We start from the raw sequence: 288,358 nt of genomic DNA on the forward strand, positions 1-288,358 counted from the left end.
TTCCCAATTACTTGCTCCTGTCAGATGGTTCCTCTGACCAGAAATGTAGAGTTAATTTTGACAGCACATTTTAATTCAGTTTTAGTCAAAGCCTTATGACTTAAATGTAATTTAGTTTTAACTGCAATGCAGTTATCTGTAGTCGCTTTGATTTTTGAGTCCAGGAAACTGGATTTGAGTCCAGTCTGGTATCACTTTGACCATACAAAGGGGATTTTTTAGAAGTATTTTTTTAAGCATCTATTCTAAAAGCTCTGTTCAAGGTTTCACCATCAGGACAACAACCGCTGCTCTGCTGCTCTCACTGCCCTCCTCTGGCTGTCCTCAGAAAGCCATAATGAATAGAAACAAGATGAGACTGGTTGGAGAGGCTGATAACATGGGCAGATGTCCAGGAGGTTAGACTCTCAGCCAGCCAGCCAGCAGTGGTGGTAAGCTGCGGTCAGTTGTGAATATTTACACTGTGGACGGTTGACCTGTGGTCTCCCACAAGGGTCACTCTGTTGATTTACTGATCCTTCTCAAACGGCTGGATGAAAAGGAATGCAAACTGACAATTCTCATGGAAACACGTTTACTTCTGACATCTGCAATTGCTGCGAATTGTCCAATTTTTTTTCTTTTTTTTTGTCACACTTAAATATTTCATATCATCAAATATATTTTAACAAATGTTAAAAATAGCGCTAGAAAACACAAAACGTAGTTTGAACTTTATGATTTCATTTGTGAAGGGTTATAATTAAACTAGTCTTATGTGAAAAAGTATCACATAAGACTAGTTGTATCACTTTTGATAGCAACAACTTCCATCTAGCTTTGATAATTAGCAATCGGTCTGTCACATCACTGTCAAGTTTTGTTCCCTGTTCTCTCCAGCTGTGCTTCAATTCAGTCACGTTTTGGACATAAATGGCCTGTTTAAGGTCATTTTAACAGAAATGCAGTTGGATTTAAGTCCAGACTTAGGCCAGGTCACTCCAACATTTTCAGACAGAGAGCAAGAAAGCACAACTCATGGTTCCATCACTTATGATAAGTTCTTCTGGTCCTGAAGCAGCAAACCAGCTGAGACCATCACACTACAACCGCCACGTTTGACAATCCATATCTTCTTTTTCCGACATGGTTTGTTAGATGAAACAGAACTCATAACTTCCAAAAGTTCCTCTTTTGTATCATCAGTCCATGAAATTGTATCATCAGTCCATGAGAGCTGTGGGTATTATCAAAATGCTTTTCTGAAACACTTGTGCTCTTATTGTTCAGCACTGCTTTATGCCTTGAGGATCTCACATAAATTATTTTTGCCCTGTCTCTTTCTTATGTGAATCATAAACATCAACGTTAGCAGAAGTTGTGCCTCAAATATTGGTCTGGGTTCAACTCATATATGGAGTGGCTGATGCACTCCTGCCACTCCTGAGAAGGTGTGCCACTAGTCCATGTTTCCTCCATTTGTGGGTAATTGCGCTCACTGTGGTTTGCCGGAGTGCCAATGCCTAAGAAATAGCATTGTGACCATATGTGGACTGATAGACGTTAATGCTCTTGTTTCCCATCTGTTCATGGATTTCAGTGTTGCATTAAGAAATCCTGTAGCCTACTTCATGTTGTGAGACAGGTTCTCTTGAAGCTATTTGGTGAGTTTAAAGATCTATTTTCCACACATTCATAGACATTGAGCACATCTTGCTGATTAAAATAATAATTTCAGAACTACCTTTTTTCAGAACGCTTTTTATAACTTGAAATGTCTAACTGATATTATGGCAAAACAAAGTTAAAATAGTATCTAAGGGGTAGATACTTTTTTCTTTTTTTTTCTTTTTTTTCACTATATAAATCACCCCGTGTTCCTGAACTGATGTCGCCCACAAGTACAAACACTGAGGACTCTTTGGCTTTCTGTTGGCTGGAGGAAAGAGTCAGGCTGTTACATCCAGAATTGGTGATATATTAGAATGACAGACGGTAATGAACTAAGACAAGATAAGGCATGGCGCCATTCATGCCTAACTGACACGGAATCCCACACTAACATGTGTACAAGGGGGGTACCTTAATGAATCAGGGAATAATGATCAATAAACTATTATCACTGATTAACACGTCAAACCCAGCCACGCTGGTCGCGAGCTCTCTTCTCTTACCTTCCAGCCAGCCGAGCTGTTGCTGTCGCCCTTATCCTTGAAATAGGGCACATAACGGACCATCCAGTCGTAGATCTGTGACAGCGTGAGCCTCTTCTCCGGGGTGCTCTCAATGGCGCGGGTAATGAGATCCGCGTAGGACTGGTTTCCCCACGCGTTCCGACGTGAGGACTTGGCTTTGCGCAAGGACCCGGTCACGTCGAGCGCTGCGCCGGCCAGGCACGGGTGCGTCGCGACCGTGGGTGCCGGGGCCCCGGTCGGGTGCTTTAGCTCTGCCGGATTGCCGCCCGCGAGCCCGGCTCTGCACGCCGGCACGTCTTCCGGCTCCACTTTGATGCTGGCCAGCGGGAGACCCCCGCTCACCTCTTGTCCGCCGGGGAAGTCCTCCGGGCATGGCAGTGGCCAGGTGCAAGAGCGAGGCCGGCTCTGCGGCTCGAAGTCCGGATCAACCTGATGAGCGTCCAGTTCGTCGTCCTCCATCATCAACATTTATCCCTTTAGAGAAAAATATATTAAAATAAAAAATAAAAATAAAAAACGAAATGAAGGGACGAAACTGTCTTTAGCAGCACTTCACGTTGGAATCTGCTTTGTAATATGCCTATTAAGCTCAGTCAGAATCAATCAGAGCCAATTCACTGGAGTAGGACAATCATCATGAATAAAAAAAAAATAAAATCACAACCTTGTGTGTAGAGATAAGAGTAGTAATAAAAATAATAGCAATTTCTTGTCCATTTTAACTAGAGTGCTATGTTATTGGAAAAAAATATGTCTTATTCAATCCGTCTCATCCTATTACACTAAGTCTTCAGCGTTCCTCAGCCAGTCACGGGGGCTTTTCATTCCAGTTGCAGCAACAGATGATATTTCAGATAAGGAAGCAAAAGCAGCCGTCGATAAATCCCGTAGAAGACAACGTGAAGAATCAGGAAAGAATAAGATGAGGAGGGGTTTTTAAAAAAATCACCAGGGCTGTGCAGAGAGCATCCACTGAGGCGATAATGCGTGATTACCGTGAATTATTAAATCTTCCAGTCTGCACGGATTACGCTGGCAGCGACATATTCAAGTCCATTCAGCCTGAACAGCACCCCAACTGTCTGCAATTATAATGAAGAGGCGTGCGCATGTGACGAATCGATCATTTCCTTGGGTGGGAGAAGAAAAAAATATACAGATATATAAAAAGAAGAGAAAAAATAGCCCGGCAATCAAATCTCGCATCCAGTTGTCAGGGACGAGAAAATTGGCTTTTCTCACACCTCCTTCTTACTCCTTTCTCTCCCTCTCTCTTTCTCAGATGCCACACATGTTCTCATTTGCTTACAACTCGCTCCCGTCGATGTGAGCCGAGGATGACGCGCCGGCGCTGTACTATATAGTAGAGATGCTGCCAATTGGAGTGCGCTCCCGGAATCAATACTCTTCGAACATGATTACAGCGAAATCCCCGACTCTCTCTCTCTTTCTTTCTTTCTCTCTCTCTAACGCTCTTTCTTTCTGTGTCTGTCTCATATCCACCATTACTATTGCGAAATCCTTAAGAACAACTCAACATGTTTCTTAGTGCGCCAATCTATCTTCAACGCGAAAAAAAAGAAAAAGGAATGTGCCAGAATAAGAGATCCTTCCACAAATCTTTATGTTTGTTATGTGAAATAATAAAACCACGACCCGTGCGTGTGACGGATTGTCCAGTGCGCGCGGCGCGCTGCGTCCAAATGCCCTCCAGGGAGAACTTGGCGGTTTCACCTCCGCTGATTATTCGCGAGCAGTACCTCAGTGAGTGTAATTTTCTCTGCCGATTAGACAGATTTAGTTCAGATTAACGGAGATTAGGTAACCCTAGATTCTTAATCCCGAGAGGAGTGGGCTGAAGTGGGGCTTTTCAGAGGTCATCATGAAAAGGGGAGAGAGGGAAAAAAATCTAAATCACACCAAGTGAGACATAAAATTGTAAAGACTATCACATAGGTTTCAAAGACCATGTGCCAGAGTCAATAGGTCGGACATGGTGCGCAATTCTGTGACTGTCCTGACAGAGACACTGAGGGGAAGATGTGTGTGGGGATGAGCACGGGAGGGGAACGTGTGTTTTGGTGCATGTGTGTGTGTGTGTGTGTGTGCGTGTGTGTGTGTGTGTGTGTGTGTGTGCGTGTTGAGATGTGTGTGGGGATGAGCACGGGAGGGGAACGTGTGTTTGGGTGCATGTGTGTGTGTGTGTGTTAAGGAGGGGTAAGGGAGGGTCGGTGTCACCACACTCTTCTCACTACCCTACTGGATGGGCGCTCAGCAGGTGCTCTTATCGGATTGGCTGCTAATTTCATTATTGCGCTTAAGAGAAATCTGGGTGGATACAACTCCAACAACCTCTCTCTTTTAGTCACTGAAATAAATAATAATGCACTTTCAGATTTCCTAGGTGAAGAAAGTTGCCTTTAAACTTAAATACATAACTGTACTCATATGCAGGTGTGGACACCTGCATCTTGTATATAATAAAATAAAATAAAAAATAAACTTAGAATATAAAGAAGCTTCTTATACAGGTCTCACATGAAATATCTCAGAAAAATACAAGCGCCAGAGTTAAGAAATAACAGTTTTTAACAAATTCAAATCAGAAGACTGAGATGGGCACAGAAGATTGATTTTGTCTCAGGTGAACAATTTCTGAGCTGGTATACAATGCAGCACTAACGAAGTTCCCAGGATCTATGGATAAGAAATAGTTGCACAGGATCACAGATCCTCCGCTGTATTTAACAGTGGGCATGAGATGTTTTCCTTTTTCCACATTGTTGCGCTACTTTGCACAATGTTCTCCTGAACTGAGTTTGGCAAAACTTTTAATCTCATTATAAATTTACCAACAGACAGTTCTTGTTACAGTCCAAGAAGATTCGACATGCTTGCTTCTGATGACAGATAATGTCTTTTCCCAGTATCACTCCCGAACAACTGTTTTGTATATAGAATCTAATGGTTATTATGGAAACTTGATGACACCAAGATAACACCATTTGTTGCAGTCGTCAAAAAATTAGTTTTGGAGATTTTTATTTTCTTTACCTCACTCTTGTGTGAAGCTGATGGGTCCTCAGTGATTCCTGTTTTTCATCCTAAATTGTTTTAAACTTTGGAAATAAGGTTCAAAGTACAGCTGTGGGTAAGATTAGGCTAGACATATTTTTCTTGTAGCCTTTTCCTGAGATATAAAGATTAACACATGAGCCTTACTTGAATGACATGTTTTCTTGAGTAGAGTAGGAAGAGAAAAAAGACACTTCTAAGAAACAGAAAGTCAAGGACTTCTGATTACATGTTCCAAAAGAATATCTATTTAAAACACAGACAATGGTGGTAAAAACAGTGATTCTGTCAGAAACAATAATTTCTAAACACAGGTCTTTCTTCCCTCTTAATAGAAATACTTGAATTTAATGTCCCGTGAACATTTCTGTGTGAAATTATAAATTTATTTTCATGCTTTTTAAACATCTTTGCAAAGACTATCCTCAAAATTCACCATGTCTATAGGCACAATACAGTTCCGATTAAATAATAAAACAACAGTTGGTTCACACCCATGGATTCAACAACATGATTAAAAATACAATTTCCTTTCCCAAAGAAAAATCAGAAGACAAAAAGAACTCCTGTGCATCAAGGTAGCTTGCATGAACACCTCCCCCTTTGGTGCCTTCGAGTGTGTATGAAAGAAAGCTGTAATTAAAGTTGCATAACAAGGCCACACTATGCACTCAGACATGACTGATGTTGAGAAATTTGTCAGAAATAGTAGGCCTTTAATATGCAGGAGGATGTGTCATGTGATGTCTCATGGTATGACTTATTGTTGAGCACCAGTGGGATCACATGATTAAAATGCCATCTTGCTAATAGTTTATTATTTTTAAAATGTGGGGAAAATTGCTCATTAAAGACTTGATTGCTTTGAAATAATTTATTATATTTCCATTCCTACGTGCCAAGAATAACAAGGACACCAACGGTGAACACAGACAAGGCTTTTTCCCCCAGCTTCTACACTTTAACACAAGGTTTTGCTTGAGATGCTTCTCAAGTAGCACTTATGAAAGCCATAATTTTGGTGACACTTGAGATTACACAATGTGCCTTGATTACACAGGAAGTGAAAGAAAACCAAATGACTATCAAGAAGGCAAACAACCATATTCAGAGGCTCACAGCAGGACTGAATCTCCAGAGAGAGAGAGAGACAAAGCTCTTAGGAAGCAGAGGTGTCGCCGACAGAAAAAGGAGGTGGAGCTTTAGTGCCGTACAGAAGTGTGCATACTTGTGAACTTTTTTATATTTTGTCACATTAAAACCACAAAATTCACTATATTTGCTGAGATTTTACGTGCTGTATCAACCTAAGCCAGCATAACTGAAATAAGAGGGGAAAAGGAGACATTTTGAAAATTTCATAAAATAAAAATTGTATGCGTGGAGCTCATTTCCTCTGATATCCCGGCATAAAATCCAGTGCGACCAATTGCTTTCCCAAGTCACCAAACTTATTCAATCTCAGTGTAAGTTTGGTCCTATACTGAATCCTGTACAGAACAAAGGATTTAGTGAGCATTATGAATACCAAGGAAGATCTAGTAATTCGAAAGTGTATGATACCAACAGGAGAAGTATTAATTATTCATTCCACAAATCTGGCCTTTGTGGGAGGAGGAAAGTCACTGTTGAACAAAAGCTATACGAACGTGAAAGAAGACACGCTGATCAGATGAGACCAAAACTGAACTCTTGGAGCTGCATTCAAAGAACTGTGTGAGGAGAAACCAACACTGCACTTTGTGGTTAACACTCTGAAACATGGTGTTGGCAGAATCATGCTGTGGGAGTGGAGCAAAACACAGGATAATCCTGAAAGAAAGCCTTGTTGGACATGAGAGTGTGGTGAACAGTCCTAGACCTAAATCAAATAGAGACTCTATGACACACTAAAAGCATTTTTCACAGACACCAACTCTTTTCATAATTTTATTTGTACAAAGATATGGAAACCATTGTATCATTTCCTATCACTTTATAATTATGTATAACTTTGTATTGTTCAATCATAAAATCCAAATAAAATCCTGGCCAATTTGTGGTAGAACCAGAGCAAGCTTTGGAAAAATTAAAGGGTATAAATAATTTTGAAAATCTCTGGAGATAGCCAGCAGTTTCTTTTGCAATCTACCAGTGCTTTGTCCCCTCTGGGTCTTTCTTCATACCAGACATTCCAGAGGTAGCAAGACTGCCCTAAAGATCTGAGTGGCTGACCCTGGAACAGCATGTTCTGCATGGCAGTAATAACCTCTGAAAGCCCCCAGAGAGGCAGAGCATCACATGAACAACATGTCAGAGCTTTATACATGTCAATCCCTGCACCCCATTTTACCTAGCGGGGTTTGGACAAGATATATGCAGCATCCAGCAGACCCCCCTTGGGAGATGGATGTCTGTCCTGAAAAGCTCCTCATCCTGTCTCCACTCCTCTCAGCAAGTAACTCACATTCCTCACTAACAAGCCTACAGGTTCTCCTTGTATAAAAAAAAATAAATAAAAAAAAATAAAAATGGGGTGGTTCGATTTAGTGCTAGGAACATTGGAGACAGTCTCACCCCCTTTGTGGCATTGACCCAAGGTAGGCTGTCTTAAAGACTTCCCGCTAGGAGAAATTGTCAGCTTTATGCAACATTCTGGCATTTGCATCTCTGTGCTGAAATTTTTGTTTTGTGGGGACTATTGGTGCCAAACAGCTTAAAAAGGGTCATGTTGTAGACTGGAAAGCATAGCATGACCTCCATCCCCAATCAGAGGTCTAATGCAATATGATTAACACAACCCAACTTAGCCACTTAATTATAAATATGGGAAAAACAAATAAAACCGATTGGAAAATCGGTTTGCTCTGTGCCCATACTCAAGGCTGTAAGTGACTAAGTTGTGTAGCAAAAAGTAACAAAGCTAAAGATGTTTCAAGGCAGTGTTTTAGAGCTGAAATGATTTAATCCCAAGTCAAAGTGGTAAAATGTGAAAATCCCTGTTCATGGACACTCACCATCCAATCTGACTCAGTTTACGCTAATTCACAAATAAATATTGGCAAAAATACGCCTTTTACTGCCTACTTGCAGCAGAAGGAGGTTCAAAGGATGGACTCAGGGGCTGAATGCAAACAGGTGCTCTGTTAGTCAGCGCTTTTTTGTAAAAAACAAAACAAAACAAAAACAAAACAAAAAAAAAAACAAGCAAAAAAACAACACATAAAACTTAAATGTGAAAAAGATACATACGTTCGCAAAGCATTATGTGTATTTCTGAGAGAAGCTTGCTTTTTTCTATTTGTCTTCAGCAAAGTCAGACTTCTCACTTTTGGAAGTCAGTGCTTGGTAACATTCACAATAGCCAAGTAGGCCAGATGCCAAAACACTGATTAGCCCAGCTATGCTAGAGATCTCTAGTGGAGGTGCAGTGGGAGACCAGCTCATCACCAAAGAGCACTGCACTAAACGCAACTTTAAGTGGAAAAAAGCCAGAAGACTGTAGTGTATCCTTGCTGGACACATAAAGCCTTAGGCAAGGAGGCATCTGTCTCTTTAATACATAATTCACTTGGAGCTGAAGCACCATACTTTAGTCCGTAGGGCCAGCCCTCTGCTTGGTGTTGTTGGAACATAAAATTGTCTCCATCATAAAGTTCAGTCTTACCAAGACAAAACTTAAGCCTTAATCAATAGATGAATGCAAAATTAGATCCAACTAAACAGACCAATCATTAAAAAGTGATTAAAACATTATTACTTTTGTGTGTGTGTGTGTGTGTGTTTAGACAAGTGGCTTTCAAAGTGCACTAAATGCATGTGGAAGCACAGTCACCTCACCTTTCCACCTCAGTGAGAGAGCTTGTCCTCATCAGCCTTGACATGCAGGTAGGTCAACGTGCACAGACAGCCATCAGGCCCTGGAGCTCTCCTCTCAGACATGCACGCGGTCACTTTGCATCTGAACTCCAGCAAATGCATCTTCCTGCAAGCGTATTATTAGAAGCACTCACGTCTTTTTGCCAACATCATTATCATAACCGACAGGATGTACATTAGTTACTTCCGTCTTCTGCTGGCAATTGGCCCCTAATGTTGACGCACCAGTGCAGAAAAGTCCTTTCTTTGATTTCAACATGGACACGGAAGAACCTGTGGCAGCTCCAGGGTTTACATGTGTGACACTTCCAGCTCAAGTTCATGGAATAAAAGGAGCACTAATGGGTTAACAGTAGAAATGAGAGGGGAAGAGAATGGAAATCAATGCTTTTGTTGAAGGGAAGAAAGAAAGGCTTTCACAGGTCTATGTATCATTAAGCAATTGGGAAAGCTAATTAGAGTAGGGTAAAAGATGTGGGCTCTCGCAGCTAATTATTTCCATGGCAACCAGAGCTCCTGTAGATGAGGAGAGGCGGCATTCAGTGTGGCCAATCAAGGCTGGAAAAAAGAAAAAGAGCGACCCCTAGTGGCTTTGACAGGCATATTCATTTTAAAAACGAGTTTGACTTGAAAGGGTTTTGCATCTTTATAGTGGAAAGATTTTGTTCAACTGTTTGGAAGATGAAAAGGAACAAAGCACCACTACCTGGCAACAGATACCACCTCTTTAAACAGTTTGTCTTTCTCGTAGTTTGCTGTAATCACAAGTGTATACTTTATGTGTATCTGCTTTAAAAAAAGTGATATGATTACTAAAATAAGATAAAAAAATATTGTAAAAATTAAAGCACTGATATTTGAGAAAAAGCCACACTGTTTTACAGCAAAGTGTAGAAACAAAGCAAATATTATCCAATTGCTTTTAACTACAAAAAAAAGCTACATATATTCCCAGTGTTTGTGCAACAAGTTTTTTAGTTTTCCAAATTTGCTGTCAAAAGAGAAGGTCCCTAATGAGACTCGCGGGTGGCACTACTCTAACTTCAACACCACAACTGTAAATATGTTTTCTACTAGACTTATTTCCGACACGCTAACTTTGCCTTCTAACTAAAGGGAAAAGTTTATTGGCCTTTTGTCAAGCAGCTGATCAGCAGTGGGAAGACAAGGGAGGCTTAGTTCTGAGTAACTGAGCAACACACAGCAGGAGAAAACTACTAATACCACTCTACCACTTTCTCTCCCATCTGATTAAAAGGAATTTAAACTATAGGAACAAAAAATGTTTGTGTCTTTGAAACCGTACATTTTTAAATGTCTTCCCTTAACATGGGAAGACATCCAATGCCAATAAAAGATTTTTTTTTTTCCAACTTGCAGAACAAATCAACCAGAAATATAGCTGCATTGTCAAAAATGTACTGTATTTTATTAACTGTAGAAAAAATATTTTAACTACAAAATTAACAAGACATTTTGCATTCAGAACAGACTAGAGCAACATAACTAATACTTCAAAGTCTTTAAAGTGAGGTTCTGTTAAAAGCTTAGCAGCAGTTATCTTACAAACAGCAGCTAGCTCTCTTGGTGTCTCCATTTTATTATAAATTCAGATTAGTCCAGAAGACTGATGTTAATGCCTAGTCAGATGATTCCAACCACCTTAAAACTATTCTAATCTAAAAATGGTCATAATCAATTGTGCAAACACTATTTTATGACAATTATTTTCAAAAATTATAATTTTAGGAAGATAGATGTTCTTACTAAATACCATTTTAAAACAAACCTGTTAGATAGTAATCGCCTTTGATTGTGGCCTCTCTGACCTAAATAAAGACACCACTGAAGGTATTAACTGAAAGCAAAGACAGAAGCTGCTTCTTAGCGTTTACCAGAACTCCATTTTGAAACCTTCTTAATGTCTCTGCTTGCTCGGGTCGATCTTCTCCAAATGAATCAGAGGTCTCAGCTGCTCAGCAAAGCTCCGCATGTCCTCCGATACGGTGTCCTGGCCGGCTGGCGCCAAAACACTCAGTTCAACCAAATGTGAAAGCGACATTCGCTCTGTGTTCTCAGTGTTCCCCGGCACCAACACACGGGAAACGTTGCACACCACAACCTTCATAGCTCCCTTTCGGAATATGTGTCCGCTGGTCACAAACTCGTGGTCCATGCGAAAGCCCATCTCATTGAGGAAATCCGGAAGGCTGTGAGAGGCGGCCACGTCAACGCAGTTACGCACCAGAGCGTGGCGGCTCTTGTCTCCTACTTCAGGTTGGCCCAGATAGCGGAGGTGCCACGGAGCGGTGGGGTGGGAGAGAGAGCGGCGAGCGCGGAGAATGAAAGGGTTTCCTTGCTGGCCTTTCAAAAGGTACACCAGTTCGTGGTCTGTAAACGTCTCCGGCTCCATGTTGTCACACAAACCACGCAGACGATGCAACAGGCTTTCCAGAGCCGTGTCTAACACGCTGCCTGAAATTAAAAGTGAAAAATAAGATTAAAACACGGATAACATATTTTCATGCAAAAACAGACACTGGAATGTGCTAAAAATCAATCAATAGCTTGATAGCTACAAGATCTTAAAATGGCACAACTTCTAATATCTTAGCACTTCCTTTTAAAAACACACAGACATATACACACACACACATTAAAATATTGTTTGATACATATTGTACACCTGACCTCTTCAGACTAAAATCTTTACAGTTTTTCTGCTGTTGCAGTTGCAAATCGGGACATTTGAGTCGAAAATATTAAGACTCAACTGTAAAAGAGTTCATTAATTCAAATCATCAAATCATGAAACATTATAGTGTTGACTCTGAAACTGGTACAATGCCATTTCACAACTTTTTTGGAAATAATTCAAATTCTTAACAATTTTACATTAAGAACTTTTTACCTGCATTTAGTTTGTAAAATTTTTCATCCTAACAGCTGCAGAACCATAAGTCCAGCTTCAAACCATGAGTCAAGAAAGTGAAGAGACTAAAACCGAATGGAAATACACCTTTTTTTTCATTTCTGTATTCAAAACAATCAATACGTCCAAGTTGCATGACAAATGAATTTAATCTGAATTTTTGAAAGCGGGCTGTTGATTCAAGATTATTTCTTCATATATAAAGTAATACAAGCGGATTCATTGAGAACACTTGCATATAAATGTTTGTTCCTGTTCGTGGCTGTATCAAACACATCCTACCTTGTAGCAGATACTCCATCATGTTGATTGTGCCACTGGTGATGGGCATAACAGTTACAGGAGGAGCCTCCATCTCGTCACAGGATTCTAGGAGCTTTAAGGAGAAAAACGTAGTCAATACATTAAATAGTATTAAAGTAACACCGATGACACTGACTTATTTTTTCAGTGCAAAATATAATCTTTTTGTAACATGTATTTCTTAATTGCCAGAGCGCTACCAATCTATTAACTTTCATTTTAACTAGCAGCTATAGCTAGCTATTATGTACATCGCTTATTAACAGCGTGTTCTGTAAAAATTTACCTGAAAAATACAATAAAGACGATATGTCTCCCCGCCGAATGAAGACAACCGGAGAATTGTTCGTATATTTTATATCTCCTTGCCTAACCTCACAGTGTTAACCCATTCAACACTAGGCTAGTAGCTTCCCAGTTAGCTCAGAGCTACTTCACTAATCGCGATTGAAGCGCAACGCAGTAAGGCCAATAATCGTCTGAATATTTCACAAGATTGTAAAAAAAAATTTTTTTAAAGTTTGCAATCAAAATAAAACTATGCGCTACAATTTAACTGAAACTGTCGCCGCATCTGTACCTACTGCCTGAAAAAAAACACAACAGTTTTCCTTCTTCTTCTCAGTAAAGACAAAGTATGAGTACTTCACCCAGTTTACTACTGCCCCCTAGAGCTTAGAGTGGGTGTAAAATCAAAATCAGACTCGGTTATTGGTTTTCCAAGCAAATATTTATTCCAATCTCTTTTTTTCTTTCCTTTAGATTTCTTTTGCAGTGACATAAATTCATTGTTGCAATTTTGTCATGTAAGTGTAGCAAAAATGTTAATAATTTAAATTATACTTATTTTACAACAACAACAACAATAATAATAATAATAATAATAATAATAATAATAATAATAATAATAAAAGGTAGCACAAATGGATTATATAAAACTATAAAAACCTTGAGGATTGATATCTATGTGAGTTATAAAGGGATACCTTTTATTGTAAATAAGATCAAGATAATTCTAGAAAATTGTTCAACCACTCATCTATAGGATGATATTAAAACACAATTCAAATTTAGACTTCTATATTAACTGACACATGACTTTTGGTTGGAAAATGGTTCAGAATGTATTTATGACTAACATAAGCCAAACAGAGCAGCTTATGTTTCCTTGATTCGAGATAATTGTAAAATTATAAATAGATTACATCATCTTTCTTCAGTAGTTCAAAAACTGGATGACAAACTTCCTGTGGATGTTTTCAACGCGTCATGAAACACAAGTCACTGCTATGGAATGTATTACAAAATCTATTGACAGTGTGGAAATTATGATCACCAAAAGTTCCATCCATCCATCCATCCATCCATCCATCCATCCATTTTCTATACACCCTTCTTCCCTAATGGGGTCGGGAGGGTTGCTGGTGCCTATCTCCAGCTGCGTCCCGGGCGAGAGGCGGGGTACACCCTGGACAGGTCCCAAAAGTTCCATTTAGTGTTAATTTCTATCGACACTAAATGGTATTTCCTCTAATCTGTAATTCACTGTAAATACAGCTTTCAGGAACTGTGTGATGACTTCTTGTTTTTGCTGGTGTCTTGATGATAACAGATGAATAAATTACTGTGGGCTCCTCTTCCACCTGCATGAAATAGCAAGTTTCATAATGTGGTCAAGACAACACAGATGGCATGTCAGTGCCATGCCTTTTAAAGCTTGTACAAAGTTCAATGGAAACCAATATCTATTTGCATTTGTTCTCACCTCATGAGTGAAGTCACAACATGAAAGACGAAAAGGAAATGCTGAGAGCAGAAACACAAAGAGATTTGGAGGGCACATAAATTTTGAGACTGCAAACCGCCGGCTGTGCAAAAAACACAGGAAGTTTTAAAAACAAAAGTAAATAGTTGCAGCCTTACCAGCCTGTACTCTTGATTTCAAACAGAAAGTTAATATTGCAAGTAAAGTAAAAAATGTAAAGGCAGCTAATACTCCATAAATAATTGGCATCAAAGATTCAGTCTTCTCAAAAACACCTGCAAAACAATATAAACAACATTTTAAAAATCCTCAGTATGAAGTCATTTTCACATATTTTTTTAAGAACAGAGACATACAGACATGATCATGTTTGCTAACGCTGCTGTATAAATGCACAGAAAATCTCTAATCAAATTAATCTGTTATTGCAGCAGAATTATCTCACACTGAAACCTTTTGAAAAGTTTAACATTTGAGTTTAGTGTTTTGACAATTTAATCCATGTTAAGAAAAATATTTGTTTTTAACAAGATCTCCAGCAAGAAAATTAATGAGACCATTACTGTTCTTACTTCTAAACCATAACTCCGTGTAGGACAATGCTAAGTCTTGTCCTATAATGTTTCACAATCTGTACAGGTTGTTAATGCACAGATTGTGCCACATGTTTTCAATAAGTATTCTGCTAAAAAGAACAAATAATAATCAATTTTCCATTAAGTTGTGGATTACACAAGATTTTTAGTTAAAATGTTGCAGCAATTTTAAAAGTTAATTATGCACAAGAAACTGACCCAAAGCATCACAAATCTTCAGTCTGACTAAAAAGTGGACGGAAAGGGTTTTCCCCAAATATTTATTCATTGTTTTACCCCAGGCCTACATTAAAGCGACCGTTTCAGAAAAGCTAGATGTCATTTCATCAAATCACACTTTCTTTGGAAGAGCAAACACATGGTATTATAAGATAAAGAAAAATATGTTTACACCCATAAAACACCTGCTTGGTTTCAGATGCAACCAGTATGTGATGGTTATTATGAAGAGTTTGTGACCAAAGATACCATATCTCCAGTACTCTAAAATTTTGGGGATATTTTTCACCTTCCTTTTAGTCTTGCTCATCATACATGGAGGCAAAATAAAGATGAGTCCTTGTTCAGTTATGTACCAATAGCAAAAAGAAACGTACGCCGTATGAGGTAAAGGACCCAACCCAGTCATGGGATAGGCAATAAACACTGGAAGTAATTTAAGGACAAAGAAAAACTTACAAATACGTTCAGTGGGAGGAGACATATGCCATAACCAGGGAGTATAATACCAAAGAAAATGCAGAAAGAAGGAGAATCCAACAATGAATGACTGAACAAAGGAGAATAAATATAGAACAGAGGGATTACTAACAGAACAACCATGTGAGTAGCAGGGAAAATACTGATAGAAATAGACAAAGGAAAATACAGGGACAAAAGTATTATATAACATGAGAAGATTCCATAACAATCAGGAAGGAACACTGTAGTATAAGATACTAATTGTGAGCAACGAAAATCAAATTTCAATAAGTTCTTAACAGCAGATTGTTTACTGGAAAATTACACTTTAAAAAGTAAAGTAAAAACTTCACAAATTAGTTATTTTAATAAGACTTTTAGGATTGTTGACAGGTTATTTTGTTTCAAACAATTATTTCTTAACATCGTTTTTTTTTCTAGTTAAGTACATCTATTCAAATTAAAAATAGTATTTTCTAAGCATTTTACTTGGACTATGTAGTACTTTTACAATAAGAGAAGAATTTATTTAAAGTTTTTTTTAAGTTTGGTACAACGGTACCAACAAACATATTTGAATCTGTAGAACAAAAATACCCACCCATTGTCGTGTTTAAAGCAGCTGACACTGTGTAGCTGTTTGTAGTTGTTATAGGCTGCCCATCCAAGATCTCAGTTGAATTACAGATTAAGGACCCGGATGGATCTATATCCACTGATATTGTTTGATTGCTCATCAGAAGACTTGAAATATTTTTTAGATCATTTAAGCCCACATCGCATGTCACAGCACAAGAGAAAATAGAATGCCCTTTGCGGGAAACTGTCAGAAAGCAAACAAATAGTGTTAGACAAACATTTTTAATCTAATAAATCTAAAAGAAATGAGAAAGTTTAGAACAAAACTTTGGAGAAATATCAAATGCTCACCTGTGACAACGCATAAGTTGATTGTGAGCTGTTTCTGATTCGGACCACCACATCTATTCACCCAGCAGGTGTACTTCCCAGCATTAGTTTTTTTGACAGATCCAATATATAAGGTCTTGTTGGTAGTAACAGTAACCATTTCTGATCTTTGTTTTAATTCCCTTTGGGTTGCATTACTGGCTTCAAATGTCCATTTTAAGTTAGAAAATTCACCTGGGCATGAGTGAGTGAAACTGCTGCCGGAAAGGATGTAAAATGTCTTTTGCATTTCATCCATAATTTCTAAAATCAAAACAAACACAAACATAGACTCACAATGAAATTGTACTTTAAGATATAGAACTTTAGAACTGAATGAATGATCCACATTAATACTGTTTTATTAATGACAGCAGCTCAAACCTTTCTGCACAGTGATGAAGCTGGATGGTTCCCTGCTGCAGGTTTCTTGAGAGCAGTTTTCACACCAGTAGTCGCCCTGATCTTTGTCAGTAAAACTATTTATAACCAGAGATCGATTTGCCATAACATCTACTTTTGGACGACTGGCATCGTAGTGTTTTACTCCATTCTTATTCTGAAAGACTAGCTGGATTTCCTTACTGTGGTTGTCCTCCTTGTAAAACCATTTGAAAGAGTCTGAGTCAGCACTGTGACCCTGACAATGTATCAGAACTCGACATCCCAGCCAGGATCGACGCTGATGTGCTGCAGCTAAAGTATCAGTTTTCAGTTCGGCATAAAGGCAAGAGACAGGTTCAAAATGTTGCTTTTCAAATACACTGAGATGACAATGATTTTATCAGCTACTTACCATTTCCTGGGAAAATGCTTGCGTTCCAGTAAGTCAGAAAAAATACACAAATTAACGTGTTTCGAGGTGATGAAGTCATGTCTTTGCATAAACGAAGGCAGAATCAAGCAAATCAAACACTCCTTCTCCAGTCAAACCATCATCACAGCTCATCAAAACATAGTTCAGGGACTCTGTGTAGCACCACAAGGTTTTAGTTTGAGTATCATAATTAAGCTGAGGCTGACACATAGGAAGTGGTCCAACAGCCAGTGCATAGGAAATTTAACAAAGCTCTCGCCCACACGTTTTTGTCTATCGCTGCGCCTTATGTATTTCGCTTTCTGCATGTGCATCACAAACAAGTTTGATTTCTCATACAAAGGTGTCAGGTCTCTATAATCCTGTGCATATGTTACTGGAATTTTTTTATTTTTTAGAAAAATACTGATTGACCTTGTGAAAGCCAGCTTTAATTTAAATTGAAGCTTAAACATCTAAAGTTGTTATACTTTGATTTTCAGAAATGTTTTTCAGGTTAATTCGCAAACTCTCATTTTTTGAGGTATTTTCTGACAATGAACCAACAGTGTTTCACAGCTTAGCATGAGCACTATGAAATAGACGTGAGTCACACAAGCTGAGTACTTCCAGAAGTGTGTTAAAGCATTTCTCATCTGTCTTTTGAAATTTTCCCCAAAGAGAAATAGAAATTTTTCAAGCAGAAAATTCAATTGTGTGTCTGCAGCACAAGGTAAACATTACAAAGATTATTTACATAATTTAAAAAAATGAAATAAAAGCAAATTAAATAAATTAAGACAAGCCTATATACGTCCACCAGGCTCGTTTGGTGGGGTAACATTAAAGGATTTTCTGATTAAATGAAAATTGAATTTATTAAATTGTACTAAAGAAATAAAACCTGAAAGGATCATCTGAAATGAGAAACCAAAATAGATTAATGCAAAACCCATAACCAACCAGAAATAAGCAAATTCAAAGCAAACCTAACAAAACCCAACCATATATTGAAGCTAAACCAAATGGGGTTCTGAAGGGGGAGAGGGAAAAAGCCTTGTCTGCTGCAGCATAGCAGCTTTTAAAGCAACAGAGCACCAATCAGGGAAAAACATAACACCTGCAGAAGGCCTGTCTCCATAACCCTACAAGGAAAAAGGGCAGAGACCCACTGTAGCCGTAACAGTCTCTGTCTCCAAACTTCGTACCCTAAGTAGATTTAGATTTAAAATTATTTTTCATTCAACCAAGAAATAAGTTTCAGATAGAAAATATACAGGAATTTGAAGAGAAAATTATTTTAAGGGAATGTTTATTTGTTTATTTACATATTATTAATAATGGCACCTAGAAACTTTTTTTATTCCCTTATTTAGTAATTGATGCAAAAGTCTTTATTGGCATTACAGCAAGTTTTCATTTCCATGTTATAATGATCTAATTATTCCTCATGCAACAGACAAAGATTTGTTCTTTGCTGTAAAGCAAAATGTGAGAAAGACCAGGAGGTAAGAAGACTGTTGCAAGGCACTGTGTAGATTATCTCGAAAGTTAGCTTGCTGACTTTCCAGCAAGATTTCAATCATGTACTGAATGAAATCTGTCAGAGACATTATAAATATCAAAACATCCTTCATATTTGGCATGGTAGATGTACATTTAATTCTTTCAGGTAGAACAGTACTTGACATGTTCCCTTCCACTAAACTTTCCACTCCTGTGCAGCATTCTGTGAACAGACAGCTTTTTTAATAGTGAGAATTTGTTGTCTGCTTGTTGTCTGCTGAACAAATGTCAAGTCGTGTTACTAGCAAGCCATAAAACATTTCTTTATTAAACATAACATTTTTGTCAGCAGTACCGAATTGTTTGAGAAAATTAATTGTGGGTTTTTATTAGCCTGAAGCCAATTTCATCGGTATTACCAGTAATAAACAGGTTAACTGTAATCATTACAAATTCATAGATTTTTTTTCATGTTTTATTTATAAAAATATAATAAATTTTACTGAGTTGTACCGGTTTGTTACCTAGGAAGTAAAAATAATGTTTTTAGATGTAGGACGCGCCAAAAACATTTTTATTTCGCATTAAAGTCATTTCAACATTTCCACATTTAAACATTTTGTTGACCAAAATTAAATCAAAAAAGGGACTAGCTTTCAACCAAATTACATGATGATATAAAATCTGCTGCTTAATTGAACACTTGAAATAATCAGAAACATTTTAAGTGTTTATGGCCCAAATCCCTTTAAATATTCGTCAGCAAGTGCAAGCGCGGGTGCACATGTATAATCTCCGCCTTCTTCAGTCAACCACACAAACGCAAAGCCCAGCTTCCTGTTGCTGCACACACAGAGGGACCGTCATTTCTCCTCTTGCACAACACGGACTTCGTCGGGATGGAGTTGACAGAAGCTCTCTTCAAATACCAGCTGGCCTGGCCTCATATGCACTACTTTTTGGCTGCGCTGTGCCTCCTTGCCGTCGTGTGCAAATTAACCTTCATCCTCCTCAAACGGAAGGCTCTTCTGAAGAACTTTGACGACTTTCCAGGACCCCCGGCACACGTTTTGTTTGGAAATGTTCTGGAGGTAACGAGTTTTAATGGCATCCAGCAATGCAGCAGCTGCAGCCTTAAGGAAGCTATAATACAGGCTTTTATTGTGTGTAATCAAGTTTAAAATTCTTAATTGAAGTGTTGTTTAAAGTTTTATACAATCTTTGAAGTTTATTCTAATTTCTATATAAACCACCACTAATAATAATAATAATCAGAATCATATTGGTGAGAGAAAGAGAGGCATATAGTTTATATTAAGCATTCAACCTTTTGTTAAATAACCGGAATTAATACAAGTATAATACAAATATCAGTATACCACTCCTAATACTGCTACTACTAGTAGTTATAGTAAAAATAATAATACAACGAAGAAAGAAAAAAGATATTAATGTTTAATTTACTAAATTAATGTAACAAAAATAATGGATATAGCAATAAAATATTCAACGTAGAATATATATTTGTGTTATATAAATAAAATAAAAAATGGGTAAAATCAAGTGGGGAATAAAAACAGCTGAGAATAACTTTCTTCCATTGTTGTGCCCCCTTATACCTAATGAAAAATTATCCAAAAACTTGTGAAAACCTTAAGAGGATGAATTTCTAAAAATTTAAGATGAATGTGAATGCAATTATAATTTGCAATCGACTAGGTTTTATAATGGCCTATATTGGAAACAAACAAATATCTGTAATGCATTAATATCACAAATTGTTATAATCTGGAGAATTTGGAACATGAAGTAATATAAAGCTTTTTAATTATATGTTCAGTTATTTGGACATATATTTGTTAATTGATGCAAATTAGAACCTGTGTGTGTAAATATCTCTATTTGTGCAGTGTATGGATGTATGCATGTGTGTGTATTTTCATATGTCTTGTACTGTTATTGCTTCTTTAGTTTAAACAAGATGGGACCGACTTGTTCAAGTTGTTAAAGTGGGCGGAGAGCTATCCCTATGCTTTCCCTGTGTGGTTTGGCCCATCTATTTGTATTCTCAACATTCACCACCCAGACTATGTCAAAACTTTATTAGCATCAACAGGTGGGAACATATTTTTCTTTCACTTTAACTCTTTGTTACAATATCATAACCATGATGTAAGCATCAATTTCACTTGGCTTTCATTTATTTTATTTTTTATAATAGAGCCAAAGGATAATTTTGCATATAAATTCATTGAATCTTGGATTGGTAAGACTACTTTGCTTTCTCCTACTTGCTTGTTTTGTCTTAATGCAGGATTAACTTTTAACATTTTGCTGACTCACTCTCATTGTGCCTCTTTTACTCTAGGAAATGGTTTGTTGGTGTCAAAAGGCCAGAAGTGGTTTCGCCACCGGAGGCTCCTGACTCCAGGTTTCCATTATGATGTTTTAAAACCATACGTGAAACTGATGTCAGACTCTGCCAAAATAATGCTGGTATGTAATTTATTGATTAATAATAATTGAACATGTTGCTAACTAGCCAATGCATTGTCCTAATCCTATCCCATTTCAAGAGTGAAATAATTGTGAAACAACTCTTTCCTGAAGTCATTCTGATTCCTAATGTGGTCAGCTTGCAAGTTTTGCTTTTTAAGCATAGGCTTATTTCTTAGTCAGCACACTCTCTGGCTGTGGTTATGTTAAATTCGCTTTCAAAAAAATCAAATCAAATCAAACTTTATTTGTATAGCACATTTCAGCAGCAAGGCATTTCAAAGTGCTTTACATCAAATCAAATGTCAAATGTCAATTTAATGTGAACAATTTGTTCCAGCATCTTTCACATTATGACAGGTCTACAATATGGTGGTTCTCAATATTGTTCAACCACTCCTTCAACTGGGAGATAGTTTGGATCAGATGGTTAAAATTTGGACACCTTGTGTGCTGTAATGACTCAAATATTGTAAATACATATCAACACTGGTTTTGAATAAGAATAAGGATAGGACAGACTTCTAGTCAACCTGACCCCTGTTGAAAACATAAGATCTACGCCTAAATCCAGTTCAGTGCAAGCCCCCCCCCCCCCTCAAAAAAAAAAATATAAATCAGAACTAGGTTAGCAACACATGTTGAGAGAATTTTGCCAGAATCTTTGTTAAGGCTACAAAAATTGTTGTTTCTCTGCAACTTGCGTAGAACAAATTATCTAAATATCAGTGTGGGTGTATTTTTGAGTGTCTATGTGGGTTAGGGGAAGTCCCTAATAGTTTAAAACCAATCAAACTTTACTGCTTTAAAAGTCTTGAAGTTGCGTGGTGTCCTTTTTCCAACTCTTGAAAAAGAAACAATAAATAAATCAATTAAAGCTTCAGATTAATATGCAGTTTATGCTGCTGATGAGTATAACCTTTGACTGAACCTAAATAATAATGCTTGAATCCCATTTTTTCCTGCTTACATGTTACATTTGTTTCCTTGTATTTTTAAGGACAAATGGGAACGCTATGCCAACTCTAAAGAGACCTTTGAATTGTTTGAGCATGTCAGCCTGATGACACTGGATAGCATTTTGAAGTGTGCCTTTAGCTGCAACAGCAACTGTCAGACAGAGGGGTGAGTAACCTTAACAGAAATCATCATTTCAGCTTCTGCGTCCATCCAAGACAAGTTCAGATGCTTTATTAACAAGCAGAAGGAAGATATCACCTTTCATGTTTCCCTGCTTTTTTTCTGTCAGGGGAACAAATGCCTACATCAAAGCTGTGTATGAACTCTCCAATCTTATTAACTTCCGGGTGAGGACGTTTCCATACCACAGCGACCTCATTTTCCACCTCAGCCCACATGGTTTCAGATACAGGAAAGCATTAAAGGTGGCTCACAGTCATACAGGTAAGCCCTGAGCTCAGTGACATCTTTGTTTAATATAATCTGTCCATTTAAAGAGTAAACGTTTGTTTTCTTTTCAAGATGAGGTCATCAAAAGGAGGAAAGAAGCACTAGAGTCAGAGACGGAACTGGGCCGCATACAGGCCAAAAGATACTTGGATTTTCTGGACATTCTTCTCTTTGCACGAGTATGTGACATCAATTCAAACCTACTGATTTAAAAGCAAAAATGTGGCATTTGGTTATTTGTTCAGTAAGAGCTGACTAAAAGTACTGCAAGAAGTTTAGCTAAAATGATATTTAAAAAAAGATTAAAGCAAAAACACTATCAAACATAATTGCAAATATTTGTAAAGCAAGTACATCATGCATCAATGTAGGACATATTTTAGGGAAAACTGGTGAAGATGCATAAATAACTCAAAACAAATTCATCTTTTGGTATTAGATTAGAAAAAGTCAGTGGAAAGCACAACATTTATTCATGGGAGAAAAATGCAACATATTCAGAAAAATGTTTTTATCAAAATCATCAGTGGCACAATTATTGGTACCCAAAATGAACCAGTTTTAAGTAAACGTATCATGCATTTTTTGTTTTCACTTTTTAAAACCTAAATACATTGTGATAAGACTTTTACTAATACAACAATGTTAATGTTTAAAGGACTCATAATAAAAGTGAAGAGCAAAATGGCATTTAGAGTTTTATAGAGAACCCTGCCCAACATGTCTGTTGGGAAAAGATGTGTAATACTATTAAAAGAATGAAGACTTTTTTCATACTTATGAAATCTGACACTTAAAAACGCAACAACAAAAATCAAATGAACTAATTTACAAAACAGCCTACAATTGATTGGTGAAGGATCTGTGATGCTTCACCACAGATCCTTTGGAACTTTGGACTTTGGACTCTTCCAAAGTCCTGTTAGAGTGCATAAAATCAAATAATCTTTGAATATGTCTACCAAATCTAAATACCACAGAAAACCTGCTGGGTGAACTTAAGAGAAGAAAAATAAGCGAGGACAGGACGATCAAAAGAGATGTTGTAAATAAAAATAGCTTAACATTTGTTTGGTTTTTTTAAGTAGAATTTATGCCAGTGCAGTAAAAAGATGAATTTACTTTAAAGCTTTTTAAATTGCATTACCAGCCTGTCAATCAATGTGGCCAGCACCGAAAAATAAAATTTTAATTGAAAAAGGAATAACATAAACCTGATAACAGATTAGAGATGAGGCAACACAAGGTCATAGCATTAATGCAGCCAGAAGTGACTCAGCAAGTAAACATGCTCTGCATACTAATGTTCTCTATTAAGGCAGTTTTTCACCATTTTGTGTCTCTATGCTAAAAAGCTGAGGGGAAAAACTAGATAGAGCGAAGAATATTTCTTTGTGCAACATTTATAGTCTCTTTTAACAACTCTGAGCAGCTGATAAGGATTTCTTTAAGAACAACAAGGTTGCCGTCCTCTATCTGAAGCTCAGTGGTAGAACGGAGATACGAGGGCAATGACAGATTAAAGAACATTTACTACAGAATCGTAAAATAAAACAAATAGCAACAGTGTGGTTAACCTACAGATGTGAACGTCACTATTTTAAAAGCTGCTTTGAGTCACAGCTATCGGAGATAATTGAGACTTCTAAGTGTTTAATGCTTGCCAATGTATTTTGAATGTCTTATTGTTGTTTGTTTTCTCAGATGCATTTTTGCTGCTGGTTGAAACATTACATGCAGAAAAATTTTAAATGTGTGGTGCATCCAAACAATCTACACATCCCTGTAGAAATGCTTGGGCTAATGACCTGCGACGTAGCCTTTATGGTCTGCAATTATTTTTATTTTTAATTTCTTCTTCAGGACGAAAACCAGCAGGGCCTGTCAGATGAAGACCTGCAAGCAGAAGTGGACACTTTTATGTTCGAAGGGCACGACACCACAGCCAGTGGCATCTCGTTCATCCTCTACTGCTTGGCCTGCCACCCAGAGCACCAGAAGCTCTGCAGGGATGAAATTTGTGAAGCTTTACAAGGCAAAGACACCATGGAGTGGTGGGCAAACTTTGAGACAATAATGCTTGCATAAGAAAGTTGACCCTCAGCTGTGCTAGATTAATAGTTAAATCTAATCTATGCACACCTTTACCCCCTCTCTGTGAATAACATTAAGTCTCTTGTCCCATATTAAGGGAGGATCTTAATAAAATTCCATACACCACAATGTGCATCAAAGAAAGCCTTCGTCTTCATCCTCCTGTGCCAGGAATATCCAGGCAGATCACTAAACCTATCACCTTCTTTGATGGAAGAACATTGCCAGCAGGTCAGTGACATTAGTGTGTATACTCCCTGTTACTGTGTTACTTAGTCACATAAAAACTTCGTTATAAACATTATTTTATGAAGAGTGCTATAAAGCACTTTCTATACAAAACCGAGTTTATCCCTACAGCATGTTCAGAAAGGTATTGACACAAGCAGTTTTACAGCGATGACCCAATGTTAACTTCAAGGCAGGTTTGAAGAAGAGGTGTATACATATTTCAATTTTGCATTTTGTTTACTGTCCTAACTAAAATACAGCTTTATTTTTTAAAGGCTCTCACGTTGGAGTAAGTGTGTTTGGAACTCACAGAAACGCAACAGTCTGGGAAAACCCTCATGTAAGTCATGCAAAGTTTATTATAACCATAACGGCATTGGAAAATGTAATTTTTAAATAATTCCAAACTATGGAAACAGCATTAATACAGGACAGATTGGGCAGTCCAGAAGTTATTATTTTGATCTTTTTTTTTCTCCTGAGGAGTGTACAAAAGAATTGTATGGAGGTTCTGCAACTCTGAGTTTTTAATCCACCAGACAAATAAGAAATTATTATATGATCCACATTTATGCATCATATCATAAATTCCCAACCTACATTTTCATCTTGGTTGATGTATTTATTGACCAAAACTGGTAGAAGTTACTAATTTGATGGATTAAATGAATAGAGAAAAAAGGGGATTTATCAGTATTTGATCAACAATTCAGTGTGTGCACATTTCAGCAAATTCAGCCATAGATAAGAAAGATAAATACATGGCAGGGTAGATGATTTTATTTGTCCTTGTTTTCTTGCCCCAGAACAGAATCCTTCATACAACATTATTTTATAGAGACGTATGAAGTAATTCAGCTGAAGTGAGGACAAAATTCCCCCACTTCAGTGAGAAAAACTAACAAAGCCATAATAAATATCCAATTACTAACACTTTTGTTTTTTTTCTTTATGTAATGAACAATGTTTGAATTTGTTGTGTGTTTTATTCACCTAGGATTTGATTTAAATAAACTTGGATCAGATTCGTGTTTTTTTTTCTACATGCATTTTCTTTGATATGCCTGTAAGAAAACTTGATGTTTTCTCTCCTCCTGTGGTTTTTCATAGGTTTTTGACCCGCTGCGTTTCCTCCCAGAAAATGTCTCTAAGAGGTCACCTCATGCATTTGTGCCTTTCTCAGCTGGACCAAGGTTTGGAAAAACTCGACACTATGACTGTTTGACTTATCTCCGTTTATAGCCACTTCGTCTTTAACCTTATAACAGTCTGCAGCTTGTGAATGTGTAACATAGCACCCACACCTAGTTTTACATGCATAATAAAGATGCTGTTGTTTGAGGCTAGGGTAAAGCAGAGGAAAGGTAAAGTGAGTACATTGCTGTTTTGCTACAACTTGTTTTTGATCGTTTATCTTCTGCTTAACCCTTTAATGTCCTTCTTAATGTTGTCTTCCCCTAGAAACTGCATCGGCCAGACTTTTGCAATGAATGAGTTGAAGGTGGTGACGGCCTTGACACTAAAGCGGTACAAGCTGATAGAGGATCCCAACATTAAGCCCAAGATGATTCCCAGACTGGTTCTCCGCTCACTTAATGGAATCCACATCAAGATCAAACCAGTGGAACCAGAAATGTGATGGAGAAAAAGAATCTGTTGGATTCAATCAAAGAGAAGCAAATTGCTTAGAAAGTGAATTAGATAAAAAAAAAAAAAAACATAAAGTGGAATTTGAGTAAATTTTTTACACTAATGTCTCATGATGAGGAAACCGTTTTGTCTAGGAATATTTGCACTGTTTATCTTAAAATGCGTTTGTTTTATATTTTGAGATAAGCTTATCTTGAAGCAAAACTATAAGCATTGCATTGCACATTGTTGTAATACTGAAGAATGTGACTAAAATAGTGAGATTGAATGTTTTTTTACATTAATTAACAGTTCGTTTCCGCAGCTAGGAATATGTTATATTTTTGTTGTTGGGGCAAATCAAAACAAAAAAGAAAATAAGTACACACATTTATTTGTAATGGAAACTTCATGAGTTAAGACTGATGATTAAAATACTAAACATTTAAGGAAAGAAAAGGGTGTGATGTTTTAAAACTATAAGCACTAAGTGTTTTTCCTAAATAAGGTCCAGTATAATAATACCTAGTTTAGTGGAGACATCAAACCAGAAAGCTTTTTTTCACAGGAAGTGCTTCAGAAAGGTATTTAAGCACCTATAACCTCACATTTTGACACTTTACAACTACAAACCTATTTGTATTTTAGTAGGTGTTTAGATCCCAAACCAACACCAGTTTCAGATAGCGGCACTTCCGGTGTGACCTGCCAGTGGATCTGCCACTTTAACTGACACGGCCACAATTTGAGCCAGCTGTCACTCATCAACACTGAGTAGGTGGTAATTGTGCAGTAATACTAGAGGGGTGCATGGCCTTCAAAATGGTTTAAAAGCAAAAACTTAAAAGAATGGCACACATTTCAATAAATCTTTACTGAGTCTACAGCATAAATGTTTCAATTTTATTATTAATCTTATACATTCTCTGTCGGTTTTGCACATAGAATGATGTTTTTGGCCTCTCTTTAAATGCTCAGTCTGTTAGATTGAATGGAGAGCATCTGTGACAATCAAATTTCAAGGGTGCTCATAGATTCTCAACTGGACTTTGATTGGACCATCAAACACAAGACTCTTTATTTCTTAACCTTTCCATTGTAGCTCTTGCTATGTATTTGTTCTGTTAGAAATTAAACCTCTGCACCAATCCAATGTCCTTGGCTGTCTTTAACAAGTTTCTTTTTTTCAGGATTACCCTGCATTTATCGCTGTCCTTCTTTCCAACAAATCTGATCATCTTCCAGTCTCTCCACAGCATTATACATCCACCACCACTTTAGGGATGGATTATACTGGATGATCTGCAGTGACTTTTTAGCCAAGGATAATGACGGATCTCCATAATTTGCTGGTTTCCATTTCATTCAACAGTTACAAAACTATTCACATTTATCATTCCTTTTTATGTTTTATAAAATCCTTAAAAGAAAACATTTGTGGTAATGTGAGGAAATTATCAGTTAAAGATTTTAATACTTTTGCAAGGGACTGTATAAATGGAACACATCGCAAGTTGTCAATACACAAACTGTTTACAGAAGAAACAGACAAGCTAATGTGTCAAAAAAGTATTTTTTGTTTTTATTTACATATTACAAAATCCACATAACCAATCAAGTGTAGAGTCACTGGTGTAGTTTTTTTAATAAAACAACTTATTTTTCTTTTGCACCGGAAAATCCACAAAATAAGTCAGTATTTTTTAAATTTAGAGGGAATCTCCAACTTGACCAGATGATATGAAATTCAACAATTATAAATCAACCAGATGTCAAAGCTGCTAGACTTTATTTAAAAAAATAAAAAATACTGGTAAGCATAACTACAGTGTTTCTGATGCAAGTTTTGTCTGAGGCATTTGTATGCGAATCATTTTATTACATAGATTCGTACATTTCTTCAAATTTGAACACTCAATAAGTAAGAAAAGGCTAAGCCTAATGTTTAGTTTTCTAATCTGCAGACATATCTCGAGCTGGTTAAGGCAGCATTTTACAGATAATAATGCTAAGTATGCATTACAACAGTCTGAATAATATTTTAGTAGCCTTTTATGTTGTAGTAAATTGTTATTGTGCTTTTCTCCAATCTGCTATGCTTGTACACTTTAAATAGCAATCCAAAAAAGCGTAAAAACTATTTTTTACAGTATGGTTGTTCTGAGAATATGAGAAAGTACTTCACACTTATTGTAGCAGAAAAAAACTGGATGTTAGTGTAACAGAGCACTGCTTTAAGATGCAAATGAAAACTGAAGTTTTCAGCCTCTAACAGAAACCAGTCTTGTTTGCTTAAGTCACCACCAAGTGGAGTAAAGGCGGAAATACAACACAGCACAACTGACAGCTAACTACCGGTAAAACATTTTTTCATAAAAATCAACTTGCTTTAAAAATAAAATACAGCTGTGTTTGGAAAAAAGTTTGCTTACATTTGAAGTCTTGGGGCTATCTTGACTTCTCACAGTAAGATACGAATAAAACCACTTTTTTTGCAACTCTTTTAATAGTTTTATCAATATTCTGAAAGAGTGAAAAAATTTTGGAACATATATAAAATACAAGTTTACATCAACTCAAAGTCATTCAGCACACAACTCCATCATTATATCCATATAGTCTATCACTCTGTAGTTCATTTAACTGCCAGGTATTTTGTTGTAAAAAAACTAAATACTTTTGATGTCAATGTAGTTTGTGGAGGATGTTGTGTATTTTGCACTTGTATAATATAACAAATAAAAACAGAGGCGAAGAGTTCCACCCCTGACAGGTCACAGTCCCTGATGGTCCTGCTGGGAACCTGAGAGTCAGCAGTGTTATAAAACTGGTTAGATGAGAAGTGAAGGGGTGGGTTTCTTCCCCGGCCAAGCTTCTTTGGCATACTTCTTTTTTCGTGGCTCGTTGACGGTCTCTGGTAGGTAAGGGGCTGTCACTGGTGTGGGGTTGAGTGTGATCGGGGGCTGAGGAGCCTCTGGGGCCAGATCTACCTCAGGCGCTGGGTTGGGGAAGGGCAGAGGAAGCCCACCCTGCATAGCAGCACCTCCTGGAGCTCCTGTTGGCTTGTTCTCGTGGCTGGTTGGAGGCAAGTCCCCGTACAGACCTCCACCCAAGCTGTAGCCGTGAATGCGCTTGGAAGCCAAGTCATCCAGACCCAGAGTATTTTGGCTGTCAGATCTCCGCTTCTGCAAGAGGAATGAAAAAACAAAAGCTTCACAAGCCATAGAGAAGACTAGCAGTGTATTAGCCAAACTAAGTTGCTTTGTAGCAAATTTTCTTTAGCTGAGAGAATCATTTTAAATGCAGTCAAGAATTACCTTCATGGGGATGACAGCTGTCTGCACCATATTTCTAAAGCGCCCGACTGAGGGGTCTATATCTTCTGTAAGAATGAAAAAAAAAAAAAAAAAAAAAAATTGTTACACTTCAGTGCACAGACAAAAAGACTTATTTGGGTATTTAATGATCAGGCTGTCAGTGATTAAATAGTAATGTAACAAAAAGTTGAGTTTGCTATATTGATTCAAAATCCAGCTCTCTGATGGGGAGTCTGCTAAAATAAATAATAAATATTTTATTCTCCAAGTTTAGGGGACAAAGATTCTTTAAATAAAGTTTTTACTCTTGCACTTTGTTGATTTTCAGTCTCATGTGATCACTCTCTGACAGACTACACAGAACCCAGAGAAATTTTGATTAAAGTATCTTTAACAAAGTAGTTCAATTAATTATTTTCACGCTGAGTCAAGAAAAACTAAAAAGCTTAACTATTCCCACAAACATCAGTCTCCAAACATTAAATTTACCTGGATTAATAATGGAGTCTTCTTCACTGAAAGTAACTCTGGAGTTCTTGCGTTTCCTCTTTGGCCTCTGGATTTCCAGGTTGCCTTCCTCGATTGTCAGGATGGAGATGCGTTTGTTGTGAGCCGTGTTAAACTCTGTCAGGTTCTAGAAATTACAAGAAAAAAATTAAGTGATTACTAGGTCAAGAACAGTATTTTTAAATTACACTCCTCTGGACTGGATATTACCACCAAACATGAATAACCTCAAAGTGAAATACTTAGTAAATGGAAACATTTACAAAAAAAATTATCATAACTAAAACCTACAATAATAATAATGTTTAATAATACAGTAATAACATACCTCCAGCTCTGTCTCTTCTTCTGGAAGTCCAAGCAGTCCTTTGAGCTCCTCTTCATCCCCCAACTTGCTGTCTCCTGTGCCAGCAGTGCCTTGGGTTTGGGGTTTCTCTCTAATGGTGTAAGTCCGTGTCGACGCCCCAAAAGATATGGTAGAGTCTATGGGAACCTGCTGAGGCTTGTGGGGTTCAAGGCGAATGTGGCCAAGAAAAGTACCGTGTGCTGGAATAAAAATGTCTAATGTTAGGAAACCTTGAAAGCTGATGAAAGATATTTTAATGACATTATATTACACAGAAACATATCAAGTTTATATTGATGTTTTCTAACATCAAGTTAGAAAGTTAGTTTTCTAACTTCAGGCCATTTACAAGTCTAAATCGATGTTAACCAAGAGATGCACTGATGCACTAGCTGCAAAAAGCTAAAATAGCCAGATCTTTTTCTGATCAGTGAATGCACCATGCTGGCATAATGGCCCTTTTCTATTACAAAATTGGTTCCTAAACTTTGCAGCTTCTGACCCACTAAATAAATATGTAAGACCCAAATTCTTGGATGCATCAACTACTGGGCAAAGGCTGTTAATCCTTTTGTTCATGTAATATCTCACTTTTTTTGTTTTACATTTTTACTAATATCTCAAAGCTTTGTATCACAATGTTGTTTTTGAGAATTGTGTGGATAGATTAGAGGAAAAATTTTGTATCCATATTCAGTGATTAATGTGGATGAAGTGAAACATGGTGAAAACTCTTCAAATACACTATACACACACTTATCTTACAAAAGAAAATCACACTAATCACTGATATAGCAAAGAAAACATGACAAGTATATAATAATTTTTCCTGTATGTATGTATGTATGTATGTATAAATACTTGTAAAATCCAGTTTAAATGCTGAGTTACATAAGACACTCAGATATTTCCTGCACACAATGTTTGACTCCTGTGTGTTTGGTTCTGATAAATAATTAATGATCCTTCACAACAGAGAGGCTACAGTTACAATGAACGCATGAATGATTTAATGATCCAATATACGACTCTAAATCAGAGGGGTTTCTTTGTTTCAAATGTAAGATGGACACAACTATTATACATTTTGAATGAGTATTTCAAAATCTTATAATATGGTGCATGTTGCATTTGTCTATAATATCTAAACATGTAAAAGAAGTATGCTATAATTCTTTTTAATTGGATTGTATTTGTCCAAATTACTGGGTTGTCTTTAGAAAATCAGTTTCTTTTGTTTTTCTTTTTTTATGTATTAATTTTTATTTCAGGTTAAGGAAGGTTACATTTTGAATTCACCCAGACATTAGACATAGTTATTTCTAAGTTCTTGAGAAATTTGAGTCCATTAAAATGAGCATCAGCAAATAGGCGCATTTCTAAGAAAACTATGAAGATTATAAAAGGCACAATGTCTAGGCTACAAAATGTTATTATTTTAAAACATAGGGAACCACCAAAATATAATAAAAATGCAAGATTGCCAAAACAGTTCCATTAATATACCATATTTCTTGCCCACATTGACTTTGGGGCAATTGTGGTCTTTCTACACAATTAATACCCAAATAATATGATTGTAAAAGATCTCTTACTGCTGTTTAGGTCTATGAGAAAGACCCTTTTTAAGTGTTTGTGGTAGATTAACGCCGCATGAACCCGAGAGCAGGACTGATGGTCGATGGTGAAGTCGCACCAGTCGGGATTCCTTCCAAACAGGTAAAACTTCTTTTCATCTATGATCAGTTTCTATAAAGAGAAAAAGTCTTTGTGAATAACACACTGAAAGCATGTCTCATCCTGATGTATCTGTGCCTCTGAGTTATAACTCTTCAGTGTTGCTTCCACTGAAGGGCTTAAATCTCATGGCTGATGTTGCTCTCGCACCGTTTGAAGCCGAGCAGCCACAGAGGAACCCCCATCTGGGACACAACAGACTGTCAGACTCGTATCTGGTGCACATTTCTAACATTAAAACGACCACTGCATTGTTAACCTACATCTGTAGAGCTTCACTTACCTCTATCAATTTGTCCCCCTTCATCACGTCCAGATGAAGCCCTGTGGGTGGTTTGCCTGCCCTGCAAGCAAAAGGTTAGAAACCCCAGTGATGATTTACTTTGTCTGAACACTGCAGAAATTATATTTACCAAATCAAAGACAAAATTAATCAAGAAAAATAATAAAATTTTAACTACAATATGTTTAATTTGGTAAACAGGATTCAGCAAATGAAAGACACGATGCATTGATCTTTCTGGCTAATTCATTGCCAACACTTACGGGTTAGCCTGCTAGCTTTATTTAATGCTAATGTTAGCAAAATATGTGATTTCATCTCTAATAAAAGTCTCACACACACTTTAAAGTTCGTTGTTTTGTTGGTTTGCAACTAGTAATGATCTAAAAACATCGTGCTGCTACTTTGGCGTGTGCATTTGGCTCACCATGATGGACAATCAAAAGGAGGAGGACCGTCTTTGCTTGTTTTACTCGCCATCTTGCTTCAGCGCATTAAAGCCGAGGTGCATCTTGGGAGAACCGTGGTCTATGTTTCTGGGAGTTGTAGTTTTATAATTACATCCGAAACCGACGCTTCTAAGCTACAACTTTTGATTCGAATAAAATATAGTAGACTATATTAATACTTTATTATACACAGCGAGAAAATGCAGGTGTTACAACGGAAATTTAGCATAAATATTCGCACAATACAAAAAATATAAAAATAATAAGAGACTGTAAAGGCAGAATACATTTGAAAAATAATACAATGTAGTTATTAAAAATAGATTACTTTAATAACTATTAACATACTCCGAAATGTGCAGCTTAGTACCTTAATTGCCACTTTATGCTTTATCCAAGTGTAGCAAAGTCATATCATGTCAAGTTTATAAACTAAAGCACATTTCAGCAATGATGCACTTCAAAGTGCTTTACATGACAAAAACATCGTAATGCAGATTAGTGCAGCATAACTAAACTAAGTAATTTCAAGGTTAGAACATATCAAAGAACGTAATTAAAGATTATTGTATGCATGCAATCTGTGTATATTTGTATTCTTTAAGAAAAAAGTAAAACATCTAAAAATGTGAAAAACAGCAGAAGGAGGGCAATTGAGGATTTTAATTTAATTGTTATTTCACATTATACTTCACAGACTTTAAATGTGTTTTTTTTCCTTGGAAATGAACATACTTATAAAAGTATAATTGATAAGGCAAGGCAAGGCAACTTTATTTATATAGCACCTTTCAGCCAAAGACAATTCAAATTGCTTGTTCAAAAAAGTTAAAAACAACATAAACAAGAAGGAAGAGGAAAATGAAAGTTCTGCATCTCTGGTTCCATGCTTTGTAGAACTACCTTTTATTGCAATTACAGGTGCATGTCTTCTGCAATAACTCTCTTAAAAGTTTACACATCTGGAGATAGATACATTTTCTGTTCTTCGCCACTTAAGAGTGTCCAGATTGCATGAGGAGCATCTGCAAAATTGGTTTTCAGGTCTCCTCCAACATTTTGAATCTTTGGGCTGAAATTTGAGTGTGCAGTATGCTTTGATCTAAATACAACAAAATAGAAATATGCTAAATTGTTTCTCAGTGGGCAAACACAGGTGTTAGGAGATTCACATATCCTATATTTTACTGATGATCTGAGTCATGCCCCACTCCCCAATCCTGTATTTTAAAAATCTGATCTTCTTATTTTGTTGCTGGAAACACTTTTCACATCAGACAAAATTAAAACAGAAATAATTTCCCACTAAACAAATAAAGAAAAGGGAATAAGTGTCACAGAAAATCAGAGCACTAGACACCTCTTTTCTTGATTGAACTCAGTACTAGATCACAACTGACCTGAACTACAATCAAAGTTCAGATTGTAGTTCTGAACTTTGATTGTAGTTCTAATTTTTTTTCTCATTTTATTTATCAATGAGAAAAAAAAAAAGTTTATATTCTAAAAAGAAGCACTAGAGGTCTCCAACTCCTCATTCCAAACTGCTCAGCATGAAAGTGGCACTGCAAAAAAAGATTTTGTAACATTGGTTTGAAAACCTGAGCACCACAAATTTCTCAGAGTATTATATTTGCTGCAAGGACGTAGCACCTTTTGTTTGATGGGGTAGGGGGAGGGGGATCAAACCAACAGATCAGGCTGTTGTTTGAGGTTTTTTCTGCCTCATTTCAAAACTGTGGGCTTACCCTCTAGGTCTTTCAGAGAGACAGGAGAATGCTTTCTGTGTCGTAGTGTCTCATTGCAGCGTAGGGAAGCGAGGCTGCTTACTTTTCCTTGCATGTGTCAGTCTGCCTTAAATTTCCCAGCATAAGAATGTGTCATATGGCTATATTATTTTTGGAAAATGCTGATGCTTGATTAATTTAAATTGATTATTAGTTTTTCTCTGCCTCGTGTTTTAAGTTACAACCTCTGTTTTTAACATTTTCTTTTCAGTACTGTCCATCAGTCTAAGCAAGATTTAATGTTTTGGCTTATGGGTAGTTACTCAAGCAGACATAATATAATGTAAAAGCCTTGTGTTTTGACAAAATAAATTCATCTACTGTATATTTTGTCAGGCACAGAAATAGATTTTATTCTTTCAATTTAAGCATATTTTCTTTAAATATGTTCCTCTTTTTCTCGTTTCAGTATGTTAATACTTAAAGTAATGGAGCCCTACAAGTGAAATGAATGAATGAGTGAATTATGAATTAAAAGCGAAATGTTAAAAGCCAGTTTTTCCACATCTTTACAATAAAACAGTGCCCAAGTAATAACACATAGTCTCCTTGAGTAAATGAAAAAAAAAAACCTTGTGCAAAAGCTCAGCTCCTGTAACTTCCTCATTCACTTTTGTGGTTTTGAGCTGTGAGTGCAGCTCCTCTTTTTGCTGCACTCGTCATTTGCTGCCTGCCTTCATTTCTTATTTGCAGCTCAGTGAGCAGCAATGGCAGGCAACCTTGCTTTGCCGCTTCAAGAATTCATCGCCTCACTGGAAAACACCTGTTTGCCAAAAATTTTGCAAGTCTGTTCTGGAGTGTATTTCCAAGGTAAGCAATTCCATTTTTTTTTTGTTATTGGTGGGAAATTCAAGTCTGACATTGAGTACAAGGATTAAACAATCATAAATTATCACATGAGATTAGATTGGATTCGATTGTGTCTGGTTGTGTAAATAAGTGTAAATCTTTTGTAAACCTTTATGTGAGTATGTTTTCCTCAGTTACTTCTAGATCATTGGTTACTGTTGCCAAATACGACAGTCAAGAATTTGTTGCGGTTTTAAATTCATGTCCACGAGTTTCAAGGGGAAAAAAATGAGTCAAAAACAATTCTAAAATACAGAATCTTTCCTGACTAAACCTATCTTTTGTCCTTTTCTTGTCTTATTTTTTTGTCGTCAGGTTCAATATATGAAATTTCTGGAAGTGAAGTGTGCTTTTCTACTGGGGATCTCATAAAGGTCATTGGTATTGAACTGCAATCTGTTTCCTGTGAAGATGTCACTAACAACGAGAAATTTGAGTTGCCTATCACTCACACAGGTTGGCTGGAAATACATAATTTGAATAAAATCTATACTTATTAAAATCTATTTCCTGTTCATTAACATACGCCGTGTCTTATTTTTCTAGGATTGTTCAAAGTGGTCCCTGAGCAGATGCCGTACACATCAGTCGAGGAGATGTTGAGTATGAGGCCTGTGTGCCTGGATGATTCCCTTCCTTTTACCTTCACCAGCCACTCCAAGATGACCTTCGGCAGTCTGAAGCTGGGGGCCGGCAAAGCCCTGACCGTGCTTTCTGTCGAGAAGCGTGAAGGTGAAGAGGATATGGTGCGTTGCCATATAAAAGGCCAAACGGAGACCTCAGCCGAGGTGTGCATTCCTCTGTCTTCTCGAGGAGAATTTTCTGAATGCGAGAGTGAGGAATGCTACACCCTGAAGGAGATCATGGCTTCGCCTTACCTACGCAGTCGAAGATTTCGCTTTGTTAAGACCACCAAGTGTGAGAGGATCCTTGTCCTGAGTCCAGTCTATCAGATCCAGGCCATCATGAACTGTAAGTATAACCTTCTCTGTACTGAATATTTGCTTTAAAATGACATACATTTCAGTGTTTTGTCAATAATTAATACGTTTTCAGTTATTTTCACTGTTGTTTTACGTAGTTAAACATGAAGAAAAAAGGTTGCTTCAAAATCAACACAATTTGCCCTATTATAAAATTGTACATTTTTGTACTGGAGAATAGAAACTAAAATTTGATTTAAATGGATTTACTTTTTACATATTTATGATGAGATTCGTCTGGAGAGAAAAGGAAAGAGAAAAATAACTGCAGCACTGCAGAGCTTTGAATACAATCAAGTGTGGAAAGGCACTTGTCTCCATTACATAGATAAAAATGTATTGATATGTTCAGAAGAGAATGCAGGGGAGTTTTTGACCAGCTTGTTTATCAGAATCCTGAAGAGTGAGAAGATGCTAGATGATAGGAGGAGGAGTGTGTTGATAGAGATGTTCAGGAAAAAGGGGGATGGTTTCATGCACAGAAAATACCCCACAGGTACAGTTTTGGCTCTTTGTCTTTGTGAACCTATAGAGAAAGCATGATATGGTACCCAGAGGGGGACTGTGATATGGTATGAAGACGCCAGGGTGGCAGAAAAATGTGTAGGATAATACAGGACATGTGTGAAGAGAGTGAGACAGTGGTGAGGCGTGCGTTGGAGTCACTGATGGGTTCAAGGTAGGTGTGGGGTTGCATTAGCTCTCCTCTTGTTTGCAGTGGTGATGAATAAGTTGATAGATGAGGTCAGACAGGAAGCTCTGTGGACCAAGATGGTTGCAGGTGACATCATGATTCAGGTAAAAGTAGAGAGGAAATGAAGAAGAACAAGAGAAATGCAGGTGTGCTAAGAGAGAAGAGGAAGAAGAGTCAAGAAGTTATCAAGGCAGAAGAATATTTGTGTGTGAATAAGGGCCTGGAAGTTGAAGCTGGAAGGAGCAGAAGTAGTGAAAGTGGATGAGTTCACGTAGCTGGGGTCTATCATCAAAAACAGCTGACCGTTCAAAACAGTGGTGAAGAAGAGATTGCCGACAGGGTGGATTGGGTGGAGGCAAGTGTCAGGACAGGAGTAACATACATGACAATGGGATAGCCTGAAGGTGGAAAAGGAAATACTACAACATAGGAGTGTAACCTGCTCTAATATGTGGTTTGTAGACAGAAGCACTGTTTAAATTTCAGGATGCTGAGCTGGAGGTGACAGAGTTCTCACTGCAACTCTCCATTGCAATCATTCTACAATTTTCTACCCTCCTAGGTACAGCTGAAACCAGCTGAAATAATTATATCTAACATTATTCTGACATTCAGCAAATAGAAATAATTCTGGTCATCCTAATTGACAAAAAACATGAAAGGTTTAGTCTGATTCAATGAAAAATAATAAGGAAAATAGAATATACTTATATATTTTATATACATTTAGTTGCAATTGTTTATTTTGCTTATAATATTTCATTCCTTAAAATGTTAAGGGCAGTAAATGGAAATATTTATACAAAAATGTTCAGTTCTAATACTGAAAAAGAAAAGAGGTGTTTTCTGATTCACTTCATGAATTGTCTGCCTCTTCTTTGTATTTTCTCTCATTTGCACAGTGAGGAAGAATGTACTAAGGTTTCCATCTAGCCTGGAGGTGGATGTGGTCGATGTCACTGATGTGTGTAAAGACGCAAACTTTGTGACGCCTCTAAACCTGACAGAGGTCCTGTCTCAGCCAGACGAATCATTTCCTGTGGTGGCAGAGATATTAGAGGAACCAGAGAGCCGCTCTTTTTTCAAGTGCGCATGGCTGCCAGGGCTGGTCAAGAGCACCAACCTGATTTTGCACAAGAAAGGAACTACGCCCATGGTCCTGATGTCCAACTTGAAGGGCCGGAAGACTCAGCAGTACTTTCTTGTGTCCTTGCAGTACGGTGGACGGTTTCGGAGGAGGCCAAGAGAGTTCAACTCAGTGTACGAGGTGTATGTTGCTTCAACACAGACACACAGCCTCACGGTGAGCGTGACAAGAAACTGTGAGGAAGTCGAAGAGGAGGGTCTGCCAGGCCTCAGCATTGGGGAGAGGCTACAGATTGTGGACTGTACTAGAATGGAGTTGCCTTGTGAAAACAATAAAGGGGAGAAGCAGTCTGTCGAGGCTCTTTTGTGCCATCGTCTCCAAGAACCAGATGATGAGGAGGAAGATGACGAGGATGAGGAAGAAGAGAAGGATAAACAGAAAGAGGCAAAAGAGGAGGTCTTACTGCCTCTCTACATGCAGGGTCACTTTGTAGAGGTTCTTGGTGGAAACAAAAAGTATAAACTCTGTGATTTGGGTAAGGAGTTTAGTTTGCCACTGGATGTCAAAGTGGTGAGTCGAGATACTGAACTAGAGACTGATCCATTAGTTGCGTTTCCTTGTCTGAGGATAGAGGGAGCAATGCTGGAGCCAAGCATTCAGGCAAGCTTTCCAGACAGACCTGACCACTGTTTCCATCTCCTCCCCCAGTGGCTCTCTTTGTCCGTCTCTTTCACCGAGGATGCTCTTCCTTGGCCTCGGGACCAATTCCCCAAGTGTTTCACAGAAAAGGTTAGTGAGATGACAGACACCTTCTTTTATGAATTTCGCAAAAAGGGTAACTCAGATGAGGCTCCTCCACCTCGACCGCCAAAACGAGATATGTCATCATCAAACTTAGTCAAAAAAAAATCTAAATCCTCAAAGAAATCCTCCAAGCCAAAGAAAAACAAAGACAAAAGCGTAGTGACTGAGAAGCTCAACGACTTGACGTTGAATAACAAAAAACGGCCCCCGGCTCCACTGCCTCCAGTGAGTACACCTTATTTTTCATATTTGTCTTTAAAGCTCAGTGTAATGTTTGTCTTTATAAGCTTCAACTTTGTTTTTCTTCTTTTTTTTTGTTGCAGTCACAGTCATTTTCTGTAATAACCAAAAGATTTCTGACTTCCTCTTCTAATGCAGGATGGCGTAAATAATGAACCTCCTCCGCTTGTACCGCGAAAGTTCTCAGCTGCAGATATCACAAGCAAGGCCAAGCCAAACACTTACGTTAAGATAAACCAACCATTAAAAAGGGGTAAGAATTTTTTTCTTATATTTGAGATATTTTCAAGTTAAAATTTAAACATATTTGCTCTAAATTTAATTGTGAAGTCATAAAGAATTTAAAATTTCTGGTTTCATAACAAATCATGGCAATGAAAGAGTGCAAACCACATATCTACATATTTCTCAGACTGTGAGAAAAACTGTTGTCTAAAGCTCTCTTCAGGAGACCTGTGGAACTTTTTGACAAATCTTGGCCATCTGCAAATATTTTATTTTCAAGCAGTTATCTGGTCAAAGTTGTATACTTGAATGTTTTTGAATCAAATCTGAATTTTAAAACATCAATCATCATGTCAAAACTATCAGTTCCATCTGAAAAAGTAAACTTTTCCACATAAAAACCAGAAAATACTAAATTTTGTTTTGTTTTGCTTTGGGGGTTTCTTCTTTTTGCTTGTTTCAGTCCAGTTTGGACTCTTCACACCAAATCACACACACTCTAGCAAGGCTATGGGAAATTTTAACTGTTCTTTCAACCAGTACCTGCCAGAAGATGCTGCAGCTTATTCTGTGTTGCTCTCATTTACTTGACCAGTTTCAGTCTCTTCTTTTCCTCAGTTTTGGAGAGATGTACAGTTTTTGTAACAGTGACTGCCTTCTCTTTGAATATATAATGTAGTGAAACCGACAGGAAATTAACTTAAAATGTTAGCAGATGTAAACTCAAGAAGACTGAATGCTAACTGTGCAACTGGGTTACTGTAGTGTTTTATTTTTTATTCTTTTTATACTTCAATATATACATTAAAGATGCGAATAATTTTGTAATGATTAATCAATATCTAATGTCTTGATTTCACAAAAAATGGAACATTTGAACAGGGTCATGGACAGCCTCTACCATCTTGTCAGAAGTACAGAAAAACTTTCGGCTTGATTATTCAAAGCTCTTCAGATAAATAGAATGCATTTAGTTTTCTTTGAGCACATGTAGAAAGAGCAATAACATTTTACAATAAGATGGATGGAGATGAAAAGGTATTTAGTGAATTATTCTCTTTGATTAAAATATCCATTTTGTTTTCTTTTCCAGACCATGTGTGTGATGTGGCTGCAGACGTGGAAAGTGACCATGACTATGAAACCGTGGATGAGACTTTGGTGGCTGTAGTTAAGACAGCTCAAGAAAACGTGATGTTCTATTAAAAAGAAAGTCCTATTTTGCAAACATTACTCTGAGCTAGATCTGAGGTAGGGAGGGAGTGCTGAGTTTAAGTGACTAAATTAGAAGAGTGGAGGCCTCTGCATTGTTCATGACCTTTCAAATGATGCGATCTTAGCCTTCAGCCTTTTATTACTAGTACATAGTAAAAATTTATTATTACAGTGATGACCACTGTTGAGAAAGTACTTGTGTTAAAATTGCTTTTCTCATATGGTCAGCAAGACTGCTCCCTGAATTACCTCTTTATTACACCAATGAAAAACTTTATACCAGTACGATCCTATTTCACAGCAGACTCATTTGGAGTGAGGCTAGAGTTTTTTTCCTCTAACCACCAATAGCTGAATATCTCTTCATCATTTGCACTTGATATATATTAGGTAGCAAGGTAAATTTTGAATGTCACATTGATGTGCTATCAGCCGTGGTGAGTGTAAGAATCCAAGAAAGTCTAAGAGTGCTACGTTTTGGCCGCATCTGAGTAACTCCACAAATGCAGCTTTTATTAGTTATCCTCAGTCTTTGGTGGTAATTATTTATCAAATGTGGGTCAGTGAGGAACAGACACCACATTTCACTGCTTCATGGGGAAGATAAGGCACAGACCAGTGGTTTGAGTCAACAAACAAGCTACTATAATTTAAACTGCTGCAGACATCACCGCTGGTTCTGACAGCATACATGCCACCCACAAGGAAGCTATTATGAGACCAACAGTAGCACTTACCAAGCATTGTTACAAATAATATTCTCCTGATTGCTTTGTTGTCTTTAAGCGGATAGTACACCCATTCATATAGAGAGAAATGATCTTCAAACCATGTGGGGAGCACAGCAAGTTTTAGAAAATGTGGGATTTGTGAGGAAATCAAATGTAGTTAATGGGTACCTTCAGAAGTCCACGGGTATCTGGTATATTAGGAAAGTGTCAAAGCAAAGCAAATTTCCCTCGCTGTTTTTGATGGGGCAATAGTGAAGGATGGGCAATTTTCTCTGAGTTCTTTATTTCTGCAAAATCTTGTAGGGTTCTGGGGTGTCGTGCCAAATTTATGTGGTTGTTCTTTGAACGTATTGGCCATTTCTGCTTTGTTGTATCCTCCTGTCAAAAATGATTTGCTTCATCATTGTTATAGGGAACAAGGTTGTTGCTTTGAAACACTTTTATATTCTCTTATTAGTTGCCAGTCACTGCACTTACATCCTAAGTAGTTCTTAATGATCTTGTGTATATTTGCATTGCAGCAGTTATTAGTTAACATTATTCAGAGACACTGTGTCTGAATAGTGTTCAGACACGGAGTCTTGAGGCAACCCAAACGTACTCTGTGATATTAAGGTCTGCAGCTGCAAAAACCTACAGCTGTGTATGGTGGTTACCTACAGTTCTCAAACTGATGTACAGATACCAGTGGTATCTGCAGACATTTACTTTCAGACATTTCAGGGCTACTTAAGACATATAGGTATTGAATATTTATTGTTTTGAAAAACTAATGGTGTCATAGTTTTGTTACACTTTGCAACCCCAAAGCATGTGACTTTCCAATCAAAAGAGTAACTGTCGAGAGTTTGAGAAAAAAGAAACAGTTGGTTTCTTTTGCAAATAATAATCTGAAAAGTGTGGCATGCGTTTGTATTTAGTCACAGAATTAATATTTAAAAGATTCACGTTCCCCTACATTTACAGCTGCAAATCTTTTGCAGTATTCTCTACCAGCTTGGCATATCTAGAGACTGACATTTATGCCTATTCCTCTCAGTCAGATTGGACGGGACTGTTTTTGAGTTTTGCAACAGATCCTCAAATGGATCTTCTGTAGGTCTCAATCAGGATTTAGTTTGGGTCTTTAAAGGGAGCAAAATGCAGGACAAAGATTTCACACTTCTGCCAGGCCTGGAAATAAATATGAACAGAATTAGCCATTGTTAGCTGAACTGTGGTGAAAATATAACAGACACAAGCAGCAAAAAAGTGAACCACTTAAGTATGTCATTCTTTGCTTCAGTCAAAACTACTTAGAAAGCAGTCATTGTGCAAGACATTTTAAGAAACTCCATAAGAAGCTGAAGTGAATGAAGAAGTAAGTTCTGGTGTTCATGCGGTCTTCACTGACCAGGCCAACTGCTATGAAAAATACAAGGCAATAAAAATTGTTCTTTGAATATTTTGAATTAAATTGTAACTAGATATTCTCTAATAAAAGTTGCAGTGTTGGAAGAAAGTAAATTGTTTAGATGAAAACAGCCAGAAGCGCAGATATCATGTAGGTTCTAAGCACATAGCAGCCATATTGGACTTTGAAGCCTAGGTTGTTGTGAAATCTCCAACTGTACAAACCGTGATTCAGACTTCAGAAGACAATTTACTTTTACAACCTTGAACTTGGAAATACTGGCTTTTCAGTAAATAGAAAATTCACAGTTAGACCACATCCTGCAAACATGCAGCCTCCGAGTAATGTTTCATGGAACAGACGACGTCTAAGCAAAGTGACATTGTGTTTGAAAAGTTGCTTCAGACGTTTTTGATGTCAAAACGTCAATAAGAAGAAGCTGACCAAGACTGAGCTTCAATGTCTTTGTTTTGGCTGTATTTGGATATGAAGCATATTTCAACATTATTTTCAACATTGTTTTCTGCACTAAAGAGGCATAGACATTTTCATAGAATTCATACTAAAATTATAATTACTTTCCTAGAATAGTTTTAAGATGTTTCACAGGTTAGTGGTACTTGGAATACTCAGTTTTTATTAGTTTTTCCCACAAGAAAAAAATAAGAAGAGCAAAACTTCCTCTATTTGGGTGTGGTGCTTACTTAAAAGAAACAAAAAACTTGTAGCTTTCCTTTTTGTATGAGTCCAAGAGTCTCCTGCGAAATACATAATAGTAGTAATAATAATAGTAGCAGTCATGATTACTACACTCACAAACTAATATTATCCATGTGTTTCAAAAAACTTTTAGGGGATTTTTTTCCTCTGTGTTTATGTCGGGATGACTTTTGTATTTACATGTACAGATCCTGTATTTATAGTGCAATACTAAGCAATTATCTATTGTATATAGGGCATTTTTTGCATAGCACCTCCAAAACGTAAAAAACAATTATATATTGAAGGCAATAGCTTCCTCTTTTAAAATGCAAACTGCTATGACTCATTGAGGTAGGTAAGGGTTGTACGTGCCAGAAAAGGCATTTTTTGTGTATGTATGTCATTGTGCTACTGTGGCTATGCAAACTACACAGAAAGTAGTCGATGGGAGCCAAACTAAACCACTTCAGAAAGTTCCAACTCTTCCCCCAACCACAAGCATCTATAAAGACATTTTAAAACTCTGCATTTGGTTTTGATTAAATATTATTAAGCTGCAAAGAAAAATGTCAGTGAGTGCACTGGGGTCCAGATGGCTTTTGGAAACTGTTAAAATGTGCTTCACTACAACTTCTGTGATCCTGAGATACAAATTCATGTTGCGGTTCAGGCTGAAGTAGAGAATCTACTTTAAAGCTACCATTTAAAATGTAATGCATTTGCACAAAACAAAAATTGTCATGAAATGCATAAAGTAGAACAATCAATGCAATAAAATGGTGAAAAGTATATTTGTGTCTTCTCTTTCACTTTTAAAATGTCAAGAAAAAGTAATAAAAATAATCAAGAAAGCAAAGTCTTTTGGTAGAATCTTTAATTTTATCAAACATGAATTTTAGATGTTAAAGTACATACGTTTCAAATTATTTAAAGTAAAAATTGTTTTACAGGGGGATGAGGGTCAGTACTTCAGAACATATAAAAAAAGAAACATATATGGTCTCTTTTTATGACTTGCACAGAAGCAGAAGTGAGCCCCGTGGAAAACAGGATGTGAAACCAAACGTTTCCTCAAACCCCATTTTCTTCAAACATTGGCCAGAGTACCTCAAAATAAATGACGACAAGGTTTCACTTACTTATTCATTGCTAAAGGCGTCAGGCACTTGCAGTTTTTAACTCTTTACTAATCAAGCCAACAGCTTAAATTCAGATATTTAACTCCTTAAGTGCTGCCCAAGTGGGTTAGTCGTCGTTGTCTGTTGATTTGTAGTGATCCTCGTCTATAGTTGAAAAGATGTGGCCTTCATTACTCAGGAATTCCACTGCTTGTCTGTTAGATCAAAGAGACATTTGAAGTCATCACCAACAAAAAAAAAGAAAAAATAATTTTGGATAGTAATTTTTAATCTAATTCAAAAGGAAGGAGGATGTAAGAAGTTAACCGTTTAAAATACAAAAATATCACTGAAATCAAATCACTGAAGTTTTAACTGAACATATTTTATAAGAAGCTTATTTAGTAGAAAAAAAAACTTTTCAGATTATGAACCTAAATATTTAAGAAACAGTAACTTTTCATAAAACCACTTTAAGTGCTTCTTTCAAATAAGTTGACCGTAGGTCAACTTAAGATCCTCAACTCATTTATTTAAAATTACATTTTGAAAAAAATCAACATAAAAGTTGGTTTACTTTGCTAGGAAGTACCAAGAAAGCTAGATATTTCCTCAAGAGGTGTTTTTTTCTACTATTGCAGTTCTGTGATATTGAAAAAAAAAAAAAAAAAAAAGACAAGTCTGTCTAGTGATGACTAAAATTAAATATTTAAGTTATCTAGCTTGGTTATTCTCAACAGAAAATCACAATGCTACATTTATGTTCGATTACATTTTTACAGAAACTATAAGCAAAATGTATCTTACTTGATCACTGCAAGACTGATGCCGCTGAGCCTTTGCTTCAGATCCTGAATGCTAATACCTTGAGGGTCTGGACAGCCTTTTATCAAACTCAGCACCTTGTGAGAGGGGGGAAAAAAGAACATTTATGTATTAACCAAGCTTAAAAAATGTAGCTGGAACAAAAGAAATAAAAGATGAAAGAAATATGAAAGTTTATTAGGTTGAAATGATTGCAAACACTTTGTTCCTTATTTAGACCAACCTGGTTCTGATTCCCACTTAACCCATTAATGACCATTAATGGGTTCTCATTGGTGCCTGTGTAGCTCCCTGCGGTCATCCCCGGGCCTTGTTGGAGCATTGGCATGCTGTTTACAGCCATTCCTCCACCAATACCTGGCTGTTGGAGATAAAACAGAAGTGGTACTGATGGGTTTTTTTCCTTAATCTGCAGCAAGTCCTAAAATGCAATTATCAATTGATACAAGAGAGACTTGAGGGCAATTGAATTCCTTAATGATGTGTTTATTACTAAAAACCTGTGGAACAAATTCTACAAAGTGTTCTACTACGTATGAAAAATATAACTTCCATGTTTTGATTTTAGAACAAGGCCAAATTTGCACAAAAAAAAAACCATGGAAGTAACCAACCAAATCTGTTCATGTCTTGAAGTCAACAAATACTTTTGCATATGTTGTAAAACTACAACCCAGTTAATTTATTAATTTATTTTTTGCAACAGACCAGCAAACATGAACCAGTGCATATTTGTGAACAGGAAGGAAAAAGATAAAAGGTTTTAAAGGTTGTCACATTAAACCTTTTGCAACCGATTATGATCAGATATCACCTGATTAATAAATAAGTCCATATAGGTTGTGTGTATATAATCACAACACACAGCTAGAGAGCATCAGTGTGTCTTGTCAAGATTCTCAAATGTTTTAGCTCTGGACTTTGGCTAGGTCATTCCAACACACTGTATGAATACAGTTTGATCTTATCTGTTCCATTTTAACTCTGTCTACTTGGGGTTGTTTTTCTGCAGGAATCTTTGCTTCTGGTTTTAGCTTTATGGTAGCTGAGGATCCTTGGACCCCCTCCACAGTTACCACCACTATGTTGAAGGCTTCTCTGAATCATGCTAAATTAACCATTCAATTCTGGTGGAAAAATGGCTAAAAACATCAGTGGAATATCTATATTTATACAGAGATTAAAATGGTTGCACTTAATTTGATTTAGGGGTATCAGAGTAAATAGGACTGAATAATAATGCATGCTATACCACAAGAAAAAAAAATGTGAAGAGTGCATCTTTTTTTTCCACTCCACAATTATTTGCTACCTTTAGTTGGTCTACCACATTGCTCTAATTAAATTTATGCACAGTAGTTAAAACATCAGAACCCATGAAGTTTGAGAGATCTGAAAACTTTTGCAAGTCAATGCTATACCCATGTTGAAGATGATAGTCATATGTACTTAGAAACTCAAACACCACATATCTCAGTTCTTGTGTTAAAATTCAGGTCGTTTTTCTCTGAATTGCGACCAAGGCAGAAGCTAAACCACAGTCACTCGGCTTTTAATAAACATCTTCAGTTTCTAAAAGTAGAGATTCCACTTGAGTGCACTTCATAAAACAACAAACTGATCTCACAGGGTTTCTGAGTATTTACTTAAATGAGGAAATCAAACAAAGCTGCAACACATATAAACTGAACCGTATTTCCTTATTCTCAATTTTTAGTAAAAGATAAGTCAGTTGGGATAAGCAGGCAGTTTCTCACCATGGTTTGAGGTTTGCTGAGCGCCATGTGTGCATGGACAACCTCCAGAATGTGCGACGTAATTTCATTCATGTCCTCCAGGGGCCTGACGCTAAATGCCACAACAGATCTGTGGTTCTTGAGGAAGAATAAAAAAAACAACAACCTTTAGTTTGGATGAATTCACATCGTTATAAAACAGCAGCAGCAGCTTCCTCATATAAAATAGACATGACAAAGACTTCTTCTATATTTAAATAAACTTCTGAAACCTCTTACCTGGCCATACAAGGTTACATTTTTAAGGTCAAACTTGTTTACCTGAAAGGAGCGCAGATTTCCTGACACTTTCACATAGGTTCCTGGGGGCAACACTGTGCTGTCCACACTCGGGTCCTAGATATATATATATATATAATGAAAAAAAGGTTAAATAGAACTGAAGAAAACAAGATTTTTTGCAGGAAAAAATAATCTATTTAAATAGATTATTTAACAATATAAATATTCAAAGATACTCATTTGACCAAATTGCTGCACTTCTTTCTGCTGCAGAAGATCAATAACAGAGACACTAAGGCCCTCCCCTCCCTGTAGCTACCCATCTGATCAAACCAATAAGTTGCTGCTGGACGTTTTAACTTCTGCCAACATGAGTTATTCGGAAAAACAAACAATAAAACATATGCAACCTTCTTAGTGGACAAGACTAACAAAAGAGTTGTGTACAAAACACTAGTTTTAAGTATCTTCCCTATGAGGCAAGAAGACAGACAGATGCTAGCTGTGCTAACGCTAAACTCTGATGTTTGAGAGCAATTTATAAAGTTCAGTAAAGCTCCTCTATCTGCAACAGTGATGCACGAACCTTCTTGATGACAAGTTAATGGTATTTGGTTAAATATTAGCTTTACTGACAGAAAACTCAAAGGTAGAGATTCATTGGTGGCCGGTTATGGTGAAACCATAGCCGGCCTGTCTGTATGGCTTACGCAGTACAGACAAATGCCTGTACTGCTTAAGGTGCCAGCAGTTCCGGGGCGCAATAAAAATGGCCAAGAAAAAAAAAGTATGTTTGCCTATTCTTTTTAAAACATATGGGTAGAATTATTATTTCCTAATATTAAAGGTTTACAGTGGTTAGTTTGTTTGGTTGCTTAATTCTTTGTTGTTGTTGTTACGACTACATTTTTTTCTAAATTTTTAATTGGTCAGTTAATTTCTGCCCAGACAATTTGATGTTGTTAGCCAAGTTTCTTGTCACGACATACAACTGTGTGTACATATACCTGTGTGTGTGTGTGTGTACATAGTGCTAAATGTAAAATCCCTGACAGTTTTTCTTTCTTGTTTCTATATAGCTGCAAACTCACACTCCACATTTTCAAAAGTTAACACTCAAACAAAAACAGCGACACTTATGGCCAAAGTAACACATTTTGTTTGAAAAAGGAAGAAACTGTACCCAATATTTAAAATATGAAACAAAAATCAAGCAACACAACTAGCAACCAAGTGTATGAACTCTTCCAAGCAATCATTACCTAATGGACAAAATAGAGAACTCATTGCAGCAATGGTTGACATTGTAGCCCGATGCATTGCTTTCATGCCAGTGCTATTTATTTTTCTACATATTGTTTTTGTTGCCTAAATGTACATGGACCCATTAGCTTCACAATAGGAAAAGCAGCTGATAACAAGCTCACAAATTAGCCCAAACCTCACATTTTGATTGGTGGTGATGAGGCTATGAAAGCTTGAATGAACAAAACTTTGAGTCCAACAGAAAGAAGTTAGAAGGCTACTTCTGACTTCAGCATCTCTACTGAGTAAAGCTTTATAACTTTCAACATTTTCAACTGTACTATAATGCAAAATATTGATCATAAGTCATATAAGGACACAAGTGTATCTTTTTTGTATTTATGAAAGATAAATACAATAGCTACAACATTCAAAACACAATACAAACTATGCAAATGTGAATAAATACATACAAATCTGCTCCAGGGTTGTACATTGTCTCTATTATTTTCACCAACACTGAATGGTCATGCTGATGATGAGCAAATATAAACTTCTCAACAAACATCAACCGCATACCTCTGTGTCTACCCACTGCTTCACGTCCATAGGAGCGCCAGTCATGTCGTCCACCTTGTACTGGATATTGGTCATAGATTTGTCTGTACTTCTAATGATGCCCACAATGGTGACCTAGAACAAACATACAAAAAACAATCATTAAAACGCACAAAAAAATAAAGATATAGACTCATATTTATGCGTTTGTGTGTTATGTACTGTTGACTAAAGCACAGAAATAAAAATATTTGTTTCAAAAATATTACAATTTCTTGTTCTTCAGAAGACCAAGTGGATGTCTGAGACCAAAGTTTTTTTATAATGATCACTGATCAACACTGATAATACAGAAGTTTATGCTATTAGGCAGCCATCACCCGTGCTGCCTAATAGCTATTTTGGCAAAGAAAATAGCTGATTTTGGTTGCTAAAGAAGCTGACATTTTCTAGAGTTTTCAGGTTCTTTACATTATCAATAAAAATTAACTGATCAAATGTTTGATGGACAATTATGATATCCTTTTTGTTTGTTTGTTTTTTAGGTCTGACCTGCTAATTCCAATCTTGAATGGCAAGGACCAAACCATGAAAATGACAAACAATAAAATAAACAACCGCTAACAGTGGTATTAGTTTTCAAGGAATTACACCTTTAAGGACCAAAATTTATCCAAATAATGTTGATTTGATTTTGAATAAATTCAAAACAATGCATTGGTTTTGATGCATTTAATAAGATTAAAGATTAATAAAAAATTTTAAAAATAATATCCAATCAGTGCCAACAAAGAAAATAAATAGCTTGGACTAAACTGGTTGATTGATAGATGCAATAGAAAATGTGGATGGATTTTATGTTACAGTACCAATTACATATTAAAATCTAGATTTTTCAAGGAAAACCTGGTCATTCAAACAATAGCAGCCTCTTTTGTCGGGAACATTAATCTGCGACATGTAGATTCACACCCTGTTTTTCCTCAGCGTACCTGTGTCACTTCCACATCTCCCACTCTGAAAACCTCATCAACCTGCGAGGCGGACATCAGCTGGGACACTGTGCAGGGGATTATTTGTGTGGCCCGGGTCCTCTAATTTGATGATAAATTAAAAAATAGAAATGTATTTAAGGTCCTGTAATTCAGTTTTCAGTCTATTAACATCTATATTCTTCAACATAGTGTGCTGAAAAGACATCAATAGGAAGAAAAGACAAGCACAAAAGGGAACAGGAGCAGGTTAGGTTAGGTAGCAGTAACAAATTACAAAACACTAACTCAATTTTTTATAGTAATAGATTTCATAACCACTACATTTTACACTCTAACATTATCATCACATAATCACTCACCCCTTTCTTCTCTCCTCCCTGGGATAGGGAAGGGGATGCAAAGCCTCCAGGGGACTGAGTGTAGCCCCCCACCATCCCAGACTCGCTGTATCCTCCTGGAAGTACAAAAGAGTGGGCGCTTATTTCATATCCACCTTAATTCCAAGAAAACCGGATTCAACTTTCACCAATAATCGCTTCATTAACAACAAAACAACACGGTTGTTGAGCTAACGTTAGCCTAGGGAGAAAGCACCAAGAAAATAATGTCCGCTTTAAAATACACAGAATAGCGTGGAAAGTGAACTCACCCTGATTCCACATACTGGCACTACGGATATAACGTATTAAAAACTAATGTGAACGTTGTAAACTTTGCTAAACAAGGTAGTCAGCGGGGATTAGCAGCTGTTATCCTTCTTGTGTGTACCCGCGCTAAACTTTAGGCAAGACGCATGCGCACACCCTAAAATCCCGCGAAACTGGAGTGAATGTGGGTATATTATCGCCCCGATATTTGCTTGCTAGGCAAACTTTATATCATATATTTTCATATTGTCTCGTTAAGAAGGTAACCACTGACGTTATTATATACATAAGGCTTGTTGGGTATTTTTACTTAGTGGTTTTGTAGGAAGAAGGACTTATCATTTGGTATTGAAACCTCGCAGACAAACATCAGGGAAAATTATACCACAAGGCAGCGTTCACTGCTGTAAATATTGGGTATGCTCTGCACATCTTGTAGGTTATGATTTCCGCCAATGAATATTTAGTTGGAAATATTTAAATTCCCAACTAAATAAGACAAAATAAAATAGTGTTACAAAATTCAGAATCCTAGAATTTAAAAATGAGTTTTAGCAAATTCTCATCCTACTAAATGCGGGATGGACTATCAAAAAAATAAAAATAAAAAAAAATTGCCGCTGACATTGTTACAATAACGATCTTTGTACTTGATCTCACTTCAGTTCTAATCATCTCACTGTCCATAGTTTTGCTCTGGAATAAGCGATATTAAAAAGGACTGTACTATGAACGCGACACAGGAGCCACTATTTGGAATAATCCCATTTATGCCATCTAGTTATGTGCTTCTCAGTAATTAGAATGTCATTGAAAAATGTAACTTATTTTGGTAGTTGAAGTCATAAAATATGTAATCTAGTTTCACAATCAGAAACATTTGTCACGTGTTTCTGTTTATTTTGGTGATAGCTTGCTGACAATAAAAATCCCAAATTACTGAGAATTTTCATTCTCAGTTCATAACCACATACATTATCAACAAACAATTGACCATATCTCTCTTTGTTCAGTAAGCATATGTTTGGTATGGACATAGTTTAAATGAATTTGTGAATCAAAATTATTTTTCATATTTTCTCATAATTCAAAGAAAAAAAATAAACCTAAAGCCTCATGTAATACACAGATGATATACAACTTGTACTCTGGATACTTCTTTTTTGTAGACTGAAGCATGATCTTATTTAACTGGCAGTATCTGGATATGTTTAGCCCACATAAAAATAGTTTTTGTATGAATGCCTTTCCTGGCAGTTCCTTCTCCCATTCGTTCCATATACTGTTTAGTGTTTGGATTACTTTAATAATTACTTCTGAACTGGCATACGAGAAGTGATCAGTGTTTATGCTCGTGTTTATTTTTCATCTGCAGGAATTTTATGAGATATTTGGCGATAAACGTCAAGGTGACGACGTGTTTAGCTCCAGATATCTTATCGTCCTTTGCCCTTTAAACACTTGCCTTTTAATCCTCTCCTTTGCTTTTGACGAACGTTTCCCGTTGTCAAGGTGTCCAACATGTCTCTTGTAAGGTTGCTTTTATCTTGTCTATTCTTTGGAGAGGTTCTTGCACTGTCAGGTATAGTAAAGTTATTTCTTAAATCTCTCCGGTATCAGATTACCTTTGAAGAGGTGACTTACTGTGCGTAATTACGCGCTGGTTTTATCCAGGGAGGTTTTGGCATATCACGGATTTGCACTGGGACCCGACGTACAAACTAACGGATAACCCGGAGCTAGTGTGCGCATCCAGCGGTAAACGTCCAGCTCTCAGTGCTGGTAAATTTGGAGCCTATGCCTGTGACGCGCCATGGCACCTGATCAACTCCTCGGTCTACGCCATGAAGAGGATTCTGCCAGACCCAGACTTCATTGTGTGGACAGGGTAGGCCATGTATCGGTCTGCTGTGATGAAAAACTGGATTCATCTTTCTGGTTAAATCTGATTAACCCGAAGGACTATAAAAGGAAACACGACTTAAGTTTCCCTTTTTACAAAACAGTAAAGGAAAATATGTAACTTATGATTCATCATTGCCCTGCAACTAAATGAAAACCATATGCCATCATTTTGCTTTTCCAAATATATTGGCAGTGGCTGTTTTTGCATGAACTTTGTCCAGGGCTAACATGTCCTCCTGCAGCCCCCCTTCCACCTCAACACCTATTTTGGTTCTCATTGTTTCTCATTATAAGAGCCAATGAGAACCAAAATAGCAAATAGGTAATAGAAAGACAGACAGATAGAAATCTCAAAAGTAGTCTAGACAAATGATTCTGGAGCCAATTTTAGCCTCAGTGCCGTTAAAAACCAAGTTTAGAGCCACATGCTTCAAGACCTTTTGAAAAAAAAAAAAAAAAAACTTCTTATTTTTGATAAATACCTACTGTAGGAGATTTGATGTCAATTTTTGAAGAGTAAAGTTTTTTTTCTTCTTTGGTATTAAAATAAAATTAAAACCAATATTGACCAAAGAAGATTGAGACATTGTCTTCTTGATCTTTGTTGAAAATTGTGGGGGAAAATATAAAACCACATTTCCAAACTAATGCCAAGAAAAAGACTGACATTGCTTAGCAAATGCAAAACCTGCATTTTGTTGTTATTGCATCTGTATTTATAAATATTAGTTGTTCTTCATCTTCTTAGCCAGAGTTATAAAGAGCCACTTGTGGCTCCAGAGCTGCAGGTTCCGCTTCTCTGGTCTAGATTTTAAAAATAAACTGCAAAAACGAAAATAATCTGTGAATCACGACATTGAATACCAAACTTAATGCAGTTGTGTTTGTTTTACTTTTCTTTTTTTTAAGATTGCCTACGACGTGTATAACACAGTTGGGCTACCAATCCCGCCCTTAGCAGACATACCAGAAAGCAATAATGAACTAATTTATCTATCTAACATCACCTGACCGATTCCAGAAACCATCACTGTATTTTTTAATTGAAACAACCAGTTCCCTCTTTTTGAGTCTTTAATCCCTAAAGTGGCTATTTTAAAACATTACAGAGATGACACACCACATGTCCCAAATGAGGATCTAGGAGAAGAGAAGGTGATAAACATCATTGGCAATCTCACTCAGATCATAACTGAGGTGTTTCCATGTAAGACATCATTAGAAAACAATTTAACACCAATATCTACACGTTTAATCTAATAAATGAAATGTTTTGATCATGTGCATTTTACAGATACAAAAGTGTACTCTGCACTGGGGAACCATGACTACCACCCCAAGAGTCAACTTCCTCCAGGCCCAAACTCCATCTATGACAAAATAGCAGAAATGTGGTGTGGTTGGCTGGAGGCAGACTCCAAAGAAACATTTAGAAATGGTGACTCTTGCATATTTGTTCTCCAAAGATCAGTTTGTAATGTTAACAACTGTTCGGCTCATAGCAAAACTAGGCAATGAAATATACTGTACATATTTTTCCATTAGGTGGATATTACACAGAAAAACTCCTGAACCGAGCAGGTTACAGAGTGTTGGTCCTCAACACCAACCTCTACTACTATCAGAACAAGGAGACCATGAATGATGAAGATCCAGCAGGTCAGTTTAGCTGGTTGGATCAGACTCTTACAGCAGCCAGCAACAACAAAGAGAAGGTATAAAGTGTGACATTGTACATGCAAGCAAGGAAATCTTTATAAACAGTCGTGAAAAAACAGAACCTGCTAAAATTTAATACCCACACTAAAAATGTGGATGCATGGAGTAGCACTAGTTATTAGTGGGCAGGATGGACATTTCTGTTGATATATTTTCTTTAAAGAATGACATTTGAGGGATTTACCTGTAAGTTAATCACTTTCTCTTCCAGAGATAAAAATTACATGAACATTTCTTAATAATTTTTTCACATGACTAAGCAATGTGTAAAAATGGCCACGTTTGAAATATTAAACCTCTTTTGTTGTTTTAATTTTAACATGAATAAAGAAAACTAAACAGATTATTTGAGCTGACTTTATTTGGTTTACTTTCTCAGGTCTACATCATTGGTCATGTTCCTCCAGGTTTCTTTGAGAAGAAAAGAAGTATATCATGGTTCACACAAAAGTTTAACACAAGATATTTGGAATTGATTCAGAAGCATCATTCGGTAATAATCGGGCAGTTCTTTGGCCACCATCATACTGACAGCTTTCGCATGTTCTACACCACAGAAGGTACATCAAAGTGTTTCACAACTGCGGTTGAAATTGTATTTCTTTGCAACTGTTAGACTTGAATTCTGTTTCCACAGGCTTGCCCATAAATGCAATGTTTCTGAGCCCAGGCATCACACCGTGGGAAACAACACTTCCTGGTGTCAAGGACGGAGCGAACAACCCCGGGATTCGTGTTTTTGAATATGACACTGAAACATTGCTAGTGGAAGTAAGTAATGCTCTCTCATAAAATCTTTTCAATGGGAGCCATAGCTTGCAGGTGACACTGTTTTTATGTTAGGAGTTTATAAACGCTCCAGAAAAATAATACTTCTCACTCTTAATGTTCTGTTTCGTGTTGTCTTTCAACCCCATTGTGTGAACAGGATGTGGTGACATATTATCTGAACCTCACACATGCCAATGCAGACACAGAACGCTGGGAGAAAGAGTACCGCCTGACAGAGAGCTTCAGAGTACCCGATGCTTCTCCAGGCTCCATGCACCAAGTTCTGGAACGCATAGCGGCTGATCGCTGCTACCTGCAGAAGTACTACGAGTTCAACTCTGTCAGCTATGACCTGACAGAGTGTGACGGCGACTGCCGTGTTGACCATGTATGTGCAGCAAGAGAAGTAGACTTTGAGAAGTATGAGCAATGCCTGTTGAAGGAAGGAGCCGTTTCTATTTATGGAGGGCTGCTGCTGGTTGTTTCTATGACAGCAACTGTGTTGATCGCTTTGTGGTAGAGATGATCAGCATCACAGTTTGTTTCTAAGACATTTAGAGGTGAATTTAAATTAATTTGAATATTATCAAAAAGTTTATTTATTTCAGGCCTTCAATCCAAAAATGCATACACTGATTTATCACAATTGATGTTTCAGATGTTTATTTTTGTAAATTTTTTATGATTATGGCTAATCAGTTTCTCTAAAAGTAATAACTATACATAACATAAAAAATATTTACATATATAAAAATATGCTGTCTCTATATCATGGCCTACACAATGAAGAAAACTGCAGAAGCTCGGTCACCCTCAGTAACGAGGGTAATACACATAAGTTAGTTGCTAACGAAACTGGCTTTTCACAGAGAGTTGTGTCCATCAATATTATTGGCGAATTAAGTGTTCATTTATTTTAATGCATATTTAAGTTGATGAGCTGAATTTAATGTGGCACACTTTACTGGAAGATAGTTTGTGCTGCAAAGTTGTTCAAGAGGCAAAGAACATCAAACTGTATGTTACACACCTTAAATAAAAGCTGAGAAAACACCTTAGTACATAGAGCAACGGAGACTCCAGAATAACAGCACCCACATATAACAGTGACAGGTTTCTGTTGACATTTCTTGTAAACGTCTAATGTAGAAGTGGTTTCAGATTTTCACCTACATATTAAAAAAATTCTGTAATTGACATTCAGCTTAAATTAGACTGTGCATAACAATTGTATTCTCATAACTCAAAACTTTGAAGGAAGTTATGGTAAATGTTTTCTAATGGGAAAAAAAACTCACTGCATTGTTATTTCTGCTGCAATAAATACACTTCCTGATAACAGTGTCGCTCCTCTTCATATGTCATTTTTTTAGAAGTGCAGTGATTTGTTGTTGAGCAAGATAAATAGCTGTTATCTGAGTATATTTATAGCTTTTGTTATCTCCTATGTTCAAATAAAGGTTTGATATGATTTTTGTTACTGCTTGTAAACTGAACACTGAGAAGCATTACTATGAGGTGAAAAGACAGACGGTGAACTTTGAGGCTGTTGAGAAAGCATGTTTATTGAGCACTGTGACTGGTTTACTGGTAACTGGACCTTACCCTAACCCTAATGATAATGTGACATGGTCCTGAGGCAACACTTTGGTTCACTCACTTCTGTGAAAGCAGAACTCTCACATAATTAAGATCTGTTTATGGGAAGAAAAAGGTTGCATGGCTGCATCCAGCGCCTTTTTATAGTCTTGTATGCGCACCTCTGTGCAGGCAGGAGCTGTTAGCTTCCCCTGCTGGATGAGAGAGCACAGTTCATCCAGCATGGCTCTGAATGCCTTCCCATCTAGGGAAAAAAATGATAACAGCAAATCTATTTTAAAAGTTCTTTTTGATACTCTCACTCTCATTTCACACAGCAGGTAATATGCTTGCTTACCGTGAAAGTGATCTTTCTTCCACTGTGTTACCCAAAACCCCCGAACTTTTACATTCTTGAAAATGAGAGCACTCTAGAGACACCATATTGAATTAGTGTACAATAGGAAAACATTTCAGCAACAGCTAATCTAATTTTCAGTGACTTGCAAAAGTATTCATGTTCCTAAACCTTTTTCACATTTCTGATTTTATCTGAATGTTTGAAAAGGATAGTCATATTTTTTTTATTTATTTTCTAAAAGGGTGACATACATCCACATTCAAGCCCTTTAACTTTGATACTCCAAAATAAAACCCAATGCAACAACTTTATTAATTTTATTAAGAAAGTCCACCTGTGTAGATTACCCTGTTACTCAAGGCCAAAGAACACAGGAGACCTATCACCGACTTGTGGATAAGTTAAAGGCAGGATTAGGCTTTAAAACAATATCCCTAGCTGTAAACATCTCAAATAGGTCTAGTCAAACTACAAACCACTCAAGCCATTACCATCCACCTATAAACTAACACCATATCAGTGGAGAGCCTTTCTAATTAGATATGCAGCCAAGAGTCTTCTGGTAACTCTGGAGGAGATGTAAAGATTTACATCACACAGCCACATCTGTAGAGGAATGTTTTAGATTGAAGCTTGATTATGTTTTAAAGTTGCCCGGCCAATGTCCAGACCTACTTCAAATTGAGAATTTATGGCTAAGAATTAAAACAAGGGACCCCTTTCATTTGCTGATCATTTTTGTTTCAATGGAGAACTGGTAGTAATTTTAGTTTCAGGATAACTAAATGCGAGTAGAGACAAGCGCCAAAATACTTGCTGCCAAAACTGCAACAAAATGTCGTTCAGAAATTATTGGATAGAAATTCATGTCATACATTTAAGATTTTTATCTTACTTTTACACTTCATAATTATGACAGCAAAATACATGGTAGTGATGTGACAAAATGTGAAAATGTTCAAGACATATCAATAATTTTGTAAGTCACTGTATCTATCTTTTTCTGTTGTTATTGTCTAATGTGATGCCTTACCACAGGAACAGTCACCGGCTGCTTAGACATTCCTCCGTATGTCACCATAGACCCTCCAACTCTAGAAACAGAATCAAATGAATGAAAAAGAAAAATAACAGCCCATTTGTTAAGACTAAAAAAGTGATAGATGAATAAAGACTATCTAAAATGCTGACTGTAGATGACGAAGCAGTTCTGTTGCACTCTTTCCTCCGACACCATTTAAAGCCAGTTTTGGCTTTGAATATGTCTGTGAAAAAAAATGTGTCATACATTGAACAACAGGCCAAAACCACATCACATCTCTGTTTTTATCAGTGAGCTTATCTTCAAAGCAACAGACCTGGAACAGTTCCTTCATCTCAGGTCGCCTCAGGCTCTCTTCTTTGATTACATGACTGGCACCTATAGCCTTTAGCCTGTCACTGAGTTGTGTGAAATCGGGCCTTTGGAGAGTATGAAACAAACAAGACCCTCAGCATGGTTTAAAAGAAGAAAAAAATATTTAAAAGGTTAATAAAAATGTTGTTAAATTTGGGTGCTTAAATGGCATTTTACCTGTCTCGAATAACATTTATGGTGTTTATTCCTCTTGCAGCAGCAATTTGTATGACAGCCTGACCTACTCCACTATTGGCTGCATTCTGGATCACAGAGTCTCCTATTAGGGCAGAAAATTTAGGAAAATGATATTGTCAAGACACCTCCACAATAACATTTTATTTATCATAGAAAATTTGCAATGAATGTAGTGAAAAATGTCTTCACTCAGAATTATTACAGAGGTGCTTTGATGAAACCAGAAACCCCAATGATTTAAAGTGTGGTGAAATAAGAACATATGGATTACGTGTGTAAAAGCTTACCTGGCTTCAAATCTTCAAAGTCAGAGAGCATCCTGATGGCGGTGCAGGGATTGACTCCCAGTGTGGCGGCAGAGAGCAGAGGAATGTCGTTTGGCACTGAGATAACGTCATCTTCAGCTAACACTGCCTCTGTCCTCCATGTTCCTGCTCGCACAAATCAAACAAAACCAGATCAAAAAGATAACAGAAAATATTACTTTCTTAAACGAAGAAATCGTTTTAATTTACCAAGCCCTGCGTCTCTGGGGATTACCCAGTCTCCTGCTTTAAGAGACTTCACCTGACTGCCCACTTCTATGACCTGAGCCACTCCCTCATTGCCACCAATGGCAGGAAGGTCTGGCAGGATAGAATAGGTACCTAAAACCACAAAAAAACTGTTACAATGACAATAGTATTTTCATAATAACATAATTTTTTTTTTGTTGTTGTTGCATTATGTGGAATGAAACCAACCAATACCTTGAATAATGTTTATGTCAGATGGATTTATCGGAGATGCCAGCAGTTTAACCAGGACTTCCTTTGCACCTGTTTGATGCACTGGTGCATCTTCCAACCTGGAATGGACAAAAAAAATACAATACACATTCAGTTAAAAAACGCAGACCATGATATCTGTAGACTTATTATGCTGTTTTACAGTCAGAATAACATGAATATCGGGAAAAAGTGAAAAAAAAAAAACTGTGCCATATGTACTCTTTATGAAAAAAAAGAAAAGCAGAGTTCATAGCTCAATCAATCCTTCCATTTAGGTTTGCTACACAAAAACATCTGTACCCAAGGGTACCTTCAATGGAATTTAAAACAAAAAAGCACAGTAACACATGAGGTTAATTGCAATGACTACTTTGTGAAAGGCTTCACTACACAAAAAAGACACAATTAAGCACAAAACCACTGAGCCAGGGGTAATTTCTATGGGAAATGAAAGGGAACAGATACAGTAAGTTGCAGCAATCCAGGTCAAAAAACACCTCATAAATCAGGCATATTGATTTAGTGGAATCTATGGGAAAGAACAATTATAGAGGTAACAAACTTAAGAATGCCATCAGGAAATATACACAGCTACACACATAAGTAGTCAGAACTACTTTCTCTCAAAGAGCAAAACAAAGATTACAGAAAGTTAGTAAGAAAACTGCTAAAAATGGAACTAAGTGCTCCCTTTGGTGAATAAATGCAATGTGCCCATCAGTTCCTTGCAAGGTGAGATTGTGATCCAGGGGAAAAACATTCACCACAACCCTGGTGCTACTCGGGGATTTCCCATACAAGAACCTCGGTGGACACTTATGAGCAAAAAGCAAGAAAGACAACAACCACAGAGCACAAAGCAAGAAAGACAACAACCACAGAGAGGTGAGATTTCGTTTGAGGAGACATACATGGATGCATCCATTTTCTTAAACCCTTGTCCCTAGTGGGGTCGGGAGGTGCTGGTGCCTATCTCCAGCTAACGTTTCGGGCCAGAGGCAGGGTACACACAGGACAAACAACCATGCACACACTCACACCTAGGGAGAATTTAGAAAGACCAATTAACCTGGCAGTCATGTTTTTGGACTGGATTACCCGGAGAGAACCCACGCATGCACAGGGAGAACATGTAAACTCCGTGCGGAAAGATCCCGGGCTGAGAATCGAACCCAGGACCTTCTTGCTGCAAGAAGCATTGCTACCAACTGCTCCACAGCCCCAACAAGGATCCAAAGGGGGGTAAATCTTCTTTGCAAAATAAATGAAAAGTTAATCTTTAATGGAATTTTTTTTTCCAGACGCATATTCTTACTCAACAACTCCAGAGGGTTCTCCGTGTTTTCTGTAGACCAGAGCTTGACAAGTCTGTGAGCAGCGTCCAGCTGAACGGCTGAAGAGGGAAACGCTAGCTTTCATGTGCTTCGGACAATTTAAAAGAGCCACAAAGCTTCTTTGACAAACTACCCGGCTTCTGAAAATAGCCGAGAGAACCGGAAGCCCCATTTTAACCCAGAATACAACTTCACAGCTAGTAGCAATAAATATATTTTTACTAATAGCTGTAATTTAAGGCAGCATTAGACTGCGAGGCTAGTGTAGTGGCGGCAGCCATGTTTGTTTTGCACGAGGTTGTCATTGAAAATATAAACAGAGATCAGCGCCCCGAGTGGATAAACGCGGTACTACACGACTCTGTCTCAAAGTCGAGAGGAATTAATTTCTTGTTTTTTCACTTCATGAAACGTGAACCTATAAGAGAGACCGAACAACTAACCTTAATTACTCACTTTGTTAGTCACACCAAAAATATTGAGATGATGTTCATGTTTACTTCATATTTGCATTTATAAGACGAGTAAATCCTAATTCATAGGTAAGATGCTTACCAGTAAATCAGATAATCATAGAAAAGTTTAATTACTAAGGTATTTCAATTCAGAAAAGAAACGCATTGATTCTGTAACAAACAGTGACTTCTTTATGAATTAATTTTGATTGTTTAAATCTAGCAAAACTTCAATGTACAGTTCTCTGTTTGGAACATACAGAGAGTCAGATTTCTGATGTTTGATGGAGCTTGGTTATTGACTGGTTCATGTGTGTGATGAGAAAGAGAATCTTACATTATAACATACAGAGTCAGATTTCTGATGTTTGATGGAGCTTGGTTATTGACTGGTTCATGTGTGTGATGAGAAAGAGAATCTTACATTATATTTGGGATTTAACATGGAACCAATGGAGGGAAGCTAAAATATTATCTCTTTTTTTAATCAGAACTGTTGCTGTAGCATTTTAACTGCATTTTGTTGGGTTCCTGATAGTAAAGAATTGCAGTAGTCCAGCCTTGAACTAAAAATGCATGGATTATTTTTTCCTGGATAAGATATGTTTGATTCTGGCAATATTCCGGAGATGGAATAAGAAAATCCTAAAAACTAGCTTATAATTTAAGTGACAAATCCTTGTCAAAAATAACATTCTTCACTTTATTATTGGAGGGCAATTTAATGTTCATCCTCATCAAGTGATTGTCTAAGCAATGTCTTTATCAGAGGTTTGGTCCAAAAACAATAACTCCTTTATAGGTAAAAGAAGAAAATTTTGGGTCATCAAGATTTTAAAGCATTTCCTTAAAAATGGCTGTGATCTACCAAATGGATTGGATTCATCAAGATTTATTGATGGATATAGCTAAGGTAGCTAATAGATATATCATAAATAAATAAATACATTTCTCTGTTTGTAATCAATGGGGGTATTAGCATCCCCTGCTTGTTACTGAGAAGGGGGAATATTTTATGTTCTTTGTGGTTTTCTTCATTTTGATTATTTGGAGGGCAACAGAAGGAAGGACTCACTCAGCACCAATTATGAAAGAACTGCCAAAGTTTGCGATTGTATTTACTAAACACGACTTATTCCTTTTATTCAAATTCTTGTGCAATCTCAGTTTTAAGGGCAAGAGAGTCACACCCCTTTGCATTTTTCCTACAGCAGATAAACAATTGAAGCTTCCCACCCATAAATGTAAGCTGAAGAGCCACAATTTAGGGGCAAGGAGTCTTTTTACTTGGGAATATCGAGGATTTGTTGCAGATTTATTTTAAGTCTATTAATCTATTGTTTTTGTATTTTAGGGCTGTTGAATAAAAATTTTGTTATAGTATTATTTCTAAACGTAGTAAAGGAATGTGCAATACTTGGGCAAAGTCCCACAAACAGCCCTGACATGAGTCAATTCACTGCCACAAGACCTTGTAAGGACATTTTTTAAAAAAAAGACATTGCAATAAATACATGAGTCATTTTACTAAAGAATTCAGAAGTGAAAGGGCAGATTAGTTGGCCCTGTGGGCTGTGCTGCATCAGAAAGAAAGAGAAGCAATTTGAATGTACAATGGGAGGGTTTTTTTCCTTCATACTAAAAATCATATTTCCTCAAAAGTGCAGTAGTTTCAAGTTTATGTATATTGCTTATTCCTATTAAAGCGCAAAGAAGCTTGTAGCTTCAGATATTATACTTTATAGAGTCAGCTCCATAATGTATTAAATTTATACCATAATCTTTCAACATTGTAAAACCTTTTTATATGAATTGATAAGTTTGCAAATGAAAACCTTTTTATATTCTTTACTGTGTCAACTCTGAGTGTTATACTTCAGCTGCAATGTGAGCTTCTATTATATTGTCAGCACTCTTGTAAAAATTTAAATCTCTGGATCTTTCCTGGACAAAAATAAATAAGAAATACTTAAGAAAATAAAATTAAATAACAATTAGTATCTCCTCTAATTACCTTTTTTTCCCCAAGTCCTTCTCTTGACAGCAAGTTATTGTTATTGTTTTAAATTTTGGAAATGCATAAATTACATTAAAATCTGGCTGCACAGTGGCGCAGTTGGTAGAGCTGTTGGCTTGCATCAAGAAGGTCCTGGGTTTGATTCCCGGCCTGGGGTCTTTCTGCATGGAGTTTGCATGTTCTCCCTGTGCATGCGTGGGTTCTCTCCGGGTTCTCCGGCTTCCTCCCACAGTCCAAAAACATGACCGTCAGGTTAATTGGTCTCTCTAAATTCTCCCTAGGTGTGAGTGTGTGTGAGTGGTTGTTTGTCCTGTATGTCTCTGTGTTGCCCTGCGACAGACTGGCGACCTGTCCAGAATGAACCCCGCCTTTCGCCCGGAAAGTAGCTGGAGATAGGCACCAGCAACCCTCCCGACCCCATTAGGGACAAGGGTGAACAGAAATGGATGGATGGATGGACATTAAAATCTGTATGTATTTTCTATGTATTAAAGTTCATGTGATGTGTACAAGAGGTGGGCAGGATATGTAACAGCATAATAAATACATTGCTTTTGATTGTAGTCACCCAGTTGACTTCAGAAGTAACAAAACAGGACTCTTGATGACATAGATTTTAAAATAAAAAGCTGGAAGAAAATAATATTGACAAGTTTATTATGAAATGAAGCAACATTTTACATATAGAAACTACTTTGAAAATCTCACATGCTGCTCATCACTGACAGACTATAATCATTAAATTTCCTGAGTTAAAGATAATTGTGAGTTTTATGACAGTAAATACTAATACATTCATTAATAGTAAATGCGCATTTTTCTGATGTAGCTCTGTAGAAATATGTCTTATAAAATACAATAACACCACAAATGAACTGACTGATGGTCAAAAACAGCATGAGTACAAAATGAAAAACTATTAAAACGCCTTGGTGTGCATCAAATGTTACCCTGGGCTAGTCATACAAGCTGATGCACATTCTGAGTTTCAATGTTATAATTTGAGATAGCAAAGTACAACTAATTAATCCCTAACCTATTATAGCAGTTTAACTTACTCCAAATTTGAGAATTACATGTAAACATGTTTAACAAATGAAGTTCAGTGCTCAGGTAAGTGACAAATAAGGAAAAAAGAGTAAATTGTTCAAATTAATGTATATACTGGCACTGTAAATGAAAGATATTCACTTAATGTAAAGTCTTGTATTCCAATAATTCTTGAGTGAAATGATTCAACAACTAAATCAAACTTTTAAATGATTTAACGTCACACATTTTGAATTTGTGGAAAATCCACTTGGAATAAAAGAAGTAATTTGTGTGTTAAGTCATTTGTGGCACATTCTTTTTGTCATAAGCATTGATAGTCTGAAACACCAATTATCAACGTGTTGAGATGAGACAACGATTATATACTACTAGCCCCAGTCCCTTTAAAATATCCTACTTTTATCCCAATCTACAACGATTACAGAGGAAAGAATACAACAATAGTGGAACACTTTCTTCATATTAGGCAAAGGAGATGTAAAAAACACCATTACTCTGTGTTAATGTACAATGTTAGGACAAGATTGCTTTCCTGACCAAAAGTTTAACAAATTTGCCAATAAATTTTCACCATGTTTAAAAAAACAAAATAAGCATCAAGACACTCACAAAGCCATTTTTAGTAGTTTGGCTTCTTTGTTACATTTTTCACATTTTGTTAAATGAGCATTTAATCCTAGCTTGTTCTGGAGTGAACACTGACTCCTCAAATTCAATCTAAATCCTTCCCTGAGTTTTCAGATTAGCAATTCCTGAGGTGAGTTTAAGAGGAGGTATTTTTTTATAGCATGTAAAAACATTAACATCTTATATAAAAACATTAAACATATTCAGGCATAACAAAAATGAAATATAGAAAACATACTAATGCATCTTACACATGATTACAGCAGAATGGCATTGCATTGGGTTTGGCATAGATATGAATAACAATGAGCTTTTCTCCTAAAAGGCTCATTGCGCATAAAAAATAATACACTAAAGAAAAAAAGAAAAAAAAATCAAGGATAAACAAGGGAAAGAAAATCCTCACAGTTTAGATCAGTCTTCATTATTCTATGTACCTGCACAGTATGTATTGCATATTCATATTCTTATGTCGCAATATAGTACTGTTACCTTGCATTCAGGCCAAATTAAATTAAGGGAATGATCTTTCAAGCACATATGTACACAGCAGCAAGAGTACCATGATGTTAAGATTGTAAACCAGATCTTCTTCAAGCTTTCACCGACCCATTTGTGTTTTATATGATGACCTCTACTCAAACATTCATTGCTGGCAGGCTTCAAAAGGAGCACAGGGTGAAAATGCGCTGCTTTCGGATGAAAATAAATAAGTAGTATGCATTTCTTAAAAAGGCTTTAGAATAATTTTACATATATATTAATTGGGTGTTAAAGTATCAGTCAGCATCTCCTGTAAAACGGGAGTAATATGCTGTTTGACTAGCTAGGTCTACATGCTTCTCCTTGCAGGCTGGGTGCTCCTGAGTCAAAAGCCTACACAGTGTCTTAAATATCTACCTAGAAATAGATCAAACTGAACATAAAAAATAACAGCAGCAGCTAGCTCACAAGAAACATCATGTCAGATTTTTGCCTCGTTTCTGTTTTTAATTTTAAGCATCCAGAGTAAAGCTGGAGCCCTCAGTAACTCAGTAGAAGCTCAAATATTGATGCTATGTACGTATAATTCAACCCTGAGAAAATTCAGTCAAATCCAACTTAAAATAGTCATAAAGCAACAGACTTTTACAGATCAGCCAGCAAAGATAGAATACTGTTCAAAGAGAGATGAAAGTGTGTAAGAAAACCCAGAAATGAAGAATAACTGAATTCAAGCCAAACAGCAGAATTGTGCTGCCCTCTGTAGGCCAGGCATTAGCCTATTATTGATTGATTTGCAAGAATGTACAGGTGCATCTCAAATGTGAAAACAACCGAAAAAGTATATCAATAATTTAAAAAGAGAAAATTATTTAGCTTCATTACATACAGAGGTATGTATTATTGTTCAATTTAATGATACAGAATCAATAAATGCCCCAAACCCATCACCTTGAAGAAAATACTATATTACATAATGCCAGTTAAGTATTTTTGATATAGAAATGTTATGGCTTACACAATCATGGGAAAGACGGCCGACTTGCCAGATCTCTAGAAGACGATCACTGGTGTCCTCAACAAAGTCAGTGTGCTACTTTGTTCAATATACTTGTCTGACCTAAACCTGGTCAAAACGTTAGTGGTTGTTGCTAATGGGAAAATGATTCTCCAGACCCACCAATGCAGATGAGCTGAAAGTTGCTTCTAAACTAAGCTAGACATCCTGAACATTTCTGCAGCACTACTGTTTAATCACCTCCATGCCACGCTGCATTTATACAGTAATTTATCCAAAAAGGAGCCCAGAACCGATAAAAGCATGCATGTGGTGAGCAGTTGAGCAGGCGTTTCTCTACTTAATATTGTTTTTGAATAATTATCATTTGTAATATTCTAATTTTGTCAAAAATGGAATTGTTTTCAAAATTAAAAGAAATAAAGCACTTGACATTATTAAAACTCTGTGCATAATGAATATTTAACGAGTTTCAAATTCTGAATTAAATAATTGAACTTAAGACCTTTCTGTGACATTTGTGTTTCATCCATAAGAGATGATGGTGTTTGCATAAATAAAAGTGAGAAATGATACATCACAGAACCAAACTGCGTGTTCTTAACTTTACCCTGGAGCTTTAAACTCAGTATACTCATAATTTTAAACATTGTCGGGACACCAGGGACTTTTCTGCAAGCTTCTGATGTTTGGACATTGTGACAGGAAACAAAGTAACAGACTGGGACTGATGAGGTGAGAATCTTGGTTTTGTGCTGTCAAGATTTGGCTGAAATGAAAAGAGTGCTTCAGAAGTCAATTGACCTCATGATTTTACCCAATAACCACAAGGTGGTTTTAATTTCTCAGGTCTTAAAGTACATGCGTACAGTGCAGCAGAGTGTGAAACTGAATCGCTGCAGGTCAGGTTGACTCTTTAAGGTGGTATATGATGGATAGTTTTCATTCTGTATACATTCTGTAGTGCAAAAAGGATTTGATTTAATCCCAACTAAAATCAGATATCTATAAATATCAGACCTAACATGCACTAGTGAGGCAGACCAGAACAGCCAGCAAAATGCTGAGGACTAAAAAGATAAAAATCAAATTATAAAACAAAATAATTGACCAAAACCCAGAAAACACTTTTTGGTCTGACATTCATTTGGCCCCAGAAATCTGGATGGTCAACAGCAATATTGGCAAATCTCACAACAGTGCATTGCCTATACCTATACCCTTAAACCCGTTTTGTGTTTTTTCTTTCTTTCCAAATCAACACCCCGTTCCTCCCTCCCCACACAACCCATTAGCTAACATTCATCACAGAGACACTGTCCGGTACATCTGTGCTTTGTCGACAGAAAGGTGTAACAGTCAGGAAGGATACTGAATAGTAAGGCAGCAAAAGTTTAGGTCTATTCTCAACACATTGAGTATAATGCAAACAAAATTGATTAATAAAGCTCACAAGGAAAGTGCAGTTACATAAAAGAAATCTGCAAATGCCTGTGAACACCATTCAGTATTATCTCTACGTATTCCAATGTTTTTGGAATACCTTTCCTGGTAGCAAGAATTTATACATTTAAACTTCCTGAGTGCAACAATGAAGCATTATTCCTGAGTGTTACACCAAATAAAAAATAATAAAGAAAACATTCTTCATGAGTGTTTTTAACCTGAGGGAATTCCAAAAGCAGCTTCAACAGCTAGGGAGGAGAATTATGTCCCCTCTCTCAACCGTCGAAGCAATTTGATTGGCTTCTGTGCTTCGGCGAGGCTCGATCTCCCATTTAATCAGATGTTTCAGGAGGTGGCGCCGGCTGGCTGTGTTCCCCCTCGTCTCCTTTCAAGGGGGACGGTTTTCCCTGAGAAACCGGTGAGGACTGTTGTGCTTTTACTGGACAGCTGGCAACCATGTGGTCGATGCTCTGGCAGAAGTGGCACCTCTTGGGCTGGGGTGGTAACTTGCACTCTTTGGCGTGATGATCCAGGCCTCCGCAGTTATAACATCTACAAGAGAAAGCACAAAGCTTACCTTTGACATAAACCTGAGAAAGAACAGATTGTGAGCATCCAATGGAATGAAATATCTGTTTTGAGAAAGTATGGATACTATGAGGAGTGGTACATATCATAATTTTTTGTTGGATTTACAGCATCATGACATAACCCAACATGGTTTGGCATGTTGGGTTAGCTGTGGATCTCTGCAACAGCACATTCACAGCTTCTCAAACTAATGTTCTCCCCCTTAGCTCCATCTGTTTGGTTGGACGGCCATGTCTCGGTAGCTATGCAGGTGTAGGATTCTCTTTCTGTTTTTGGATAATGGGTTGGGCAGTGAACACTGAGATGCCCCAAGCTTGGGATATTGTTTTTATAACTCCCTACGGTGTGTTTTAAGTCTCGACATTATCTCTGACCTTCATCATGCCATTTATATCTTTGCAGAACAGCTGCAATTAAACTTACAAGAAATTACACAGAAATTACTTACAAGGTAAGTAACTTCTGAAGGCACTCAATTTCATTTAAGCATATCAGAGTAAAACTAGATCAACAGCAGTGCACTTTGCTCTTTTCAGATTTTTATGTTAAAGAAAAAATATGTATCTTGCTCCTTCTGCTGTTACTATTACAACAAATCCAAGTCCATACAATTTTGTGGTTAAATTTTGTGGTTGTAAATGGAAAAAATGCAAAAAATCTGCAGGGGCATGTATGTTTGAGCCTTTTTCTTTGTAAGAGCAGATTTTTGCCAAGCTGACCACAAAATTACAATAATATTTCAGTAATGCAAAACAGTGCCATAAGCTAATTTCACCTGTATCAGGGACGAGTTAACATATCTTGAAGTTGCTATTAATATAATATTTTAATACAGTAAATTATGGAATATTAATCACAGTTGCCTCAAAGAGACATTTTACTTTTCCATTTGTTTGGAATGATAGACTAGTAGTCTATCATATTTCCTTTAAAATCTCCCCAAAATGTTCTACTTTACTAAAAATATGTAAATCTTCCTGGAGAAACATTTTAATAAAGTAACTTGGGACCATTTATGATTCAAGGATTCTAAATTATACATTTCCGCCTCTAGATGGCAATATTCCACCTCCTAAGCCCTAGCTTGAATTTTTACATAACTCACCAATTCAAAGGGCATTTGAGGGGATGGTGCAGAACTTCATGAGGAGAACAAGATTTAAGAACATTTCAAAACTGTTTGTCACTGAAATAATCCTAGGTTAGGAAACACAACTGCAATTAAAGGCAATATTTTAGCAAGCAGTTTGGCAAAGTTACTGAAGGCTTTTCTTTAGAGTTGTACAGTTTGTGCTATTTGTCAGCTTGTCACTGAGAGAAGCTTCCAGTTGGGGCCAGTTGAAAAGTGTGGCACAAATGTCATTACCATTGAACTTTAGTTAGACTCTATGCATAGAGGTCAGCTGAAGGCATCAGGCTGCCATCGGCCACCGCTGTTTGGACATCATTTATAGAATGGCCACGCGTACAGGGGTGGAAGACAGATGGGTGGTGGGCGTGGGGCAGTTACTCGGTGCCTCCCTGGACTCCCTCGGCCACCTTTGTGGCAGCAGATGAGGTTTGGACGGTGCGGCTGCCGAAGGGTCAGGTTGGCTTTGTGGCCCTCCCTGTTTGAGTGGTGTCAAGGTCTATACCGTCACCATCACAGAGGCTCCTCACATCAGCATCCATCAGGAGGAAAGTGGAAGTGGTCCCTTTGTCTAAAAAAGCTGCAGTAATGACCTCTGAACCCTGACCTCCAACCTCCCTCCAATCCCATCCAAGCCCCCAGCCCTCTTCCTTTTATTCATACACGGTTGCTATGACAACTATGACCCTTAACGCCCCTTGCCTGGGCTCCTGCATCTGTTATCAATTAAATGAACAGGAACTTTTCCCCTTTGCAAAGTGATAGATACGCGAGTTTATCAGTGATCTGAACCAAGCTAGAACAGCGACTCTCTGTAAATAAGATACAAAGTCAGTACTGCTCCACAGATACTTCACAGTGCTTCTAATTTATAGACAAACACAAACAATTTTTTAATAAAAGTTCATCAGTTAATCACATCTCAATCCATGGAGTACAATCTAGTGTTGCATAACACAAAGTGACGAGGAGAAAACGCACCTTACCCATGAATCAGAGAGGTCTGTGGAGAAGTATTGAACCACGACGGCCTCCCAGGACTATTTGAGCCCATAATGATCTCTGTTCTCACACTCACTTCGCTCTGGTTGTAATCACAACTGACATGTGGTGAAGTTGATACACCTCTAACCTTGCATTATGCTGACGCTCGGAGTGATCCACAAACACTGATCTCTTTAACTCCTTTAGTTTCTCCTGATAAGAGCCACATAGTTACCTTGTAGTCCATCTTTGGATCTTAAGATAAAGCTACATTTTAATTCCGGCTTTGTGAATGAATCCCTTTATGTTATTTCTGCCTTTGCACCAATTAGATTAAATCTTTCCTTTTACTCTCAAAACATGGATTTGGATAAAGTTATGATGTGTGAATTGTTTGCTGTATTATTGGATACCTCCATGTCTGCATCAAGCTATATTCAAACAAAATCACCTATAGTAATCAACAAATTTGCATCTTATCTTGAGAAAAGTAAAAGGGAAATCTAAAGTCTGCATGATTAATTTTGGATAAAGAGGAAAACTTCTGTCCATTGAGGAGGGCTGGTAGGAAGAGGGAGAAAGTGGGCAGATCTGAATTCACCAGGGACGAGCAGATTTAAACAGTTATTGATCCAGGTCACACGTCAGGCCCTGCTGATGTGACCCTCAGCAGAGCTCAAAGCGGGGGGTTGGGATCCAGGGAAAGGCACAAAAGTGAAGAGGAACTACAACACCATTGTATATCAGATCCAAGCAGAACACATAAAAATATCACAAACACTTTACAACAACACAATTCTATGTGAATCTTAGTTCAAAAGACTATTTTGTCCCTGACTGAGGTCTTAGTATCACATTATGCCTTTGCCAGTTATTGTCTTTAGTGAAATTCTTCCAAGATTAGGACACATGATGTAATTATTAACTGCAAAAAGACTAAATGTTTCACAGAAAATCTGAAGTGAAATTGTGAGTCTCATTATTTAACTTAACAGGCATTAAAGAAAAAAAATGTTTTGCCCAAAGTATTGAATGTAAAACCCAATTTATAAAATGTAGATAAATTTTGGTTTCTGTTCCTTCAGGTAATAAAGGGTTAAAACTAGGAAACCACAATAAAAGGATGTGCAATCATTTTTGCCTTATTGTGTGAAATATTGCAGTTTTAATGGATTGCTTGGACATTGTATTATATTTTGAGAGCAACAGATTCAGGCTCTGCCAATTGATAATATATCTGATCAGCAGGATATTAGTCAATAATGTCAACACTCAATGTCTACTTTTTATGGCTAAGGTGCTAAAGCTTATGGAGAGTGGTCAGCACACAGAAATGGTCAAGGAAGATGAGTCTGAAAAATGTGTGTTGTGATTGATATTGTCACTGAAATTTTCAGGCATAGTATTTAGGAATATTTCTTTTCCTGTGCAGCATCTTTAAAACCCTCCCTTTTGGGTAATTTTCTCTATTTCTGTGGTTTGATGTAGTCCTTTTATTTATTTTTTTCAAATTACCCTCACACTCTTTTATTCAAAATCTTGAAATAGTTAAAACCTCTGTTGTGTTAAAACCTCCCAGTTTGCCAGTAGGTACCTGTCTCCCTTTGAGCGGCGCTTTTGGACCTTTTTGCCTTTGGGTCTCCGCTCGCTGCCCACACAGTGGATGCCGCCCGGTCCAGTAACCCGCTGCGACTCGAGGCCCTTCGATGACTTCTTGAAGGTAAACTCGACCGCTTCGCCTTCCTTCAGGCTGCGGAAACCTTCCATGTGCAGCTTGCTCTGAAAGGCAACAAAGCAGGAGCTCATTCAACTTTAACCTCTTGTGGTTTGGGAAACCAAATCATTTATCTCACAGTAAATCTGATAGAAGGGGTGCTTGATTTCTCTTCAACTCGTTTATGTGGGAAAAACTGAAGATGATTTTGCCCCTGTTGACTAGATCACGGCTACCATAGGCTTGTAGAAACTCTGACCACCAAACATTTATTCCAGTTTAAAATCAGAACCCAACTGCTCTTATCAAGTATTTTGTTGTTTTATGCCTATAACCAGATAAGGAAGCCATACAAAGCTCATCATTCATTCTCCACAGCTAGTTTTCACATCACCATGCACTGCAAAAGTGATGGTGAGTCAATGGTGAATTTTCGTATTACTTTTCTGCATTTAGGAGAAAAAACTGACGAGGATAATCTTCAACCCCCCCTCCCCACTCTTCCTCATCCCCCATCCTCACTGGAGGAGCAGCATTCCACACTGCTGCCCCCACCCCCACCTTTTTTTCCCACCCACATCACAAAGCTCCACTAACACACTGACCACCACCACTAACCCTAAACTACAGGATGCAGGGGTTGGTGCTCACGTTGGGGGTGGGGTGACACGGCAAGTAAGGCATCTCTCTGTGAAAGCTGGGGGTCAGGGTGACATTCCTCGGATAGTTGTTTGGCAGAAAGATTTGAAAAAATATAAACTGACAAGGAGCACAAATGACTAATATCTCACCTTGATAGCATCGTTTTCACTCAAGATTTTTGTGGAAAGGGGCTGATAACTTCACTTTGTTACAGGTTTGATGACATTAGGTGGATCTGCTTACTTAATAAACAATGGGCCTGCAGGCTTGAATGTTTAACTGCCTTTTTATTGATGCCACAGTCACCTGAAGAGAAAAGAGCTCTCTACTTAACATGTGCAAAGAGCATTTCCACCTCCAAAACAAATGCAGGAAAGATAAAACAGAAAAAAAGGTGTGGCACAGGTTTGTGGATAAATACCTCAGACTGGTTAAAGCATCATGGGAAGCCCCTCAAAAAACAAATCCCTAGGTGGGATTGTAAGATTATATTGTCACGCAGACTGCAAACTGTTGACATAAGAACAGCCAGCTGTAATTTAGCAAATCTGCTTTGATAAAACGGTAATCCTGTCTCTTTGATTTTATTTTGGAGCAAAGCTTCATCCTTTTGTGTCTTATAACTAAACGTCTGGATTCTTTGTAGGTCAAAACTCTTTGGAACCCAACAAAACACTCAATTCATTGTAATGGGAGTCATCTTGGAAACGGGCTTCTGAAAAACAAGGATTAAATCTTTAAACGCTGCTCTTGAAAAAGACAATCAGAGGTTTTGGTGAACTACAAATCTCCCACCCAGCCCCATTTGAAAAACAAGCATGGTCTGTATAATATTTTACATTTTGAACACCATTTGTGAGAAATGACATCTGATTGGCAACATGGACGTCCCAGTACCACTCGTCACCCGGTGACCGTTAATCCACTTCCTCTCTCAAACGTGTGAACATCCCCACCCCCATAACTCACCCTCAACCTACCACATGGCCACTCTCACACAGGTAAAGCATCAGGATGGGGGGTTTCTTTTCTTCTTTTTATCCTTCAAGGACCTGATGTGGAGAGGCTATTTGTGGGGTCTAGAGTAAACTACATTAGAATATGTCTGGAAGCGAAGCAAGGCAAAGAAAGACATCAGAGTGGAGAGGGACAATAGAAAGACTTCTGCTGGGACAAAGAGGGACTCGGGGCACGGCTGAGGGGTGCTTGATTCGGATGCATGGCTCTATTGTCCACCAGCACAAAGGCCAGCGAACCGTGGGACTTAATTTTTCCTCGACGCGTGGCCACTAATTTTAGGATGCATGGCTTTACTTTTTGTCAGATTCTCTGCATCAATTTTCTCTAATGAAAAAAGTCGACATTATTACTTTTTTGATCAATGCAACTCACAAACCTATGTTTAACTCAGCAGGTTATTTTTATTTATGGCTTATTAACCTTATAAACACCATAATTTTTGTATGCTCATTACTGAGGCTTCTGCCTCTTTGAAATGCTTTTACTTTGCCTTTCCTGCTGTATCACATACTATTTTCATCTTCTAGTCTCTTATTGAGGACCAAAGTCCAAGATGACTTAACTGAAACAACAGTAGATATTTTAAAGAAAACTGTGATGAAAGTCTGTGTATTACTTGTGATACCTTAGGTATTCAGGTGTATCTTAAAGGTCAGTGTAGTGAATCAGGTGCTTGTAGCTACATTTGATTAGGGAAAATAGATAAATACATAATGAGAAAAGATTAATGTATCAATCATGACACATTGAAATCAATTATTGCAAAAGCGGTTTTGTTAGAGGATTTCAATAATCTGTTCGAAATTTTAAGACGGCATTTTCTTATTTTTCACATCCTGCTTTTAACAAGCTATGGTAAATAGAAATACATGGTGACCATTCTAAAAGCCAATAAGCTGAAGCTGATGTGAGATGTGGTAACATTTAAAAAAAAAAAAACCTGAGTAAAGTTTGCAGAAAAATACTTTCATTCCACCTTAAATATCTAATTTCTTTTAATCTTGCCATTCAATGTGATACTTTACTCCATAAGACCAAATGCATGAATTTTGATACACACATTTCTGCAAACTCTGCCTCTTGAAGAAAGTTGCTACTGCTTTCAAAAAAATTGCTTTGTTACATCCTGCATTTGTCTTCTACCCTCAGGTAGAAGATTTAAATCAATAATGGACACGAACATCTTTTAAGAAGAAGTTTTTGTGGAGTTAAAGGCCCTTTCAAATGCTTCCAAGGAAATAAAATATTTAAAAAATGGCTTATCAGTAAAAATAATCTTTCATAATGTGGCATAATAAAAATGATAGGTTCTTTAGAAGGGAGTAGGGTCCAGTGCATCAATTGTTTTTGTATTAGGTTTATGCTATTAAAACCTGCAACCCATGTATTTTTGGTTGAAGAGGTCACAATACATGATAACAAAATGCTGAATGTATCAATTGTGATACAATAAAAAAATCCAGGTATTGTTTCATTTAAAACAATCCAATATAAAATGTTTGGTTTTCAAAAGGTTGAATGTTTGTGCTATTAATTCTTTTAGCAGTCTCTGAAGGGTTAGTAGATTAAATTAGTAATACCAAAGCTTATAAATGGAAACTGATAAAGGATTGGATGCTGACAAATGGGAACTTTGCAGAATAATATATTAATACCACTTCAAATGACTTTAACTCTCTAACTAGTGGAGATCTAAACAGCAGGTTTCTATCATCTGTTGTTTAAGAGTATGAGTAATGAAATACCCAGCTTCCTGTAGGTTTCAATTAAAACTCACAAGTATAATTCTGTAAGCATCATCACGGTCAGATGGTAGTAAGACTGAAACAGGGCTGCATGTGAAATCATGCAAACTTCATGCAAGTGGCTGTTTTCACAACCCAAGATAGATTGTTGGTGCATAAACAAGAAAAGGCACCTAAAAATAGTCCTTTTCAAAGAAGGGTTTAGCAATAAATTGTAGTGTACCTCTATACTGCCAGCACACACACAGGCACAGGGAGGAGGGTGGAAGGGTTGACCAGACAGCAGAGACCCTTTAATCATTTTATGACAGGAACTCTGAGGTGAATGAGCAGCTTGTAGGGATTCCTCTCATTCACATGCTAAACGTTGTCTTATCAGACAGAAGATGAAGGTGCTCTCTCACAGATGAGACCAAGGCAGAAACTTGCTGCTGACAAAGTTTAAAGTAGTTGTCTTAACTTTTATACTCAAGTCAGAGAGAAAAGAGTATAAGCAAGAAAAGCAGTGATGTTTAACAGTTTATTTAAGGTGTTTCATGGATCACAAATCTAATCGGTAAACCGTTATTCAATTCAGAAGAAAGCCACTGTCTTAAATGATATTAAAATAAAGATAATTTAGTTTTCATTGCCATTAATATGTGCACACATTTCTGGGAGGATGATAAAAGATTTTTATTTGTTCTCCATTTTTGTGCAGCTTAGTAGCCTTGTTGTAAGCCTGGTAGGTGTGTAAGCCAGGCCAGACTTCAGCACGGAGTTACTGGGAAAGTACTTGAAGTTTTGAGAACCTCAAAAAATATCATTTTAAATAATTTTCTAACGGCAGAAAAATCAGTTGTTAGATTTTCTGCCAACAGTTAATTAGCAACAATTTTAAAACAAGTATCTCATAAAGTAAAACTTTTGACCTCAGACACATTTTCATAATGGACATTTCACCCGTTTGGTTGTTTGGTACCTGACATTTTGGGGTACAAATTGGAGCCACAGGAGTTTGTTGTTTTCCTTTTTTTTTCCCGGTCAACCATGTACTTTACAACCAATGATTTAATTTATTTTTAGATTTTACTCGTAATCTACTAAAGGGAAACTACATCTAGCAGCAGGACAGATAGGCCATAATTTATCATATTTTTGCAACCAGCTAACCCGAACAGCTATCAGGAAATTGAAATGGGAGTTTCAGATTATGCAATTAAATTATATGTAGTATTTTAGCCTTTGTATGATCTTTTATCTTTGTAAAATAACCTCTGATTAGCTATGCTTAAACTACATACATACGCAATTGTAGTATTGGACAAACATAAGAAAATCTGGATGTGGAAAGTGAAATTCACCTGAAGCTGCTTTAAGCAAAAGCTCCATGTGTCTTCCTTTGTTTTTAGTGTATTTTAGTGAATTCATCACATTGCCACAAATAGGCCTGACATAGCCAGTTGCACATTTTTGGATGATATTTCCTGACTTTTCTGGAAATAATGCCATACTTGTAGTGAACTATTTAAAAACAAGACATACAATAACTAAAAATCACTTGTGGACAAGGCCAAAAAACCTTGAAGCTGATGTGCACCTAACGATCAACCTTCTGTACTTTGCATGAGTAAAAGACAACTAAAGAAAAAGATAAAAGGTAACTTTCAACCAGTGTCTCTGCCTAATGTGTGTTGGATTGTCATAATAATGTGCTAGAGGGTTTCCTCTGTTTAATACCATTAATTTCCACTCTTGCTCTGTGTCTGTAAAGTCTCAATGCAATCGACCCAGCTTACTTAGCCTAACATTATATGATTAACTGACTTTGACTGTGCTGTATTATAATTAAGATCAAATAGGAATTTGATCAAACCATTCTAACACACACACTTTGATGTAAACCATTCTATTACAGCTTTATTTGTGTGTAGGGTTGTTGTCCTGCCCTAATATTTTGAAGCTTCTACAAGGTTTTCTTCCAAGATTTTCCAGCTTTTCTCTAAAACTATCTTCTTATCAATTCAAACCAACTTCCCTGTCCACTCTGATTAAAAGCATCTCCACAGCATAATGCTGCTACCATCCTGTTTCTCGTTGGGAATGATGTGTTCAGTGCTGTGCACAATTTTACTTCTCCACCAAACTGGTTTTGCTGCTAAGCTGATTGATTCTTGCTTGGCATCAGTCCCTGCTGCTCCTGATAAACTAACACAAATAAATCATCTTTTACAGTACCAAGTCTGAGTTGGGACAGAAGAACCTCTTTCATCAGAAGCTAGATCAAGACTCATGGAGACCAGCAGCCAATCAAAAGGTACCATTTTTAAAACTCCAGGGCTTTGTTTTTGCATTGATCCAATTAAAAATAATACTAAGCAACATTATTCAGAAAAAAATGTTAGATTAATATTGGAGAAACACAAGCAATTTCAGTTCAGTTTATTAAGATAGAACCACGTCACAACACATCATCTCAAGACAATCAATCTTACCACTGTTTGTTTTTATATCGCTCATCACAGAGCTAAAGTAGATTTCTGACCTGCATTCACGCTGATGTTTTCCACTGATTTGATAAATGTCATTACCAACTAGTTTCTTTAAAACTGTGTTATGTAAAGCATGCTGTAAATATTGCTCTTATCCCATTTTTTATGCTGCTGGTACTAGCGATCCATGGATTGTGTTCACAAGCAACCCTCTTTTATTTAAAAAAAGAAGCAGTGTAAATAAATTATAGCAGCAATAAGGAGTCAACAATTTACAGGAATTAATCATCTGTTTTGTGTAGTCAATTTTTCTGCCCTACCATCCTCCAATGACATTGAAATAAAATATAAAATAGAGGGAGGTGAGATGAGGCTCTGACTCAGATAATGGGTTGTAGATAAAAAGCAAACCGTGTTTTTAAAAGAATCACTCTAGCACCAGCATTGGGACCAATTCAGTGAACAAGTTCAAAGAGTTTTGCACATACATCAATTCCCATCTATTAGCCTGACACCTGGACTAATCTCCAAATATATTCATAGACATAAAGTGGATCTTTTAGAAAAAGTGGATATCTTGTAAATTGCTTAGAGATTACATTGGTCGTTATTAGGATCCGTACAAATCACCTGAACTGAAACCTGCAGGCACCAAAACTGCAGCCCAGAAACCCACATCCTGTTAAATCCGCCCCTGTGCCTCTTGTGATTCCATCGGGGTTTTTTTTCTTCCTGCTTCAAAAATTTAACTAAAAATGCCAAGAGATGTCCTAATATTACAAAACAATTCTTTTTCAAAAGAAAACTCCTTACAACAAACATCCATCTAAGTCAAGTAAAATAGTCTTTTCGTTCTACCTTTGATCAACTGCATGTTAGACTGCAAAGCTGAGTCGATTTTACAATCTATGCATCTAAACTTGTCTCTTTTCAAAACTCTACAATCAATTGCCGCAAGAACTAAAAGAACAAAAATTAAGACACTTAAACTTATTGTGTTAAATTAGAAACGAGTAACGACTGAGAAATAACGAATGATCAATGGGCTAAAAGTGTTCAGAGGAAAAGAAAAGAGGAGTCTGAAACTTCTTCGTTGGGATTGTGCAGGAAGTGCGGCCAGACTTACCTGATGGACAAACACATCAACTGGTTCGTCCAGCGGCACTCCCTCTCTGTTGGTCATGGACAGGAACCCGAAGCCCATGCGGACGTTGAACCACTTGCATACCCCGACCCCGTGGAAGGACTGCGTGTCTTCCTCTGTGCTCGGTCCCTCATCTCCCTCCGTCTTGCACACTCCTGCAAATTCAACATTTGTTCACTCTTAAGATCCAAATATAAAAATTACAAAACAAACAAACAAAAAAAACTTGCCCGGCTTTAACCAACTAAAAGGAAATTGGTACATTTAAGAATGCTAATTTCTGCGGATCAGTAATCGATATGAATCAATGACTGAGCACGCCATGCTGAGGATTCAGTATATATTTTCGATTTAAAAACCAGCAGTTGCACAATATTGTTCAAGAAACACGCGCAAAACTTTTTTGAAAAAATAAGCGTAAACCTTGCACTCAAATGTACGCAAAACTTTCAGAAAATGAAACTATTTAAAGGGTCAAATTTGAGTGCAAGGCTCGTCACGTGTGTGAACAATGCCTTTAAACGCTCCTTTACAATCAGTGACACAGTCGATCGGAAAACAGCTTAATTAACTCGGAACATTAACGTGCTGCTCATGAAGTTTACTCCACCTGGGAACTCCTGGTTAGAAACGGAACCCATGTCTTCTGCCTCAGCCTTGAGTCAAAAATTAGCACCCAAGATACAATATTTTCTTTCTTTTTTTTTTTATTTGCAGCCCTCAAACTGGGTAATCCGCACAGATTGCCACTTTCATGCAAAATGCTGCGAAAAGCAGAAACTGCGCAGCGAGAGGGAAAGCGGGAGAGGGGAGGTAAACAAAAGGGGGCTGGCAACCTATCCCCCCTCCTCTGCTCAACAATGAGAAGTGGGGAGGGGGAGAATTTTTGCTGAAGAATCTCCACCACCACCACCACTTCCACTACCTCACACCCCAATAACATTCCAAACAATGCAACCAAACCCTGCCCCTCCATAAGGCACTCCGAGCACGATTTAAAGATAAAACTCTGCAAAAAGCGTCCCGACGTTCAGGTTTACCTTCTGCCATGCCTGTGGGCCAGTTCGGTCCCAGTCACCACTGCTGTTCTCTCCCGGATCGCTGCTTTTAGCTCCCCTGCAGTGGTCAGCACTGTTGGTCAATACAAATGACAATTTCTTATCCAACAAACCCCCCACGCACTCTCTCGGTCATGTCCACGTGATTCACGATTACAGTCCCCAAGGATGCATATGCATTGTGTGATGGAAGGACCAATCAACACAAAATGAATAAATTGATGTTCCATTCAGAGCTAGACTTCTGCAGTGAGCAGTGAGGTGGCTGTGGCAAACTGCAGCATCAGTTGATCCACACATGCAGAATCTGCTTTATTTTGTTCTTAAAGTGTCCTTATGTGCAAAAAGGTCTGAAATTTAACATTCAGTTTAGTTAAAAATACTTTCTCAGTATTTGTATTGTTTTATTTTATCCTTAATGTTTGCAAGAAAAAATGCAATCTGGTAAAATGACTATGGATCATGAGCTGAGATTCTCGAAAATATCTTGTATTATTCTTAATAATAATAATAATAATAATAATAATAATAATAATAATAATAATAATAATAATAATAATAATAATAATAATAATAATAGTTTTATTCGATTTGTCTGAAACTAAAAATCGAACATTGTTTATTAATGTTAGTAGTATTATTATTGCACTCATATCTAATTTATAGTCCAAAAGCCAAACATTTAGGTAAAATTCCTGATTTTACCTAACATGGTTGACATTTTATTTAAAAATATTAATGTTTATACTGTTTTAAATTATTATTATTATTATTATTATTATTATTATTATTATTATTATTATTATTATTATTATTATTATTATTATTATTATTATTGAATTTAGTGTCATTACTTACATTTCATTTGACTGCTTTGAATTTAAAAGTCATATATTTGTGTGCTGATTTTAAAAAAGTGCCCAACGATGGTATTTATAAGGTAAACTCTTGTTTCTTTCCAGATGAAAGAGAAAAAGAAAACGTTTTATAAAATCATCACGGTGCTGATTAAAACAAGCAAACGAATTCATGGATCAATAGTGATTGATCACATCAGCTTGAAACGTTGAATCGCGTCTTTTGTGGAGCTATGGACGCGCTAAAGAACCAGGATGTCAAAAAAAGAACTTCAAAATAAAATAGTACAAATCATCAAACGGAATTCGTTCTAATTGCATAAATAATTTACACACAGAAATGGAAAAGAGGGCAAAAATAGTTCTCTAGTATAGCTTTCATTTTTCTTTTTCTTATTTAATCTTGTTCGTAAGGGGATATTTTGCAACAAAAGTTAAAAAGGAAAAGTAAATCCCTCCCTGCAGCTGGGATTTCTTTGAATTACTAGACTGTTGTCAGGATACGAATAGAAATGTCAAATGCGTTGAATACATCTAAAAATGTCAAGTTGTTGTCACAAAAAGACTGAACAAAATGTGTGAAGTTTATCAATGCGACCACAACGACCCCTTGTGGACCCGAAAAACCCTTAAGTGTTACATAATTGGCTTACACGGAAAATGAGAATAACACTAAAGAGATGTCAGAACAACAGAAAGTCAGTTGGAATATACACTACTTGTTTTCACATTGAGCGGTGAAAAAAAGACACATGGAGAAAATCTGATCGGAAATCTTATTTAAATCAAATTCAGTGAGGAAAAAAACCCATGCTTATTACACAGAAAGCATTCATTTCACTTTGAATGAAGATGGCTTACAGCTGATGAAAACCCAAAGTTCTGTTTACCAGATAATTGAACTTTTACTCAAGATTGAATAAAAGAGGACATATGTCATTTAAATTGTCACAACAATGTGGAAGATTGCTGGCTTGGCAGTTATCCAGCAGATGTCCTATATAAGGAGTTATTAAATTCAGAGAGCTGCATCCAAACACCTAGTATTATTTAAAAGTTAAGTGGAAGGAAAAAGTGTGGCAAAATTTGGCATTAAGCAATGGATCCATCCTGAACATAGCAAAATATTTCATATAATCTCTCACTATTATCATACTATTAAAGCTCTTGCTTCATTGCAATGTAGCATTTGGAGCTGAATAATCACACAGATTTGTCATTCAAATTGACATATTTCTTCTTCTGCTTGAAAGCTGGCTGTCCCAATTTGTAAAATCTAATTTGGTTATTTGGGACGACAAAAATATTTTTATGACACACTTTTAAAGTCTTTCCCAAACCTGGTCTTCAAGGCGGACCGTCCTGTATGTTTTAGTTGCTTCCCTGCTTTAAAACACCTGATTCAGATGTTTGCTGTTCAATAAAGGCATATTTATCAGCGGTCAGTAATAATGAGGTGTGCTGGAAGCATAAGTGTCCAGCTCCTGCCAGATTTAGATGAATCTCCTCCAACAAAGCTAGTCCAACTACTTCCTCGGTATTTTAAGATTCTGCAAATTTTTTTTTTTTTTTTCATAAATTATGCTACTCAAAACAACGTCAAATAACTTTTCATAACTCTAGTAATATTGCAGTTCATAAATTAAATGTATTTCCAGTCTTTGCTTCATTTGAACTGATTACTAATTACTTTTGACATTATAAGATATGAATCTGCTTTGATCTAATCCAATCCGTGCAGATCTGTATGATCATGGTTTTCCTCTGGCAATTCTTGCTTGAATGAAATCACTATTCTACTACCAAGAATTTGACAAAAAAATTTAATTATTTAAATTTGTTTTTGAGATGGTTAAGCATCTTTATAGGGTTGAAGATAAGTGAGGAATACATCAAACCAGGTTTGAGTGGTCTAAATAATGCAACATTTGTGTTTGTCTCAATGATAAAATTGAGAATATTTTTGTCTGTGTTTTCACAAGAATACTAAAAGAATTCCTGCACCCTGAACCATGTTTTAGATTTTGACTGAGTAATCACATTCAATCCTGAATTATAAAAAAAAAAAAACAAAAAAAAAACTGTGATAAACCCCTTTAATTCTGTATAATTCAGATACCAACTTCATCATCTTTAGCTTACAGTGTTTAGAATGTATAAAATACGTCCTCTTTGAATGACAGGATCTGTCAGTGAGTATATTAAAACTTGTACAGTATTACCTTTTTCTTTTTTGACTGTTTGTTCTGCCCCTAATGCAGCTGTGCTCTGGGTGAAGAACCATATTGCATTTATAAGAAACTTCTGCTGGCTGTCCCACTGGAAGGTGAACCTCCTCCTCCTGAGATTCAAGTCAACATCTAACAGGTTTTCTTGCAGTATTTGCCTGTTATTGACCTTTATCCGGGGATGGTGTGTTTAGTGTGCTGTCAAGTGTTAATTTTTGCTCACACAGGCCAGAAAGTTAATTTTTAGAATGATCTCTCCAAAGCCATGTTTCGTATGATTACCAAGTCCTCTAAGTCGATTCTAGCAGATTTTAATCAAACTTTTAATTGCTTTCTTTCAACCACTTTCTTCTAGGCACCTTATATTAGTAACCCAAAAACTCACACGTCCTGTTTGTTTCCTAGCAATTTTTGTTTCAACAACATGAGCAATAATTATACACAACTATACAATGGAAGTGACTTTATATGTCCATGTGCTGTCATTTCTAACTATAACATTTTTATTTTGTTTAAGCTTATTGTCTGAGAAGCCAGTGAAATGAGATGATGGATTCAGTGACAAATTAAAGCCTCCAGTGATTTTATTTATTCTAAAGCACTTATTGGATAAGAAAAAATGATTTAATAGCAAATCAGCACGTCAGCCCTTTCACACTATGGGGGTCAGTTTCTCTAAAATGCTGTCTAATGTCTCGGCCACGATCCAGGGCTTTCTGGACCACACAGCTAAAACTGAGCCAGCAGACAGAAAGGAACCACTTTGTTACATCACTTTATACACTCTTAGGCCTATGCAATACCTCTCCGGGAACATTTTCATTTGAATTAAAAGTCTGTCGTCTGAACTGGAAAAAAACTGCTTTTAAACAAAACAAACTCACACACACACACACACACACACCCACACACACACACAAGATAGATCCAGTCCATTACTGAATGCGCCCTAAATGACATTCATTTTGGGGTCCTTCCAACTACTTTCAATTACTAAAATATCCCAGCAGAATACAAAAACAAATATCCTCTTTACATTCTCCATTCTCCATCATACATCCACCATAATTATGATGACAATATAGTGATATATTGTCATCATAATTATCATCAATTTAGGTGATTATCCCATGAAAAGATGAGTAAAAAGGCTTCTTTTACAATGTTACCGAGCTGCTAGTTTGCATATAACTTGAGTAGATTCTACTCACAGGACAGCATATTCCATCTCTGATTATTATTACTATTTTTTTTATAACAACTAATAGCTACATTTAAATACATTAGGGTGCCCCCAGTACACTAAAATGGTACATGTGGTACCCTAGTAAGGTACTGGGGCGCCTGTTCCATGAAATGACCACTAGATGACAGTAAGAGGAAATACCTAAAGTTTTAACACTGTAAAACTTATTTAATTTTACAAAAAAAGTGTGAGACACACACACACACACACACACAGGCATACACATACAAAACTCTTTTGACAACAACTGCATATACTTTTCAACCTTTCTGCTCTGCTGTTTAGTTTATTTCTCGTCTTTAAATGCTGATGCGATGTCCTGGGTGTGCAGCAAAGGAGGCTGAGGCTAAAGTGTGACGAGCCAGGCCCCGCCCCTTTGGCGTCCAAAATAGAAACTGTAAACAAAAAGCAGCCAACCACAGAGGCTTTCAAACGCCGACACTGTGGAACATCACCGTTACTTTGGGACACCGGTCATGTGTTGGATGTTAACCGTTGCTGTTGGAGCTCAGAGCAAGAGGAAACATGAGCGCTGTCTGTTTCTGAAGGGTAATTTTTTCTTCTTATTATTTTTGACGTTTCTGATCCAGATTAGCAAAATGAGAGAGAAGGGGAGCAAAAGAATGTTAAATATCTCCCAAACAAATGCGCCAAATGCTGCGATCGAACTGCAGCCATGCATAGTTCAGCTGAATTTCTATCGGGACACTTACAGAGAGTTGCTTGCAGATTCTTAATTGTGCTTCATCCGAATATTGGTTTATTTGCGCCGTTTTCATCCCATGCAACCCTTACGAACCATGGCAAGGCTGCGGAGGAAGGCTTGCGTTGCCCTGTTTCTTTTCACCCTCTTCATTTTCGGGTCTCTGATGGGACTGAGGACCCTGAAGCCTACTGACGGATTCTCGGATCTGGCTCCTGGCTTGGAGCTCTTGCCGATCTTAGGAGGGAGGATGTCCCGGGAAGCCACCGCGTCCCCAGTCCAAGCCCGCCCGCAAGGGGGAAACACAAAAGCAGTTTTGTCCAACTCTGGTCCAGAGGGAACAATATTCTACGATGTTCACATCTTTTACTACACTTGGTACGGCAGCCCTCATATGGACGGGAAATACATCCACTGGGACCACATCCTGGTCCCACACTGGGACCCCAAGGTCGCATCCAGCTACCCGAGAGGAAAACACATGCCGCCCGAGGACATCGCCTCCAGTTTCTATCCGGAGCTGAATTCGTACAGCTCCCGGGATCCGGACGTGTTGGAGTCCCACATGGAGCAGATTGGAGCCTCCGCGGCAGGTATGCAGCTCCGTGGTGCTCCCTGATTTAGTTTGGAGTTTCGCTTTACAAATCTGATAGAACGCTGAACAGTTTCAGCACCACAAATAGACTGGACAGCTCCGTGAACTCTCAGTCGATCTATTCCTGCGCTTATTGCTCTCAAGGATTTACAATGAAGTGCAAAAGTGTTCATATTTCTTTACTGCTTCACTATTTTTGCCATGTTACATTCCGAAACATCAATGTATTTTATTGGGATTTTATTTTTTAGACATATACAACTCTTCTATAAAGACGTCAGAGGTTTGGTAGGGAACATTGACGAGTAAACATCATTACAAGGAGCATAAAGGGAAGGTCAGATATAAAAGATGGTTTGGTTAGAAAATTAATGGTCAAACTTTAAAAATCTCAAATTGCTCACAGCTGGACTCGGTTTTGACCAAGTCTCATCCTCCACTGGCTTTTGAAATCTCATTACAGTTTGACTCCAGAAAGGTTGTAGGAGGCTTTTCTTTAGCAGAGCAAAGCAGGTCAGAGTTGATGAGAAGATAAACCAAAAACCAGGAATGTTCTGAAGACAACCTATTAAAGACTTCAAAAAAGATAAAGCAGAAATTTATCTTCAAACAGGGGAACAATTTTAAACTAACAACCAGAGAAACAGTGAGATGGTTTAGATGGAAGCATAGTTATGTGTTAGATGAGGACTAAGTTAAGACAGAAATGAACCTGAGGCAGAACTTCAGTCAAACCCTATAAGATATAAAGCTCTAATCACAAAGGTGAGTCTACAAAGTATTGACCTCAGGGGCTAAATACAAGTCCATGCCAAACCTAAAATTTCTATTAGTGAAAAACAAATGGATAATTTTTTTCAACATCACAACATTGTGTATTTTTGTCTGTCACAATAAGTCCCAATAAAATGTCTTGAAGTTTGTGGTTGCACAGTGACAAAATGTGAAGTCCAGTGCCTGCATGTTTTTACAAGGCACTGTAAATAGCCTTGCTTTAAAAAGTAAAATAAAAAGAATCTATCAGCAGTAAAATGATACAAAGTATGAAATTATCAGCAGGATCCAGTGTCTCCAGTTTTGTGAACTTCAAGTACTTCTTGAAATGTGTCATAAATTATAAATGCGTACATGCTGTTGCCTTTCCAAAAGCTTCTCTGACTCTAAAAGACATCTGAGGTCTGCTGCAGGGTGTCAAGTAACAGACTCGTGTGTTAGACTACACGTGACAGGCCCTGATGTTTCTGTCCCGCGGCTCACTGGGTTATTGTACACCATCCGGACTGATGAGCCCGCCATACAATCCTCTGAAAGCTCATCACTTTAACAGATGGACCAGGGCTGGCTGCTAATGCTTAGTTAAAACAGCCCAATTAATTAGAAACATAACAAGTCAAACTATTAACACTTCTGCTTGAGCTGATAAATGATATTCTGCCGCATCAATTTCGACAGTGAAAACTAATAGGAATAGCCACATTGTTTATACACATACATATGAGAGAGTGTTGTATTGTAATAACTTTAATGGATTTTTATTTGCATATCTTATGTGCCAGTTCCTGTCTGATGCCAGTGACCAATGTAGTAGCTATGAGCTACTTTTCATTTTTCATATTAGAACTTCAATTTGTATTGTATTGGGGCATTTATAGGCCATAGTGACACCAAACTTTTCTTTTCTTGCCATCTTTTTTTTGCACACCAATGTGTATTGTTGTTTTTTTCTATAATGATTAAGAATACTTTCTCTTTTGACTATGGTTTTCTTCCATATATATATATTTTTCATGATTAATAGTTTGTTTTTTTTCAAGGTGCATTTGGTAGAGCTGTTGCCTTGCAGCAAGAAGGTCATGGGTTCGATTCCCGGCCTGGGGTCTTTCTGCATAGAGTTTGCATGTTCTCCCTGTGCATGCGTAGGTTCTCTCCGGGTTCTCTGGCTTCCCACTGTCCAAAAATATGACTGTCAGGTTAATTGGTCTCTCTAAATTCTCCCTAGGTGTGTGTGTGTGTGTGCGTGGTTGTTTGTCCTGTATGTCTCTGTATTGCCCTGCAACAGACTGGTGACCTGTCCAGGGTGAACCACGCCTCTCAACTGGAACGTAGCTGGAGAGGCAGCAGCACCTCCCAACCCCATTAGGGAGAAGGGTGACCAGAAAATGGATGGATGGATTGATAGTTTTTCAGCAAGATTCTCCAACCTGAGCTGAGGTTCCCCTTACAAAAAAATCCCATGAAAATCACATGTGATCACATGAAAATCACATGTGATCACATGTGGAAATGTGTGATTCACATGTGAATCACATGTGATTTTACCACAAAACGTTCCAAAATCACACGTATTCATGTGCTTTCACATGTGATTCACATCATTCACATGTAAAATTTGTGTGAACCACATGTGATCATATGTGAAAGTCACGTGATTTTCATGGGATTTTTTTGTAAGGGTCTCTGCAGCTCCTGCAGAGTTACCATTTAGCGTCTTACCTGCTTCTCTGATTTCTATCATTCTTGATCTGATCTATTTAATTTGTTTCACTGAGCAAATGGAACAGGAAGAGGAACATAAAGAAAAGGAACATAAAAGGTCTTTTCAATAATATTTTAAGTCATCAAGTGTGATATGGTTGTATATGGAAAATAAAAATCAGAAAAATTTGAAGAGGTATGAATACTTTTGTAAGGCTCTGCTTAGTCCTTTTTCTGCCAGCATCAATGTAGGATTCTGCATTATGCTTTTGAGTGCATGAGCTGTCAAAGCACCTAAGTGTACTAAGAGATTTCCTCCTAAATGCGACATGACAGGCTTAGATGAGAAATGCTGATGAGTAAATATAAATACCATGACTACTAGATCAGCAGGATGAAAACTTGAAGACGGAAGTGCATACAGATTTCCAGCTTGAATCATTTTTGTGTTTCCAGGGGTTCTAGTGCTGTCTTGGTATCCTCCCGGCCTCGCTGACGACAACGGGGAACCCGCTGAGGATTTGGTGCCAGCTGTACTGGATGCTGCATACAGACACAGCCTGAAGGTAAAATGCATCAGCACGTTTTGTGAGAGCCGAAAAAGTGCTGATAACTGGTGGAAGAGAAGCTCTGAGAGGAGCAATGTGCTGTAAAACATGGCATTCTTCTATATTTTTCACTGTTTATACCATATTTGTTATTGTAAGAGTGAAGGTTTAATTTCTTTATTGATTGTGCTATTTAAAGTCGACACCTGCTGGCGGACAAGGTCATATTTCATCATTAATGCAGCTAAAGGTTCTCCATCATGCTTACCCTTTAGCCACGCAGGTCCCTACTGAACAGAGCAAAAATAAGCCTATTTTCGCTTCTGTTCACGTTTTAATTTCTCTTTACCTCTGACACAAGAAAGATGAACCCCAAATCTGTTAAAAATATGGTAACACTCATACAAAATGTCAAAAAAAAATGTCAAAATAAAACTTTTTAGTTTCTAGTAAAACTACACTGGTAGTAAGAACAATGAGGCACTGGTTTAGATAATATATAAATTATAATATAAAGTTATAATGCTGGACTTGATCAAATATTAAAATGGTTGTCATATAATTGCATTATAATCTTCCTTCTCCTCCACTCAATCAGCTTGTTAGCAGAAGAACAGGTTCTGCTTATTCTTGAGCAGAAAAAAATTTAAATAAACAAATTGCCCTTTGCAGTTTTAATTTAAAAATTATAATTAAAGCTGTGTCCCCCTGAATACATTCAACTTGACACTATTTAAATTATTTATTTCTAACATTCTTTAGCATGTAACATTGTATTAAAAAATGATAACGATGGACCAACCTAAAAGTACCATAAAACATGTCCATGGTTCTCAGAGTTTGCAGGAGACGCTCTGGCCTGGCCTTCTCCTACTGAGTAACAGAATTGGACACTTACAGTTTATTTGCATTGATTTGCAGAAGTGGACAAACCCCAACAGACTTTAGAAACACTAAGGTCACATTTGGAATCATAGAAACTCCTTTTTGTCTTAATTCATATTTGGCCTTTAAAAAACCAACATAACTTGTAAATTATGGTTCTAATTATTTCACTTTATTTTTATATTAGTAATTGATATGAACATAAATGAAAGCATGTCACTCCTACCTTCCTATCATTTTAAAATACTGTACTCGTTAATAATTTGCACTGTCTCTGACTAATAAACTAATATATTTGTGCCCACACGCAGTACGCCAAATGTGAAGACTCATAATTGGGAACCAGGTTTATGAAGCGTTAGCAACCTGTGAACAGCTGCAAACTGTATCTGAGTGGAGCTGTAGGTGATAAACTCCAGTTGGTAGAGCTGTGAAAATGAGGGTGGGAGTTTGTAATCGCACAGAAATTCTTACATAAGATTGGAAATGCCATATTCAAATTGATGCAGGAAAGAGTTTCTCATAGTTCAAAGGGACTCTAAGAACATCATTAGACGTCAACGATTCCTGAAAGGCTCGAGCTGTTTTACTCTGATGTTCACCCTCCTGAACTTACACATAAAGTTGTTGTTTTTATGTCATCCAGCTATTTGGCTTATGTAGACCAGAAAAATAAAGTTGAAACAAGACATTTACATGGACTAAATAGAGAGACACATAGGCACAATCAAACATCACGGCCTTTATTTTCAGATGTCAGAAAAAATTTAATAGTCCGGCCCTGATTTAGCTGCCTGCTTTCAGCTAGAGTATTGAATATTCACAGGCAAACATTGACTTGTAAGGGTATAAAGTTCATGTGAGGAAATTGTTGAGAACAGATTCATGGAGGGAAAACAGGGACTGTGCTGTTGTAACATAAAAGATATGACAAAGCCTATTGTTTAGACATTACAGAATGTAATGTAAAAAGGTGCAGACACTTTGTAAGGAAGTGTGGAGAGTTCCTTAATATGATGATCTTTGATTGAAAATGTATCCCTTTTAGACCACTGTCATGAAGAAAATCTATACTACTTGAATATCAAAGAACTAATTGTTTTTACAATTTGGTGATGTAATTATGAAGATGAATGATGGTGATGCAATCCAGGAAAATGACAGCTCATATCCTCACATGAACATCCTGATAGTTCATTTTCCAGCACAGATAAGAGTCCTCTCTATAAAGAGCTCTAGGGAGAAACAATGGGCTCAGGCCAGACTGTCAGATTTTATATCACATTTATGTCTTCAGTTATCTGGCTGGAGGCAAATAAATAAAGTATCTCCGGAGAGACAAGACAAGAACTACCAGAATAGACATGCAACAGTGGGATTGTGAGGGTTTCACACATAATGCTGTCAGGAACAAAGCTAACAGATAGGGTTTATCACCACGGTTTGCTGTCAGCGCTGCTCTGGTCAGTGTGGCATTTTCATCCAATGCAAGTGGAAAATATTAAGTGACATGCTTCAAAGGATTTTCATTCCGCAACATGCCAGCATCTTATTGAATTGGGAGATTTCTTCTTATAAGCTTATGAATAAAAAAAACAAAAAAACTTAGTGCAGTTTTTCTAAGCATCCTCCTACCAAGCTTCTTTCACTCTTTCTGCAGAAAGCAACATTTATTTATTTTTGTGTAGTCTTAGAATTTCAGAGTGCAAAGTGCAGAATGTTGGACTGAACCTTTTTTCCTGGGCTCAAAGAAAATAAAAAAAAAGACAAGTGAGGAGGACCAATGCAACACTTTGGTGTGGGTTAGGCTACTAACCCACACCAAAGACATAAGTTTCAGCATGAATGTTTTGATTTATAGAGTAGAGAAAATCCAAAGATAAATTAACATTATTATATGCACCTAATACTTAAAAGAAAATCACATACTGTATATTCATTCCACATTCCAGAAGAACATCTAAATTAAATCTTAGGATAGGATATTAATGCAGATAATAAATAGATGTAAACTTCTTTCAGAAAAAAGTATGTTTTTCAAACTAAATATTGACATAAATGTCCGGGCACTGACTATTTGAAGGGACAACTTTGCATTGTTCTCTGGCTAGTAATAAAATTTTGCTGGAAAAAAGAAAAAGAAAAACTTCTGTACATCCGACATCAATCATTCCAGCAACCCACACTACACACCTAAAAAAAACTTTCACCTATCTTTGGGTAACGTTACAAAAGAAACCAATGGAGTTTTCATTATATAAGGTGAAAGGTATTTTCAGCAGCTCCCACACACAGCTTGAGTGTTGTGCACAGTAGAGTTGGAAAGCTCTAAAGCACAACCGCTGCTGCTGCTGATTTTTGACCTCAGCTCAAACCAGCGCCGAAATAGTCTCTCTCCCCAAGGGAGTGCATGGGGGTGGATTGGTGGGGACAGGGTTTGTGGTGGTGGGATGATGGGGTGTCCTGGGAGCTGGGTGCTGGGAGAAAATGAGCGGAGGGGAAGTGAGCATCAAAGGTCCCATGAGTCAGTTTGTGCCTCTGAACAATCTGCACCCTGAGGGGCTGTAAAAGTTTTGTCTCGTAAGTAGGCCATGTCAAGTGCACAGGGGAATACGGCCCATGGGGGCCCTGTGATCAGACAGACTGCTTTATTTTTGTCTCTGGATGGCAACATTTTTTCTTTTGTGACCCTTTGTTCTTGTGTCTGTCCACAGGGTGTGACCACAAAAGAAAGTGGCACTCTCAATTACAGAAATGTCCTAAGCTTAGTTGAAATTTATCTAATTATTGCAAAGATCTGGAGCTTTGTGTTTGTATTTGCCCTAATCCCTCCGTTTGTGCTTTCTGCATGAGATGGCATTAAATTCCTCCATCTCAGCATAAATCATGCTGCAGTTGTTCGAGGGTCATGCGGTCAGTGTTTATGAAGTATAAATAATGCTTGAATTCATTTACTTAAAATTTACAGGAGATTTATTGGGCAGTATTTGGGGAAATTAGTACTGTAGCGGGTCTACTCCGAGCTGCAAAGAAACAGATTTGTGTCTCCCCTTTGGGTGATAATTATGTGGCTTTATATCCTCAGCTTCTCAGAAGAGGTTCACACCAAAGGCTCACAAAGTCCAGAAAGTTACGGCTTCAGAAACGTAGATTCAAAGCTATGATTTATACTTTCTAAGGTCTGTAGTTACAGAGAAATCAAAGCAACAGTTTTGTCACCCATAAAGCCTTCCACAGAATTCTGACAGATCATTCATAGGGTCTACAAAAGTACTTACACACCATTTTTGTAACAATACAACAGCAAATTTCATATTATTTCTATGTTTCATATCTTATATGGTATTCCAACACAAAGTGTAAATGTCTGAAAACTCAGTGAATGGTTATGTACATTTTCCTCCATAAGTCAATATTTTGAAGAACAATATTTTCAGTTCAGTGCAGTTCCTCCAGCTTTACTCCAGTGCTCCTGGTTGCTTCTCTAATTAATGCTGGCTGAACGCTCTATATAAGTTAACATTTCTGTGGAAGCAAATATCCTGCTCCTTGCAGATTTCTCTTCTTGTGTCAAACGAACATGAGTCAGGTCAACAAATAAATATTAATAGTTAAGCATGGACAATAATGCCAAATTTAAATGATGACATTTTTATCAAGAGGGAAAAGGCTACCAAAACAAAGCTGGCCTAGTTTGAAAAAGTAATTTACCCCTGAAAGCAACAAACTGCTATCAAGCATGCAGGATAACTGGCAATGAGTCTTCTACATCACCATGGGGTATTCATCCATCCTATCCAGACTTCTACAAGGCAACCTTTGGTTTGTTCTCTTTAGATTCACTCAGATGGGACTTGCTGGTATGCTCTGGATCATTGCTTTGCTACATGACCTAAATACACTTGAGATTAAGGTCACAAACTAATGGCTGAACATTGTCCTTCAGGATTAACAGAATTTATGCTTCCAATTGTAAGGATTTGGGTTTTCTCTCTGTTGATTTGAGTTTTTCTGTGTGTTTATTTTAAGTTTCTGTGTTTTCTGAGCCTCATATTGTCCCTGCTCCCCCTTGGTTGTTCCCAGGTGTGTCTCGTTCCCTGATTGCCTCCTGTGTATTTAATGTTACCTGTGTTTCTGTGTCTTTGTCAGGTCCTTGTCTCATTTGGTTGTTTGTCTATCTGTCGCGCTATTTAGTTTGTCGTCTTGTCCATTCTTTAACCAGTTGCTACCAGTGTCGAGCCCTAATCCCTCAGCTCAGCCTGGTTTGTGGACTTTGGATTTGAGTTTTCATCATTAAATTTATCATTTTCCTCACACCAGCCTGGGTCCTCGGTGTCTGCCTCACCACTTCACACCACAAATCATGACACCAATAATGACCACATAGATCAGGTTCAAAAGAAGCAATGAGGACTTGAACCATCATGCTATGTTTAACTGTCTGTATTATTATTATTATTTATTTTTACTGGAAAGTGTTAGTTTTGTGTCAGATTTAAAAGTTTTGCTTTTTTTTTTCACAATACAGCCATGTCTTGACAGGTTGGCAGTTGGCCCAAATGATATCCATTTTTAGATGGGATGCTTTGGTTTGTTTTAAAACGAACCATGCTTTACATTTCACAGATGGATCTATACTGGGACTAAACTGAATACAGGTGAACTCTACAAATTAAGTGACTGGGTTTTCTTTAGGGGCATCAGAGTAAATAAACTAAATGTAAATATGCATCACACCTTTCATATCTTTTTTATAAAGCAGCTTCAAAACTGGATATCATTTTGTGTGAAAGGTACTTTTGTAAGACACTGTGCAAACATCTGCTTAGTTTCTTAGTAGACTTATGATGAATGTCATGTTGGCAGTGGTTTTCACAAGTACTCCATATCTGTAATACAGACTCCCACTGTGCCAAACAGTGATGTGCTTCAAAATCTAGCAAAGATTACATCTGATATAACACCAATGATGTACTACACACTCCACTGTACTTCCTCACCTCAGTGAGGAAGCTGGGCTTGAAGCTGGAATAAATGAATGTCACCTCAGGACATCCATTTATTCACTGCTGTCATTTTAAAAGGCAATTTTTCTCCTCACATTGTTCTCTGTGGATTTTCACTGCTTTTAAAGTGGTGTTTCAATCTGAATTATGCATCATCAAACTCACTGAATTTTCACTCCTCCTTTTAAAATATTCAGCTTTAGCACCTTTTGTGTACACACCACTTCAGTTCTTTTGTAATATTGCAGCTTTTTACTTTGGGAGCGTGTCCTGGGTCTTCCCTGGGAGGAGGCCCCGGGGAAGACCCAGGACACGCTGGAGGGACTGTCTCTCGGCTGGCCTGGGAACGCCTTGGGATTCCTCCGGAGGAGCTAGAAGAAGTGGCTGGGGAGAGGGAAGTCTGGGCCTCCTTTCTGAAGCTGCTACCCCCGCGACCCGACCCCGGATAAGCGGAAGAAGATAGATGGATGGATGGATGGATGGCATTAACTGAAAATTGATGTGTCTCTTAAAACATGGAAGTGTCTCAGAGGCCTCCCCAGGGGGTTCTGCACAGGATTTTAAAAAAAAATTATACATTGTTGGGGAATTTGACATGAAAGCGCAAGAGTTCAGTTAGTAGTTATTTCCTTTTTGGAATTACTGTCACAAAAATGCTATAATATGCTACAAGGCAACATGAAGCGAATGTTCTTTATGCTTTTTTTTACTTGGGGGGGGGGGGGGGGGGATTGGAACTTTGTTTTGAAGAAAAAACAGTGGCAAAAGGATTTCTAAGTCTGATTACATAAAATAAAATGTGACTTTAAAAGCCTTGTACTGAGTTATTTCTGCTTAACCACAGTAATGCATTACTTTTAGCCCTATGCTCAAAAAGGTTAGCTATTAGCTCAGGGAGGATCACTTAGATATTGGCAAAAGTTTGGACTTTTGCCAATATCAAGAGAACACACAGTATGTATTCTGTTGTGTGTTTTTTTCAGGTTGCATTTCAGATCCAACCCTACAGAGGAAGAAATGACCAGACTTTGCATGAAAACATCAAGTACATCATTGACAGGTAGGTGCCTGTCTGGCTGCTCTTCATCACTGATGCAGCTCAAACAGAAATCCATTAGATTTGCATGCATGGCTGAGGGAACAAGGGTCAAAACATAGAAAGACTTTTAGGTTGCTTTTCTAAATTATATAAGGCCAGGTTCATGACTTATAAATGGGTTCTTGATATGAAAGCTGTTTTCTTTTAAATGTTTTGAAAGAGGGCATAAAGAAAAGTGTGCATAAAGTACACTCTTAATTTAAAGCCTCCAATTTAAACCAAACTCTTAAAGTTGTGCTGAAAATTGACATATTTTACCACAATTAGTGAGGATGTGTCCGGTAAAAAATTTACACCTTTCATTTGCTGGTAAATATACTGTAAAGTAGTCTTTACTAATCTGTCACTGATGGTGAATATTAATGTTTCAAATAACAGCAGACATTTCTATCATCTGACAATATAACTCTTTGCATTAAAACACTTACAATCACTAAAAGCAATCCAAAGATTCATCACACTTCATCAGCACAGGGAACTGATGTAAAAGTTGTTCAGCAGATATTTAGTGACACCTTTTAGAAAGAGTTCAAGCCTCAAAAGATAATTGCTGAAGAAGTTAGCAATTCACAGAATTCTGTATTTAGGCAAACTACAGGAAAGTTACCGTATGTGGAAACAGAAGGTGTGGTATAGAAAAAATGGTGAAGTGCACATGCAAGAGGGATAATCAAATTCTTTTGAGGAGGATGAAGGAAAACCCTTTCAAAAATTGTGGAGAATCACAAAGCGTGTTCCACATGCTTCAAGAAGCACCTCAAACTGATAAAATCAATACATGGGCAAAGGTATCTGGCACCTTTCTACAATGCCATATGTGCCATTATCTGACCATAGGGCTTTTATTCCCTGTAAACTGCAACAGAAATGCTTGAAATGTATCACTCTGTGCGTAATGCTTGACTTTTTGTATTAAATTACTAAAATAAATTGCCATACTGATTTTTTTTTTTTTCTTTCACATTCTCGTCTCTGAAGGTACGGTGATCATGGAGCCTTCTACAAGTTCACTTCCAGCACAGGGAAAAGTCTTCCTCTCTTCTACATCTATGACTCCTATCTGACTCCACCAGAGTCCTGGTCTGATTTTCTGACTCCCACCGGCTCCCATAGTGTGCGCGGCTCCCCATACGACTCCATGTTCATCGCTCTGATTGTTGAGGAGCGTCACAAGCATGACATCCTGGCAGGTGGCTTCGACGGAATGTACACTTATTTCGCCTCCAACGGCTTCTCCTTCGGCTCCTCCCACCAGAACTGGAAGGCCATTAAGGCCTTCTGTGACGGGAACAACCTCCTCTTCATCCCCAGCGTTGGACCCGGTTACATCGACACCAGCATTCGACCGTGGAACAACCACAACACTCGCAACAGGGTGAACGGTCGCTACTACGAGACGGTTCTGCAGGCGGCACTCAACGTGAGGCCGGAGATCGTCACCATCACGTCTTTTAACGAATGGCATGAAGGGACGCAGATAGAGAGGGCCATGCCTAAGAAAACCATGACCCGTGTGTACTTGGACTATCAGCCACACGGACCTGAACACTATCTGGAACTGACCCGCCGTTGGGCCGAGCAGTTTAATAAAGAGAAGCAGCAGTGGCTGATGTGAGCTTTAGACAGGATTATGCTCCACAGTATCAAAGTGATCACAGTGGCAGCAAATGCTCATTTTTGTGACTAAAACACAGTGTTCCGGGTCTTTTGGGAAAACGCTGAGAAATTTTGCTGAATACTTAATATTCCAGGACTCTGAAATGGGCATGTCTTATTTGTTCTTGAGCCTCTTAATCAAAAACAAAATGTGAAGTCTATCTCCACATTATACAGTTTTTCTCTTCATCACTAAAGGATTTTAAATGACTTGACTGAGATTATTTTTTGTTTGTGCATGACTTGATTTGTATCACTTCTCTTAGTCTAAGGTGTGGAGTTGAGCATTTACTTGAAAATAATCCAGAAAAAAAAATCACATTTATATATTAAACTGAATTAAATTAAGAACATTCTTAGCCTTTATGTGGAATAACCATCCAACATAACATTTCTATAAATTTAAAAGTTTTAGGAGGAGATTTTTGCAGATAATTAATAAGAAATCTTCTTTAATTGGAGAATATTGAGTACAATACAAATTATTCATATTTTATCAAAAACAAGATTAGTATTTCTCATTAGAAATATATCATTTCTGGGTCATGAGTCAGTATGAGGCTGGCCAACATTTGAACAATGTACTAAGTGCTGAGAGGTGATATCATGTTGTGGGTTTTACTTCAAGAGACGCATAGAAAAATGAAAGAGAAGTACGGTACTTCTTTCAAATTCTTGAATTTCACCTCAGCTTAACAGATAGAAGATTGAAACTTGGACATAATGGGGTATCCATACCAGCAGGGTAAATGATCCTGAATACACATAAAAACCTGTATTGAAAGGCATAAAGCAGGCTGACATTAAGATCATTTCCTTGTTGAAATGTTCTAAAGCCATTTCAACAAGGACCTCAGTGTTGTTATAAAAAAATGTGCTGACTTTGTGCCAGGAAACCAATCACATTAAATTAACTCTAATTCTGCCAAGAAAAGTTGTGAAACCTGCCACCACAGTTATGCCAAGAGAATGTTGATGACTACTAAGACTGTAAGATGGGGGGACAATATTAGTGTGCATGTCTGAAGGGGATGTTTTTATTTGAGTGAGTCAGGTCATTGGAGACCATCTCTGCCAAAACAGCAAAAGAAATACAGTGCACCAGTAGCAAGTCAATAACAGGCCCAACACACAAATCTATTCACCACTCATGTACGACAACTTAGAGGTAATTCACATCACTTCTGTTTTTTCTTCATCTGTTAGAGGAACCTGCTGCCCTGCATTTACCTGATGTTTCTTTTCCACCAAAACAGTTAAATTGGGGAATTCATCAACATTGTCTGCTGAATGCAGAGTGACACTAATCAACCTGGATGAGAGGTGGCATAACACAGAAATATTGTCATCAGTTCAATTTAAATTTAAATTCAAAAACACTTCATTCATCACAAAGGGCAATTTAATTATTCGTCAGGTAAGTACGGTAAAGCTCAGTTAAGTGTGATTTCACCAAAACATCTATAAATATTTTTATCTTCTATTCATTTTTTGTATAAGAAAAATATGCACAAGACTAAGTATATTTCACTTAGCAAAAGGAAATTTAGTAGCTTATCAGTGCTATAGTTTGTCTTTTTATTTTTACAATTGAAAAAAATTGCCGAAGGACTTTGTTATCTGTTAAAGCAAACCTTTCTGAATCAGCTGTTTGGGCTGAACGTTAGTTTGGCTCTTTTGTGTATTGTTGACTGATTTTCCACAATATCAGCATCAACAACTTATGTTGTTTGTAACACCTTCTTGTGAACTTTTAAAGTAATTATGAGTTTTTAATACACAGTTAAAAGATAAATAAAGTTTTTATTATGGTAATATATTAAACAGATGATGAAATTAAGATACAAAAAACCCCAGGTCCAATTTAGGATGAAAGTAGACAAATGAAACAACAAATGGTACAAAAAAGAGAAACTGGAACAGCATCTAGTAGATGATTTGAATTAATAACCATAGAGCAAATTTGAAACTGTCAAGTATAAAATATCTGTGGCTGAGTTACAATAAAACACAATTTATTGAAGTCTAATCCTTTCACTGTGCTACAAGGGATAATTTAGGCACACAGTAAAAACTTTCACAACATAAAGAAACTTAAAGAGAAAAATATTACAGAAGATTCAGCTTACTTCATTTATTGAATTCCTGAATATACTAAACCGAGACATGTTGAACCTCTACACCACATCATGATCAGTGGTTAAGCAAAAAAAAAAAAAAAATTGCAAAAAAGAAAAAGCAACTCCCAGTTTTAGAAGAAAGCAACCAACTTAGGTTTTCCCAACATTTTTTTGTTTTCCATGGGAATGTCCAGCTCTTATGTTCTTACTTTCCTGAGTATCTTTGGGTCAAAACCGGTTGTGCGTCTTCGCGTGCATTTGGAGTGCGTAGGGTTTAAAGGTCATTCCTCCTTTGAGTTCTCTGACAGTCCGTATTTGTGCTCCAACACGTCAAGCGTGGCAGAAAGGGCACTGAAAACAGAATTAGGGTCATTTGCTGTTTAACACACCAAGTCCACTTCAGAGGGAGCGCGGGAGGTTTTAGGAGAGGGGGACAGCGATGGAGCTCAGAGTCAGAGAGGCAAAAATAAACACAATGTGACGAGCTGACTCTGTGGTATTTAATCCAAGCTGGCAGGCATTTGTGGGGAGCCTGTAGGAAGCTGAGGTTGTGTTTTATAAGAATAATTAATGTCAAACAGCTGATTAAAGTATGTCCTTAACTTTAATTGAAATTCATATTCAGAGCAGGATTTTTACTGAGTACATTGTAACAATGTTGTAGGGAATTTTTAGGAGAAAATGATATGAGATCTTCTGTAAAATCCCCACATCTGAAGCCAGTTTGCTTAGTTTAAAACTTTAAACACGTTTCAGAGCATTAGACCATACTCTATTAATCTGAATTAACCTGCATAAATAAGAAAGGATGATGTGTTTGGAAATTCAGAAATTATTACTGCTGTTATTACCTAAAATAATACAGCAAAATTTCTACTAATTTTAGTGCTACTAATCATTGTTTGGGACATTTATTGGTAACCCCAGTAAAAATACATAGAAAGCCTTAAATTCAAATATAGCATTTTCTCATACTGGGAAAAAAAAAAGAATATTTGAGTATATTCATTCACAGAAAAAAATAAAAATAAATAAATTGTCATCAACAATTATGATCATCCCTGTTGTCAATATTGTACTTTCAACATTAAAGTTGACCATTTCGCTTCATTCAATTTCTGCAGATCATCGCTTCTGCTTCCCAGACTTCTGACTGTATATGTATTACATCTGTGATTAGCTAAATGTTAGCAGAGTGGGGAGCACTTGGTAAAAGGAAGCAAATATTAAGGGTGCTAATAAATTGACAACCCTATCCCTCTACAGAAAAATCTAAACTTTGAGTAGAGAATGTGGTAGTAGTGAAGACAACTTCAAACAGCAATACCTGATCCAAAAAAACAAAAAACAACTTACCAGCCTGGTCTGATGACTCTGTATTTACCAAGTATCGACAGATCAATCACAGTTGACCCCTGCCGGGTCTGGTCTCCTATTGGTCCTCCATCCACCACCACAGCTAGTTTTGACCAGAGCTCCTGAAACTCCTTTAACAGGAAAACAGCCATATTCAGCTTACCAAATGCTGCGCATGCTTAAAAAAAAAAAAAAAAAAAAGTTTGAGACTTACATGCACTTCCACTGTGCTGGTATTTGAGCTGATGTTGGCACTCGTCAGTGCCAATGGTTCCCCACACATCTGGCAGAGGCGCCTCATAAAGGCATGATCAGGAATACGAACGCCTACAAGCTAAGGGACAAAACAATAACAGCTGACAGCCTACAAACACACATCACTTGGGATTTTTGTTTAAATGCTTGTCCAACTAAAGAAGAAGACTTACTGAAGTAAAAGGATTGAGATTTGTATTCAGCTTTTCAGATCTTTCAAACACAAGAGTGACGGGACCAGGCAGTAAATCACGTAGAAGATCCTCTTTCACCTTCACCTTACAGTACCTACACAGGAAACAAGAGGTTAGTGGCTCCCTACTTCATTAATAACTAAACAGAACATGCAGTAATTTTATGAGTCCAAAAGAGAGAATTAAAGGACTCTCCTAAGTCAGAGTCAAATCAGAACTGAGATCAGCACACTCACTTATAGATATCCAAAATTTCTCCAACACAGATCGCCAGCGGCTTCTGTCCGTTTCGTTCTTTCACTTCGTAGATTTTTTTGACAGCCTCAGAGTTTTGGGCCAAACATGCCAGACCGTAGATAGTGTCTGTCGGCACTGCAACAATGTGACCGTCTTTCAGAGCCTTCACTGTGCAGCTCAGGATTTCAGAGTCACCTGAGGGGAAACAAAACCGTAAGCAGATATAATCAATAGAATGATCTATAGCTCTGATTGAAAGTTTACTTTTGCTTGTCACTGGCATTAATAAATACATTTTTGGGCCTTTATGGGTGGATTGATCCATCTCTTAATCTTTTCTTCAGTAAAAGATGGATCAATATATTAACTTTCATTGAAAAATATTTACATAACCACCCCTTCAGTAAACTGAAAGGGCCTTCACTGTGGGATATCTATCCTATAGCAAGTTGCACCTACACTTTTTATAGCCATTCCCCTGCTACATCCAGTTTGGTCTGAATGGGAATCAGAACCAGTTCAATGGCCAAGACAGTGTGCACAAACAGAGAATTTGACTTTCGTTTCACACACTCACAGCATACTGACATTAAAGATAAATAAATAAACCTAAGAAGAAATAACATTAAGATGAAAACAAACAATTACATACACATATGGGTATGTACACTGCAAAACTGCTGGAGCCATTAGTTTCTTCAAATAAGACTGGAAAATCACTTGCTCAGAGTTGCCTTTTATTGTAGATTAATTGTAGTTTTCTTTACAATATTCTATGATGATTTTTATGTCAATATTTAAGAAAATATAAAGTTTCTTGTTTTATGCTTTCATCACGTAAAACATCTTGAATTGCAACCCACATTTGGAGGCCTTGAGTCCTCGACGCGGCCGTCGCGGGTTCAACTCCTGGACCCAGCGACATTTGCTGCATGTCTTCCCCCCTCTCACTCCCCCTTTCCTGTTAGCCTACTGTCATATAAGGGACATTAGAGCCCACAAAAGACCCCCTGGTGGGAAAAAAAAACCCATCTTGAATTGTCTGTTACTGAAATGTAATTAAAGCAGATGGGTGACAGCAGCCGATCACATTGTGTAAAATTCACACAGACTCAACAAAATTAGAAAACAGCTGATTGGAAAAACATAGACTCCTCTGATGATCAAAAGATAGTCACAGGTTGCCGTAAAAACAACCTTTTAGGGTTAGGGTTAGGCAGATCCAGCCTGCCTTGTGTCCATGGTTCATTTTTTATTTTTTTTTTTGGTGTGCGGGAAGTTTTTCTTGGAACAATTTGAAACCCAAAGTTTAAAGGACATTAGTATCCTTTAAGCTACATTATGTATTCTATTTGAGCATTTCTGCTTACCATCTCATCCCTATATAAGTCACAAAGCTCAAATCATAGCAAACTGGTTTCTTGAACGTGACAGTGGGTTCAGTTCAGTGTTCTGTAGTAGCTGTGCTGCCCATATATGCACAACCGCAACAGAGTGATATCATACCAACATGTAACTAACAGAGTGACCATTGTGAATACTCTGATGCCCTAAAACCTTAGCAATATGGTCACCGTGAGAATGGCATATCATTCAAACTAAACTAAACAAGTAAACAAAAGATTGCACGTAATAAAGAGGACAAAGTTATTGCTTAAAAATTATTTCCATTTTCCTGTATTATGGTAAGACAGAGACTACATTTCATCTTTGATTAACTTTGCTTTCGCAATGCTTGACTGAAAAGGGGCCTTTAGATAAAAAAAGAAAATACAAATCAATGTTAGCAACACTTTCAGAAAGCTAACGTGTTTTTTAGTCAAAAGTATGTGTGTTAGTTAAACTCTTCCCCATTCAGCTACATCTACAACTATCTGTTTTTATAAACTGACTGGGATACTCTTTTATTCTGAGTGACACGCTGTCACAGGTACCTGTTTGTGTCTCTTGAGGAACCGTCGGCCCGTCGGAGGTTGGCGGGTACAAGCGGAGCAGTTTAGTCTTCGGTTCTTTACACATTTCGGTTCCGAGTCGACCAGCGACCGCTGAACAATGAGATCCTCTATATTTGATTAATCCAGCAGCGACAAATCCAAACGAACGCATAAAATCAAGCTAAACAGAAACACAAGCGTGATATTCCACTAACCAGGAGCATGTTGATGCCTGATGCAATGACAGAGATTTTCCGGGTTACTCCTCTAAATTATGACGTAACTTTTTTAAAGGCACAACTGCCTATTTGACTATAAAGAAACATGATAAGTCATACAAGTTCTTTTATTACACTATTTTGATCATATTTTTTTAACAACACAAAAAGAGCTAAATTAAAAAGAACATAGAAGTATTTTTCAAAGTCAGAAAACTATTTAATTATTTTTTACCCTAAAATTCACTTATTAAATCCGAGCCAAGATAACTGCAGAACTGGAGAAACAAAATTTGGGAAGATTAAATAATTTATATCAAGGCCCAACACTACAGAGCCCGCTTTTTTCTCCTCCATGACCCCTTACGGGCTCTGAACAACAGAGCTATAACCCACAAAATAAATAATTCCCAAAAAATATTTTTCATATACGATTATTTAATGTTGGAAATAAAATTTAAAAAAATAATAAATTATATAATGAATGTGTCAGTAAGTTACTAAAACAATTAACTGAATGCGGAAACCTTACATAAAAAACCCCCCCAAACATTTTATATATCTGTAAAAATGTACTAGTATTTCTTTTAATACATATTCCTCCGTTTATCTTTCTTAAAAAGACCCTAACATTAACCTAGTAGATTGACCTATCATGTACTAGTACTAGCTTCACCCACTGACCGACCCACTATATGCAGTTCAGTAATTTATGAAATGTAATTACACAAATGTATTATTAAGCAATATTACTAGAAAACAAATACTTATATCATCTATATATTTTGCATTTATTGGATTGTTGCACGTTTAAACATTACGTCATCACGTAATCACCAATTAGGAAAACGCAAAGCACCTGTAGCTGCTTTAATAAATACCGACGGACTAGGCCAGTGAGTTATATGTACGGCCATGGCTTCGGACACAGGTAAAATCAGTTTTCTTCTACAACCAAAATTAAAAACAGTAAGTAGTTTGTCATTGTAGTTATGTTTACTTTAGAAGGTGTCTTAGAGGATGCTGCTGATATCCTGGACTTGTTGCACCAGGTCAGTTCCAACATTAAGAGATGTCTGTCCAAACTGTTTCAGCTGTACAGGTGAAGGTAAATAAATGGCTGTAACTTTAAAACAACCGTATTGGAGTCCAATGTTTTAGTTATGATTATAGCTTGCAGGTGCTTTAAAACCCAAAAATAATGTTTTCATGCACACAAACTCTTATCTCAATGCTGCAGGAAGTCGGTGAAATTTCTACCAGGATGGTTGCCCTGACAGACAGAATAAATATCTGTAATGCTGTCTTGGATGACTTGAAAGCACTGAAGGTCTTAGTGGTGAGTATTTTATTTTCTTGCCCCCAATTCCTTTCTTGCATAATGTCTACTAATGCTGCTTTTTCTGCAGGACAAATCTCTACCAGATGTATACTTAAAGTCACAGCCAGAACCCGGAGAGCCACTCCCCAAAATGTCCCCATGAATTGTAACTGAATAAAAGCTGTCAATCATGTTAGGTGGCAAGCAACAGTCAAAGCACACAGAATACTTCATGTGACATGAATAAGGTTTTATTAGTACTATATTGCTCTCAAGTCATAGGTATTTATCACTTTGTACGAAACAAGCAAAAGCAAACATTTTCACATTATACATTCTTTAAAAAATACATATCCGTAAGTTCTCTCTTTGGGTGTATGACATTCCTTTGGAAGCATATGGTTTTCTATGTTAAACTAGTCATTTGTGGGGGAACAAAATGAAAAAATTTACAACAAGCATTCTGCTTCCAAGTGTTGACATCTAAACTACTTTCTCATGTAGATGTTAAACAAACCTGGGCTGTGAAACTATCGCTAATGTAAATATTGGCAGAAGTAAGCTTTAGTTTTTAGGATAAAAGCTGACAAAATGTAGTAAAAAGGATAGTTGACAAAATTTAAACATAGGACAAAAGAAGAGAAAGCTGTATGTTTGACTAATTCTTAAAACAGAATACATCTCTAAAGACCTCTTAAAATAAATCAATTTATTTAATAAATGAAAGACAACTGCAAAATATATTGGCACTGTACCTGATGTACACTCTAAAGTCCATATTCACACTCTTCATTTCAGTATGCACAAGTCTGCATAAAACTCACTTTTTGCCAAAGAACTGTATATGCAAGTCAGATAGAAGGCAAAAAGAAGTCTTGAGTCAGTATTTAAATTCCAAATGCCACCTTAAATTGCATAGTTTTGTACTGTAAATTGACAGTACATGTAAAAATAAAAGTAATGGTGCTTGGCTTTCTTGCAGTAGTTTTTAGTGTCAGATTTTTTCCAGACATTTTCAAATGGAGGGAGTGATTTCAAGCACTATGTGAGTGGGATTCTGAACACTGCAGTACAATATAAAAATATTGTAAGCCACACATTATTTGTATATTGCTTTAAAAGAGTTGACTTCTGTTCAGGCTTTAAAGAACTGTTTAACATGCTGGGGAAAAATGTTGCTTTGGGTTTGAGCCAACTACACTTATGCTTAAGGTAGGATAAAAGTTGCAGATTCTTATTTAGTACTTGACTAAGGTATAGTTTGTGAAAGTAGGCACCTTTTAATGAACTGATACTAGGGGACAAAGTTGTTTGAAATCCAAAACATTTTAATTTTTGAAAGTTACTTCCAAAGAGCTTTGAGCCAATACATCTTTACACACCAGTTATAATTTAAAGTTTTTGACAACTATGTTGGATCTGTCATTTAATTTTCAAGCAGCACTGATTACCAAAACGATTAGGCATTAGCACCAGCTTGAAAACAATAAAAAGGCAACTTTTGAAAAACCTTTGCTTGAGTCCTTAAGCATGGTTACAAGAATGTGTTCTGCTTTTATCAAAATACAAAAAAGGGGTGGCTTAACTTCAGTACTACATTTAAATTTTAAATGAGTCCAGCATTGAGTTTACTCAGTCAAGACAACATATCCTGATTATTCTGCCTCTCAAAGATGCTCTTAATTGATATGAAATGGCCAAAAACTGCCAGATATTCAAATTTGAAATATGACCATGAATTAAAAGTCGGCTTTCTGTTCCATCATATAGCAATTCATTACATTCTTCCAAACATCCGTTCTAGAAAACAAAAACTAGATGTTGTGAAGAAATGTTTACCGTTTTGGCAAAAGTGATCTATGTAAGAGATGAAAATCAATATTTTGACATGTGAAGGAGATGATCAAGGCAAAAAGGCTTGTATAACGGTTTGTTAGGCCAAGGAGCTTCCATATCAAAACCTGCTGAAAATAATGCCTTGGTTCTGTCATCATTGCATTGTGTCCCATGTGAAACAATACTTATTAAATTATATTCTTACCAAAAGGCTATAAGTTAAATTTTTTTGATACAAATGGTGACTGTACAGAAGCCCAGTTGGTTATAGAACAATTCAACTAAACACAGCAAAAACTCAAAACTGCTTATTACATAACTAAATAAATGTGATTGGGGTAAAGGGTGGGGAATGTAAAGATGCAGGATAGATTAGGTTCAAACTCTGAGCTCAAAATTCTATACAAAAATACAAATCCTGTAATCTACAAGGTTCTCAAAGATGCTTACACTAAAATGTAGTCTATCTACAGTCTCCAGACACCAGCTTTTAAATGCTACTTTACAGCAGTTGTATACAAAAAAGTCTGTAGTGGTGTCGCCTCTCAGCTAGCAAGCTGTGAAATTATTCTTTTTACAAGAAAGTGTGCAAAAAACAGGGAAGAGTGCAGCAAAACATAGGGCTACTGCAAGAGTGAGTCTTCTGAGAAAAACAAACGCATCTAACAAACTCAGGGAACAGGGATCAGTAATGATTTGATGCATCCCTGAGAGGGTCACAGCCCTTAAAAAATGGGATGGTGACAGTATTTGCAAACTAAGTGTGGTCATATCTTGCAGATCCTTGACAACAGTTTGCTTTACTGTGCATTAAACTAGAGGTTAATCTTTTCACAAACTTGCTTTCAGCAAAATTCGTTAAGCATGTCAGTAACCAAATAAGGAAAACATAAAATAAAATTCAACTTAAAAGCACACCTGATTGAAATAAATTAGATTAATTTTCTACTCTAATAAAGTAGAATTTCACCTGTATAATAAAAGAATCAAGCATTTAAATAAATTAACATACAAAAAGTTAAGTTAGTTTAAGTTAGAGGCAACTTACCGATTGAATTAATGTCGTTTAAAAGACAGGCAGAACTAATCATAGGTTCTTCTCAATTAGTAATCACATTTTTCTGATTACATAAATTTTCCAATATGAATACTAAAGAAATCACTTCATATGAGCTAAATGATGCTTTAAATCAAACATGATTAAAGTAAGAGCAAATTCCTCCAATATACAGTGCATTCTGGCCAGCTGCATACCAGTTTGAAGCGTTTGATGGGGCTTGCAGTACAGTACGAAGATATAGAAATATTTTTTTGTCTTTCTGCTCAGTTACACAACCTTTTTATATTATCAGTGCTTTGACAACATTTCATCAGTTCATGAGTAGATATCAATAGGATTAATATATACAGGCAATGTTTTCCACAATGGATCAACTGCTTCTTGTCAGAATTGATTTGCCCAAAGGCTACTAAATCTCTTTGAGCAAACTAACTGCAACTACTGCAGAAATCGAAAACATACTCCTAGTTTGTACAGGTTTGTATATATGCCACACAGTGCCATACAGAACAGAATGCACTGCACAGACAGAGGGTTGTACATGCACAAACTATACAGGGTGAAGGAGGAGGCATCTGTTTGAAGAATTATTGGAGCTGTGGATGGAAAAGTAAAACACGGTGGAAATTCTCTTAAGGACCGCTGTCAGTGGTCATGGTGAAGTCATCCGCAACCAGCAGCAGAGCTTCGATGTTGGCGGCTGTCTCGGGACTCTGCATGGACAGGAAGTCTGAGACGTCCATATTGGCTAGCCCGTCTGATGTGGGTGGGTGGGTGGCAGTGTTGCTCACTATCGGGGAGAAACTCTGAGCTGCAGTAGAGGAGGAGGAAGAGGAGGGGGCTTCTGGTCTTGGCTCACCCACCTTGGAGGAAGACTTGGGGAGGCAACAAGACGAAGATGAAGTGGTTGTGTGTGGTGGAGGCTCAGATGACAGCTGGGGAGTGGGCTCTACAGTTTGCTGCTGTGAAGGGGCTGAAATAATGGAGGAGGTACTCTTTGCGGTCTTGTCTTTCACAGAGTCCCTGCAGGCACACTGGCACTGGCAGGACTCCTCCTGTTTGATGATGATGACAGGCAGGCTGAGGCCAATCTGCTGGACAGAGTTACCTGAAAAAGAAACGGCTCCAACTCAGGTTGCTATTATAAACAAATAATTTACAAGCGCAGTATCTTAGAGTATCATGGAAAAATTCATTTTTGTAACTCTAAAGTAGCCTTTTCAATTTGCTGTCTTATTGTCACCAATTTATAGAACTCAAAGCAAAACTACATAAAATGGGTCCAGATAAACCACATTTCTTTTATTCAAAACTATCGTGACATCTTCTTGGTGGCCCACAGAATCAGTACGTTGACTGACTATTTAATTGATCCAGCAAAAAAGATAGAGGTGGGCAGATTAATGCAAAATATTGATACCCTGTTGGTATGAGTATTGATTCAATCCTAACTTGATAAGATTGATGCACAAATTTCAGATTCCCTCTTGAAATATTTTTAGATTTGAATTGTAGTTTCTTAACTTGATCATAAAAAAGATTTTGGTTAAAATTTTGTCACTTTATTTAGAAAACAATGCTTACAAATGTGTTTCATTTTTATATCTGTCATATACATATGTTATTAAAGTATTTTGTGGACACTTGAAAACTTCATATAAATTCAGTTCTAGGTTTTAACAAAATAATCCAAAGGAAAAAACAGAAAATGCCTGAAGGTCAGAAGTTTGATATGTAAATAGTAAGTATCAATATTTGGATCAATAACAGCAATACTGACCCTGTTTTTACTTAGTATCAGATTGATACATTCGCTGCTGGATCACAAAACGCCTTCTTGATTTAATATTATTTTTAGCAGATGCCCAAAAATATACAGAACACATAAAAAGACTTACCAGCATTTCCTCCGACTGGTATGGCTGTAGTAAAGAAGACCTTTTCCACTTTTGGAGCTCCTGGGAGAGACTGTAAAACATCAAAACAGGGATTGGCTCCTTTGATTTAGACAACAATTTTTATGCTGATCTAAAGAACTGTAGGAAGTATGGCTGATGAATAAATTTATTTTAAAGCTAAATAATTTTTTTTTTTTTCCAAGATTTAAGTTTTGGAAAATTCCGATTTTTTTTTCCATCATGAACTATTTGTGTTTCTATCTTCAGAGTGATGTCAGCACACCCAGGGCTCCAATCTTGTTTAAAAAGCTTCTATTTATTTATTTTCAGGTCAACTTTACGAGATATTATTATAAAATATTATTTACGAGAAAATATTTTCTGTCATTTATAATTTCTCTATAAACATAAGAAAGTGATTAAAAAAAACAGTTAAAATCAAAAATCTGGTCTGGTATAAAAAGAAAAAACAGATTTTATTTTTAGCCCATATCACCCAGCCCTAGTCCAAGGTAAATGAGTGTCATAATAAAAATCCCCAAAGACTTAGACATGCTGAGCAGGCAATGTCTCTGTGGAAGCTAATCCTCAATGACTTCTATATTACTCTCAGAAAAGAGTTAGCAAAAAAAGTAACATTTGTTATGGTATCCCTGGGTGTATGCAGTACTCACTGCTTGCTCAGGGTTCTGCTGGCTGTTGGCAGCGCTGCTCAGGATCCACTGGAGGTTCTGGTCTGACATGACGAGGCTGGGCTGGAGCACATTTGGGGTCGACGCTATGGTGATGGTGGCAGGAGTCGTAGCCTGGCCGGGGCCAGTGTTGGTGACAGCGCTGTTGGCCAAAGGCACAGGTTGAGGTGCAGCTGAAAGCCCATCAGCTGTAGCGGCTGCAGAAACTGGAGCTTCGGAAGTCAGAGCTGGAGCAGAGATGGGCTGCGGTAGAGGAGAAGTCTGAGTAGCACTTTCCGACTGGAGGAATGTAGGTGGCAGTGCCACATAGTGTTGAGAGGGGACATGGTTTGGTGCTTGGACAGGAGCTGGAGGCACATTTGAAATCTGTTGAGACCCACTTAGCTGCATGAAAGGGGGATTCTGTGTGGAACTGACACTAGCAGTCACAGGAACAGGAGTGTGTGCCTGAGGGGAGGAGTTCTGAATATGTTGGGAAGAGGCCTCCAGGACAGCAGCGTTGCTGGAGGAGGATGATGAGGAGGTAGGATTGACAGAGAACGAGATTACAGATGAAACATCAGTCACGCCTGGTTGGATAGAGGTCTCTATGCAGAAGGTTTCACCTAAATTCTCTAAGGAAGAAAAAAAAAAAAAAAAAACTCAGCCATGACATCTATGTTTGTTACACTTTAAACACACATTTTTGATTCTGAGATCTTACTGGTGGGATGTGGGTCATCTTGGCTGATGCTATTTTCAGGACTCTGGAACATGAGTTCAAAGATTTTTATAGGAGTCACATTGTTGAGGTCCAAGTTTTGAGCCTGCAAAACAGATCCAGAAGCATCTCAACAAATTAGAAGGTCATTCAAAAGTGTTTTTTCTCCTAGTAATCAAATAAAAAATAAAAAAAATCAAACTCTTACAGTTATCACAAGTCTTCATTCTTGCTCATTGTAATATTTATCATTTACAGCTAATGAAAACCCAATATTTGGTTTCTCAGAAAATTTGAAAATTTTAAGACCAATAAACTCCATTGAAATAAAAATTTAATTTTCATCAAAGGAATGTCTATGTTCTGTACAGTGTATGATTTAAGTATTCAACATCAGACTTTGATATCTAAATTAAACTAAATTTACTTTCATCTGAACAGATGGACCACTCGGCATCAATAATTTGTCATCATCAGATGCTGATGTTGTCTGTGGTTCAAGAGCAAACAAACGTAGCTCTGTGAAGAGCCAGCTTCTGTAGCAATTTTCTTTTTATTGAATTGAATATTATAAGCAATATTCAAGCTATTTAAACTGAATTTTTTTATTTATTTACCTGTAAGCTAAATATATCTAATAAAAACTATAAAGATTTAGAATTCAAATACTGAAATAAAACAATTCTAGTTTGAGATGTGCTTGCATGTACATATAATATCAATCAATAAATAACTCAGTAATTAATAGGAGAAAATCTAAGGTATCCGATTACCTGGCTCTGTAACACAGCCACTAATATGTGATTATCTTGACGGATCCTCCACATTAATCCAAGCTCCATTCAACAAAGAAGAGACAACAGTTCCACTTACATTATTGATGTTCTCTCGTAGCTCTGAGTCAGTAGAGATGAGACTCAAGTCACTGAGGCACAGTGAGTGATTTGCATCCTGTAATTAAGGAATAATGGGTTAATGAAAAAACAAAATCTGTTTTAAACCACATACTCTATTTCATGATAATGCCAAAATTTACATTTTACATTAGAAAACGTTTTTGAGAGACAAAAACTCAATTAGAATGGTGTTGCAATAACAGTGGGACTTTACAATCCATTATTCATAAATCTGGGTCTTCTTGTTCACTTCTTTTCTTTTTTCAAAATCAGCCACCGCCTCAACAAGATTATTTTCCCCTTGCTATCAGTCATATGAACAAACATTTCTTTCCCCTTTCTGGAACCAGCAGAAGGGCTTACAGTTTCTAATTCTTTTTTAGTGACCATGACAAAATACTGTCTAAGTGAGAAATGTTAAGATAAAAATATGAATCTGAATTAGCGCTGGGTGACTGAGGACTTTGAGGGGACTGCATTGTGTAAGTAACTTTATTATAAGTGTGGTACACCAGCTGGAAATAATAAATCAAATTAAAAGTGATATAATGAAAAAATTAATGCTTCAGTTTTATTTAGCCCCTAAAATACATCCCATTAAGTAATAAAGCTTCGCTTGTGAAATTCTTTATATGTGGAAAAAAAAATTAACACTGCAAACAAGTGTTTCATATTCCAAGGTGTTGCTGTGGAATGACTCACTTCAGAGTGTGGGTGTGTGAGGGTGACAGTGAACGGCTGTCCTTTGCCGTGGCCCCGGATGTGACTCTTCAGACTGTACTGAGTGCTAAACGTCTTTTCACAGCCGTCACTGGGACAGTTGAAAGGCTTCTCGCCTAAGAAGAAAAACATTTGAACAAGATAAAGGGTCTAAATATGTGCTCAGGAGGTTGTAAAGAACACACAGTGCCTTCCAAAAATAATCCCTATGCTTTAAACATTTTTTAATTTATTCCATTGCAGATTTGACTGACTTTTTAAGGTTTTAGGTGAAACTTCTAACAGTTTCCTTTCCAGGATTGTCCTTTATTTAGTTCCAGTCATCTTCCTGTTATCTTGAACAACTTCGCTGTCTCTACTATTTAAAACAATTTCCAAAATATAATGTTGGTACCACCATGTTTCATTGTGGGGATGATGTGTTCAGGTTTATATATTCCACCACTGGACTGCCCTGTCTTGTTACATTTACAATCATAGTTTACTCTTTCAGTTTCCACTTGATGGAGTAACTGGAGCTTCCTGAGACGTCCAGGATTTTGAAAAAATACGTACCTGTGTGTGTTCGTACATGTGTTTTGAGATGATGACTTGCAGCAAAGGCTTTCCCACATCCATCATGATCACACCTGTAAGGAATAACAGAAAATTACTCAGCACCTTAAAATAAACTATTGATTATTCATACAGAATAGACCTAAGCCCATGTTGCCCATGTGTAAACATCAAAAACCTTCATTAAAAACAGCTTGTGAACACCAACGAACAGTGATGCATCCTATCTGGACTGCCTGTGGGTGTCTATTAAAGCTTCAGTTCCCAAAGTTGTAGACAGAAAAGAAATAAAACTGTGGTTTTAATGGAAATTCTCACCGAAATGGCTTCTCCCCAGTGTGAGTGCGAATGTGCTTCCTCAGGTCACTGAGTGTGGTAAAGTACTTTGTGCATCCCTCCGATTCGCAGTTGAATGTCTTGCCTGTGTGAAGTCTCTGGTGAGCTTTTAGCCTGCGAAAACAATCAAGTTTGACTTATTACCTCTTTAATGGCAAACCTAGAAAAAATAAACGAGGCAAAATCATCCAGTATTTGTTTTTTACCCAAAAACTGTTATTTTCACATATTTAAAAAATGTTACAATAGTTCAAATTTGACAAACAAGAAAAGCAATAGAGCAAAGCCCAGACCCGCTGACTGCAGTGATACAGCATCTGGGTGGCAATAGGAGAAGACAGAGGAAATGAATGTTGTTAAGGAGAGAATCCATCCGAGTGTTGCATGCAATGGGTCCCTGGGGTAACAGCCTCTGACACATAAGAGATCCTGATGTCACATTGCCATCAAAACAAGGCATTTATGCTAGAGCAACTGGAGATGCCAGGTGGCTGTGATGTGGGCTGAGATGGACACCTCCAACTATTGGAATACTGTGAAAAATAGGTCTTTATTTTTTTCCCCAATCATTTCAGAAACTCACATCTTATATAGTCATTACATATAGTGAAATACTTCAAGCCTATTTTTCCAATAACTTTGGTGGTTATGGCTTACAAATTTATTTAATTAATTTGTAATGAATTAAGACACACTGGTGGACTGTTTATTAAATAGACAACTTCTGAAGGCAGTAAGTAAGGCTGCATATCAGAGTAAGGGGGAGGGTATAAATATGTTCTTTTCAGATTTTTACTTGCAAAAAAAAAAAATAAACAAGTATAATGTTCCACTTCACAATTATCAGCCACTTTGTGCATTTATTCAAGAAAAGTTATTAAAGTTTCTTATTGTTACATAAGTAAAATGTGGTAAAGTTCAAGGGTTGTGACTATTTTTCCAAGACACTGCAAATACATTTAACCTATGATACATATATTAAATGTTGGATATCATATCATATTTCTCAAACCTTTATATTTATTCAAAAGGAAATAAAAATTTTATGCAACTCCCAATTAGGGATATACCGGTATACAAAAACATAGTGCAGTTATTATTGCACCATAATTGGTTTGGCCTTTAATGTAATGAGTTGCAAACAAAAAAGCCCTGAACAAACAGCAGCAGGAAGAAGAACTAAACTTGGCACCATAAAGAAGGGTGGAAGCTCACCTGTACAAGGTGTTGAAGGCCTTTTCACAGCCCTGCACATCACACTCGAAAGGTTTCTCTTTCGTGTGAACTCTGACGTGGATTTTGAGACTGTAAGACGTGAGAAAGGCCTTTCCGCAGCCCTGCTGATTGCACACAAACGTGTACTCGCCCCGGTGTGTTTTCTGGTGTGTCCGCAGGTTTCCTGCTGTGCTGTAGGTCCGAGTGCACCCTTCAAATGTGCACTGATAGCGTTTTACCTGAAGCAAAAAAAGGGAAAAAAAGGGCACAATATTCAAGTCTACTGAAATAATTACCCAAGAAAGAGTCTGTAACTCATTTTTAAACTTCGATGAACAAAAGAAAGAAGGAAAGAGAAAAATAAAAACTGTTTGTTGACTCAGCTCAAAAATACCAGACCATTATACAGGAAGTGACAATCTGTGACAGTGCGACCTTTCGGAGGGGACTTGAGCTGAATGATTCAGCCACATGTCAGTGTTCAAAGTGGTTGAGCGGAAAGGACAGCAAAGATGACTAACCTCCTATGCCACGCATCCATTCAGTATTGTTTCAGCACCAATGTCCAGTGCAGCGCGGCAGTCACATACAACTACCCCAGGGCCGCGTGAATAATAGCACTCCATTCACCGTTCAGAAAAACAAAACTACCGTGTTGTGAACACAAAGCCAGGAGAAGAGCATTTCATTACAGATGGCCTCCCTGACAGAAAACTGACATCATCTCGTTTCATTTTTGTTCCAAATCTTATTTAAAGAAATAAAATGCAACTACAGAACAATTACCACAAAAGCAGGACAAGAGAGGTTACTAAATGTGTAATGTGTCAAATGAGAAACTCAAGGCAAGTTGTCTAGTTATAGTGAAAAGAAAGTACACCCTTTGTTAGTTCTGAGGTTATAAAGTTAAATAATCGGGCAGACAAACAGATTTATAATATTGTTTCAATCAACCCTAAGGTGCACAAAACCACACAACACAGACTCCACTATATTAAGGCTTCAACTAAAGATTATTTTACTAATTGATTATTCTGTTTATTATTCAGATGATTACTTAGAAAAACAACAAAAAAAGAAAAACTGGCATATTGCCCAGATTTTTCATGGAAACGTTTAAGCCTTTTTATACAATATTAGAAGTACATTAAAAATACAAAAACAATTTGTTTTTTAAATAAGAAAATAAACATTTTGTTGCCTAAATGCAATAACAGCATTTTTTGGTCATTGTAGCAAAAGATCTGCATCTGCAGCTAAAAAAATATATATACATGTAGCATCAACATGTGATAAGCTCTGCGTTTCTGGTCAACTTAATCAACACAGATTATTTATTAAGCAATTAATAAATGGACAGCAATAAAGGTGATTTCTATTTAAGAGAATCTGAAGTGGCTTAGTTAAAACTAAGCCTGCTGATGGCTTTCTGGTTCTTTTACTCTGTAAATCTGGGTATGGGTAAATCTGTAAATATTGGTAAAACATATTTACAAAGTTTTTTTTATTTTACCTCAAATGTAGTTTTTTTTCTACAGTTTGGCTCTCTGAGCTACACTCTTTATCTTCACATGATTCACTGAAAAGGTTTCTGAGTACCGGTAGTCCAAAACTCAGGACATCATCTTATAATCTAACCTTACTTCAAACTCCCCGATCTGTCTGTTGTGTTCCTTGGTTTTCCCCACGCTGTTTGTTCACAAATATTCTCTAACAAGCTTCTTAACTTAACAGTACATAAAATATAGGTGCAATAATTACTAATTTAAGCGATGGCTGAAAAAAATTGGTCACAATAAGACTGCAAATAACTGAGATTTCATATTCTAATTGCTTGGATGATTAAAAGGTGAGACTACAAGTAAGATCTCCTTAATTCTGTTTTCAACCAAATCCAGACCTAAAATGTTGTATCTGGATTTAATAAATACCTGAGAGGATGAGGACAGTGCACCTGCTTAAGCTATTGTTAGAGTATTCCCACTACAAGTATTGCAGCTTGTAGTTTGTTAATTAGGCTTATATAACATTTTTATGTCTCTGAGTCATTTCTTTTGAGATGCGTGCCAAAACCATGGGGAAATTTACAGAGTAATTGAGCAACTAGGTTAGTTTTTGTCTTCCTATTTGCTTCAAACCCTTCTTCAAGAAATTGCATTACAAACTCCAGGTAAACAAAAACAGCCTCGTATGTACTCATCCCATCTGCTATGTCATACGTATAATAAAATTAAGTGGGAAACACTCCCAGTTCACAACATGCTTTTTTTTTGTTTGGAATTGAATTAAACCTGTCAGAAAAATCTTTAAGGCTTTCTAGTTGACCAATTAGCCGCAAGTGCTGGCAGATCTCATACATACAAAGAAAAAAACAATACTTCAGCAAAAAACAACTAAAGCCATGTCCTACTTTAACAATAATTGATGAGAGGCCCTACCCTAGCAAACATTTCACACACAGGTTTGTCTGGAAACAACAGCGATACGTCTTTTACATTATACAACATACATGTGTATCATCTTACCTCTCTCTGCTTGGTCTCTGGGCACTCAGAGTGCAAGGTGAGTGTAGCGCCCTCTATGTTGCGAGGCATCGGCGTGGACCCTGGGTTTATGGTGAATTGGATCTGATCAGGAGAAATTGTGTGGTGCACATAACCCTGAGACATCCCGTCGGGGTCGGCCATGAAGGTCAGAGATCCTTCCTCCTCATCCGCATCGCCCTCCCCTTCAGTTAAAAAGGTGACTCCATCTTCATCGCCTCCACAATGGCCCTCCTCTTCGCCTTCCTCGTCGAGGCGGATGGGGTCTCGCTCGATGAGCACCGTGGTGCGGTCATAGACGCGGCCAGACGAGGACGACGGCTCAGCGATCAGGTCGTCGTCTTTGTCATAGTGGATCTTGTCGTCCTCTTCTTCGTCTTCCCGCTCCAGCTGGTCCACCTCCACCTCGAAGTACATTGGCGCCTCTGTTCGAGGGCCATTCTCACTCATGGTCCCTGTCGCCTTGCCTTCCTTTGCAAGAAGGACCGTACACTAGTTGAATGTGTTACCTGAAAAATGAGAGATAATTACATTTGGCCTTGGTCTTGATTGGATGATAAGTTACTTTAAGGAAAGGCGAGAACTTAACATAATTTTAAAAAACTATTGGATTTAATCAGAGTGACATTTCATTAAATAAAACCAAGTGTGTAACTATTATCAAGTCTGCAATTGGCATTGACAGAGTATGTTACTTGTGTGCCAATATCTAGAAAATGCTCTATCTGTGGTATTTTAGAAATTTTCAATGAAAATGTAATACCAAGAACACATATGACAACATAGTCAGACTGTTCATGTTTGATAACAGTGTTTGATTTGCATGAAGATGAGTACAACTATTTAAAATCAGCCAAATAATCTGTTGATTGATGATGTCACCTGTAGAGCATACATCAAGAAAGTTGATACATAAACATATGCTTAGTTAGTTCACAAATGATTTGGTTTCTTTTAAAAATTGCCTGTGTACAAACCCATTCCATTTTAAAGAACCTTTTAAAAAAAATTACAAATATAATGTTTATTGTGTCCAGGAATATTGTTTAATCATTTATTTAATGCTGCCAACCATTTCATGGCAATATATTTAAAAAATTATTAGAGATTTAAATGTTTTTATGATTTTGCAGCCCAACAATTGATAGGTCTCAAGTTAAATTGAGGAGCAGAAATTACACAATATTTTTGGCTTTTGATTAAGTTTTGTATTTTTTTACCCATCTTAACCTCAACCATTTTTAAGATGTTCAGCATTTTTAAGATGTTCTTTAAAAGTTCTTTCAGATGGAATCTTTTTTTAAAACATACAATATCTGAAACATGTCTAATAAAATGTAGTTCATCTCATTAAAAGAAAATAATAATTACAGTGGTCCTCATGTTTCAGGAAGACAATTCTGGTAGTGAGAACATCCTTTGATACAAAATCTGTTCATCACATTCAGATTTGCAGATAAAATTCTTGCCAAGTCAACCTGGCAAGGTAAAGTCTCAACCTGAACAGATGAAGCATTTTTCACATCCAAGTTCACAGAAAGCACTGTTGTCATCTTACTGAATGGTCACAATATGTGTCCTAAGAAAGAGAATGCACTAAGGCAACTTTAAGGATGCTGTGTCCTACCTGTAGTCCTGTTCTGAAATATTGTTAAAATATTTTGCACCATTTGTACAAAATACAATTAAATCATATTGAAGGAGGAATTTGATCAAAAACTAGCAAAAAAAATGAAGAAAAAAAGAAAGAAAATCAACATACCGTATTCAAAATTGATATGAAAAAATTTTGTTTTATCAAAAAAAAAAAAAAAAAATCCAAATGAGCATTAAAAGAACTTGAAATGACACTGGAATCATTAAAACCCAGCCAAAACACATAGCACTTGTAATAGCCCTTCTAAATGGGCAAAATATCACATTTGTTACAGCTAAATATGACATTTTCACTACTAAAAACAGTGACAGAGAACATTTGGCCTTGAAACAAAAATACCTTTTCATCTTTACCATTGGAAATACTTGCAACCTGAAACAATAAACATAAAAGTTGTTTTGGAGGAGACAGAGGAGCCGATAAAATTCAAGCAATTCAAGCAAGAGGCAGAAACTCGCTGGTGGAAACACTGGGGTGTGAAAAGTTTGTGTCCTTTTATTTTTCTGCTTTAGTTTTTAGTCGCACTCAAATGTTTTGGATCATATAGCAAATGTCAAAATCAGACAAAGATAATAATAATAATAATAATTTAAAAAAAACAGACTCCAAATGATGATAATTTATTATGGGCAAAAATGCTATCCAAATCAAATGATGTAGAAAGGAAAATTATAAATTCCCCCATATCTGTTATTAAGTGTTTGCAATAACTGGCAATAGATTAGAAATAGTATTAGAAATAGTAAATTTTGGCACACTCTTCCCTACCGAAGTGCTTAAGTAGGCCACATCAGACAATTTTTAAAACATGTTTAGTCGGAATAATATCAAGCCACAGCAGCTTAGATCAATTTCATCAAGATTCTTGCCAGGCTTCTCCAAAATATTATTTTTACTATCATTATTATTTATATTTATTATTTTTTGAGCATCCAGAAGTTAACTTACTGCTGTGCCTCAGATTGTTGTTAGACAGCATCACAAAAAAAATAAATAAAATAAAATAAAATAGAGATTTTCTATCTAGAATTCTGCTGAAAAGTAAAATTCATTATTTCATGAAATGTTGCAGCCCAACCTGTTAGCCGCAGATTATAATAAATGACACTTCAGTTAGTAGTATAAACTAAGCAGCCAAATGCAACTCTAAGCAACTGAATTTTTAGCCTTGATTAAAGGAACTCAGAGTTCTGACATTTTTTTTTTATGCAGATTTCTGGAAGTTTGTTCCAAATTAGTGGAGCATAAAAACTGAATGCTGCTTTTCCGTGTTTGGTTCTGTTTCATTCAGTGTAATAACTTTAAAACTTCTTGATGTTCTCCATTTTCCTAGTTTTAGTGAGAGTGTGAGCAGTTCTGTGGATCAGCTGCAGCTTGTCTGATTTTTGATGTGTGAAGACACTGTAGCTGTAAGCAATTTATTAAAGACAAACATACATAAATTTCTCAAGATCTTATTGAGACATTATTCTTTTAATCCTAGAAGTTTTCTCCAGCTGAGGTTGACTTTGTATATGGGTCAATGAAAGTTCAGGACTGAGTCCATCACAACATCTAAATTTGGAGCTGATTTGTAGTTTCTAGCTGTAATACCCGAAGATCTGTGCACTCTCTTGATATTGTTGTGTAATAATACAATTTCTTTTAAGAAATTAAACGTTGGACAAACAGGGGAAATCTGTAAGGAGGTAAATGCATTTTTCCCCACACCATCTAAAGAGTGAGTGTAGTTGATTTTACAGAAACGTAGACAGTCAAATCAAAGTCTAGAACTTTCTAGAGCCAGTTGGGGTAACAATTCAAACAAGGTCTGGACACAACTAAAAATGATTAACAGTGTAGTAAACCTTTACAATTACAATCCCCAAAATGCGATTACTTTGAACCTTCGTGTCGATGTCTATTTCTCATGACAAGCAGAATCAACTATTTTCGCAAGCAAACGACTAAAATGTTAGCTAAACATAAACATTTGGAAATCTCATCAGCAGCCACAACTGTTCAGAAGTTTGACAATGCAATTTCCTTAATTTCTCCAAATGTCAGAACTAAGGTTATTAGCCAAACACCGTTAGTTAGCAAACTCAATAAGTAGCTGAGACAAACCTGATATCTCAATTTATTTACAACGTTTCTCTGTTTTATCACCCAATTTAGCGCATTTGTGCGTTTTCCACGTTTAATTACTCCATTATAAACAAACAAGATTCTAATTTTCTCGATAACTCGGGAGTTAAAATTCAATTAATAGATGCTAGTATGTTAGCATTACGCAAGCTGTGTCAACTACATATTTCACATCAGACATAGATGTGCTAGGCAGCAACTCTTTAGCTCACGGCTAAGCTAAAGTATTAGCTAGCATCGCTAATGTCGACAGTTGACATCTCGTACCGACCGTGCTGTGCAGATAAATGGTCAAATGATGTTAAAACGACAAGACGACATACCAATGGCAAAGTTTAGCTGGTACAAGGAAATGACAACAACATACATATTTACCTTTCAAAACGTGAGCCCTGTCCCCAAGCTCAGATGGCAAGCACTTTCTTCCTATCTCCTCCCAACACGGGGATGCCAAACAACGTCACAGATCATAGCCATTTGTGATGAATTATGGGAAACTACATATATAACTCGATCCTAAAATAATTTTCAAAGAGCAAAATAAAAAGTTATATCCTTCCCACACAGTATATGCCACAGAAATTAACTTTCACTATTAATTTGGCAAAATATAAAATGTTATTTTATGTACCTGCAACAAAACCCTGCATATTCAGTGTAGATTTTATTGAATCAAATCATTTTTACATATCAAAGACAAAAATACTTTATTAATCGTAGGACATGAAATGTAACTTAATGTTCTCCAGTGAGATGTAGATGCTGATGGCTGTGGACAGTGGGCATCTCCTGTAGCAGTCCGTATTACAGCAGCTCCAGTGAAGACTGAAGAGAGTTTCTGGGTTTTTTCATTACATTTTTTTGACCTATAAATTATACTATGTCTATAACTCTGTAATTTATGCATATTCCCATTTATTAACTTAAATTTTTACAAAAGTGCATTCATTTTTACTATTTATCTACAACATAATCACCGTTTTTCCTTGCATGCCAAATGCTTATAGCCCCACTGTGTTGTCAGCTAAGTACCCAGTTATTGGGTAGTTTGTGGTATTTAAAATTCTTTTCATTGGATGTGAAATTATGTTGCTATGTTGTTAAAAATGAGGGGCTAGTTTGTTAACAGTAATGTAAAGCTGAAAATGAATATTTCTGGGGGGGTTTAAGTTGAGTATAATGTACTTATTTTCTAAAAGGATAAATAAAATGCAGTGTAAAGAAAAAAGTAAAAGCAGACCATACATTTTTAAACCGTTTTATATACAAAGACATTAAAATACAAGCTTTTCTTTAAATAAAATAAACATTTAAAACTTTTAGGCTTCTACAGATCTACAATAATCAGTGATAATTGGATCACAAAACATACTGGAATTACAATCATAATTTCTTTAATGTAAATACACTACATTGCTGTACATAAATGTGGTAAAATAAATTTCTACAGTTAGTTTCAAATACTGTACTTCTTTTAGTGTTCCACTTCAGCAAAATAGACATTTTGTGTCCAAGAGGAATGTTAGGTTAGGAAATGCTGAAAGAACTCTTGTGTTTTCCTTTTTTCTGCAAAATCCTGCTTCTTAGGTGACCTCAGGAGCAAGGAGGCAAAAATAGAGGCTGTGAACAAAGAGAATTCATTATTTATCGCACACAGAAGAATGATTCCTGTTAAACATAAAAAGAACAAAAATAATTGTATTTATTTTCTTACCCAAAATGGCAACTTCTAATCGATTGTTTGCAGAATTCTTTAAGAGCTCACGGAGAAAGGCTGCTAAATAGTTGAACACATTTTTATGGAACTGAGGTAGCATGGAAATAACCTGAACAACAAGGAAAAGGAAGTTAGTGTCAACAAAACATTTAGGTTTTTATCAGAAACATAAGAAAAAAAAAGATTGCTGTGATGTTTTTCCTTACTTTCTCACACTGGCCTGCACTGGAGCTGCATTCAAGGCACTGCTGGTAAAAAGAAAAGGGAATCACAGGCTCTGGGAGGGCATCTAAGAAGAGAAGAAGGGCTTCTGCCACTGAATGGTTACTACCCGCTGCAGGTTGACAATGTCAAGGAAAAATATTTTGTGTGAAATATATCAAAGGCTAACTAATTTTGTATCACAGCAACAACTCTGTGGTGTAGGGTAACTGTAATTTAAAAAAAACTAAGGAAATGTGATGAAAGAGAGCTTCATGCACTCTCAGTTGTTTCAAAGAGGTTTTTTTCACACTGAAATAAATGTAATTTAAATTCAACACTGATATGAAGTATTTACATTTGTAAATCTTTAGGAACAGTAACAAAAATATCCAAAGACCATAACAAAGCTTTTAAAAAATAATTCAGTGTTTCACATCTTTTTTAACTCATCAATCTTTTTTGAAAGGATACGAAGAGAATCCGGCATCCCTGAATCAAGACAATCTCTTATTTCAGCAAATTCAGTCCGAAGTCCAGGTTGCTGAAATAAGTCTTCCTGTAAATGGAAAGACTACATTTGGTTTCCCTTAGGACCACATACATAAATGATTTATTGTGTCTGACCTAAGCAAAAAAAGGTTTTAAATGAAGGCTTAAAAATGAAATATAGATGCAACTCCTTACTTAAATCTACTCCGACTTCCTACAAGCTGCAGGGCATAATTACTTAATCATATTAGCCTCTATGTAGCCTCAGGAGAAATCTAAAACATAAACCTTTATTTTAATTTAAATTAAGGAAGGCCATCTAATTTTACAATTACATAGTTTAAGATATACACTGTTATCTAATGAAATAATTTCAAACTAAACCCAATAATAAGCAAGAATAATAAAACCAAAAACAAGTAAAATCCACTCCAATATGGGTCAATGGGAAATCATCTCTATACAAGCGATTTATTTTTTACCCAATGAATAGATGTTTTACAACTTTAATAGAAAAAACAAAGATTATTTTTTATTTTTATGTAAGGAAATTTTAAATGTGCAAAAACCTTCTATATTATGCAACTCAGGAGCAATGGGGAAAGCATGAACTTTATTCCCTGAATCCTAACCTTTGCAGATTTCTGCAGCTTGGATACACAGATGGCAAATCTAACAGCAAACTTTATAAATCCAAATCTTTTCTCACCTGATTGACAGCATTGCGAAATAAGTGATCCACCATCATCCAGAGTTCTTTAGGAATGTCAAGAGGCTTTTCATCTGTTGCTGTATCATCGCTTGAAGACTTTTCCGCCTGATGTTCAGAAGAAAAAGACACGTTTGTTCAAAACTTTAAAAAAGAGAAGGCAAGAAATTAAAGAAGATACTTCAAAAGTTGCTGACCAGCTCAAGAAGGGTCTCTTTCGGCATGTCTTGGATGGGTTCTTTCATGTGACACAGTGAATAGATCGAAGTACCGTAGCAGCTTGGCAAATAGTTCCCTGTTACGGAGATGAAGTAGTCCTTGCCTCGCTCCAAATGAAGTACCAGAATATCTTCAATCTCCTGCTTGCCGCAGTTTAGATCTGGCGCAGTTGAGCGGTTTACAAAGACCTCCAGGTCAATGTCCATAGAAGCACCTAGAAAATAAGAGATGTACATACAACATTTGGAGATTTCTGGCAGCAGCCATGATAAAACATTTAAGGCTCCAAGTAAAGTTTCAATGTTCAGGATTCTCACCTTGTGCAATGAAGCCTTTGGATGGGTTGGCAGTGAGCCAGGGCTTGGAGTACGTGGATTCATTCGGCTTCTGGATGAATTCAAACTGACATGGGACCTGCCCATCATTGAAAAGGTTCAGGGTCTCAGCCTGGTTTTGCATGAACTTCACATCGTTGAAGTGGAACTGAAGGAAAACATATTCAGAGTCAAAATATAACATTATTCTATGTTGTTTACACAAAGTGTGTTAAAACAAACAGGCTATTTAATTCTGAAAATGTATACAAATAAACCGATTTCTATTGAACTACAAATTACAGGATAGGAAATTTTACCTCTCGCTTGGACAAGCTTAAAGATGGAATACATTCATTCTCCATTTTGTCTATATTGCGCACAATCTCTTCAAAGGTCTTCTTATACGCTTCAGGATCTACTCTCTTGATCTGATGAAGGGAAGGGAGTCAGAGAAGAGGTTAAAAAATTATTATGTGTGGGATAGTAGCATTAAAGGGCAGCCTTAGTTTAAAGAAATATTAAGGATTAAAGAAAATAATAAGCAATCCAAGCAATTCAGTACTTTTGACACTTTTATTACATGACTCTCCCTAAAATGTAATTTCAATACCTGCATTTGTGCTTCATAGGATTTATGAACTGCTGCCTCTTAATCTTAACTCTCTTTGGCACTTTTCAGCTGAGTCATTTCTTTTTTTAATATATCAATTTCTCATCTTCAGAAAGAAACTGAATTTAAACATAAGAGTTTGAAGGACAAGGCAAAATCTTAAAGTAATTTTACATATCTAACATGCTTGTCAAATATTGAGGTTAGTGCACCTTGACCAAACCAAAGACAAAGAATTAAACATAAAATTTGTTAGAAGACTGAAGCATTTACCCCGATGACGAGCAAAGAGCTGACAGGTTTGTGGTCACTGGTCCTTACATCCATATGGCTCTTGTAATGCTCCTGCTGAATGTTCTTCCCTTTCCACAAGATACGATCACACCATGCAGGGATGCGGCATTTTTCACTGAAATCAGAGGAATAAAATGGACAATATTTGCAAATATTCTTACACACAGAAAACAGGAATTCTATTTTACAATTTATTATTGTTAAATAAGCACTGATTTAAAAAGCCTCTAAAGACAAAAAAAAAAATCAAAGAATCTAATGAAATGTAGGTGAGACATGTTTCCAGGATAAATTTAATAGTTTGTGTTCTACTAATCTCTCTACAAGTTTTCAATCTTTTATTACAAACACTAAACTATTGATAATATAGATTCATAAAGAAAAAAAGCAGGTAGAAATACCTTGTATCCCATTTATCGGAGCCGGTGTCATATTTGTAGGTGGGCTGGAAATCAATTTCTCCTTCCTCAAAGCCGACAAACACAGCCTCCAGATCGATCTGCCTCTTGAGCTGAGGGTCACATGAAGCAAATAAATATCTCCACTCATAAACACAAATGATAAGTCAGGAACATAAAGGTAGTAGATTGTCAGTAATTACCTGATCATAAGCGTGAAGCGTCTCAAAATCATTCTTGGTTATTAGATCTTTCACACTGTCAACGTCCAAGTCACTGATTCTGTAGTTGAGGTCCCCAATCCACAAAACAACACTGATCCAAGAAGCACAGACGTATTTATAACATGATTGTACATCAAACTATCATTCCATATTCATGATAAACCTGTTTGATGCACCAACATCCTAATTCTAACAATGTAGAATCATTAAGGAAGTACACACTTGTGCTTCAAGATGGTGAGTGGAGGCTGTGTAGGATCCAGCTGCCGAAACTGGAGACGACTGCAAATGTCCTTGAAGTCCTGATTACGTCTTTCGTACTCTTCAACATGCGCAGCGAGGTGAGAGTTGACTACGCAGATGTCAGAGTTGTGGAAGCGAAAACGAATCGCAACAGCCCCTTTGTTTCCCTGTGAAGAATAAAAGATTAATACAAGGAAAGAAAATTTGGCAGTCTAAAATAAAATGAAAAAATCTTTTTGATGAGAACGATCTGAACTACTGCTTCATTTAACATGTTAACTACATTATTTGTAGTGATTAGAAGACAAGTGTTTGGCTGCATTTCCTCATTCTTCAGTTTGGTCACACTTAGTTTGATGACATCACATGAAATTGCTTTCAACAGGAAATTTAGTTCCTTAACTTGTCAAACCATCTAGCAAACATTTTACATCTAAAAACACAACACAATTGACCATAACAGCATATTTTTGTTGTCATTATGTTTTGAAGTCTCTTACAACTTCACGTCCAATACATAGATTGCAGTATATAGATTTAACATCTGATAATGAAATGATCATTCTGATACTTACATGTAATTATAAGTATTGTCAAAATAAAAACAACTTCAAAGACTGCCGCAGTACAAACATCAGTGCTTATGTAGTTTGTAGCTTACGTAACAATTGCGTCAGGAATGAGTTCTAGATCAGTACCAATAAAGGCAGATATTTAAATTTAGATTAAGTGATTGGATTGTAACCCTTGCATATTCTTGCCCCTCGTGAATAAGGGACACGAATTAACAACAACAATAATCTAGAGGTAGTGCACTCCAAATGAGTGAGAGAAGACTAATTTAACAGATTAGGTTGTTTTTTTTACCTGCACTAACAAGTACTATTTTAAAGTCCTGTTTTTCTGAGCAGAGCATTGCAGAAGCCATCCTTACCATCCTTCCCATTATGCCTGTGCCCACAGTCTCTGCCTCCACATCAGAGATGAATTCTGCATGCTCCTTCTTCACATAGAAGATCAGCATGATGCCCACCAAACGGATCAGCTTCACCTGAAGCAACAAACCATAAATTCGCAAATACAAATAATATGAATACTTACTTAACTCTGTTTATAACTGAAACAAAATACAAAAGCATTAAGCTTTAAGCCATTTAGTGTCTGTTTGAAGAAAACTTTAAGCAGACATGCACAAAAGTGCACAAAAAGAAGCACAGAAACTCCCTATTGAGTCCAGCATAAATCAAAAATATGTTTATTTTATAGCTGAATTTAACTGTCAGAAGTAGATCAGCCAAGTGTGCAGGGAGAAATGGCACCTCATTATAATGTCTCTTCAGCTCTGATGCATAAACTAGTGGTGCAAATAAATGAGGAAGTAACAAGACAGAGTCAGCACTCTGAGAAAGGGGAAATGAGGAAATAATAACTAAAATGAACTAAAACTTATATGTGGGCTGACTTGGCGAATAAAACCAAAAAGGATAGATGCTGAAAAACTGGCTGCAACATGTAAACAGAGCTAAAACCTTCTGAATTCATGATGATATAAAAACCAGCTCTGTAAATAAAAACCTACTTACCAAGGCATAATTAGCTTCTTCGTGCAAAGCCTCAAACACGGCCTTCATCCACTCTAACTCCTTGGGGGTGTCACTAAAGAAGAAAGCCTCTTTGCTGAGATCTAGCTCCTGAAAACTACAAAAAAAGAGCAAAAAAAGTTTCAAAGCTGCTTGTGTTCAGCAAACTTTTTCACTCCTTCACAGCAAAGCAGTAAATAGAAACGTAGGCAGGATCAGCGAGCATGCATGGCTGAAATCTGTGGGTGGGAATATGGTTTACTTAAACAGGTTCAATAGTTGCAAGCATCTGTCAGAGGATGGAGCAGGCAACGTCGGTTTTTGTAACGGGATTAAGCACAGCTTAATGAATATGAGTTACCCCAAGCAGTAAATGTCAGGAGGATCGGGAGTGCAGCTCAGCCACGGACGGAGGCTCTCCTTTGGTGTCTGTCCATTCACATTGTATGTGCCAAGAAAGAATCTGTAAGGGAAAAAAATAATAAAATCATAACTTAATCTGATCAATCTGACTGGGAATTTTTACGTCTACGGGAAAATCTAATGGCTTTTCTGAGCCTGATTTCCAGATGAGGAAGCTAAAATTGTGAAACAAAATTCATTACATATTAACCAGAGCATATTATGTTTCAATGCAATGCAGTGGTTCATGATGAAAAACTTTGAAATTCTTTCTAACTAACTATAGGATGCAAAAGAGAAACTGTCATAACATTTTGTTTTTAAAGAGTTGCCATTTCTAAATTTCCAAAATGTTCCTACATCACATTTCTGTGGCTTAATTAAAACCCCTTTATTTAGAGCTGAGAGAAATAAAAGTGTCTGCATAAGTTCTCTAAACTGTATGGATCAGAAAACTGCAGCACTGCCTGTCAGCTGGCTGAAAGGAGACTCCCATCTATGCTTTTTCATCACAAGAAAGACAAATTCAACAGTTTGAAAATATTTTCAAACTGAGAAAAATATAACAGAACCAAAAAGGTTAGACACAAATTGGGCAATTTAAAAAAAAGAGGGGGAAAAAGAATAAAAATATATATATTATATATGACATTGATTTAACTGTTGTACTAAATGTCATGCTATTTTAGCAGGAGTAAGGATTCTTGCTGAGTTTTCATATTGTCGCAGCTTCATTTTGGCCAATCCCAACATGACTATCAACATTATAGCATCCCATAAAAGCTGATATCAGTGGACTATCAATAAAAAGAGCAAGGGTTTGTGCAATCCAATCACAACATGGCTAATTGTACATGCAAACAGCAGTATTTTAATTTTCTCAAAACTTCTAAGACACCAAACTGAAAACGTAATTATTAAACCTAGAAGGAAAACAGAAACCTTCAAAGTGGAAGTCTGGTTACAAAACAACATAGAGGACACCAACAATGTCTGCTGACATCCCTATTGGAGTTACACTGAACACTGAAGGACACCTTGATTGTGACACACACAGTAGCAGGGCCTTTCCATTTAGATCACTGAGATTTGCTCTTCAGGTCCAGTGTTAAGATAAGTTTCCTTCCACTCAACAACCCAGATTGACCTTCAGAGGTAATTTCCGCATGCAGCTGCACAGGATGGAAAAAGAAACCCTGTTGCACTTGTATGGCTAGAAATTCTCTCTTGCTGGTTGAATGATAAAACATCCCTAAAGTATCAAAATATCCTACAACAGTCTACAATGCAGCAGATCACTTGTGTCTAAAATAATAGTTAGACAGGTCTACCACTAGGTGGCAGTAGGGTAGTTGTACAAATCAATGTGCCCAGTGTAAAAAAAAAAAAAAAAAAAAAAAAAAAATCTTCTGTTACCTAAAACGCATAGAAAAACTAACTCAATTAAATGTAACTCATAATGAGTTGGTGCTGCATAAATAAAGCCTTGCTCATTTTTGGTAAATAGCAATTCAAACCCACAAAGCCTCGGTCCTTTTTTATAGCTTCTAAATATTGAAATCCCACACACCATACTGTTAGAAACAAAGTAAAAATGGAGATACAAAAGACTTAGAATGTGAAAACTGCAATCAGCTACATATTTAGCTTTCTTAATATTAAAATTCAAAATCCTTTCACCTGAAAAAGCCATCAAACAAATGCAGGATGTGACTGAAACGAGGACCATACCTGAAATTCTCCAGATAAGTGTACGAGTCCTCACTTTTCAGCAGCTCACATCTGATGAGATTGTCGCGCAGGCCGAACTGCGGCATGGCCAGAATCTGAGCTTTGTTGGCAGTGGTGTGGCTGGAGGAGCGCACCAGATCATCCCGCTCCTCTCGAGTAGAAATGCTCTGGCTGCACCACACAAGTTAAAAAAAGGACTGTTAAGGGCAACAGGGTAGATGTGTTTTCACAAACAGATGAATGGCTAGTCTGACCAGAAAAGCCCCTGGTCAGGCTTCAACAGGAACAACTTTTTTTCTAATAAAGACATTCTATTTTACATAAAAAAACAGATAATTAATAAGTACCATTTTATTGCACTATATATATGTGTGTGTGTGTGTGGGGGGGGGGGGGGCAGTAATTAATGCTGATGAGAAAAAAAGAAACACATTACTTTAGAACTGTGTGATTTTCCAGGAATTTATTGTAACCAAACACTACCTTCACAAGGCAGTGTTTCCGTAGTGTAAGCAGTACCGTTGAACACCTTGTTAGATCACATTAACTGACAAGCAGTAAAATTATTAAAACCTAAGAGCTAAAGTATAAACTTGCACTCACATTTGCATTAAAAAAAAGCTGCAAACTTGAACTGCTGATAAAAAGAGTGCTATTGTCATGGCTGGCCCTTTGATCCATTTTGTGCAGCACTGGCTTTTAATAACAGGGCAGTGGCACACCTGTGCAGCTGTACAGAAAAGGTTGCTCTAATTTAAGACATACAACAAAGCTTTTTTGGTTTCTTTCTCATATTTTGTTTTATTTTTTTCAAACAAACAGAAACAGAACATGTAGGTTTCAAGTTGATTTATTTCAGTAATTCAATCCAAAAAGGGGATTGAATGGTTATATTGCACCGTTAATTTAGTTGATTAAGGCTTACTGCTAATCAAAACCAACAATTTTGTTTTTCACAAAGTTTTAACACAACAGAAGGCCCACAAGGGCAAGATTTGAGTAAAAAAACTTTTTGTACGCAGATGCTAGCTTACTGAAAAGTATGCCCATATATGTATGCATTCTGTGTACGGTGAATTGGTACACGTTTCACTTTGCAGTACTCCAATTTATTAAAATATACCTAATAAAGGTTACATTCAGTGCAGAAGGGATTTTCTTTTTTCAAACTTCAACCACCACTTTCTAAGAAACTCATAAAAATAAAAACAATAATTGAAAACCCAACTTACTTATCTTGGCTGGAGTTCCCTTTGGACTTTTGTGAGATACTGTTAGAACTTTTCACCTTTTCTAACGATCCCTTTTTGTCCGACACTTTCTCTGAGAGTAAAGAAGACAAAACAGAAAAATATTAAATGTAATGCAGCATTATAGCATGTTGTAGAACAATGCAGTAAACAACTGCCACATTAAAAACTAGATTTACAACCTATTCACACTATTCACATGCTGCTTGTTAGTACTGGGAAGAATGCGTTTCAGCTGCAAGATGTTTTTCACCCTCGGTCTACATTTTAGCTTATTAACTAAAACTAAGCTCAGGATGATCTGATATATATTCATGGAACAAATAAACTTAATCTCTATATTGTAAAGACAGGGCTTAGCTGAGGGCTTCAGATGCCTGTGGCCATCTTTTGCAGTCAGTTACAGTTACTGCATTCTAAGTAGGTGGATTTAATGACCGAGTGTGAACTACGAGACAGCATGGGCCCTGTCCTGCTGCTTGGCAGCCAGCTCCCCTGAGAGAGAAAGCCAAGCACTTTGAGGAGGAAATTAAACTTTAAGACAAAACCAGGATACATTAGGAATGCATTTGACTAACAACATAGCATAAAAATCTGAAGGACAACATTAAATATGACTTTGAGGTGGACAATGAAACCATATCAAGTTGTGTCAAATAGGAATAATCTATAGTGAGGATGTAATGGCATGACATACCTGAGCAACTATAATACGGTACTTTTAAGTAAATAAATAACAATGAATATAGTTTTAGTCTCACTAAACCATATCTGATATGTATAACCTCCTAATCTACTCCCATCTTAAGCCTACAATTTTTAGGAAGTTATTAAATTATAATCATATATTGGAGGCATCCAATTTTTTATTAGCTACAACTGCACATGTGTGATCAAACTAAATGTAAAAATCAGAAATGTTACTACTAAAGCTGGGATTGCATTTTTACATCTTCATTAAGAAAATGTGCTTATTGCATTAGTTTTATTAGGGAAATGAGTGGTGACATATGACCCAGACTTCTCAAGAATTTCAGCATGTTCCATATGGTCAAGTGACTTCTAAAACTTTCAAAAAGAAACCACAAGAACCATGAAAATCTGAAACAATGCAAGGTGGTACAAAAAGAGTAATTTTTAATGAATTCCAGAAGAGATCCTTCAACGTTTATTCATAAATCTTTATTAACAGCCAACAATGCTAGTTGGGTCGCCAAAATACCAAATGATATTAGATTCAAAACTAGCATTTTCTATGATACTTTTACTAAGGTAAAGTCATTTTACCATCAGAAGTGAATGAGTGATTCAAGTTTTCTAGGCTGTACAGAGCTGACAAACTGCTGCCTCACCTATTGCTACTCACTGCTGGTCAGCAGGCTAAAACTATGCCACTACAGTTTTCCTTCACTTGCCTGAAAAACAAATGCAACTGTGCAAATATATTCCTGGTCATAAAGATATGGAACTCACTGTGTTAAAAATGGAGGATCACAACTCACTCCTATTAAGATAACATGGTTAATAAATTGCAGTGGGCAACCATTAGCAATATATTTGAATATGGACTGCAGGACCTACCTGAAAAGATACCATTCTACTTAATTAGCTATTAAGTTGCATATTGGAAAAAGAAAGTCAAAGATAGGATAAAATGTGCCACAAAGGTTAAGCCCTTGAAACCAAGATTAAATGTACCAAAATCAAAAAATTAAATGTTCTTCACAGTGTCTGTAAGGAATGTTTGATTTTTCATTAAAATTGACCCTCCTCTTATAAACACAAACAATTAAATAAACCATTCTGTGCTTTTGCTAAAATAGTTTATTTCACAAAAATTGTTTTTAAGCAGTAGTACCGTAGTTAAATGCAATACTTTTTCTCATTCATCTATTTAAAGAATAATATTGAGTATAATAAGATGCTATTAGCTTGTTATTTGGCTGAGACATCTGCTCAGGAAGACAGTCGGCAGTGGCTGGCTTATCAGATATGTTGTTCGAACAGTATGTCTTTCGCAACAGCAAAACGAATCTTATCTGCAAGTGAGGAAGACATGCAGCTTTCTTAATTCAGTTAGCTCACGGGCAGAGCACAGCAAATAAAAACTGAGGGGCAACGATGTATTTCCAGTATTCACCGAACTCATGAAAAGTGCAATATTTCCTGCACTTTTTAAGGTCTCTGAATAAACGAACTTTTGAGGTATTAACTTTTTAAAATCTGGCTATTAATGACATTTAGATTACAAATTATTGGTACTTAAAAGACAAATAACCTTATGTGACTCCAAAGGTATTGCAACAGCAACTGTGATAAAAGAATTCATGCATCTGTATTGACATGCAGTATGTTGGTCATTAGTTGGATAAAAGCAATGGTAAGCAAATAAAAACAACTAAACTGCTTGTGAATTATGCTACACCTGTTATTAAAACAACCTGCAAAATGTATTCAATCAGTAGTTAGTTATCAAAAGTAATCTATTAAATCCAACATATTTCTGAATTAGGTTTGTAACAATAATTCACATTATGCGTATTAGTAGCTCTTAGGTTACAATAATTTTTTTAGATGTTTTAGCGTTTCTAGGAAGAACTTACACTTCCAGATATGGAGATAAGACACTGAACACGTTGATGTGCCTTTATCAGCGGGTCAATCTTTACTCAGCATAAATGTCAGCTCGTTTTATCAGCCTTCACTCTCTTCCGTATTAAAACATTAAGTTCATTTTGAACACAAAGTTCAAAATTACATAACTTCCCCATCATCCCTTGCTGCATCACCAACGAGAATTCACCTAAACATGAGTTAAGCAAGGTTTTTTATGCAATATATTTTCAGCTTCAGGTATGACTGACATGTTTAACACTAAAGCCAGGGGACAGGCTGGAAGCTTAACTATTATTTTTAAAGGAAAAGGCACTCTGATCTCAACAAAGTTTTGGCTTTAAATTAAAAGGCAGAGAAAGAAAAAGCCAAAAGAGTAGACAACATTGAAAAGACAGAAAATGTAACAGGCTGTCAGGAATTCAAATGTGTGAAAGGATACGAAACATTACACTAAAACACGTTGAGCAACATCAGCCACAACAGGTATCTATCGACATCGACATCATTTAAATACTGCTGCTAGCGTTAGCCGCGACGTTTTAATATCCACGTTTTCAAGTCAACAAAAGTGGACAAGTTGTTAACATTAGCGTTACTAAAGGGACGTAAAATAAGCGATACATTTCCGCATAATGAAAACTGTAACTAATGTAAATATTTAGCAACAGTAATTTCGTTCGAATTACTGTTTGCTAGCATTAGCTAGAAAAAGTTAGCCAATCTCAGCTCCCTGACAGCTCCTTCTGTGTTTTCTCTCGCCTCCTCAGAATCAACAATCAACGCTTTGGGAATGATTTTCATACCAGAGTCTCTCGTCATCCCAGACATGTCCTTGTGCCGCTCCCACGCATTCTGTGCAGAGGATCAATGTACATTGTTTTTCAGACCTGCCCATTCTAACGTTGTAGGAGGAGGAGGGGTTTTTGTATTTCCTTGGTGCAGTGAAAAGACAAACACGCAGAACAAGCTTCAAAAATGTAACTGGGAAATACTTCATGCCCTAAGTGTTTGGTTGGGAATTCAACGCTCAAAAAAAGTTTGTTTGTTTGTTTGTTTTGTACCAACACCAAGTAGCAAACATGGTCAAAAATGTTTCACTCAGCTTGCAGAGATCAGTGTGTGTTAGTGTTTGTGCATTTGACTTTGTTTTGCATGCGTGTCTAAAGGAGCACACAAAACACAGATGTAACGTAGGCTATATTCTGCAAGAAATTAAACATTGTACACAAATAAAAAGCAACTCACAAAATTGTGTGCTTATATTAAGAATAACAAGTACATTTTGTCTTAGGGTAGCAATACTGCCCTAAGATACTGAGACGATTTAAGATTGCCGTTTTTCCAATACTGTCTTCTGCATTTGATGTAATGAAAGGCTATTTTTTTCTATTCATGGATGGTTGCTGTTCAGTACCAGTGGCCCAATGTATATTTTCAATCCTATATTGGTGTGTGCAATATTCATACTGCAAAGAATTTTGAGATACAATAATCAGACTCCTATGAACTACTTACATATTTACATAACAAAGGGTTTTCCTAACCTCACTAAGTAAATGTACTCAAATCAAATGAGATTTTTTCCCCCTATTTTTCTCAGTGAGCAATTATGCTACAGCATTAAAAGATTAATTTCTTTTCAAACATTTTGTATGTCTTTACCAGGTGTGCTACCAAATTTGCCTGCCTCAGTAATTGTCCTGTTATTCATGGTGTTGTTTCACCAGTGATGAGGTACTGTAATATACCCTATGAAGGATGACAGTTTCGTCCAAAGAAAGTGGTGTTTTAGATATCACTATGATGCAATCCTCCAAAGCATAAAATTGTTGGCCAAAGACACAGAAACAAGTGTCTGCTTCATCCCTCTCTGCTCTGACACTGTCAGGAGTTCAATAGGTTTCACAGACCCCAGCTTTTTATAAACAAAACAGAGATGACAAACCGATTTTCTGGTGCTGGTTATTTTTAGTGGATAACACCTCCACCGGTGCAATGACTTGCTTCATTGCTTCCTGTCTTTTGATAGATTTCTTGTACTTCTTGATCCACTCAAACTTGGGTACTTGTGTGGGCAACCTGCACACATCTAATGGACGAACGGACAGTGACAGAAAGAATAACAGATTAAGAGAAAACAATGTGATATCTTTCACGGCAAAGCATTAACTGCTCTACTTTGAGTACGACAACAAAGGGGACATTCATGATATAGTGCCAGTTAGGACTTGTTAATGTGATGGTTCCACTGTGAAAATAGTAAGCTTGTGGTGAATGTGACCATCCTTAGCAACAGAGACCTCCATTTAATTAAAGGCTCATCTAATTTCTGTCATTGTTCAGACATGATGACGTATATTTTTACAATACATCTGTGCTACTTTTCTAATAAACATATTATAGAATTTGATTACAATTTGCTCCTTAAAATGTTCAAAAGCTTTGGAAGATTTTGTCAAATGCTGGCTGTTGTAAATAGATCACAAACTGTTCACCCTACCACTCCATGCCTTGTTGACTTCACAAAGAAAGAGACGAGAGTGGGACCCAAACGGAAGCCTGAGCTCTAATTCTTCATTCTTGTAGCTCATTCTCACTCTGGTGTCTGCACCTACAATAAGATAAAAAGTGTTGCAGGGGAAAGACATTGCAAGATTAATTTTCTGTGTGGTAGATCAGTTATGCATGACATGATGTCTGAGACGTCATATAAACGAGGGCAACTTACCCACAACCACAAGCTGTTCTGGGGAAGAAACTATAGAGAAAGTAGCATAAGAAAAATGTCAATGTGCTGCATAATGTACTTTATTTGCTTTTTAGTTTAGAGGCAATACAAATTTTATTAAAAAGTGCTAGCAAATACAGGTCTTGCAAAAGTATCCATACCTGTTGAACCCACTGATTGCAAGACAAGCTCCTACCACCATTCTCCCATGGTTTTCAAAGTTTTTGGTACAAAAACATCTGAAAAGTGTGATGTGCATTTTACTCAGCCCCTTTTACGCTCATATTTCCAATAAAATCCAGTGAAACCATCTTTGTAAACCTAATTTGTAAATAGTCTATCTACATGTAATGTATTATAGGAGGTTAGTTAGAGGAACATAGTGATTAAACAGCATCAGACACACACCCAATAGACCAGAGATGAAGCTGTGAATAAATCTAAAGGAAGGTTGTGTTATAAAACGATATCACATGCTTCCACAACTTCACTTAGTGCTGTTAAAGCCACTGTTTGGCAAAAAGAGCAATAATCAAGAGCAATGGCCAATATGCTTATGCAGGAGCTGAAAAGATCCAGTTAATATTGGACATTCTGTTGATGGTCACAGAAAAACTATTAGTTGAGCACTCCCCAAATATAACCTTTACGAAAAGATGTCAATAATAAATCAACTATAGAAAGAAAATAAGTCCAGCTTAACATTTGCCACAAGCAATGTATGGGACACAGCAAACAGGTGGAATAACCAGTCTGACACCAAGTCTGAAACATTTTTGCATTACATGCAAACTCATTTGTGGAGCGAAACTAACAACACACATCAGCTTGAACTTAACAACCCAACAGTGACACCTGGTGGCAACATCATGATGTGAGGATGCTTTGGTTGACAGGGTAAAAGTCAAAGGGAAGATTGACAGAGCTAAACAGAATACTTTTGCAAGACACTGTATATTTAATGTCAGAAGAAAATTACCTTCAACAATAGCAAAGTCAAGGGTGATGGGTATAATGTCTTCAAGTGACACATCATCAGCTGTAATGGCCATTCTCCGATGTGTATAAATAAAGATTCTGCAAATAATTTTACAGAATTGCAGCAAGTATTATACAAATACCAATGATAGAGTCAGTTTTACTTAAGTTAGTGATTTAGAAGGAAATACAGATTTAAAGACCAAAAGGCAGGATAAGGTTTTTGTTGCACAAATATAACAAACAACATTAAGGCTAAAAGCCATGTAAAGCATCCTTAATTTGTTTGAACTTACGCATGCTCCTTTGCACACTCTACCAGTCCGAGAAGTCTGCTTTCTGAGCAATCATCAAGCAAGATATCACATTGTGCAGCATGTTAGCAGATTAGTTAAGGAGAGTGTAATTTAAATATATTTAATCGTCTATTCAGCCAAAACAGAAAAGTGTGCAATAAAACATTTGCATAGACATTTCAAGAGCTGTATCCTTAATTCAAATCTATTTTCGGTATGTAAATTACTTCATGTTTACATGCTATCAAATCTCCTTAACCACTCCCAACAAGAAGAAATCACGAGCTGTTGATACAATGTCGCCATCTTCTGGCTGACATGCGCAACTGCAGATCTATGGAAAAGGCTATTTTGGGGAACTAATTACAGACCAAACCCGTTTTTCCTGCTCAAAACTGCGCGAACTGTTCAGGCTGACTCTGGTTTGAAATCACAAACCAAATGACTCAGTTAGTGATAAAACCCGATCAACTTTCACAGCTTAATCTTACAGGCCTCAACCTGGGTTGTATCTCCAGAATCTGTCGGTCCTGTTTGTGAGTTTGAAGCAGGCGGTCCTTATTTTGAATCTTCGATCATTTAGAAACCATGCGCGGCTCAAAGGATACTACAATGCAATTTTCTTCTTTTCCCAAAGTTTCCTGAATTGCAACGGACTGATCCATGGTGAAGAACTGAGACAACTTCGGCAGCACGTTTTTTTTTTTTCTTCAATGTGAATCCGCGGAGGAGTTTCGAGTGACCCAGTTATTCCCCCTCCATGAGGGAATCACCGACCGAATAGGCAACTGAAAGAGACACGGTCCAGCAGCAGCGGTAGCAGCTCAGCGCTGTCCGACATCCTTTTTTCACTCCTTTACGATCCAGATGTTTTCTCCGCTGCTGGTTCAGCCCGAACCCCAGCGCGCGCGCGCACTCACGGTGCCACGCACTCGTCAGGATTAGTCTTGACGTCACATATGGGCTGTCATCGGCACAATCAGAAAGGGCGGAAAGATTTTGGGATTGGTTTGAATTAAGCTTGCAGTCAGTGACCCAAATGGGACTAGAACCTTCAAAGGACGCCCAACTCGAGAAGGGGAGAGCGGAACTTACGAAATGTTCATGATGGAAACTATGATTTCAAAATGTAGGGGAAGGAAATTGAAAAATACCGTAGATGAAACTGTAACCCTCACTCTCAAATACCAAGTGAGACACTAAGTGTCTCAATAAGAAATTTATTTTACAGGAATCTCAATAATAATAATAATAATAATAATAATAATAATAATAATAATAATAATAATAATAATAATAATAATAATAATAATAATAATAAAGTACAATATAAGGTTTTACATTCTGATGATTATGGTATACAGCTAATTAAAACCCTCCAAACACAGAAAACTTACAAGAGGTCATTGCTAAACATATTTGATATTGCTATGCTCAAAAGCACTGAAGAAAAGCTATGAGAAAGAAAAATCATCAAGAGTTTTTAACACTTTATGCATACTGTCTTTTTTGTAATGATGTATTTTACTAAATATGTTCATTAATAATTAGAAATGATTGTATTATCAAGTCAGATACCCAGGGGTTGAATCCAATGGAAATTGTGCGTGTGAATATGTACATGAATGTGGTATAAAGCCCTTTGAGATTCTCTGGACTTGATAAAGTGGTATATAAATACAGGCTGATCACCATTTTACCTCCCAACATAGTACCACCATGTTTGACTGTGAGTGTGATGTTTGTGACTGAGTGTGATGTTATATTGATGTGTTACTTTTATATTAATTCTAAGATGCAAATCCTCACAAAAACTTTTTTATGTGTCCTGTCAGACCACAAAATCTTGTTGATGATCACCTGTTGATGCCATTTTTGCCCCTTGTCATTCATACAGTTGAAACACAAACTTCATCCAAGGCAGCTGAGGGATAAAGCGCTTTAAGTGTGGTTCTGGGTTCTTTTGGGACTTGCTAGATAAATTGTGGATTAGTTCTTGAAGTCATTTTGATAGGCTAGCCATTCCTAGGAAGGTTCTCCACTTTACCATATTTGCTCTTGGCAAATGACTCTCACTCCTGTGCCATGTTGATAATGCAAAACCTACATCCAAACAACTTTGTAATACTTTCAGACTAATAGATGACTTTGTGTATTGTCTGTTGTTAAAGAGCTTTATCTCTTTTTTGCATACTTCAAGATACTGTTTAAACATGATACTGTTTAAACAAGCTCTGTATAAATAATACATTGAGTTTATGTATTCAGGTTTAATCAGTCATATGATAGCTAATAAAATTTTAGCAAATGTTAGTAATTTAATAATGTGAAAAATGTCAAATGATTTAGACTTTTGAGATATATAGATTGCATTTATTTCATTTTAAGCACAATCAAAATTATTCTGTACACACAGCTTAAAGAAATTGACACATTTCTGATTTCAATTAGCATTTACATGTCACCATTTGAAAATAAAATATATTTAATTGGTAATTCCCCATATTACATATAATTAAGTCAAAAATCAGAAAACTATAAGACAAAACTTGCTGCATATTAAATTGCACACTTCAAGAAAGACACATGTAAAAGAATTGCCTTAACAACTTCCTATAACAGCCCAACGTTTGAGTTTCATAAAGTGCAAATAAAGTTAAAGCTGCATTATTCCAAAAATAACTTTTTTTTTTTTTTTAAATCATAAATCATCTGTGCTGTACCTACTTTAGGGTCACTCACTGACCAAAATTTATTTCCCCTTTAAACAGTTGTAGTGTGACAGTGCAAATATATCAATTCCAAATAATGGACAATATACAAATGACAGGCTAAGGGTTATATAACAACTAAAAATCATTACTCATAATTTACTTGAATTTGTCTTTATTATATAATTTATATTCATATATATGAGATTGAAATGTGAGGATTAGGATTAGGCTGATAGCATGTTCCATGTGGTGGATGCTCTCAATTAAGTTCAAAGTCATGCTTAATCAAAAAGGAATGTAAATTGGAAGTACAAAACACAGGACACAAAATCAACATTGAAACTGAGGCTTTTTCATAGTTTTCATATTCATACAGTTACAGATGAACCCCAACAAGATACGCGAGGACAGCAAAAGCATGCTCACTCACTCACAGAAGCAGAGTGATTGCAAACAGGCAAACCAAGGAAGCAATCAACTCAATATGAACATAGGGACCTCTTGTGGCGAAAGACGGGACATTCATTGTGCCGTTCAAAATCAGGCAGGAGGTTGTGGTGGCAGTGCAGCACTCCAGGTTACACGGGGGGTTTGTGGTCCCAGTACAGGCAGCATATCCAGTGCAATTGGTGCATCCTGCTGTCCAAACAACGCCGGAGTTAGAGGTCTCTTTTTTTAACTGAAAAAGACAATATGAAAAAAATAGTATCAAAATAAAAATGTAGGTGCTTGAACTTCAGCAAGTTTTTAACTCTTTAAATGTGAAGCCCAGAGAGTAAAATTGTGCTAAGCAACATAAAGTTAGTCTATTTTCATTTATGTTTCAGAAATAAAAAAGGAAAAAAACAAAGACGCAACCTTTCAATATTCTTGACCTTTTTTGATATATGTCATGTCATATGTCATTTTATGTTGTTTTTTAAATTCTAATGTACCACTGGATACCTTGCAAATCTCTTCACACTTTTTCACACTCCATAAAAGACATGCAAAAAGCCTTGTAAAAAATGCATATTTTATTCCAGTAGCCTCCTCTCATGTTGAAAGATTTAGAAAAAAAATCACCTTTAATGTGATCTAAGAACACTTAATAAATGAATCAAAAATGATTGCTGTTGTTAACAACAACAACAACAACAACAACAACAACAACAACAACAACAACAACAACAACAACAACAACAACAACAACAACAATAATAATAATAATAATAATAATAATAATAATGTAGTAAATAAATGAAAACAATTCTATGTACTTTAAGATCTTCTGTCTGAGAGCATGAACATACTTGCAAAATTTACCCTGTTTTACACAAGAGGAACTGACAAGTTTCTCTTGCCACAACACACAGTGAAATTTAAGTAGGCACAATAACATCTATCAATCCCTCTCTTATTAGAGAAAATATTTTTTAGAATGTGGTAATTATACTTCAAACAGGAAAAAATACTGTAGTTATTTTAGACTTTTATTTAGACTTTTTACTTTACATCTACTGTTGAGTGTTGGGTTTATGTCACGTACACAAATAAAAGAAAAGCTATAAAAAAATCCTTTCACAGATCATACCTGACAGTGTGGGTCTGTAGAAGAACAGGTTTCAAGTTCCTTGAAATTTTTATAACAGTTTTCACCAGTACAGCTGCCCTTGTGACATTTGTTTCCCTGAAGAAAAAAAACACACAACACAGACAACAGGGTGATTATGTCAGAACATTCAAATTCTGATAGTTAATTGAAAGTCTTAAGCTCAAAGCAAATAATAAACTTATAGATATTGAGAAGTAAGGAGAAGAGAAATGCTAAGGTCAGTCACAGATTTTGGCCTTTACTTTGTCTGCTGTTGTTGAGGTTGTTCTTGTTGTTGGCGGAGCGTTTGTTGTCGTGGTTGCAGCTACTAAAATTAGGTAAGAAAAATATACGATATGTAAGTGTGCAAGATCACACACATAAACTAGTACTTTTAAATATACCTGTAAAGAGAAAGACAAGCAAGACAAGATGAAATGTGCAAATGCAATTTCTCTATTTTACCTGTGGTTGTCATCATCATGGGTACAAAAATGTCTTTAATGCATCCAGTGGAATTACAGCAGTTCACAGAACAGTTGGACTGAGAGGGGTTGTTGCAATCTTCCACACAAGAGGCACTGCAGCTCACATTGTACCACATGTCCACTGATTTCAACAGCTGATCCATTGCAAAATTACACAAACATACTTTTGTAAATGTTTATTTTTTTCACAATTCCTCTACACTAATAATCTTATTATTTAGTTGACTTTATTAGCAGAGTATAAAAGAATTATTTACTTCCTTACCTGACATGATTCTCCAGTAGAACAATGAGATTCATTCTGACTGATGTACTTTGAGTAGCAACCAGAGTGATAGCAGGTAAAGGAAGGGCAATTTATCTGTTTTAGACAGATTGAGTGGCACACGATTAAGGTCAATATGGTACAAATAAAAAACATGGTGATATTATATTTTTAATAATAATAAAATTGACTTGCCATTTCCATTGAAGAATTTGATGTGGTGTTTTTATTTTCCTCAGTCATATTACCTAAAATAGAGAAATGGCATCATGTTTGGGAAATTTTAAAGCAGGCATATTGTAATTGTTCACAATCAATATATCCTAAGAATTCACTAAAAACTGTCAGGTTATCCAGACATATTCAACAAGTTCTGAAGAACTGCAAGATACATAATCTTTCTCTAATTTAAGCCTTGGGCTCTCCTTCTGCTTTCCTGGTAATCATATCTCTCCACCTCATCTTAAAGAACTAATGGTTCCATATATTCCCAACAAGATGCTCTCCGCTGAGACTCCAAGCTTGCCTGTGGCTCCAATTTGACTTAACCACATTGCAGATTTGTGGTTGATAACCTTTCTCAGACCTTTGGTGCACCACAACAAGACAACACAAGAGCTTAACAAATATTTTAGAAAAACTGAAAATCCAATATTTATTGTTTTCAATAATTCTATTTGATTGGCTGACTGAATTCCAAGGTGGTTCTGTTTCAAAAAGCATTGAAAATGAAAAGGTTGAAGAAATTTGAAATTGTTTTAAAGGTACCCAATTTATTCTATAATCGGGGTCAGGTTTGAGCCATCTAAGTGTTTTAGATTTTGAAGTCGAGATCAAGTGTAATGTAGATTGTTTTAAAGTGTAGACAGGGAAATGAGAGGCAAATGAAATCTCAGAATCATTTGGGGCTACCAGTTAGCTAGTCTGTTATCTTTTTAGTATTTCTTTTTAATCCTGGCAAAGAACAATCATGATGAAGGGTTTATAAGCTGACACCATCACAAAACTCAAGACCGACATCAGGCTTTCCTCCCAAATTAGAATTTCAAAGTTAATATAGGCCAGCAATGTTAAACTTTATATGTAGAGTTTCATAATAACATCTTGGACTATAACTGCAGCTAGAAAATACATTACAAGACAGAATTTAGTTGCTTCGGGTTCCTTAGCATACTGTGATTGAAAGTTTAAAAGAATAAAACAGAGTATGAGGCAACATGTGCAGGCCTACTTGAAAGCTCAGTGCGCTCCTTTGCCAATTTGATGAAAGGTTCCCAAAGTAGATAACAATTGACATCTTTTAGCAGATGGGTAATTTTCGCACCCCAAAACATACAAAACAACCAAAACTCTAAGAGATCTGAATGGTCGGAGTGAAATAACTAGCACCCATCCAAAGTCTGTTGTAACAGACTGGCCCAAAAGCTGAAATGCCATCCTAGAAAACACAGTGAATGATTAAAGACCTTTTTACAGCTATTGTACTTCCCTGACAACATTTTGAAACACCTTAGTATTACTAAAAACACTAATGTGACTTTGAGTCTATATAGACTCATAGGCTAGTAAAGTGGATTCTCTTAACCCCCAATTTGTCAGTGCATCACTAATTCCTAAAGAATCTAAAGGTTTGATGGGATGCAATCCTTTTTGTAGAAACCAGCTGAAAAACATACATTCTTCACAAAAGAGTTATAGTCAGAATCTTCTCAAATTCTGTTTAACAATTCTTTGCTATCAAAAGAAGGACTACTTGTGTACTTCATAGAGGAATACATATAAGTTGAGAAAGCAAAGTTGGCATTCTGGTTGTCTACCTGCATTTACCCTGACTTACAACACGCGAGGCATTTGAGAGCAGCTAAATACCGTGCCTTCTGAGGTGGCTGAATTTGAATCGGTGCTGGATGATGAGGAACCTCCGGAGGTGCTTGAGGCAGAGTGGGTACTATGTGATGATGGACCTTCAGAGGTGGTTGAAGGAGAGTGGGTGCTGGATGATGAGGAACCTCCGGAGGTGCTTGAGGCAGAGTGGGTGTTTTGGGATACTGAATCTGAGCTGGTTGTGAGAGACTGGATGGCAGTAGACATTACAGTACCTCCATAAGTGGTGGACATGGTGCTCTGAGTAGGGGAAGCTGTTGAAATGCTATTAGTCATACTAGCAGCCTGGTTGGTATTTGAGGTTGTTGTTGACATGGTCATGGAAGGGTTTGCTGCAGAGGTGGTGGTATTCATGGTGGAGGCAGTCGTCATTGCTGCTGGGGAGGAAGTTGTGCTCATGTCTGTGGTTTGCCCAGACACAAATACTGAAGGCAGCAGAAATCCTGATAGGAGGAGGCATACAATACCTGCACAAATAGACATTATGGGAAAGATACCAGATATAAAGTTTACTGCTTAGTTACAAACATATATCTTTGAAGATCATAAAGCCCAGCCAGCAGGGTTTTACAATAAAAGTATAGTGCATTTTGCAGGACATTAAGCATTGTGGTTGCAAACTATTGACTGTTTGCAAGGGTTCAGTAATTACCTCCCTACAGGTAGGTCACTGTATTGTATTACCCTATCTTATTGAGGAAACTGCTGGTAAAGTTGATTTTAAAAACAGCTTTTGCAAGTATATACAACAGTATCCACTGAAGAATTAATGATTAAATCTAATTTATTATTTTAATCTCCACCGTGCTAATTGGATAAAAAATCTCAGGAGAAAAAATATTGCGTTTTACTTATTTGAAAGTTAACTAAAATGATAATAAAATGTCTTTTTCAAGCCAGTAAACTGGCTTTAGGCCATGGCAACAGTTATGGCGTCTTCCCCTTTAACATCAGCAGAGCTGCTGACATTAAGTGTAAATCTGTTTAATTTGGCTTGTCTGACTTTTGCTTTGAATTTCACATTTAGTATTTTTGCAAAATATCTTTTTTTACTTGCATTTATCTTTTGTGCTCACATTTATGTGGCCTGCAGAAATGGCTTTAATAATTAATAATAATTTCATAAATAATGCAGTAATAACTTGGAAAGGATTACTTGTTTATATCTCCATGATGTTAAAATTTTATGTTTTTTTTTCTATGGCTATATGTCATTTAAAATTGCAGGACAAACAAACCAGTAAGATTAGATGTACTTTGCCTGACTGCTATTTTGATAACATCACACCAAATAGAGACTTTAATAATATAACAAAGTTCTAAATGTTAGCACAGTTATTCAAAAAATTATTCATCCACATGAAAAAGCAATTTTTTTACTTGCACTTTAGGGTTTCTGTTCATGACATTTTCTTTCAACATTTTAACAAACAAAAAATGTCAGACTGATCCAGAGTCAAATTCAGAGTGAGCATTTAATTTTCATGGTATTTTTATTATTTCACCTTTGGGTTCAGAAGAAAATTATGAAGAGCTGTCAAAGTGCAAAGGATCACTCTTGCAGAGTTTTAAAAACACCTGGATGTTGTCAGGAACAGCTTTTCCACAAAGAAAATTGTGAATGAAGTCAACTGTCAGGGCCTTCATGTGGACTCAGTGATTAAAGCTTCATTACTAAAGAAAAATACCGTTGAAGCAAAGATTACAACATAGAAAATCTAAGGAAATGCTAAAAGGAAATAGAATGGGCAGATAAAATGTTTGAAGAACTGACACTGCATGGGCTCTAAAAACACTGACAGTCAAGTTCAGAGAATGAGACAGGATAAGGTTTTAGGAATTGGTGCACAATTTATTTTCTTACTCATAATTCACAAAATAATTTGTTTTTTCTGTCTTTTTGAGAATAAAATAAAAATTCAGTTTGTTTGACCCTGTTCTGTGCTTACCCTATACTTGTCAGGATTTAGAAATTAGTAAGTGATTTGAATCACAAGGATTACCATGTTTATAAAGCTCAACAGAAGTTTTAAATTCACAGAAATTTTACCCATACCTGCGTCCTTTTTAAAAACGACTGAAGCCATTATGCTACTGGATGAAACGGAGTTAGCTCTGTGCCCAACCTAGAAAAACAAAAATAAAATAGAATAAAAATAAACTTTATTGTCCCACAGAGGGGAAATAAACTTTATTATCCCACAGACGGGAAATTCAGATGTAGCATGTATTATATAAAACTGAATTTCCATAATAAAACCAAAGAAATTTGTTTGTTCTGCTCTGAAAGTCAACAAACTTTATGACAAATGATACCTACCTGGCAGCAAAATAAACTAAGCAATAACAAACAGATAAAAGGTGTATGTGACAGATAACGATGCGATTTCAATTTAAACCGTTTACCAATGATAATAGGTTTCTGAATAACAAGCATACTCATTCATTGTAACCCACCTGCCCAGTTCTTTTGATGTGAGATCTTCTCATTTTACAATCCTCTCACTGTTCTGAGGAAAAGTGAGCTCATAATTGTTTCGTGGAGCCGGTCACAGCACAAGAAACGTCTACTTCCACATGTGAAATTGTTACTTTTAAAAAAAATATTTTTAAAGTTTGTTTTAGTTATTTCCGTCTGCCTACGTTGTCCACAGTGATGTGTACTGCTGTCTTTTTTGGCCGGGTCACCTTGTGAAAGATGTCTTTGTCTCAATGTCTTTGCAATTCTACTAAATAAAGATGTAGTAGAAGAAAAAAAAAAAAACGCTTCACTGATATCTTTTTAAAGATTAATTGAAAATTAAGTCCATAAAGAAACACAATACAAACTCAAAATGCAGTGAGTGCTGCAAATGCTGTAAAGATGAGCCTGCTCCCTCTATGAAGTAACTTCTGCAAAAATTAGTTCAGGATTGGGTCAAGCCATTACCCCTCAAGTGTCTTGGTTTGCGGCAGTTTATCATTGAGCACAATTAAAATGTGTTTGTTCCCTGATCAGTCCCATTGGGAGAGCAGCTATACCGGCATGACTTGTTTTGTTCCCTTCTTCCCCGGATCCCAGCTTGAGCTCCTGTGGGTGCTACACCCTGGAAACTGATGACAACATTGGTCACTTCAGTTTCCATCTCAACAAGGAATCCCAAAATGTTATATTTGTAAAAAGAGTTCAACCTTGATTATTTTTTTTAAACTGTTGTGAAAGTGGCCATTTTCCAATAAAAGTTGGAGTTTATATTACATTTTAAAGAAGTCTCATCTGTAACCTGCTGAGAATGTTACAGAAGTTTGAGAAACAATAGTTTTATAAATTAGTGATGTGGCCTCAAAGGTAGGGTGGTTGAGTTCAAGGTAAAATGCATAAGATCCAACTCTGACATTTGGACATGTTGGCTATCAGAATCCTAGAATTTACATAATTTTAAAGAAAGTAATTGTTTTAAAGGAAAGACGACATACATTGTAGACATTTGTGAAGGCAGAGCGAAGTTTGGGATTTTTTAAAAATAAAGAATGTTTGATATTAAAGACAAAAGCACTGATATGTTTACACATAAGGAACATATGAGTTTTTTTTTACTTGAAAGCTTTACTTGAAAAAAAATATAGAGGATAACATATGCTCTCCAAAAAACTAATTTTCCGGTTACATGATCCTGTTTTTCCCAACCTGCACTTTACTATTTTCCTTTTTTCTTTGACTTTGGAGCCGTGGTTAGCCAAAAACAAATGAATAAAATCCACTTACCTGTGATGCACTCTGCATGCCTTTATCTCAATTTAGGTTGAAGTAAGTAAGCTTTTTCTCTCTCTGGAGCTCCCTTTCTTTGTTGCTCTCTGTTACCTCCTCGTTCCCCAGTTTACTTCCTCCTGACTACACCGCAGCTTAACAAGTGGAAACTCTCACCTGCACCATGTCGGAGGAGGGGACTAGAGGCACGCTGCCGTTGTTGGGTGGGTCTTAAAATGATGTGGTAATGAGTACGGGAAAAGACTATCTGGAGGAGAAGAGGGGATTTCCAAAGCACCAAGAACTGTAGATGAAAATTCTTTAATGTCTGGTTATAGTTCTGATTAAGCTCCAAATGTGGTCAATGTTTGGGATGACTTTGAATGTATTCAGAGCAAAGGCATCAAATAAATTCTTTACAAAGCGAGAATTAAATTCTATCTCTTCTCAAAATGCCACTTCATCCCAGTTTTGTGAGCATAATCCCCAGGAAAGAAGATAGCATTACAGTTGTTTGAAGTGTTAGGTTCCTATCATAAGTGTACTCTGAAGTTGTCTAGCTAGCAATTCCAGTTTTATAGAAAAAGGAACAAAGAAAAAAAAAACAGTGAATAAGACCTTCGAAAAGTCTATAAGAGTAAAGGTGAGATTTCAGAGCTCTGCAGTGTTATTGTATAGGGAGTCTTCTGGTTTCTACTGAACACAATGTGAAATCAGATCCCCTCTTTCTCTCCGAACCATAAAGCCCCTCCACACAACAAATACCTCTTTGTGGCCTAAAGAACATAGAATTCTTGGGCACAACACTAAAAGAGCTTCTCCACTCCAGATGACAGAACTGCTTCCACCTTTCATCAAAACTTTGCACCACATGATGGGGAAACTGTCCCATAAAAACATCAAGGGGTTTGTGGATTGTTTATTTAATGTAAAATTTGAACCCTGTCAGAGTTTTTATTATAATTTTTCAAGCTTTTGTGGCACTTTGATGCCTTTATCATTTGCATCAAAATTTTGTTCAGTTTATTGGTTTATTTCAAACATATTCACATTTACATTCACACACCACACGGTACATATTTACATAGCCATTTGTTTGAAAAGGAGGTAGACAGAAGTAACAATGTTTTTGACCCTGCCCCCTTCTTATGTATCTTACTTTACACATTATTTCTAATTTTAAGGAAGACAATACTAATAAGAAAAAAAATAATAACATAGACAGAACACTATTTCTTTCACAAGAGACACAGCATACAATCACTTAAATTGATTGTATGCATATTTGAGCCTTAACCTTGTGTGGATTTTAAAATTTAATTCAAACTTACACACACAAATCTTGTCTATAAAGTTCACTGGTGTTATTTTTCATTTCCATCTTTCATAAAAACCTCAAAATTACACTCTAAAACGTGTTGGGTCATTTCCTGTTACCAAAATTCTGATTTTATGCTTTTGATAAAAAAATTTCCGAAAGCATAATTTTATTTTGCTTCAGGAAGCATAATAAAAGCATGATAAAGTTTTGCTTCCAGTAATTTTATTGGAAGCATTAAAACAAAAGGTTTTACGGCAAAACAACCTTTTGCCAGAAAAGGTTGTTTTTCCAAACCGGCTATTTACTAAAATTATTCATGTTCTAATTTATGACATAATAATAATAATAATAATAATAATAATAATAATAATAATAATAATAATAATAATAATAATAATAATAATAATAATAATAATTACTTTAGTTCATACTAACAAACACTAACAATCACTTAAGCTAGCACAAGCCTTTCATCTTTTAAGTACAAACTGCAAGCTGTGTTAAATTCATCCAAATCTAATTAGTCTTAAAGTAAATGAATAGAGGTAATATTCCATATAGTATAACAGTTAATCCCAAAATTATTGATACCCCTGGAAGATTTAGTTTTAAATGACTCCTTAAGTGTTTTAACATATTGGCAAAAATGTTGGTGTAGCATAACAATTTGGAGGGATCCAGTTATTCTGCAAACTTGAATTTGATAAAGAGTCTGTGGAGGAAGCAAAAGATTAGCGAGACCTTCCTAACCTCTTTGAAAGGAGGTTAGGAACTCCACTTGTTTTGAAAGTCACTTATAGGAACATATATCTCACTAATATTGAGATAGGCAATAATTTTATTGCTTGTGTGTTACCTTTACATGGAGGGTGTTTAAAGAAATTCCTGGAGATAGTAGAGAAAAGCAATTATTGAAACTTTCTAAATCTCCCCTAAAGTGTTTTAGTCCCCACACAAATTCACAGTTGTGTACAATTAAAAGAAATGTGAGCACATTATTAACCTGAGCATTGGTAACCAAAGATCTCTAAAATTACATATGTGCCGCAAAGCAATGAAGGATCCCAAGGAAACTTCTGGAACTTGTACTTAATATCAATGTTTAAAAATCCATTGCCAGAAGCTGAACAACAGGAATAATGGTTGTGGGTGTGACAGGGATCTGTTTTCAGTTTGCTAAAAACATGAGAGGCACATACAGTTCCTTAAGTACACATTTGCTTGAAGTGGGTTGGAAATCTTTTTGTTTTCATACTGCCTTAAGTCTTTGTACCTGAGATCTAACAAGACGTTTGAAGAATTTCACAGAGATTTTGGTTTATATTGAAATGTTTACCAGACTGACGCTGCTTATTTGTCTGCTGCACATCCATGATGTAAATCTCCTGTTTGATCATATTCCAAATGTATATACGTATTAACATTAATATATTAACTACAAGTAATTATAAAAAGCCAGGATGGATTTTTCAGTAACATATACAGAATAAATATTATCATGTGACTTGCATAGATAAAGTTTGTCTGAGATTATTCTGTCTAAAGACAGAAGCTGTTCACTCACATTCATAGTGTCTGCAATAAGCTGATTAAAAGCCATTATTGTCTGCTTTCAAAACTATGAAAGGAGTTTTCCTGTTTGCTTGTTGCCTATATGTTCAGTTTGTGTGACTGATTATAAGCATGAATGAGGACATGACCCACAATTTGAGAGGAGTGCTTTTCTTCTACATTGAATAAGGCTTAAAATTATACACCTATTCATCTCCAACCATTACCTTGCTTACATGGCCAGTTGACTCACATTTCACCTCAATGCCAAGCTTTTAATTTGAAGCCAAAAGCACCTGCATTGTCAAAGATGAAAAAAAAAACATTTCCTGTTTTATTTGCAAAGAATGAGCTCTGTGGCACAGTACTTTAGGCTGAACAAACATATATAAATGACCCTACTTATATAGGAAAATAATTAAATATAAAAACTAATCTAGTAAAATGTGTTATATAAATCAATAATGAACAATAAACAAAAAGGAAGCTTAGTATGAGCTGTAAAATATTGAATAGCATAGATCCAGGTGCTTCTTCATACAATTAAATGGTGAAAGATTACTTCAGAATTTCCACTGAAAAGTGAAAATTTTCTCTGGTAAATAATGGGTTTATTGTGAACACCATCATATATTTCAACCATTTATTTATGCTAACTAAGAAAACTAAGGCTTGCCACTAGTGAAACACCAGATTTCTAAGACAACTTAATTATACAAGACCAAAAAATGCTTATGCAACATGTAATCATAGCAAAGAATGCTAACTTAACAGCTGTCCAACATATGGTCATTGGCAGCCTTCATATGTTAGATAAGGTAAAAGAAAATCTCTGCTAAACAAATTGTTCACAGAGTGATTTATTCCATGAAAAGTTGAGTGGCAGAATAAAGTGTGTTAGAATTACATCAGTCCACAAATTACCGCACTGACTCTCTGCTTATTGATATTATGACAACAACTTAGTTGTGCTGAGAATGCACAAATAATTTTTCACAAGAAGGAATTCTGCTCGTACACTGCTAAAGTGTCATTTCACTTCCAGAACTTAAAAACATGAACCTACTTGACTTTAAATACTGTTTAGTTATTCTACAAGTAATGTAGAGTTATCATATCAAAATGACTGACACAGAGAATTGTAATTATCTCTGATTTGATGTTGTTCAACCTCCCTTCCCATTTCATTTATGAAAGTATGTTGTAGTCTAATGTTTCCTGTCAATAAAGAACATTTATGATGAACTAAGTTAATTAACTAAGATAACTCAATTTGGAGGTAATCTAGTAAATGAGAAGCCTTCACAATTTGAAATTCAGAATATAATAGTCAATAATGTGTCAATATTTGTAGAGTAGACTTCACATTGCTTAATGTTGCAGGTCTGAAAGTCCTCTCCACAAAAATAGCCTTTGCATTGAGTTGCTCAGTATGCCAAAGAACAGAACAGATGTACATGAACACTGGTTGTACCGGAGGGTTTCCTCTCACTGTTTATATACACTATTAGGCTCAGCAGACCAAATTAAGAAGCTAGGCTGCAACCGGACTGTGTAATTGCATGACTAAGAAGATTAGGTGAGATTTTCCTACCCAGCAGTCGTCAAGTGCTGTTCATGCAAAGCTGGCGCATAGCAACAGGTCAGTGAGCCTTATGCACCACATTAATGTTTATTAGAGAGCTGAAATGGAAGCTTATTGATAAGAAATGGAAGATATTATTTACATGTGACCTCACTTTGGATTCTTTTTTCAATATGCAGATGAACCACTGAAAAAGGTGAGTGTTGTGTACATTTTCAAAAGGCAAATTTGTGATTACTGTAGAATAGAACCACATCATAACATGATGCTATGACAGAGGAACAAACCTACTTGGTTTAGTACAATCTTATATAGTTACAAAACCCTTTAACAGGGTGTTCTTTATTCCCATAGGAGTTTTATTTGATAAATAAAATTAATATGAAAGATAAGTATAAGCAGCTGATTTGTTTATTATCTGATTAGAACAGAATGATGTGAGTGGAAAAAAATGAGAGCATACATCCTACAGACATTCATTACATGGACATACAAGGGGATACTCTGCACATGCCGGTTTCTGTGGGTGAGTTGTTGTATAGATCTGTAGGTAATTTATAATGACATCTTTTCACAGTACTTGTATAATCCGTGGTACTCTTTTGCTCTGCAGATCTGTCCATACAATGCAATCAAATTCCTACCAAGGGAAACATACATCACAAAGGAGAAAAGCAGACAGGTGACACGACATGTGGGTAAGGATTTGAATAGGTAAAACACTTTCATCTAATACGCTAATACAAGTCTTCACTATTAACGTTATTTTATTTGATAATGCCACCAGAGTTTGAATTCCATGTTAAAAGCTGTCTATTTAAAAAGAAGAAAGATATTATTAAGTTCCCGATACTTTCTCAAATGTGCTTTATTATTTCTAAAAGCTACTGCAAAATAGTGTTTGATCTCTAGATAATCTTTTCATCTGTCTGACTCATGGAACTTCATTTTACTATCTGTTGTCATGTAAAAGCTTATGAAAGCAAGGTGACTGCAGCCATTCCAGGAAGCCCTGACCGCGTTAACGCACTCCACAAACGAGTGACCAAAATCGAGAGAGAGATCCTGTCAATCAAGACCAGGGTCGCCTGTGAGAGAGCATCATGGGAAAAGAGATTTTCAGAGCTGCAAAGGCAACAGGAGGAACTGCGTAATCAGGTGTGTTTGCTAAAATGTTTGCAGGGGTTGTTAAGTTTGCAATGATGATTCTGATTATGGTTTTCCTCAGGTTTTCTCTGAGGCTGAGATACTGCTGAAGGTGGGAACTAGTGAGAAGCAGAGAGACAATGGAGATGATTTGGATGAGCAGTCAAGTAAATCAGAGCAATCACATTCAAGCAACTGAGCAATTGACACAATTGTTAGTAGGAAATGACACTGACAGCTATCTCTGATGAGCAGGTGGTTTCTGCCAACACAGAAGATCCAAAGTGTCATCAAGAAGTGGCAGCCATTCATACAGCTTATCAGGGAGCCAGGGATCCTTGTCAACCCCACAGAGCTCAAGATCGTCTTCTTCTTTATCTTCAGCCTCAAGGTAGAGCCATTAATTGGGTAGGCCAGCATGTCAGTAAAAGAAATCCTTTATGACTGAGTTGCCTATGTGACAAAGACTGAGAGACATTAACCTAATTCACTTCCACTTGATCATAGATGCTGAAATGTATGTAGTTGTTCTACTGGGGTTCCTTCTGCCTCAACTCCTCACACCAACTTTGGGAAAAAACACACTCTATGATTTAAGAGAGTCAACTAAACTTTTGGATTGTTTGGTGTAATAAGACATTAAAATAAACAAGCAGATGAGTTTTGTAGGTTTTAGTGTTAAAATGTTGTGGCAGAAGCAGCAAGCATTATTTGAGCTAACTGAAGATCACTGATTAGGAAGGCTAGAAAAAAAAAATGATTAGAAATGGATCAAGTTTCAGTTTAGCCTACCTCCATTGTGATGGATAAACAGCCCTAGCAAATTGAGTAAGGTTTGTAATGGAAATAATGACTGGTAAATTTCCAGGTGATCTAGTAACACCTAATATCACCACGCATTTTAAAACAAGAAGACAAACAACCTGGACCTTTTCAGTCTTTCTAACTTTCTTAAACATAAAATTAGGCTCTTATTCTTGACACAGCATGTTTATCTGGGGAATGTGGTTAAATTGTGCTTTTCATGTCTACTCAGCAGTAATTACCATATTTCCAGTTGGATAAATTAGCAGGAAGATAAACTAAAGTAAAAATGTAAATAGGAAAACTCAAGGCTGTTCCAAAAAACATTTCTGTCACAAACTTGGAAAGATGAGCTGCGTCAGAGCTCCTTCTACCAGTTCATAAGTCACAAGTGGGAATCTCATTATCCAGCACAGCTGTACATTTACAAAAAATACCACAAAGTCAGTATGAGACAATGCACTGCACGTTGGTGCAGTAGCAACGTCAGCAGTATGCATTAAATCTGCTTTGGGAATTTCTCCATACTATTCTTTTCTAAACCATAATAGTGGAGAAACTTAGTGTAGCAACCCTGTTGTTAGCTGAGCAAATACTTCCATTTTTAATTATACATCTTATCGTCTTACTCTTCTACTTGTAAATAATTTTGTAATAAATTTGAGTCATGTTTATCCTTCTAAATCTGGTTATACTTGGTCTACCAATCCACGTGTCAATCTTATATCCCTCAATAAACCTGAATATCCAGCTTACCCTTTTGCAAGTCAGATTTGCTTGCATTGGCCTTTAGAATCCTCTGGGAGAGGTGCAATCCACAATTTAGCTCCAAATCAGCCTCTTTTTCCTTAGAATAATTTTTGCACTTTCCCCACATCAACATGATGCTGCCTTTGAACATCAAACCAACACACCTGAGTGTAGCTTAGTGAAATTCCTTACGATTGACATTGACTAATATATTTTATAGTGACACTTGACTGTCAGGGAACTATCAATCAATGATGATGTCATATTTGACAGAACGTGAGAGCAAGAACATATTTTAATAAAATTAACAAGTTTGTACTTTTCTGCCATACAATGACAAACAATTTGATATAATTTTCATATGAATACGTTCAAAAAGTCTGCCAAATGTTGTGAAAAGTTCCCCAAATGTTAACAACACACCTAAAGTTGCTTTCCCAGTCCAAAAGAAGCAACTGGCAGGTTACCCACCCCATCTGTCAACACTGATTGGGACAACTGAACTCTGTTTAAACACCACTGATGACCTGAGTACTTTTTTTGACCATATGTATTCCCACTCAATGTCTTCTTCAGTTAGGACAATTAGCAGAATGTTAACACCACATGGAAAATACTATGTTGAAGTATTTCATAGATTACCAAACTTTCCTCTTCAAGTCAGTTAATCTGACAAAATAAATAAAATATATATACATTTTTAAAATCAGTGCATGTTTTTATCTACACTAAAATAAAATTCATGCAGACATAGGGTTACAAATTTAACCCCCAAAAACCAAATGAACCATGATATTGTACCTCAGTTTTTGCTGTAGAACTAACTTATTTTTTTCTTTCTGAAGTGTGCGATCCTGGAAAACGTCTCACGGCCCACATCGGGTTTTTGTCCCCCACTCACCCATGGACTTGCAACTTGGCCATCGGGTTAGGATCATGCTGCCATCTGGCAGGATCAGCACAGGAACAGTTCGTTTCTTGGGAAACCTGCAGGGGGAGCCAGAGCTCTACCTTGGTGTGGAGCTGCAGAGCCATGATGAATCACTGTGTGACGGCAGTCATAATGGACATACCTACTTTGAATGGTAACTAATATCAATTTCCCCATAAATTGATACCTTGTGGATATATTTTGTGTATATTATCTGAAGAATTTAAGTGCTACACTGCAGTTCTTTTTTGCCAGCTAGAAGGTTCTCAGCTGTGCTTTACATAATCATATCACAACTTATTTGAAAGTAAATCCACCACTTTTAAATGAATATGCTTTGTTTTATTTGACGGTTAGTGTTCTATTGTTTCCTAATACTAAAACAAAAATAGTTAGATAAAAACAGTACCTTCACACACCTTCTTTTTCCCTAACTTGTTGACCTCAGTTAGCAGTCTTAAAGCCTGCTGAGTAGATTCAGACTACAGGGTTTAAAAGGTGAGGCATGGACATATCTGATTTGAATGACAAAGAAAGCAAAAGGGTATTTCTGAAGGCATTTTCTCTATGATTACTCAGATAAGTTAAACAGAAGTAGCTCAGTATATATGCAAAAGGTTAAACACATGTATGGGAGGTTGTCATGTGTTTTTGATTTTGAAACTAGTACATTTCCAGTCATGTTTCTAAATGTAATTTCATTTTTTTTTGGCAGCAAACCAGGACATGGTGCCTTTGTGCCATTCCACAAGTTGTTGATGGCCTGGGAATAAAAGAATCCGGTGGACCACGCAAAACATTAGACAGAATAGTAAACCTGCTATATGAAGAAAATTTATGTAATAAATAATGCATAATATCTCTCTCAAATTATGACTTATACCCCATGTATGACAGCTAATATTTGACTTTTTGTGTATCAAAGGAAAGACAGGACATCAATGATTTTTTAAGTGAAGCAACTTTTTTAAAGAAATAAAGTTTCAAGGCAATATGTGTCCCCTAAGGTACGGAGGGGGGATTTGAAAGGTTGAGATGGAAATAAAATGTCTATACAACAAGTCACAAGTCATTTCTATTTTTTCTACAGATTAATATGTTTTAGAGATTATCTGCAAAGCAAGCAACAAAATAAAAACAACTTTAGCGAAAAGAGTCTAAACTTACAGATGTGTAACGACGTGTTTTTTAAGCCAATTTGTATCTGAAAATATTCTTTGTTGTGAATATTTGCCCAGGTAAAAGCAATATGAGCAAACATATTTATTTGAACAAAAGACAATCAGTGTAGTTTTAAATGACCAAGTAGTGCTTATTTATTCAAATTCATTGTATTATGTAAGACATTGGTTCTTGAAATATGTCTGTAGTTTTCTCTTTGTGCTCATAGATTGGTTGGTTTATATAAAGCTTTAGTAATATTTCTGGTTGCTCTGCCACCAGTGAAGATTAAATTCACCAGATTGGCATGAAGATGGCCTTGTCTATTTCGGCCAAACAAATTAAAAACAAAAATAGAAAAGCTCGACAATTTAATTAGAGTACCAGTACAGATTTCTTGGTTTTGCACTAAGTGATATAATTAGTAAATACCTTGGATTTACTACATAGCTATCTTAGAATCAGCAATCTTCCTTAGCTTATTTTAGAACCAGAGGTAAACCACTTCAGCGCAAAAATTAAATCGTAACAAAATATAGCTCTGCTTACAAACCTCCCATGTCTCATGCTTTAATTGTAGGTGTTAGGTATTTTGATAGAGTAACTATCTTTTACAAATGCAGGTTGGAGAGGACTCATTTATAATTTGTATTTCTATCTTTATTAAAATATTCACTTAAAAACATACATAATTTGCATTTTTGCCAGTATGCGTTTCATGGAAATGATGCACATTTACAGGAAAGGGAAAAGCACACTTGGTAAATTCCTTTAATTCAGGTGAGGTGTTTTTAACAGCCAGCTCTGTTTATCTTCCTTGTGAGATCAGCCAGTTAAAAGACAATACTGAAAGAGCCGACTGTTACAGAGAACTACAGCAAAAGCCTAAAACCTTTAATACAGCATGAGAACTTAAAATAATAATTGACACAATATGCATCAACAGTCAAAACTCCTGGAACTCAGTCATCTTTGGTCTAGGCATATTCCATCCAAAATTTGAATGGCAAAGTTACATTTGACAACAATGTCATACATATAACACAGCAATAGCTCAATTTCCATAAATATTTCAGTAGCATAATAGAAAGCAGATAGAATGAGGCATTACTGCAATATATTTTACATTAGTTCCCTGAAAAACAATTTTTTTAATACTCTCTGCTTGACACATGGCTGCAACTACTAATTATTTTGGTACGAGATTAATGTATTGATGGTTTTTCTATTTTTAGTTAATTAACTTAATCTATCTCTGTGGGCGTTCATCAGTTCTCAGTATCAGTTCATGTGTCCAGGGTTTTACATTATTATGATGTGAAACCCTAAAAATCTAGAGGTTGAAATCAATCAATGTGTTTCTGTGTTTAACCCTAAAACACCTCAATGTGATGGTTTTAGCGTGCAAGAACTAACACAACTGTAATGTATTGTTGCTATAAAAAACATTGATGTGATTCTACGTGGGTATGATGACACTAAAATTTCAGATCACATTTTCTTTCTGTTAACTTTGCTGCAGCCCTCACTGAAATTGTCCTAAATATTTTGATATTCCAGATCAAAGAGAACAGAACCATAATCAGAATATCATCCCCTGAGCTTTCATGTTCAGTATCTCTGCAGCCAAAACTTCAGCATCTATCAGGTGTGGGAACATCTCCATGACCCTATCCACTTGGTTTGGGTTGAAGATGGCATGCAGTTTCTTGCGCATTTCTGACCTTTTTTGCTTGAATGCAGCAGGAGCCGGAGGCAGCGGCGGTTGTTGCTGCTGGCCCCAGGTTTGGTATTGGTGATTCTCATAGGAGCAACAGGAGCTGTGGCAGCGTGAAGGATAGACCAAGGAGGGGGCGGGGCATGAGGATCTGGCTGGCGGCACACCCTGAAAGGGATCTGACCAGTAATTCTGATGGAGTTGGGTGGTTGCAGTGCTATGGAAATGGGCAGGCAGGCTCCGTTGCTGATGTACACTGTGTGGGAACATATTTGGATTGTAGGTGTCATAGATGGGTTGACTGCAGCAGTCGATGTTGCTGTGATGCTGCTGATGAGGATAGGAACAGCATTTGCCACAATGACTGGTATTACAGTTCTCCATGTGAACTGGGGAACGTTGGAGCCCGGGGAGGGTGCTTTGATGCTGAGAACCAAGTCTGTGGGTGCTGCTGAGGGATGGTGGAAAGTCGGAGTAGTAGCTCTCAGTCGAATCAAAACCGGAATCAAAATATTCCCGAGACATATTGGGATAGTGATTCGGTATGTAGTGTGATGCAGGATATTCTTCTTGACACTTTCCTCCATTTGCTGAAGACAGCATTTGGTTGGGGCTTTTTCTGAAGTTTTCCCAGAGCATTAGTTTGTTTTCACTAATGTGACCAGGAACTGAGGAAACTTGCTGATCCCAAGGGAGATGTGTGTGACGAGGATGAGAAGGCTCAGGTTCAGATTGAGGATGGTTGACAGGTGATCTTGCCTTTTTTTCCTCTTTTACAAAAGAAATTTGGGCTTTCTCTCTCAGTTCATCAGCCAAGGACAGATAGGAGTGGTTTGCCCGCTCAGGATGGTAGTACTTGCACTTAATGCCATAAGTGCACTTTTTATCTGAAAGACAATGCATATAAACACACAATCGAATTATCACCATATTCTTCTGTCAGAAAGTGGAAACTGCAGAACCAGAACTGACTATAATTGAAGCTATCAGCTGGACATCCCTGTCAGCCTCACAGTAGAAATAATTTACAACTTACAGATTGTTGTTGTTTTGCCAATTTATTCTAAATTATATACAGGATTTATTTATCTTATTTTAAAAAATTGTACTTTTATGAATAAAATGAACGAGGTGCTTCTTCATCAATGCAAAATAAATTTGAAAACCCTGCTTAATTATCCAGTTGTGTTTTCATTGTTTGTCTAAATTTGAGAGTGAAAACACTAACCAAGGGATTCCTTTATGACATAAAATATCTGTTCTCTGAGGCAGTAATCCCTTACCATATGGACAGGGCAGTTTTTTCTGCTCAACAGGCAGGGGCTTTTTCCGGAGAAAGTTGTCGAGGTTAGGTCCATGTCGACCTAAAGGATCATCTGGAGGCATGAACCTGTAAAAAGAGACAAGAATAAAGACAAAGCTACTTCAAAGAAGGTCCTTCACAAAATTTCAACACGCTAGACGGTGTGCCTGTAATGCAGCAGCAGCCCTTTATTGAACAGTGGTGCTGTAAAAAAGAAGTGGGATGTTCTCCTTACTTGTCATTCACAAATGAGTACATAAGGAGCCTCTCCTCAATGCATTTCTTCCACTCAAGTTTTTCTCCTTGAAGATCACGGTAGGTGTCGTTGGACACAATTATGCCATCTAAATCATGCGCCAGTTTGACAATGAAGCGGTCATCATAACAAACCACTCTCTTGCCACCAACCCACCGGGAAGGGGTGAAGGCCACTATTTTTCGTTTTTCAAGCTCCAACAGAATATGTTGATCTGAAAAGAGCAAAGGTAACAAGTCAGTCAAGTGTGTTTTAGTCCTTTGGTCAGAATTTTACATTTCTTTAGTCAGCTTTTACTACTCTTTAAGTTATGTCTTAAAGTTGTGGTATTAAACCAACTAGTTTAAATGAATTCAAGCATTTTTTGTAATACGCTGAAATATAAAGATGTCAGAGACGTAATGGCTAAATGCTTTATGTGTGCAGTCTCTCTGCAACTTGCTAAGAGTGATTAAACCTAATATTAGAAGAGTGAATGTGTAGATTTGAGCCCCTTTGTATTTTTTATCTTGTGCTGAATAAAGACAAACACTCATTAAATTCAAACTTCATATTAATATTTTCAAAATTTATGGAAGAGGCTGCCACAAAAACACGGCTTTAAAAATGTAAAAAGCATTTGACAAATGTGCAGTAGTTTACAGAAACCAAATGCTATCAAGAAAAGTATATTTCCTAACCAAAACTAACATAGTTCCCACAATTCCCATAATATATTGTATTACTTACTCCTACAGTAGGCAAATTAAACATTAATACAATCACAGAAACTGATTAAACAAGTTAGAACGTCAAGTGAAATGACCTGTGAACCTAACCAACGGACCAGGAAACTGGTTGAGTAATGTTTAGCCAATTGGCACTTTTTCATGCGGGTGTTTTTCTAGATCCAGGTGACCGTTTTCGCTTGACCTACTGCTGTGGATGGCTGTTGACACTCTATAAACAAAAAACAGTAGGTGTGGAGGAAAAAGAAAATGCATAAAGTTCCTGACGGGACTTTCCCAGGGGTGGCTGTGAGCTTATTTTTACTTCCTTATTCTTAGACTGAAATAGAACCTTTGGATTGCTCCACCCCAGATGAGCAGATACCAAAATCACAAGAGCCTTAAAGTGAAGCAGTATCATCAAGAAGCTTGCTCAGTTTTATGGAATCAAAGATATTAAATCAAGTTAGATTATGTCACCAATCCATATTTGTGACATAAAAGATTTGTGAGTCAATAATTAGATTTTATATGTAGTTGAACTATGTAATGTAAAACTAATTATCCTAAAAGAGTAAGCAACATTGGTTTTACCAAATCTATCTTTTTAGCTAATTATTACAGAAGACGGTCTTGTCTCATTGCATATCACATCAGTGATGAGAAACTGTATCTCCAGCATACTGATAAAGAATGATGCAATGCCTATAGCTACAATAAAGGAACAGACTGAAGTGGAAGTCATATTCAAATAGCGAGGTAAAAACAACCCCATTTTACCACACCTCCTATTTTCTTCCCATTAGTTTTTGTTGCCTTATGTGGCAGCAACATTCTGTGCTTTGCTTATAAATATATATATATTTTTTAAACTGACTACTGAAGACAATGACCTGAGTGTTTCTTTTTTTCCTCTCTCCACATCTCACACAATCCCACTGAGAAAAGAAGCTTGTTAAAACATGTTGAGGCCCAAACTCTAAGGCTAAAGTGAAAACATCCTAAATGGAACCACACAGAAAAAGATGTACTTTCATTCATTTTTTGTAATCTTTCAAGTTATTTCTGTTTTGATTGTAGTAGAAAATGTAATGTTACACAAAATAATAAATTGGATGGACAATTGAGATTATATGTTGTGTACTAGAAAGAGATTACGTCTTCTTTGCTTTGCTATGCCATATTGACTAATAGCTGCTGAAGAATGTCCCAAGAGTTAAAAATGTAACCAGTGCAATTGCTAACAGCTATAGGCTTTAGCAATTCCTAGGTGTTAGAGAAGAGTTAATTAACTCTGCTCTTCCTGACGGGAACCAGCTGCCTGTCCTCACCTGTTATAGGGGCATCAGCTCGGGGCAATTCTTTGCGCCAAGAGGGAACAAACACTGTGATGTTATTATGACCTCTGTCCAGGAAGAAATCCACTGCCAACTTTATGCCCCTGCATGAAAAAACTTCCTTGTTGCCGTGACTGTAAAAGAAAGTAACAGAAAGGGTGTTGGGGAGAGGATCAGTCAAAGCGCTTTCAGTGGAAAGAATCTTGAAGGAAGTAGTTAAGATTCAGTTGACTTGTGTCAAAACAGCATGCCTTTGAATGATCTCACTGAAGGAGCTTGTATGCTATCCCTTCCCTATTCATTCAGGACAATATGCATTATGTTTCACATTGGTGAAGGGGTGGGGCTCCTTAGTTTTCATATTGTATCAGTGGCTTTTTGCCAAAACAAGCTCAGGCAGTGTGGCTAACACCCATTAAAATATCAAGTATCATAGGAACTTGTGAAAAAGTCAGAGCTGAATGATTAAAAGCAATAACTGATAAATATTTACATTTAGTTCATTCAAGTGGGATTTACAGTCTTCAGTTGTAAAAGGTAAAGTATTGTCTATACAATGGTTATTATTTCTGTAATGGTCTAAACTCATCAGTCAGCTCATCAGCCAATGTCATATCATTAACTCAATGTATTCCTAACCCAGATATTTTAAACAATTCCATTTTGCTGTGACACCAGTTGATTATATTCTGTGTTTTTGTCTTTGTCTTAAATGCATCCATTTTAATTTGTATTTTTTTGTCTTTGTTGTCTGTTCTCTTTGCTTATCTACATAGTTATTCTGTAGAGCAGTACCTCTTTTTGGTAGTCTGTATCATTTTTGAAGTTCAAACTAAGCATCAGAAAGGTAATTAAAAAAAGGTTTTAATCGACTTTAATGTAGCATCATTGTTGGGGTCAGATGCCTTGGTCTGAGTATTTTCAGACACTGACTATCTGGAATTTTTGCTTGACAATTTCTAAGGTTCATGAGTCAAGAAGAAGAAAATACCACTGACAGCTGTGTGAACAATAATGCCCTGCATTTCAACGAGGAGACTCACTGAAACCGGAAGTAGATGGGCTACAGCAGCAGAAGATCACTGGGTGACTTACTGTAGAATGAATGAAACTCTAGATGTTCACCAGATCCAAAAAAATTGATTGAAAGATTGAAAAAAAATGCCTGGCCTGATGACTCTTGATTTATCTCACCACACTTTGGGGACCAAGGTACCAACTGAGGAATATTTAAATGTCAAAGTCAACCTTGGTATTGCTTATCTCTATGTTTATCTCTTTATGGTTATAGAGTAACTATCTTTACCTATCTTTTGATAGCTACTTCCATCGCCTTATCACAAAGCTCAAATAATATCAAATTGGTTTCTTGAATATGAAAATTATTCTAATACACTTCAATGGTTTTCCATTTCAAGGCCTAAATCCAACAAAGATTGGAATAGGCCTACAAAACTCCAACAACTACAGTATGTAGTATGTGATGCCAAAATATCAGGAATGTTCTAGACACCTTGTTGGATCTATGCACTAAAAACGTAAACAGCTCTAAAGGCAAAAGTGAATACAACCTGATACTAGCAATATAACCTTATCAAAGTAATCAGTGCGTATTTAATCTAGATAAAATTAAGATTTTTATTACCTCATAGCAACATTGCTGCCGTCAATAACAATAGGTCTCAGCTCTAAATCTGCACTTTTTTGCTCCCCGTGTTGTGGCATGATTCTGCAGGTTCCAACGACCCAACTGGGAGGCAGCAGCAGGTCTTTCAGATCTGCGCTCCTCTCATCGCTGTCGGAAAAACAGGGTGATGTGTTGGTGGTTCTGTTTCTCACAAGCTCCTCGAGCATTGCGTTGGTGTCTGTGCTTAGGCCCAGCTTTCTCAGAGCGGCTTTCACCTCTGCTGTGGAGTACCCCAGTTTTCTGAAGAAGTCCACTTTAAGCCGGAGTTCCTCACTTTCTGTCTCCAGCAGATCTGAGTCAAAAGTATCACTGGGAAGTACCGGGTCCATCCTGAAACCCCTGAACTCCGTTTTAGCAATGTGTAAGGCAAGGCACTGCTCCTTCAGTGTGGTATTCTTCAACTGACTGATGGAGAAAGATAAATTTTATTAGCACTACGCTTAAAGATTAACACAACAAACTAAATATTAAGAAAGTCTGGCGTGATTTGTTTCAGTTGTTTACTAAGGCGTGATAACATCAACACCAAAACACCACAAAATCAAAAATTTGACATTTTAATATTCCCACAGTTTTACTACAGTATTGATTATAAACTCTTAAAATAGAAGCTAATTAAATCATGGTAAATTCACATTGAATCTACTTATAAATAGCCTGTGAAAACCTGTGCTACTCAGTTTGTCCAAACCTGAGTAGCACAGGTTTGGTAGACATTTTCTTTACAAAATCACAAGTTTATAAAACTATAAAAGTTTTACATAGCGGAGGCGACTGTAAAACGTTCAGTAGTGTTCTGAAGAGATACAATAGTGTTTGTGTCTTGTGCACTTTTGGTTAAGATGTGTTTCTTCCAATGAAGTTTCTCGCAGTGGGCAGATAGAGAGTACAGAAACTGTACCTAGGTTACAGTCGCGATAATTTAGAATAATAATAGTTAAGTAAAACTAAAAAGTAGGTACACACGTTTTTTTTTCTTCAAAAAGCTACACAAGTACATTTGATTCAGTAAATACAGTTAAGTGGCAGTGTATTTTCTGTCACTGGTGATATTTGCCTTCTGATTTCATAAACGGGATCATATACAAAACAGGAGGGCATTCTGTGGTTCCTCTGGCGAAACGTATGTGCCATATCAAAATGACATTCTACCCTGTTTGAATGAAAAGCTAATATTTGAATTTACTACCCTAGTTGTGCAACAAAGGCCCCTTTTGAAAGGCTTTTATTGGGAGTGTACCTTTACCAAACACAAATGACAACACGGGACGTCGTCAGCCGTTCATATACGTAGAGGTGAACTAGTACTGGTAGTGAAGACGAAAAACAGCCTCTTACCTGCTTTGGTTGTTTCTGTGTGTCTTCGTATTCCATTTACGAACAGATTAAAGTAAATCCTGTTGCTAGTCGGAGTACAGTGTTGTTTAACACTTTTCATAGCACCGCCCACTTCGTTTATTCTCCTCTTCTAAACTGAGGCTTGAAAAGCCAGGAAGTATTTGCATATTAGACTGAAAAGAAGACTTCCCCTTTTCTCCCATCTTCCAGTAACACTTAAATTTTTTTCCAGGAAGTTTGTTTTCATAATGTTTCCCCCCAGGTAGTTCATTAACCAGGTCTACAGGAAAATAGACCTTTGCTTCTGCAAATTCATTTAGGTAAACACAAAACAACATACTCCAATTGAAGCACAATCTAGTTGGAAAATATGCAACAACAACAACAACAACAACAACAACAACAACAACAACAACAACAACAACAACAACAACAACAACAACAAAGCTTTATTATTATTAAGGTTATTCTTTTAACACCTTGATTTGTCTTGTCAGAAACTGTATTATGAAGTTAATGGATGAACTATGTCACCTAGTGGTTGAAACTCGCCACAACAATTCACTGACAGCAAAGTAAAAAGAAAGCTCCTGTAGAAAATACTTCGAAATACACACTGCTCTAAAGTAAATTAAGCATAAAATGTATAAATATGCAACTCTGGACCTTTTCATCATTTATATTTGGCTATATTTATCTTCGTGATATAGTAATTTCGTCTCTGTTAATAATTTATAGAATAAAGTATATGCCTCTCTCTGGTAAAAGTTGTGTGTTGTAATGCATTTTGCATTTACATATTTACAAACTAATAATAATCGCTCATTTTAAAAGTTAATGTACCTGACCGCATTTTGCATTGTATAATATATTACTCTTTAAAGTTTATTCAAAATAATTTTAAAACTTCATTTTGGTTCATTAAAATAAGATTTTGCAATTTGTCCGTGGCCATTGAACAATGGATTTTATGGATCAATAATACATTTCAACTTCCATTGAGGTAAAATAACAGCATCAATAAAAGACACAACACTGTTACAATTTAAAATGACAAATTTAAAAATAGAAATAAGGGTTAATTACATAAAGTCTAAAAAAGAAGGCAATTTTCTCGTATTAATTATTCCAGTAACAGTAGTTGCTGTTACTGCATTACGCTTTAACAGTTCATTTTCTTCTATTATATTAATTGCCCAGTAGATGCCAGCCTTGCTTCATGGCATCGCACTACAATCCTCTATGCTCTTACTTTTAATACAATAAACAGTGCTTGCCGGCAAGCAGCTCGGTATCTCGAACACTGATAGATAAATTGTGAAGTGTTCTGCACTGTGTGTGTAAGTGTGTGTTCTGTAAACCACCCTTTGTGTGCAGGGTTAATGGCATGGTTGAGTTGGACTTGCACTGCGTGGAGCTGGTTAATGGCACACACTGAGTTGAGTTCCGAAGAGTGGAGAAAGTAATCAGGGCCAGTTGCCAGGCTGTTGCCTTCTCCGAGGCCTCAAACTGCTGGTCCCAGGTGTCTGTGAGGCCTGATATTACCACGGGGCAATGAGCTGCAGACAGCAGCCATGAATTGGAGCTTGCACAAATGCACGTTCAAACAGATGTGTTTCCATCACCTCAAGAGTAAAAACAACTCTGACATACATTCTTTACCTGAAGGCTTAACCTAATCATAATCCCTCAGAGCCTTATCCTAACCTTAAACTAATTTACACAACAATACAACCTACAGTGAATAAAATAATATAACAGATAAATGTTCTGCTTTAAGGAAATTGATCGCATATGGCCACATATGTGGGAGACCTTCCAACAACATTACAGTATGAAGAAACATCTGTTCTGTGACTTTTGTCGGGAAGGACACTTGTTTACCATTTCATTGAATTCGATCTCTAAAAGCATTGTGTAGATGTGGTTGAGTGCATTGTTTTGTAATTTATGTCTAGATTAAATTGAGAAGCATTATTGGCATCAAGAAAACTATTGTCCTGAAATGCAAATCTTGAACCTTGCTCAGAATCCAAGAGCCCAAAATTGGATGAGCTTCGCACAGACTGGGCTTTGTGAACATTAAACTGTTTTTTTCCTTAAGATCTTGAGGGAAGCAATGCCCTGCTCAAATGCATATCTTTTCCTCCCAGGCAGGTGTTGTTTGGCAAGGCTTGTTAAACCTGAGAGCGTTGATCAAATATTCAGCCAGACTCATTGTGCTGCTGAAAGCTTTTGGATGCGGCTGGGATAACGCCATGGAGATGAAAAAAAAAAAAAAAAAGCAGCTTTGTAGTTCCTCAGAGCTGGAGTCCCTTTGCTTTTCCTTTTAAAGCCTGCCCAGGTCAGCCGTCTGTCAGAAAAAATAATTTTTGTATGATTTCTTTAAAAAGATCTCAAGTAAAGAAAGCCAGCCTTTAACTGAAGTAATCCATCTTGCACCAATAGTGTCAGAGTGATTCACGGTTTCCAATTTAGCCGCAGTTTGAATCTAAAGTAAATCAGGCAGGACGGCTCTACCCTTTGTGCTGCCGGACGACAAACTCTCAGTGACAAGAGCTTTCAAATGAACACATCCCCCACATTCATCTTACTCATTTATTACCAAAGACAGCTGGTTACTTGTCCTACGTAGAACTGCGAGTAAAGAGCTCCTGTCTGTGTGTGTAAGTGTAGAAAAAGTGAGGCTTTTCCTCTGACTAGGAGGCTACAGTGCTGAAAGAAAATTGGAAAAAAGAGCAATAGATCTGAGAGGGCTGAGGCTTGGACTCTAGGATTAATTAGATTTGCTTTGATTAGTGACAACTAAAATCCCAGAGCAGCATGGGAGCAGACAATTGTAGAGAAGAAGTTGCTTAATGGACAACTGCCAAGAGGAGGATGGAAAGTATTAGATTAATTTCAAGTTCATAAATTAGTTGAAGTTTTATTTTTTAAAGTTTGTTAACCATATAGTTGGTTAATAATTGATTATTCTTTTAAGTGTGACAGGAAGCTATCACTGCCCACAACTCTAAAAAGTACAATTCCTATTGCCTAACACGGTGGTGGCAGCATCATCGTGTGTGTGTGGACAACATTTTTTGTTAGTGACACAGACAATAGAAAGAGCAAATGGGAAAATGTAAGGACTATGAGAGGTAACAACTTCAGGCTGGTACAGGAGTTCACCCTTCACCAGGATAATGTCTATTGAGCACTGACACACAATCATATTGATAATAGAAGAGTTTATATCAACACATGTCCATTTGTTAGAATGACGCAGTCGAAGTACACTTGAAAATTTATTGGAGAATATGTGGCAAGACTGGACAATTTTTAGTCACAGATGCTCTCCATCCAATCTGAAACAGCATGGAATGCTTTTTAAAATATATGCAAAAGTGGTTTTTTATGCATTTGTTCAATTCTAAAAATGAAATGAAGCCTAGGCGTAAATTCAAGCTGGAAGACTCTTTTAGCCCCTCCTGCATCATCCAGCCGGAACTTCCGGCTCATCACCGTTGATTGCTCAACGCCGGTCCAAGACTCGTCACGTCCAATCACCGTCCAAGCCCCAGCTGATAAGGACAGCCATCCATGGCGTCGTGCGCTTTCCTGCAGAGCTCAACCCACCTCCACCCCTTCACCTCCACTCGCTCAGCATCAGGCCACATCCTTCATCGCCTCCACCACCAGTGCCGGGTCCCGGGGGGATGACGTTCCTCTCAGCATACGGAATGCTCATCCAAGCCCATCGCAAAGTTTGCGATGATCAATGTCCTTAGCCGGGGCCCAGGCGCCAAAGATTTAAATCATATTGTCATTAAACTTTTCTAATGGTTACCCTTTGTCTGTCTGAGTCTCTACAGATTGAAATAATATACAGCATCTTTTCACATTGGAATCATTTGGTTAAGCAATATTTAAGCACACAGCTGTGCTCTAGAGGTCCACAGACATGTAATCGTGTGTCTAGAGCAGATGAAAACATGTGTGGTCCAGTTAAACATAACTGCTTAATTCAAATATAAAGCCATTATGCTTACATAGAAAAATTAAGCAGCAAAGATGTCAGTACTTTATTCAATGCTCCATTACTTTACTGTGGCAGACATTTACTGAGAACTTGATGCATTGCATATTCTGAAAGCTGAACCTGGAGAGAAAAGTATTTCTTGAAAAATCTTCTGAAAACAATATGAAAAATAAATAAAACAGTTTGTATATATTTCCCCTAGAAAATTCAGTGAATCATATTATGGCTGAAAAAGTAATTTTCAGTTTGAATCTTATTTCTAAGATATTTTCTTGGCCAACATAAATGACACTGTTTGGTCAGGTGAGAACTTCTAAACAGATTGAAAAGTTGCTGCCTTCAAGATGTTTGAGCATCTTTTCTGGCATGTTTCATCTGCCTCCTAGTGGTATAAATCAGTTATGGCAGGTTATTAATGAAATTAACCTAAGTTTCTTTTCATTAATTTCCTGTCTTATCAGAAAATTGCGAACAGCAAAGCACAAATTTTGTTATGGAGATAGCTATGGCAATTTGCACAAATAAATGAAGGGAATTTTAGCAGGTTTCCCCAGAGACAATATGTGTTTTATAACAAAACCCTAAAAGCCATGCAAATGCACATTTCTCCACTTGAGATAAATATGCTCCAGGCAGCCATAGATCATTTAAAGATAATTTTGGATATGTGTTCCCGATCCCAGTGCAACTGAGGCCTGTGCAGGTGTAACCTCAGCATGAAACCTCATCCAGGAGCACCGGCAAATGTTCTGATTAATTGTTCCTGTCAGTTCAGGTCATTTAGTCCTGTGTGATGCTCTGCGTATTACTCATATCTGGTCCAACAAAATGCATGAGCTCTCGCTGATGCACGTGGTTACACAAGCAAACAAAGGTGCAGATGTCCAGCACACAAAGGTACACAAGCAAAAACCAAAACAAAACAACAACAACAAAAAAAAACCTTTCAGTGTTCTAGCAATTCATGCTCAGGCAGTCAGGCAACGCTCCAAGGTATTCATTACTATTGATGTCAGAATCCACAACAAGAAGTGATGGCTGAACCTCCTGGAGTCTGTACTGCTTAAAGTCGAGCTCCTCTCCCCCAGCTGTTGCTCTCTGTCTTCACTTAGGAGGGTGAGACTGAGATGATTAATGCACTCTCTGCTGGGATGTAAGAAGAAAAAAAAAAAGTTGAGTTTCTGCTGAAGTGCTCCACTCATGTTGCGGTGAATCAAAATCTTCACTATTGAGCAATGCTGAAAAATAACTGCATCAAAATTGAAAATCGTAACGGTCTCGCACTTTTCCACGGGTGTGCCACTGTTGCCACTGAAGATGGATTAACCTGATGCCTGTTTGCTCTCAGGGTTGTCGGGATATGCAGTGCTGCTTCTCCAGTCCCAGCTTTCGACTTCAACCAGTCTTTATCAATCAAATAGGCTGTGGCCTGTGGGAGAAGAGACAACACACTGCATCACGATGTTTGTTTTATCACTGTGGCAGAGGCAAAATAAACAGCAACAGAGCATGTAAGGGTTTTATTTATGAGAATTTTTCTCTTTGTGCTGAATAAAAATGGTAACGCAGTTACATGGTGTGACAGCTACTCTCTATTCTTGCATTCTCTGAGTGATTGCTTTGATGTTTGTTCACCTCAGGGCTCCTGTTCTTGCTGACAATGCTCAGAATTGTGGTATGAGCTGTGTACTGGTAACATTAACTTGATTTGCCTCGGTGGAGGTGCTGAACACTGGAGATAGTGCTGAGCTTAGTGAGTGGAGCTCTGCGGTATTTCATCGTACTCTATGTTTACCTCTTAACAATCTGCAGGAGTATTGGGGCATTTGTAGCTTTGTTATAAAAATAAAAATACCCTAACAGATTGAAACAGATGTGAAATTTGTATTGTATTGTGGAATTTGACACAAGTTCTGGCTTTTGAGCATTTTTTAAAAGAAAAATAAAATGTAGCTACTAACCCACAGACAGTTGTGCTTCACATAAAGGAGTGGCAAAGATTTCTCTAAAATTTTATTTGAATAAATCAAACATGCTGGGGTTTTGCAAATTTACTTCCTTAACTATAATTCAACACTGCATCCTATTGTAAAAGTTTGAGACAGCATCCTCCCTTCTCTCTTGGTAGAGATGTCAAGCTAAGAAATCCACATTTTATTTGTTTATTTTGCTAACAAACAAATAAACTGGAGTAGTCACACATTCCCCTTAAAGGAGGAATGATGTAACCAGCAGCCTGATTTCATGCGGTGGAGCCCGATAGTAAATGTCACAGTTTTCCCAATTCTAAGCGATACTCTGAAGCAGTTGAAAACAACATTATGGTTATTTTCTCAGACTTTTCTGCAGAGCCACAAAAAGACCATACGGCTGAATTTAAAAACTGCATTGTGCTCCACATGAGGGTTCGTACAATGCCTTGCAAAACCACTTTCACATTTTGTCATATTATTACATGTAAATTTTTAAGAGAAGGACTGACGTAACTGAATCACTGTGAATTGGAAGGGAAGGATACACAACTTTCTAAAATTTTCACAGAAAAACTCTTTTCAAACTGAATTCAGATCCTCTGAATCAATGTGTCAGCATCACCTTTCATTGCAATTATGGCTGCAGGTATTTTGCCATAACTAGCTGCCACCTTTGCATGTCTAGAGATTGACTTTTTCATAAGTGCTTTTGGATAAAATACTTTATTATAAAACACATGAAGAAACCATGTGATGAGGCTACATCAAATGAGAATGTTTTTCATGTTCGAGCTTGAATAAATTATGTCAACATTTAAGAGCCTTCAGCTGTTGTAGGACAACACAAAAGAGAAGAAAACAGGAGATTTTGTTTGAGATTGTTTGGAGCAAGCTGATATTTCTCATGTAGTTTGTAATTTTTCCCAGTGGATTTAAGTTTCAGAATAGTGACATGTAAATAGAGGAAGAGACCCAGGTTGGCCTAGTCTAGTCAGATTAATCAAGTTAAATTAGAGAGAAGAATGCTTATCTATCATAGTGTTTATGTGTCTTTTATGTGTTTTTAATGTGTTTTTAATGTTCAAAGAGTGTTTATTACTTCATGGATTGATTGAAGTGGCAAAACTGGAGAATATATCCCACATGTTTTTGTTCATCAGTGACAACAAGTTAAATCTCATTTAAAATTATTTTTTCTATAATGATCAATAATGATAAAAAATAATAAGCATTTACTTCATGCTTAACTTTGAAACATCTTTTATCGGTCATAGCAGGTCATAACTCATTTCATAAATTTTTATGGTATTGAAAAGAAAACAATCACATCCTGTAATGAAGTGTGATATTTATTTTATTTTTCAAACTAAATTTCACAGTATTGAGTAGCTTTGAATTTATGGTACAAATTAGTATGAAAACAGAAAATATGTTTATGCCAACCTTAAATGAAAATGGTTGAGGGGATGTTTATGTGAATATATGTTGTTGGGAAGATACATTTTCTAAGAACTGTTGAGTTAAGTTTTTATGTTAAAAATAAAAAACACATAAAGCTGACTTTGTGGTTTAGACAAAGTTATAGAGTTGATTTTGTGTTAATTATTGGCATTCATTCTGAAAGGGTACACCCCAAAGTTCAAAAAGACATGTTAAATTAATTTGTTACTCTATTATTTAACCCTATGTGTCTGTGATAAGCAGTTCACATTGCCATATGTCTCACCAACTGACAACTTGAGATCTGCACCAGCAAACCTGCAACCATATTGAATTAAGAGGGCAAGAAAATGAGTGTAAGGATGAATTTATGACAGTACAATCAGAAAAAAAACATTACTCCAAAGCGGTAATAGTATACCATTTTTTGATAATTCCCTCTGTTACTCTCCCACTCACTAATCAGTTTTATGTTTTTTTCATTGTAGTTATTTTTGTCATTGTTTTTAATAACATCTGACTTGCAGTATCACTGCTGATCTGTCTCACGTTTAAACATAAAAATTCTCCCTCACATTTACCGACAGCACAACAACGAAACATGCTTCTTTTTTGCACACAGCCAGTATTGCTCTATACAATCACAAATGTAACTTAGGAATTTGATTGCTGCAGGACAAACACTGAAGATGTCAGTTCACTCATGCTGGTAAAGGCTAAAGTGCTTTAAGAGGTGTTGGAGAAAGAAATAGCGCTGTTGTGGGGATTTTGCTCTCTTTTCGGCCACTTATACCCTCGGGGTCATTAGGAGGGAGCTGACAGCGTTTGTGTATGTGTGGGCATTCGTTTTGCTGTCACTAACAACAGAAGGGAACAGAACTGTTGCCATTAGCTGTTAGATTTTCTGATTTGCACTCAGTGGGAGTAGGTTCTGAGGAGCCAAGCTGCCAAATGGTAGAGCTAACAGACAGTACAGGCCTTGTGCCCCTGTTTTGTCCTCCATGACTGAACTCAGTTTTTTGAAGCATTCAATAAAGATTGTGTTTGTGTTAACAATTTCACTGACTTCCTGTGTTTTCCAGCAAGAAGCTTTAATATGAAAGAAGACAAGAAAACAAGAAGGCCAAACAACACCACAATGGACGTCCATAATACATTTCTTTTTTTTTCTTTACAATTTTGCTTAAATGCAGTACTTATCAAAATAGCTGGTCAGAGATTATCCTCCCCATCATTTATTTTCCCATGTGTTTAGACAAGGGACTATAAGTCAGTAAAACAAAAAAACAAACAACATCAAAACAAGCAAAATAACATAAGGTGGTTTTGGTATTTTTAAGTCATCTTTCCCACTTTCAACAAAGACTACAAACTAAGCCACTTTGCTGTCTTTCAAAAGTTTTTTTTAAAGATAAAGTTCTCTGACTTTTTCCACATTTTGTCCCATTATAACCACAAATATCAGTATTGACTATTGATATATTTGGTTGTAGACAAAGTTGTGTGTAACTCTGTAGAACCCCGCCCCCTCCAAAAAAAACAAAACAAAAAAGATGTTTTTTTTATTTAACATAAAATAACTAAAGGTCTGTGTTCAGGCTCTTCAGTCAATTGTTCCTATGATGCTCTTGTGGCAGTAAGCTACTTATTTATTTATTTATTTATTTAACTTAAAAATATGATATTATTGAGTGTGCATCATGAATAATTAAATAAAACAATAAATCTGTAGTTGTAATAAAAACACAACATTAATATTTAAAGAATAAATAAATCACTTTCTATTTGCTCTTCAATTCTGTGCTGGGACCATATGGCTTCTCTATGATTTGCTTCCACCTTTCCAAGGAAAAACATCAAATAAAAACATAAAGAAATGGTTTGGCACTGAATCAGATTTAGATTGGTGGATGGACAGATGGGAATGCATAATGGAGATGAACATACAGCATTTTATTACACAGAAAGGGAACTGTGGAAGTATTTTTTTAAAATAAGCATTGCCCCACTTGTTATGATGAATGAATATCTGTAGAAATGACACTAGGCTCTGTAATAGCTCCATTCAGAGTTCCCCCCAAAAGACTAATACCACCTTACCACCTCCCTTGCACACTACAATCATGTTTCTTCAGTATCTGTGCTTTGGGGGCCATAGAGTGTGATTCTGATGAAGTCTAAATCACTTACATCATCCTCTGAGGAGAAGGTTTAAACCATTTAGAGAAAATGATACTTCATTTTTCCCCCCTGCACTGAGTTGTTTTCCAACAATTTACAGAGCTTTTAAACCCACACCAGGCTTTGTTTTCCTCTCTTCAGTGGCGTGTAAAAATGTAATTCTTCCTTATCATGACCCAAACATGCAGCCGTTCATCCAGAAGCTGCCAGTTTTTATTTGCTCGGCTTCAGTTTGCTTGTCTGCCACATGACGAGAATAGCTGAAACAGAATCTTTTGAGTGGTTAGGCACAGGTAGTAATTCAATGTTTTTTTTATCCTCCAATAAATGTTATTAGCATACAATAGTATTCACGTTATGTTGTGTTTTCACTCTGGGACTTAATAGGGTAATCATTTCTTGTCATTTCATTGCCAAGAACTTTAATGGAATTTCTGTATAATTGCAAAAATGCTAATGGGAATCGGGACTTTTGGAATGTAAAATTGCATAAAACAAATATTATGAGGGAAGATAAATTACTGAAAGCGATAGAATTACTAATATAAATGATAAGAATAAAAAGGGGGCTGCAAGATAATGGGCTACTTTCAATCAAAGAAGAATGTGTCACATAAAGAGCTTTTTGCAAAAGTATGAATATTCCTTGTACTTTTCACATATTTGCCGCTTTGAAACCTCAAAATTTAACATACCTTAGAGGGATATTTTATTACAGACAACAAAAAGTAATGATTAATTGTGAATAACTAAGTACAAATCCGAAAGGTGTGGCTCAACTCCTTTTACTAATTAATTCCTACATACAATAAATATAACCCAATTCAACCAATCACATGGACAGTATACAAAATAAAACTGAATCTTTTGGCCTGTATGCAAAATGTTATATGCAGCAAAAAACTGTAACTTTCTGAATGCATTTTGTGAGACAATAAGTCAAAAAGCATCATTACAATGAGAAGCTTGATATGTAAGCTGACATGATGATTTAATGCTGAGTGTAAACTATAAGCAACTTCATGGTTAGATGGGATTTGTTGCAAGTAAGATGACTCAATCTTCTTATACAGCAGAAAATGGAGCAGGAACTGTAGACTGTTTCAATTACAGAATACATGGAAGGGACATTTCTGCAGCAGGATTGATATGTCATTTTAACAATGTCCAATTAAAAACGGAGAATGCTTCTATTATACCTTTATTAGAATACTGTGCCTGAAACTGCACAGAAAGACATGCACCTCCTGGTTAAAGGTGAGACTCCATCAGGCGTGAAATGAGAACAGCACGCATAAAATAAGTCATTTCCCAATGGCTACCATAATTTGGTCGTTCAATTATGCTGGATGTGTATTTCTGTTCCAGTGCCAACGAAACAAGGAAAATAATAGGTTTATGGAAGTCAGATACTTCTTTAATGTGATTTATTATTTCTTAACCTTTGTAAACATTTCTAAATTGGTTTTAAAAATTAAGCTTTAGGCTTTATGAGTAAGACTGCCAAGAAAAATACACAATAGCAGTCATTTTTGGGATTAGAAAATGTTGTCAGGAAAATCAATCCACTGGAGAGCTATAGCATACATTTATTTTACATTTATTTTAATACATTAAAATGGATCAATAAAAACAACCCTGTCTCAAAATATAGGTAGTAATTTGAAGTTTGAAATGTTCTCTACACTCTAAACTTCAAACAGATATCTTTACATTTCTTTCTATTTTCTTTATTGAATGGTACAAATCAGAGCCATTAGTCATAGAATATATTTTAATAAAATTCAAAGCAAAAGTACACGAAGATGCTTTTTTTTTTAAATCAAGCCTTTAATCATCTAATCAGATATTAAACAGATGATTTATTGAAAAACATGTTCATAGATTCAAAACATACGGAGGAAAAAATTAGCTTGGTTATATATATATATATTTTCCTGTTATCTACAAACATTTCAATCTGGATAGACTCACACAGAGAAAAATAGCAGTTAGAAGATTTAATGGTACAAATTCTTTGGCGCTCGAACCCGGCAGAAAACTTGTGAGCTGAGGATCACCAAGGGCAGGTGATGGGTTCCGGCGAAGCTCAGGGTAGTCTTCCCCCGGGTCCGAACACTGGTAGTGGAGCGGAGCCTTGAGATGAAGGAGCGCAGAGGGAGCCAGGAAGGTGTCCTCCGGGATGAAGGTGGTCTCCTGATTGGCTGCAGCGGGGGCGTGGTGAGTAGATGATGTGGATCAGCTGTGTGTTGTCTCCTAGCTTGAATTTTCACCTAGGCTCCATTTGTCATATGTCTATCTACTAATTTATCTGGCAGTTGATCTTGTCATGAGCAAAAACCGAAACTAAGAAAGAAAATTTTGAAATGCAATAACACCAAGCAGAGTCTAAAAATATTTTTGATAATCTAACCAAAAAAAGCACAATGAAAATCAAGCAGAAATACAGAATAATAAAAAAAAAAGATTGTTCCCTCTGATCAGAACTTGCATCTATTTTAGAACCACTCGCTATTATGACTTCAAGGAGCTGAAGATACCAAAACAAATAAGATGAGTTGCTTAGTTTTACGTCAATAACATATAAAACATGCAGTAGCACTAACCCCAAGTCTAATATTGCTAACAATATTGATCGACAGAAAATTCTATCATATTTAAATTTGAATAAAAAAAATAAAACTAATTGAATGAACCACACTCAATGTGTACCCTAAAACATAAAAACAAAAACCAAACAAAAAAAACAGTAAAAAATGTTGGTGGCAAAATTCAATGAGATAAAGTTTAAATACAGAATTAAAAACTAGCAAACACTCATTTCACTTTATATCTCAGATCTGTTTCTTGCATGTTTGCAAATAGCTCCTTTTAATTCGTACATATTGTAACATACTCTCTCTAAGCTGAAAGAAAATGGAATACTAGTTTACAAGTTTACATAAAAATGAACTGTGTTGCCTATCTGCCATGTAACTGGCATGACATGAAAGAAATACTTATGCAAAAAGAAATGGCCTGCAGGTTCTCAGCCCTGACCCAGTTCAGACTTTGCGGGAGGCGAGAAAGCTCTTCATAGCTTCTCTGCTTCTCGAGTACAGTAGAATTGATGGAATACATTACTGCCTATATGGACTATGACCTGACACATAAATCAGTGGCAATGAATACATGCCAGACAAATCTAAAGGAGATGGGTAAAAAATGCTGTTAGTTCCCAAGTGACAAAGCCGCTTAAAAGCTCAAGTGCTTAACAATACGGTAAAATATACAGGCTGATTGAATCTGCACACTCCTACTCCACCAGCTTCCTCCTCCTGTGACTACACTGGACCTAATTATCTCATGTAAGCAGCAGCCGGTGGATCAGCCGCTTGTGAATGCTCAAACCTGCCTGTTATTATTCATAATTCAGACCTGAGCAGCCCCCACATTTTTTCCCCCTGCATCAAGTCCCTCTTCCATTTTTCAAAGAGTATAATTGTCTTGACATGCTCATCATGCACAGAATGAAATGTTGATTCCACCTTAATTACCTTCCTCAGGGGTCATCGCTTTGACTTCCGTAGAAATAAATAAAGGATCAGCTGCATTTGCACGAATGAGCCTCACAATGTGAGTCACCTGCTGCGCTATTTTAGGTCAAGGCCCAAATGAAAGCCTTGTCCACCATAATTAAACAAGCCACTCTGACAGATTTCACCAATTAACATTCAAAATGCTCATATCTCACTGAATCAAAATCTCATCGTGATGTTTGAAAGTCATTCTCGGAGTCAGGGTCATCCTGGTTAAATGAAATTTGGAGTAAATGAAGTGAGGAAATTGAGAATGTTCAACACATTCTCACTCCCGACTCGTCATATATTGACGCTTTGGGAAGGTTCCCTCAGCGTCACATGTTGACGCGACGGGTACCCCCTTTGCGTCAATAATGGACGAGAAGGGTTCTCTCATTGAATGCTGTACCGCTCCCTAAGCGTCCAAAACCGACGATCTAGGAACAAATAAGAGGTTAGGGTAAAGGTTATGGACAGGGTTAGGATTAGGATTAGGTGTAGTGTTAGGGTTCACCCCCTCGCGTCAATTAATGATGTGAAGGGGTTACCCGACGCGTCAATATGTGGCGCTGAGGGAACCTGCCACAGTGTCAATATATGACGAATTGGGAATGAGAATAGGTTGGAATGTTAAAAGGGCCAGTTTGTAGCCAAAGGTATTGCCTGAGCGGAACCTGATTAATTTCTGGGTAGTTATGTTAGTTTCAGTTTTAATGAGAATTCATACAAAGACAAAAAGTGCAAGAACATCTAATACTTGTCTCCTGGCCCGTTCTTGTCATTGTTCCATTTACCTTTACACTAAAGCATCAACAATACCTTTATGCTTCATTTTAATATTGAAGAGTTAAATTGCTATTTTCTTTTTTGCATAAATCCAATTTACTTCCAATCAGATTAAATTTGAAGTCAAACTGTGAAAATTGTTTTGCATTTGGACCCAGTTACGCTTGACTTACTGCAGACAGTCAAATTCACTATATTGCACGTTTCAAAGGCAATCTCTGTTGTTTGTATCAAAGCCTCTGTGCTATACTGAATTTAGGATGATCCTAACTCATCCTAAATTCAGGATGAGTTGCTTCTCTGTGTTTTGACTTCCATGAACAACAGCTGCGACAAACACGATTATATCAACTCTCTCTGGAATCTGGTGGATGTCAGAATGGCTGAGTGACTTTGAATGAAATTAAACTTACTTGCTAGTAAGCTGCAGGGATAGCTTACTAGCAAGACATATCCACATTTATATGAAAATATAGATATTAAGAAATGTTTCAAAGATTGCTGCGACAGACTGGCGACCTGTCCAGGGTGTACCCCGCCTCTCGCCCGGAACGTTTGCTGGGGATAGGCACCAGCAACCCTCCTGACCCCATTAGGGACGAAGGGTGTATAGACAATGGATGGATGGATGGTTTCAAAGATTGAAAATTAGTTTATGTGTGTATTTTTAATACTGTCTGGGAAAAACTTTGTCAGTTTTAGGGGTCTATGTATCAAGACACAGTAGAATGATCTGGACCTGTATGCACAAAGATTCTCAGTGCTCTCAGAGAGCTCCTATTTTAGCCTAAAAGTTTATGCCGACGAGTCCTAGTTTAAAAGTGATTCAGCCAGCTGCTGAGAGCCAGTTTGAAAGAGGAGTTGACATAAATTCCTATGTGGTTGGCAGCGTTGCTAGTTGTGACGCAGTCCATTAAGGACTGTGATTGGTTCTTCATCTGTGATCCCACCTGATGATGATCAAGTGATGAAACACAAAACACTGATAACAACTGTTCTTTCTTTTTTTTTACTTTCTCACTTATATCTTATGGAAGCAGCAAATGCACATAATCTTTGCATACACCTCTTATCCAGTTTGTTTTTTTCTTTGTTTATTAAACAATTGTAGTGTGAAATTAGTGATGTACTTTCATACATCTGAGGTCATAAATATTTTACAAAGAGAAAGATATTTTTATGTCCTAATTCATAAAACCCTTGAACTGAAAACAGTTCATAGGTTTTTTATTATTTTTTATTGTGACTGTAAATGGGAGGTACAGAACTTTAGTGGAGAAGTGCATAGATTGGAGAAAAACACAACTGTGTTGTTTTCCTTAAATTATTCAGATTTCTTCTCAAACTAGCCACTTGTAGATGTTCTGGATAAAATAAGTCCAAACAATGGGTGGTCCACCTTCAAAGGTAGTCAGTGAACTTTATGGCATAATTCAAGCTGCTAAAATTTATGAAACGTAGGTGTGAAAGCATCCCTGGAAAGAAGCAGTCCACAAGTGCTTAAAAAACCACATTTATCAGTATTTAGGTGAAATTTGGACTCACTTGAGACTTGGAAGTTTAACACACTTTTAACATGAATTTTTTTAACCACTTTAAATTGAAGTTAATATGTCAACCCCTTTGCACAGTGGCACTATTATTATTACTATTGCCTGGCAGCAAGAATGCTATTTGTTCAAATTACAGCCTGGGGTTTTTCTATATGGGGTTTGCATACTGTCCCTGTGCAATCAGTGCCCCACACTAGGTATTCCATCTTACTCCCACAGTCCTAAAACATGATTTTTAGGTTAATGGTTCTCTAAATATTTCCCTTAGGTAAGAGTGTATAAATGTCACGTTGTCTGGCCTCTGTGCTTCTGTGTTGCCCACCTCTCCCCTGGCTGCTGCAGAGAGATACCAGTGTATTGTTTTGAATTAACATAGCATAGCATATCAGTTCATTACATATTTCATTTACTGCATATTATAGGAGGAATCTTTGTGTATAAAATACATTTTTAATGTTTTCATGCAGTTTTGGATATGTTTTATTTTCCCTTTTTTACAGATTTCTTCAGTTTTTTGCTTGCTCATTATGTCATAACTGATGGAGAACAACATCAACAGAATTGTTTCAGTTTTGTCACGTAGGAGGATTTTTGAGGACAGCATGTTCAAATTTATGATCTAGAATCTTACAGTTTTTCTCTTGACATTTGCATAGCAGCTCATGAATTTTTCAAAACAAATAGTATAAACTGCAAAATCTGATTGCCTACAAATCTGTGTCACTTGCTCACAATGGATAGTTCATTACTCAAAAGGAAGTATTCATGTCAATGAAAATGTAATCAAAATGAAAAGTCCTGACACAATGTTCATGAACAAGACAGTCAACTGGCTTTGTTGTGCTTCTATAGTGAACATATTTGTTGCCTATAGAAGTGGATTTGCTTGTATGATTTGAGTCAGTGTACTGTTGTTTTACCCAAATGCACCCAGGGCATGAGTTTAACTTCATGCACTGATGGCTGGACATTCTCCTTCTGGATTTGTTGCTGCAGAACAGAATTTATGTTTCCATCAATAACAGCAAGTCATTCAGGTCCTGAAACAATCAGACTTTCACACTTTCACTGTCATGTTTCACTGTAGGTGTAATCGTTTTCTAAAATGCTGTGTTGGTTTTATGACAGAATGAAAGGGACACACCTTCCAAAAAGTATAATTTCTCTCTTGTCCCCCTCACAGTATATTTTCCCAAATGCCTTGGAGATCATAAAGATGTTTTTGACAAATGTGAGACCAGCCTTTGTATTCCCTTGGTCAGCAGCAGCTTTCCTTTTAGAACTCCCATTGAGGCCATTTCTGCCAAGTCTCTTTCTTATAGTCGAATCATATACACTGACCTTAACTGAAGCAAGTGAAGCCTGCAGTGCTTTATATGGTTTTCAGTTTTTTTCTGATCTATGCATCATCAATGCACTTTAGGGTAGCAGGTGGGCGATTACTTTTTCATATACATGCAGGTTGTTTTGAATTTGTTTTTTCCTTAGTAATTTAAATCCCACCTTTAAAATTAGCTTTTTTTTTCTTCACAGCATTGAGACTATGTCAGGTTCAAAAGTATCAACATAAAATATATAAAAAAAATTGTGGATACAAATGGTGTAAGACAATTTAAATAACATAGAAAAGGACCCGCAGTTATGATTTCAAAACATTTTCAATCACTTTTCCATCCAAACAATGATTTACAAAGACACACTGCGTGCCACCTACATGATCTTGACCTTTTTAACAACTCCGTTAGATGTGGAGTATTTTTTTTTTTTTTAAGAAAAGAGGAAATCCTACTGAGACATATGAAGCAAAGAGACCAACCCCACCTGCTGACTGGTGCTGCTTCCAAAGTGAAGACAGAGAGCAGGGGGCGAATATGGCCCCAAGACTAAGGGTCTGTCACAGAGTAGCCAATGCCAGACTGATTTCACGCTTGATGTCCCCAAGAGAGAAGAAAGATGTGTTATCATTGCCTGCAGGTGCATTCCCCACCAACAGGGGTCACTCTGACTTAAGCACAAGAACACAAGCACATGATGGGGTGCGAAAAATGATGACATTAGGGTGAAAAGGGTAATCACGATGCAGTGTGAATGAAGGTGATTTTGTAAGAAAAATTACACTTGGTGTTCAAACATGGTGGGAATGGCTTAGAAGAGGAATGCTGACATTTGGGGCAGAGTGGATCAATCGACACAAATTAACTGAGCAATAATCAAGATTGATACACGGGAAGATAAAAGAATGCTGACAATTGGACAGCAAGAAAATTCTAGACTGTGGTCCAGATTGTAAAAAAAACAAAAACACAAAGAGAATACAACAGGGAATGAGATGCAGGGACTCCAGAGGGGGGATGAAAACCGGTCAGTTAATAGACTTAAAAGTTCCCAAAACCAGACCCCTCACTTATCATTATAGCGATCTGATCTACGGGGAGTGAGAATAGTTGCATTAATCCATTTTTATCACTTGGTGAATGCGCCCCAACAGCTCTGACTTCTCATCAATCATTCACACTATACTTCTATTCCCCAGTAAGCTGCCCCTGTGTTCCCTTATTTTCCTCCTTCCAAATTCTCTCTTTCCCTGTCACATTCTCCTCTATTCTGTCTGTTCTCCAATGTCAGTCCTCAGGGGCTTCGGAGCACAAGTTGAGCGATACATTAAAGATGAATGCGCATGGATCGTCCCATAGGATATTCTCTTAATTCCTTAGAGGAAGTAAAGCTTGTTCTATTCTCTGTTTGCTTCTCTTTGTGTTGGTTAACAATAATATGAGTTTTCTTTGGCTGACCCTTATGAGAGTAATTAGCAAGCAGTTAAAGTATCCTAGTTAAAGATTTCATCAGTAAGCTATCACTCAGGGAAACTCAGTAGTTTAGATTGTGAATCTCTTCACTTCTTAGACTTGCTACATTTTACTTAAACTGAATAAGGTCTGTACTTTAGAGTGAAAACAAAGCTTTTTCAGTGCACAGTTAGCTGAAAAGCAGTGGCTTTACAAATGAACTGGGAAAATATTCAAATCTGAATTTTTCTCAGTAGTTAGTAGTCATCATGCATTCTCTGAAGCAAATGATTAATAAGAAACTTGCTATTATAAAAATAATAGGTTGTGATTTTTTAATCACCTCCTGCAGTTTAAAGGCAGGACACAACGATTGTTCCTCCTTCCACATTATTTCTAGCTTGTTAAAAAAGATTTCTTTTTCCACTACAGATAGAAAAATAATTTAACTTTAGTATAAAAGAGATGATTTTTGCATGCAAAATCATTGCACTTTCTCTTGTCTCTAACATATGTTTGAGTGTCTGCGTTGTATTTTGGGTGATTAACCCCAGATTTTGTTTGACTAAATTTGGATGCTCCAGATTCTTGTTTGCACTGATGTGGAATGTGGGTGCTGGCATGGCGAACCGAGATGCCTCTTCATCTATTTTTTATGTCTGCCATTCTCATGAAAAAAGAAAAAAGTTATGAGGAACAGTAAGTGATCACAATGAAATGTGTAACAGGGTATTATTTAATGCTGTAAGACTCAATTTACCTAATTTTTACTGTGCTTCCTTTGTGGAACACATGCTTTATATATTTTTTATGATTCCTACACAGCTCTTTTACGGCAAAGTCTGAGTAAGGTTGTCCAAAGTTAACCAAAGAAATTATACTTTTCATCGACTTTTCCCACTGTTGCAGGAAGTAGTTATTTCCTGATTCAATTGAATAAAAGTTTTTCAATTGTTTTCAACGGTTTTACAACTAAGACTCCAAAACCGGCAGACTTTTAACCTGCATAATCTGAGCCAGATTGAAGGATTTAAATTTTTTAAAATTAATTATTACTTTCTATACTGATACTTTATCAGATGTATTTGAAATGACTGGTGGATTTTATAATCCACTCCCATACTGGTGAAATGATTACATTTTTAGCCTCATGTCTGCATTCAGCCACTGGTTGTTTAGGTGATTCTGGAAAACAATGTGGTCTGAGTAGATGATTGGTTTTGTTGAAGGTTGGTCTGATTAATAGAGAATCCCTCTTTGGATGGAGAAAGTGAAGAATTTGGCTGAATCTCCAAAACAGTGATAGGTTTGTGTCAGAACAAAGTCATATACATTTTAAATGTTGCTTAATCAACATAAGAACTCCTTTTATTAAATAGTTCATTTTTTTAATCACGTTGATTTGTTTTCTCTTACAGAAACATTAAATCAGCTGGCTGAGGGTTTGGAGTGACAACTATTTCCCAATCAGACTCACTGAATAGTCTTTGGCTAATTATTAGCCATAATTGCTAAATTCATCAGACAATGCTTTCTTTTCCTAATTGTTAATTAAAATAAATTATTTCTGACTTTATTTCAATTATTGACGAAAATTAATCTGGATACATCAGATCCACTTAGATAAGATTGTATTTAAACTAAGGAGATGGAATCAAATGAACTTTGGACTCAATTATTCTATATTTGCATATAAATTGGACCTGTTTGTCCTACACAATGCCTTGAGATGACAATTATTATGAAGTGGTGCTACATATATAAGCTGAGTTGAAATCTTTTAGAAAAAAAACACCAAATCATAAAGAATGTTAGAGTCATAAAAGTGACATAAGGCATATGGAGCCTTCAAACCCAAGTGTTTTGCTCTGTGTGTTTATGTGGTTCACTGGATTGGCTACAGCTCCCCTGTGCAAAGTTAAGCTGCTGCTAGAGCTCACTATGTCAATATTGGTGTTTACATACACGCTCATTGATTCTCTTTGGTGCTTTTTTGGATGAGTGGATGGATATATATAATCTGGATTTTTTTGGGTCACACCCAACATCCGAAGTGTCTGTTTTGATGCTTTGTATGAAGATATTTTTGTGGGATTTGACCTGCACTTTAAACTCAAAATACTGTTTGTAAAGTGAACTGACCTCCGACAGCAACTTGTTAGAAATCAGAAATCAGAGTCGACCAGTCTGTTCTGTAGTGTACAAAATGAGATAAAGTCCCCTTCAGAGGCTTACATGCATTCATCAGCAACATGCATCATTTTAGGCATTCAAGATTATTCAACAGAAATATATCTCAAGTGCATTAAGTTGCATTTCTTGGGGATGTTTGCTAATATAAAAAGGGACATAATTTGCGTAGGTTTGAAAAAATATATATTAAGTACATTGATGTCCCCTAATAAATTAAAAAGAAACCCTTCCCCAAAATGTTTCTGGCAGAATTCTGTTTCCATATTTGATCGTTGTTCTTATTGATTGGTTTCCTGGTAATGACTTGGATTATCCTGTAAAATTAATCAAAGTTGGGTTCTATATCATTATTTGTAAATGAAAAGTGCAAAAAACTAATAAAAAAAAACAAAAAAAATTGTCTGTAAAGTGAGCTTCACTGTATCTGTATATTTATTATATTACTGATGTATTGGTAGTAATAAAATACTTGATTTGCCCTTTCCAAAAGTAATCATTTAATTCATAAAGCAAAATTTGGTGTCCAAACAGTTTTTTTTCCCTACAGCCTGTTGCTTGTTATGAAATGTTGTGAGTTTTGCAGATGAATGCTGCAGACATGTGACTTTCTGCTCTGACATTTGATACAGTTGACTACTGAGATCAGTAAAGATGGAGCACATGCCACATCAAAGCAGACTGAGATGCAGATGGACGTTACACATGCACTAAACCTCTTGGCTGGGATCTCACTTGCTCCTGGTGAAGGCATCCGTGGCCACTTAACAAGCTGTAGCGTAAGTCCGTTGTGACAAATAGCCAAGCACTTTTATTTCTCAAATCGCTAGAACATCATGAGTAAATGCTCCTTTCAGAAGATCACTTGAAGTGTCAGAAAAATCACCCACCCCCACCTCCCGCCTTGTTTCACATCTGCTCATATTTATGTCTTTATTTCTCCACTTCTCTCATTCTTGCTCTGTCTTACACGTTTTTATACACATAGGCACAAGTTCATGTGTAAGGTTGGGATCTGGGTGCCATGACAACAGGGCACATCAAAATCCAATTAAATTGAACTTCCTCCCACTTCACCAGACCGACAAATAACTTCCTCCTGCCCCTTTCCCCACTATGCATAAAAATAACCTCTGAATGTTTAACATATCTGCACTCTTGTAAAGACGATAAAATTATTACATCAAATTAAACTCGTGGGAAAAATAAGAAGTCCAAGTTTTGTCATAATGAACAAGAAGCGACCTATAGCATGACTGATATTTCTCTGGACATAGTGCTGCCAAATGTGAAATGAATACAGAGTGAATTTCAAGCAACAGCTACTTACTGTGAATGTTCATGCCCTTAAAGTACCTATGCATTTTAAACATTTTTTTTTCTTTTTCTTTTTTAATTCAGCTAAAAATATGAAGCCCATACATTTTTTTTGATAAAGTATACATAGAGTATGTTTAGAGTGATATATTCATGGTATTATTTTTCGTTAATTTTGAAGTTAATTCTTATAGCTGATGAAAACCCCAAATTCTTCTTCTCTGAACATTTGAATATTGCACCAAAGTAAAAAACACGTATACAAAACAGGCGTTTCAGCCTAGTGAAAGGTATATCTAGGGACTGGACAGCATACACACTCAATACCGAGTGAGGGCCTCTATACGCTATGAGGCAGTGGCTCTGATGCATGGTATTAAGGGCACAGTATGGTTCAAAAGTGGCCCTCAGCTCATCTGCATTATTTGAACTCTTGACATCATTCCACAGAATCACTTTTGGGTTAAGGTCAGACGTGTTGACTGGCTTGTCAAGCTCAGTGGTACAATTGCAATTAAACAAGATATTATAGCCTTTGGCAGTGGGCAGGTGTTAAGTTCTGCTGGAAAATAAAATCAGAATCAAGTTTTTCTGCGGAGGAAAGCACAAAGCACCCAAACATTTCTCGGTAGTTCTGATGGCTTTGGATCATAATGTATAATGTGTATAACTAAGGTACTGTGTATCATACAAGTTACAACATAATTCAGTGGATTTACAAAATAATAAACATTTTAGATGATTTTCTTAGTTATTAAAACACACCTGTACAGCTATTGTTAGTAATCACATTGACATGCAATGTCCAACTTATATTTGTTAATTCTTAAGACCTGGATTTACAGAACTTTGCAGAACCATGCATCCATGAAGCGATCTGGTGCTATACTTCCATACTGTGTTAAAGACAGTGGGTGTCATCAATCACTGCCACCCCTTCATTGATACTGCCAAGCCCCCAGAGAGATGCAGAGAACTGGGCAAGGCAGAAAACAGGGCTCCCTCCGTAGAGAGGCAGCTTACATGTTACGCCTTCAAGAGGTGGAACTGGTAATGTCCCTCAAGGGCTGCCTTCCCGCTGTGCTTGTTGGCTAATGGGAGGTTTAGAGGGGACAGAATGCCACTGCAAGACAAAGCGCATGAGTTTCAATATCACATTAGCCCCATTACAAGCCATAAGAGGCCTGCCACTGCAGATTGAGAGGCCAGGTCCACCACCACAATTAGAAAGAAAATAATTAACAATTAGCCTGCTCATTAGAAATAAACAAGAGGTATCGCAGAGGAAACTTTTCCGCTGCTGTGGACCCATTTGTGTAATGGGGGAGAGCGCATATATTCCCTTCAAAATAGCGAACAGCTCTCCATGTGCTGATGAGTGTTCATAGCCCACAGGGCTCAGCAGGGTTTGTGCTTCCTACACCATGCTGCCCAAACCCACGCACTCTCGTCTGAGCAGAGAGAGGAGAGAGCGAGGTCGTCCGTTTCTGTTTAAAACATCCTGTTTGCTTGTTGCACCACTCATGGTTCGCAGCTCTGGACAGACACTGAATTTTAACCACTTCTTACATTTAACCATGTAAAAAAGCAAAATATGTCCAACTCCGCCATTGTGCTGAAGCTTGCTGTTCATTGGTTGTCGAATGCTGACTCAGAGAGACTTTTACAAATTGTAAAATAAATCAGAAGACACCAGAGAAAACACACTTGATAAAATCCTCTGACAATTGAATGATAAATTCACTGGCCCATACCTGAGTGTTCATTGAATTGCCTAGGGGTTATTGCTGTGTACTCTATCCACGGCTGGTCATTCATCACCTGAGCGTGGCATCGGCCACAGTCTCTCATTCACATGTGGAAAGGAAACAGCAGAAAAGCATGCAGGCAGATATTTTTGCAGTGCAAGGAAAAGTGTATCCAACAATCTAAAGTAAACTGCTCCTTTATATATTTTGATATATGTTGGTATAAAAATCCATGTTTCCTGGGTTTGAAAGCTCAAGATATTAACATATTTTGTGGAACATCACTTCCTATCATCTGGCTGAGGTTATGTGTGGAGAGTTCATAGCGTACTACCATTAGGACAGTGTACATTACTTTTCCACATGCAGAACATAGCATATTTGAATAAAATGTAAATGTTAATTTATTTCAGGGATTCAGTTTGAAAAATGTAACTCAATTATTAAGATTTATCATATGCAGAATGATAGCGAAAACCCAAAATTTATTTTCTCAGGAAATTTAATTACTTGGTAAAAGTAAGTAATAACAGCCTTTAGTGCGTCGCGTCATGATATTCCATTTATATTGTTTTTTTCACAACAATTTTATACATTTTATATTTGCCTTTAGAAAAAGACCATTTTTGGGGGCGCAGTAGCTAAGTAAGTCAATTATGTTAATCAATCCTATAAAATAAGTGTGATCATTACATTTTGCTGTAAAATATTACAGCAGCTCATGATCATAAATAGAAAAGCATTGCGCAGAAGTTGAAAGGAACTAAGAAAATACTTGTTATGGACCTTTGACCATAGATTTGAATCTTTAGATGTGATCTATAGTCTAAAGCAAGAAGATACAGCTGTGTGACTTAAATGAATAATACATTCCCATTGTAGGTTAATCACTTATGCTTCATAAGACTTTTGGTTAAATTAAACTGTTTTGTATTATTATAAGGTTACTTTGTGCTTATTATTAAATTCCAATCTAACCTTAATTAAGTTTTCTTTCTTCTTAATGGATTTAAATAACACAATCTTCCCTTAGATTAAACACAGCCTGCACACTAACCTACAGCACACATAATATGGTGATTGTTGACACAGGACTGCAGATTTGTTGGGAGTGTTATAATCATACGTGTGAGTTTTCACCTCACAGTGTGACCACCCACTTCTTCTGGCACAGATAAAGGGTGTGAACGTACATGCAGAATCACAGATAATGTGCTTTTGTTGTTTTTCTTGTGCTCCTGAGAACAACTTCAAGAAAGTCTTTCTGTCACTTACCTCAGTGCAGCAACATTCAGATCCATCACACCTTTTTCTTGGAAAACTTCCCAAACACTGGGAAGTCTCTAACATAAGAAAAAAAACCCCATCATGCATATTCAAAAACCTGGCTGAATGACACTCCATAAAACCTCATTACACATTCATACGCAGAGACTTTCTTGTCTGCACAAGTTAATGTTCTTGTTAGCTTTGTAGTGTGAAAAGGTGTTGAATTTTAATAGATCACACAAAGTAAAATTTATTTTAATAGTATGTTATTCATAATAAAAATATCTAAATAAAATTGAATGATTTTTGCTTTCTAATGTGTTGTAATTTTAAAGGACTCCCATTTTAACATAAGTTAAACAAATATGGCTCTCACATGGAAAACAGAAAAAGTCTGACGCTAATGCTGGCCCAAGCAACAGTGCAGCGAATATACATGGTAGCAAAAGTAAAGCAAAAGAGACACCAAAGCTGAAGTCCAAACATGACTAATGGATACTAGAGTAAGAACAAAGCGACGGACCCTTAGATGTCATTTAAATACAGTGGACATCTTGCCAAATGTCTCACTTCTGCTTACTGGGAATGTGTTTTCCTCTGGGCCACTGTTGTTTATTTCTCATCCATCTGTCAGGAGAGAGCTGCAGCGTGCTCACCGCCTTTGTCTTGCAAATTCAACTTCTGACATCCGCAAGACTGTAGAGGGTTGTCGTTTGACAGAAATAGACTTTTTGTTTTTGTTTTCTGGTCTTTTTTTTCCCTTGTTTCCTAACAACAAAGCACTTCTGTATCAAAACCGCAATGGGTGTACCTTGAAGTGAGAGCCATTTATAGAAATCATGTAAATCAGGCATGAATTCGCATTGAGGTGGCTGCATACTTAGAACATTTCAAACACCTTCAGAGAAATGATGCTGATACAGTAAAAGGATTTGTTTTAAAAGAGTGAAGCAGTCCAAGAATGCCCTTTGTGCTAATGGTGCACATGAACACTGAAGTATTTCTTGGAATAAATTAATGAAAACAATTTCATTTTCTGTATGAGTATAGCAATTAATACCCCAGTGAGTTTAATATTGCTTTGAGCTGAAAATGACATCTCGTCAAACTAACTTGTATGTATTTTAAAGAAGAAAAAATGTAAAAGTTTTTATAGATCAATACATAATAGCCTGAGATTTAAAAATACTGTGCCGGTACACTGCACAGTGTGATGTGAGATCAATAGAGAAATGCATCTGGTTCACAGCAGGAGAGGAGAAAAGGAGATCAATAATAAGCAAATTTCCAGAAATTGCAAGAGGTATTGGCTTTTTAATTACCCATTTTTCTCCAAAGGTGTATCAACGAGTCATGATAAAAAAATGCTAATAATATTTTGTGAAAAACCCAGACTTCAAAAGAAAAGAGAAAATGTTGTACAAAGTATAATGCTCTTGTATAATAACAAATATATTTATACAGGTTCCCATTCAAAGTGCTAAAAATTTTCTTCTTGTATGGAGGCACAAATTCACAGAGTTATGTCCTAAATAAAAGGACATAACTGTGTTTGCAAAGAGGCAGATGTTCATCAAGAATGGCCTCATTGAGCAAATAGCAACTCTCTCTCTGCACATTTAAATGACACATTTCACATGCATACAGGGGGATTGTGTAGATATTTATTAAAAGCAAAAAGTGGTATATTCTCAGAGATTTTTCTTTCAATGCAGTCTGTTTTAAGCTAATTTTAAGATTTATGTTAAATATGATACTTTATCTTGCTATGCTGTTTACTGTCTTTTAAACAGTTTTATGTTGCTAAAGGCCCATCTGGGCCATACATATGTACTGAAAAGTACCGTATTTAAGGTTACAAAAGACATAGTGTTCAGTGTTAACGCACATAATTAACTCTTGTCCCTATGCAGATAAACAATAATATAAACAAATAAACCTTATGACTTTGCAAAGTTCCAGCAGAAGCTTCACATGCAAAGGTTGCTAAACAAAATGCATTTATAAAGAAAAGTTCTTTGCCTCTGGTGCAAAGAAAAATGTTCTCTGCTCTGTTGTTATGAGATGGAGAAAGCACAAAACTAGTAGTTCACAGGCCGAAGTTCATTTTCTCATTTATTAAGTGAAATTAAAAGGCAGTCATTGCACACAAAAGTTACTTTTTTATTTGGATACAATTGGAAACTAGTACATTTGTAGTTTATTTCTTATATAATGTGTAAATGTTTTAAAATATTATGCATTTTAACTTGGATCAATGATTTATCTTCTCTGGGTGAGACACTCAGTAGGTTGCAGTGGTCTGTTAAAATTTTCACCATCATTTACAGAAATAAAAATGTCACTTCTATAAGATCCCTCAAGTCAGAGCATATTCTTAAAGTGAGCAGTTTCTAAATTAAACATTTTAAAGAAGAAGTTTTGAAGCAATGCTGAGTTGAAAGACTAGTAGGTAATACTTTCCTACAGAAGATATTTCTGTTAAAATGTTCACTTAGGATAATGGCAATGTCAGTGCCAAGAACATAAAACGGTTAAAAAGCATAATGTTTTAATCTTTCCTAATTTTTACATTTCAGTAAAGGGAGGAGTTTGGGACATTACCAAGGCCCACCACTATAATTATAATGCAAAAGTGGAGCAAAATCAGAAAGTAGGACATGCATTCCAACTTATATCAGTGCAGCTACAACATACAGACAAATTGGTAAAGTGACACAGTGAGAGAGAATAAGAAATTTGAGATGGTTTTGTTGAGAACATATAGAGCCTGTACTTATAAAGATGCTTGGTTTCAGTTTCATCAGCCTCCATACTTCTTCCCTTATTTTTCATATATGTTCCTTAACATTTTCCTTTTTTTGGTGTTCCCACTTTCTCATGCTGCTTGTGCTCTTCCCACCTGGCTCAGGGCATTGCATCAGCTTACTCACCTGCCAAGCATCAGTTAACGACATTTCATTGTATCTCCCCCAGGTTTCCATCTGGTCCTTGCAAATTTTTTTCAAGCCTGCCACTGTGGTGTGCACACTGTTGTGACTGGTGAAGTCTGGTGTCTCCTGTTTCCTAATGTTCATTGACACTGTTACTTCTGCTTCCTCCACCTGGTAGCTGCCAATCACACTGCTGCAACACCTACAAGACAGACATTATACAAATATTGGTCATGGTGATCTAGGTAAAACAGTGAAGAAAAGCATAAGGTTCGCACAAGCATCATAATATTTCTGTAGTACAAGAATCTTTGGGGCTGATTTGTAGAACTTTCAAAATTGGCATAATTGCACTGAAATATTAACGCGGTAAAACTAAAACCAGTGACCTATTAAACACAACATCACTACCTTAAAGTATATAAACTTATAGTTTGGTTTTAGTATTTTGAATATAATTTTGTAGTATTGATACTTACAGTCCCTTGGAAAAGTATTGTTAAATCACAATATTATACAAAACTATGTATTTTACAGGATTTCATGTGACAGTGCTATACCCTGCACAGTCTTGGGTTCAACCAATTTTAGGTGGTTGAACCCAAGACACTAAATCCAGTGAAAAGAAATTACATTCCAAATTCAGCTATTTAATAAATAGAGTCCATCTGAATGTTGTATAAGTTTGTTTTAAGTTTTCTATTTTCTTTTAAGGTTCCCAAAGTTTTATTATAGAACATCAGCAAACAAGCAGGCATGTAGGGGACAAATGAAATATGTATAAGAAGATCCTGTAGTTAAAACAGACATTAAAAAAAAGAAGTTTCTGGTACACATACTAAAAGCGTATATTTATTTATTTTACGTAGGGCAGGTGAACATGAATGTATATCACACTTTTCAAATTTTTATTAGTAAAATCTATGTATCCACCATTCTCTTACACTTTGTAATTAGCCCTTCCTAGTGCTGGTCTGTCACATAAACCCCCCCAATATGTGGACCTGTGTAACTGAATGTAAAAAAGTTTTGCCATATGAATACCTTTGCGATGCTGCTTGACTCAGGCCTTCATATCAGGGTAGACTGAATGTAACCATTTGATTGCAACAAATATAGGTCATCCACAGTAAAAAGAAAACCTTTCCCCTCAAAAAACACACAAAAAAGAAAATGACAACCACCAAAATCATGCTATAGATGTCAGCTAAATTAATCTTTTTTCCTCCTCAAATTCTTTCCCAATATGAACCTCTTCTACCTTCTCACTCCTCCAAGCAAAGTAAATATTCATTCAAGAGATTTTAGGCAATATAAACACCAAGAGCTGATAAAAAGACTAAAATGGCTGAATACTAATGCCTGTGGATCTACCTTTACTGGATAGTTTTCAACTAGCACATCAGTCATAGAAGAATAAAGGAAAAAACATGAAAAAAAATTGTGATGAACACCTTTGTGAGGCAAAAAGGAAGAAAGATGCTTACAATGGGACTGAGAGACGCTTATGGGCATTCAAGGCTTTTCTTGTGATGACTCCACTCATGATTTATGTAGGTATAGGCGTCTCCTCTGACCTTGAGAGCTGCCTCACTTTGTGCTGATGTTCGGGTTAACTAGGGATTGTGGAAGTTGGAAGTCCCAAAGAGGGTTCTTTTTTTTTTTTTCTTGACCTCACTCAGATTTTTTTTCTTTTTGCGTATACAGCCTGCATCATGATCAATATCCACCTGAGTTCATGTGGGTTTTTCAGAGATATTACATACTGTTGGTGCACTGAGGTTTGAATATGGCTTTGAACCCACTATCCCTGAAAAATTCATTTTTGATATTTTGCCAGGCTGCAGAATAGTTTTATAACATCAACTTATTTAAAAAAAAAAAATATTATGTAAAGTGAACTATTTTTTAAAATAACCGCTATGAAAATTTTATCTACTGTTGGTCCCACAGCATCTGTCACAATTTTAATTTAGGTTAGATTACTAAAAGTTAATAAATATGTCATTTTTATTAACATTTTGAATCCTTTTTCTTCAAGGATTAATCACAGACTTTTAAAAATTTGAATTATGCATACTGAGTTGCCTGTTTGAACCACATAAAACAGTTTATTCATCTAAACACTATAAATAATAAAATGACTCTCTGAGGGACTGACACAATAAAAGCTTATTTACTGGGCCAAAGAAAACACACCTTACATCTTAATACACTGACAGTGAGGGAAAATGAATTGCGTGGTTACATCTGTATCATGTTCACAGCAGATCAATCTGTCACTCTGCTGCAGCTGCTTATTCAATATCGTCCTTGGCCTCAAACTCAGCAAGTGAGATTTATGCTCTCAGCTTGAGTGCTGGGAAGCACAAAATCAGGTCTCAAAGTAAAGCAGATGCATTGGATTTTTACTTTTTAATGTTTTATCATTTTACTCATAGAAATTACATAAAAGTTTACGTCTCACAAACCGCTAGTGAGAAATTTCACAATGGTTGGCTGACTGTGCCACTGAAAAAAAGATCATGTCATCACAATAAAATATGTAAATCCCCTGTGCTGACTGTCACGGTGCTGCAGACAGTTCAATAAATCTGCAAAAGATTAATCAACACGACAACAGTTTCTCTCTGAGAAAATTCACATCTTGTCAAAGAGAAAATATAACTTCCTAAGAGACAAAACAAGAAACAGAAGCACAAATGACTCTACAGTCAATTCCTGCAATATGTTTAGCATGACACGATATTTCACAAAAGGTACTTACTGTCTCATGTTATGAACTAAAAAAAAAACATCATTAATATGTTGAATGAGATCCATCTATCCATCTATTTATCTGCTTGTACATTATCAGAACATTGTCTTTCACTTATATTCTATGCCTCTATATTGACTTGGGCTTCTTTGTTTTGGATTAATTTTAGCAGTCTCTTTTTTTTTTTGCAGCGCTTCTGTGAAGGTCATATTTGTGGCATGCATTTCAAATAGTTTACCAGATTTTACCACTAGAGCATTAGTACTCTGCATCCCCTTTGGAGTTCCTATAAGCTTTTTGGCTGCTTCTTCCACCAGTGTTGATCTTTCCTGGCCTGCCAGTTTAGATGAATGGGCATCACACATTTGGTGTGTTTGCAGCAGTGGCATAATTCCATTGAACTCACTTCAATTTATTTATACAGTGCCAGTTCACAACAAATTTAGTTTTAAGACAATTTATAAAACAATATAAAATTTCTATACAGAAGTATATAGTGCATTCAGTCCAATCACATGAACAGACTAAAAGTCAATGGCATACTGTACATTCCAGTTTCATTCTATTTCTAAAAGTTATGAAACAACACAATCAAACTCTAATCAAATGATGGGTTCAACAGAGCTCTGTGAGATGTTCAAGGATTTGGATCCAGCTATAGAACTCAGTCCCACTTTAAATTTCTCCACAACATTAGCTGCAGCCTATCTACAGAGTTTGTAAGTCTCATTGGAACATTTGGTGGCTAATGTTCTCTAACAAAGCTTGTAAGACCTTTACAGATGACTTTATACTGAAATTAAATTTTATCTACTTCTTTGTTAGGTGATTTCTGAAGAGAGCGGGTTGGCAAAATTTTATTTCGGACTATTAAATAAAAAGGGGACTGAGTAAGAACAAGTCGACATGATTTCCCTGCTGATCCTCTGCACCTATCATTTCTGCTGGCTACCGATGGCTCCCACCTGTGCTGCTGCTCTGCTCAGGAGAGTGTCGTATGTCTCATGTCCTTGTTTCTGATCATGTTCTGACTCTTTTTTTCTGCCGCTTGACCACCGCCTCTGCCTGCTTCCTGACAACAATTTGAGTTCCTCTAATTTGGGCTCTGGATCCTACTTCATGCACCTGGACTCTGATTACTCCAGATATGATCTGCCTTCTCTATTTGCCCCGTTGTTGTGCTAGTATTTTTCTCCTACCATTGAGATTCAGATTGTTGACTCTATAACACCTGTTTCATGCCCTTTAAAGACAATCTGTATGTTTACTTTAACTTATCCCCCTGATGGAGTTTCCTTACTCCAAGATATCATTACTTGTTTTTTCCTCTCTATATGGTCCTGCAAGAAAAACAACCCCTTGTAAACAGATATTTTTTTCTTCAACAGTTACTTCACCAAGTAAAGTTTGCTGAGGTCAGAGTCTCTCGGTAGGACCTCCTGGAAAACAATCTCTATTTGGCAATCCTTTACTTCCTGTTTACACATTACTTACTGTTTGTACTCCCAGTTTCTCACTCTCCTGTCTGTTTTGTAGAGTTTTATCTGAAAGTTGTACTCTAGAATAAATATCGATCATCTTGCACGTTCGAATTGTTGACAGTAAAACCTGTTTAACCTTTTGTTGGTTGTGAGTTCGGGGTCTGAACTGTACTTAATCCATTACAACTTTAGAGATCACAACCAAACCAATAACAATAGACAACACCAAGCTTAGACTTATATTACTAAATCAGATGTTATGAAGCTGAAAGCTATATGCATGTGTAGCAACAAGCTGCCTTTCATTAACCGCTTCTGATGTGTGGCAGAAATTCAACACCTCCGCCTACACTCACATTATTTCAGTTGCTGGAGTGACGAAATAATTAATCAGCAAACCTTTTGTCTTTTTAAGTGTATTTAATTGAGCAAATACATCCCCCGAAGGCAAACGGCTTACGTAAATTCCGTACCATACACTTTATGAGTAGCTTTGATAAAAGAAGTCCACTGATTGTGTGGTGGGCTGTTTAGGCAGAGTACCATCAGACATCAGATCCTAATGGATGACGTAAAGTGGTGAAAGCTACTTTGTAAATCAAGCCTGGGTGGACTCTAACCTCTGAACTGATTGTCTCTGCATGTTTGGGCAGGGGAGAGTTACAGATACATATATGTCAACCTGCTTCCTACATACATTTTTATCTGCTGCAGATGGCTGGGGCAAAGGAGCTCAGGCGGTGGGTCATGGTGCAGGTCAAAGGTGAGCCAAAGAGAAAGCTGAATGTTCATTAAGTTCTTATTTAAAATCAGTACCAAGCATTCCCTAGCTATACTCCCTCTGTTACTCAAGCTGCTCAGTCTTAATCAGAGCCTGTCTCCTCTTTTAGTGGGTGGCAGTAATACTCCTGACCTCACAAATTTACGTTCACCTTAAATGATATTTTTATTACATCAAACAAATCCCTTGCTGTTTCTAATTAAGCAGTTCTAACATCATCAAATTCTTGTTAATGTTCTTCATGGAGGATACATCGAAGCAGCACAGCGCCTGGGTTCTGCCAGTGCTAAATCAGACATAAACATAAATTAGAAACATTGGCTAATGCATTTTGGATATAATTATGGCATAAACACTAAGAAGACTCTGCCACCAAATCCCAGATTAGTTATTGAAATAACACGAGCTTAGGTCTAATTGATTGTGGTTCAAGTGATTAAAGGAGCCCAATTCCTGAGAAGCATTTGAAAACAAACGTAGTGTCTGCTGTGGTTCTTGTGCATCTCCCTCGCTATGGCCAAGGCCAACCACTTTTTATCCTCAGATGACTGGTAGTCTTTTCGGTATTTGGCAAGCAAATTCACATTTTAGATTTACTGAGCTGTAATATGACATAATCAAGTTATAATTCATCAATTAGAATAATTAGAAGGCGGATCCAATCTAATTAAAGTGGTGAAAAGACTCAGAGGAAGCCATCCACATATAATTGTGGCCCCTGGATGAGTTTTCAGATGCTCTGGTGGATTAGCTGTCATTCTTTTTTTCCTTCGTCTACCTAATAGGTTCTTGGTGTGAAGGAAGTGAGCACGTAGTTTGTAATCACATCTCCTTGCAGACAAAACCTGGAGAAAAAGAAAGCTTCTGTGGGGGGAAAAATGTAATGCTTTGTGGCAAGGGAGTTTGGCCCTGCGTCAGTGGACACTAATGAATTGGCACTGTCAGCAGTGTGAACTCTAGACCCAACAGTGTGATGTGCTTAGCGGTTGTGCTGAAGCATGTCAGCAAGACGGGTCCAGCGAGCTTGTAAGACAGAAATGAGAAAGTGAGAAGGACAGGATGGAGCATGAAGAGAGAGATGGCGAGAGAGAGAGAAAGAAAGAGAGAGATGGAGAGAGAGGGGAAACTACTAAGAGAAAACTGGCTCTGTCTGCCCTATTTTAAAAATCACTTGGCTGTGATTTTAAGTATGTAAGACTCCTCTCCATCTGTACACGTTATCAGTGTGTCACATGCCCACAGCCGCTACAATGCCTCACAAAACTACTCATACACCTCGAACGTTTGGACACTTTGTGACATTGCAACCACTAATCTCAACATATTTTATTGTGATTTTATGTAATAAACTAATTCAAACCAGAAAATATGTATGCATTCCTTCTCCCCATATACTTGTATCGCAGTCACCTAACAAGTGGATGCATTTTGTTTGTTATTTAAAGAATAAAGGCAGCTGTTCTGTAAAGGGTTCATGTTTGTAAGTGATATTTGCACCCATTAAAAAAAACTGAAGTAGAACGGTGGGACTAGAAATCTAACAAGACATGGCAGCCAAACTAGACCAGGTATCTGTAACAGCAGATTAGCAGTGTTTTATGTTTTATGTTTTTTTTTTTTTTTTTTTTTTTTTGTATGGCATAAATCCTGCATTAAATTTCAACCACAGAATGGTGGAAGAACGAAGTATCAGTGATATTTATTATGTTTTTCTCATCATTGTGTTTGAAACTAAGTGTTTTTTGCTTAGATATTTTTCCACAAACAGCATCCCATAGAACAAAATGTGTTAATCTGATTTTTGTAAATATTTTATGATTTTTAAACCTAAAAACATAAATACAATTTTGGATCTTTAAAAATCACCACAAATTTTCTATAGTATGTATTCATTCTAAAATGTTAAGTTGTCTTTTCACAAAATGTTATATAACATTTGTGGCAATAAAGTTTAATTTAGCTAGACTGAGTGCAATTTTGTTTTCTAAAGAGTAATTTTAAACGACCCTTATTACAATGTCATTTTATATTAAGACTCTTAAGCTATCACAGAAAAAAATGTAACATTTCTTCCTCCTTCATACAACTCCACCATTTGTTGCAGTCTGCCATTTTGTCTCTTCCACCCCCATTTCTTTCAAGTTCTTCTTCTCTCCCCATGTGTCATCATTCTCCCTTCCTCCTTCTTGAGCTATTTGTTCCTTTAGCCTCACACACAAGGACAACCAACGCACAAATGCAACTACATGCCTTCCTCAATGACGAAGCATCATTTAAAAAGGCCAACCTGTCAGGCAAGCAGCATGTCAGATGGCACTGCAGATACTGATGAGGGAAACATGTACTTGTGGTAAAGCAGACAAATGATTATGGTGTGATGATGAAGGGGGAGGAGATAATGACTCTCTCAAAGGACAGAGGCTGTAAGGTTCTGGCTTTCCACCCCATAGAGGTCCCTCACTGTATTTTCCATTTTCTTTTAATCTGTGTTTTTCTGATTCCCAGCACATGGAGAAAATCAGCATGTATCCAACTTTGCAGCTCATGGAAACATATCAAATTTCACATTCCAGTCATTTAAAGTGTTTATCTAAGCTGATAGATAAACAAGTTATTAATTTAGTTAGTAAGTCAGTCAATCATGCAGTCATGTGAGGGACCCCATTAGACAGCAAAGCTTGGGTTTTATCTGGCAGGCAGTAACACAGAAATATTTAGCACACATATTTCACACATATTTCAACTGGCAACCTTGTTCAGAATAAGCCAATATTCAGATACTGTTTGCATGGGATGCACATTGAATCTTCAGTTTGTAATCCCTAATAAAGTCTTATACCCACATTAAGTCCTCTTATGCTAGATTTTGCTCCTTTTTAAACCCTTAATCACATCCACATCCCTCAAAAAACAACATTTTTATGGTTTCTCTTGCACCCAAGGATGTGTATTCTTATATGAAGCTTTTTTTTCTGCACTCAAATTCCTAGAGCCTGGGGGATGTGACATAAAGCAGCAGTGTCTGTTGCAATATGCCCCCAAAACCCTGCAAGACATCAAATTGTTATTAACTGTGCAAATATATAAGGAGGGCACACAAGACTGGCATGCTTCTATTTGGTCATCTGGATAGGGTGAGTCTACATTCATTTTTTATCTTAGGACCTTCTTCAGCATAAGGTCAAAGAAAGATTAATATCATATTATTACTGAGATACAAATATGTCATTTAAAAGTCAGTCACTAGAAAAAACTGTAAAGTGTGCAAATGTCTTCCCACCTTTAAATTTCGCATCAGTAATTTAGTGATCTCCATCTCTATTAATGTCAAACTTTGATGAAGACTTTTCAAGACAAGAAATATTTGCTACAATTTAAAACTTTTTTTTTGGCCTTTTCCAGTGATATATTTTTCCAATGAGAAAACAACATATCTAAGCACTACATTATTGTACATGTAACACTGTTCAGTTAGGAAGAGGCTACTAAGTGAAGATTCAAAGCATGACATTAGATAATATCATGGCTGCAATGCCTGACTTCAACGTTTTCCATATTAGCGGTGTAAATGCGTGGTGTTTACGTTATATGATTGCCTTTAGAGGCCAAAGTAGTTTTCTTTTTTACTCATCCAAAATATCCCTTGCAGCCAGACTTGTAGAGTAGTAAGGCAGAGGCAGAGCATTATTATTTTATGAGATTTTGTCTTCATATGCAATTGAAACAAAAGGCAAATACTCAATAATGTGATGGGTGTATAATAAATATTCTTCTTCTGCTTTCAGAAGTCCAAGACCCTTCATAAAATTCTATTGCTTGTCAAATTTCCAATAAATTGAAAGTACCACAGCTCTTAAACTAGTACTTTCAGTTTAAGAGAAAGTACCAGTTTCTCTCTCCCCGTGTGTCATCATTCTCCCTGATGACACAGGGTGTCTAGTTTAGACAAGAAGCATTGCAGCTTCTAGTCTGATCAAAATATCTACAATACTTATTTGCATAGTTTATTTGCAGTTACAGTTAAACTATGTTATATGATGTCACAGTCCATAGTCTAGTCACTAAGAGCACTAGAAGAGCTTGCTTTTGCAATAAAAAAAATGTTTTAGTAGCATGGACTCCATTGCATGTTATAAAAACCCCTTTTAAATTCTGGTCCATGTAGACATGATTGCGTCACATAATTTCTCTGCTTCACCAGCTGCACATCCATGCTGCAAATCCCTCGTTCCACCAAGTCCCAAAAGTGTTCAGATCTTAGTGAATGGGGAGACATGTGAAATTCACACGATACACAGCATTTATTTTTCTGTCATTTTACATAGTTCTTCCGGGGGGTTGCAAACAGAGATGAGTAGCTGTGGCCACGAACATGGTCTGTGACAATACAGAGACAACATCTGACTGATGTCCCACACTGTGACAAAAAATAATCATCCACACTGTTACGCAACCAGTCTGGACTGGTGACATGAGGCAAGTTTTAGAAATAGTTGCAGCATTCTGGCTGGCACCAACAATTCTACCACAGTTCTTCTGATGTTTGATATAAACATTGACTGATGCTTTTCGAGCATGGACACATCATGTCATTTGATGACTGAATACACAATGGCTAAAACAAACAAAAAGAATGAGATTATGAAACATTTCTGATTCTCCATCTACACAGATTCATGTTCTTTACTTAAAGGTTGGTGTGTATGTGATAAGGCTTAGCAACAAACAAAATACACAATAAATTATAGAGAAATTCGTATCTCCAGCAGTTTGTCAGATGTGTGATGAAATCTGTACAAGCTTTGTCTTGATATTTTGCTCAGAGGTAATTTCTTATTCAATTTTTTTTCATTTTCTTCTTCCAAACTTCAGGGCTGAGCTGGAAGACCTGGAAAATATGACAGCTATATTGAAACAGTTAATGTGATGTAAATACAATACTCTGATTAACGAGGTAACGTTTGTTCTGATTATTTACATGTTTCTATCTTGTACTTCACATGGACAGATAAAATTAAAAATCAACCTTATATATGGCTATTGCTGCCATTCCTGCCATAAAATTTAACTTCTTTCTCCATCAAAAGTCCTGATGGCTTATTTTCTTCTACACTCAAAGACTGCTGCAAAATAAACTCAATGTACTCAGTCAACATTTGTCTTGTCAATGTTAATTTTACTATAGAACCGGGATGAATTGAAATGGGCTGAACTGATTTGAATTTAACAAGGACAAAGATCTGTTTATCTTGCAAAACACCGGAGATGACTGTTTTATGTTGTTCATTTATTACATAAAATATATCCAGGATAACAGGCTGCACAGTGGCGCAGTTGGTAGAGCTGTTGCCTTGCAGCAAGAAACAAGAAGGTCCTGGGTTGATAATGAATGTAGTCTTTCTGCATGGAGTTTGCATGTTCTCATTGTGCATTTTGAGTGGAGTGGTTCTCCGGGTTCTCCGCTCTCACTACAGTCCAAAAACATGACTGTCAGGTAATTGGTTTCTCTAAATTCTCCCTATTTGTGTGTGTCATGGTTAATTTGTCTTGTGTGTCTCTGTGTTTAAATGGGCGACAGACTGGCGACCTGTCCAAAGATATGTGAACCCGCCTCTCACCGGGATGAGGCTGTTGTTAGTGCACCAGCAACCCTGAAATGACCCCATTTGATGAATGTAAAGAAAATGGATGGATGGATATCCAGGATAACATGTTTTCTGTAAATTATACAACAATGCACAACAATCATGTCATGTTTACTGACTTCAACGTGTGCAACAAAATTAGGTGCATGATCCCAGCATTATTAGCTACAAACAATATTTTGCAGAGCTAACAACCAGACCCAAATGGATAAAACGTGTCTTTTGTTATTCTTTTGTGTTTGGCATGTACACAATAATGTTTACCAATAATAATTTAATGAACAAGACATCACAGCATTTGATTATTTGATTTTGATAAGTGTGGTGTATAGCTATTGTTAAAAAAAGATTTGCGAAAAAATATTTCAATCCAATGAAAAGGGGCATAGACAAGAAAAAAAAAATCTTCCATTCTCCGTAGTTTCCTGGTTCCAGTCCTCTTGGTAATGTTTCTTTGCATTAAATAAATTGTCTATTCATTTATTTGAACTGAACAGTGTTTTCCTGTCTTTTCATCTGAAAAGAACTTTTATGAAAATCAAGCTAATTTGAAGATTATGTCTCTCAGTGGACTTCAATTTCACATTTATAAATATGAATACGCTGCACTTTCAAAAAAGCAGTAGAGATTAATGTAAAGTATGTTGCGTCGAGAACTTTCAAAGTGTGAAGATTGGTGAGTTTAGAGAAGTGAGTTGCTTTCTGCCTTTAGAGTATTCTCTAAAGAGACCTGAAATCCTCAAAACCAGGTAGTTTGGAATAAAATTACCATGAATGATGTCTGCATTTCTGCTCTCATTTTATGCCGACGTGCAACTTTTCTTTTTAAGACCACCAGAGATTTTTCCCTACTCTATCTGTTGCTCAATTTCAGACTCAAGCAAACTGCAAGTGCAAAAAAGTAACAACACAACCTGACTTTAAATATTCACTTTTTCTACACCAAACTAACAAGTTTTGCTTTTTCCAAACTTTTAAGTTTATTGTAAACAGCAAAATTTTTCCTTGATTCAGAAACGGAGCCTGCTGTAGTGGGGGGAGGAGACCTTCACACTGCACCCAAGTCACACAATGCATGTGGGACTTCACTATATGAATTCAGTTTTCATTATCCCACTGTAATAAATGCGGTGTGGATCCTGGGAGGCCATGACAGCAAAAAATAAATCTGATACATGAATAAACGATGTCCCCCGGGAAGGTAGTCTCCTTCTTTGTGAGGAAGATTGACTTCTCCAAGATGGGACACATCAGCCACAAGCAACGGAAACAGAAATAGAAATTGCAGACAGAAAGGCGTTAGCTCAGACTTTTTCTTCAGCTCTGCGACCAGTCTCAGAGCTGCATATAATAATGTTACATATTCTATGCAGTGTGACTGCAAGCCATCAAATTCTCCAACAGGTCAGCAGTTTTATAATTTTCACACTGAGAATGCAATTAAACTTTGACACAAACGTTAGTCACTGTTCTGAACCTCACTTTTCCGACGTAGTGTTTGGCGTAACAAAATCTTTTGTGATCCTGTGCAACATAATGTCAGCATTCACACCTCTCTGACTTGAAATGTGCAACTGAATTACAGTTTCATACCACTTTTGCTGAAACACTGTGACTGCAGTATTGTGCAGGATGTGTTTGACACTTACAACAAGCTTGAAAAATAGACTTGCTTACTTGCATGTTTATTTTCTTCTCACAATTCTAGCAGAGAGTGTGGAAATTAACTTGTTCCGATCAATATGACAGATTTTCTACCTAATTTAAAGGTGACAATTTCAGATAAACTATTCGGCTGTCATATTATAGCTTCTGCTTGCAAAGCTGGGAATTCACTATACATCTGAGATAACATATTTCTTTTACAGTTTGTAGTTATAAACCACAACATCCATTTCTGACAAACAGGTCAATGTCTTAATTCTAAAAGAACATTGAGGGTTGGTGGCCAAATATGTTCTGAGCATTTGCTCATTATTTCTTTGTGTATTTTTCTCCATATGACTCTTTTTGTTAGTACAACTAATCCTAAATTAAACATGGCCAGACAGTTCATTTAAACCAGTATTGTCTATTAAAACCCAAACATAAAAAAATGTTACTTGTGAAACAAAGTAAACTTGTTTTTTAGAGACCTTTCAATCAAAAGCACATTTTTATCACAATATACTCATTCTCTTTTCATGTCACTGGCAAATATTAGGAAATTTTTATTTTACTTTTTTCCATAACCTGGTTGCATGAGTATCCAACACATTTTTATTTAACCTTAATGTACACTCTGTACCTTATCTTTATGTTTATTTCTAATCTTTCTGTTTATCTGCATTTTTCATTTGCCTGTCATTTTGGTGCTGGTTCATCTGAATTTCCTCACTGAGGGGCAATAATGGATAATTCTATGCATTTCTAATGTGATGCATTTTGATTCGTGCTTAAGCATTTAAACTTCTTTGGTTCAAATCTTTCAGGTTCAGTAAGAACTTTTGCAAGGTACAGTCTGCCTTTAAAAAGTCCTACAAATCTCTTGGATTGTAAAGGCTCTCTTGTTCTCTTTAGCTGAACCCATATATTTTCTGCCTAATTTAATGTTGAACTATATTTACCTGTGATGAAATAATATAATCTCCCTTCATCTTTAACTTTCTGAGAGTTACCTGAAATTTTTAGGTCTGCACTGACTGGCATATGTAACTGCTGAGATTTCCATTTATCTCAACAAAAGCCTGATGTTCATGTGTCCAGCACAACGTTCATCTGTGGTTTCATCAGACCATAACACATTCTCCCAGAAAGTTTAAGATGATTTTAGCCAACCTATTTTCAGTAAAATAAAAGGCATCTGTTTTAAAGCTGCAGATCCTTCAGTCTTGCTGTTTGGTTCTTGGCAGCATCTACAACCATTTTCTCACTTTTCATCTGTTTTGGAAAAATCCTGCAGGCATGGTAATGTCACTGTTTTCCTTTGTTTTGCTAACTGTTTTTACTCTCTGGAACATGCCGTGTATGTTCTGCAATTGCACCTAAGTTTTGTGTCCATCTTTTATACTCATTCTATTGTGGAATGGGAATGTAAAAATAATAATAATAATAATAATAATAATAATAATTAAAAGAATTACCTCAGCATTTAAAATGAGTGTAACCTTCTGTCCACTTGCTGCTTTCAACAGTAAAGTGTCTTCAGGGCTGCTGGTACGTTGCTGACTAGAAACAAGACAAACTGGTAATTTTCCACATCTGGAAAGAAAAGGAATCTTACACCCTGACAGTGTCATGCCTTTACCTATAATGCTAAGAGACAGGATGATAACACACTATAATTGCAAAAAAAGAAAAAAAAAGTGTTATAGTAAGACTCATTGAGTATTTTGTAAGGAAAAAAAATCATTAAGCCACAAATCCGCCTGGGGAGAGAAAAAAAAACATTTACTGTACAAATCTGTTTATGCCACTGAGGTGAATCTCGCTGAAAGCTATTAGCTCGACCACTGAAATCAACCTTCTGCAACCCCCCAATCTGGCGTTACAGCAGATGGGTGGAGGTCTGTGATCTGTTGAGGCAATTTTGTGCATGGCTGCCATGGCCTGTCCTGGTGTGACATCTCCTGCTGCTAGCCGTGCTGTACCCTGACCTTCACACTGGGCTGGCATGCAGCTGTCTGGCTGAGAAATGCAAACACACATTCGCACCCCAGGCTTTAACACCGACATACACAAAACACACTTGCCATCCCTAGGGAAGAGCAAAAAGTTTAGTTTTAGCTTGCCGATAGGGTTGAGTGGTATGTGCTATTGTGCTTGCCAGCAACAACAATAGTGATCTAGCTGACAGACAAATGACCAGTGTGCTCAGTTGAACAAAAATGTCAAATGTCCAAAATTTGAGCTTAGTTGGTTACAGATGAGTGACAGAGAATGGAAAATAGTCAAAATGCTGTGAAGATTTTCTTGCCCCCTTACAGACTTCTTCTTTTTTTCTATTTTGTCACACTTACATGCAGCAGGTTATCACACACAATGGAGCATCAGACAAAGGCAACCTCAAAAATTTGTTTTTGTCATGATTTGTGCTTGTTGATGGACCCAAATGTATCAGTCTTGAGATGTCAAGAAGTGTTGAAGATTTAATGAGAAAAATAAAGAACAAAAATCTTACAAAAATCACAAGAAAGCAATGAAGTCAGAGAAGAACAAAACTATGAATCCAAGGGAACAATGCGGCAGGGAACTGATGGGGAAAACAACAGCATGTAACAGGAGGAACCAGTGTATAAGTACCTGGATAGAGAATGCTGGAATAATTGACATGGGCTGATTAGCTAACTGATTGCAGGTGTGAGGGGAGGCAGCAAAGAGAGGGAGAGAAAGAGAGAAAGAGGCATGGGGGGGCAAAGGAAGTACACAAGGGATGAGGTAATTTATCTAATAGTAAAGCAAATCTAAACATAGGAAACAATTAAACTAGAGTAGCTAAGAATGACTACACAAAATATAAGCATAATAAACTAGAATCACTAAAACTGAACTAAAAGAACAGGAACCAGACTGATCTGATTAACTAACAGAATAATAATGAAACTTGAATCATATCAAACTCCAAGAAAACTCAAAACTATGTATGATCCTAATAGTTTTTAAGCGTTTTATTTAATTTATTATATTAAAAAACTATCAATTGTTAATTTGAACTGCACAATTCATTTACCTTAAACAGTGATCACTGCACTCAAGGATTAACTGTGATTAAAAATATTTTTTGGAAAGTTGACATGCCAGATAAAACAGTTAGGAAATCATTTAATATTGACAAGAAGTAGGGTAATTTACTGTCAGACTTACAGACTGGTGGGAAAATATTCCGTGAACTTGCATAACAAAAGTGGAAGTGTTAGTTCCATTACATCTGGCAAAAATTCAAACTGAATGATGGTAGTGTAACAGTTGGGTACTGCTTTGCTTTGCTGTTTCAAGAGCTGGACAACTTCTCTTAACCAATGGAACCAGTCTGTCTATTAGTCATGACCTTGACCGTGATCCTAGCCACTCACACAGGAAGGGACAAATCTTATCCAAACCAACCTGACCCTGAGAAGAAGTAATTGCTGCCATAATTATGAATTGACTATGATTAACCACATTTTTAGGAAGGCTCATTCACACCCAAAAGGTTTTGATGTGTAGAATTGAGAAAACAGATAAAAGTAGGCTTAAAGAGCTCAAACGCAACATATTATTTCCTAATTTGAAAGAACTTATTAACAGATGAAAAACAAAATCTTTGACATTTACTTGTGTGGAAAGAAGTGCAAGGTTTTTAGATTCTAATGAGTTTTATCTGCCACTGGAGAAAACAGAAGTGATTTTTTTCAGAACTTGCCAACCTTCAAAATTTAATGCAAGAAGACATCAATGACCAATCAAAGATAACACAAAAGAATCCAGAACAACATCTAAGTATCCATGAAGTGTCAAAGATTCAACAATATGAACAAAAGAGGGCAAAAACAGAGAGCTGTAAGGCCAACACCATTACTGACTCACATTGGTTAAAATTAAACATCTCAGTAATAACTATGAATTTTGATTCAGAATTTGATTGTATAGGAAGCTGTACATCCTGTTACATTTGGTGTCAAAATAACAGTATTTCATAAAAAGAACATGGTGATGGTAGGGTGGCTGTCTGGAGCTGCAATGCTGCTTTAGGATGTTGATAATTTACTGCAATTGATGCAACCATGAATTGTTAAGGAGAACATCCGGTCATGAGTTAGTGACCTTAAGCCAAGGTTCATCAATGCAACAAAAATGTTCTAAAATGCACCATGAAGTCAGCCACCGAATGGGCAGAAAAACAAAAGGATTTAAATGGTCTTGTTAAACTCTGGAACTCATTGCCATAAAGATGATGAGACAAGATCTGAAAAAGGCAATTCTGTGACCCAGCTCAATTTAAATAGTTTTTTACATTGCTTTGTAAAATCATCATTTGAATAATCATCATTCCAAAACTTTATGTATTTCCTTGTGTTATCTTTGTAAAACATTAAAATGCATTTGAATGTTATGTAAAACTTTAAATGTGACCAGAAAGCAAATTGGAATTTTTTGAAAAGGACAAATGCTTTTTCACACCACTGTAATTGTTTGGGGGAAAAAAAGTCAAACATGAGTAAAAATGACATAAAAATCTTCCCATACTGAAACCTTCACCACACCAGTGTGGTCAAACACACACTGTCCCCATCCACTTCCAATTTGTCGGGTTAGAGCAAGAGGACACATAACATAAACCCAAAGAGACACTTTCTCCGTAGGGAGAGATCTTCTCTCATTATGGGCAGGATTGACACTAGGCCTGGCCTGTCCAGAGGGAGGTCCAAGCCAATAGGAGAGTAATTGAAAGAGGCGCTTGACTTCCCGTCTCTAACAGCTTACAGACCAGGCCTGATGTGCCTCAAGGAGCATGGAGTTTAGACAACAGATGGGCAGAGACAAACAACATGAAAGCTGGCTCAGGATTGCAGAGAAAACATCAAATACTGGAAGCATTTCTGTTTTCCTCCTGTACAACAATCAGACGTGTCTTCAGACATCAGTATGTGAAACCTTATCCCTCCTACTGTGGTTGATTCCCTGAGCAGATGCTTGATTGCTATCTTCTCACATTTGTCTCTTAACATCTTTTGACAGAAGTGACTGAGTCGCATGAAGCTCAAAAAATATACCACAAAAATATATTGTAAGAGAGCAGGTTTTTGTTGGTTTCCAACATCTCCCAAGCAGCTGTGGTCCTGAGTGTCAACTGCTTAAGCCAGAATGTGGAGAGTTTGAGGCTGCGCCATGGCACTGTGTCTCATAGAGGTGTGTGTTGAGTCCCAGCGGCTAGACTTGTTACAGAGATGACAGCATGTTATGTTTCACTACACAGCCCTCGCACTGACAGTCTGAAAGCCTAGAGCCAAACAAACAGAGGTATCAACGATGCCAGGTATCTCAAAATCTCTCTCTCGCACATGTTCACGCACCCACACACGCACCCACACCCCATACACACACACATACACTGTACATATGAGCTATGCAGAAGATATGCCCAAAAGCACACAGGCAAACAAAATAGACACATGCACATAACTGAACCAACACGTTTTGCTGTACAAAACATCTGCATCACTGCAGTACTTTCCCTGACAGAGGCTGAAAACAGAGCAATTCTCTCTCACTTTGCAACAAAAGAAATATATATTATTGCTTTATTATATAATCAAAAGGATCAACTAAAAATATGCAGAGATAAGATGAAGTAAATAAAATCTACTTGAGGTGAACACAGGCTCAGATTGTATAGATCCAGGTTATGCATCATTTAGCATACACTATGCACCTGTGGGCCATCAATATTTCAGCTTGTGCTTGAACCCCAGGTGTAAGAACAAGGCAGGCCCTGAAAGGTTCTTGGAGAAACTGCTGTACATCTCTGATTGATGCAGCATTCAGCATGATCAAGAGAATCACCTGGCAGAATGAATATGATTTAGAACAGAATCTCATTCGAAGACTTGTTTTTCAGTAAGCTCAGAAACCGGAGGTTCAAAGACCAACAAAAGGGCAGGTGTTCAAAGTTTTAAAGGGTATGTATTTGTTAACCTAAGCTCTAAAAGAAAGCACACACCTCATCTTGTTCAATTAAAATGACCCATGTTCAAACATAAAATAAGCATATAATGTTAGAGCAGGCTTTCTTTATGCAACAGACTCTTACCCAGGGGAAATAGTGAATGAGGTGTTCAGTGTTCTAATGTGGAGAAACAACCTACAGTTCCAGAAAAACTGTTTATCTGCTGTCATCGGTGGCCATGTTGACTACCCAGAACATTCATGGCAGGATCTGCTGTGGAGAACCAGCTGAGGTGTAATGTAGAGAGCAAGGCGGAGGCTGTGAACAGCTTGTGATGTGATTGACAGCCCTAAGACCTTCTTCCTAGCTCTGATTGGCTGTTTCTGACTGGGAGCGGAGCATTTCTTCAGATGACTGTTGGACCCCAAGAAGAAGGCAAAGGAGTTTGTTTTCTTCACTGATCATCAGTCTCATGCTAAACTGACACGGCATAGTGGCTGTTTTAACAAATAAGTAAAAGTTTCATACATGAGCTTCAGTGAATGTAAATAAATTTGACCCTGTGGCTTCTCAGTAAAACCGAAGGTAATAAAGAAGAATGTATTATTAGAAAACTCATGCATCATTTTGAAAGAGACCTAACGAGAATAGTGCAGATTTATTTGGCTCCTAGAATTACTATTGTTCAAAAATACATCATGTTTGCTACACTTCAGTTCAGTTACATGAAAGCCGCTTTTCATTTTTAATATTACCATCACTTCCTTCCTCTCTGACTACCTAGAATAAAACATATTTGAATTAAAGGAGGTTTAAGTGATAATAGTACAGCTTTGGCAAATATTTCATAGTAAGATGGATTTGGTCCAAACAAAGAAACAAAGTTGCATAAAACAAAGGACTTTTATCTTGTTTCATCAGGCCAACTCAATTATACACAATGCAGGGGCAATTTGTTAAGTTACTAAGCCTAATAGACACAGAAGGTGATACTCTTACCATCCTAGAGCTTGGATTTTGTCGCTTATAATTTAAATTATGGATCCATGGGTCATAGATGCAGAAGTTAGAGAAAAACAATGAAAGCTAATGATCTGTTTCTTGAGAGTGTTTTTGTTGGTGTTAGAAAAAGACAGCTTAAGTTCACTAGAGAGTTGAAAAATGGGTGGGGCATTATTTAGCAACTTCTATTTTCATATTCACATTGGAAACAAAGGGCAGAACAAAAGAAAAGCACCTCTCGAATTACTGGGGGAGCTGGCACACTTGTTTTTTTTGTGCTCTGTGTTGAAATAAAAGATTTGTTTGAGAATAATTTATTCCAGCACTCCCTTTACCATTTCCCTCTCCTACTCTCAGAGATACACTGAGGGTTTTTGAGGTAGAATACCGACTGATAAATACTGCACATTTATAAAAAGTTGAGCAAGTGTATTTAGAATACAGAAAAATGGCACACAGGCTTTTTTTTTTTTGCATTATTCACTTCCCAGTGAGAGCTGAAACACCCAAGAATATGTTATGAAAACCAGTCAAAGCCATGTTAGTTCAGTGATTATACATTTTTATTTTTATCATCAACGGATAACAGGTATTACATTGTAATACAATACATTTGGAGCTAAGCTCCTCCAAAATAAGGGTACTTATATGGAACCAGAGAGCGGGCTTTCCTGTAAGAGAAAGCAGAAAACGTATACTTTTCTTAACAGTTTAAACAGTCATTAATGGATAAATGGCCACTTAATGTAAAGTTATTTGTGAGCACTATTAATTTCTCCAAAACACTTCATACAAAGCAAATAACATTTTTGACCCAGCAGAAGCAGCATTTTTCTGTGCAAAATACAGCCCAAGAATAAGTAATTATAGCAGCGTTGGTTTCAAGGGAAGGTTTAGGGATAAGGACAAAGTTCAAACTGTGGTCCCCACAGATAACTCAAGTAGTGAGTCAGCAGCCATTGTGAGGGAGTCTCAAGTGTTTTCTGAAAGAAGAAAGTTTCTCCGGTACAAAAATGTTTTCTTCTGTTTTATGTTATCTTAATTCATAATTACTACAAATTGCACATTTTTGTCCACAGATTACTTTGTAAAGTTATATCAATACTATCTCCAAATGTTTTTGCTATATATCATATAAACAAAGGAAAATTGGACTGCAAATGTAGTGTGATTGGATATTAGTATTTTAATTTTTCTTCCAACCATCCTAGAGGATTAAAGCTTATAGTAACTTACTGTGTCCTTGAACTTTTATCAACAAAAATGTTGTTAAACTCTCAAATCAAACACTGTTGTGAATGTTAAATTTTCTATCACCTTAGAGCAGAGATGCAATAAGAACCGGTGTGTGAAGGTCAAAAGAAATTCATTGAATAGAAAAAAAGTGGGATGTTTTAGACCATAACGTAGAAATGGATCTGAGGTAAATAATTTTGTGGGTAGCTATAATATAAGGAGGAAGCCCTGAAGACCACAGGGAGGCTGAGTTGAATCTTTTATGTTATAGGAGCAGGTTAATTCCTGGTAAAAGATTAGGATAAGGCACAAGAAGGTAATTTTAGGACACAAAAAGGCAAGAGGTAAACTTTCATAGGTGCAGGACCTCAACTCTTTTCTTTATTTGACAAATATTAGAACAACTAAGACACGGTTGTTACCATGATTGCCTAAAGAAGTGCTGACACACACTCAGTGTAACACTGTTGGACAAAGATCTAGCAGAAGACATTATTTTATTCTTAAATGCTGCTGTGGTTATTTTGCATTACATTTTGTTCCCATTCACCACTATGGTTTATGTCTTCAAACAACTGCTCTTAGACAACATTTATGCTGAGTTTCTTATCCTCACTAGACAAATCACTATATAAATCTTTCCTTTCATCACTTTCAACTTCAGTGGAGGTTGAACAAGGTCAAACAGAAGTAAAAAAGTAACATTTTGACACTGATGAAAATATACACCATTATATTGAATGCTTTCAGCCAGTCTGGTGGGACCAAGAAACAAACATGAAGAAAGGATTGAACAAATTACATTTTGAAACCCAGTTAAAATTGGTCAGTAATTCTATCCTTGTTTTACCAGTGTTGCTATTTTGAAGAGCAATATTGGGTTAGATAATGCTTGTGGGAATGGACTTGTCACCAATGGGGCTGCTGCAGAAATGATGCATGTGGGTGTACATTTGGTGCGCCGCTGTCTTTGCCTGAAGCAAGAGATGAGAATATCAGAGTAAAAGACACTGATATACTCACCACCTGCAGAAGAAATAAAACCTCCACAAGCAGAAAATCAAAACATACTTCACATTTTATACATAACAGCATTTTGGTTTCAGGAGCATCATACTTTTTATGTTTTTGTGCACACTGTACTGAACCAGTGTCAGTTTGAGTCAAGTAGTACTTTAAGAGCGTTGATCTAGTAAAAAAAAAAAAGAGAAAAAAATTAATCTGTATACTCAACTTAAATGACTCATTGTGGGCCTTATAAGGCCTCTGACATCCTTAGCCATACCAAACAAAGTATCCAACTGAGATGAACAGCCACTCAATGAAATACATGAGGGTCTGTGCTCTGGAAGTCACAAAAGCTAAAAAATATAACAGTCTGTTAAGCCAAGAGTGAAAATAAATGAAGGGAGGAAAGTGTTAGATTAGCTGTCAGACATTGCCAATAGAGATTTGTGTGATGATGTGTGTGACTTTATTGTCCTCTAGTGAAATATGCAGTATAGACATGACGATCAATTTATTAATGGAGAGCGAGGAGTGAAAACACAGTTTTTCACATCAAAGCTTGAACCCTTAAAACTGTTACATCATGATGTAAAGTGGCTGCAGATTTTAGTTTGTTTTGGTTGAAACAATTGAGCATTTGCCAGTGTCTGTATTGTTCTGTATACTGTCGTAAGACAGGCTCTCAGGTCATTCAGCAACTGCCTCACAAGTGCTCTTGATATTGAAAGTACCAATCATCAAAGAAACAGAAGATTGCTTCAGCTATGCTATTTCAACAGTAAAAACTGAAGGGCCAGGCAGGTAGTTAGCTCAATATGTGACTCACTTGACTTGTTTGGTGCTGTACATTTTAAAAAGCTCAATCTTTTAAGTAAGCTGATGTCAAGAAAACTGGACTCTTGACCTGACGGTGTTTTTCTAAAGTGCATAAGATCCTTCAAAATCTTTCAATTTATTTTTTGCTATGTAAAATGGTATCCCCGTGTAAAGTTTTATAGTAGGGTTTTTCTCTTCAAAAGACAACGATCCACAGGTAAATAAAAAAACTGAATGTCTTTATCTATTAAAGTAAAGATAATTTCACGAAATAAATTCAAAAGCAATGTCATGTGTTTTGGCTGTTCACTAATGTCGACACCATTAGGTCTATGTTCAGTAAAGCTGAATTGGTTTTATCTCCCTTGTTCATGACCAAAATAATCTAAGTAAATTCATAGTTCCCCAAACTAGCTATTTTAGACATTTTGATAATGACATTGCCTGCCATGACCTTTGAGCAGCTGTTTTATAACTTGGATAAATCAAAATTTATGTTCTTAAAAACTGTCTTTTAATGTGAGTGAATCCTCAAAAAACTGTCCTCATTCAGATATTTTCATGTTTTAGTTGACAGTTAATTTTGAGCACCAGAATTTTTAATGAGGCCACCCTTGAAGCGTGTTGAGGTTGATGTTCCTGTGATGAAATCCCAATTCTGATTAAATATGTCTTTTGTGAATATTATGTCAATTTCTTCTGACTTTTGCAGAAAACCAAAGCAAAATATAACACTATGCAATTAAAAAGACCTCACCAGTTAACTGTGGCTCTCTTAACAAAAACATAGAAAAGCCCCAACATGAATTAAGTACAGATTAATTCATGATTACGCATCAAATCACATGTCATTTGGCATACTGGATATGTAAATTATAGTATGGTTAATGTTCTGTATTTCTATAGCACCTTAATGCACATTTTGCATGTGCTTGAACTAAAAAAACTACATACATAAATACAATGCTATTAGCTTATACTGCTGACAGCAGCCATGTAAATATTGCTAGAATATCTACATATAATCAGGACCAATGACAGTTTTTCAGCAGTAAACGTTTCTTTTAAATCTGTAAAATTCATTTTCTCATTAATGAAGCGCAGTCTTCACTGTAACACATCCTTGCTTCTCTGGCTGCCCCAATATTGACAAAAGATAATAAGGAATTACATTGTAGATTCCTGTAAATAGACTTTGTTATCTTACTGGAGCATGGCCGTCATAACTGAGGAGGTTTCATTGAATAGCTTCTTCCAATCTGCATAAAGTTTCGCAACGAATACCTTTCTTGAATTGTCACAAAACAGTGCTGAATTCCATCTTTATATAAAAATAATATTTTATCATATTTTTCATTCTTATAAAAGATTTCTTCTTAAAATGAGGGATTCACATTCTCAGGGCCACATCTTGCTGTTCAGAATGCTCCCAAATAAATAATGGAGATCCCTGAGACAGCAACTTTGCCTTGAATAATGGCTGCAGGTGATGGAATAAGTCTTACAGGGTCTTATCCTAAATGGAAAAAAGAAAGCCAGATGTTGCGCAGATGAGGCAACAGCAAGGTGTCAAATGGTAATTTTTTTAACCTTGCAAAGTAAAAGGTGCTAGCTCAGTTTTATATACATTGTAATACATTTCTTCTGTATTAAGACAGAAGAAAAGTTTAAAAAATCCCAATAAATTGTTCACATAAATAATATCTGCTCAAACACAATCAAGAGCAAACTGTTACTTTTCTGCTTTCCAACTTGACACTTTTAGTCTATATGCAATATATCTATTTTGTTTTTTAAAATTACAGGCAGATCTAAAAAACTACAGGTGGATAATAAATGTATGAAAAATCAAATCGGCATGCGTGTTTAATTCTGAAACTAGTGACAAAGGCAGAGCTACCATACTCTCCAAAAGACACTATTTCTTTCTCTGAACTCCTGAGAGAGCTTGAAGTGAAGCTTCCTGACCTCCACATTAAAAGAGTTAGTTGAAGTTGCCTGGTCATCTGATGCTTCCTGCTGGCGTTGGTGGTTTTTGTTCCACTGTGAGGAGACCCTGGGGTAGACTAGAATATTCTGGAAGAACTGTTTTCTCTGCTGGCATGGAAACTCCTTGAGTTCACTCAGATGACATAGTGAAAATATTTTTTCAAAAGAGGGTTCTCTTTGTTTCCCAGCTGCGGCAACTAGACTTCCAATAAACAATTGGTTGCTGAATTCAACTCTCTAGGAGTTGAATTCAGCACTTTGAAAGCATCTATATTGGTCGACTCTTGATTGTGTTGAAATAACACTTTTGAAAGTGTTATTTGAGTTGAATCAACACTCTCAGTAGTTGAAATTAAACACACATCAGTGTTTATTTACCTAACATTAGTGTGTAGTGTCAAACACTTGAATGTGTTAACTTAACACAGAAGTGTTAAACATAGACCAACATAGAAATCTGAATTTTAAGATATTACTGGTAAGGGGTGCTGTGGTGGTGCAGAGGTTAAGCACAACCCACCTATGAAGGCCTTGGTTCTCAATGTGGTGGTTGCAGATTCACTTCCTGGCCTTTGATGTATGTTTCCCCTCCCTCCTTTTCTCATTATCCATTTTACTGTTAATTCACTATCAAATAAAGGCCACTAGAGCCAATAAAACCTTTAAAAAATTACTATTGTCAGTCATTAATCCCCAAATTCACTTAAAAAATACCAAACAAACATTGGATGTCACTTTAATCTACAAAAACACCAACACGAGTTGCAGTTTGAATCTACTTGTATTTCAAAACAAGAACATCATCAAACAGCACAGCAATCTGTCATGTTTTCTTTCCCACACATTTCAGAAAACTGCTTTCCATAGAGACTGTAATAAACCAAGTTCTTAATTGGAAGAACATAAAACAAATCCTCTTTTTGATACAGAAAATGTTTAAATGATCATCATAATAAAAAGTGTCCATTCTGCCAGGCAAAATAAAAGCAAGGATATTCATCTCCTCAACTGTGATGCAAAAGTCCCATCAATGTTGAAAACTGTAGGTTGAATTAACATACAGAAGTTGTAGAGGAAGTCACAGTACTTTGCACTTAAAATGTAATGTGGTTTGAAAGATCATCGAAAGTGGCCATGAATGGTCTTGTGATCCCTGAAGGTGAAGTGTCGTCAGTGCTGCTTGTTTTCACCAACAGCAGGAGTAAGGGCTGTCCTGGTTTCACACCAACAAGGAAGGCTTCAATAATGGCTCCCATCTTTGACAAAATGCTAAGACGACGAATAATAAAGATTCTTAACTATTCATAGCACAGCTACATTCAAATGGCAAAATAAACCAATGAGAAAGTGCTTCTACATAAGAAGTAGGATCATTACAATAACCACATACCTGCACATACTGTATCTGACAACATGGTCCACAGCTTGTCATGAGCCATTTTGGATTCCTCTTGTGGCCTTTGGACGAAAGGAAGAAGCACGTGAACCAACAGAAGAATGCCTGTTTTTCCATCTTGAAGGAAAAACAGACCCATCTGTGTGTCACCATCATATTCATTCAAAATACTCTGCCCACCTGGTTTAACTTGGAGAGCATTTTTTTATCACCTACAATATAAAGCATAAAAAATAAAATAATATAAAATAAATCAGAAATAATTAACATGAACACAACTAAGATATTAAGAATCACAATCATTAGGTATTATAGAAACAAGTCAGCTTACAGAAACATTCTGCACATTAATAAAAGTGGTGCCAACCTTTCTGAAGAAATGTGTTGAAGTCATCATTACAGGTTAAGTCACCAATATGACATATTAATGAAGAAAAAAAATGTCTGGTGTTGATTTCAAAACCAGAAAGAGTTGCTTAAATTTAACTCTCTGGAATAACACCAACTCCAGTCCTCAAGAGCAGTGTCCTGCAGTTTTTAGATGTGCCACAGATACAAAACACTGCAATGAAATAACTCAATTTCCTCCTTCTTGTGTAGATCAGTTCTCCAGAGCCTTGCTAATGACCTAATTATTCTATTCAGGTGTGGTGCAGCAGAGGCACATCTAAAAGTTGCAGGGCAGTGGCCATTGAGGACTGGAGTTTGACACCTGTGCTTTAGGGAAACCAACACTCCTATCATTGAATCAGACTAAGTAAGTGTTGAATCAACACTGTATTTTTAACATACAACACCAACACTGGAAATCTAACACTTTTGAATTTGCTGTATGGGACCAGTAGTTCTTACTTTATTTAGGATACTCATTATGTATTCCCTAAATGTTGGGAGAAACTGGCATAGTGTACTGCTGTTTAAAAATATTGCTGCTGATTTTGTTTCCCACTCCTAAGAGAAAGTTTTTGTATGTTAGAATTTAATCAGTGTTTTTATTCTTCCCAGTGTTATTGTGCTTTAGGACTTTTGCCCTGGCAATTGTATTCTAGTCTATTGTATTGTGCTAATTTGCTGTTGCTATTGATGCTTCATCAGTTAAGTGCTGTGCCAATTTTTAGAAAGTTGAGCATGTCATTTGGATTCTTTGTGAGCAATATTCACCCTTTCATGGGAAGAGTGAATGTGGCATTTTGTTTTAATGTATCACACATGTTCAACTTATAATAATTTAGACTGTGAGCAATTATTTTATCTGACTGTTATGAAGGGAAAATAGGACTGTTGGATCTGATACTTTGGTCTTCATCTCTATGAACTGCAAACAAAGAATTGATCAAATGTGTTGAGTTGTGTAGGTTTCAGTAAACCTCTGCTTTATCACATGTGCTTGCACTGATGCACCATATAAATTATTTATGTTTTCTCCACTTTCTGTATGATGACAGTTTCTTTCTGTGGTTATCCATTTTACAGGTGGTTCCCCTACATTCAAGTCTATGTTTGTTTAATATGAACTCACAACCATCCTTCTGACCACAAATCATGTTGAAAGAGGAGAGAGACGGTGGTATAAACTGCTATCGTGAGAGGGGAAAGTACCTTTTAAAATCCGTCAAAGCCTTTGGTAATAGGGGTGATCCATCCAGGGCTTTCAAAATGTCACTTCCCTGCCTTGTTCATTTGCATAACCTCTAAAGCTTCCAAGAGAGCGCGTGATGCATTGATTTAGCTGGCAACTTGGGAGATGCTTTCCTTGTTGACACAAACGTTTAAGTGAGTGTGACTGTGGCATTCCTTAATCCACTAAACTGCATAGCTGGTAAGTACTCTGCCACAATTTTACAACATCATCAACACACTTAAGCATCGTAATCTGCCAACTGCACTTGGGTAAATATCACTGTTTGATCTCTGGAAAATCATAAGTATTTCTAGTGGTGGCCTACTCTTTTTGGATCAACAGTCTGTGTTTTTACTGCTGTACTTGGCTTCAAAAGTAATTACCTAAAAATATTATTAACTATAAAATTACACCACACATACTATATCATGTTACTAGGTTTAAAAAAATTATATTTTCATATGTATTTTATATTTTTTTAAAAACATTTTGATCAACTCAGCTGCTGTTTCCAGTTTAATTACATGAGAATAAAGTGAGTTTAGTTGACATTAGAGGTAGAGAAACTATTTTTTGTTCATGAAGCGTGGGAATTCAGAGGTTAAAGTTGGAATAATGCCATGTTCTAAATGTTTTTGTAGGTCTTGTAATTATATTTTTGATTATTATTAAGTTTGGTCTGCATTTTGATGTTTGAACCAGTTAATATGCAGCTAAATGCAGTGAAGCTTTTAAAAACTAAATGTTCCTGTTCTGGAAGATCTTTTTCTGGATTCTAAGTTTGTTCGAATTCCTTTTCTGGGTTGCAATAATAGAAGTCTCTCTGCATAATAATCTAAAAATTAATCCAAGAAGTATAATATTGATCTAGATAGTGAGTACTCTACAGTTTCTAAAGAAATAAGCTAAAGAGTGACTAATCTAATTCCTTTTCTAGGTTAAAAGTGAGTACTCCACAGTTTCTAAATAATAAAAGGGTTAAATTGCCTTTGTAATAGGATTTATGAATAGCTGTTGTCAGTGTGACTATTAAACGCTGTAAATAATGTATTTCTCTCTAACATTTAAACCCTAAAGGCAATTTAACACAGCTAAAGACATACTATTTGACTGTCTTAATGAAACAAACTGTCAGAACTTAAAATGAACAATTCACCCTTGCAGTTTTTACAATGTTGTGACTGTCGTTGTTGATCCTGAGGTCAAAGGTTGGAAACACCAGAGTTTCCAAATATGATTTTAAATGGCTTTCCAGTCTTCCAGGCAAGACCAAGCAATAAAACAGAGAAAACATAACATAGCTGAAACTATAAAGAAGTGGATAACATCTGGTTGCCTACAAACTAGGTACATGTAGATTCTAATGTCACACTAGCCCATGGCTTATAGAAATGTTTGGGAGTGAGACACAGACACTATGGTAAATGTTATTTACATTTTTAAGTCCCTTGGCTCTCCATCTACTAAAAAGAGAAAGTGTCACAGTAAATCTTGACATGTTTATTTTGGCTTTTCTGCATTCTTAATTATCTCTGTATTGTTTCTGACAGAGAGACGGCCCACAACAAGGATACTTGACTCACTTTGCTAAAACTCATAAAACATTGTATTTGTTCTGAATCATTACTTCATATCCATCACATTAAAACTCTTCACTCTCCAGTGCTTCAGAGCATCAATAGCAATCATGTTTAGTTTATTCTCAGCTGTCTGTGAACCCTGACGGGGAAAAATAAAAAATCCAGTTCATCTCGATTGTTAGTGGTGGGTCAGTAGCCAGCAGGATAAGCTTTTCAGAATATGTGCTGTTTTTAAATGTGTATTCTCTCCTTATGCAGAACATCAAACACACCGGAGGTAATGCTAAGGCAAGAAGGAAGCTGAGTGTGATAAGCTAATTTTATCAGAGATATAACGGCTTGTGAAATGAAGTTAATTTGTACAGATTGAGATGACGTCAAGAGGTCAGTTGTTGTCATGTAGCCATCCAAGTTTTTACCACATAGATTACAAACACTAGCTTCTAATATGAGAAAATTGACCAGTGTTTAAATAGTAAAAATGGCAGTTAACTATAACTTTATTGATCTGAATACCACATATCAAATTTGACAGAATCAGATACCAGAAATTGTGTAGCTCCTTCAATAGTTTTGTCCAGAGCAGATCAATGTGAAACATTGCAAGACAAGGCAAGTATTATCTGTAGAAAGTTGTACATGCCAATGTTCTTCAGTCCTTTTGTGTTTGTGGAGTAAAACATAAAATCTCAACAAAGTTCAGAAACTTTTTCAAATTTTATCAGCTGTCAGTGCCATTAGCACAGATGGTACTGATTACCATCTGTGGTATATATTTTTTTTAGATTGTAAATCATACATCTTGTCTCTAAATGGGCTAGTAATAATTCCAAATCATTAGTGCTTCATAAAACTATATAATTTGATATGAGCCTTACCATTTTTATTAAACTATTTCAGATGCCAATTTTTGGCTAATTGACTGTCTCTATAACCTGGAAAGGGAGTCAATAATGGTTTTATGTATTTACTCTGAATCCGTCTATCCATCCATTTTCTTCCACTTTATCCGGGGTCGGGTCACGGGGGTAGCAACTTAAGAAGGGAGGCCCAGACTTCCCTCTCCCCAGCCACTTGTTCCAGCTCCTCCGGCGGAATCCCAAAGCATTCCCAGGCCAGCCAAGAAACATAGTCCCTCCAGCGAGTCCTCGGTCTTCCCCGGGACCTCCTCCCCGGGACCTCTTCCCTTGGACGTGTTCTGAACACCTCACCAGGGAGGCGTCCAGGAGTCTCCCTGACCATATGCCCGAGCCACCTCAACTGACTCCTCTCGATGTGAAGGAGCAGTGGCTCTACTGCGAGTCTCTCCCGGATGACTGAGCTTCTCACCCTATCTCTAAGGGAGAGCCCAGACACCCTACGGAGAAAACACATTTCAGCCGCTTGTATCCGTGATCTCGTTCTTTCAGTCATGACCCAAAGATTATGACCATAGATGACAGTGGGAACATGGATCGACCAGTATATCAATAGCTTTACTTGTTGACTCAGCTCTCTCTTCACCACGACAGACCGGTACAGCCCCCGCTTCACGGCAGACACTGCGCCAATCCGCCTGTCGATCTCCTACTCCCTTCTTCCCTCATTCGTGAACAAGATCCCGAGATACTTGAACTCCTCCACTAGGGGCAGGACACCCCTCCTCCCGACCCGGAGAAGGCACTCTACACTTTTCCAGCTCGGATTTGCCTTCAATAGAAAGTCATTAGTCCTTTAAAAATTTTCTCTTTTCACTTAGATTTTCAATTATTAACTAATCTAAGACAAATAGTTTTACAGCCCACTGTCTTTTAAAAAAGTAAATATTAGAGGTTAATGGTGCACACATTATACTGTGCCTTCTTAATTGAACTCTGCTAATAAACACTATTAGCTAGTGCAATTGCAATTAATAGTTTTAACAATAACACAGTTGCACATTGTATTTTGTCCAATCTCAGTCTAAAAAACAATGAACCATTTACATGCATGAATGTGATGTATTACAGTGAAAATAAAATAACACCATACCTCGTATGCTTGAGGCTCTGAATCGATTGGTAGTTGCAACATGAGCTGAAGAGTACTGGTGCATGAATGCGTGAGTCTGTGTGTGTGTGTTGAGGGGAGAAGAGAAAATGATTCATTGTGAGAATGGCTGGGAGAGAGGTTTAGGACTGATGATGAAAATCGATAAAGAATAATAAATGAGAAACAACTGAGCAGATTATAGAGGTTATGAGGATGTGGAAAAAAGACTGACTTTGTCCTTTTAGTTCACACTTGAGTACAGCAGGAGACAAAGACATGGAAAACACCTTGAGTTGTGGGAATGTGGATTATGCCGCAATAAAGGATGTCCCCTGCAATTTATTTATTTTTTTTTCAGAGGGTGGTCGTAGCTTCAAGGTTGGAAAAGGCAAGATTATAAATAGAAGGTCACAGGACTGAATGTCTGTAAGTGTAAGCAGAGGTAAACAATCTACTGCCCCAAACTAATTAGATGCCCTTGAGAGAACTGTTCAACCCCCAGTGCTTCTATGTATCTGGTGAACAGTGCACTGCACAGACCATTTCCCAGGTGCAAGTGTTTGATCTGTAAATAGAAGTGTTCATTCTTTCCCTAATAAACACATGAAAACACTAAAGCTGCAATGCAATGGGGTTTGTGTGTGGCCCAGCAGATTTCAAAAGTTCCAAGACTACACACATAGCTGGTCAAAAACACAATCATCTGCAAAAAACAATTGGTGAAAATTAAAAAGCATACCTCCCCTGCCTTTGCCATGTGTTATCTTTAAGAAAACATGCAGACACTGTCGGCAGATTAATTAAAATCCATATAACGCACTGATTAGAATGTGCCTGTAGAAGACTACTTACAAATAAATAGACAGCTGGTCCTTTTTAAGAAAATGCTCATGCTTTGACAAAAACAAACTGTGTTATTATAACAGACAGGTGAAAACAGAGATAACTATAAGGAGAGAGTTAATCTTCATGGAACAGCAATAAGAGGATGTGTGGGCAGAGATACAGCAGTTTTTAAAGGATGTGTCTGGAATCTTAATCTTTCCATTGACAACATTGTCAGAAAATAAAAACATACTTGAGCTCTTTAAGGTTTTGAAACATATTTCCAAAATAATTTCTTGTAAAAATTATGCGGCTTGAGATATTATTACTGCAAAGTGAAAAATTAATCATTAAAATTTGTTATTGTAGTAATAAAATTGGAACTATATTTTCAAGTCATATCTAGATGTATAATGTCTGTTGTTTAGAATTAGGCAAAAACAAAACTTTTTTAACCAGCTGTGTAAATATTAATAATTAATATATCCTTAAAAATGACAAATATAATAAACATCCATATTGGGAAATATATTGGTCACCTATACAATAAAATCTTGATCTAGCATTTTTCAAGACATTTTAACTTGGAGATTTATCACAGTTCTGACAGAATATCAGATGTAAACAGATGTGTTTAAAATATAATGTTGGTTAAAATCCAAAAGTTAACATAAATAATTAACTTAATTCATGTGGTGCATGAATTACTTACCTAATATTACAATTATTGTAATGGGCTATATAATTGGTCAATTTTAGACATAAATTACTTGGCTATAATGCTGACAACCAATTTAAAAATTAAGTTGCAAGAATACATGTTTATTTTGACATTTCTGCAACAGCTAAATATAGGAAACATACTACTGTAATATGTAGTTTTGAACATGTTTTAGTGGGCATTGAATGCATAGGATGGAAGTTATCTTATCAGCTTTTACTGATCCTCATTGGTAGCATCACAATAATTAAATTCCACTGACTTCTGCCCTGATAATCTCAGGTGTGGTTAGTACTACATTCCAGTTTCCACTTTTGAGTGGACTCAATATATCCTAAACTGAATCCTTCATCACAAATAATGCTTCTTATTGTTCTTTCTTATTCTGTAGTTTTAGTTATAAAACAATATTGATTAGTTCACCTTTAGATATTTTTATGTCAATTCTGAAGCTTGCATTTTTGATAGATCTTAAAGTGTGGTACAGAAAGTAATGCAAACTTCCACAAAGTTAAAACAAAAATCAAGTAGAGCAAATATAATTTGCTGCCAAGAAAAACTCATAAAATAAAACATGTTTAATTTAACATATTGGAGCATCTGTAGAAATGGGCATTGTGTAGTTAGCCAGCCCACAATAATTCACATTTCTCACTGATCCACTCTCTTTTGATTGCCACTTATTGTATTACCCACATCATGCATTGACTCCATATTGTATTATGAGGTCTTGAATTTCAAGAAACCCAAGGGATGATGGCTTTTGGCCTTATTTTAAAGGAGCGAGCAGATGGTTAGATGAAATTGCACAGGCCTTGTGCAGCTGGCTATGATGGATGTTGTGAATGGGCTGGTCAGAGAGGTGAGTGAGCTGGGGGTGTAGATGTTGGCATGGGCTTACCCATGAAGCAGGAATAGTCCAGGCATAAAGCACACCTCAGAGAGATCCATCTGGTTTTTTTTCAAGTCCTGATGAACATTAATCGCAGAGCCAAGTTCTCACTGGCTGTCTTTCTTCTTGGAAATTCACATAATCATATACACACAGACACCATAAAATACACACACAAGCTCCTGGTTTAATTGAAAGCTGCCCTGAGAATCTTTGAATCTAAGAAACTGTTTTCTTATATTCCATGCTTCCTTTCACCTTCACCTTAAGACCGTAGAACCAGCCGTGTGCTGGCACCAACATTCAGCATTTTAGGAGGGCGGAGAATCACTGTAGTTCTTTTAATGCAACTTCACCAGGGTGCTCAGGGCTAATTCACCCACACAAAGAAAGCAGAAACTATTCAAAGATGACATGTAAAATTCTGTTTCCATCGCTTTTGGAAGGAACAGCATAACAGTCTCATCTTCAGAGACCAGGGGGATTTATCTTAGAGAAGTGCCTCTGCTGTGGGTTTAAAATTACTTTTGACAGCGGAATTGCTCCTTAGATGAGATCTCAAATTTCATTAGGATGGCACTAGTTACGTCTTTTGGGAATTTGAAAGAAGACAGAATATTGCTTTAATAAAAAGTTTACATTACCTTGTAAGCATTCTCCTCTTGAAGTTCCCTCAAATTTTCTCATGTTAACTTTAATAAACCAAAATGATAATTGATAAATGGCTTGTACTTGTATCTTGCTTTATTAAGTCCAAAGGATCCTAAAGACAAACTAGTGCTCTTTTAGTCTTTTAACACAACCTTTCATACTCAGATCCTTCTTAATAAAAGGCAGTGTTGGAAAATCACTTCATTGGTCTGGTTAGGTTATAAAAGAATATTATGTGTGGGGAATGCAAAGGCCCCCACATACTTGGATGAACTTAACTCAGTGGAGCTATGTGGATACTCAAAGTGAACGTCTACAGGACACATCCGCACAGATGTACTTTTTTATGACAACAAATGTGGTGCGCCCAAGTATGTGAGAGGAGTTTTAATCATGCACCAGAATGCAAAAGCTGATTTTTGAACTTAAAACTTACCAAGACACATGATTATTCACCTGAAGTGATTGGCTGGGCAAGAAAAATATACATCAGACAAGCAGAAAACAGGTTAATAGTAATTCTGACCAGAAAAGAATTACAACTCAGGTGGAAGAAACTGTCAACATATAAACTATCAGTCATGCACTCCATAATTCTGGCCTGCTGCAGCTCAAACTGTGCATACAAATCTAATTGGGAGCTTTATATTGCACTTACTGTAGTTGTGAGTCTCTCTGCAAGGTTGTGGGTGTGCGTCTGTGATTTTGTCCTGAAAAGAACTGGCAGCCTATTGAAGGTATACCATAACACATACCCATTAAATAAGTAGAAACAATGGTGGATGTTTATGTCTTTTTCAGAATTGAATTTATTTTTACCAAATGCAGATCAAATGCAGAACATAGCAGCACATTTGCTTTTGAAGCTAAATGATGAAGTATATGATGTGATCATGCTTGTCAATCAGTGAAACCTTTCTGCAGGTTTGATCTCTTGATCTCTAAAGCAAATTGTGAGTGGGTGCAATCCTTTGTTTTTGAAGCTGTATGCGCAAAATATGAGAACACATAGTGCTGTTTCACAGTGTCATTCTAACAAGCTCCAAAGACTATGAGAGCTTTGAGGACAGATGAACTTTTTCTGTTCTTGACTGCTTCTGTTAATCTATTGTTCTGTACGAGTAAAACCCAAGTTTCTAGAGTAGGAATCATTCTTGTCATAATGTGACTGATATGTAAAACAGATTTTGCTGTGATGGTGATGCAAGTGAACACCAGTGGTGTGGATTATTATTTGGAGACAGAATAATTTTCCAGAAATGATCACATTGTTTTAAAATATGAAAACATTAAACATAATGCAGAATGCATATGAAGTATTTCCTTAAAGCATTGCACCATGGGTTTCTAGAGTTCTCTACATTTTCATTGAGTTTTTATTGTTGCCTCTCAGCATCCAAACATCCTATATTCCAGTAACAATAGAGCAGGAACCTTCACTCTGATCAATCCATGATGCACTGTTGGATTTTTTTCTGACTTTGCTGCCACAACTGACTGTTCTTTTTAAAACTAGAAAGTGCTTTTTTAAAACTAGTGCTAACCAAAATTCCTTCTATGATTTAGTCAGGTGGTTTCTGATATTTTTCTGCTATTTATGTGTGCAGTTTTCTGAAGAGGCTGATTGCTGGCCCATGGTTAGATGAAATTGCCGCTCTCAAGGGTCCAGCCTTGGGTAAATAGCTTTGGATGGGTTCTATCAATTTATAAAGGGGTTCATTAGTTTTTGGCATTTGTGGAGAACAATTGCATAGCTTTTTTGCCAGTAGGTGTAAAACATGCTTGAACATATTGCATTCAAACTCATTATCCTTGGGTGTCTGCAAATAAAATGGCCTTTGCTTGGTGTTTCAGAGGATTTCTATGGTTGTTTTTTTAATTCCTTTCACTATGAAATGTGATCATATATTATGCTATTTGATAGTTATATTATTGGATCATTCATTTTATGTCTTACTACACAATTAACAAGCTATGGTATACGAATATTCTGTTAATTAAAGAAAATTGAGTTGAATATGCTCTTTTTTCAATTGAAAAGAAAATGTAGCGTATGTCAGCGAGAAAAAAAAAAAAAAAACATGGAAAAAGAAATCCACAGGCCATCAGTCCACCGTCTCAGTTTAATGGGCACATGCTGTATATTACAGGCCACTGGGTGATAGGTCTTTAATGCAACTGCCTGAGAAAATCAGAGGCTGTAAAGAATTAATAAAGGCAGTGATCCACCCTTTTAACCATTTTGTAATTCACAGATTCAAATCTCATTTGTAAATTGTAGTAGCAAGGATATCCTTTCATAACACTAGTGTGACAGGGAGCTGCCTGCCTCAGTTGGACCAACTCATGCTTGATAGTGCATTATCATTAACAGGGAGCTGCAGATTAATATTTCATTAGGATTGTGGCTTTGAAGGGGCTTCCAGACATACCAAGTGATATGTTATTCCCTGCTTCACACCAATCTCTCTCTCAGGGCCACAGATGGGAATTGAGGGATCTTATTATAATGGACAGAAAGGTGAAGCAAGATGGTCAGAAAAAAGTAACATCCCTATTCAAAGGTGAAAAAGACTAAAACGTGCTTACAGCATTTAGCGTACTGAACCAGTGTTGTACTTCTATGGGTCCCTGGGAGAATCAGTAGTGATGGGCTTCTTGTGGTGTTAGCTAATCTATATCCCCCATCTCTCCAAATGAATACGTTTTGGATGAGATTTTGAAACAAAGTCTAACAAAAAATGAAAAGACTAAATAACATGTCAAACTTTTGGTTATTTATTTAGCTTTTTCAATTTTAAGAGGAAGCATGTAATTTATATTAATGTTTAATGGAAAAATAAATCTCACTTTGGCTACAATTTTGTAAAACTGCTCAAGGAGAACTCAAGATTTTAAAATTTTTTCTGGAAAAAGAAAACGACGACAAAACCCCCCAAAAACATTCCAGTCTTTGTTTTTAAAGTGCAATAATTGGGCCCTATTTTCTTGTTCATAAAATCAGAAACATTTGGCTAGTTTCTATAATACTGAAAACCCTTCATTATTTCCATCTGTAATGGGTGGCATCAATAAATCTCTGGAAGTCACTCAGTCAGGCCTCAACTAGATATATATATTTTTTATTCTGGGAAAGAAGAGAAAACAAATTAACCACCTCCTCAACTCCCTCTCTCTCTGCACTCCAGCCCCACAACAGCGGGAACAAGGCTGTGTGCCAACATTTATTTTTCTCAGATTTAACAAAAGTTAACAAAAAAAGAAATCTTCTCACAAAAATCATAAACTAAAAACAAAAGGAGAAACGCCACCTGGTGGCCACAACAACACAATACAGTGGGACAGAGTTAAACAAACAGAGATAAAAAGTGTAACTTAAAAATAAAAACACATACCTGGGAAAGAAGAAAAAACAAATTAACCACCTCTTCAACTCCCTCTCTCTCTGCACTCCAGCCCTAAACGTAAAAATAAAAACAATGTTCAACCGAGCTGTGCTGAACTAGCACCGGTTGTTCGCGCCAAAATAAAACAAAGGAAATTGTAATAAAACTGTTGATAAAAATCCACAATGAGGGTCAAAACTGCAAAATAACACACTAACAAACAATAATAAACAACATATGGTAGAGACCACTACATGAACAACTTCCATACATAAAAACAAGCATATTATCGCAGCAGCGAACTTTCCCCTGACTTACCTACAGCAGCGGGAACAACGCTGTGAGCGTAAAGGAGGAGCGGGGGATGCAGAGGAGCCAGAGGGCTGGAATCAACTACGGAAGCCCAGGAAACACCAACGAGGCAGAGTGCAGAAGAGCGAACCCCACAGGCAAAAACAACAAAATACATAAAAAAACTGAATAAGATAAAATTCTCAATATAAAATGAATAAGAAATAATAATTTAACAAAAAGCACATTTGTAACTCTGTTACACATCCGTTATTATTTTTTTGGAGTTGGTTTACATTGATAAGTACTGAAATGTAGGAGAATCTTACAGTCTTAGTTTTTTAAGAATGATGAAGGATCGTTCTATAGAACCACTGAAAATACTAAGACAGCAGTCTCTTGAGTGAGCATGCTATGAACTTGCAGCTGTAAATAATCCATAATCATGTTGTCCAATGAAGGAAAAATACAATTGTAGCTTGTTTCCTTCCAGTCTGCTCTTATCTGTTAACAGTTGTTCTGCCAAGCCTGCTTGTGATTTACTGACCAACAAAACCACAATGGATGACTTGCTGCGAATACTGGTTGAAAAATGGGATGTCATTCCATTGCAGTTGTGACCGCCCTGGTGACCATTGGTTACAATTGAGGAATCTTGGTTTACCAAAGTAATGTGCATTTCTGCAAAGCTTCCATTGTCACTTTTTACCTATAGTTTAGCCAGAGACAACAGAATGATCAAAAATTATGTACATATATAGGTATGCAGTTTATTTGCAGGTGCTCAAGGGGGTTGCTTAATACTTGACATGTTTATCTGCAGATTCGGAATGAAGACCAAGCTTTCCAATTAAGGGAAAGAGCAAGAGGGATTACAGATTGAAGCAGAGGTGGAGTGTCATGATGACCCAAGGTGAGGACAAAACAGAGGGAATTGAAGAGCACCTAGAACCACACAAAGGGAGGTTACAGGAGCAGGATCCAGGAAACACAAAGGCCGCAAGCCACAAAGAGACACAAAAAAGTAAAACATCTTTTCAGGCCTAAGGTTGATCTGCCAAATAGTAACTAACATTCCAGTCTGATCTCCCTCAGCCTAACATACCCCTAGTAGCAGTTTGATGAGATAGAAGTCTGCTGGGGAAAATCAGACTCCATCTTACTCCTAAGGAATCTGCACAACCCACGAATCAGCCCAGTGTTCCTCCATTAGCCTACTGTTTTTTTTTTTACAATTTCTATCTGGCAGAAGATGTACAAGTCTACAAGCCTTTAACAAACTGCCACAGTTATTACCTCAAGCTACTTCCTTCTTAAAAGAACTGACTTGATCATTTTCTTTTATCTTGCTCTATTTTATATATTGTAATCGCTAAACTATAACATCTGAACTCCCCTTGTTTTCACCTTTACTATGAAATGGCAATGTTTTAGTAATGTCAGTAAATTAGTTTTGTATAAAAAAAAGACATTTATTATTTTTGTACCACCTAAGAGATACGATACCCAGATGCCTTGTGTGGGTTACACCAATATACCCAATTCGGATTTAATGTAAAATATATGTCAAATTTTTAGTTAAATGGTGCAAGATTTGCTAATTTACCTTAAATATTCAATCTGAAAATCTAGTGTATGGCATCGTTTTACTGTGCCTTTTCAATGATTCTTTGATAAATGTATGCATGTCTTGGCTACAAGAAGAAATTGACTTTTTTCCCTTGAGTTTGAGTTGCTTACATGCTTGGCTATGTTGAACAGAATTAGATTTCATCAAGACAACTGTTTGATAAAACCTGAGCAAATCCTTTCCTCTGCAAAGTGTCTGTATTATTTTTGACATTCCCTTGAACCTGGGAGTCTTCAAAGACAGCGCGCTTAAACCTCGAACTATTTGAAATATCAAAGTGGTGGAATGGCAACATTCTAAATGTCACGGTGGGGGATCTTCCAGTCTTTTGATGCTCATTTCTTCAGGAACAGTAATAATGGGTCTGAAAGTATTTCAGCGAGCCTGTCATTGCAGCAGTGCTTTTCTTGTGGCAATTTTCCTTCTCCTTGAAGACTTACATTCAGAAAATGATTGTAGTTTTTTATATATTTGGACGGTTGTGAATTGTAGATATCAAGTGCTTCTATCAGAAGTTTATTTTACTCAGTGAAACATTATGCTAATATAACTAGAATATAAATCCCCTGAAGAAAAAAAAATAGCTGATAACTTCATTTATATCCTAGATATGGACTTGGGGAAAGTTAATCAGACTTCTGATCTTTTTAATGTCCTGACGGCCACAAGTGTTGCTGTGTGGTTCACAGCTGTTTCTGACAGATTGAGTTATGTATAAGTGAATAGATTTAGCTGCAGGGCTTTTGTGTTAAATGCGATCTCTATTATTGACTTGATTGACCCAACAGGGAGTATGTTGAAGACCAGTTTAATTCCACCATGTTCTAATTAGCAGCTTAAACAACACAATTCTCTTTGTGATGGTTATCCAACACAAGGAAGGCTTTGTCTGTTTGTGCTCTGGCTTGGTTTCATTTATCAGTGTGCCTTCAGTTCATTTTAATTCATATCAACACTCTTCCCATGCTCCTCATAGAATATTTAATAGGTGTTAATTAAGTTGCTCAAACAACTTCTTTTTCTTTTTTTCTCTACCATTCCTTTGGGATCACGAGGGCCCTGGGAAAAAAGCCTATCATTTCTAAATAAATTAAAGTATAACAAAAAAGAGATAATTAAAAAAACAACAACAAAAAAAAAAACACAAGCAACATGCATGAAGTAAAAAGGTGATATTGAAAAATAAACAAAAGGAAATTATGTGTTACTTGCAGAAGTCAAACCGGAGCTTTGAAGGGACAGTCAATTTGTTAGAGACAAACTATCTAGAATCTTTATACTCATAAATTTGTAAACAATGATGAATTAAATAGGTTTAACTAAAATGTATAAATAATCCAGATATCTTCACCCTCAAATTAGAAAAGTCTCAAGGCAACAGCAACCCCGATATTTTTGCTGAAACATTGCATCTACAACTAAGTGCACTGGAAGTTTTTTCTACATGATTTAAAATGGCAATTTTCATTACTAATATTTTGCAAGATGGATAATTTTGTGATTATGCAATGTTCTGGGTTTTGCTGAAGGAATTTTAAGAAGGAATGACTTAGAAGTACTCAAGCATATAAATGCTGCTGCAACTTAGTCACAAAAATAACTGTAACGTTCTTTCACGTAAACTGTCACTCTTTGTCATATATTTAGTAAAAATCTAATGTTAGACAATGCTTTCAAATTTTTATTATTATTTTTTTACTTAAAATATATCGAGTTGCCACAGTTGACAAACCTCAAAACAACAAATTTTAGTCAGGACAACTTTGAGGACAGAATCAAAACATGCATCCATGAAATATATCCAGGTCCTCTGAAATTGCCTCATAATTCTGTAACATGTTTTGTAAAATTAGATTTTGGTGTACATATTCTTTTTAACAAATCAAACAAACACTTCTAAGAGGTTCAAAATTTATCAAGACATTATGTGTAATATTTTAGGTTGTTTTATATTTTCAGTGGTGAGCTGCTGGATGGGTGCTGAGGTGTACTGTTGCCTCTACTTGCCATTGCATCTTCCATTCAGTTTAACATTCAGCATGGTTTCCTCAATGCCCCCAGCCCTTTGACCCCTTCACAATATTCTTCCAGACTGTTTCTGACTCTTTCTGACCTTGAGCTGTGAGCTCAGCAGATGTCCAGAAGAAGGACTGGGAATCATCCTCCTCCAACAGAATTAGCATTTCAGGCTCCATGTTGACACATTCAGAAATCAAGTGGGAGTAAGCTGAATTAATTTTACTTATACAGTTCCCCAATCTATTTTTAAGAGTAAGAACAGCATAGTCATTGTCACATTTTTATAGAAATAAGCACAGAGTGTACAGATGAAATGCTTAATGAACTACTAATCTGGCTACCTACAGCTTGATGGTTTTGTTATACAGGTAACCAGCTTTAATTGCTTTTTACCTTGCTGTCATTCAGAGCAGACAGGAAATATGACATGTAGATTTCTCAAATTACTTTTTTTTTCAAAGTTAACAAAAGCTCCTTCTACTTAGAATGCTGAGAAAGTCAAATTCCCAGGGCATTTTTGTAACAGTTTCTGTGTAACTCTGTATGGTTGATGTTATGGCTTCAAGAGGGTCCTCTGAAGTCCCAAGCTCGTCAGAGCTGATGCAGTGTGGAGTCAGAACCATCAGAAAACAAAGGGCTGAGGGAGCATAAGCTCTCATTTTCCAGAGAAAGTTAAAAGCAGCACAGCTTCTTTAATGCTCAGAGGCCTATTTTAGATATTCTGAGCTTTTAATGTCAAATGCATGCAGCTGGGCTCACCAGCTCACCAGAAAATGTCAATGATGGAAAAGGGGCTTAAAAATCTAAATCACCTAACAAGCAATTTTCTACTCGCGTGGGAAGCTGAATGCAAAGTTGTGTAAGAAAGAAATTTTAATGAAAATGACCAAATATCGCTGCATATTGTAACTGGTTACAATTTAAATATCGTTTGGGTAAGTAGGACATGCTGCCATTTGAAAAGATTTGGTGCACACAGAAGGAAAATATTTGTTCATTTTCTGCAGCCTCGCCTCCTGCTGAGGATTGCAGAGATGTTGCGGTCTATGTCAGCAGGAATTAGATATGAGACTTTATGTGCATGGAAGAAACACATTGTAAAGTGCTGTGTTCTGCTCCTAGATTTAAAGCTCTATATAAAAGAAACATCTTCAGATTTTTCTTGCATCTTTGTATTTTTCTAGTGCTAACTTGACCCAGTTGCATAGCAAATATATGAAGATTTTAAAAACAATGAGCAAACCAAACTCTTGTCTCAATAAATGGCTGTCAGTCAATAAAAGACATTAAAAACTGTAAATACATATTATGAGAAGGTTTTACACGCATTACCCATGCTCTGTGTCATATGACTTTGGATTTCAGCTACAGGGATTGTTTCAAAGACAGGAAGCATGTTGAGATTTTACATAAACCAACTCAAAGAATGCAAGAGATCTTGCATTCTTCAAGAATGCAAGAACAAGTTTTGAGTTCATTATCCAACTCAAAACCTTTAAACAATATTCAAAAATTATAGGAGACATTGGACTAAATGCATATCAATAAAAATGTTGCAAACAAATCAGTCATAAAGTTCTTACACTAAAAAGGTAATTTTGGGGAAAAAAATAAGGAAAAAAAGCTAATTTTTCTGTAATTAAGAAATAACATTAGTTCCTATTTTTAATAAAATCAAAACGTAAAAAAGAGATGAGGGTCTAATCCAAGGTTGAGTTGACGCGAAACAACCGGATAGTTTTTCTATTACGTGATTATTAAAGTGTAAATATTGCTTGTTTCTAAATTATACATACAAAAAAACTACATTAAAGAAGCACTTGTTTCAGAAGACACGTCACAATAAATCATATGTAGAACATATTAGGCTGAAATGTAAACCCAGTCAAAGACAGAAATGAATTTAAACTGTATTTGCTTAACAGTGAGAGATTTCAAAATGGTCTACAAGTATGTTTAGTGATGAAGTAGTTGTAAACATATCACAAGTGTCACTGATTCATTTAAAAGTGTAAAGAAACTGATTGGGTATATATTCTATATTCTGCTGCTCATAGTACATTTAAGGAATTTGTTGTTGACTACCTACCTGTAAAACAAGATTGTCATACATGGTTAATATGAAACTGTGGCTTTGAAAATATAAAATGTATTATTATCACTGCTGTGATGACTGACGGGTACTAAACTTAAATGGAAGTGGAATTACAAGTTCTCATCAAATCTTGTTCTGGCTTTGCTGAAAGGCATGCATTTAGACTTGAAAAACATGTTGTTGAAGGATACTCCAGGGTGAAAGTATGGAGAGGAACACTTGAAAACAACTTATTCCTATCCAAAAGGTTAACAAGTACTAACATGACTGCATTTTCAGAATACTATCCAAATAGGTTCTTTATTTTTTTTTAGCTCTTGTTATTTCTCTTTACACTCCAGTGTCTTAAGCTTCTCTTTGCTGCCATTAAGCATGCAGCTATTAAGGTTTTCAATGCTATCAACATGGAATATTTTAAATATACATACGGAATAAACTTAACCTGACTTTAAGTTGACTTTGCTTGTAAATATTCTGCTCTCATATGTGAATTTAGTTATTTTTGAGTATATCAGGCTCACACTTCCATCCTCCTGAAGCCATTTTTATTCTTAGCACTTTATATCCTTTTTGTCACTTTGTTTCTGTTGCTCATGAGAACAGTTCTGTCTCCAGCCACACTGTGTGGCCTACAGTGATGTGTACTAGATTTCTGCCACTTTTCCTTAACCTTAAATGTCACTCCAAGAGATCATGTTAGAAGGGATAATGCACTCTCAGCCAATTCAATTGGTCTAGCTTCCACACTGCAGCTTCATTGTGCTGAGAGAACCCCATGATAACAATCAGCTGTACTGATCTGTAATGACAGGACAGGGGTATTGGGGGTCTGGCTGAGTAGATCTGATGAAGGAGTGGAGAGAGGGACACAATTGCAGACAGAGAGTCCCTCTTGCCAGAAGAGGGCTCTGCATGTTAGAAAACTAATAGCTCTTCTTCACGGCACTAAATGCCATTCTTCACAATTATTCAAATGAGGTATTTCTACTATCATCTTTATCATCATCTCACTTGTTTTGTTCATCTTCTTTTGTCAGTTCACCCTTTTACCCCCTTATTCCCTCTCTGCTACCCTTGCCCTCCTCTTTTTATCCTGCACACCAAGAAACTGAGCATTAACACTCTGGTCGAGTCTGACTTGTGTTGAATATTTCAATATGGCTCTGCTTATCAGCCAGCCCCTATGACCTGCCTGGATGAGCAAGTGAGAAGCAGAGATTCGCATGACGAGCTGTGGAATGGATACTATACACAGTCATATATAAGTGAAGAGCTTGCCTCTAGGTGCAGAAGCTCATGAATATCAGATCTACTCCCACTCTCATTTGTGGACGAATCCAAAAATTCTTGATTGGAAAAATTTCAGATTCCATTTATGATATGATGTCAAATAAAATACAATCTTGGTATATCTTATTTTTTCTGAATATTTTTCTAGATCTTTTGCAATGCAATTAAAAAAATAAAATAGTGAATAGACCAGAACAATAGTACTGATGGAGCTTGAAATCATTTCCCTGAAGAAATTAATTAAATTGTGACCAAAGTGCCATTGAAAACTCTCCTGGTGAGATACACAATGCACTAGGTTTTGGGTGGTAATCAGGGGTGGAAATTACCAAGCAGTAGAGAATAGTGAGAAAGTGGGCTTGTGGGCGTGCTTATGTGCATGTATGTGTGGTGTGTGTGGGTGGGCGTGCAGGCATGGATGTGTGTGTGTGTGGTGAAATATGGTTCATAGCTGCAATAGAAGTGGACTTTTTTTAAAATCTTTTTTTGCACTTCAACTTGACTGCCGGGTGACCCGAACAGTAACTATGTAAAAAGTAGGTGCCGGGGGGTTACAAATGTGTAAAATGAATACATTTTCAATTTATATGTAGAGTGCACCTATTAAGACAAATAGAAAAAGTTTCACGCAAAAAAAAAAAAAAAATTCTTCCAATTCTTTAAAAAAAAATAATTAAACTTTAAAATGGGTCAGTTTGACCCACAACATAACAGGAGGGTTAAGTAATTACTAACAGCAAACTTTATCTATACAACTCTAACATTTTTGAAATTATGTTGAGCATTTTGAATACAACTTCCACAGACGGTATTTCAAGAAGATGTGTCTCTAGTCATATGTGCTCCATGCACACTGTTAGGTATGGCTTTATTGAAATGTTTGATTCTTGTTATAAGAAATAATAATTTTGTTGGCCTGCGTAGTAGAGGTTTATACACATGCTGAAGATGAATCAGGTTTTGTTCTGCTATGTAGTTTGTTATCATTTTTTCAACCTCCTGCATAGGCAATTGGTTTTTGATAAAAATCCAACTGACAATGTGGATGCAGATATATCAAATATCTGCAGTTATATCAAATATCGCTTTAAAAACATCCAGAATAGCATAGATGGGGACTGTAGTGGAAAAAATTGCTTGACCAAGCAGTACTGTTAGGTGAAAATCACTCAGTCAGGTTTATTTAATACCATGCGCATGATATGAGAGCCACCAGATCAAAAACTCATGAACAGGTCAGATTGAAGCTCCAAGTAAGGCTCAGTGGTTTCTGTGTTGGCTTTGTGAGGACTCAAAGTTGACTCTGACAAATTTGAGTCAACATAAACCCAGAGTTTATGTGGACTTTGAGTGCCATCATCAAAACAGTGCCATCATCATTGTTTCGATGATAGCAGACAACATAACAGTATGAGAAACCTTCTGGAAAATGCTAAACAGCTGAAACAGTGAGTTCCTTTAAATCAAGGCTAAAAACCCACCTGATTAGAGTTGCTTGTGAACCATAATAAATAGATTCTTGACCAACATATTTGATGTGTATTGATGACAAAATGCAATATGGTTTCTCACTTGTTGACTTTATGGTGTTCTTTAAGACTTTTTATTTTTGTATTTTTTATGATGTGAAGCAGTTTGAACTGCCTTGTTGATAAAATGTCCTATAGAAACAAACTCGATTGATTGATTGATTTGAGTTGTCCTGTGTGTACTTCGCCTTTCGCTGTCTGACCACTGAAGATAGTACCAGCTGCCCTATCCACTTAAACCCCTTTGATCCAGAAAGAGCACAAAAAGAATCCACATTTCTCATAGAAAACATTCTGAATTCCAAATATATTGTTTTGAACTCAAAAAAATTAAAAACTTATGAAGGTAGCAAAACAAATTCTGGAAAAAAGTTTATTTTTTTTTTCATGTGAAAGTGAGCAAATACTTGTATAAGTGTAAGTAAAATTTTGAAAACGAACTATTTTTGCTTACATTTTGAGAAGCAGCGGTTTTTCTGACCTTTTCATTAGGTTACAATGATCTGCATGTCTTTGAATATGGGTGCATCCTTGTCAAGATCTATTGCCATTAGACTGATGTTTTCATAACTATTGTCGATACATCTTACCACAGCTTTTGAGTGGTGCCTGGCATGCCACTAAAATGCAAAATTGAGCTGGGAATACACAAACAGAAAAAAGTATCCTCAACTACTTATTGGTTTCTTTGACTTCATGGTTTGTAAGACTTGTGAGTTGCCTTTGCTGTTACGAAAACTAATTCTAAAAACTAGGAAAGTGTTATTCTTTGCAGCAAAGTCAGACCATTGGGATATTGGTCAGTGAACCACAAAGTACAGGAGGAGCCCCTGGCCCGCAAATCAAGATTTTCAGCAAAACATTATGATGGCATTGCTTGAGGAAAGGCTTGACACAAACCAATAGTGGGGAGTTAAAAGGATCATGGGGTAGCACTGTGTGGGGGACCAAGGAGGGCAAAAGACACAATGCAGCCTCTAATTGGTTTTTCTTTCTGAAACCACTGCTCTTTTTCTCTTGAAGATGTGCTGTGCTCAGACAATCACAACCGAGAGGCCTGCAAATCCTATTGGATTTAAAGGGAATCCGTATCTTAAAGGGGTGCTGTGCTGCCGAGGGGTGGGGGTACTGCAATCAATAATTCATAAGGCCTTTCCTTATTAGGATTTCTCCTGACTGGGCTTGCAGTTTTTATGCCCAGTTCTGTGTCGGATGAGAAGGTTCCATTGAAGGCAAAGCCACACTGGAACTGCCTGTTCTTCACTGTTGCCACAGCAGCCTTCTTTGTCATTCCATTCATGCACTCACAGCTTTTTCAATCTGTAGAGATCTTTTTGTTACTCATGATTTCTCAGACTCTTTAAATACAAATCTTCTGTTTAGCATTACAATGAGAATACTATGGACTATTTAGTATGTAGAACTGCTTTTTCACTGCGACAGACTGGCGACCTGTCCAGGGTGTACCCCGCCTCTCGCCTGGAATGTTACCTGTAGATAGTCACCAGCACCTTCCGACCTGTCTAAGGGACAAGGGTGTACAGAAAATGGATGGAAGGAACTGCTTTTTCATAGCCACAATAGAGATTTTAAAATATCCTTAAAATATACCACAAATTTGACTTTGTTAAATATACTTGCAGATTGATTTAGATCACTAGGTTATTATTATTATTATTATTATTATTATTATTATTATTATTATTATTATTATTATTATTATTATTATTATTATTATTATTATTATTATTATTATTATTATGTGTTGATATGGAATGTTTCAGTCAATGTGATGCTACTTGTATACAAACATTTACACCTAACTAAGCTTGTGGATTGTCTTCTTTGACTCTGAACATTTGTGGCCTGCTGAGTTCAGAGTCACGGGTAGCTTCTGGTCAGATCCTGCTCATTAGACTGAAGCTGCAGCACATTAAGAACTGATAAAATATTTATCTGTGTTGTGTTAAGAACTAATCATACACACAGGGTTTCGCTGGATGCCTCCCTATCATTAATTCTCCCTTATTTTCTCCCACATCTTGTTTGGCTTGTCATCCCAACTCATACAATCTATATCATTTATTATACTTAGTTTAAATTATCTTCCAGTTACCAATTCTTTAGCCAGGGATAATTAAAATTGCTTCAGTTTGCCTTATCACATCTGTAACTACTGTGATCATCCTGCTATGATGAATGAGATTTTAAACATCTTGCATTACTTTTGAAGTCTCTGAAGGAATATCTTCCAGGTGGCCTGAATTCTACATGTTCATTTAATGGCACTAGAAGTGACTGCTGTGCAGGTAGGAGCCATGATGGGAAACAGATAAACAGTGATTACACTCACCATGATAAATGAAAGGGCAGCTCGCCAATGTGAGGAGTTTTGCTCATCATAGATCACAATTTGTAAATGCTGCTTGCTCAGGGTGCCATAGTGGAGTGGAGGGCAGCTCTCCCTAATCCAATCAATAAGACTTTATGCAACTGAATCTTACATTAAAAAGGTGCATCCAAACAAGCAGTTTCTAAATAGAGCATTTTTAATCCATCCTAATAAAAGTATTTGTCATATGTATGAGATTGCGAGCAATAGGTGTATTTCAGTCTCCAATAAAAAAAGCTCAGCCTTTTTAAAAACATTTCATCTTTGTATGTCATTTCTGGTTTTTGTGGCAATTCGGTTCCCTAACAAAATGTAATATGTTAATATTTTGAATAGCTTGTTACCACAGGTGATTTTGTTTTTACATGCAATTTCATTAGACCAAAAAAAATCTGTATGGTGGATGTCGTTTTTCTTTCATCAAATGTTATATCAAATAATCAAAAATTTACAAGACGGTAAGAAATGAATATATGTAGCAGAAACTAAATCTTACACAATATGAAAAGGTGCAACTTTTCTCCACAATACTTGTGGAGATTCACAATTCTCTTTGTGATATCTTTCCTGATTAATTTAGATTTTCCTGAGATGTCGTTGATGGAAGCGGTGTGTTTGAAGTTTTGCCTTAAAATACATCCACGAGTGACACATTTTGCATTGCATTAGTTACTTTTCTTATAAACCTCTGAAAGAGAACAAAGATTAAAAACAAAGTGACTGCTGCTTCATTACTGTGGTTCCTAAAACATAATGTATGTGCAAGAAGAGGGTTACTTTGACTGTTTCTCAAAATTTCAGTTTGACAAGTTTCTCTATCAGTTCTCCTGTTTGCAAGAGGACAAGTGCAATGGAGAAAAAAAGGGAAAAAAATTGGCTTTTAGTAGCGTGGAAGGAGCCTTACGTGTATGGGTACAAATTTCAGACATAAATATGTGTGACTTGAGTTTTATAACCTTTTACATTAAAATGGCTGACAATTTTTATCTTTGTGCATCCATAGATAAGAAGGCATGTGTGTAAAATAGATTTGTAATTGTAAAAAACAATTACACAAAGTAAACATTTTTTGGTCATTCTACAGATACAAATAAAAAAAACAAACAAAAAAAAAAACAGGTGACCTTAAAATTCCTCCTAGAATTACAGAGATATATACCAAGCTATTGGCTTCACACCAAGTGTTTTAAAAACTTGGAAGCCATTCATATTTTACAACAGAAAAGTCAAAGTTAAAAATCTGTCATTGATGACACATTTTGTGCCTTGGAGCAGATGAGAAGCATGAACAGGAAGGGGTAAAAACCATACATGATTCCACAAGTCCTCTTTACCATATATCAGTGATGTTTCCCTCCTTCAGCATTCTGGAGTTCACTGAATGAGTCATCAACCGTCTTCAGTAAAACAGGATGACGCAGGGCAAAATGATTCAAAACAGCTGAATCATGAGTTGCAGCAAGAAAACATGTAGGATGAGAAGTGAGTTCGGGACCTGGGATCTGAAGTCCATCTAGCAGTGGATATGAAACAAGTGGGCTAGCAGTTGCTGCCATAAAGGAACAAATCACAAGCATGAAAAGATAGACACCTAAAAGACTTTATTTAAAAATTCATATTAATGGGCTTCACTACTATTGGTAAAAGTCACGTACAGTCATGATCGTTGGGACTTTGGTTTTGCTTTTGTACAATTGTGAATGATTCCTGTATTCAATTTGGTGTTTAGTTTTAAGATTCTTCTTGCTGTTGATTTTGTACTTCAGTATCTTGTATGTTTTTTGTTTTTTTTTTTAAATATATTTTTTATTCTTTGTTACTCTGGTTCTTCGGTTTAATCAAAGGTGTTTCACAATCTGTAGTATTTAAGACTCTTTGTGTTTTTAGATTTGCATTCTGCTTATATTTTCTGATAAACCTGTGTTTGCCCAGTGTCTCAGTCCCCTGCACTACACAGCTGTCTGCTTGTTAACTCACCTGTCCTTGCAATTTAGTCTCTCTGTTTTGAGTATTGGTTGGTTTTTTTGTTTGTGGTCCAGCTGAAACATTTTATTTTAACCTATTTGAAATTGGATTTTAATATTATCATTATACTGTATAACTACATGACACAAAATGCTCTAGGGCTTGTATAAAATTTATTTTTTATTCCCTAAATCTATTAGAAAAAATACTTGTCTGTTTTAACGTCTGCCTAGACATTCTAGTTAAGGGATACTCAAGGCTTTCTAATTGATTTCTACCCATCTCTATGGCTGCCCAAATTTTCAATATTGTTTTGCCAGGTTCTAACATGACAGCAGACCTCTGATTTCAAGTAAGTACCAGCTCCAAAATGTGCATTGAGTGTGCAGATGGAAGCAGAAGTTGTTGGATTTCCGTTTATCAGTCTTTCCCCAAAACTGACTTCTTGATTTCTTCTAGTCTCTCTCCCACTGCCTGTTTTTTTTTTTTTTTTTTTTTTTTTTTTTTTGCTGTTGTTGTTTGTTTTGTTTTGTTTTTGACAGAAGACATGTCTATTAAAGACATATTATAACAACCAGGTTAATATTGAATGTAGTTTTGCACTGGAAATTTAAGCAAACAAGACATTGCATCATCTTGACAGAGAAATTGTTTATACTCCCTGCTTTCAGGTGCTTGTTATACCCTCTCCACGTCATCATGTTGTACCTCATTTTTGGGTAAAAAAGTATACCGTTTATCACGGTTATTTGCAAATGGCAATTCAGGCCCACCAAGGAGATGTTTTGTCCTGACTGTGTTTAAATTTGTACCCACCACAGGAACTTTTTATAGTGACACAGACAACAGATGATTTTATAGTAATTTTCTCTATTCTATTCATTGTCTGCTGCAGAACAATTTGACTCCTCTAAGCAGTATCTACTGGCAAGTAGTCACCTAACATTTTCATTACATAATTTTTATTATAATCTAAGTCAGAGGGCCCATCAAAATAAAAGGTCATAAAGTGTGACTGAAAATTGAAAAGTGAATCTTTTTCAGATAGTGTTATATAATTTAATCAAAATATGTGAGATTTGAGCATCTCTATGACAATTTAGTTCCTCTTTAAACATTTTACCACAACAAAAAAAGAAAAACAATGATCTAAATTGCAATGGCTAAAGTACATATTTTGCACAAATGGTGCAAATGGTTGTTTTTAACCATGTAACTGAGACAAGAATTTACCACTTTTATTGAAGTTAGACAATGAAGTGTGTGTGGGCGTGTGCGGGGTGGGCGTGGGCGTGTGTGTGATAGAGAGTGAGAGAGAATCAATTCATCAAAAACAAGAACTAGGTTACACAGAGAGGAGAAAAAACACTAAAAGTTAGAAAGTTGCTGCAAATTGTCTTCTGACCTCAGGGACCTACATGATCTCTATCTGACAAGTAACTCAAATGTATTTTAAATCACAGAAATAAGTCACAAACAAAACCATTAACTCTTTCAAATTTATTCAATTAATTATTGAATTCTATTTTTGATGCTTTGCTATTTTCTGATTTTTATTTTCAGAACCTTGAAGTTATAATTCCTTTGTTTTGTTTTGTTTTTTTCCAACTTAAAATGACTGAATTGCTTGTATATTCCATCCACTGCTTTATGCCTATGCTTTAATTTTTTGTCTTTGCTGTCTTGTGAAGCACTTTGGATTGTCTTGTGTATGTGTATGCAATACAGGTAAACTTGCCTTGCCTTACCTAAAGACTAGCAAAATGTCAATTCTAACTTGGATTCTTGCAAGATTCACAATATCACAAACACAGGAGAATTAATTTTGCCAGACTTCAAGCTGTGACTCTGAAACCAGAGCACAGTTGTTTGTGATCAATCACAAACAACTGTGATTGATCACTTCCTTGTAGTTTCTACTAGCAGCTACAAGGAGGCTTTAGGATGTGATGACAGTCAGTAGTGGCAGGTCTGGAAGATGTGTAGGAAAAATGCTGCTTTAACAGCAATTATATTAGAACAGGAGAGCATCTCTGTAAAAAAAAAAAAAAAAGGAACAGAAATTTACTAAAAGCTTCTCTGTGCAAAGATTTTTTTTAAACTTTTGTACAGACTGGCCTAAGCACAAATTTAATTTCCTCAACTGGCTCCACTCTGCTGATTTGATTGTAACAGATGGTTCAACTAATCACCTGCCAATTATTTTTTAAACACTTGCCCTTCTCCAAACTCTGTTCTACACTGACTTCTCCAATAATTCTTTCCAACAAACCATCTGGAGCATTCGCTTAGCTGGTTCCCAGCACTTTCACTTCTGTCCTTAATTAAATGGAAAATAGAAAACTAAAACATTAAATAGCTAAAGATAACTTCATAGTTTTTATTGTATGTGATTATTTCACACAAACTGTTGTTTTGCTCAAACAATGGAAGCCGATTGAAACAAAAACTGGCTAATGCAATATAAAATGACTTTTAGACCTTTTTCAGGCTCATAGCCCACTCATAGAATTTATTTGGACAAAACTCATTAAAGTACAGAATGATACAAAGAAAACATACATTTAAATATATATATATATATATATATATATATATATATATATATATATATATATATATATATATATATATATATATATATTGACACTTATTCACAGTATGAGTGTCATACTATTGTCTGTTGCCCCTCACTTTGCACAGGTAAACACAAATTTTACTTGTTCAAAGTAAAATTAGTTTACTTTGCGTCTTATTTGTGTCTTATTGTTCAACTAACAATGAGAATATGTTAAAAAGATATGCACCAACTTCAGAATGGTAATAGATGCCGGCCATAACTCAATAAAAATGTTTTGCTAGTTGGACTTTATGCTAAAAAGTCCAAGTAGACCAGCAGGGGCTTTTCTGGGCCTTGCAGGTAAATCAGTGGCTATGAATAAGACACCAACTTCAACAGTGTCAGGACTGAACTCAAGAATATACCTTTTTGAAACTGTTACTCAATGCAAAAGTTAGGTTAGTATTCACCAACATTTTGGAAAACAAAATGAAGACAAGAAAGAAAAACCCAAATGGTGAATTTATTCAATTATTAAAACATATTTATCTTAAACATATTGTAAGTATTTGATTACAGGTAAGATATCCTCAGCTGCTCATGTAGGATATAAACAGCATCAGTAAATGTTCATGGATTAATGAAAGCACATTTATTTTGAACATGTATTTATTTTAAACAAAAAAAACTTCCCTTATTTCTCACATAATTTGAACTGTGATTTAAATTATTGTTACTCTGCATGCCCTTGTCTAAATTCTAAATATTATTATAATGCATCTTTTTATTTGTGATAGTGTTTTGGGAAAAAAAAAAAAAAAAAAAAAAAAAAAAAAGCAGCATTGCTGTAACTTTAGTGAAAATTAAATGTATGTCTTACGCTCACATCTTAGCTAAAGGACTTTCAGCTTGCTTCAGGGATTTATTGTTTGTGTCTAACGACAACACTATCATTAGTTGTTTTATCATAATAAGTGTCAGATTGGCAGAGCAAATGCTGCATGAAAGACTTCTTTGTACACTGTGAAGGTATTCCAAAATAATCTCAAATAACACAGGAACGATTAGACGTTGTTTGCTATGGAAATTAATCAGGCTTTTGTTTATCAAAAGTTCATCTTAATGTTGTATTCTCTTTGAAATAATGAACCGCACCAAGATAAAAAACAAGTTAATTTCTTAATCCATTCATCACTTTGAATTGCCTTATTACCCATGAGTATTGACAATTTGTTTTTAGTTTTTGCGTTTTTATTCATGTGTTTCTGGAAAACAAACAAAAATATTTCATTGCCATTTTACTCCAGGCTTGCTTGGAGGATAGTTTAGCCTCTACTATTATTTAAGTGTGTGAGTTTAGTTAATGTTCCATGTTTTAGTGCTGCAACATAATGAATTAATAAGGTTGATGCAAGGCATTTAGTTGTTTGTAAAAGTCAGATATGAAAATAAAGACAGCAAAAAACAAAAACAGGATGAAACAGAGGGAGATGATCAGTAAAAGATGAGAAAGCAGTAAGAATAAGAGAACAAATTATTAAATAAAAACAACTGTAATTTATTGGTTTGTTTGTTTAAAATTGTAAACAGTGGATGTCTTGCACAAAGTAGCATCAGCTGTATAAAATAATGGTTAGCATCAATACATGCATTGAGGCATTGACACTGATATAAAAATAAAAGAATATGATACAGACTTTGGGAAACTACGGTTTATATTAATCTTAAATATTTTCCTTCATTTTGAAAGTGGCTGGATTAAATCCTAATGTACTGTGCTACAAAAGGCAAGAGTTCAAAAGTTTAAATTTTTTGTTGTTGTTTAACAGTTACTATATGACTGATGGAAAAAACTGCTGTTATTGACTTCCCTCTACAACAACAATAGAACAAATTCCTGTCATAAAAATTATTTTTGCATCATCATCACGTTAAATTAAAAGTGTAAGTATATGCCTGTCCATTCACCTCTCATTCACCTTCCGTATGGGTTTTATGATAACAGTTTATAGCAGGCAGGCTTCTCCTAAAAAAGCTGCAGTGACACATAGGCAGCATAATAGCTTCCTGGTTAAACGAAAGCTGACTGCTCATATGCATGTATTGTGTTGTCAGGAGGTTTGTTTTGTTTTCTTTTCCATGTCTGTACCGATGGATTCCTACATGCTTCATCTCAGCAGCATCACCTGCTTGTCGGGGAGCTTTAAGCTGATATAAATAGCTCCACTGTCTGTTGGTGTGTTTTGTTAGTCAGTGTTGCTGTCAAAGCCTGTTTACGCCATAAACAGCCTCTTCCTAAGGTCTGTGGTCCTCATACTGTCACATGTGATTGGCCGTCTGCTGCTCGATGGCCCATTCTGCCGACATGCAGCAGAGGGAGGGAGGAGCTGCCCCAGAAGCACCAGCCGCCGCTGTCAACTGTGGGCCTAACTCTTGGCGAAAAAGCAAAGGTAAAGATTGATAGATGACATGAACAAAATGTTGTTCAGGAGGTGGGGGGGCAGCTGACAGAATATGCTTCCGAGGTCCTGAGAGGGCTAACTTGACTTCAACCACACATGACTAACTGCCCTGAAGGCAGGTAGAGAAAAGGCCCTGTCATAATCTATTACTGCATCTCGGCTCTTGAGGGAACATTACAACTACACAACAAATGCATTTGAGCCTTCTGTATGGAGTTGAGGACACACAGTCTGCAGTATCCATGTTGGTTGTACTAAAGGACAAGTTCTGAAGCTTGTTAGCCCTAAAACAAGACACATTGCCAGCATCCCCTGAGTAATGAGTGTAATAACGCTGTTTTCATGACATGTTTATCATGCAAATGACAACAGAGTAGTCCAAGAAACACTTGGAATGAGATGTGTCACATTTTGTGGTTGAAGAATTGTTTGGTACACAGGTTACCAAAACTGCTGTTGATGATGAACTAATGTAATATATTGGTTATAGATTTCTGCATGCTTCATATTGCGGTGAGCTGCATCAGTTTCTGAGTTCCAATGCAGCACTTTTCCACATTGACTTCCGTTAAGATTAATCTTGCTACCAGGCGCATGTGTAATCTGTGGCAGCATTTGGAACATGTTTCCTTTACGAAGTAGGAAAGAAGTGGTGGTGAGCTTTGTTCTAATGTATCTCTTTCACATCTCTTTTGATTACCAGTTATTCTGATTGACTGAATCTCTTAATGTGTACTTTATCAGGTATGTCTGATGCACACATGGCAACAATGTGTTGCATTTAGGATCTAGATATTAGAACAATATGCAGGATTTCTAACTGAGAATAAGAATAGGGAAGAAAGGAATGAGCAGAAAATTATCTACACAATGAAACGTTCAGTTCTGTGGACTAAACAACCTTGTTTATGTCAAAAATCAGATGAGAATTGATGCCAGTTCCACATGATGGAAAGAAAACAGAAGATATGGGAAATAATAACATTGTGCTGAAAACTCAAATTTTAAAATTTTCTATAAGCAATTACTACATAATTTGTTATATTACTTTATCTTAATTTGCGACAGACTGGTGACCTGTCCAGGGTCTACCCCGCCTCTCGCCCGGACCGTAGCTGGAGATAGGCACCAGCAACCCTCCTGACCCCATTAGGGACAAGGGTGAACAGAAAATGGATGGATGGAAGGACTTTATCTTAATTTATGTGGGCTAGATGGTCTAGAGAGGACCACATGAACAGTTATGACAGACCAGATTTGGCCCACGGATCTTGAGTTTGATATTAACAAAGACTTCCTTTTTGTTCCTCGATAATTTGATAAGTTCTTCTGAGTTAGCAAGGAGAGCTGAACATGGATTTGCTTTTGGCCATGTTATTATAGGGTTGCACAATTTTATTTAGCAATGCTTGTGTAAAAGTCCACTGCTGAATGATAAGAGAAATATTTCATATGTGAAGCTAAGATTTGATTTTGAGTTTATGTTAATTTGAACCTTTTTTCATGGTTTTATTTATGCATGCATTGCTTGTAAACCTGTTTAATCTCACTGCAAAATAGTCTAATTGTTTTGATCCCAGAGTTCAGTTGTGTGCTTCAGGAATTCTTCTGAATTGTAGGAGATATATTTTAAGTGAAAGGACAAACAAAACTTTTTTTGAGAGCTTAAAATACATTTCTGTTATCATCATTATTACTCCCCCCTGTTTTTCTTTATCCAGATGGGTGCCTTTCACCTATCCATAGAGTGGTCACTCAAGTGTCACTCCATGAATAGGAGCCTGATCAAGCGGAGGCTGTTGTCATAGCAACTGCCAAGGGGAACACAGGTAAGGGCACAGTTGATTGCCTGAACTGAAGAGCGCTTGATGAGCGGTAGGGCTGCTGTGCAATCACAGCTCAGTGAGTCAGGTCTCACGTGACAAAACTGGAGGAAAAAAATGCATTGACTGAGCAGAAGTTTCCAAATTTTTCGTGACGTCTCTCTGTTCTTTTAGCTCACAAAATGTAGACAGTGACACTTTAATGTGATGGGCATTTTTGAAAAACAGCAAAGTAAAAAAAAAAAAAATGTCTCCACCAGAAAAATGTTTGGAGAAAGTTTCCTCTCTGTAATACCTATTTATCCAATATTATTTCTTTTACTCCTGACATTATCCTTGTGCAAGGTGTTCCAGACTTTCTGTGAATTATAAGGATCCTGCCTCATGTAAGATTATGCCTGTAATAGACGTCTACTGGTGCCCTATTATTGATTTTTGTACAGAGGGAGAATAGTCAGCTTAATGTACCAAGCCACTCAAGCAAAACTGACATAAGCCAACGCTCTCCTTTTAACACAGGACATAGAGATAAATCTCTGTCTTAACGTCACAGCTTACATTTGAATCTTACTCTAGGGTAATGAAATTATGAAATAAAGAATGCCTTTTCTGCTTCCAGTTTTACTAAACATGTTGAGAGAAAATGTGCAAACGAGAGACAACATCCCAGAATGACCACTTGCACAATGCCACGGTGTGGAATTCCTATTTTTTTTGCTAAACCCTGCGTGAAGTCTTTGTGACTATGCTCTGGCATTGCATCAAATGTGGGGAGCAAACGGGACAAATGGCACTTAAAGTCAAAATCAGGCTTGTGAGAAAGAAAAGATGTCAGCGGGTGAAAAGAATAGCAAGACAGCTGCATTTGTCACAAGAGGTGTGAAAGATTTTCAGTGCTTTTACAGCTTGATTTGTCACACTTTAAGGTCATTAGTTTCTTAAAACAGAACAGAGGTACATTTTAGTGGTGAATTTAGAATTCTCATTTTGTTCATAAAAAAAAGGTCTTTTTCTTATTTTTGTGCGGTATGGTTAATTTCCATCATGCAGTGAAATATGTCAGGTAAAACTAGTATTTACTGGTGTGTATTAAATAGTGCCTTTTAAAAGTATTCACTGCGCTTTATATTTTTTTCATTTTATCACATTAGAAATACAAATGAGGTTTGTGCAAACAATCACTGGCAAAATTTAATAGCACAAAAATCATTTCCAATGTGCAATAATAGAAGGTGAGATAAATCTGAAGTTTGAGTGATTTCACCCACCGTTGTTCTGAAAAAAAATGGTAAGAGCTCTGATGGAGCTTCACTGTTTTTTGAAAGAGGCTTATAAACTCTAGTGTATGTGACATCTTAAAGGAAGTTTCATTCAATGTTGTCAGTCACTTGTTGATTTTTTAAATTATTTCTTATTTGGTCATCCTCCTATTTCTTGACATACTTAGAAATCCTTGACTGTTCAATTCCATGAGCTAAAATTCAGATGTTTTTTGACACTTAAAATGAATGTCTCAGCAGGCATCCTTCTTGCTGATGTCAGCAGGTATAAAGAGACCTTTTCCGGACAAGCATGGCTGTCATCTCTGATGGGATGGCTTTTGCTGACATTTGTCTATTCAAATAGCATCAGCACCAAAGACTGTTTGACCCTGGTTGTCCTTCGTTCAGTCAGAGACAGCATGCAGTTGGTCAGTGTGATGGGTGTGAATAAAACAAACTTCCAGTGTTAGTCAAGGCAATTTTACATTTATTTCTGTGCAGTAAATTTTGAATTGTAAATGTGAAGCGCTGTTTTCTATTCATTGTCTGTAAAATATATAATAGGTAATGTGTTTTGTCGGCCTGTTTTTAAACAATGGATAGAGTCGCAGAGAGTTGGAAGATTTGTACATAAAGTGTAGCTCACTGTAGGTGTGTTTTTTTGTTTTTTTTTTTTTTTCAACTTCCAGAGGCATAGGGTCTAAATTTTTTGCACCTTGATTTTGTGATGGCTGCAGTAAGTCTATCTTGAATTGATATGAACTGCAAAATTAGAGCAACCAGCATGTATACTGTATATCCTTATATTTCTATGTGTGGGCCAAAGAGGGAATATGACAGTGATGATTGGGCCACTTGGTGAAACAAATTATTAGGTAGACATTTTAATTTCAATTTTGAACTCTGTGAGCACAAGCACTGGACTTCAAATAGCCATGTAATTCCTCCACTTCATACATTAGGACGGTTGGCTGTGGACAGAGAAATAGTACTTATCCAGCTGATAGAAACCAAAACCACTGCTTGTGGAACTTTATTTCAGTTTTTTAAAAAGCAAGTTATACAGTTGCAGGATATATGACGGGAAAATCTAACATTCTATATTGCATGTCATGTTCATGTAAAATCTGACATTTCTTGTATAGTTTTACTTTCCAAGTCAGAACTTTAATTTTCATAATTTCTTACTTTTAAAATACACATATTCACCATTATCATCACAAACTTTTGCAATAATTTATTTTTGTTTAAAATAGTTGTCATCCATTAATAGACTCAAAATATTCACAATGTTACTGTTTTTAAAAATTGTTGTCCTTTTAAAATATTCAGAACATTTTAAAGATATTTTCCCCTTTAAAATTGTAATAATGAAACACTTTTTTTCCTCACATATTATTTCTCATGAAAATACATAAGCAATACTTGGGACACTATACACATTCGCTTTGTTTGTTTTTATATATTGATAATCACCATGACAAACAATGCAACTTCCAGAGAAGTCCCTGTACTGAACAGGTAAAAAGTATAAGCAGCAAAAAAAAAAAAAAAAAAGCCTGATATGGAGGCAAGAGCAGCTCCCAGAGTCCCCGAGTACTCATTTATTATCATTTGTAGGTCCAGTTCTATGAAAATGGTTGCAGTCCTGTTGTGTGCAAGGAGCTAATACATTCCGATTTGGCGCTTTCTCTTGAGGCAGACCCGGGGTGTCAGACTTCATCCACTTCCGTGCTGCTGGAGGGGATATCTCCCGGTTTGATATATGGTGAATTCCTGACGGATCGCCTCCAGTCAGTCAGTACACAGAAAATAGCTCAGAGCTCATATGACAAATGTTACCATATACACACACTCCATTTGACCTTAGGAAGGATGGCCAGCCTGCCTTTTTGTTATTTTTTTCCTCTATCTTTTTAAACAACATGCTTAGCTGTCAGTAATGCTAACAATTACCACATCCACCCACCAAATGAGTACATTTTCAGGGGACGAATTTAATCTGGTTAACATACGCCAGGATTGATTTTAAGCTTCGGAATCATTAATTAAAGAACAGAACATTTCCTGGGAAGCTGCACATTGATGGAGAGCAGATCATTAGTGGTCCTTTGGGTCCTTGTAATATACTCTTCTGACAGTGGGCAATTCAGCATGACTTGGGTAGGAGGACCCAACTCACAAATCAAGCTTGTTGACCTGTAATTTGTTGTGGGGTGGATTTTCCAGCTGCTTCAAGAATAGGGAGTTATTCCCTGTTGGTGAAGTGGGGATTAAATGTCTAATAAAACTACAAAGTATATATATATATATATATAGTAATTTATATTGAGATAGACAAAGATTAGACAATTTGTTTCTGAGGTACTGCAGTAAGTTGAATTATGTTCTAGGACAGGAGGTGAGGGACCTGGTTCAATAACTATGATCACAAATTTCGCAATCATGTCCTTAATTCCAGATCTCCTACAGTAACTTCAGGGTGTTGCATGTAATGAAAAGGGTTTGTAAGAAAACATGCGGTTGCAAGGCTTTTATTATGAGATTGAATCACTTTTACATTCATTCCTTGGTAGGGAAGAAGTAATATTAAATGGCAGAATTTCCAAGAACATGAAACAAAGTGATATTCAGTGTCTGCGACAGACTGGCGACCTGTACAGGGTGAACCCCGCCTCTCGCCCGGAACGTAGCTGGAGATAGACACCAGCAACCCTCCTGACCCCATTAGGGACAAGGGTGACCAGAAAATGGATGGATGGATGGATATTCAGTGTCTCTGCCAACACTTTGTAAAGAAGTGACCTTTAAGAGAGAGAGAAGTGTTTATACTCCATTGACAAAAAGCTCAAAAATAGAAAATGTTCCATTGTTTCACTAAAAGGACATGTATCACAATTGCTACAACTGTTCCTTTCTAAAAATGTAGCTCACGATAGTTAACATTCCATCACCAAGTCATAATGTCTGCAATGTCAAACTCAAGCATCTTTGCATGAGATGGTGTCCAAACAAGACAAAATTAGTAATAGTAAAGTCCTCAACTCAATATTTTTATTCACCAAGTGAAAATTTTGATTCTGAGAATTAGATATCCTGTAATCAGAAAGTCAAGACAAAAAATGTCTGTGTTAGTTTACAGACTAAAGAAACTGGGACCCTATGGAGGAATTGCTTCTGTTCTGACAATTGTTACATGATGGTAACTATGATGGATGCCTGTGGTATCTGCAGCCAAGCGTGTTCTTCTTTTGACTTATTTGGTTGAATTGTAGAAAAAAAGCTAAGGATCAATAAAATGTATTTCCTGATAAACATTATTCTTAGACATTACCCATCATTGTCTCAGTGGTCTGGCTGTTGACTCTGCTTAAAACTGTCGGTCAGAGCTGTAGCATGTGTTTTGTTCACATTCATCAGTTTTTGGTTCGTTTCACCCTTAGATAAAATGTCCCAACAGAAAGTAGTTAAGGTGAACTCTGACCTACCTCTTTGTGTTCATTATTTCTTGACCTTTTTTCTGCCAATGGGCTCACTCCATCTGTTTTCTGTCACCATTCATACTTTTTTGTCAAGAAAACCATTTATTTTTTTTATTACCATGACAGATGTCCAAATGATGCTGCTACAGATGCTGTACCATAATCCAACTTTGTAAATTTCCAGTTTTCCTTGATGTGGCTCATATTTCTTTTTGTGTTAGAAAATATGTTTCAAAAATACTTATTGGCTTGTAAGGTATCTAGTTTTTTTGAGAGGCTCTACATTTGATACATGCCTTCTAAAAACTACAAAACATAAGTAATGAATCAAATAGTTGCCTGCCTTTAGAGCAATATTTATAGGTGACTAAACATTTTAGTGGTTGCAGACTGCAAATTGTTGAATAGCACAACCTCAGGTCACAAATCAAATTAAGTCCTTGACTGCAACTCCCATTGATTTCCTGGATCTGCGGATGACCACAATTCAATGCCTTGCCTCTGATTAAACACCAGCACTATGTTTTAAAAAAAATATGAGACTTTATCTACTGCATCCCTGTTAAACCATTGGGAATTCAGTTGCGATATCTCTGTGGTTTGCTCACTGAACAGTTTGTTAATGGCAAGCCCCTCTGACATATAGGTGGTTTTCAAAGAGCTTGATAAGGGAAGAGCAAAGTAATTAAAAACCTAAACACCACAAAGCCATGTGTCCAGAAAATTGGTTTAATATGGTGACATACAATGTAATATATATATAATTAACTTTCAAGCCTACAATGTAAATATGATAATACTAAATGAATAGATGGTAATTACAATTCTAGCTGTACCACCATGTATGGGTTTATCAAACATTTTTATGAAACAAAATTAACCCACTCTTTTTTTATAACATTGCATTAGCTAATTTGATATTAAAGGCAATTATTTATACATAGTTCTCATTAGGTCCCACTACAGCATTTAGATTAGGTGTATGTCTGAACTTTGACTACGCCAGTACGACACAATAATTCTTTTCTTGCTGTGTTCTTTGTTATTTTGCTTGTCCGTGTTAAGGATCATTGCTTGATTTTAGACCATGACTCATTTGTCAGTGGCATCACATAAAACAGAGTGAGTGTTTCCATGGTGCCCAGTTCCCCCCAAACATTCACTCCGATGCCACCATGTCTTAAAGTCTTCATTCGGTTCTATCTACTTTGCTTTGTTTTTGCAAACATTGCATTGTTCTTTATGGAAACACATTTTATTTTTGTCTTCTATGTCCTAATGAGATTGCTCCAAAAGTCAAATTGTTAATTCAGAACCAACTTTACAGACATAAGTTATGTGCTCTTCTGAGAATATGTTCTCACAACCCTATCAGACACTATTTTTTCTCTAATTTCAATGCCATAAACTTTAACATCCACAAGCAAAGTGAGGGCTGTAGAGTCTGAGATGTAGCTATTGGGTTTCTTTTTTTTTCTTTTTTCTTGCACACTCTTGAATCTGTTGGGATGCTAAAAAGTTTGCATCTTTCTGAAATCCTTTGCACTTGTAAATGATAGTCCAAACAGTAAAATTATGAAATTCATATACTTCTCACAATCTCCATTCCAGAGAAATTAGCAGCAACAACTGCTACTCTAAGGTTTTTGCCGATGTTGTCATTTGTATCCTCCAAACCATCAAACTGCCAAATAATCAGTTGCATTTAATATGCATCACCTGGCTTCCATTTTCCCTTCTGGATTTCCTGGAAAGTAGCAACAGTGTTTTGTTTTCCCAGTAACTGTAATAGAACTGGACTGGACTCTACTGTAATCATGTATTTATCCTCAGTCCCATTGCAGTACATGGAGAAACTAAATTTTACAATCTGTTCAGGTGCATCTAATAGCAAATCACGAGAGACGTTCTTAGCAAATATAACTCCATAACTTATAACAATGCCCTTCCTTTAACTCAAGTCATGTTGTCCAACTTAAGCATTGAAATATTTGGATGAATAAAACAAAAATAATAATAAAATGACAGGTTTCTGTGCTTTTGCTTTTTAACCCTAATTAAACAGCACATTTTGCCAAGCTTTTTCTTCACCATAGCATACCAGAACAATGCTTAAATTACTGCACACAAGGTCCCAATTTTTCTCTTCATTTTAACATGTGTGAAAAATATACAAAGATATTCGACTCTCCAGGTAAGGGGCAGTAATTTACCCCTAGCTGGAGGAAGCAATCTATTTTTGTCCAGTTGAGAACCATGAACTCGGGCTTTGAGGAACTGACTCTCATCCCAGTGATGGAGTCCAGTCCAGTCCGGTGCATTCTCAACTTTGTGTTAAGAATTAATATGCTGCTCTTGTTTCAGGTATACTGGAAGTAAAAGCAATCCAAGTACCTCGTATTCATGCAGCACTGCACACAACATACTTTTAAGGGTTGAAGGCTACATGGTTGAAGACTTTCCTCAGTTTCAAAAATTGACCAAACAACCAAATTCCCAGGAACTCCTCAGAAGTTTGGCAGAAAAAAGGATCTGGTCCACAATTACTCATCCAGGACAAGAGCTACCCTGTTCCTCCTGAATCCATGGTTAAACAAATGGTGAGAGCCTAATTTCTAACATTCTAGTTTAAAAGAAAATGTGGAATTGCATTACAAATCTGCTGCCATTTTGATACTGTTGTGTTTTTGTGCTCATGATAAAAAAAAAAAAAAATTGATTGATCTTCCAGAAATGTAACTTGCACTTAAAAAAATATTGTTAGGACAGTGTTCAGTCTTATCTGACACCCAAAGAAAATGTGCAGTAAGGAGTTTTCTCCTTCAAGGAGGATGTGAACGGATGGGGTCCTTTGCTAAAGTGGATTTGGGGGAACCAGCAGAGGCTGACTAATCAGGGGGTGCTTGGGAGAGCATTAAGACAGACGTGTGGAGGGGAAATGTGACACCTGGAAATTACACAATGTAATGGAATCAGCCAAGTGGTAAATGTAGCTTTTAAATAGGTTTTGTGTTCTCCATTAACTTGCCAGACACTGATTGGTCTTGACAGCAAGGGAAAGTGATGGTCAGCATGTTTCCCCCCTCCCTTCAGTACTAACCCTCATGCACACGCATGCACACACACTCGCCGACTTTTGAGTGCGTGACATGAAGTTCTTTGTAGTTTGTACAGTGTCTGGAGTAAAATAAAGGGCTGGCAGAAGCTCTTAGTACAGGTGATCAGAGCAAAGTGCTGCAGTTATGTTAAATTCATCCTTTTGTGGTACTTTAATAACAGCTTGACTTTTAATTTAATAACTCTGTCAGAAAGATGACATCTGAAAAAAAGATACAGCGAATATGTGATTTACATGAAAGGTGTGTAAGAATAACATATCTTTCTTTTTATGAAAGTCCATTATCTTTTTATTTTTAACTGTCCTGTGTACCTTTTTTTTTATGAAAATATTATTTTAGTTTTCAGATATAATTTACTGCTCAAATTCAAGGCAGGACTGAATTTTTATGTAAAATCATTCACCAAGCTGCTTATTCTATGAAATAAATATGCAGATTTGGCTAGTAATCATGAGCTGCCAATCAACTTTTTAACTATTTTGTCATTTTCAGTATTATATTATCATATTTGACAAATTTCTATATAGTCCTGTTTCAGTAACTGTTTCAACAGAGTCAAGCCACTTGAGGAAATTCATCTGGTATCTAAAAATGAAGAGATGGGTTTATTTTGATTGATTGAATAAAAAATATGATGTAGTTACAGACAAATTGGCAATATGTCACTGTACAAAAGTATGACCAGTCAAGTTTATTTGTACTGCACATTTCAGCAACAAGGCAGTTCAAAGTGCTTTACATGATTAAAAAAAAAACACACACAACTCAGTGGAACAACCAACAAACATTAAATTTTCTCAAATGTCATCATAGAATTAGACTTGAATTAACACCTCTGCTGTTTTTTACCTCTGTGTTTCTGTCAGACTGGCGTTCAGGCTGCATTACATGAAATGAATTTAAAAACTATATTTATTTTCTGGTTAACTTCAGGAGCACTTTACAACATTCCATCACATTTGTAGATTTATTGTGACTAGACTAGGATTCAAAGTGAAATACATGGCTATTGTTAACAGCTAATGTTTGGACTGATGATAATGGTCTTCTTTGAGTACACTTTAAAGTGCAATGTAGTGTTGAAGGATAGATGTTTTATTACAGTGTTCCTTTGTCTCAAAGACCCAATAATTACTAATGAACAAATTTCCATTCTTACGGACATTGTATTGTAACATGATGTCACAAGCATCCACTTTACCTCCAGTTTCTCATTGGTTCACAAATTGGCATCATTGCTGTATTGAAGTATTGCTTATTTATAATCACTGAAGATCATTTCTTGTGCACATAGGCACCCACTAAGGTTTGTTGGCAAATACGGCATTCAGTTTTGTACAGATGGTTATGCTGTTGACTTTTTAAACTGTGTTTTGCATCCCTTATTAGAAATTAACATACTTGTGCAGCTGGAATTAATAAGGCAGCAGTCTCTGTGGTTATGCATTAGCCTTAGTTCCAAAAGGCTGTGAACATTACCAAACACAACATGTTCAATGACAAAGAGGTTAAACAAAACAGTGAAACTTTCCTGTACCTCATTCAGTCATTCTGTTATGCGCTCAGTCTTGCTCTTTCTATCACTCTTTTGCAGCCCAAATGAACTGCACATACCATTACTTGCCTCATGAAACAATTTCGTTTTAAGTAACCGCTTTTGTCCCTGTGCTCTCCATAACTTCATTGAAAACTTTTTCTGACAACTAATTGAATACTATGCACTAAAAACTGGTAACTAACTAATGTTTCCAAGTTTGTGTACTTACTGATTGAACTTTATCGTTTAAGGTTTTGAGCCACTAATAACTATTCAAATCAGAATAAATGGAGAGTTTTCTTATTTCATGGTGGATCTATACTTTTAGAGTCTATTCTGTATGAAGGTAGCTTGAGAAGTAGCAAAATACTGTACCTGAAATAGAAAACTTTTATCAATTTGGTAACTGAACCTGTACTTGTGCTTAGTTTTAGACAGGCAATATATCACTTCAAATAGATAAATTTAATCTTTATTTTTACTTAATCAATCCTCAGTACAAATCAAATACTTCTTACCGATATTCTTTTGCCAGTCACAAAAAAGAATATCATAAAATGGTTCTATAACCTCTCTGTTTTAGAAGCAAAATGGAGAGAAAAAATGAAGATGCATGAACATTCCCTCTAGCAGATGAAGGGGAAAGATCTACAAAATAACTGAGAATGGATGGTCAAAATGACTGAACACTTAGCAGCGACTAATACCTCCGTCACACTATTGCGTATGAGCATTTTATTTTAATGGTGATGAAAGACACAATGCCTTAGGGAAATAACATTCTTCTTCTCCTTTTCCACATTTAACACTGTAGCACACACACAATTTGATCACTGGCTAAACCAGCCTGTCACAGATTTTTGTGGAAAATGTCAAAAAATTCTCCCACACAAGTGCTGCAGTGCTCGCGTGCCAGCACATAAACATCAGGATCAACATATGCAGTAGTAATGTTTTGCACAATAAATATACACATAATGATCCATTACCTGGTAATAACCCAGTAATAACATCACTTCATCTCACCCAGTGCTATACAGGTGAGATGGTTGAAAATTGTCTGTCGGTATCAATTAGTTCCACATAAACAACCAGACTGCACTTCAGTAATGGCCAGGGTAACACTGAATATAGAGCAGAACAAATTAAACTGTAACTGTATTATCTTTTTGTGCTTACAAATTTAAAACACCCCCAAAGTACGTGTAAGATCAGTTTCCTAAGCAAACAACTGTTTAACGTTCTATTTGACTCTGATATAGTAAAACTGACGTAACCAGAAAATTATTTCCTGCAAAAAATATTCAGCTCAACCATCCAAGTGGAATACCACCAGACCCCATAGCACATTAAAATATTCGGTACTTGAGTATTTACCCAACTGTTTGCATTATGCATAGCGGCCCGAAAAAAAGGAACTGGGAAAAGTGAGAGCTACTTTCCAAGCCAGTGCTCAGAGCTCTAACATGTTCTCCAACATGTGGGAGTATCAGCTGGCTCAAGGGGGCCCACACATTGACATGAAGCTCATGAGCATCAGCCTTCACACAAGCCCTGCAGTCCCTTTCAATGCAAATGAGAAAGGAAAAGAAAGGAGGGCTTAGCTGCGTACATTCAGTATCTGCCTCCCTGCTTTTGCATTTCAAATGAATATAAGATAAAAGCTCACTTTTTAGTCAGCTGGTGACTGTCCTTTCTCAGTTCTCTCTCCCTTTACTCAACATCCCAACTCTCCGCTGACATACAATTGTTCCCATTTTAAGTTTGCTGTGACTTTCCCATGACTGCCAGGTTGTTCATCCTATTATTAATCTGAAGGTTCTTTTAAGTAAGTAATGCTCATACTAAACAGCTAAATGGACCAGATGCTGTTAATTTTTTTGTGTTACACCTAATTTATTAAACAGACCTTACAGCTGGCCATTAGAAAGAAAGACAGGCTGAACGTGGGCTATTAATAAATGGTTTGCCAGGTTTAGTTCCACTAAGAAATATCAACGTTTAACTGTGGCTCAACTGTAATAGGGTGGTAATACCTATCCTCCCATCATTATTTGCACCTCTGCTCTTTAGCCTTAGCAGCCCATGCTGTAGTCAGTACACATAGAAATAATGGGCCATTATTGCTTTTTTTTTTTTTTTCTTCAGAGAAATACTGGATGGCCATGTTCACAGAATAGTGGGAGGGTGTGTTGAAAACTGTGCCCTTCCTCATGGGATGCGGGGGTGGAAAAGAGTATGCCGAAGTCAAACACCAATTACCGTAGGCGCCGAGAGAAATACTTGTTGGAAATCTGTAGACTTGTTCACATGTATCAGTGTTGGTGGAAATTTGTAGTATGCGAGGAAAGAAATTACCGTACATGAGTTTATCAATTTATACTGTTGCTCTCAGAAGCTCCAGATCAGGCATATAGTGAGAAGATTTTTCTGTAGTCATTGAGGGCAATTCAGTAGTACTGCTATGTATGATATAAACACAACAATAGAAATTTTTTATTTTACTTTGATTGGTCTGGAATGATTCTGATTGTCCATAAATGCACAGTGCTCCTGTTGGCTGGTAGAGAATAGTTAATTACTGCAAAGAAATTTGCTATAAACAATATGCAATCAGCAATTGGGCTGATTGCATGGAAATAACGGGTATCAGGTGGAGAGATGCAAGAAAATGTCCATGTCACAAAAACCAGAGCATTACAAAACATTATAGTATGCTTCTCATGTGGATCAACATATTGTTGAGGGAGCATGTATTTCTAATTTCAAGGGTCTTTTAGTTTTATTGTTTTTGAGAGTGATTGATGTGTCCATGCTTTATAGATCTCTGCCATCTTAGTTTTTGCTCTTTTTCTTTAGGAAATGTATTTGCAAGTGAATGCAAGCTTTTTCATAAACTGTTGTGTACATTCATGTGCATGACAAGTACCGTAATTTGCAGTCTTTCAATTTCAAGCACAACTTCCATATAGCTTTGGTTTTATCAACTAGTGAAAAAACAGTGAAGCAGGTGAGGACTGATGGGAAGAGAGCAAGGTGTCAGATCAGATTTGTCTTTGGAATCTGTTTCAGCTGAAGAGTTTTCATAAATGTATTTTAGCTTTTTAACCAAGTTAGCTGATGTTGTGCAGCATATTGATGCTGACCTGCAGAATCTGTGGTTTAGATAGAATTGCTGTTGCTGTTGGGAATAAAATGCAGTCTGCTGCATCCAGAAAATGGATAGTAAAGGAGCTATCTAATGATACTGATGAAATGTAGTTATATTTTATTGCACTCTAAAGATACCCACAATCTTACTCAACTATTTTCAAATCACTGTACCGGTAATAGGCATTCAAGAGAATACCTACTACAGGTCTTTGAGAAAGGAAGACCTTCAGTAATTTTTGGTAAATATAAATATGCACGTACTCTAACATTAATTGCCCATTTGGGACTTGAATAAATCTGAACTGAACTTAACTGAAAGGAGTATGGTTGTTATGTTTTTACAGCTAGTATGCAGAATTTAAACAAATAAATAATAAAAAAATGCACAGATGTTAGTGTAGCCTTTAGTAACTGCATGTTGAACAAGTTCTTTGCAGAATTTTAATATTCTGAGGGACATGTTTCAGAACTGCATGAATCGCCTCATTATGCTTAGTGGTCCAGGGCATATGGTGACTGTGGCTCTGGAGAGCTGCATAAAATACTTTAAGTGAAGAAGTTGTTTACAGTCAGTAAACTACAGGCAAAGGATTTAGCTGCTGCAATATTTTTGTTAAATCACTAAACTAAAGGGAACTGAGACCTCCCATTCCTACTTTAGCCTGGTAGTTTTCTCTTTACCCTCCTGACACACATGCAAATTGGCAAATAGCACCAAAAACTGACTGTGCCTGTGCTTTTGCTTTGCACCTGTGTGAAGGAATGAGTAATACAGGATGAGTATGGCAACATTTTCCAGTAACCAGTCTGAAACTGATGCAAACAGATGCAAACATGCCGCAGGCTTCACACAGACAGGAAAATTGATACTGTTCTTCAGGAAAAAAAAAAATAAAAATCTTGAGTCTAAATAAAACTACTTGAGAAAAATAACCGCGAGGAAAAAAAGAAAAACGACTGGAAGATGGTAATAGAGCTCTTGTTGAGTTTTGAAATCAAGAGTTGACACAGAGGAAGACTGCACAGAAATCTGACCACTGAAGGTTGTACTTGTGTGTTTTCTATCCACAAAATCAGAGCGGCAGGATACATTCACTGATTCACTGATGAGCAGGTAGAATTAAATATCACCTCATTTATGTCTGAATATACCTGTGACCTAGTGTGCTCATATTCAACGAAACAAGAATGCTTCCAACATTAAGACAGTTCAGAATGTAAACTGGGACATGATCTGACAAACCTAACATTTTCTATTTCTATTTTCAGCTGAAAAATTGGGCTGATTGCATGAAGGTGACACTGAAAAGAAGCCCCATCACTCTGAATCCTGAATGATGCTTTTCCGGCAGACTTTTCATCCCAAGGGACTCACTGAAGAGTCACAGCATGACATTCATCACCGTGTCATTCTCTGTACCTGAACTCTATGATGTTACTTTGTATGAAGCGTGTTTTTGAAACCTGGTCTCATGAATTTGCACATGAATAGAGTGCCAGATCATGTCATGTGTCAGTGCAATGGATTTTACATGTTTCATTTTTCATTTGTCGCTGCAAAAGCATGGCATCACTGAGCTTAGTGTAGCCATGAATTATTTTTGTTACTTTATGCTGCATGTTGTATGGCATGCTGCCCTGTTATCCTAATCAAATGACAGATCAATGTAACACAGCATAATTGTCAGTAGTAGTAAAGTAGATTGAAGATTATAAATTGTTTTATTTAGATAAGAAAAGTGTTACCAGTCCCTCTGAATCCACACGTTGAAGTTCGGTATAACTTCAGTTACAGCTGTGAGTTTTTGGATGCATGTCTCAACCTGCACATCTAGAGAGACAGATTTCTGCCCATTCTTCTTTGCAAAATAGCTTGAGATTGAGTGAAAATTAATCTCAGAACATTTATGCTCTGAGATTAAAGTCAACAAATTCTTAAGTGGATTTAGATGTGGACTTTTGTTGGGAAACTCACACACATGATTTTGCTTTGATCTAAGGCAGAGATGTCGCACTGCTCTGCTCAAGACTGGTGTCTCCCCCGGCTCAAGACCCCTGAATCAAATGACTGCACTGTCTTCTTGCCATCAAGCTCCACAGAGTGCTGGTAATTAAATATTTATTGGGTTGAAGTTTCCTGAAGCAGAAACACTCCTAAAAGTTGCAGGACACCACCACTCAAGGAAAGGAGTTGGACAACCTAATCTAAGGTGTTCCACAATTACTTAGGCTGAATGTTTGGGTCTGTTTCCTGCTGGAGGTTGAAATTCATCCCCAGCTTGATTATTTTGCAGGTTTTCTTCCAGTACTGACATATTTTGACCTATTTTCATATTTTCATCAAGTTCAACCAGCATTCCTGTCCCTTATGAAAATATTCCCTACAACACGATGGTGCTACCATCATCTTCTGGTGAAAGGATGATGACCTTTTTCAACATGTTTGCTCTGTCTCCTTGATAGCTTGTGGCAAACTGCAAACATGAATTTGTAGGGCTCTTTCTCATTAATGGTTTTCATTAGCGTGTAACTAATAGTTGACCTACCAGCAGATTCTTCTACCAAGACTGCTTGTCTGATTAATACTCTGATTGTTGGCTTAGCTGGAGGGCAAAATCTTGGTAAGAATGCATTTGTGCACATAATGTCACAGTGATGTGCCAAAATATGACCCTTCAAAGGGCATAACTAGTTTTTCAAGGAACTTTATTGCTCAAAGATGGAAGCTATCCATGCTCTGCCATAAGAGCCTATTGCTTTGTTAGAAAGTCTACCAGCATCATCAGAGGAAATCACAAAAATAGTTAATAAGAATGTGAAATGTGAAAAATTTCTGAAATTCCTCTTCAGAATGCACTTAAGACTTTGAGATTGAACTTTATTCATAATTGATGCTTATACCAAAATGAACATAGTCAGAATCCTGAACTACTTGTAGCACATGATGATAAAATTAAAACTTAATTTTCTCCTCTTTGTTTCTTTTAGCTTTGACTAGACAGTTTGCATGCTACAAATCTGGGACAAATTCATTCATTATTGATACAGCTTTTTTTTTTTAACACTTGATTATCCACTGTCTGGTATGGCAGCACTCATTTATTTGCCTTCCTCCATTAATAATTTAAGATTTACACTAGTTCTCAGACAGATGGATTCACACTGAAGGTGTTGTGTAACAGTGATTCCACAAATCCTTTTCACATGCAGTTAGACTTAACTGGATGTGCTTTATAGGTTTTATTGCAGTTATCAGAAAAAAAACAACAACTTTAAAACAAATATGTAAAAATATTGATCTGTTGATGAAGTTGTCATCCTAGCCAGTTTTTGACTAATTCTATCAAGTAGAAAGAAAATAAGACACTCAGCAGGATGTATTCTGAAGTCAAAATATCAAACATTGATGCAGTAGTAGGCTACTTTTTGTAATATATGTTTTGATTCCCAGATAATTTTGAGTTCTGGTTCAGTCTTAAAGAAACTCTGTGATAAATTAAGATGTAAGACTTATCTAATTTTTTTTCTTTTTTTTTTTTCCTTTTTTTTTGCAGTGCAAGCAGTATGACCACTGCATTGTTTGGTATTTTCAAGTGCATTATAGAGAAACTCATTCACCCAAACAAGTTTCTTCTGGTTTTGATTACGGTATTTTTATTTTTTATTTTTTGCCAAAATCAAATAATAAATTGTGCACTCCTTAGGCTGCAACTGATACAAACTGGCATTATTGTTTTAATTCATGAATTTGGGGGATTTTGTTATATTTTTTGCACTTGAGGCTTAAGGTGATAATCTGGGAATTATGTATCACTTTTGACATCTTTTAGCTCACTTTCTATTGTCAGCTTGTTCTGTCAAGGGATTTTTTTGATTCTATAATTTGTGAAATAATCAGGAACTTCGTGTGCCTTGTGGAATTAAACTAAAGTGGTTAATCACAGTTACTTTATGATTTAATTTAAAAAGGGACCACTTGTGATTTTGACATAGGAATAGGTCTTTTTTACAGTAAATATATTTTTTCCTTTAGTAACCATCAGTTAGAAAAACACTTTTGTGTGTTAGTGTTATCATTGTCTAATATTAAAGTTAGTCTGATTATCTAAAATATTGTTCAATAAAAAAACAAAACAAAACAAAAAAACAACTATAGAAACAATTCCGCAAGGGAACAAACACATATATTTCTTTAAAATACCTTGTTACATAAATTGCATTTGCATTCGGATGAAGAGTGTAAAATTCATCAGTCTTGGACTTTGAATGGACAGTATCTTGAATTTATTTTTCTTTGCTTAATCATTGTTTGACCATCTTGGGTTTGAAGCTCCCAGGTGGTTAAGCCGATTTATTCAGAAAATAGTAGCAGGTGTAATGGCATGTTGGATATTTATTACTACATTTGTGTAACATTTATGTACATTTTGTAGCAGTGGTCCCCATAAATTGTTATGTTCTTGACAAAGAAAAAACATGTCCTAAACAAATTTATGGCAGCCATGTTTAGATCAAGGTCATGTGTATGCAGCAGTAAAAAGTCAAGCATTAATCATACATATCTACATATTCTTCATTCACCAGAGAAATGCAGGAATACAGAATATTGAGATGTGTGCATTTTATCTGTTAAATAAAAAGTTCAACACAATGTTCTCTTTTTTTTTTCCTCTTTTCAAATAACACATCCACTGAAATCATCCATGCCTCGCTAAAATGTTCAAGCCATGATACAAGACAGGTCTTATCAGAGAAGACAGATGGGATTGTTGATAGATGACAGACATGCTGATAAAGGATTTTAATTTTATCTCTGCTCACTTCATAGGGTGGGAAACCTGACAGTCTGCATCTTCAAAGCAAAGAAAGGAGGCCAGAAACTCACCATGGTGTAGCAGATGGAAAGACTGTGTTTTTAATAACCCCAGTTCCTCAACTGTCCAGCAATGACGCCAGGCATCAGCGTGTCAGTGAGCAATGCCACACAGTTGTGCCTACTCGGTTGTCAAATCTGTAACATGGCCAAGGTGATAACATCTTTTCTAGTGTTACAAAAATTACAATATGGTAGAATGAGCACTTGCCATCTGGAATTTGCTCTTTCTGCTCACTTTGAAATGGTAATGTCTCCTGTTTTACATGAGGTCAGATTTAATTATCAGCCAGCCAGGCCAGATGTCCAGTCACAACTTTGCATTCCTTTGAGGTTTCTTAATTTAAACACACTGAATTCAATATTCCTAGAGCCGATGCCGTCAACTTCATATTGTGCTCCAGATATTTTGACTTAATTGTTTTTTATGCAATCTCTCGCTGCAATTATAAAAAGTCACAATTAATATCCGGTCAGTGCCACTGCTCTTAAGTAGTAAAGCTCAACTCATGTGACATTCACGCAGCTGGGTTGATGTTTCACAAGGTGCTTAAACTGCATCTGTGACAGTTGGAGAAAGAGTCACAGCTGACCACAGAACATTAATGTGCCTAGGATGTCAAACTCCAGTCCTCAAGGGCCACTGTCCTGCAACTTTTAGATGTGCCTCTGCTGCACCCCATCTGAATAGAATAATTAAGTCATTAGCAAGGCTCTGGAGAACTGATCTACACAAAGAGGAGGTAATTAAACCATTTCATTCCAGTGTTTTGTCCCTGTGACACATCTAAAAACTGCAGGACAGCAGCTCTTGATGACTGGAGTTTGACACCTGTGATGCAGATTGATCTTCTCTTTGAACACTAAATTTAACTATAATTTCTAGAGACATGCTCCTTTTCAGCAATATGAATCACTACATTGGTTTATCATGCTGTTGCTTTGGTAATGACTCACTGCTGTGTTGGTTCACTCTACCATCAACAATCCATCCTCCCTGGACTGAAATCAAACAAAAAGGATCATTCAAAGCAATCAGAAAAGGATATCTGAAACAAGAACCTCATTTTTCATGTGGCTTCCATTACATCTATTGCCTTAAAAAGAGAAACAAAAGGAGCTCTTCTGAGCAATAAAGCTGATTGCACACTATCCATTGATAAATGAAAAATAACTTGACAATATCAGTGGATATTGTCCACTGATAAGGTTTAAGGAGTTTGTTGAAGGCGTTGATAAAGCAAACATTTGCAAAACAATAACAAAACAATTCAAATCTATTTATCCATCCATCCATCCATTTTCTGTTCACCCTTGTCCCTAATGGGGTCGGGAGGGTTGCCAGCTACGTTCCGGGCAAGAGGCAGGGTACACCCTGGACAGGTCTCAAATCTATTTATAATTTACATTTTTGACATACTTGAGTACATTTTTTGTCTTAATTTTTCAGAAGAGCATTTCTCATTTTGATAAGGGAGATATTTTATTTTAATAAATTTTTGAAAAAAGAAAATCTTATTTCTTGAAATACTGAGTAATTTATGTAAAACAGTTTGTTTTTGTAATTATACTTTACTATTTTGTCTAATTATTAAGGTCTCCAAGAATTTTTAATCTGTAAAACATCATTTCTGCAACTGTGTTTAACACATTTTAGGTCAACACATTAGTGTGCTTTGATGTTTTGTTTACTTTTTCTTTTCTAAATGAGTTAACACTACCTCAACAACATAATTGTCCTCCAAAATAGCAATAGACTGTTGATGAGCAGCGGGAACCTCAGGCTTCAGGAAGGCACATCTGTCAGGTAGTTTTGAACAAAAGCGAGTTGAAATATTAATGAAGTACCGCTTGGAGGCTAAGCCCAGGGATGACATTTGACAGAGAAGTGCACATCTCTTTCTGGTTTGTGGCACTTTATTTAAGACTAACCACAATGACTGAACTGTGTATGAGTTTTAGAGTTCTTCCAAATTGACTTCCTGTAAGCATAAGCTTTGTTCGTTACCCTCTTTTCCTACAAATTTCAATGCACTCTTACACTGCACTGCTTTGTGGTGCTTTGTCAAACAACACGCTTGAGGCTGTTTTAGAACTCATTAGCTTAATTGGCAATAAACTGCAATTATTTTTTGCAACTGCAGACTGCATTTCTATGCTCCTACATACACTATAGGATGTGCAAATGAAAAGGATACCAGCAGCAGACTCCTCAGATCCCTCCCTCGGTGTCCTGGACAGAGCAATAATAATTACTGCTCAAGGGGTAGATAGATGTGTTTAACGAGAACGTTCTCGGTTCCAAAAGATTCCCCTGTTTAATAACAATACATTTGTAGTCATGTAGGCCATCAACAAGTGGCCTACATGACTCAATAAGAAATAAATGAATTAATAATAGCCTCAATTGAAGGTATCTGGTTGACATTCATGTTTCATCCAGCTTTACGTCAAAAACCTCCCTTTTTCCTGTTCACATAAATTATTCATGGATTGAGGAATGCAAGTGGGTGGTTGGAAACCTTACTGATTGGGGGATTTGTACAGTCATTGATTGCTGTTGGTATGCAGCCATCTAATTTTCTTTTGTTTTTATAAGCTTGTACAGTTATTAAACATGGTAAAAACTGGTAAAGATTTCATTCCAACTTGTGAAAGTTTTATTTGTAAATATATTGTTTCCTGCATTGAAAAGTATAGTTGGCAGGAACATGAAATATAACATAAATAAAAGTTTAAAATTCATCTGAAGCCAGCCAGCCAGCCAGCCAGCCAGCCAGCCAGCCAGCCAGCCAGCCAGCCAGCCAGCCAGCCAGCCAGCCAGCCAGCCAGCCAGCCAGCCAGCAATTGCTTATTGATTTAACCATCCATCCTGTGGTCTGTGCCTTTCTTCACTTTCCCATTTAATGTGTGATCACTGTTGAAATAACTACAAGAAACAATTTTGTATTTATAATTTTCTATTTACATTTTAAATGTTTTATAAAATGAACTAAAAACATGTGAGCCTGAAAGAATGCTTCTTTTATTTTTTTGACATGGAAAATGTGTTGACACCCTCTAGCTGATCTGGTGGAGCTTGTTCCTTTAGCCTCTGTAAACAAATTGTTTATCTCAAAGGTTTGGATTTATTGTGCATTCATGTATGTGCAGATTTTCCCATGAACCTTTTTTCTGCGTGTGCATGTGTGATTGTACATTTCTGGCAATGAGACCTTGGACAAGAGAGTAATTGATTCAGAGAATCTTTGAATCAATTCTTGGACAGCTGGGGCCGAGGAGATTAGAAATGAAACACAGGAGGCCTGCAGTGCAGTCAGACAGGCCCCAGAGCAAACAGTCATCTCAGGATTATAGACCTGGGGGAGATGTACCTGTTTTCTCTTATTCCATTCCCTCCTGATCTCCTTGCAGTAACAGTCTATACTCACTACTAACCACTCTTAAAAAAAAAAATAAAATAGCAATCCTGCTGTCCATCTTCAGTGCTTCTCAATAGTAGAGTAACCAAACGCTTCTGTTGACACTGTGGTGAATTATGTGAATGTAAGGCTGAGTGATGTATTCTGGCAAATAAATTTTGACCTTATGAATCTCCTTTGTTTCTCCAAGTAAAGCTAACTGCAAAAGTAGCAAACTCGGGATTAGGTGCATATCATATGCCTGTGTAGTTCAAAGGAGGCACTTATCCTAATGAAATAAATAAAGTAATGTGTTCAAAGGTCATTTGTATAATTGTTTTAGTCAGACTGGACAGATAAATTGGACTGACCTTCTCAGATATATCTTACCTATCCAGCCAATTGATTCAATTAAATCAGAAGAGTAAATGTGGCAGCTTGATGGCAGAAAAATTGGGCTCAGAAGATAGAGAAGAAAAAATGAGAAAAAGGTAATGCCACAAAATGAACACTTGGCACAGTCTGATATTTACAGTTTAAATTTGATATGAGAAGAAGCTTGAAAAACAGTTTTAGATATCTGAATTGATCTTGTACCATAAATTCTGACAGGTAATATCATTTTATGTGCTTGTTTGAATAGAAAAATAAATAAATAAAATAAGCATTGATATCTTTTTTTCTTAAAAAAAAAGTTCAGAGTTATGGTACTAAAACACACAGGCACTACCAAACTCTTTAACGTTAAATGCATACACAAAAATAAACATTTAAAACCAAAATGTTTCAAATATTACTTAATGGTGGCAGAAAGGAAATTTAGTGAGAACATTTGCTACAAACAACAGCTTACCAGGAAATGTGGGATGAATGAGGATGGATTTCTTTTCACTCGTCAAAACCATAAAAGTTGTGAGAATACAGCACCGTTCATGGCCTAATTATGATAGAGCACTCAGAGCAGAATCAACAGCCAGACAATGATTTGACCACAGCTGTTTTTTTTTTTTTTATAAGCATACAGTTCATCAGGTAAGAAAATGCTTTCTTTTACTGATAATTAGGTGTAGCGTAGCAGCATCATTATATGGTGGAATTCTTTTTAGGAACAATAACGTTTGGTTGTAAATTAATAAAGTAAATGTAGAGAGCTTGATTGACCTGAGTGTCATGGTCCTAATATTTTGACATTGTGACAACTTTGAATCCGTAGTAATGAATTGTTGTAAACCAGCTGTCTACAATTGCTAGTCAGAACCGCAGCAGAAATTGCATAGCTACTTGAATGTTTGTGTTTCATATTACAGTTTTTGTAGCAAAAGGTTTTGCCTGTTTTTTTGTGAATTACAGACAGAGAGCAATTTAAGCCTCTTCACAGGGTGGCAATTTGTTTAGTCTCCAAGCCATTGCTCTGACAAGTTTTCCTGGCTTCTTCCTTGTCCACTTTGCTGTGAGAAATTTTATGTTTGATTTGCATGGGTTTATGCATACAGCTGGAGACAGAAACCACTGCAATGTTGCAAGGATAAGCAGGTGTAACTGTGATTGAACTACATCCTGTTTAGATTGTAACCTGCCACCTACTCAGTGACTGTTGGAGATAGTCACCAGAAGCACCAGTTGGGTTGGATTGATGAATGGATGGACAATCCACTGATGTGAATATGAATATGGTTCTGCAAATGTGTCAATACTTTATTTCACAACTTTCTGCTGTGTTTGACAAGTTGTAGCTGGCTTCTTAAGGCTGAGTTAAAGTTGTGCTTTATTGCGTTGAGCATGACTGAGCAGAGCAAGTGTTGTGGCTTTCATAGTTTTTACGTATCTTGGTGCAGTGTTCTTCAAAAAGGAGCCCTCATAGAGAACTCATAGTGCAGGTGGGCCTGCTCTGCAAAAGCGCCTACCAAGTCATACTGTTAGAGTGAATCTTTGCACATGCTGCAAAAATTCAGAGGAGCACATCAACGCGTTTGGCCAAGCAGGTTCAGTGAAAGCTAAAGTAGGACTTTAAGAAAGACTTCTTCCCTATTCTTTGCATCTGATGCTGGTGGAGTAAGCTGACCACAAAGGCGCTCCCAACAATGTATTACACCTCCTACACAATCCTCCCTCATAGATAAGAGTTGGGCATTCGGCTTATAGATTAGACCCAAGACATGTTGGGTTTCTGAAAAATAGAAAATCTTCTGGCATTGTGTAGCTTACAAGTGTTATTTTGATCCAGTCTGTTAAATGTTTGTTTTGGACAATTTCTGTTATCCAGATAATTAATAGTGGATTATTATTGGATTATTTTATTATTAAATAAAATATTTATTATTTTTGGATTAAATTATTTATTTTTGGATTAAAAATAAATTTCCTTTGCAATTTTATTAGTGATCAGCTTTTTTTTTTGAAGTGTCACAATTTATTTTCATTTTAAATAAATTCAGGATGCTTAAATACAGATTTATCTGAGTGATTTGTTTTAGTATCATTTACAGAAATTACTTGAAATCAATGTTCCACTTGATTTTGAAAAGTTATGAGAATGAATGCTTAGAAATATTCACATAATTTAACTTCTTTAGATAGCTTTCATTTAGAACCATTCATGTTATACTTGAAAAAGTTTAAATTGTAAAATTAACAAATTGAGGTGGATGTCTCTCATGCAGCCACATAGATGAGAATGGTGCATTCCACTTTGCTTCATCAAGGACTTGCTGTCTTTCAAGGTGATTAGCTGTACAATAATCAGAAGATAATTCTTGATATGGATGTGATTGTTTCTCTGGGGTTTGTGACCTCTGCAGAAGGATCCTTCATGGAAAAATGAGGCTGGGCAGATGAGAAACCTCTGACCACCCATGCAGGAACATGATAAATTTGTCATACAATAGAGAGCTGTCACCATGAATCTGCCAGCTTGTCCTGCAGTCTAATATTGAATCTGCAGTGGACAAGAAATGTTGGAGGAATTTTACTGTTTTTATTTACAGATGGGATATTTTTGAAAATACTAGTCAATTATGTAGTTTTATTTAAAGTTTTCAAGTTCAATATTATTTTTGATGGCTATGGAAACTTTTTTAAGTATTTTACTGTGGCTCCTAATATGGGCTCTGTGTTAGAGCTATTTGATTTCATCAAGCAATATTTACAATGTTTTTATATTAAATGCAGTTGCATTTATTTGTAACATATATGTGGTGAAGTGAGCCAAATACTAAGAATTATGACACCAAATAAACACAATGAGGGAAAACATGTGTTGTTTACCATTACCCTGTGCTTAGCAATGCTGAAGAGGATCCACGGAGGAGAGTTCCAATAAGCATATATGGACTGCTAGATTAAACCTTTACTTGAAAAGGCAAAAAAAGAAGAGAAAAAGAACAGATGATGTAATAATTGTATTTCTGCTTTCTAAATCTAACCAGTTTAGCAATGAGAGCTCTAAGTCCACTTTAAGAATCTACAAATTGATTTCATGTGCTCTTTTTGTGTATTTGACTACAATTTAAACAGCTGGTAGAGTTAAACATGGGACACATTAGTAAGAGATTTGATGACGAGATTTGATTTTTGATAACCAATTACGGAAAGCTCTCAACTGATAGTATAAAATGTGCCTGATTTTGACTTCTTTATGAGAGCTATAAATGACAATAAAAGTTTACTTTTGGATAAACCAAAAAAAAAAAAAAAATCTTAAAAATGATTTGTTTATAGTAAAATAAAATGCCAATTTCTAAACAACAGTTGTAGAGATGTCTTAACTTCCCTGAAAATCTCCAGATTCAATATACTGGTGTTTCACAGTCCTGGATCCATTGTCCTGTATGTTTTAGGTGAACATCTGCTGCCACATATTTGACTTAAATTAATGAATCACTGAAATGCTTCTGCAGCACTTGATGGCATGCTAAGGAGTCAATGCAATCAGTTGAATCAGCAGGACAGGAGCACAGGCTCATCATGAGGGGCAGTGAGCCCTGAGGATCAGATATGAGAGCCACTGCAGTAGAGTATGCCACAGAAATATTTAAACAGATAAAACCTAACTAAACAAATTGCAGTGCATGTGTTTGCTAATGGGCAAATCAGACTATAGCTCATATGTTTTTTTTTTTTTATTATTATTTATTTATTCCACACAGCTCTTGCATCATTATATTTTATCAGATATGCATCAGCTTTTGCTAGCAGCAATTTCTGGGGATTTAGTAGAACATTGTCTTAAGTGTGAGATTTCCAAAAGCTTGCCAACATTTTGTAATCCAACATTTTTAATGACATATAGAATTTGACAAATTAAAAGAATAAAACCAAGCAAATCTGTTGTGATATGTTCAAAGGCCGTTCTCCTGGTCTGTCATCTTGAGCAATAAGATTGTGCTAAAAAAAATGCATCAGATCATAAACAAAACAGCATTATTGAAGTTTTTGACTGCCTGTTTAATGTTTTTAGAGATTTTGACAACAAAGAAAAAAAACTGTAAAGAAGGGCAGTGATGAGGGCCAGGATTTCTGGGATTTCTAGAAACGTAGCAAAATTGAGATGACAAATTATATTTTTATACAGACTCCCATTGGTTGCCTAAAGTTAAAAACCACGCTGGGCAATTTATATACTTGTCAGAATTCATAGAAGATCTGTCTCATGTAAATTGAATTGACAACAAAAGCTAGGAGGCAGAAAAGGCAGCTGAGGTCTGAGGTTAACCCAACAATCTAAATGAGCTGTGAGGTTCCTCCATCACTCTCCAGTAACATAGGGGTGGGAAGGATGAAATCCCTATACCTCACTTGTCTATTAATGCCAGTGGCCGTCTGAAAAATCAATATGTCCAAAATAAGACTCTATGATCACTCCCACATCATGGATGCTTTCTGCAAAAAGTCTCTTGGCTTTTCTACCTCAAATAAATTGATTTGAACCTGCAAAACAGCTGGACCTGTTCCTTTAAAATCATGAAGGATTTTGACTGTGCACAGTACATCTCACACTGTACTGTGCACAGGTCAGAATTGTATGTGTTTAACCAGTCTGTTTAACTTTTAGAAGTTAATAGCATAGTTGTTTTTGGCTATTGTCGGAAAAACATTTTTTTTTATTTTTCAGACTTCTTGTTTCATCGGACAGATGAAGCTGGCATCAGCAGGCCGGCCAAAAGAGAAGGTGAGGGGATTCACGGAAAACATTTCAAAAGGATTTCTCCAACAATTAAAGGAGATCTGTAGTTGTGGGCTGACCTGTCAGTCACACATGTAACACACCAACCTGCACACAGATTTGTGGAGAACACACTATTTAATTCTGAGGCAAGAGAACATCTAAAAGTTATGTGACACCTGAACCTGAGACTAAAAGTTTGACAAGCCACCTTTAAGACGAGTCATTCAGAGACAGATTAAACGCTGACTGGAAAATCTCTGTAACCTGGGATGGGAGCTCTGATGGGCAGAGCTCTGTTGCATACTTTTGTAAAGTGTGTTATCTATGTGGTTTTGTTGATACATTATAACATTTATATAATTTGATGCAATATACATAAGAATAAACAAAAAAAAAATGTTTGTGGGATCACTTGTTCCAGAAATCACAACTACCTTCAATTTAAAGAAATACATGAGCTTAGCACAGCTAGAGAGCCCTCTAGGGCTTTCATAAACATCAACATACTTTGATGTATTCCTATTGCAATGCAGTGACACAGTAACTGACAGATTGTTCAATATCAGACAAAACTCGTCAGTATAATAAATAAGGGGAAACAAATCAAAAGTAAACAAACCTTTGTCTCTACTCGCAATTTAAAGTATTTTCTTTTTTTTCAAAGTATTTGGCTTTCTTAGGAAGTCAGATGATTAACATTTCCTATACAACGTCAATACTTTGCCTTTAGTCCCCTCAAGTCCAATTTATTGCAGTGTCTTTAGCAATCTATAGCTGGTAAATCCAACTTGTTTTCCATTTCAGTGTCCACTCCACAGGAAATTGGAGTATCACCTCCTCAGCAGCTTTCCCATGGGGAGAACCAAACAGCATACAGAAACTGCCTCAGTTGTTTCTGAAAATATGAAGCTACAATACATGGCATCACTTAGCAGTAAAAGGACAGGCCTTCTACTGGTCTGCCATTATTGAAAGAGCAAACACGGTTCCTAATCAGACCTTTGGAACTTTCAGGGAGTGAAACCCTTTAAAACTTGGTCTTTAAGTCGAGCTACTGACTGTAAGACTGTTCTTTCCAGAGCTTTCTAATAGTCATTAGGTCTTTGTTCATTGAAAGACACAATTTCACCCAAGTTTTATTTTCATAGAAAATATTTCATGATGATGCCATCTATTTTGTCAAGTGCACCAATGATCTTCCTCATATGTCATCTAATTTCCTTTTATTCTTCAATTATTCTTCAAATTTTGAAATTTGTTTGAGATGTTGCATCTAAAACACTCAAGGAATATGAATTACACAATCAGAAACTTACAAAGTCGTAAGATCATAATCTGGGCTTTCCCAAATTGTTTTAAGTGTAGTAAGACATTGACTTTGTAAAAAAATAATAATAAAGAACTGACATAAAACAGAATATTTATGGCGTAATTTAGTTCAAGAAAACCTGGATTTTAAAAAAATGTTTTATGCAGTTTATGAAAATATATTTTGTATTTCTACATGTTTTATGGTTTTTATAATATAGCTCAACCGAAAAAGGTGAGGGAAATAATAATAATAATAATAATAATAATAATAATAATAATAATAATAATAATAATAATAATAATAATAAAAATACCTTTTGATCTGCCACATGCACCCATATTATAGTTAATCTGTCTACTTTAAAATGCAGAAGTGGATCTTTAAGAGTTTTCAAATTAATACGAAACCAACAATTTTGTAAAACTATTTCCAATTTTCAAACTATGAAAGAAACACAATCAATATCCAACTGTAGCCCTTAAATAACTGGTAAAGTGATAGTGTGATGCACAGGATAAAGTGAGAGTGATTCCTGTAATTCAATATATGCAAATATCAGACTGGCAAGGTTCACGTGTAGCGATTATCCATGTACAAGATCCTTGATTAAGCCAACAGAGAGCAGTGTACATTGATTAAAAGGCCACATTTTCAATGACCCTTACCTCTAATTACAAATCTTTTTTTTTCTTAAACCACTCATTGATTACTAGGGAGTGTCAGTATTTCAAATGCAGTAACACACTGTACTGTGCCCAGGTCAGAATTATAAGTGAAAAGTAGCTCTTAAACATTTCAAAAAAGGTTATATAAATAAAATAAGAATAAAATAAACCTTTATCTAGTCAACTTATTTTGGCATATCACAAAGTATTTTGTCTGTCCAATCATGAGACTTTGTCAAACATCCCTTTTATATCCATGAAGTACGTATGTTTGTCACTTATAATGTAATTAGAATCTTAATATTGTGAGATTGTTTGACCTCTAATGTCACAGCAGTCAATTCCATTGCAGAGACATCTTTTATGTGAAACATACTGTCTCAACCTTTCTGAGATTATCAACAAATTATTCAATATTTCCAAAAACTGTAGCATCCTTACCTATAAATCAAATTGTGTATCCTAAAGTTTAATATGTGTAAAAAAGCAACTGATTATTGATATAAAGCATTGTATCAAAAAAATGCCCATCTATGTCTCTGCATTTTTTTGTCTTTCTGTGAATTCCTTGGGTTGTACCATTCCCATTATTTTGACATTTTATAAATGGCTGAAAGTGATCAATTTGGCTGCCCTACACTCAGACTTCCTGTTATCTGCATTAAGTCTTGCTCTCTCTTTCTCTCTTGTAGCCTGAGTGCTACTTTTTCTCTGGTTTCCTCTGACTCCATTTTAAATACCACATTGATACTACAGTAACAATACAAAAGACGGCAATTATATCAATAGCGACTATAGCACCAGCTTCAATCAAGTTCAGGAACTTAATTGAAGGACAGACTTTTTGATCAGTGAAAGGGTGATTTCCTTTAGATATAGTTATTTTTATTGTCTTCTGTCTTTCATTTCAAATTATTGGATTAGTTAGCCCATTTTTGCAACATTGTATTGAACACAGTTGCAGTTCATATGCTGTAAGTTGACAATCATTTAAGTAAATGTATTAAAATTTATTTTCTGTTTAAAATTTGATTAGGGTATGTTTTATCTCTTGTGTTGCTGGGCAAAGCTGTTTGTTCTCAAGCAGTTATTCCTCAAAGAACAGATTCTTTAACTCCGTTTGTTGGACAACACTGGACAGCCAGTGTCCAGTGAGACAACAGCCCATCATGAATGACTGACATGCTGCTGACTCCGACAAGCTTTACCTCACAATAAGGCTCCTACACAACATAGTCATTCATTATTTTCTGAATAACTTTCAGAAAAGGGCTGTGATATACAAAAAATATCCGTAATGCTCCAGGGCTGTACCAAAGTGGGTTTATTATTCATATTGTGAGCAACATTTGTGATGTTTTAGCTCTTTAAATGAAAAAAAGATCCTGCTTTTAAACTACTTTTTCCCCCCCCTTTTTCTATTTAACTCCTTGATAAATTTACAAAAATATCTGGCACAGCAACAAACATCACGCTGTTAACTCATAAGATAGATAAAAATATTTTCATGATTTAAGGAAAATATTCACAACATGAGAGAGATGGTGAGCGAGACAAAGACAAAGAGAGTAATTATTAAAGACTCCAGTCATTAATGCTGGAGAGAAAGTTCACTTTGTAACATAATTAAAAGTTGTTCAGGAGCAAGTATTGCTGCAGGGTGCAATTACTCATAAATGCCAATGCGATAACATGAAAGTGAATGAATCCATGCATTGTACGCAAATTCAAATAAATTTGAAGTTGGCTCAGACACACTTTCCTTTACACACTGATCCTGAGGAAAATTGTATCAGATTAAGACGTAGATGTATGTGATAAAAACGCAAACACACACACTTAGAAACATGCAGTCTACATGAATAGCCTATCTTTAACTGATGCACTTTAAACATCAAATGTAGTAAATGTTATGATTTCTTTGACCAGAGAAAGTTGAAAAATAAACAACCTGGTTCTCGCTCTTCCAAGATTTTTGACAAGCGAGTCGTCATCTTGCTGGGGGAGAAATGATAATAGTAAATCAGTAACCAGCTGGATACCCTCGCATGTACCTGCAATTTTCCCTCTTCCCCAATACTAGCCCTATGATGGTGCCTGCAGATTTTCTAATGGGACATTATTTTGGCAGATACAAATGAAACCAAAGTGAAATTGCCTTTTTTTACTATTTATAGTGCAGTTTTGAAGTAGCTAAGGTTGTCATAGTTGCATGATGCATACAATTATTTTCTCATTGTTGGCGTTGTATAGGGTCATTGAGGTTAATTGAGTCTTACTTCAGTATTTTGACGGGAAGTCGCACAAGCTCTTTTCACAGCATATTCATTTTAATTAACGTGAAAGAAGTAAAAAGCTGGGCCTGCTTGCGCAATGATGAGCATCCGTATAAACAACAATAAAGGCCGTCCCTGTTCAGCTGTCTGCACAGTATTTGAAGTTGTGGAGTTAAATCGTTTTCTTTCTGTCGCTACTGCTCTTTTACTGTTACTGAAAGATGGGATACTCAAGTGAAATGAATAGAGAATTCAGATAACCTTCTAAACAAAGCCTTGTGGGCACTGACTGCTAGAGCATTTTGAATATACAGGCTAATACAGACTTTCACTCTGCAGGAGTTTAAAACACTCTTAGGTGAGTTTTTGTGATTTTAAACATTACCCTCCAAAATTATGCATATTTTTCCCCATAGTTTTAGCTTTTAAACCTTCCAATTTATTGAAAACTAAGAAGAACCAGAAAAGTTGGAAATGTTACAGTTTTACCCTATTATTCAGTATTGATTGCAGTTATCAGAAATGGCAATGCAGTCCCGTACTTGAACACACAATAGCAATGTTGGTCTCCATTGTTAAAGAAATGCAGAATGGCAGTGATTTTCCTTCTTGTCTTTTTGTGCTTGCAATCATGTCAAGTTCAAAAATAAATCACAAAGTCCATTCTTGCCATTGATTAGATTGGTACACAGCAAAAAAGCTTCCTGTTTGATTTTCGGCTGAGTAGTATTTTTTGCAGTAGTCCAATGTCCTTCCACTGGCCAAGCATGTATGACAGGCAAATTGGAGATTTTATGTTGTGTTTAGGAGTGAGAGTGAAAGGGCATGACATCTCTATCTTATCTGTATCTCTGATGTCCTTTTGATTAACTAGAGTCTGCACTTTTCATAACTGCTGGCATAGTTATTTATCATAACATACATGGAGGAACATAGATCAAAACACATCTTTCAATTATAGCCTTTGTATACCTCTCCTTAGTTTGATAAAAAGTTTTTATTTATTTAAATATTTGAAACAAATGTATGGAAAAAATTGTACATTATAACAAGCTTACCAATGGAGATAGACGAGAAAGACAGGGGAACAAAGGATTAAAGCAAAAAAAAAGAACAGAGCACTTAAAAATAGGGTCATATTCAATTTTATCACAATATTACAACACAATGATATCAGCACACATCAGCATTTGTCAGTATATTGCAGTTACCTTCCACCTCGTGATTCAATTACCGGTAATATGTATACACAGGAAAATTTAACTATTAAAAAATAAGTTTAGTTATCCTTTTGACAAAAACACACAATAAAAAAGAAGTTTACCTTAGTAGCAGCCTTTAGTTTGTCTGCATTGATCGTTTTGCTGTCTCTCATTTTCTTCTTGACTATACTTCATAAATTCTTTCCTGCGAGAAAATAAAATCAACATCTTTATAAAGCTTGTCAGCAGAGAGGAAAGCATGGAGGTTGTAAAATATTCTTGTAAGATGGCAAGCTTGACTTTGGAAGTGAGAAAACACAGTGGACCAAAAAATAAAAAATAAAATAAAATAACAATTAACATGGTTTCCCAAATTGAACTTTACAGCGGATCTCAAACAACTTGGAATCTCTGTCGCTTCTTCTATGGCCAGGTAAAATGTCTGAGATTATTTGGTTTAAAAGCGGTTGTACACAAACGCTAGCACAGTTCTTTTCTTGTCCTGATGGTTCCTGAAGATTTGAGTCAAGCTGCAGCCACAACTTGTGTACTAACCTCAAACTCTTGAATGGGTTCTAACTTGTAACCCTCTGAATTCTGCAGTTTCTCCTTTTGCCACACCTTTTCCTTCCACCCAAGTTTCCATTAACATGCTTGGACACAGCACATGTGGATTATCCCTCTTCTGAAGAGGGCCAATGACTGTCTGCTGGATACTATCGACTTACTGCCTTCCATATAAGTGTAGGCCATAACATATAATTTAAAACAATATTATAATAATAACAATTTCTAAAAAACATCATGAATGGGTTTAGACTTGGTACAGGCCATAATAATAAAAATGAACATAAATGTGTATAACAATTTATCAGTTCAAGAACTTTTTCGATTTTTTGAACTGAATTAATTAAATAATGCTACAGTACATTGAGATGAATCTTGACTGTGATAATGTGTGTCACATGACAAAGTTAGTATTGAAAGACAAACAGAATACATACAGAACCTCTGCAGCCATTACAACCAAAGCGTCTCAATGACTTTGGAAACAGTATGACCTTTGATTTAGAGAGAAAATCATGATTACAGTGTAATGACAGTTGGAGTGTAGGTCAGGAGCAGTGCTGCACACAGTATGTTCACAGGTCAGGAATAATCACGCAAGGTTTAGTGAGAAAATTAATAGCTCTTTGATTGCGATCTATAGGTTATCGTATTGAAGAGTTCAAGAGGATTTTTACTTCTCCAGTTTGCCTCCTTGACCTGAAAGGTTTTTATGAAGGAGTATTTACATGATAACCTAACAAGTCTGGTTCTGTGGAGTGGATTTAGGTGTGTGTGTATGTGTGTGGGGAGGGGCAGGGATGGAGGGTGGTGATGCAGACCTATAGAGCAGTCTTTGGAAGGATAACATTCATGATGCTCTTTCCTGATGCATCCATACACTTGAGCTCCAAATGGAGAATAGCTTATTTAAAGGTTATGAAGCTGTAGCGGTTTTTTTCCCCCCTGTCATACACATGTATAAACTGCTCTCAAATTTGAAGCTGGCTTTCAGTGGTTACAGAAGATAAATGGCAGGGATGATGAGTATGATAACACTAATAATTCAATTGATAAATCAGGTTGGTCTGAAATCCATTATTACTCACTGCCTTTCTCATCTATAACCAGTGGCTGAATCCCGCTAGCAATCGCTTCCCATCTCACAGACTGTCTGGATGACTGATCAGGGTTGTGATTGTCTCCACTCTCCCCATCACACCACTGCCACATGCGTCAGCAACAGCACATACATCTTGAGCGGTCTCTAACTCTGAGCCAGCATAGTCTAGAGCCTCGGTAAACGTTGCAATCAGCAGAAGAATTGGGCCAATTCCTCATAACCTTGTCTGCACATGGCACCTCGCCTTGAATCATAAGACTCTGCTGCTGTAGAAAGCCTTGAGTTTGCGGCACAGAAACTGTATGGCCCAAGTAATGTTGAAAATGGGTAAATGGATATTTAATTATCTGCCTGGTCCCGCAAAACCTGGGCATGGCGGATGGATCAGGGTGACCACAGACTCATGGATAACAATGTGCACCAAAAAACACTCATGGCTTTGCTGCATGTTTCAAAGCATTCTATGCCATGATAGTGGAGAAATAGTGCTCACAAAAAAATAAAATAAAAATAATTATAATCCAACGTATTTGTGATCTCTTCTACTTGCATATACACACAGCTGTTCAAAATAATCGCAGTTTGACATAGCTCACTAGATCAATAACATTTTTGGAAGAAATTATTGACTTTTGCCAAACAATTTCCTTTTCTGTGAGATCTCAGTGTCCCAGGTCATTCTGCAAAAGAACAGCAACAAAATATATTTTAGATTTTAGATGCTGCTTGCAGTTTATCCCTCTGAAAATCAAAGTAAAACTAGAAAATCCAGACATTGCTTAGAGGATCTTTGTAAAAGTAATTGAATAACAAAGTGACTGGAGAGGGCTAAACAAAGAGAGAAGTGCAAAAATACAGTCTGCTCAGCTAAACACAAACTCCAGAAAGACAATAAAAAAGTCTTATTACAATTTAAAGGGATCAAAGGTACCCAAACTGGCTTAGAATCAACAAATTATTAATAAAGCTTTATGGTCCCCTGTGAGTACTCTAATAATTAGATTAAATGTACTTAAGAGGATACTACCTGCCATAGAATACATTAAGTGATCTAAAGATAAATTGTGCAACATTTTGTATATGGAAGCAAAATATTCTTGTTAGGACTCGACAGTTTTGATGACCCATAAAGTACACTGTGAATCATGGAAAATCAGGCCTCCTGTTATGGGGATGTTCCAAATACTAAATTGTTGCAGTAATTATTCAATTGAAATTTATTATGGATATGTTTGAATGGATCAACATACTTTACAGGTGCATGCTAACATGTTAAGAACAAGAAAATGCAATTAAATAACTCTTTTTATAAAATATTGATACCAAATACACCAGTAAGCAAGCAGCATCTCAATGCCATAACAATAAGGTTAGCTTCATGGACGTGCCATTACACTACCTACTCCAACACAAAACTTGTGGGAGACATAAAAATGCTTGTTTTGGGTTAAAACCAAGAAAATCTCTTATATTTTAGAACAGCTGTTCACACAGCCCAAAGCTGGTTGACTCCACACAACACAGATGTGCAAAATTCTTAGAAACAATAAGTTTGCTTCTAAATATCAGTTAAGTGATATACAGAAAAAATAAATAAATAAATCTCCTAGAATTTTCCAGTTTATATTAAATGTTTGAGTTTGTAAAGAAAAATGTAGGCAGTGCTATCTAATAATAACCTAAAGTATTTTTTTTCTTTGTTTTATTTGTAGTAGAATGTGCACTGTTCCCTGTGCATTCGGCTGTGAGGAAATAAAAGCTAAGAATTGTAATATTTATTCTTTTTTAAGCACTGCTATTTTTTCAACGGTATGAGTCAGTCCCCATTCTCTCCTTTCATGTAATCAATACAACTTTCAAAGAGTTTAAAAAGTTGACTTTGTGGTTTTGATGAAACGATAATATTTAAATAAAGCCTGAACTGCTGCTTCAAAAATATATACTCCATTAAAGAGACTTCGGAAAAGCAGACATGAACTTTATAATTCATTAAACTTAGAGATGAGTTCCCATTCACTATTGTTAAGAGGAGATGTTCGATCTTGAGCACTGCATTCAGTCTAGTGCCAGAGCTCTGTATGTTTTTTTTTTCTTTTGAGCAGAAAATCTAAATCAATAGTGAAAATGTCTCACGTGATTCATTTCTTCGACTCAATCGAAGCAGCAGCAATTTTTCCAAATAATTATGAGCAATCTAACATCTTGGAGTGCACATCTTCTCCGTCCAATCAGAGACTTACGAGCGAGCAGAGAAACACATCATGGAAATTGATTGTCCTTTCTCCTTTCTCAAAGACTTCAGGAAAAAAAAAATAAACAACAATGGGCTGATCAATCTAGTAACATAAGTATACCTCTTGTCAATGTCCCTCTCTTTACAATGGGGACTTGATGTTTTAGGAGCTATTTGTTATGACCAACTTGCCAGAAGAGACATCGATCGCTGGCTGCTTTTCAAATGCAGCATCAGTCATTTTGCAAAGAAAAACAGAGCTGACTGTGCTGTGGCACGTGTGGATGTGAGACTTGCATAAAACATGTCAACTTAAATAACTTTTTAATTTACACAAAAAGAGGACTGAAGTTATTTTAACTTCCTTTACTATAATTTTTTGCTTCTTGCTTTTCACATCAGTCCAGGCTTTGAACAGTCGCATCAAATAACCACAACTCTTGATAAAATACTTCCCTTTCTTTCAGACCTCAAAGGGA

The 288,358-nt window shown here is 36.5% G+C and overlaps 17 protein-coding genes, 2 long non-coding RNA genes and 1 other non-coding gene across 29 annotated transcripts in view; 5 read left to right on the top strand and 15 right to left on the bottom strand.

The window, feature by feature from the left end:
- LOC122831651 (forkhead box protein O3-like) overlaps positions 1–3,516 on the bottom strand; it is a 36,712-nt gene extending 33,196 nt beyond the window's left edge. The window contains exon 1 of the mRNA XM_044118014.1: positions 2,154–3,516. Coding sequence (XP_043973949.1) covers positions 2,154–2,642 — 489 coding nt within the window. The 5' untranslated portion in view covers positions 2,643–3,516. The remainder of the gene's footprint in view (positions 1–2,153) is intronic.
- Positions 3,517–10,510: 6,994 nt separating this feature from the next.
- On the bottom strand, positions 10,511–13,102 carry med18 (mediator of RNA polymerase II transcription, subunit 18 homolog (yeast)). Of its 2 annotated transcripts, none has more exons than XM_044118015.1 (3): positions 12,629–13,102; positions 12,322–12,415; positions 10,511–11,582 (listed from the first exon to the last, which is right to left on the bottom strand). In XM_044118015.1, the coding sequence occupies exons 2-3, from the start codon at positions 12,392–12,394 to the stop codon at positions 11,026–11,028; spliced, it is 630 nt and encodes a 209-aa protein (XP_043973950.1). In that variant the 5' UTR covers positions 12,395–12,415; positions 12,629–13,102; the 3' UTR covers positions 10,511–11,025. The 2 variants fall into 2 exon arrangements, with proteins under 2 accessions (XP_043973950.1, XP_043973951.1); XM_044118016.1 differs by having other exon boundaries at positions 12,927–13,048.
- Positions 13,103–13,134: 32 nt separating this feature from the next.
- Positions 13,135–17,338, bottom strand: LOC122831653. 2 transcript variants are annotated; one of them, XM_044118018.1, is made up of 7 exons: positions 17,129–17,338; positions 16,717–17,028; positions 16,315–16,596; positions 15,986–16,207; positions 14,266–14,382; positions 14,108–14,148; positions 13,135–13,985 (listed from the first exon to the last, which is right to left on the bottom strand). In XM_044118018.1, the coding sequence occupies exons 1-7, from the start codon at positions 17,205–17,207 to the stop codon at positions 13,857–13,859; spliced, it is 1,182 nt and encodes a 393-aa protein (XP_043973953.1). In that variant the 5' UTR covers positions 17,208–17,338; the 3' UTR covers positions 13,135–13,856. The 2 variants fall into 2 exon arrangements, with proteins under 2 accessions (XP_043973953.1, XP_043973952.1); XM_044118017.1 differs by having other exon boundaries at positions 13,135–14,148.
- A 2,118-nt stretch (positions 17,339–19,456) lies between these two features.
- Positions 19,457–27,642, top strand: LOC122831655 (cytochrome P450 4B1). The gene is made up of 12 exons (XM_044118020.1): positions 19,457–19,725; positions 20,606–20,750; positions 20,856–20,900; positions 21,003–21,130; positions 22,131–22,255; positions 22,380–22,534; positions 22,613–22,719; positions 24,404–24,594; positions 24,732–24,865; positions 25,141–25,205; positions 25,976–26,058; positions 26,327–27,642. The coding sequence occupies exons 1-12, from the start codon at positions 19,534–19,536 to the stop codon at positions 26,502–26,504; spliced, it is 1,548 nt and encodes a 515-aa protein (XP_043973955.1). The 5' UTR covers positions 19,457–19,533; the 3' UTR covers positions 26,505–27,642.
- Positions 27,643–28,055: 413 nt separating this feature from the next.
- Positions 28,056–33,213, bottom strand: ppp1r8b (protein phosphatase 1, regulatory subunit 8b). 2 transcript variants are annotated; one of them, XM_044118022.1, is made up of 8 exons: positions 33,112–33,201; positions 32,685–32,745; positions 32,552–32,586; positions 32,260–32,413; positions 30,647–30,864; positions 30,301–30,445; positions 29,812–29,876; positions 28,056–29,679 (listed from the first exon to the last, which is right to left on the bottom strand). In XM_044118022.1, the coding sequence occupies exons 1-8, from the start codon at positions 33,112–33,114 to the stop codon at positions 29,326–29,328; spliced, it is 1,035 nt and encodes a 344-aa protein (XP_043973957.1). In that variant the 5' UTR covers positions 33,115–33,201; the 3' UTR covers positions 28,056–29,325. The 2 variants fall into 2 exon arrangements, with proteins under 2 accessions (XP_043973957.1, XP_043973956.1); XM_044118021.1 differs by lacking the exon at positions 32,552–32,586 and having other exon boundaries at positions 33,112–33,213.
- On the bottom strand, positions 32,472–32,625 carry LOC122831887. Its single transcript, XR_006370786.1, has one exon.
- Positions 33,214–35,602: 2,389 nt separating the features above from the next.
- themis2 (thymocyte selection associated family member 2) lies at positions 35,603–44,632 on the top strand. Its single transcript, XM_044118023.1, has 6 exons — positions 35,603–35,730; positions 36,085–36,225; positions 36,316–36,741; positions 38,349–39,562; positions 39,716–39,830; positions 40,896–44,632. Exons 1-6 carry the CDS (start codon positions 35,628–35,630, stop codon positions 41,006–41,008), a joined length of 2,112 nt encoding a protein of 703 aa, XP_043973958.1. The 5' UTR covers positions 35,603–35,627; the 3' UTR covers positions 41,009–44,632.
- Positions 44,633–44,700: 68 nt separating this feature from the next.
- rpa2 (replication protein A2) lies at positions 44,701–51,452 on the bottom strand. The gene is made up of 9 exons (XM_044118027.1): positions 51,252–51,452; positions 50,962–51,056; positions 50,600–50,701; positions 49,629–49,742; positions 47,844–47,918; positions 47,544–47,660; positions 46,010–46,147; positions 45,769–45,863; positions 44,701–45,176 (listed from the first exon to the last, which is right to left on the bottom strand). The coding sequence occupies exons 1-9, from the start codon at positions 51,262–51,264 to the stop codon at positions 45,089–45,091; spliced, it is 837 nt and encodes a 278-aa protein (XP_043973962.1). The 5' UTR covers positions 51,265–51,452; the 3' UTR covers positions 44,701–45,088.
- Positions 51,453–52,704: 1,252 nt separating this feature from the next.
- Positions 52,705–57,070, top strand: smpdl3b (sphingomyelin phosphodiesterase acid like 3B). Its single transcript, XM_044118025.1, has 8 exons — positions 52,705–52,831; positions 52,924–53,137; positions 54,264–54,361; positions 54,449–54,592; positions 54,700–54,869; positions 55,253–55,433; positions 55,511–55,644; positions 55,802–57,070. Exons 1-8 carry the CDS (start codon positions 52,771–52,773, stop codon positions 56,162–56,164), a joined length of 1,365 nt encoding a protein of 454 aa, XP_043973960.1. The 5' UTR covers positions 52,705–52,770; the 3' UTR covers positions 56,165–57,070.
- A 118-nt stretch (positions 57,071–57,188) lies between these two features.
- mecr (mitochondrial trans-2-enoyl-CoA reductase) lies at positions 57,189–61,622 on the bottom strand. The gene is made up of 10 exons (XM_044118026.1): positions 61,263–61,622; positions 59,927–60,024; positions 59,693–59,824; positions 59,465–59,608; positions 59,157–59,259; positions 58,942–59,044; positions 58,775–58,848; positions 58,617–58,677; positions 57,581–57,653; positions 57,189–57,487 (listed from the first exon to the last, which is right to left on the bottom strand). The coding sequence occupies exons 1-10, from the start codon at positions 61,451–61,453 to the stop codon at positions 57,324–57,326; spliced, it is 1,143 nt and encodes a 380-aa protein (XP_043973961.1). The 5' UTR covers positions 61,454–61,622; the 3' UTR covers positions 57,189–57,323.
- Positions 61,623–68,076: 6,454 nt separating this feature from the next.
- lin28aa (lin-28 homolog Aa) lies at positions 68,077–80,935 on the bottom strand. Of its 2 annotated transcripts, none has more exons than XM_044118029.1 (4): positions 80,861–80,935; positions 79,803–79,975; positions 72,679–72,863; positions 68,077–68,932 (listed from the first exon to the last, which is right to left on the bottom strand). In XM_044118029.1, exons 1-4 carry the CDS (start codon positions 80,868–80,870, stop codon positions 68,713–68,715), a joined length of 588 nt encoding a protein of 195 aa, XP_043973964.1. In that variant the 5' UTR covers positions 80,871–80,935; the 3' UTR covers positions 68,077–68,712. The 2 variants fall into 2 exon arrangements, with proteins under 2 accessions (XP_043973964.1, XP_043973963.1); XM_044118028.1 differs by lacking the exon at positions 80,861–80,935 and adding an exon at positions 80,431–80,558.
- Positions 80,936–85,663: 4,728 nt separating this feature from the next.
- Positions 85,664–98,386, top strand: LOC122831662 (glycoprotein endo-alpha-1,2-mannosidase-like protein). The gene is made up of 4 exons (XM_044118030.1): positions 85,664–86,505; positions 89,439–89,548; positions 96,405–96,481; positions 97,499–98,386. The coding sequence occupies exons 1-4, from the start codon at positions 85,992–85,994 to the stop codon at positions 98,133–98,135; spliced, it is 1,338 nt and encodes a 445-aa protein (XP_043973965.1). The 5' UTR covers positions 85,664–85,991; the 3' UTR covers positions 98,136–98,386.
- A 1,573-nt stretch (positions 98,387–99,959) lies between these two features.
- Positions 99,960–104,549, bottom strand: yrdc (yrdC N(6)-threonylcarbamoyltransferase domain containing). Its single transcript, XM_044118031.1, has 6 exons — positions 104,273–104,549; positions 102,338–102,533; positions 102,081–102,195; positions 101,867–101,986; positions 101,653–101,783; positions 99,960–100,647 (listed from the first exon to the last, which is right to left on the bottom strand). Exons 1-6 carry the CDS (start codon positions 104,442–104,444, stop codon positions 100,578–100,580), a joined length of 804 nt encoding a protein of 267 aa, XP_043973966.1. The 5' UTR covers positions 104,445–104,549; the 3' UTR covers positions 99,960–100,577.
- A 4,267-nt stretch (positions 104,550–108,816) lies between these two features.
- On the bottom strand, positions 108,817–122,525 carry mtf1 (metal-regulatory transcription factor 1). 2 transcript variants are annotated; one of them, XM_044118034.1, is made up of 12 exons: positions 122,422–122,525; positions 120,259–120,291; positions 118,245–118,771; positions 115,720–115,958; positions 114,487–114,618; positions 114,169–114,242; positions 113,596–113,729; positions 112,871–112,948; positions 112,001–112,103; positions 111,280–111,911; positions 110,606–110,675; positions 108,817–109,815 (listed from the first exon to the last, which is right to left on the bottom strand). In XM_044118034.1, exons 3-12 carry the CDS (start codon positions 118,710–118,712, stop codon positions 109,340–109,342), a joined length of 2,406 nt encoding a protein of 801 aa, XP_043973969.1. In that variant the 5' UTR covers positions 118,713–118,771; positions 120,259–120,291; positions 122,422–122,525; the 3' UTR covers positions 108,817–109,339. The 2 variants fall into 2 exon arrangements, with proteins under 2 accessions (XP_043973969.1, XP_043973968.1); XM_044118033.1 differs by lacking the exon at positions 120,259–120,291 and having other exon boundaries at positions 122,422–122,510.
- A 765-nt stretch (positions 122,526–123,290) lies between these two features.
- Positions 123,291–140,004, bottom strand: inpp5b (inositol polyphosphate-5-phosphatase B). 2 transcript variants are annotated; one of them, XM_044118035.1, is made up of 23 exons: positions 139,660–140,004; positions 139,052–139,131; positions 138,757–138,854; positions 137,778–137,807; positions 137,550–137,660; positions 136,995–137,138; positions 132,416–132,506; positions 131,184–131,354; positions 129,412–129,513; positions 129,054–129,168; positions 128,405–128,521; positions 127,450–127,637; positions 127,207–127,318; positions 127,007–127,116; positions 126,585–126,720; positions 126,019–126,129; positions 125,702–125,867; positions 125,363–125,598; positions 125,166–125,273; positions 124,439–124,523; positions 123,970–124,097; positions 123,761–123,872; positions 123,291–123,666 (listed from the first exon to the last, which is right to left on the bottom strand). In XM_044118035.1, the coding sequence occupies exons 1-23, from the start codon at positions 139,714–139,716 to the stop codon at positions 123,569–123,571; spliced, it is 2,706 nt and encodes a 901-aa protein (XP_043973970.1). In that variant the 5' UTR covers positions 139,717–140,004; the 3' UTR covers positions 123,291–123,568. The 2 variants fall into 2 exon arrangements, with proteins under 2 accessions (XP_043973970.1, XP_043973971.1); XM_044118036.1 differs by lacking the exons at positions 136,995–137,138; positions 137,550–137,660; positions 137,778–137,807; ... (1 more) ...; positions 139,052–139,131; positions 139,660–140,004 and adding an exon at positions 135,853–136,960.
- A 1,466-nt stretch (positions 140,005–141,470) lies between these two features.
- LOC122831666 (putative protein TPRXL) lies at positions 141,471–149,826 on the bottom strand. 3 transcript variants are annotated; one of them, XM_044118039.1, is made up of 9 exons: positions 149,721–149,826; positions 148,032–148,101; positions 146,191–146,442; positions 144,287–144,339; positions 144,092–144,187; positions 143,804–143,960; positions 143,602–143,666; positions 143,339–143,434; positions 141,471–142,444 (listed from the first exon to the last, which is right to left on the bottom strand). In XM_044118039.1, exons 1-9 carry the CDS (start codon positions 149,736–149,738, stop codon positions 142,196–142,198), a joined length of 1,056 nt encoding a protein of 351 aa, XP_043973974.1. In that variant the 5' UTR covers positions 149,739–149,826; the 3' UTR covers positions 141,471–142,195. The 3 variants fall into 3 exon arrangements, with proteins under 3 accessions (XP_043973974.1, XP_043973973.1, XP_043973972.1); XM_044118038.1 differs by having other exon boundaries at positions 141,471–142,401; positions 145,966–146,442; XM_044118037.1 differs by having other exon boundaries at positions 145,966–146,442.
- A 4,780-nt stretch (positions 149,827–154,606) lies between these two features.
- LOC122831668 (CAP-Gly domain-containing linker protein 4) lies at positions 154,607–158,735 on the top strand. The gene is made up of 7 exons (XM_044118040.1): positions 154,607–154,685; positions 154,773–154,857; positions 155,133–155,317; positions 155,388–155,472; positions 155,561–155,696; positions 157,705–157,944; positions 158,506–158,735. Exons 1-7 carry the CDS (start codon positions 154,611–154,613, stop codon positions 158,561–158,563), a joined length of 864 nt encoding a protein of 287 aa, XP_043973975.1. The 5' UTR covers positions 154,607–154,610; the 3' UTR covers positions 158,564–158,735.
- An 861-nt stretch (positions 158,736–159,596) lies between these two features.
- LOC122831669 (endoribonuclease ZC3H12A) lies at positions 159,597–167,423 on the bottom strand. Its single transcript, XM_044118041.1, has 6 exons — positions 167,297–167,423; positions 165,917–166,363; positions 164,266–164,405; positions 162,207–162,441; positions 161,952–162,058; positions 159,597–161,555 (listed from the first exon to the last, which is right to left on the bottom strand). Exons 2-6 carry the CDS (start codon positions 166,285–166,287, stop codon positions 160,534–160,536), a joined length of 1,875 nt encoding a protein of 624 aa, XP_043973976.1. The 5' UTR covers positions 166,288–166,363; positions 167,297–167,423; the 3' UTR covers positions 159,597–160,533.
- Positions 167,424–204,157: 36,734 nt separating this feature from the next.
- On the bottom strand, positions 204,158–209,976 carry LOC122831670. Its single transcript, XR_006370732.1, has 3 exons — positions 209,717–209,976; positions 208,841–208,925; positions 204,158–204,961 (listed from the first exon to the last, which is right to left on the bottom strand). It is a non-coding gene; the product is annotated as an uncharacterized LOC122831670 (long non-coding RNA).
- Positions 209,977–220,217: 10,241 nt separating this feature from the next.
- Positions 220,218–221,324, bottom strand: LOC122831671. 2 transcript variants are annotated; one of them, XR_006370733.1, is made up of 4 exons: positions 221,157–221,324; positions 220,970–221,001; positions 220,784–220,851; positions 220,218–220,662 (listed from the first exon to the last, which is right to left on the bottom strand). It is a non-coding gene; the product is annotated as an uncharacterized LOC122831671 (long non-coding RNA). The 2 variants fall into 2 exon arrangements; XR_006370734.1 differs by lacking the exon at positions 220,970–221,001.
- Positions 221,325–288,358: the final 67,034 nt, after the last annotated feature.

Source organism: Gambusia affinis, linkage group LG05 (assembly GCF_019740435.1).
Source record: "Gambusia affinis linkage group LG05, SWU_Gaff_1.0, whole genome shotgun sequence".
Lineage (NCBI taxonomy): Eukaryota > Metazoa > Chordata > Actinopteri > Cyprinodontiformes > Poeciliidae > Gambusia > Gambusia affinis.

What these genes read in the sequence shown, in the direction of transcription:
- med18 (XM_044118015.1), bottom strand. Translation starts at nt 12,394, where the DNA reads ATGGAGGCTCCTCCTGTAACTGTTATGCCCATCACCAGTGGCACAATC. An exon ending in GATGGAGTATCTGCTACAAG is followed by an intron (nt 11,583 to 12,321) that starts GTAGGATGTGTT and finishes TTTTAATTTCAG; the next exon opens with GCAGCGTGTTAGACACGGCT.
- LOC122831653 (XM_044118017.1), bottom strand. Translation starts at nt 17,207, where the DNA reads ATGACTTCATCACCTCGAAACACGTTAATTTGTGTATTTTTTCTGACT. An exon ending in TGCTTTAAACACGACAATGG is followed by an intron (nt 14,383 to 15,985) that starts GTGGGTATTTTT and finishes ATTGTTTTGCAG; the next exon opens with GTGTTTTTGAGAAGACTGAA. An exon ending in GAAATCAAGAGTACAGGCTG is followed by an intron (nt 14,149 to 14,265) that starts GTAAGGCTGCAA and finishes TTCTGCTCTCAG; the next exon opens with CATTTCCTTTTCGTCTTTCA.
- LOC122831655 (XM_044118020.1), top strand. Translation starts at nt 19,534, where the DNA reads ATGGAGTTGACAGAAGCTCTCTTCAAATACCAGCTGGCCTGGCCTCAT. An exon ending in ATTCATTGAATCTTGGATTG is followed by an intron (nt 20,901 to 21,002) that starts GTAAGACTACTT and finishes CTTTTACTCTAG; the next exon opens with GAAATGGTTTGTTGGTGTCA. An exon ending in GGTGGCTCACAGTCATACAG is followed by an intron (nt 22,535 to 22,612) that starts GTAAGCCCTGAG and finishes TTTCTTTTCAAG; the next exon opens with ATGAGGTCATCAAAAGGAGG.
- ppp1r8b (XM_044118021.1), bottom strand. Translation starts at nt 33,164, where the DNA reads ATGGCGAGTAAAACAAGCAAAGACGGTCCTCCTCCTTTTGATTGTCCA. An exon ending in AAGAAGAGACAGAGCTGGAG is followed by an intron (nt 30,446 to 30,646) that starts GTATGTTATTAC and finishes TGTAATTTCTAG; the next exon opens with AACCTGACAGAGTTTAACAC. An exon ending in CAGCTGTCATCCCCATGAAG is followed by an intron (nt 29,680 to 29,811) that starts GTAATTCTTGAC and finishes TTCCTCTTGCAG; the next exon opens with AAGCGGAGATCTGACAGCCA.
- themis2 (XM_044118023.1), top strand. Translation starts at nt 35,628, where the DNA reads ATGGCAGGCAACCTTGCTTTGCCGCTTCAAGAATTCATCGCCTCACTG. An exon ending in GTTGCCTATCACTCACACAG is followed by an intron (nt 36,226 to 36,315) that starts GTTGGCTGGAAA and finishes TTATTTTTCTAG; the next exon opens with GATTGTTCAAAGTGGTCCCT. An exon ending in AAACCAACCATTAAAAAGGG is followed by an intron (nt 39,831 to 40,895) that starts GTAAGAATTTTT and finishes TTTCTTTTCCAG; the next exon opens with ACCATGTGTGTGATGTGGCT.
- rpa2 (XM_044118027.1), bottom strand. An exon ending in AGCAGTGGGTAGACACAGAG is followed by an intron (nt 47,919 to 49,628) that starts GTATGCGGTTGA and finishes ATATATATCTAG; the next exon opens with GACCCGAGTGTGGACAGCAC. An exon ending in TAAGTGGGAATCAGAACCAG is followed by an intron (nt 45,864 to 46,009) that starts GTTGGTCTAAAT and finishes CCCTCTCACAAG; the next exon opens with GTGCTGAGTTTGATAAAAGG.
- smpdl3b (XM_044118025.1), top strand. Translation starts at nt 52,771, where the DNA reads ATGTCTCTTGTAAGGTTGCTTTTATCTTGTCTATTCTTTGGAGAGGTT. An exon ending in CAAAGAAACATTTAGAAATG is followed by an intron (nt 54,593 to 54,699) that starts GTGACTCTTGCA and finishes TTTTTCCATTAG; the next exon opens with GTGGATATTACACAGAAAAA. An exon ending in CTGAAACATTGCTAGTGGAA is followed by an intron (nt 55,645 to 55,801) that starts GTAAGTAATGCT and finishes TTGTGTGAACAG; the next exon opens with GATGTGGTGACATATTATCT.
- mecr (XM_044118026.1), bottom strand. Translation starts at nt 61,453, where the DNA reads ATGGGGCTTCCGGTTCTCTCGGCTATTTTCAGAAGCCGGGTAGTTTGT. An exon ending in GAACCCTCTGGAGTTGTTGA is followed by an intron (nt 60,025 to 61,262) that starts GTAAGAATATGC and finishes TGTCCATTCCAG; the next exon opens with GTTGGAAGATGCACCAGTGC. An exon ending in CTTTGAAGATTTGAAGCCAG is followed by an intron (nt 59,260 to 59,464) that starts GTAAGCTTTTAC and finishes CTGCCCTAATAG; the next exon opens with GAGACTCTGTGATCCAGAAT.
- lin28aa (XM_044118028.1), bottom strand. Translation starts at nt 80,461, where the DNA reads ATGGGTTCCGTTTCTAACCAGGAGTTCCCAG. An exon ending in TTCTAACCAGGAGTTCCCAG is followed by an intron (nt 79,976 to 80,430) that starts GTGGAGTAAACT and finishes TTGAATTTGCAG; the next exon opens with GAGTGTGCAAGACGGAGGGA. An exon ending in CGCCGCTCAAAGGGAGACAG is followed by an intron (nt 68,933 to 72,678) that starts GTACCTACTGGC and finishes TTTCTCTTGTAG; the next exon opens with ATGTTATAACTGCGGAGGCC.
- LOC122831662 (XM_044118030.1), top strand. Translation starts at nt 85,992, where the DNA reads ATGCAACCCTTACGAACCATGGCAAGGCTGCGGAGGAAGGCTTGCGTT. An exon ending in CATACAGACACAGCCTGAAG is followed by an intron (nt 89,549 to 96,404) that starts GTAAAATGCATC and finishes TGTTTTTTTCAG; the next exon opens with GTTGCATTTCAGATCCAACC. An exon ending in ATCAAGTACATCATTGACAG is followed by an intron (nt 96,482 to 97,498) that starts GTAGGTGCCTGT and finishes TCGTCTCTGAAG; the next exon opens with GTACGGTGATCATGGAGCCT.
- yrdc (XM_044118031.1), bottom strand. Translation starts at nt 104,444, where the DNA reads ATGCGTTCGTTTGGATTTGTCGCTGCTGGATTAATCAAATATAGAGGA. An exon ending in GAAATTTTGGATATCTATAA is followed by an intron (nt 102,196 to 102,337) that starts GTGAGTGTGCTG and finishes TTTCCTGTGTAG; the next exon opens with GTACTGTAAGGTGAAGGTGA. An exon ending in AGAGTCATCAGACCAGGCTG is followed by an intron (nt 100,648 to 101,652) that starts GTAAGTTGTTTT and finishes TTCTGTTTTCAG; the next exon opens with TGCCCTTTCTGCCACGCTTG.
- mtf1 (XM_044118034.1), bottom strand. Translation starts at nt 118,712, where the DNA reads ATGAGTGAGAATGGCCCTCGAACAGAGGCGCCAATGTACTTCGAGGTG. An exon ending in GCCTTCAACACCTTGTACAG is followed by an intron (nt 114,619 to 115,719) that starts GTGAGCTTCCAC and finishes TTGTTTTCGCAG; the next exon opens with GCTAAAAGCTCACCAGAGAC. An exon ending in ACCAGTCGGAGGAAATGCTG is followed by an intron (nt 109,816 to 110,605) that starts GTAAGTCTTTTT and finishes TTTCTTTTTCAG; the next exon opens with GTAACTCTGTCCAGCAGATT.
- inpp5b (XM_044118035.1), bottom strand. Translation starts at nt 139,716, where the DNA reads ATGGATCAGTCCGTTGCAATTCAGGAAACTTTGGGAAAAGAAGAAAAT. An exon ending in ACTTATCTGGAGAATTTCAG is followed by an intron (nt 129,514 to 131,183) that starts GTATGGTCCTCG and finishes TTTCCCTTACAG; the next exon opens with ATTCTTTCTTGGCACATACA. An exon ending in GCTCTTTGCTCGTCATCGGG is followed by an intron (nt 126,130 to 126,584) that starts GTAAATGCTTCA and finishes TCCCTTCATCAG; the next exon opens with ATCAAGAGAGTAGATCCTGA.
- LOC122831666 (XM_044118037.1), bottom strand. An exon ending in AAATTCAGCCACCTCAGAAG is followed by an intron (nt 144,340 to 145,965) that starts GCACGGTATTTA and finishes TCTCTATTTTAG; the next exon opens with GTAATATGACTGAGGAAAAT. An exon ending in CAAATTCTTCAATGGAAATG is followed by an intron (nt 144,188 to 144,286) that starts GCAAGTCAATTT and finishes TGTCTAAAACAG; the next exon opens with ATAAATTGCCCTTCCTTTAC.
- LOC122831668 (XM_044118040.1), top strand. Translation starts at nt 154,611, where the DNA reads ATGAGAGCATACATCCTACAGACATTCATTACATGGACATACAAGGGG. An exon ending in TGATTTGGATGAGCAGTCAA is followed by an intron (nt 155,473 to 155,560) that starts GTAAATCAGAGC and finishes TCTGATGAGCAG; the next exon opens with GTGGTTTCTGCCAACACAGA. An exon ending in GGACATACCTACTTTGAATG is followed by an intron (nt 157,945 to 158,505) that starts GTAACTAATATC and finishes TTTTTTTGGCAG; the next exon opens with CAAACCAGGACATGGTGCCT.
- LOC122831669 (XM_044118041.1), bottom strand. Translation starts at nt 166,287, where the DNA reads ATGGACCCGGTACTTCCCAGTGATACTTTTGACTCAGATCTGCTGGAG. An exon ending in GGCAGCAATGTTGCTATGAG is followed by an intron (nt 164,406 to 165,916) that starts GTAATAAAAATC and finishes TTTCTTTTACAG; the next exon opens with TCACGGCAACAAGGAAGTTT. An exon ending in AGCTGATGCCCCTATAACAG is followed by an intron (nt 162,442 to 164,265) that starts GTGAGGACAGGC and finishes TGCTCTTTTCAG; the next exon opens with ATCAACATATTCTGTTGGAG.